Here is a 232,029-nt window from a genome sequence, read left to right as displayed (position 1 = left end):
AGGCCAAAGTAGTTGAGTTGGAACAATTTGCCAATTAAGCTACATCAATAGGCAATGTGTGCAATATTAAATATTAAAGTTCATACATACATACCGTCAAGACCCATAACAACACTTTCCAAACTGGACAAAACTATCATTCTCAAACAGCACTGTGACAGACATTATTTACTCACTCTCTCAGGACCAGAGATGGCGCCCAGTGAAGCAATCTTTTTGGGTGCCCCATGACCTCGTTCTCCACGGCTTCCCTCGCAACCACTGGCCAACAGTACCCCTCATCTCTCCATAGTCCTTCGGTCACAAATATTTAATTTGTTTTATAGAGCTGCTCATAACAGTACAGGGTGTCACATCACTTAACATCACAGACACATTACACAGAGACAATGAATCATGCATGTCAAAAACTCAATCTGGTCTGCAGCGGGCCCTGGATCGATTTATGGTGTTTTGTAATGACCACGACCTGGTAATCAATGTTGATAAGACCAAGTACATGGTGATGCACAAACATAACACAGTCAAGAGTAAAGTGTCATTGAACGGTATTTCTTTAGAACAGACTGACACATTTACATATTTGGGCATCACCATGAGTAGAAAGCTGACCTGGAAGCCACAAGTAGATTTATTTGTACTTAAACATAATCAGCTAGCTGGAGCTATATTGAAAGAATTTGGAGCCTCCTACACAAAATCAGTGGGGCCTGCAATTGCTTTATATAAAGGGAAAGTTAGAGCATCAACCATATATGGGGCGGAGATATGGGGCTACGATAATCTATCGCCCCTAGTCAAAGCCCAAAATAAGTTTCTGCGTTCATTGACCGCCCTCCCCCAGTCAACACCCATTCAGCCTTTAATGCTAGATCTGGGGTGCAGGGCGTTTGACACTGATGCTGGGTATAGACCCCTCTCCTATTGGAGAAGATTGTGGACTACCCCTGAACTTCTATCCTATGCCAATGCAATTTGGTATATTAAGGATCTTGATACGCAAAGGAGAATAGTCTGGCTCCAATATATTAAAAATGGCCTGTCTGATATGGGGCTGGGCCATTTGTGGTTGGATCCTAGGGGCAATCAATTCCCTAGTAAACTAGATTATAAAGCTCTATATTGGGAATCCAGGTCACGGAAACTTTGGTCTGAGACAAATAGTAGCTCACTAACTGGCCTCTTTTTGGACCATAAGTACCTGAGTAGCTTTGAACCTTACTGGAATTTCATCTCTAGCAGAGGCGTAGCTAGGGGGGGGCGGTGGGGGCGGTCCGCCCCAGGCGGCACTATTTTGGGGGCGGTGGCGCGACCCTGGTGGCACATGGCGGCGGTGATTATGATTTAATTGGGAACACGGACACCTCCCCCACACGTGCGGCAGCGGCTGTGAATATATAGCTGAAGTCGGAGCACTGCACACGTGACGGTGACGTGCAGTTAGGTTGTTAGTGAAAGTGCACCGGCTGTAGTGCACGCACGCACCACCTAGCAAGTGATTGTTGCGCGGCGTACCGTCTATGTGGTTCCCAGGGCCGTCAATCATGTTGCGCGCAAAAGCGCTACGAATGACGGCCCTGGGCATAATTTTTATCCAGCCCCTGCGCAGTGCTGCTAAAATGCAGCAGTGACGCGCCACCACCACGCGCTCTTTTTACAAAGTAGAGTCTCGGCAGGGGTCTGCTGGGCGATATGAACCCTCGAGACTTCTTATTGCTTTCTCTATCCCGTCTAAACCCCCCCTTCCCCACACTTTGTTCACCCCCTCATCTGTATTGGTTCGCTTATTGGGCTAAGGAGCTGTTTATCTGTAATTCTTCTGGTAAAGAGATCTTTTTTGATGTCTTGGCAAAAATGGTGAGTGCATCCCTTCCTTTTGTTTAAGTGGCAGAATGTTGGAACTACAAGTTGTGAGGCATGACTTTGACTATTGAAATGCCTAGGTCTTTGCTCGTTAGGACCTCGGAGCTCGCTGTGCATCAGAAACGTGCAAGGAATGTTCAGCTAGAGTTGTCTCGGTGGTGGGGTGGGGGGTAGGGGGGGCAGAGAATATAAGCTGGAAATGGGAGACCAGGGTATAACAAATGTAAACTTGCAATATATTGGATGATGAACTTGTCTAGTCAATACCAGTAGTCCCCGATTTCAGTCTCTGGCTGTATTAAATGGATTCACTGAATTTGTTTTCACCACTTTTGATTTAAAGATGTTCCTTGTAGTCTTTACGTTTTGTGTGTAAAATACATGTTGTAATGTTACTCCTCCACCTGAAAGCCTAGGACTTCTTCAGAATTGCTTGACTTTTTATGTACATTTATTTCTCTTTGGTCAATAGATCATGAGGGTGTTTTTAGTAAGCGCATTCTGCAGTAGTCATGCGGTTTGTCTGGTGTAGACTCATCATGACGCAGCAAATTGGTGTCTTCTTTTTACCACGACCCAAAGCCCCTACAAATGAGAACTACTGGGTGCAGGAAAATTTGCTGCCATGATTTTTGCCATTTTGTTCTCTCTTCTGCCCCACTGTGAAGCATCAGCCTCCGTTGCGAGGAAGTACACCAAGGCTGGAAGACGCCTTTAAACGCACTTGAGTTGCTGGTGTTGTTTTAACTGTCTTCGCTCTCTTCCTGATTTACATCCTAGTCTGAGCTGCATTGCCTCTTATCTTTTTTTTGTTGTAGTTTTATATAGCGCAAACTATCAGTATCGGAGCGCTTTACATGAGCACGAGTTGCCTTACAGACTAATTTATTTCAACCTTTACTGGAAACAAGGATATTTTCCCATTTTACTCGTTACCAAACTGGGATCATAGCAATTATTATGATGGCTGGCGTTTTGCCTATGGTACTTTGGAATACTGTAGAAGTGGAGTTGAACCGGAAGTGATCAGATTCATCAACAGTGAAGCGACTTTAGTTCTTTAAATAATATAGGGCAAGAGAGAGAAACTGCGTTTGGCATTTGAGACGTGAAATAGGTGAATAGCTTGCTCTGCCGAAACAGGTTTCCGTTTTTGATACCTGTTAAGGTCACCCTTGCATTCTCATGCTCGTAATTATTTGTGAGAAAAATGATCATGTGATCAATAGTAGAAACCTCTGTATAGTAAAGTATGAATATGGGACTTGCCTGCACTTGTCCAGGTTGCCTACAGGTGGACACTTGATTCTGTGATTCAGAGTATTACTTTTGTCAACAAGCCTTTTCAGACTCAGATTAGCATGTAAGGAAATTACAAGTTAAAGGGGTACCTTGGTACAATAGCATACAAGTAAGGAGTCTACCCCATTCCACTATTAGTAATAAAGGGTCATGACCTGAAAGCACCATGTCAGGTGGTTCAGGGCCAGGATTGGAACCCACCCTGGAAGTAGAGTGCAGTAATCCCCTCCTGCTGATGTACAGGAACCAGGCTCACCGGGGGAAGGCTTCTAGATGGCAGCTCTGTGCTCACTTGTACCATCTACAAAGCTTCCTTTAGAACTTTGTTTGACTTACCCATTTTGACACACCAAGTCCAAATTCGGCTAATGAAACAAACTTGAGATATGGAATCAAATTTTTTGCCACCTTCTTTAAAAAATTATAGGCCCCACTAGAACATCTTTATTGTCGGCAGAAATGTTAACACTAAAAGACACGCCCGGCCATCCTTGACCTAAGTCTCTTAACAGAACATTAAAACTCCTCAACATGGAGAAAAACTGGAATGAAACTATTTAATATTTGCCCTTTAGGGGGACATACTAGCCAATCAGATGAAAGTTAAATCCAAGGGTTTCCAGTGACCTGCAGAGACGAGATACTCATGTATCATCCTGAATTCTTGTAGGTTTTGCCGCTGCATGACTCCTTCTCAATGGAACTGACAATCATGTTCATCAGGATTTTTTACCTGTAGTTTAATTCCACTTTAGCTACAAATCACCCACACCATTACTGATTGCTAGCGCTGCAACTATAAAAGGAGAAACCAGCTAATCCTCATTTGGTTTTGTTTATGGAGCTGGTAATTAGGAAGTTTAATAATGTCTTCATTAGACAGTGAGCAATATGATAATGAAATTTAATGATTATTGACCTCAGCAATTGTGAATCTTTTGATTTGTTTGTTGGAGATGTAAACAACTATTCACAGCTTTTTCTTTGATTAATATTTCATAGTTTCATTTGGAAGATCCAGATAAGCACCACATTGCGGAAATTGTTTGAAGTTGTCACTTAAGCTTGGAATAGGGATTTCAATTTGATAGGATTTAAACATATTGTTAACCCAGACTATTTGAAGGAATCACTGGAGACCCTATTTAAAAGATCAGACAGATCATCAAATCTGCATCCAGGTAAGGGACATAAAGCAGACTTTTAAGGCAAACTTTCATCTTTTAATTAATATACCCAATCTTAAATCTAATTCCTCAATCTGCTAGAAGACAGCAGGCAATACCTGTTGAGTATGTGATTAACATATTGCGATGCAACAGGCTATGGTCCGTAAAAGTCCTTCAACCCCAAATCCTTTCCCCATCTCTTTTGCAAATGGGTCCCACATTAAGGCAAACATCAAAGGGGAGCAGACACAACCCAATATGGCCCCTCTTCGTAGTGGCAAATTGGCAAGACATCAGAAACTGTTCAAGCACAATTCAGAAACTGCATTTAGTAGAACCTTTAGAATCAGTACAGTAGTACTACTCTCATACTACAAAATGCTATTCACAAACCTATGTGTGGAGACCTCTACCTTTACCACTGCTCTGTTTTATGTGCTGAGATCTCCACCCAAGGAGGTATGCGTTTAAGGTGTAATAACATCTATTCAGACCAACACATTGCCACCGCATATAGGACTCTGGTCATATTTTTGGTTAAATATGCTAGAGGTTGCAAATAAGTCAACCTTGATACCTCTGTACTTGTATATTATTATTGCAAAAAGAACAATTGATGGATAGAATACAGAACAATGTCATACGTTCACTGGACCTAAATCCTTAATTTTTCTGCTCCCTATGCCATTCCAGTTTGAACCCAGCCATATGCTAATCAGTCTTGATTTGCATATTACCAAGTCTAAACTGGGGTGGCATGGTGAGCAAAAGAATGATGGATTTAACCCAGATCCATGGACTGGAGGTGAATGTTTTGATTTGTTCTGCATTCCGTTTATCAATTGTATGTCTTTGTACTGCCGGTGTATTCAACTGTGTAGCCTTGGCCCGTGTCATGTATGTGCATATAACTTGCATGATCGAGGTAACTATTAGCGGTTATACCACGTGTCTCTTGGACCTCTTTCAAGTGCTTGACGTTCTTTTTACCGAGCATCCCCCCCCCCCCTTATCCCCGCTACCTGCCATGGGCGGCAATCTGAGGGATAGCCCCGGGCGCCAGAAGCTCTAGCTACGCCACTGATCTCTAGAGTAGGGGACCGCAAACTATATCATCAGTTTAGAGTGGGGTCTCTCCACTTAATTCCTTTAGTTACAAGTGGAAGGGTGGAGCTGACAGATACTGCCCCACTTGTATAACAGAGGAAGAGTCTACCGCCCATGTTTTGTTTGCGTGCCCAGCTTTTGCTCTTCCTAGGCAAATATGGCTCAAGCCGATTTGCTCAAATCTAGGCACCAGATCACATAAAACAGCTATGCGTATTTTGAGAACCAACACCCGAGAGGACATAGTTATTGCTCTGGCCAAATTTTTAAGTTGGTCCTGGGCTATACGCAGGGTCCAAGAGAATAGGAACAACCCTTTAGTCCTTTAAGTTTTAGAAATTTAAATGTACTTATGCCCTGTTATTCTTAGTTTTATTTTTTTAATTAAAATTGGAAGATTGCTATGCTATGTTACTGGTTTTAGTATGACCTCTAGGGATGGACCCGTCTTGAGTTTTTTTTGTTTTTTTCTCCCCTTTCTTTTTTTTGTTTTTTTTTGTTTTCACATATACTCTTTTATTCTTTTATTGTAGTGTATCTTTCATGATGTAACAATCGAATAAAGATTTGTTGATTGATTGAATCATGCATGTGTAAATCAGTCTAGGGAATGTTAAATAAAACAATGAGGATTACAAGGTGTAGGAGTCACATGTCACAGATACTAGGAGGGAGTATATTTTAAGGGTGTTTGATATAATGAAGAAGTAGAAAACATGTTTAAAACGTAAAACAATGGTTGGGGTTAGCTTAACTAATAAGAATGCATTTGTATCCAAACTCCTGTTAGCAACATTAGGTTCTGTGATATGCATGATATACATTCTTTGCAGCCGGCACACCCTCTGTGCTACTGGTGAGACAAAACTTGCACTAGACAAAACTCAGATCTCTCTCCAGCAAGAACATTAAACAGCACGTATTCTTTGACTTAACAACGGAGTCAATGACAGTGCTGCGAAAATGCCTCCTCCTGCTTGGCCTAGTCGCTGTAGCTCAGCTGCAGTCTGTGGTGTGACTACTGCATTGCATTTAATCCTTAGCTGAGCTGTAGACTGAAAATCGGGGTGAGAGGGCTTGGCATGTGGAATGCTATCTTGACATACAGTGCCTTTAGACACTCGACACAGCCAAGTCTCCGGTGACCCCCTAAGAGCATGGCAAGCCTGGCGGTAAGTTTCGAGGAGGTCCCAAATGACACTCCTTGTCATTTCATTTAGTTCCTGCAACAGCAATTGCTGGTGGCCCGGGTTGGCTGTGGCCTACAGCAGGAATTTGAAATTAAAAATATGATCCTACCTGCACTGACTGGAGCCTTTTAGTCACTGTCACTTCACAAATGACAAATGCTGAACTTTGTTCATGGTAACACGCAGCAGGACTCTACCCCCTCCCACTTCTGAAGGATTTGTCGCATGCGCACACCTTCCCACCGCCTTGTACGGATGTTATACCATAGCAAGCCCCCTAACTCCTACAGAAAAGTTCCACAAGAGACTAGCCTTTTCCTCTCCATTACCAAAAGAATTGGCTGACTTTCCCCAAGGCTGCTTTGCATATATAGCAAGATTGGTCGATCAACTTCCTCCTCATTAAGGGATATGCCATAGAACACACCTCCTACCACTTTCTGCAAAGTTATATACCATACATAATATAGCCAGTCTACCATGCGGTCCCCAACCTGCTGCAGCTATTTTACTTAAGAGACGATTCTATGCGGCAATACTTTACAAGAACCTCTTTCCCGACTTTATAAAATGACTGTAATAGACCAGGATCCTTTCCAACATGACCCCACACAGAAGGGTTCTACCGAACACGGCGCCATCTCCTTGCAACAGAGGTGGACCTTCTCCTCGTCCACCACCTTCCTTCCCTGCGCTGTTCGATCACTTATGATGTCATTAAGATCCTACCAGGGGCTGTTTACGACAGAATTGCACAAAACAAATTCAGTAAAGCAGCAGAGTTCTAGCATGGATTGACCTCCCATTGTTGACCTATGACAGTGATGGCTTCCACCCAGGCAGTTGCGCCTTCCAACCAAAGTGCAGTATGGTTCACTGCTACCCGGCACTCACCGCGACCGGACAGCATGAAAAGCTGGCACATGAAAATTGCCACTCCTCAAAAGGACTACAGCTAACCAAACACTGCCATCTTTGTTGACAGCAATATTTCCGTATCCTGCCACTCCCATGACATTAATCGGGGAGCCAGAAGAGGGAGGACTTAGGCTGAATTGTGCACAAGTGCAGTTTTTAAGAGAGGAAAGACAGGTACTGTAATGCCATGCTAAATTGCTGAGTCCATAGGAACAAGGTTCACCGAAAAATTCGATGTGACCCAAGCCAAATGAGCAGTTCCATGGAGAAGTGTGACGTGGAGCGTGTCTTGCAGGATGCACTTTTTTGCTTGCAGGACGAACGCAGGATGTGTCACACTTGGCAGGGCTGGAGTGCAATTTCTGGGAATGTCTCCAACTTGCCGGGACTGTCCTGGTAAAAACGGGACCGTTGGCAGCTATAGAGCAGGTATACGGAGGACTGTGTATAGAGCTGCGATGGTCCACGGATCCCACAACCAGTCATTCACGGGGCTCGAGGCGGCAGCGTGCTATTGCCCTGCAGGGAGTGAGAATACATTGGGGGTGCTGCATGAAGACTCCACTGACTGGTGGCTGCTCCACTGGATGAGAGGCAGCTTTCCAGATGCATGTGGACGCAGGGCCTAAGGCTGGCTAACAGTGTGAGGGGACTTGTGTGTCTTCCTCCTCTGTGCACCTCGATGAGGACGCCCAGGCAATTCATGGGGGGTGCGGTCCCGGCGCACCAGGGGTCTCTCTGTGCTACCCTCCGGCAATAACTCAGCTGCAATAACCTTCTGCGGGGGCCCACCCTGTCATTGTCGATGCCACCCCTCTGCTGGTCTCTGATGCAAGCCCCATAGTGCCTCCCCCCACCCCGATCTCAACAAGGGGGCTGGTAACTGCCAAGAACAGTGCTTGTTTTGGACGGTGACTGTCACTAGAGCAGGTCCGGTGGGACCCGGGTGATGGTGTTGACCCGGCTGGAGCCTGTTGGCAAACCATATCGGGGCTGCCGACCTTCTGGGCATACTGGTGAAGTCCAATTCAGCCAAGACCCCCATCCCAGGCTTTGGAGATGCTGTCAGATTCACATACCAGAGCTCAATGTCCACAGGAGCAGTATGGCTGAACGTCACTGTCTACGGTGAACGTTTCCCAGCTCCCCAACGTCTCTAGTACCAGAATAACTCTGACCTCAGAAACGAGGGGGAAAGGGGAATGGGAAGAAAGAGAGATTACCACTGCAGTGCCCTCACAGGATGTAATCCCTGGACTGGTTCTCAGCACCTGTAATCACAAGCAAAATATTACTACAGCTCAGGTTGCTAACAATTCCTTACTACAATTCAAATTTTTATTTATGATACCTGTATTAACAGTGGAATTTGCTCCTCTCTTTTGTAGTTGTCTGACTGATAAATACTTGCTCCAAAACATGCAGATATATATATATTCACCAAAAAACTCCATTTTGCTGGGGGCCCCCAATCCTGCAGGGCGGGCTCAGTATCGAGTGTTTCCTTGCCCTGCGATGTAGACGAATAAAAACAAGCTGCTCTGGAAGTCGGTGTTGGGCTCATTTCTTCTCGTGGAGGACTTATCGAGTGTTTCCTTGCCCTGCGATGTAGACGAATAAAAACAAGCTGCTCTGGAAGTCGGTGTTGGGCTCATTTCTTCTCGTGGCAATAAAGATATATATATATATATATATATATATACATATATATATATATTTATATATATATATATATATATATATATATATATATATATATATATATATATATATATATATATATATATATATATATATACACCACGTAGACTACGTTGCAGCAACCTGTATCTATAAGGTCTTTTTGTATTACAGGAGTTCCGGCTGACGCTTGAAGCTCCTTTGTAGAATATTGTTGGTATGTACAAATATATATACGTATTTATAGTTACTAAACAACTTGACTGACTAGTTTTGGAGATGAACGTTCACACAGTCTTAGAGCTACTTGTAGTTGAGTCTCTTAACTTTGAAGATGAAGGAAACAAAGTATTGCGCAAATTAAAACAGAAAGTCTATGCGCAAGCATACTCATGTAGTTTTCTGACAAAAGTTATGCTTGGTAGTTTGTAAGCAGATATTCCTATTGCCAGCTTTCACTTCAGAAAACTAACCTCAGGAACTTCCACTCATTAGTTCTAGGAGTTGCTTAATGGAGAAAGCAACCCGGAGACAAAAACAACTGAAGATAAATGCGCTGTAGCAAAATGAAAGAAACTCGTAGTTTAGGCAAAACGACTGGCTCTGCAGAGAAGACTCGCTAATCACTGAAACAAATTAAGAAATTCAGTTTAAAGACCGCCAGAAGCGATGCTGACTCTGTCAGGAGCAATGCGAGCAAAAATATCCTGGCGGATACAGTAATTAAAATTACAGACCTCCAGAAGCGATGCTGACTCTGTCGGGAGCAGAAGCGAGTGAAAATATCCTTGCGGAATAGGTATTTCTAATGAAACCTGAAGCGCTACAGAAATCCACTGTCAACTCTCTGGAAAGACGGTTGAAGTGTGAAGCGCACCTGGTGCTCACGCACGATAACCGCCAGCTCCGCAGATGCAGGGAAACACTAGAACGCCAACCTCATAGCAAGTGCCCTCCATCTTGTAATACCGCTGTGAAGGTGGGTAACCTAGAAACCATTGGAAATCGGGAAACACCTTGCCACAAGTTGACTCCAACTTATTGGAGCGTGTAAAAATGAATACCCTCGTTTTACTCTGAAAGAGGGCTTAGAACAGCACGAGCTGAAGATTGGTCGCTCAGTCCTGACAGTACCTCCCACCAAAGCCCCTTCTCCTCCCTCTTTTGGCTTTTGTCGATGAGTCTTGTGGAATTCCTTAACCAGCCTAGGGGCATGAACATTAGTACTGGGCTCCCAGGATCTTTCTTCAGTACCGAAAGCGTTCCAATCTATTAGATAAAATAATCTCCCTCTCCTGACCCTTGAATCAATAATTCTTTTAACTTCGAATTCTTCTTCAGATTGCACTTGAACTGGAGCTGGTGGTAAACTCTTCCTAAGATCAGGGGGACTTCTTTTGATCAGAGAGACATGAAAAACTGGATGTACCCTACACTTACGAGGGAGTTTGACTTTTACGCTGATGGGGTTCACAATTTAATCAACTGGTTAGTGACCTACAAATCAAGGTTGAAATTTCCGATTGCCTCTCAACCGCATATTTCGAGTAGAGATCCAAACCTGATCTCCAGTCTCAAAAACGGGATATGCTCTTCTGCCTTTGTCTGCCTGTTTCTTATAAGAATCTTTAGCTTTTGCCAGATTTTGGGAAGCTATTTGATAGGCCTTCTGCAAATCATGTATGACTTTTTCAGCAGCCGGGACATCACTGTCTACCTTGCCTACTAACATGTTGGGGTGTCTGTCAGAATTCAAATAAAATGGAGAATAACCTGTGGAAGCATGCACTGAATTGTTATAGGCAAATTCGGCTGTCCAAAGCAAAGCTGGCCAATCTCCCGCCTGATCCATTAGAAACATACGCAAATACTGCTCAAGATCCTGATTCACTCTCTCAGTTTGTCCATCAGTCTCGGGATGTAAACTGGTGGACAAACGAGAATCAACTCCCAAACCTTTTAAGAAGGATTTCCAAAAATTAGACGCAAACGGGGTCCCCGATCGGAAATCACAATCTTTGGAATTCCATGAAATTTTACAATATGTTGAGTGAACAGATTGGCCAACTGCGGAACATTTGAAAGGGCTTCTAATGGAATGAAATTACTCATTTTAGTAAAATGATCAACCACCACCCAAATTGTTGAATAACCCTGACTAGAAGGCAGATCAACAATGAAATCCATGAAGACTGTATGCCAGAAATATGGAGCTACTGGTATGGGCACGAGTAGACCTTGTGGGGCATACCAAATTACCTTCCCTTTAACACATGGTTCACAAGATGCAACATACTGTCTCACCTGAGCTTCCATGCCAGGCCACCGAAATGATCGTTTCAAAAGTTCCAATGTCTTTTTAACTGCTTTGTGACCAGCCAATGAATTGTCATGAAACAATTGGATGACCACCTTCCTTAATTCATCATTAGGCACATACAGTTTCTCTTGATAGAAGAGCTTTCCAGCCTTGATCTCTCTCTCCGGCCCTTTCTGGACCCAATCCATTCTCTCCGTTTCAGGAAGGCCCTCACAGATCTTGTCTTCCAAATCCTCGCATACCGTTGCTCCGACAATTTTGTCTTCTGGAATTATATGACCTAGTTTCAGAATTTCTTTTCCTTCTCCAGTGTTCAAACGGAATAGAGCACCTGCCTTACCATTTACTGACCCGGTTTGTAAGTCAAGACAAAGTTATAATCAGCAAAAAAAGTGACCAACGGAGCTGTCTTGGGGTAAGTGTTCTTGCTGACTTAAGAAATTGCAAATTTCGGTGGTCAGTAAAGACTGTGATGACGTATCTCGCACCCAATAAATAATGTCTCCATTCTTGAAACACATCTTTTTGAGCTAACAGTTCCTTGTCTGCTATTGAATAATTGACTTTTGCAGCAGTTAATTTACGAGAACTATAAGCTACTGGGTGGAGTTGGCCAGTTTCCAGATGCCTTTGCGACAATATTGCTCCAATAGCCAAGTTGGAAGCATCTGCTTCCACATAAAATGGTTCTCCCAAATTTGGATGTAACAGAACTGGCGCCGTGGTGAAGGTTTCTTTGAGTAACTGGAACGCCCCTTCAGTTTCTGGACTCCAAACAAACTTTTCTTTGTTCTTTAGCAATCGAGTGATGGGACTAACTTTCTCAGAAAAATTTGGAACGAATCGCCGATACAAATTGTCAAAACCCAAAAAACTCTGTATTTCCTTGACCGACTGTAGAGCGGGCCATTCTTTTATTGCTCTCACTTTAGAGTCATCCATAGACACACCCTCCGGGGATAGAATAAATCCCAAAAACTCCACTCTGTTAGAATTAAATACACACTTTTCCAACTTATCATACAGTTGGTTCTCAATTAGCCGTTCCAGAATTGCTCGGACATGCCGGACATGCTCTTTCATGCTTGCAGAAAAAATAAGTATGTCATCGATATAAACGACAGTGAAACGATCCAAGAATTCTAGTAAAATGTCATTTACAAAATGCTGGAATGCTGCCAGGGCATTACACAGGCCAAAAGGCATGACCTGGTATTCAAATAATCCAAAACGAGTCCGAAACGCCATCTTCCACTCGTCACCCTCAGCCATGCGTACTAAATGATAGGCCCCCCTCAGATCTAATTTTGTATAGATTTGGGCTTATTTGACCTGGTCCAACAGTTCAGAGATCAAAGGCAACAGGTAACGGTTCTTCTTGGTGACTTGATTCAAAGCCCGATAATCAATACACAGTCTCAGCTTTCCATCGTTCCTCAGGATAAAGAATAATGGAGAGGAGACTGGGGACTGTGAAGGTCAAATGAACCCATTGTCTAGATATTGATCTAAATATTCTTTTGAATGCTTATTCTCAGCCTTCCACAAAACGTAGATATGGCTGCAAGGCAAAGATGCACCTGGTTTGAGTTCAATCCTACAATCGTATTCCCGGTATGGGGGTAATTTCTGTGCCTCCTTCTCATCGAAAACTGAACTCAAGTCACTATACTCTTCTGGAATACTTTGGACCTCCACTGCACAAATCATACGCAGCTGTTCTGCCAGACAGGACGACTGTGATGGCTGTAAATCATTTGTTCCAGAGTGAAAGCAATGTTCCAGGCAATATTCAGAATTCAATTCAATGGTTCTTTTAGCCCAATCTATCTTTGGGTTTTGTTCGGTAAGCCATGGCAGCCCCAAAATCAGCTGAAATTGAGGAGCGTCAATTAGACTAAATCTCAAAAAGCTTCAGTGTTTACCGGGCCCAAACAAGGTAATCTCTTCAGTGTAACAAGTAATGGGACCAGAAGAAAGATTAGTGCCATCTACGGCTCTAAGTGGTTCTTGCTTTTCTTTCTTGACAAATTGAATCCCAAGGGTTTCAGCAAATTTGATGTCGCAAAAATTTCCAGCTGCACCAGAATCGATCATAACCGAAACTTCATCCACATCCACATCTCGGAACTTAATCTGACTGGAAATTATTATATGAGGGGCTGACGACTGCAAAGTACTCACAAAAAGCTGAGTGTTTTGAGTTGTCTCTTCAGCAGCTCCCACCAGAGCAACTCCATCTACTGTTGGGGCCTGTCTTTTACCCACGCATTGTTCTTTGGTTTCTTGGGACACTCTTTCACAAAATGACCTGAGCCTTCACAATATATATGCAACTTGCCACTCCTTCTCTTCTCTCTCTCTTCTTTAGTCAACGGTCCACGTATGGTGTCAATTTGCATGGGCTCCTAACTTGTCCCAACTTCACTAGATTTAGAATTTTCAGAATTGATTCTGTTCAAACCAGTGCGGTACATAACGTACTTCTTTCCAGCGTTCGTTTCTTCTTTCACATTGGCATTGATCAATTTGCAGGACCAGATCAATTAATTCAGATACTTCCGTTGGCCTTTTCGGAATCTGTGCCAAACCATCTTTCAATTCATCCTTTAACCCTCTGTAAAAAATAGCTGCTCTCTTGGCCTCCGGCCAATTAGTTTCCACTATTAGTTTGTTAAATTGCACCAAATATGCTACCAGCTCTTGGTTCCCTTGCTTCAAATCCAACATTTCATATCTGTGGCCTGAGAGATGGTTCTACAGTCAAAAATTCAAAGAAACTCAGACTTGAACTCTTCAAAATTATAAAGTATTGGATCGTTAGAATTTACTAAAGGCATGGACCACGCAGCAGCATCTCCACTCAGGTAAGACAGTATGAAAGCCACCCTGGATTGATCCTCCTTGAATAAAATGGGCTTACATAAAAAGTGTAGGGAACACTACGTAAGGAAGATCTGGGCCTTGAGTGGATCCCCCTGAAACCTTTCTGGAGGGGCTAGTGGAATGGTAGGAGACATACCATGGATTACCTGAGAAGTCAATTCTGCTGACGAAGGAGAGGGTGAGTAGGCCTGAGACTTGGGTTCCCTAAGACTTGGGTTGGAACTGGCAGTAAGGTCATCTATTCTTTGACAAAGATAACCAGTTTCCTGACTTGACTTTCTCAACTCCTGCCTGGTCTCACTTAATTGTTTTTGTAATCCCTCTAAAATAGACGCCAAGGGGCGTGGCCAAGATGGCGGAGAGCTGAGACGTGCTTTGTCTCCTCTCCTCCACCCGCCGATTCATTGCACCGGCCAGAGGCCTCAGTTAGCACAGGAAATAGCTATCATTTCTCTTACTGCACCCAGGATCGACTGACGACCTCCCAGGGCGATTCCCAGGTCTCCACGACCGTTTCTGTGGCTACCGACCACGCCGGGAGTGGCGTACATATTGACGCCGCGTCCCTGGAGATGAGAACGTGGCCCTGAGCTCCTGCTGGTGGAGCGCTCAACACCACCCAGGCCATCCACTCGGCTCAACGGCGCATCTGCTGCGCCGGACCAAGGAGCAGAGGCCCGGGCGCTCGACAGCGGGGCTCCAGACATCGGCCCAGGACACACAGAGGCCCTCCGGCGGCCTCCAGGGATCTCAGTGACCCCCCACGGGAACACCGGAGCCACCAACGAACGGCGCGGCTCATCGTGAGGCACGAAGAGCGCAGCCCTGCAAGACGATCCTAGGAGTTTGGGCGGTGAGTCTCAGCGACATCCCCGCATCCTGCTGCACCCTACTTCCCCCAGGCCCTGGTGCTTTGGCTGAGCCCTTGACCCGGCATCTGTAGGGAGTCTTTGCTGCGGCCTGCCTCCGAGGCCCCTGCTGGAGGGACCCCTCTACTGTTGGCTCCCTGGAAGGTACCAGCCAACCCGGCAATAACAGCACAGCTTCAAGGCCCCTTGTGCAGGGCCTATAGTTGGCTTGCACTGACCGGACACTGTTCTCCTCTCTTCGTAACCTAGTTGCCTCCCCATCAGGAGTAGCAGTGCTTTCACAATGACCTAGTGGCTTTAACTCTCTGCCTCTCCTGCACTTGGCACAACGCACAGCGACTTCCCCCTGGCCACGACAGCACACGCACCCGGACTTCCCTCAAGAGCCCTTTCTGGTTATCTGTGGGCCCGCCCAGCCCTACCTGGCGAGGTCCCCTGCCAGCCCTCACTGACCACATACTTGCGAGACAAGATTGGCCTACCGCCCTGATTGACATACTACCGCAGTGGCCTTCTCTCACCCAACCTTCGGTTGTCACAGCTGGAGACACGAAAACATTAACTATGACATCCGCCAAGGGCAGGTAAGATAAGTCGGCGACTAGAGAAAAATCGCTGAAAGACTTGTTTGCCAAAGCACAAAGTGGGGGCCCCGGCGATCCGGACCGACTGAGCCCGACACCACAGATGGCAGCCTCAGTAGAGGCACCAGTGACGCGGGCCTTTTTGGAATCTCTCTTCACCTCACTACGCGATGAACTCCAAACTGTGAAGCGTGATCTCACAGCGGAAATCAAAGACATCCGCAAGGATGGGGACGACATAGGGGACAGAGTGGCGACCCTGAAAGACAGGAGTGATTCCTGGAACACCGGATTGGCAGCGCTCCAACAGAAGGCAATCCGCATACATGAGCAACAGGTGGATGTGCAGTCTCACCTGGAAGACCTGGAGAACTGCTCCCGTCGCCACAACATCAGGATTTGAGGAGTGGGCACTAACAAAGAAGCCGGGGACATTTTCACCTACGTGCGAGAACTCTTCAACCATTTTCTGGGCAATCCATTAGACACTCTGCTGAAGCTAGATTGTGCACACAGGGTGGGTCCACCCAGAGCGGCAACGGCACCCCCTGCGGACATACTGGTCTGTGTCCAGGACTTCCACACTAAGGAAGGTATATTGCGCAAAGCTCGCTCCCTACAACACATCTCCTTTCGCAACCAGATGCCCTCCCTCTATCAAGATCTTGCAGCTATCACACTCCAGAAACTCAAAACCTTCCGGCCTATCACTGAGATCCTCCGCCAATGCAACATCTCCTACTCCTAGGGACACCTGTTCCGCCTCGTGTTCCGGCAAGACGGCAAACTGTTCCAACTTCGGTCCTTGTCTGAAGCAAGCAAGCTCTTGGGGATCACTTTCCCGGAGGACACGGGCGATGGAGGTCACTCGGATCAGGGGTCCGACGATGGTAGACCATGATGGAGATGGCAGAGAAGGCGGTAGCGTGTCCACCGACCGGATCCCACAGTGATCAAGACAGAGCAACAAGCTGCCCTGGAGGCCTTACCGGAGGCTTTGGCTAAGGCGTCCACTGTGTGATCGACCATGGTTATTTTTATGTTTCCTTTCTTTAACACTATGGGGGTGGAGGGGGGGGGGAGAAAGGGGCTGATGGCCTACGATCGCCCAACGGACTTGTCCTCTGCTCATCCTTGGATGACGGACTATGTTCGAACACTGGACTTTTTTTGGTGCTTGTTGCGCCTTATGGGGTTTTCTTTCTATTTTTCATCTTTCACATTTGGGATCTCATTCTATTCCTTCCTTTCCTCATTCTCTCTCCTTTCTTTCCAGCTAAGAGTTGCCCACAGTCCCCTAGGTGTTGCCACTTCTTTGTTGCTGTGTCGCTCCTGTGTGCCACTCCCTTCAAGCCCGCCTTGGTTTCTGGCTCTGCAGCGACTCCTGATTGGCGTTCTTTACCACCTTGAGGACTGAATGCCACCATCCCTCAGTTAAGATCCTCACCCTTAATGTGAGGGGCCTTAATAACCCAGTCAAGCGAAGGACACTCCTCTCTTATCTAGAGAGCACAGAGGCAGATATCTGCCCCCTCCAGGAGACACATCTACTCTCCAAGGACTGTCACAGACTCCGTTCCCACTCCTTCCAGACCCTAATCTTCTCTTCTGGGCCCACGAAGACCGCTGGGGTGGCCATACTAGTCTCGAAACGCTTCCAAGGGAGGGTGGAGCAGAAAGGGGCTGAAATACGAGGTAGGCTTCTCACGCACCAATTCATTATAGAAGGAAGCATTTTTACGGTAGGGTCTATCTACGCACCTAATGAAGGCCAAGAACGTTTTTTAAATGAGGCACTTATGGAGGCAATGGCTACTCAGGACCGTCACATTTTGATTGGGGGTGACCTTAACTTGGTGTTTGATAATGACTTGGACCGCTCAGCACAGCGCACTAGTCAGGTTGGTGCCCTTTCCTCTGCAGGACTCGCCAAATTACATGACCTAGGCCTCGTGGACCTGTGGCAACAACACCACCCTGGCACCAGAGAATTTTCATTTTACTCCAATGCACATAAAATTTACGCTAGTCTAGATTACTTCCTGGGTTCCAAGCCTATCCAAGACACCACGCTCTCAACTGACATACCAGTGGCAACCCTGTCTGACCACTCCCCAGTGGTGATCACCTTAGCTTTCCCACAGGCGCAGAGCCCGACCAGACATTGGCGATTTCGAGATACCCTTTTACTCCAGCCAGACACGGTTGCACAGATACAGCGTGTGTTAGACGACTACCTGCTACACAACAATAGCCCAGACAGAGTCCTTTCTACCAGGTGGGAGGCCCTTAAGGCGGTAATCAGGGGTGAAATAATAGCCATATCCACCGCTGACAATACGGAGCGTAAAAGAAAGAGGGAGGAGCTGACCCGTAAAGTGCGAGAACTGGAACAGATGCACCAAGCACTGGGGCCCCGCGTGCTTGGAGACAACTTACCGTGGCCTGAGCGCAGTCGGCCACCCTGGATTGTGATAAGGCGGAATATGCTGCGATGCGCCTGTGACATTCCTTTTATGTGGGAGGGGATAAGTGTAGGCAGTTACTTGTGCACAAGTTGAGGGAAGTTCACCAGCGAGAAGGGGTTCGAGAGATCAAGGACCACTCAGGAACGTAAGCACGGATGATACGGTCATCGCTGAGACATCTCGCGAGTTCTACGCGCAGCTACATGATGAGCAGCCCTTAGAGAAGGTGGACATTGACACGTACCTAGCTCAGGCTTGTCTTCCCACTTTAACACCAGACGTCTCACATAGAGAGAGAAATCAGAACAGAAGAGGTCATAGCTGCCATTGCCCGCTTGAAATTGGGCAATTCGCCTTGCCCCAGGGGTTATACCGCGGCCTTTTATAAGCAGTTCTGCTCAACACTGGCCCCCCTACTCACTCGGCTCTTTAATTCTTTCACCGAAACTGGGGCGATTCCCGCAGCGATCCCCGCATCCATGCTAGAAGCAGCGGTGGCTGTTATCCCTCAACCAGGGAAAGATAGAACATCTTGTGGGTCCTACTGGCCTATTTCGCTCCTAAACATTGACCTGAAGTTATATACCGGGATTCTAGCTGCCTGGCGCGGCCCTTACATGCAGTGGCTGGTGGACCCCAACCAGGCCGGATCTATCCCACAGAGGCAAACGGGCGATAACACCAAACGAGTCACGCGCCTGATAGAAAAGGCTTACCGTATTCCTGGAGAATACATGCTCCTAACAGTAGATGCGGAGAAGGCCTTCGACCGGGTCCATTGGCCATATCTAGAACGGGCCCTGATACGCGCTGGCACTGGATTCAAAATGCGGACGCACATCTTTAATTGCTATCGCTCCCCCACAGCTACTGTCCGAGTCAGCAGCCACACATCTGTGCCATTCCCTATTTGTAGGGGTATGAGACAGGGCTGCCCTTTGTCGCCCCTGCTCTTCGCACTCTACATGGAACCCTTGGCCCAGAGGGTTCGAGACCATCCCCTGATTACAGGTATCCGCTTTGGAGGGGACGGGCATACTATAAGCCTCTAGGTGGACAACGTACTGGCCACCCTCACGAATACCTTGACTGCCTTAGGGAGTTTTTTGGAGGAGTTAGAGGCTTTTGTGAAAGCCTCTGGCTTCAAAGTCAACCTGTCAAAATTCACGGCACTAAACCTGTCCTTGCCGCCGCCGGCACTGGCGGACCTTTAGGCCCGCCATCCCCTGCAGTGGTCTGATGAGACCGTCGACTACCTGGGTATACAACTGGCCCGACCTTTCAGGCTATGAGAAAGGTTAATTACTCCCTCCTACATGCACACTTCTGCTCTGTGTTACAGAGATGGAGACACTACCCGATATCATGGTTGGGACGAGTCGCGACCTTTAAAATGACAATCCTCCCCAAGATTTTGTACCTCTTCCAGACCCTCCCTTGCCCACCCCCACCCCCCACAGATGGCTACAAAAGGTGCAGTCTGACCTCTCCCTCTTCATTTGGCAGGGACGTAAACCGAGAATGAAGCGGTTAGTGCGCTTCCTTCCGCCTCACGAAGGAGGCCTCGGGATCCCAGACCTCACGCTCTACTACTACGCAACGCATCTTCGATACCTGGTTGAATGGAGCAGAGCAGAATCTGAGAAGCACTGGCTCTTTCAGGACTGGGAAGTTGCCGGTAAACCTCTTATGAAAATTCCCTTTTTGTCAAAACTTCATCGCCCACCCAACCTATACGCCTCTCAAGTGACACGCACCATCCTTAAAGTCTGAGACCAGACTAACACACGGCATGCCCTTATCACTTTCCCTTCCCCGCTCACCTCCCTCTTCGATAATCCAGATTTTAACCCCGGGATAGGTTTGCAGACCTTCCCACTGTGGAGAGAAGCGGGTTGCCGAGCACTAGGCCTCCTATTTAACAGAGGCGAGATTGTTTCCTTCTCGCAACTCTGGGCCGACTACTGCCTCCCTGAATCTGAACGCATGCGCTATCTCCAGGTCCGACATTGGGCCATGCACCCAGATAACCGAACGCAGGCGTCGCGGCTCCGCGCCTACTACGAGCGATGGCTTATCACGCGACCCTCGGATAACAAGCTGATCTCGGACTTATATATATTACTCTTGTCCAGATACACTCACACTTACCACGCCGGGCGGGCACGATGGGAGAGAGACCTGGGGCGAGACCTTAGCCCCCAGGAATAGGAGGGTGCATGTCACAGGGTGCACCACACAGCGACACACGTAGGCCTGACTGAAACATTCACCAAGCTCGTATACCACTGGTATTACACTCCTGAGAGGCTTCACCAGGGTGACCCTACACATAGTCCCGACTGCTGGAGAGGGTGCGGAAAATGGGGCGCGCTGGTTCACCTCCTATGGGAATGTGAACACATTCGGACTTACTGGACGCATGTCCTTGACGAGGTTGATAAATATTTGGACACGGAAATCCCCAGGTTTCCCGCATACGTATTGCTGGGAGTGACAAACTCGCTCACCTGCCCCTTGATATCCAGAATAGGGAAACAGATAGCCATCGCCCTAGGCACAGCCATCCAGAACATACTGATACACTGGAAGACCCCCCGAATTCCCACGCACACAGGGTGGTACCAGCGATTGTGGCACGTGTTGGTCATGGAAAACATCTCTCTTATCCAAGCTGGCAAGGGCTCCTCCTTTAGTGACCTTTGGCAACCCTTTTTAGACCTGCTAGCTCCAGAGTTTCGGGAGTTGTACTGCCCCAAGTACTTACGCCTTCTGCACCTTACTGCTCCGGACTCCTCTACATAAGTTGTCCTGACTTTATCCAAGTCGATCCGCTCTACCCAGCAACATTCAGAGGCAATGAATCTGGGGGGGGGGGGGGGGGGGGTGAGGGTGGCTTCCTTTTTCTGTATCTCCTTCCTTTATCTTCCCTTTTTCTTTTCTATCTGGGTGGTGGGTGGGAATACATTCGTGAGGAGGGGATTTCGTATTTTAATGCACTTATTATCAGATCTAGCGGACCCTGCATGGCCCGTCCTTACCGCACCCGCCTTTTTTTGTGTTGTTCCATAATAAAAAAGATTTAAACCTAAAATAGACGCCAAAGCCTTAACGTCAAAACCTTAATCCATCCTGCCCAGGTAGACGCTTTTATTGGTACTTCAATCTGTCAGATTCACGTACCAGAGCTCAATGTCCACAGGAGCAGTATGGCTGAACGTCACTGTCTACGGTGAACTTTTCCCGGCTCCCCAACGTCTATAGTACCAGAACAACTCTGACCTCAGAAATGAGGGGGAAAGGGGAATGGGAAGAAAGAGAGACTGTCACTGCGGTGTCCTCACAGGATGTAATCCCTGCAATGGTTCTCTGCACCTGTAATCACAAGCAAAATATTACTACAGCTCAGGTTGCTAACAATTCCTTACTACAATTCTAATTGTTATGTATGGTACCTGTATTAACAGTGGAATTTGCTTCTCTCTTTTGTCGTTGTCTGACTGGTAAATGCTTGCTCAAAAAACACGCAGATTTTTATATATATATGCGGTTGAGGTGTAAGGCGGGACCCAGATGGGAACTTTATTTCATCAGCAACTGGGTCGCCATTCAGCTTTAGCACGTTTAAATATCCAGGACTCGTGAAGAGATTCAGTGGAGTTAATACTGGACATTCACCCGGGATGCAGTGGGAGTGCATTCTGGGTCCTGTGGTTTGCCAATGCAGCCACAGTGGTTGGTCATGGTATTTCAACCCACCTGGACTGCACCAATGGGACAAACGATATGAACTATTTAAAAGCTGACTGGTTGTAAGGGCCGATGTTGCAGCAGGCATTTGAGAATGGCATTACGTCCGAAACGCGTCATGCCAAGCTGGAATAAAGTTCTTACCTACAAATCCCGCTGTGTTTCCTCTGGTTCTTCATATCGTAGGAACCCTTCTGGCATATATATATATCTATATACCACGTGAACTACGTTGCAGCAACCTGTATCTATAAGGTTTTTTTGTATTACAGGAGTTCCGGCTGACGCATGAAGACCTTTTGTAGAATTATGTAGGTAAGTACAAATATATATATATATATATATATAGTTACTAAGCGACTTGACTGACTAGTTTTGGAGATAAATGTTCACACAGTCTTAGCGCTACTTGTAATTGAGTCTCTTAACTTTGAAGATGAAGGAAACAAAGTATTGCGCCAATTAAAACAGAAAGTCTCTGCGCAAGTATACTCATGTAGTTTTCTGTCAAAAGTTATGCTTGGTAGGTTGTAAGCAGATATTCCTATTGCCAGCTCTTACTTCAGAAAACTTACATCAGGAACTCCCACTCATTAGTTCTAGGAGTTGCTTAATGGAGAAAGCAACCCGGAGACAAAAACAACTGAAGCCAAATGCGCTGTAGCAAAATGAAAGAAACTCGTAGTTTAGGCAAAACGACTGGCTCTGCAGAGAAGACTCACTAAATACTGGAAAAAATTAAGAAATTCATTTTACAGACCACCAGAAGCGATGCGGACTTTGTCAGGAGCAATGCGAGCACAAATATCCTCGTGGATACATGAATTCAAATTACAGACCTCCAGAAGCGATGCTGACTCTGTAGGGAGCAAATGCGAGCGAAAATATCCTTGCAGAATAGGTATTTCTAATGAAACCTGAAGCACTACAGAAATACCCTGTCAACTCTCTGGAAAGACGGTTGAAATGCGAAGCACACCTACCTGGTGCTCGCGGACGATAACTGGCAGCTCCGCAAATGCAGGGGAACACTAGAACGGCAACCTTACAGCAAGTGCCCTCCATCTTATAACACCGCGGTGAAGGTGGGTAACCTAGAAACCATTGGAAATCGGGAAACACCTTGCCACAAGTTGACTTCAACTTATTGGAGCGTGTAAAAATGAATACCCTTGTTTTACTCTGAAAGAGGGCTTAGAACAGCGCGACCTGGAGATTGGTAGCTCAGTCCTGACAGATGCGGTGGGTTCTTCAGCTCCCCTTCAGCATGGTAGATACACAGATACCGAAGCGCAGTCCATAAAGTATGTGGGTCAATGACCATAGCAGTAATCAAAAGTAGTCCACTCCAGGTTTTCCTTTCTTTTTATTTTCTGATTTCCTTCTTATCAGTGTGATACAACAAGCTAGCAGCCAACACGTGTTTTGCCCTATGGACTTTTTCAAGGCTAAAAATAATGTATAAATATTTAAAACCACATAGTCAAACATGATATTTACTAAAAATCAAGAATTATGTCCTATTAGGACAAACTCATGTGTGGCCAACACCGTTCCAGAACCATATTCTATTAAAAAAAGATCCCAGATCTCGGTAAACAGAGAAAACAGACAAAAACCAAACACCTGGTTTGTGATGTGCCAAATCTTTGGAAGAATATAGAATGGGCGTGCTACCAAGTGCACAAAGAAGAAAATTTAAGAAGGTGCAAGTCCCGTGCACTAAATTGGGAATCATAGTCAGTTATCAAGTGAGTTATGATTGTGTCACCATCATGCTCTATTATACATGCAAGGTGAATCCAAGCTTCTCTCAGGTACTCTTTCTTCCTGAAAATGAACGGAAGAATAACCAACGAGCCGGAAAATCATATGCAGGAAGTCCTATCAAGTACTGGGCTCCATGTGTTAATGCTTATAGCAAATCTGGACGGACGATGGTAGAAAAGCATAATTTTAAATAAAATATAGCAAAGAAGTAGGGAGTCCCCACCATTGCCCTTTTGTCTCAATCAAAGAAACATCCTTAAGTATCACCATAATTTATAGCTGGGTCATGGCAATATCAAGGAGACAACGTATTCCCCAAAGTAAGATACACACATTTCAGTGTCAAGACAACAGACCCTCCCAAACACATGCATGGCCAGCGTTCCTGTATACATTCTCATCAAAAATGACATAGGGGTACCTTGTGATATAGATGTCTGTAACCGCATATGTTCCTAAAGTAAGCACCATCTAATGGCAAACCATGTGGAAGCCCTCGCTGTATATACGTCGCGGGCAAACTTCTACCCGATAAAGATACACCGGGAAACGATCAGTAGACGGTCTATCAACCTGCTGAAAAAATGGTATCTGGTAGGCAAACACTAGAAAATGTATCTTTTACACTACAAAGACAACAACGTTGACACTCTACCAACTTGGAAGGAGATAACATGCACACTGACCTGTGTTGCTCCTGCTGTTGGCAGGACTCCTCCCTGCAGATCCTAGGTGGCAAGTAAATGAAATTGTACAACCATACTACGTGAAAGTATGCTTGAGGGGGGAAAGGACAACATTTCCAATGTAAATCCAATAGCGTCGGTCCACCCGACTTTTGATTACTGCTATGGTCATTGACCCACATAGTTTATGGACTGCTCTTTGTGTGCCTCGGTATCTGTGTATCTATATGTATCTCTAGAGAGGTCTCTTTCTAGATTCTGTTTCCTCCTAGGTAGCAGGAGGATTATTACCTTGAGAGCACCACAACATACTGTTCATTATAATATGCTATTATCCGGGTAGCATTGTAGGTAGATGTGCATTCGCAAAGGGCATTGCCATCCTGTGCGCTTTTGTGCATAACCCCTTCAGCATGGTGTTGGCACACTGGGCCACCCTGAGGCTACTTTTCACAGCCACCCTGCCCAATTTGAGAAGATATTCGATGCAATTCTAAATACTGATAGTACGCTGAAGTCCAAGATCAATGCAGTCTCGCTGAATGTGAATTTGCTTTGAGCGGATCACAGGAAATCTGTGAATCATGTGGACGATGCCAAATCCTCCTCGACTGCAATGAGACCCACATTGCAGGAGCTCCAGACCCAACTGAAAGATATGAGGGCTGAGGCTGCCTCCATACACTGGGGAGCGGGAGATGCTGAGCATCACTCAAGGTGTAATAATGTCTGCTTCTTGGACTTTCCAGGATGCTCCGAAAGCTCGAGCATGTAACTCTTTCTCGAACAATGGTTAATAGCCACAGTGTTGGCAGGCAAGGTACCTAAGTTCTTCACGGTGGAGAGGGCACATCATTTGCCTTGAAGGTTGCCCCTGTCGGGGGCCCAACTGAGGCTTGTAATTGCAAAACAACTTAATTATAGGAACAGAGACTTGATACTGCAGGTGTTTCATGAGAAAGGCCCCTGGCACTTTGAGGGAAGCGCTATCACTGCTTTTACGGATTTCACTGTGTAGGTACGCATCTTTGCAAATCCTACTCTGCGGTCAAGCAGCGCCTTCAGGAAGTAGGCCTGAACTATGCCCTTCTCTTTACTACTAAATGCAAGGTGATAGTTGGAGACTCCACTCCCTTTTCTAGACCCCTGGAGACGCTTGGACCTGGGTCCATGCTAAGGGCCTGGCGAGGCACACAACGGAGGACTAGACTGCTGGTAAGTGGCTGAAGCCTTGACTGAGTCAAACGAAAAATGCCTCTCCCACCATAAATTAACCATCACTTTTTTTCTCATGCCTTCAGAAGTCATATTTATTAACTCCTGGCTTATATTTCTTTTTTTGTATTTCTATTTTTTCTATTCATCAGCTTTTCTCCTTATCAGTGTTTTCAAAATACTCCTTAATGACATTTCCACAAAAATTGTAGACACATAAAACATTATTTACAGAATACAAACATATCAAATCTTCTTGTTACGAAAAAAGTAGTGCATAGCATAAATCAAGCTATTAAATGTGACATTCCACAACATACACAATTGACAAAGTACAATAAGTGAAAAAAACATATAAAGAACAGAGAATATTTGTCCTACAAGATACTAATGCATCAAAAGGGACCTGATCTGACTTGGTCCTGAATTTCAAGAGACTTTCCAAGTCTTAGAGGAGTCATAGTTCTAGTCAAGTCTCAAGGTCTAAGCTTGTTTACTCAAGTCCAAACTTTGCACTGTTCTGTGCAATCATTCAAGTGTATGGGTACTCTTGGCCTCCGAAGCGCAATAGCCGACGCGTTTCAACCTTTAACAGGGGACCAGGATTAAATTTAGGTGAAGGTATTCATCAAGGCAGTTTTTATTTTTGCAAGTAGGACATCACAGCTTTACACTTTTTACTGTTGGTCTGAGCCCGAAGAGTCCCAGAGTTGGTAAATAGAAACAGTTGTCTCAGTCTTATATTCTTCCAAGTTCACTAATCGGGGTCACTTTCTTTTCGGCTGGTGCATATTTTCTAGCATCCTGGCGGTCTCTCGGGCTCACAGAGTCTCCGCACAGTCTTCTGTTCACTGCAATAGACGGAGGCACAGGCGGCGAGGGGGGACACGGATTCACCCCACTACAGTACAGGCAGCCAAGGAGCAAGCACAAGTAGTGGAGGTGGTGTTTCTCCATGGCCAGAAGTCTTTTGAAGCCTTGCCATCGGATTGCGCGTCTGACATTGAGTTGAATACTAATGGTTCCCTGGCATCTGCAGAGAAGGGCTCTCTAAGACTGCAGCTGATGCGTCTGTTGGCAACTGATCTGCTGTGAGGAGGGGACTCTGCTCTTTGCTATGTGATATGGGCTATGAGTTGCACCTCAGTTATCTCTACAAACGTCTTAGGGCCCCATGCAGGTGGGTCAGACACCCGGAACTTTGGAGTGGGCCCATGCACCCGTGAGCCCTGACCTTTGGCTAACCAGTATCCACTGCTTACCGAACAGGACATGTACTTTCATGGTTATTTCTTTCCAGTTGTTCACTGGTTGGATGGTTTTGATAGGCACACCTGGATTACCGGCCTGGAAGGGGGGTTACACATGTTGTTTATTTATTGCTACAAAGGTGGAGTCTCTTATATAGATCCTTGTGTCAGTACCCTGTACCCCATCAGGCATTTTGAAGTTGCCAGGGTATTTGGGGAGGCCCGCCTGCTGGCATACGGATGGATACCAATTGCTTGATGTGCTGCTTTTATCATTTGCCAACATACACAATGGGTCAGCCAGAATGCGACACTATTCCACAATATAACTTGCTGGCATTTTAAATAAGGGGCATGGGCACTCCCACAAAGAGGTATTGGGTTCACACACACCTTAAGCACAGTGCAACAATAGTTTTTTTGCAACAGATGCACCTAAACCGGGTAGAGTTACAAAAGGTGCACATGTTGGTGGCGGTCCATCTGGATGGTACTCCTATCACACTGGTTGCTGTTTATGCCCATAACACTAATCATTCTGGGGCAGTGACTTTAATTGTGTACCAGACGTAGCCTGACACAACTCCACTCCTCAGCTGCATGTTGCCCTGTGTGTCAGGGCATCTCAATACTTCTAGAAATGGGCAAGAGCAGGAGAGTGTTTGACATGTGGAGACTGTGCCATTCTGACACCAGTGAGTACTCATTTTACTCCCCTGTTTATGACCTATACACTAGGCTGGATCTTTTTCTTTGCAGTGAACCGTTGGGCACGCAGATTACTGAGGCAGAGTACTTGGCGCGCACCCTCTCTGTCGGGCTGGCACACCATCGTTGGATCCAACAAGCTGATTGGCAGTTCTCCTTCTTTAGCATCCAGCTCTTCTTCTCTGCAGAATCTCCTCTTAGTCCAGTAGTTTCCAGAAGGTATGGTGTCACAGCTCTAGTACTTACATCATTTTCTGCCTTTGAAGTAGGCAAACTTCAAAGGACGGTCCTTGTAGAGCACAAGACCCTGCCTTTCCCTGACCTGGCTCCAGACACACTACAGGGGGGTGGAGACAGCTTTGTGTGGGGACCGGCACAGCCCTATTCAGGTGTCAGGGACAACTCCTCCCACCACCCTAGCTCATGATGACCCATCAGCCTGGTGATGGGCCATCAGGATATGCAGGGCACACCTCAGCTCACTTTGTGTGACTGTCTAGAGTGAATACACAAAAAGCCCAACTGTCATCCGTCCACAGGTAGGCAGAGGCACAGAATAGCAAAGCAAGAAAATGACCAATTTCTAAAAGGGCCATTTTCAAACACGCAATTTAAAAACCAACTTCATTAAAAGTTTCACTTGTAAGATGTTACAAGGCAGCTCCAATGATAACCTATGGGAGAGATAGTCCTTACAGTAGTCAAAAACGAAATTAGCATTATTTCACTATAAGGACATGTAAAACACACCAGCACATGTCCTACCTTTAAATATACTGCACCCTACCCATGGGGCTACTTTCGGCCTACCTCAGGGGTGCCTTACATGTAGTAAAAGGGAAGGTCTAGTCCTGGCACTTGCCAGGTCGACATGATTTGAAACTGCAGACACTGTAGGGGCAGGCCTGAGACATGTTTGCAGAGCTACTTATGTGGGTGGCACAACCAGTGCTGCAGGCCCACTAGTAGCATATGAATTACAGGCCCTGGGTGCACACAGTGCACTTTACTAGGGTATTAACAGTAAATCAAATATGTCAATCATGGATAACCAATCACAATCACAATTTACACAGGGAGTACTTGCACTTTAGCACTGGTAAGCAGTTTTAAAGTGCCCAGAGTTCTAAAACCAGAAAAATGAAATGTAGCACACAGTCAAAAACAGAAGGTCAGAAGTAAAATAGAGAGGAGGAAAACACATCACAGATGACAGGTCTAACAGCCCTCAATTATGAGTTATACTATGCAGCAACCCACTGCAGTGGTGTATGCTCAGTATGCTCAAGCTGGGCATGGTTCCTTGTGAAGAGAGGTTATCCATTCAATGGATCGTTGGGGGGGCGGGAATGCATATTTGCACATGGCTATTGGATACCCAGTCTCGTATGCCCCATGAGATGCACCAGAGAAAGGTGGCGCATAGTTGCTGGCATGTATACATATCTGGCAAGTGAACCACCCGTAGTACTCCGCTCTGATCCCTGTTTGGCGGTTGCCAGCACTCCTGAAGGATATTCAGCACCATGATGTGTCACCATGGAAAGAGGTGGAGATTGACCAGCGTAAGTACCTGTTCCAGGAGGGTGCCCCCATGCCCTTTCAGGAGATCATGGACACCCATTGCATTGCAGAAGGGCAATTCCTGCCTTATCACACTGAACATCACGTGCTTCTCACACTGTGGAGTTTGGGCAGGGCCGAGATGACCACCTCTGACTCTCCACGCAATCTTATAATACGGGGGCACAAGGAAACCTATTGTCGCACTGCGCTCGTCACTAGGGACCGTTCGCTGGCGGATCTCCAGATGCTACTCACAAATACTCTAACGACCCAGGCGTTGCAACATATCAAGGTGGTTTCATGTAACTGTTGCTTGGCTTGGGTTCGAATTCCTTAAAAAACAGAAGACAAGAGGCGTTTGGCAAAACAGGAAAAGTTTTGTGTGATTAAATAATTCTGCCGAAAGATAGTTACAGTTACGAGGTCTGAGGACTGTCTCAATTTACATTGGGTTTGCTTTGGTCTTATATACAATGTTACATCAAGCCATAAATGTATCCGGCGTACCAAATATGGTGAGGGATGTTGGCTGCTGCCTTAAAATCATAAATTAACTGTAAATGTGATGTCTTGCAAGGGGAGCGTGTGATCACTATATGTGGTAGGAACTGATTGGCTATGTGGTCCTAACTCATGTGGCATCTGACTTTATGGTATTTTTTGAAGCGCGCGTACTCCCTTGGGACATGTGTGCTTTATTGGGGGCAATGCCCCCATGACCATTGTGATGTCACTGCAGCTATCTGTGGGATTGATCAAGAGTTTCCTATCCAACTCATGCATTTGTACCATTACTTTATTAGTCTCCTGCTGTTCCCTTTGTTCACTTTTGACTATGGCAACTTTTCTAGCTATTTACATTCTGCCTAATTTGAGGACTGCATTTTTACAGCAGGTGATCCCCAATTGCATGACCCTGCAAACCAAAAGAACACAATAACAACTGGCAACAGTGATTTACACAGACTGGGGAGTCATCATGGGAGCCAGGAGAACCAATTAAAAAAACACTTCTGCTCAAGGGCACCTCCTTCTTCATGCATGAATCTCAGTAGATTATTTAGTGCTTGGATGGCAAGAGTCAAAGTCCCACTGTCCATGTCATTCCCTGGAATGAAAGGGCAGCAGGTATCACCGATCTTGGCACAGACCCCTCCCTCCATTGCGGTCATTAGGTTCAGGACATAGTGATGCTGCATTGCCATAAGGCGGATTGTTCACATTTCTTCCTTGATTGACCTGAGGCTGAGCTCAATGCTTTTAATCATCTTGAACATTTCCCACCTGGTTATTTGGAGCCAGCAGGCTTTAGCTTTTGCCTGTGGGGCAAAGAAAGGTGTTCCCGTCCCCCACCGCCTGCTATGCCTCTGTGAACAATCTAAACTCTTCTGGGATGTCCTCCAACTGCGCCCAGTCAAAATGGTCTGCCGCTCCTTCTGGGGAGCTTGGTGCAACAAGGTGATCTTTTTCTTTAATGGGTGCTGGTATAGATCTGTTAGTTCTTCTCCCATAATGACCAGGATCAGAGTGGGCACAGTCACCAGGGAGCACAGTCCTCTCCAACCGGGAACCATTTGGATGTAGGCGTGTCTGCTGCACTGGCAGTAGAAATCCATAAGCGTGGAGGTCCCCACTGCATATCCACAATGTGCAATATCATGCTGCATTAGCATTCATGCCCATTGGAAGCATTCCTTCTTTGAAATATAAGTAATACAGAGTGAGTTTCTGTACAATCAGGGGTTGGCCTTTCCCATCTAGCCAAGTGAATCCACCCACCTTGGTGTTCCAGATTTCCTGACTTGGGTTAGTCAAACTTTCACTGAACCTTTCCCCATGCGACTCATTCTCCTTTTTATCTCCAGGCTGGAAGGCCCTACACAGGAACTCGATGTCGGTAGACCACTTGTTGTTAAAGAAAACCACCCCAGATACACTAAGGGCCACCTTATTCCACAGATGGATGCAGGAGCGGATCTGTTCGTGCATTGATTTGGGGGTTTTGCTACCTCCAAGAATCTCTTCTCTGGGAAGTCTCAGGCCCAAACAGTATTCTCCTCTATGGTGCCCTTTCTATGAATCCTATCCAGCTCGGTTTGAATATCACTGGGCTCAGTGAAGAATTATAACACTGTTGGGTTGGTGTCGTATCGAGTCAGGTTTAAAACTACCCTGTGAGGTTCTGTCTTGTTGGGCTGGATCTTGGCCCTTATCCAGCATAAGTAAAAGGTGCGTAAGGCACTTGGCTTTTTCGGGGTCTTGGGACAGGTAAAGCCTATCTGTACCTACCACATGTGGGATCATCAAACAGACATTATATGATCTGGCTGATGCTTGGGAGTCGACTGAGGTCATGTGTTGGTACCAAGTGTTATATAAGAGTGCGCTATCCAGTGCATGCTGGATGCTCGTGTTTGGTTTTGTGTAATTATAGGTGACACACAAAAGGTCCCTATGCAGGCACTGTATTTCCCCATTAGTGACTCTCTTTGGACTCAGCAGTTCCTCAATGGTAAGTGTGGGATTATCCATAGTAGACAGAGGGCAAATATGCCTAAAAATATACATAAACTTTGTTGCGATATAGTGCTCTTCCTAATGCTGTGTTTCTTCTGCCCAATTGGATTTTTTTTGCAGTATTTAGTTCATGGTTGTTTTCCTGAATCCCATGTGATCTATGGTTACACTTGTCATGCGTGGGGAGACGGTGAGGGGATGTTCCATGGCTCCCTTATATCCCACCTAGGCTGCCTCAAGGTGTCCGAGGTCGGGCCAATTGCTTTCCCCTGGATGGTGTAGGCATGGATGTAGCACCGTTAGTGTCTATGCTTGGTTTGGAGGTGAGCGCACCCAGTGTCCTACGTTTATCTTGAGCCAGAGTGGAGATGTGGGATCCCCCTTACCAGGAACCCCCTCTCCGTCAGATCACACCCTGTGACTCTAAGCGCACTGCTGGGCCCGCTGTCCCTGGCTTGTGGCCAGGGTCTCTACCGATGTTTGTTGCCTAATCAACTGGTGCATCTTCTTGTGGAATTTTGAAAAGGTGGGCAAGGTGACCGGACTTTGGAAATCAAAAACGGGACAGTTCACAAAACATGGAAGAATGCTAGCTGAGCTAGTATTCACCTTGTAACATCAAGAACATGAAACCCCGGGACTTTTGACAAAATAAATTGAAAAGTTCTGCGGGGTCAAAAACCAGGACTGTCTAAGAAAATTCTGGATGCCTAGTGTAGGAAAGTGTCCCTTTTTGCATGGTTACCTCCCACTTTTGGCTCTGACATCTGATGTACTTTGACTGAATGTACACTGGGTCCCTGCTAATCGGGTTCCTAGTGCCTGTGTTCTTTCCCACAACTGTACCTATGTTTCCACAATTGACACACCTCTGGCCCACATATAAGTCCCCTGTAAGAGGTACCCCTGATACTAAGGGCCTTGTAGCCAGAGAGGGTCTCTAAGGGTTGCAGGATGTATTGTGCCACCCTCAGAGATCCCTCACCTAACACATATACCCTGCTGTTGCAGACTGTGTTTTGGTGCAAGTCAACATGGCACACATCCCTGTGTGCAATGGCCACAGAACACTGCCTGTGCCATAGGTAAGTCACTCCTCTAGCAGGCCTCACAGCCCTAAGGCAGGGAGCACTATAACACAGGTGAGGGCATAGCTGCATGAGCAATATGCCCCTACAGTGTCTAAGTCCATTCTTAGACATTGTAAGTGCAGTGAAGCCATATTGAGTTCATGGGCTGGGAGTTTCTCATTACAAACTCCACAGCTCGATGATGGCTTTACTGAATGCTAAGAAGTTTGGTATCAAATGTGTCAGCATAATAAACCCACACTAATGCCAGTGCTGGATGTCTTACAAAATGCACTCAGAGGGCATCTTAGAGATGCCCCTGAAAATCAACCAACTCCCTTGAGTCCAGCTGAGTGGTGTTCACCAGCCTGCCACACACAGACATGTTTCTGACCCTATGAGATGGGAGCCCTTGTGCTCTAGTGGGTCAGGGACAAAGGCTGCTTGGGTTGGAGGTTCTTCACACCTACCCCCAATCAGGAGCAGCATTCATGGTGGCCCCTGCAAAGAAGACAACACCTGTCCTGTGGCCAGCGCCTTCCAGAACCCTGAGGAAGACTGCCTACTATTTAACAAAGACCAGATTTCCCGTGGACAGAGGCCCTATCCAGAAGAATCCAACTACAAGGAATAAGGATACAGTTGGAACCACGGATCCTGCTCCACTTTGCACCCAACGGCAACAGCCTGAGTCTAAGTGGCTCCCCTGTCCAGTGAAGTCTTCCCAGCGAACCTGACCTCAACATCATTGGTGGCTGACCTCTCCTGGACTCCACAAAGATGCCTGCAGCCTCATCATGAAGGGTCACCCTGACTGCGACCGGCTGTGGTAAAGAAAATCTGAACCCTAAAGGCACCCCTGCATCCTTCACCCCGATTTTGAGGCACCCTGCTGACGGTGCCCAGGCATCCACTGACACTTCTACTAACTTGATTAGCCATTTGTCTCCTTCGTCCAGCCTCCTAGTCTGAGCCTACAGCTGAGATTCCCCTTTAGTTGCAGTGGACACCCAACGCTGATTTGCACCCTGCACCCAGCCGCCCCTGTGCTGCTGGTGGCATTTGGTTGTTGCTAGCTTGTGGCCCCCCTGTGCTTGCTTTAACCCTCGGGCCTGTTCCCTGAAACCGGGGTTACTTTGCAACCATCACCTCTTGTGGGTGCCCCAGTCTCTATTGACTAACACTGAACTCAGTGACCTCTGCACCCGGCCGCCCCAGTGCCTCTGGTGGAGCAATACCTACCTTGATCTGCCCCTTGCCCAGTGTTGGTCGAAACCTCTGAAGACTGGATGTTTAAGTTGAGTACTTACCGGTAAATGTACATAACTGTTTTCCTTCCAAAGGATTGCATTGCATTTCTTCCTGTTGCACTAAATGTCTATCTCTTACATTTGCTAAGATTGCTACTGTTTGATTGATATTCCCAAAGTATTTTGAATACTCCTATAAAATATGTCTATGCCTTTTCAACACAATACCTACTGTATTTAAAAAGCATTGCTATTCTTGAAACTTACCTGGAACTGAGTTCCTCTTGGTTTTAAAATAAAATAAAGTAATAACTTTTTATACAAAGCAATTAGTCTTGTATTCAGTCTTTGAATGTGTGCAATCATGTCTTGCCTCAGTATGTACAACAGATGCTTAACACAGCCCTCTGATAAGCCTAACTGCTTGACCATACTACCACAAATAGAGGTTTCAGTATTATCTACTTAAGCCTCTGAGGATTCATTGGACTCTGTGCACACTATATATGCTTTGGTATAGTATATACAGAGCCAGCTTCCTACAGCTGATCACCCAGGGATGAACCCCCCCTCCATACTGGGTGTTTGGACTTGACATCATGCTGAGACCTCGCAGTTTTCTGGCTCTTCGTGGGTGTGCTGTGTTTTTTTTTTTACCATTCCAGGTGACCGGGAATCCTGGTTTCCGCCACAGAGGATAGCTTAGTTTTGAGAACTGAAAGGGGGCCTCCATTGGTGAGGAGGCTTCTAGCTTTTGGAGGTGCTGTGTGGACTACATGCCATGAAAGAAACATTGGCCCCAAACCTGGTGCCTGAGAATGGGGATCTTTTGACTTGGTGATCTGAACACGTCCTTTGTGACTTTGGCTGTGGGACGTGGGTGTCCCTTTTTAAACAGTTGTCGGTCACGCCCCCTCATCAGACTGCCTTGCCCAGTGGCTTGGCAAGCAAACCATGCCCTGGGAGATCAGCAACAGAGTGGGTCTCCATGAGATAACCCCTACATGATTAACTTGGTGCAGGCACCTGATCGACACAGCTCTGAGCTGCTTTGAATTTCTGGATGCAAGTAAAAAAACACAAAAATGTAACTCCAACTGCTGTCTTGTAGTCATTCTTTTGATCTGGTTCGTTTGAGGGAAGAGGGTAAGTGGGTGCTAGCTATTAACCATTGGGTTATAAGTTGATGGGGTAACTTCCTGCTTGTGCGGGGGTTTATTATACTGCACAGTTTGGCTTTGTGTTTGCGTGAAGGAGCTTCTTCTCCACACCCCTCCCTGGAGGTATTGTGGTCTTGGTCCCTTACTGCGTTGGATTCCCTGTCTGTGGCTGCTGCTGCTGCCACATGCTTGTCCAATTGCTGGATTCCCGCTGCGGTTGTGTGGCAACGGGCGGACCTCCCTGCGACTCGACATAGGGTGCATTCTGATTCCCCGGTGCTTGGTGCTGAGGATGGACAATCATGGGGTTTGTGGTAGCTGGCCCTGGCTCATTGATCTATGCTGCTTTTGCTGCTTATGGTATGCCTTTAACCTGCATCTTTTCGCCAGGTGACCCAGCTAATGAAAACAGTAGCACTACACAGGGTCTGGTTGCTGTCAACCTCCCTTTCCTCTATCGCCATAGCCTATTTGGAACCCTATGGGGTTTTGCAGTGAAGCCCCCTGTGAGACTGGTGCTATCTGCACAGATGTGGTCATTGTTGCCCCCTCAAGGGCAGTCTTTTTCAGTTTGTGTTGAACCAGTTTCGCTGTGTTTCTTTGGGCCTGCTCTTGCCTTTCTCTATCCTTTTCTTGCTTCTTTTTGTGGTAGTGGAGGATATAAGCCTGTATCTCTTTCCAGAATTTGCTATCTAAACCCACCATGCTGTTTAAGAATATTGTAGAAAAATGTGACTTGTTGACCTGTATCAGTCACGGCTGTCCTGTCTTTTATCCCCATCATGCCCTCATTCTATTCAGGAACTCACTTATGCTTTCTTCTGGCATCATGGTGTCTACCATTAGTCCTCCTATATTTGGGCAATCGTGAATATTTCTCAGAGGACGGACCATGTCCTGTTCCAGTATGAGTTAAATGAGGCCCCATCATACTTGGTATCTGTTAGCGTTAATGCTGGAACGCGGGCTTGGACAAACACCATATTTGTCTGTTCCCCAATTAGGCTGCTGAACAGATTCTTAGCATCATCTATTGCTAGGTTAACCTGCGGTGTTCTTTTAGAAACATGTAATCCATTTCCCTGTCTCATTCAGCAACGATGGTAACTTTGTTCTAAGTCCATCTTGGCCCACTGTATGTATACGGCCTCCAGTGCACAGTTTTTCAGTCGGGTAGCCCTGTGAGTTTGTCTTCAACATAGTGTTTCCATCTTGCGAGGCAGTGCTGCATGTAGGGAAAATTCCAATTGGGGATATCCTCCCTCATATCTGATACATCACTCCGCTACTGCGATGTTATTGGGCTCAAATGATCCTTCATTAGGCCAAGATTGGTCATATTGGTCCCTCTCCTCAGTCCAGTCCGCTAACAGGTCGTAGAATGGGTACACAAAACTCTTGCCTTCCTCTTTTGCTATTATTGCCCTGGGTCAGGTCTATTGTTGCAGTGCACAAGTGTGAAGCAGTGCGTGTCTTCGTCGCTGCTCTCCTCGTGTGCACGTAAAGGTGCCATCTTGTTTTTCCTGCGTAGTGGGTGGGTGAGCACCAGACTGCCTTGATCCTTAATTCCTTGTTTAGCCCTCTGTTGAAGTGACAGCTCCACACAGCTACTAAAGGTTTACCCAACTTTTATTCAAGAGCACCAAGACATAGCGTGAATTTCCCTCACCAGCCACAAGATAACTGACTCAGGTAGAATCCCGCACTAACAACATTATAATAATACATCACAGAATTACATGGTAAACACTCTAAGCCCTCAGTACTACACTCTCCTCCCTTCTACCCAACCACCAAATCCACTATATAACAATAAAAGAAAAGGAAGGTAAAATAGGGGATTAACAATAAGGTTTATGCCTTCAAATGATAACAAGACAAATAGGCACATAAGGCAGAGAAAATAAACAGACTTGCAACAAAGTTTAAATAACCTCCACAAGTAATTCATACAATGTGCAAAACATATTCCCACTGTTTGCACGTAATCCTCCAAGTAACGAAAAGGTCTGTGAAGCCTGGTAGAGTTTAATCCTCTGGCCTCATCGTGAGGAACAACTTCATAGGCACTGGAAGCATGGGCATCACCAGCCACACACTCCACACGCTCACCCCTAGCATCACCCCTGGCTCCATCCCTATTTTTGGTCAAATAATCATCACTCATCAACATGAACCCGTTCAGACCCACAAGCAGCCCGACACAATCACGCATCACAATTCCCCTTTTTTGGTGCAACGCCACTTTGCTTATGTTTCAATTGTTGTTATTGTCCAAACGTATATAGCTGTCAAATACTTCTTTGATTTTGAACGGGCCTCAAAATTCAGACAAACCTTTGGACAGTCTCCCATGCCTTCTTTTGTCCACACACCCCTTTGCCTCTGGTCATGACCTCTGTACCATCATTCTTCCTGTGACAAGAACTTGAAAGCCATGCTGGGGTGAACTTTGTGCCTGGATTCCTCCCACGTGAGAAACCTCTGTCACACAGTGTGCTGTGGTGCGAGGGCCCATACCATGTCATCCACCATCACTCTGATATCTTTCCCACTTTGGAGAGCCATGGAAATGGTACCCTTCATTGGCGATTGGCCCGCTGCACCATGCCATTGGCCTGGGGGTTATAAAGTGCTGTGCGATGGTGGGTGATACCACACCTACCTAGAAATGTTTTCATTTCATTTGAAATGAGTTGGGTTCCATCATCAGAGACAAGAAAACAAGGTAATCCCTCTTCTAGAAACACACCCTTCAACGTGTCCATCGTCCTTCTGGTGCGATATCAGGCATACATTTGACAAACCAACCATTTGGAATGTACATCCATCAACACCATGGTACTCTTCATTCCATCATCCAGCATTTGCATAGGTCCAAATATTTCAAATATACCGTACTGCAAGGTGTACCAGGGTCTTCAATATGCCCTTATGTTGCATGGACACCAGTCTTTAGTATTTTTTCACCTTCCCTACACACCCCACAATCCACAACTCACGTGAGCGGAGCATTCATACTTGTCCACCAAAAATTCTCCATCATGCGTTTCTTAGTGATGGTTTGCCCTAAGATATGATCTTACGTCCTAAACTCTCAGGAGGAACACATTTCTCATTTCTCATGAGCACTTTAGATTCACTCAAAGTCAACTCATCCAAAATCTTCACAAAAGGTCTCACCACAGGAGCTATGGCACTCTCCCTATGCTCACCATGTACCACCATCTGCCCAACACTTTTAAGGACTAAATCCAAATCCATACACTTGCACCACTCCTCAGCCAAGAACGATCCACCAATGCACTCCTCTACATCGCACAATGAAGCTACACCCCCGAACATTCCAAAGACATTCGTGAAAGGCAGTCAGCTTGCATGTCCTTCCAACCGGGTATATGGGCGACGCGGTACTGATACCCAGGAAGACTAGATGCCAGTGTAGCCGAACCCTTACCAGTTCCACCAGGACTCAAAACTTTGACCAAGGGTTTATGGTCTGTGTGAATGCAAAAATTTAAACCCCATAAAAAGGTCCTAAAATGTTTGACAGGCCAGGCTGCCCTCTAGAAGTTTCGTGCTCTATGACCGATTAGTTGCTTTCACACTCAGTAAGAGAGCGCAAGGCAAAAGCTACATTTTTTTCAGTAACCACATGTACCTGGGATAAGACTGCCCCTAAACCACAGGCACTGGCATCCACAGTTACAAATGTTTTGAGTTGGGTGTCAAATGGGGCGAGGATACCTGCCTCACAAATGTCTTTCCTTACCACTTCAAATGCTCTCCGCTGATCATCACTCCAAGCGAACACTCACCCCTTCCGCAACAACATTCTAAGGTCTTCAGTCTTGCTTTCAAATTGTGAACACATTTCCTATAAACAACCTTAACAGCATCTTTATCACGAGGAATAGATGCAGACCTGATAGCCTCCAGCAAGTCAATTTTGGGTCAGACACCTTGCCCCGAAATAGTATGACCAAGGTATTTGATTTCTTCCACAATGAACATACAATTGTCCTTCCTCAAGGTAAGGCCCGCCTCCCTTAGCCTAGCCAACACAGCCCTCAAGATGTTGTTGTGTTCTTGAATGGACCCTGCAAAAACATGAATAGCATCTTGAACATTTTTTTACATTTTCCAAACCCCTGCAAACCTCAGACATGATTCTTTGAAAAACACTTGCAGCCAAGGATAGCCCGAATGGCATCCTCATAAACTGAAATGTACCCTTCATGGTGAAAAAAGCTGTAAGATTTCAAGAGTCCTCCTGTAGCCTGATCTGGTGGTAAGTACCACCCTTAAGCAACAGCAACAGCTCATTTATATCGGGGAGGGGAAATGTGTCAGTCACCACATGTTGATTTAAACTGCGATGGTCCACATAGAACCTAACTTGCCATCGCTCTTCTTGGCAATAACAACTGGAGGGACCCATTCAGAAGCCTCAGCAGGCTCTGACCTCTTCTCCAATCCTGTCATCCAACATTTTGTTTACTTCAGCCCTCACATCTACTGTCACCCTCCTCAAAGTATGTTTAACTGGGATGTAATTATGTAACGCGCTTCTCCTCATGTAAAGTGCTCTGATAACTCCTGGTCTAGCCAGCGCTATATAAAACTTTGCAAATAAATAATAAATGGTACCCTTTTCCAACATAATCTTGTGAGTGTACCCCTTCATTTCACTCAGCTTCTCACTGAAAATATCGTTCATCTCAACCAATACCTCATGAACAGTAAGATCCGTCACAGCCAACACTTAACCAGGGTCCTGGGGTTCAATAACTATATGCAGATCAAACTGATGTCCCCAGCCCAAAATAGGTGGTCCATCTTTAGCCACGTAGATCTTCCCCACCACCTATCATGATTTGAATTCAATAGGAGACAAAACCCCAACACGTCTATCATCTCTCCCTGGTATCCCCTAGGATTAATGTATTTAGGTAAGAGAGGAACTTGTGGCCACTCTTTCATCCACATCTTCTTCGGTACAATCGTGTAAAATAAACCAGAGTTTATCATCAGCTCCACACATTTGCCACGAATACCAAAGGAAGCTTTTGGTCAAACCTTTCTACCACCTTCTTCACTTCCAAGAAGAACCATTATCACCTGAATCTCATTATCATCCTTCCAGATTATGTCTCCGGTAACAGCCAGACTGGATTTGACAGGCTCTTTGCAAACCCGGGCATAATGGCCTTTATGCCCACATCTTCGGCACTCCTTGTTTGAAGCAAAACACCTTTTGGAATCGCTGGTATGGTACACACTACCACATGTGGAGCAACCCTTCTCTTTAGCACCTCTTAGTCTACTGGCATTGTGCTTACTGGATGTTCCTTTGGTTGCCCCATCTTTTTTTTCAACAGCTGCAGCATCTCCTTCCACCGCCTCTTTCTTACCCATCAATCCGATTCTTCTACTGCTTTATAACAATAAAGATGGCATTCTTCAAGGACAGATTTTTTGCCACACATAGGCGCTCTTGTGTTTTTTTACTATGGCACTGTAGTAAAAGTTACTTACCTTTGGTAACAATGTATCTGTAAGAGACATAGGTTAGTTATAGATTCCTTACCTTAGAATTAACCCCAGGAGTCAGACTGGATTCGAATAAAAACATTTTAGCAGTACCCCTGCGTGTCGGTAGGTGATGTCGGTCGACTCTGCGTCCGTCGTCGGCGTCATGGTTGCCGGGATGACGTTGCGGGGCCTACTTAGACGCTGCCTCTGCGAACTGACGTCAGTTCTGACACAACTTTCCACACCAGTAGCGCAGAGCCATGAAAGACACTGACCACTGCTGCGCCACAACTAGGGCCCTGTAGAATACCTATCCCTAGAAGTCAGTTCGCAGAGGATGAGTGGGGTGGTAAGGAATCTATAACTAACCTATGTCTCTTACAGATACATCGTTACCAAAGGAAAGTAAGTTTTACATCTAAAAGAGACAGTTAGTTATAGATTCCTTACCTTAGAACAGATACCCCAGCAATACCAACCACGGAGGAGGATCAGTGAACAGAGTTCATACCTCAAAGTCCTGGAGGACAGAACGGGCAAAATAGCCGTCCCTCTGGACTTGACTGTCCAGGCAGTAATGTCTGATGAACATGTGCATAGATGCCCATGTTGCCGCCTGGCAGATGTCAATGAGTAGGACTCTGTGTGAAAATGCATTAGTTGCTGCCGTAGCCCTAGTGGAAAGAGCACGCAGCCCCACTGGAGGCTCCTTTTTCGCTAGAGCGTAACAAATGTTTATACAAAGGACAAACCCTCGGGAGATGGTACGCTTTTGGACAGCCCGGCCTTTCTTGGCACCCACATAGTCAAGGAAGAGTTGAAGGTCCACCCGGAAATCTTTAGTGCAGTCGAGATAGGACAGCGCATATTTTGGGTCCAGCCTGGCGTGAGCCCACTTTTAACAGCCAGTTGTCGAGATAGAGGATGACTGGAACCCCTGATCTGCGCAGATGAGCTGCGACCACAGCCATAACGATGAACTGAATATGCTGGTGGTCTACCATGAACCACAGGTAGCACCTGTGGGTTTGCAGAATGGGAATATGAAAATAGGCGTCCTGCAAGTCTAGCGCCACAATCCAGTCTCCAGGGTCGAGGGCAGACAGGACCTGAGCCAACGTGAGCATTTTGAACTTCTCCCACTGGAGGCCAAAAATAGGACGCAGGCCTTTGTCCTTCTTGGGCACTAAAAAGTAGTGAGAGTGGCAACCACAACCTACTTCTGGTGTTGGTACCCTCTCTATTGCTCCCTTGGCCCAAAGGGCAGACTTCCTGGCTGGAAAAGCGCCAAACGATCCTCCGACATGCAGTCAAAAGATGGTGGCATGGAGGGAGGGGTAGTCTCAAAGGGCACGGAGTAGCCCCTTCAGGCTATTTGTCTGACTTAATGGAGTGCCAGTGGGAGAGGTGATGGTAAATCTTGCTGCCCACTAGCCATTGAGGGGCCTAGAACATCAGACTAGGAGGGTTTGCAGTGGGGAAAGGGTGGACTGCCCCGCCCGCTGGCTCCCAGACCCGCAAAATTGCTGGGTCCCACGTCTGCGATCACGCAGAGGCTGGGCAGCTTGCATGAGCTGGTTCCTAGACTGGGCCGGACGTGGTGGGGTGCCCCTTCCATAGCCACGAAAGAGGTAAAAGCCAGACTGCTGTGGACGGAAAGACACAGTGAGGCCCAAGGATCTTGCAGTAGTTAGAGAATCCTTGTCACCAAAAAGGAGCGGCTATCGAAGGGCATGTCAAGTAAGGTTGCCTCAACATCCCCTGAAAAGTCAGAAGTTCTCAACCAAGCATAGCGCCGAAGGGCTACCAGCGTGGCAATCGTTCTGCCCAGTGAGTCGGTGGTATCCAGTCCATATCGAATCGTGAATTTTGCTGCGTCTCTCCCATCCCCCACTGCTTGAGAGAGAACGGCCCGGGCCTCCTCTGGGCACTGAGGCAGCACTTGCGCAACCTCTTTCCCAGATTGTATGGGAGTATTGGTCCAAGAGGCACGCGGTATTCACAGACCGCAGTACCAAGCTGGAGGAAGAGAACATGCTCTTCCAAAGATGATCCAGCTTTTTGGATTCCCTGTCTGGTGGAGCAGAAGGGAGTGCATCCTTGGAGGAAGAGGCTTGGACCAACAAGCTCTCGGGGGAAGGGTGTTGGGTGGGGAAAACTGGGGCCCGGGGCCAGACGGTAGCAGTGGGCAATCGTCTGTTCCACAGGATCCCCTGTGCTGGGCTTGGCCAAGGTACCCAGAAGGACATCAGTGAGGGCCTCATTGAAGGGAATGAGGGGCTCAGAGGAGGTTGCCGCAAGCTGAAGCACCTCTGTTAGGAGATTATTCCTGACCACCACTGTATGGAGCTTGAGGCCCAAGGCCTCGGCTGCCCTTCGCACCACCACAGCGTAGTACGCTCCCTCCTCTTCAGCCACGGGTGGGGGAGAAAGCAAGCTAAGTTCTGTAGGCATGTCTAGAACCCTGGGGTCACCCGGGTCCTTTCTCCAGTCTGGGTCTTCAAGCTGGTCTGCTAAGGGGTCAGATGACCACTCCTAGTCCTCATCACCACCCTCTGGGTGATAGGGAATACCAGGGATGAACAAGGAAAAAAAAGTACCCTCTGGTGTCGGGTTCGACGTAGGTTGACGTCAGTCCAGCTCCGGGTCCATCTTGGGAATGAGGATGGGGACAGCGTCATCACCGAGATCAGCGCCGGGGAAGGTCGAGTAAGATCGACTGGCGTCGATCCGGATCCAGGCCTGGATCTACGGGGGCCCTCCGGCTCCGAAGCCGGAGCCACCTGAATCGAAGACCCAGGAACCCCGACCGGCTCCGATGGGGGAAGGCGCGGAGTTGTCCCTGAATCAGGCACCGGAGATGGAGCCTTAGAGTGACGAGGCTCCGGATCCCTCGTCGCGTCAGCCGACCGACGGGGAGAAGGCGAAGAACGCTGGTGCTTCTTCACCTTCTTCTTGTGCTTCGACTTACCAGAGGACTTCCAAGACTTGAAATGGGACGAAGTGTAGGGCCTCCACAACCAGTCTCGAGACCTTCCCTTTGAACGAGACCGGGAGCAAAACAGAGCAGATCACTGTGCCTCCAAGAGCTTTCAGGACCACTCGCGCAAAGACTTAGGATTCATTGCGTTGACACCAAAGGCACATGAGGTGCGTGTAGCAAGCTGGCTCTGTATATACTATACCAAAATGAGCTATAGTGTGCACAGAGTCCAGTGGAACCCCAAAGGTAGGCAGAAGTAAAAGTGGATAGCACCTTACTCTCTATTTGTGGTAGTGTGGGCAAGCAGTAAGGCTTTATCAGTGGGAATTGTTAAGCATTTGTTTTTATATTTAGCGCACTTTGCACTCACTCTGATCTCAGGCTAGAAGTCACCGCAGGCTGATCGCGGGACTTCCGACGCTGGGGCAGCCATTTTGGGGGTAGCAAGGTCAGCGGACGAGCTCTCACATCCCTGATATCACCTAAAAACAGGCGCTGGCGCGAGCACGCGTCATGAAGACCTCCTGAGGCTTGAGCCGGGAGAGTCCGACACTGCAATCACGCGTACGTGCTAGCTTTGCACACTTATTTGCTGCTGAAATTGCACACTTCTTTGCTGCTGCTGAAATTTTAAAAAACATATTTTAACTGGTTTTAAATTTAGCGCACTTTGCACTCACTCTGTTCTCAGGCTAGAAGTCACCGCAGGCTGATCGCGGTACTTCCGATGCTGAGGCAGCCATTTTGGGGGTAGCAAGGTCAGCGGACTAGCTCTCACATCCCTGACATCACGTGAAAACAAACGCTGGCGCGCGCGCGCAACAGGCGTGCCTCTGGCGAGCCAAAGGCAAGCCCGTCTGCGCCCGTCTGCTCTCATTTCACGCTCAGAGCTAGCCGTCCTGTAAAAATTACCTCAGGTATGGTTAAACACATACAGTACTCCAGCAACGAATTGAGAAAGCTCAATATAACCTCTTCCACTGTAAATTGCTGTGTTTTTGCACCCAGATGCTGTACAACCTCAGGCGCAAATGACCTGTACGGGGTGTAACACTATGATACCACAGTTTCTGTCTCTTCCAATAGCAATCTCAAGTTCCATACTGCCACCAATTAAAATGGACACCCTCGTGTCCTGAAATGTACCTTCTTCAACGCAAGGTCCTTGCTAAAACATAGCCTTGAAATCGCCGCACTCATCGAAGATGAAAAATTTCATGTAGCGTTCATCACAGAATCATGGACGGATAAGGTATCCGGACCAGACTTAGTAAAAGCCACACCCTCAGACTATCTTTGCTACACGCTAAATAGACAAAAGATGAAAGGGGGAGGGCTAGTGGTCATTTATCACAAATCCATTACAGCATCCTTCATTCCATTAGACATTGAGGAATGTGAAGCGTTTGAATTCTGTCTGAAACTCTCTCACCACTATACTTTCAGAGGCGCCCTTATTTATAGACCACCTGGCCCAAGAGGACGATTTCTAATAAATGCAAGCAGCATACTAGAAAGGGGCATTAGCACAAACTTCTATACCATCCTAGGAGATTTTAACTACCATCTTGAACTGCCCTCGGATCCGGATACTTTTAGTCTGCTTGATCAGATGAAGGGTGGAAACCTAGAGCAAAAGGTAATCGGTGCAACCCATCATGCCAGTCACAAGCTAGACGGCTTGTTTTCTAACAATAAACAGCTTTCCTTCAAAAGCATCCTCCCTTTAGTCTGGTCCGACTACTCAGCAGTCATTTGAAATCACTCTACCAAACCGCACGGCTCAAAAAGCATTAACAAAATATTCAGATAAAAGAGCTTGGAATAAAATAGAAGCAGAGGAACTGAATACATTGCTAACCTCTACTACTACCCCAACATCTAGCTATCTGGATGTGGCAACCAGATCATATACTAGATGGTTGGAAGTGGCAGGGAATGAACTTGCACCTTTATAACGTCGTAGCCATACTAGACAACAACCTTCCTCCCCTTGGTATTCCAAAGAATTGTGGGACCAAAAGTTGGCCTGGAAAGAAACTGGAGGAAGGGATACAAAGATGCGGACAAAAGGGTATACAAAGCGGGATTGGCACAATACAAACAGCGGCTGGAAATCGCAAAACAAAGCTATTAAAAAAAAAAACCAACTCGGCCAAAAACTTGTCTAAGGAACTTTTCAAAATACTAAATTCCCTAGCACACCCCAGTGTACAAAATATTTCAGCAACCCAAGAGTTGTGTGATAAAATTGCCAAGATCTTTTTTGATAAAGTTAATTGTATTTTTTCAACCGTCTCAGTCTCCTCTCCCAAAATGGATCCCGATTTGGCCAAAGACGAGATGAAATCACTTCCTGACGGACCACAGCTAAATAACTTTGCCCCCTTAACGGAATCGGACACCTTTAATTTACTGGAGAAATTGAAGTACGGCTCTCCTTATGATCCCTGTCCATGTACTGTAGTAAAAAAGGCAGCAGAGACTGTTTCTCGGACACTGACCCCTATTATTAATACAATATACCTAGAAGGATACTTTCCTAAAGACTGGAAACATGCATCAATACTGTCCCTTCTGAAGAAACCCAACGTGGACGCTAATGATCCTAATAATTTGAGACTAATATCAAGACTTCCACTCCCGGCTAAAATAATTGAAAAAAATATAAATTCCCAACTCAATACATTTCTGCAGGATTCCCAGGCCCTTGACCCAACTCAGTACGGGTTTAGAGCGGGCCACAGTACAGAAACGGCGCTCTTGAAATCCACAGAAGAGATCAGGACCATCCTGGATCAAGGGGGGAAGGCCATATTGATCATGTTGGACCTGTCCGCAGCATTCGACACGGTCCATCATATCTTGCTGATCGACCGATTGGATGAGCTAGGTGTCAGGGGTAAAGCCTGGAAGCTCATGAAATCGTTTCTAGCTGACAGAATGCAAACAGTGGCTTTCGGTGAATTTGAAGCTGAATCCTTGTCCTGGGGGGTGCCGCAAAGTTCATCTTTGAGCCCAACACTTTTTAATGTTTACGTATCTTCATTAGCACCCCTAATTGAGTCCTTCGGGTTCGCCCTAACTTCCTACGCAGATGATACCCAACTTGTGGTGACCTTACTACCAGGCGTTATCCAGGAAACAACGTCAAGGTTGCAGGACTACATGCAAGCCGTAGGGAGTTGGATGGCCCAAAACTGCCTGAAACTTAACTCTGGGAAAACAGAGGTAGTGTTGTTTGGCAACGTCCCTACCCTCTGGACTCCTAAATGCTGGCCTGAAGATATGGGTCCCCTACCGACTCCCATTAGGTAGGCGAAAAATCTTGGCGTCTGGATAGATGACAAATTAAGTTTCAGGGACCAGGTCAACACAGTCATATCATCCACATCCTATATCCTGAAATCTTGCAAAAAAATCATGCCACTTCTTCCAAAAGACGCTCAACAAACAGTGGTCACTGCACTTATAATGTCCAGATTGGACTACTGCAACAGCCTTTATTTCACGATCTACAAGGGATCTGTGAACAAACTACAGATTTTGCAGAATGCAGCGGCCAGGCTGATTACTGATACACCAAAATACGTGGTCTATCTCAGCTAAAATAAAAAAGCTCCACTGGTTGCCCGTCAGGAAACGGACTCTATTTAAGTCTCTCTGTCTGGTTTTCAAGGCTCTACATGGAACCGGACCTGAATTCCTAAAACAACGTCTCTGCTGGTACACACCAAACACAGCACTGCGATCTTCGGATGCAAAACTAGTGAAGGTACCCAGGGTAAAAAAAGCTAACTGAGGCGGCAGAAGCTTTGTTGTTAATGCGGCTAAATCCTGGAATTCTCTCCCATTATCCATGAGAAAAATGTCCAATCTTATGGCCTTCAGGAAAGCATTGAAAACTTGGCTTTTCTAATACGCTCACTCTTCTTTAGCTCACAGCAGGCCTTCACATAGCGCCAGGAAACATTCGGGTAGCAGTTGCGCTCTACAAATACCACTAACATTAACCTTAACATTACACATTCAATCAGCAAATGATGTCACACACTCAAAGACAGAACTCAGACCAATTTTGTTTGTATAAAAATATTGTTTAGTTATTTTATTTCCAGAATCAAGCCATGCCTGGCACAGGTAAGTTAAATAAAGGCTTTGCAATATATTATGCAGTGTTTACAAGTGAATGCAAGTTCAAATGCAGTTGTTTGAAATACAGGTAAAACAAGGTATTGAAATTACAGTACAGATTACCTTTTTTCGTTACTTTTTCGATTACTTTTTAAGTTTAAGTTACTTTTTCTACTCAGTGTGATATGCCTAGATATCACACTGGGGTATTTCCTAGAGAAAAGGTAAGTAAAATCAATTTTGCACAATTGTCATTTTTCAGGTTTCCATACTAGTTAACTCAGAGAAAAACTGTTAATAGGTTTCTATGGAGGGAAATGAAGTTGACGGTTACCAGGTAAGTAATCGGTCTTTAGGGTTGAGGTTCTGGGGTTAGAACAAGGGTTCCCCAAGGTCAAGGATGCACTCTAGTTACTCCCTCAGCGGCACTAGGGCGGCCGGGTGTAGAGTGCTGAGGCCCAATGTTATCCAACAGGAGATAGGGGGCCTCCGGTTGGGGGCTGCTTACGAGCAGGACACTAGGTTGTGGGAGCAAAGCTCCTGGTGTTCGGTTCAGGGATTAAGGGGAATCCTGTTTAGCACAAAAAGTACACCCACAGCGGCGCAGGGTGCTGTTTTGGCATTGGGTGCCTTGTTGATTGCAATGGAGATTCCCCGGTTTCAACAAAGACTGCAGGCTTGGGAACGAAGATCTTCTGGAGGTGACCACTGGTTGTAGAGGTAAGTTGGGATGCCTGGGGATGCTCGGACACCGTCGGTTGGGCCACCCAAGGCCGTGGAGCTTTGGGTGAAGGGGTGTTTTTAGGCGTTGGGTTTCTCTTACCAGCACTGGTCATGGCCGGGGGATCCTCAAGAAACAGGCTGCAGGTTTCGCATGGGAGATTCGGCAGGTCAGGGATAACCAGATCTCAGGTCAGAATCACCAGGGAGAGCTTCTTGTGGTGTTCGGCCACTCGATCTCAGGCCGTGGGTGACGGGTGCAGAGTATAGCAGACTCGCAGATTTAGCCGGAACTGGAGTCTGTGGGTGAACAAATCCGGTGTTCAAGGGAGACAAAGTCTTTTCTTTGGAAGGCTGGGCAGGTCCTCAGGGTTCCTGACATTGCTGGCTGAAGCACACACCGGTGTTTCACTTCTGCAGGTCCGAGGTGGGGACAGGCTGGTAGGGCTGGGGCCAAGTCAGTGAGGGCCCTCCTCTTCTTAGCTTCTGCGTGGCTGTTTGGTCCTTCTTCTTCTTTTCTTTTTGGTTGCTGCTTGTCTGAGGCGGCAAGGTTCAGGGGTGCCCCTAAATACTAGATTTAGGGGTGTGACAGATAAGTAAAAGGTTGGGACCAATGGGTCCCTTCCTTGGGGTGGGTACACCCCCTATTATGCCACCCTCCAGTGGGAGGGGGGCATATGCCTAACTCTGGTTGGCTGCGTTCCCCATCTGCAAGATGGGAGGGACTGGGAGTTGTGCTTCACCTCGCCTCCCCCACCTGATGGGTGGGGTTGGCAAAGGTGGGCACACCTCCCTTCCGCACTTGGTTTTCCTGCTGGTTCTCCCACCCAAAGTGGGGGTCAGAACCGGTGGGGACCAGCTGCTGGAGCAGCAAAAGGCCTTGGGAAGTTCACAAAAGCAGCAAGCCTTTGAGGCTCCCCCTTCATGCACCCTGCCCATCCTGGGGGAGGCAGCTTGGCACCTCGTCCCAGGATGTGCATTGTTTCAGGCTCCCTAGAGCAGCAGGCTCTCGACCCAGGGGTCCAGAAACATGTCTGGTGGTGGCAGCTGGGGAGCTGCCACTCAGCCTGGACACTAGTGTTAGGTCATTTTTCAGGAGGCATCTCTAAGATCAGTGCGGGGTTAATGTGCTGAGAAGTTTGATACCAAACCGTTTTCAGTAAAGCCATTATGGTACTGTGGAGTTCGTAATGACAAACTCCCAGCACCGTATACTCTTAATGGAATTACTGCACTTACGATGTCTAAGAATTGGCTTAGACACTGTAGGGGTAGAGGGCTCATGCACCTGTACCCTCACCACTGGTAGAGTGCATCCAGCTAGAGGGGTGGCTGATCTATGCCAGGGCAGTGGGTTGTAGGCATGGGATGTGTGCCAAGTTGACTCTTCACTTTGTTCTGCACCAAAACATGCAGCCTGCAAAGGCAGCATGTGAGTGTAAAGGTACAGGGTCTCTAAGGATGGCACAATAAGTGCTGCAGCCCTTAGAGGCCCTCCCCGGTCACAGTGCCATGGGTAACTGTGGTACCATTTACCAGGGGCTGAACTGTGGCCACATAGTGCCAATTGGGTTTGGTCTCCAATGCAGTTTTAGGGAAAGAACATAGGCCCTGGGTACCTGATTGTCAGGAGCCCAAGGAAAACTCAGTCAAAGTACATCAGCAGTTCAACAAAAGGTGGAGGCAACCATGCAGAAAGAGGGCACTTTCTCACAGTGCGGGTCCGTCACCGACATCAGCCTGTGACAGGCCTTGCAAGGCTTGAAGCTGGTTCGATGATGGGACATCCCTCGCGCACCAGGAGTCGCAGACTCGAAAAAGAGGTTGACAAAACGTCGGAAAAGTTTAGTCAAAAAGTGACTAAAGGGGTAGCTCTCCCTGGATCTGCGCAAGGCTGGCGCAGCGAAAGAATGAACTGACATCAGCGCTCAGTGGCGGCGTCTAAGTAGGCACTGCAACATCATCCCGGTGACCAAAATGCAGACGACGGAGGTGGAGTCGACCGACGCCACCTACCGACATGCAGGGGTACTGCTTAGAAACAAATTCTCCAGATCTAGTCTGATGGCTAGAGGTAATTCTGAGGTAAGGAATCTATAACTAACTGTCTCTTTCAGATCTAAAAGTTGGTCCCTGATCAACTAGTCTCTCATTTGGCCGAACGTACATTTTATGGACAATTCACATAAGCTTAAGACAAAGTCATCTAAAGATTCGCCAGGTTTTTGTGGTCTCGTATAAAACGTGTACCGCACCAATACTATGTTCTCCTCTTTGGCAAATCTTTCTTCAGATGCAATTTGGCCTCCTTGAAAACATCCTCAACAGGCTGATTGTTGCTACCCAGCATCTGAGATAAGTATTTAAAAATATGATGATCCTACTTGCCAATGGTGCCTAATAATAACACTTTATTCCTCTCAGAAGTTAATTCCAGCCTATCTAATGCTACAATGCAATTATCAAAACATCTGTCCATTCCTCCCACTGAATAGAAGGTTGACCTTGTTGTGACAAAAATGGGGGTGGAATCACAATTGAAGAAACTGCCATAATAAATGCCAGAAGAGTGGGTAATATCCTTTTCCCAAGGTATTTTCCTCTAACGGGATGTCCGAGCTGCAACCACAAGAAAAGGCAGTACCCAGCTTAGGGTCTTTTCTCTAATCAGTCACATGGGCTGTGACACTCTTTTCCTCACAAGCACTGTATAGTCCTCTTACCGGTGTCTGGCCTTGGGCTCAGCACAAGCTCATTGTAAGATAAATAAGCCCCCCAATGGTGGCAGATGACAGGATGCACAAGCAAGATAGGCATGCAGCTTTTATTTCACCGGGGCCGGCCAGAAAGCTCATGCGGGGCAAAGCGGGTGCTTGGTCTCTAATTTACATTGGTTATGTTGCCATCAAAGAGCGCACACGCCGTAGCAGGCAGGGAAAGCTCCAAAATAAAGCGTTCTTTACTCACTGCACACTAAAATTTCTCTACTCATCCAAAAACATCTGCAATGCCACCAGGGACCAAACACCATCGCACCTGCATACGCAAAGTCTGATCTCACTGTCACTCATGTGGCTGGTGATCATCACCAAACTGTTGAAGTGACAGCTCCACATGGCTACTAAAGGTATAACCAACCTTTATTCAAGAGCACCAAGGCATAGACTGAATCTCCCTCACTAGCGAAAAGATACCTGACTCAGGTAGAATCCAGCACCAACAACATTCTAATAATACATCACACCATTACATGGTTAACACTCTAAGCCCACAGTACTACACCCTCCTACTCGGACTAGCAGACAGTGTGACTCTGAGCCCTGCTAGTAGCCTTTCATCTACCTCCGTTTCGTTTCAGCACTGCCCCTGGTAGCTAGCTCTGCATCCTTCATGTGGGGAGCGTGATTTCCTGTGTTCTTGGTCTAATTCCTGGTTGTATGCCCTATCTCGCTAGACCAGGAGCTCACGTCTCTCTTCCTGACTCCATCTGGCCCCGTCTCTTTTGCTTAGAACTACATGCTGCTTTCGTTGACCTCCCCTCCGTTTCCTCCTTAGCTACCTGGGCAAATCCTGTAGCCCCACCCTCGTCGTCGGTTCCCGGGGGCACTAGAGCTCTCTTTCTAATCCAAGCTCGCTGAATCACTATCGAGCATTGTGATGAACTTCCCTGACACCTGCTTACATTTGCCTGACTTAATGGGAATGCATATCTTACCTGCTCTTGAGGTGTCACGTGTTGTTTGTGGTGGACAGGGAGACAAGCTTTTGGGGACCTTTCCTTGGAACTAGGGCTGTCCCAGGGTATCTGAGCCTGCTTTTTTTACTTATCTCTGACTTGTATCAGACTGACCTTGTAACAGTGGGGGGCTCATCTGAATCTATCATGGCTGGATTTGAGTAACCTAATGCAGGGGTAGCAGGTGTGAGCATGTCCCTCCCTGCATATGGTGGGAGAAGTGCTGACGGTTTATTTCCTAGCGGTATTGTAGGGCTATCGCTGTTGGTCTCCTCGAAGATGGCTCATAATTCTAATAATGCTTCGCTCTTGTCTCTCTTTTGACCTTAATATTTGGTTTTTATCTGTGTTTTAGTATATTTGTTTTTTATGTGTATTTTAGTATGCTCAATTATGCTAGTTTTCAAATGTTCCCTCCTTAGGCCAGGGGAATATGTTTCCCTTCATGTGTGGATACCATTCTTGGCAAACCTTGTTTAGTCTTTTTATTTGCTTTGGGAATCTAGTTTCCATGTAATTTCGTGGGGAAACCATGGCTATTTAGTAATCTTGCTAATACAATTCACATGACGTTTTAATAGTTTAGTTTGTCGAATCCTAGGGGCAATTCGCACCCTTACAATTTTACGTACTATGAGCTCATCATTTGCAATTTGCTAAAAAAACAGTTAGAATAAGCATTTACATGAAACAAGACAAGACTGCATATGTAGTTTTGTAACAAAGGGTGAATATGCAATAAGTTAGCACAAAACCTGCATGAACTCAGATACTCAATTTCCATACAATGTAGGTCTCCACGACAGTCAATGCAATAACATTTACATACAACAATACATTTGATCAGTGATCGACAGAGAAATTTAGTTTGTCAAAATTAAAACTTAGTTGCTCATTGCAATTTATCCTCTGGTAAAAGAAGACTAGTGTGGAACACGTTCCTAAGTGAGCTGGATAGTCTGTACCTATGCGCTCCTGGACAAAGGTGGTAGTCACAGACACGTTTTAGTAATAACTTGGGAATCACCAGCCCCTATTGGCCCACACAAGTTACGCCCAGTTTCCTGGGTCCAAGTGTCCCTAAAATCTAAGTTACACCTGTGTCACACCCAGGAGTCAAGCGTACGCTCTGTGTCATGCCCATAAGGCCTAAGCATCCAACACCTCTCACTCTTTTCAGATACTAACGGTGTTTAGAAACTGTCAGCACTGAGAAATCCTTTTAACTAAAAATCTATGACACTGAGGTCCCAACTCCGCCCATACACAAAAATAACATCCTGGGAACCATAAAGAGCTATTCTATCAATATTGGCCTTTCCTAGCATGCTGACTATCAAAAAAGGTGAATTCCGCTCAATCACTGCCACAGAATCACCTCCAAGACCGTCTTACGACTGATACAGTTGAGACAGAAAAATAGGTAATATGTCAGACCCCATCAGTGGTAGAGCACTCAGGAGTTTTCCCAAGTGAAGTTGTTGAGGACTTCGGTCTTGTCCGAGTTGAGCTTGAGGAAGCTGTCTCTCAGCCAGGTGGCAACGGAGTTCATCCCGTTGTGAAAGTTGTTTCTGGCAATAGTGGGCTCATTGGTGAGGGAGAGAATCAGCTGGGTGTCATAGGCGTAGGAAACAATGTTGAGTCCGTGGCTTCTGATGATGGTTATGTATATGTATATGTTGAAAAGCGTAGTGCTCGAGAAGGAGCCCTGAGGCACTCTGCAGCTGATCTCTGTGGGTTCTGAGAGGAACAGGGGAAGTCTGACTCACTGTGTTCTACCGGTAAGGAAGGAATGGATCTAGTCCAGGGCTTTGTCATGGATGCTGGCATTGTGGAGTCTCTTGATTAGGGTGCGGTGAGAGGTGGTGTCGAACGCGGCTGAAAGGTCGAGGAGGATGAGGGCAGATGTTTCTCCCCGGTCGGGGAGGGAGCACATCTCATAGGTGGTGGAGACGAGGGCGGTCTTGGTGCTGTGTTTGCTTCTGAAGACAGATTGAGAGGATGTGGTTGGCTTCAGTGAACTCAAAGAGTTGGGCATTGATGTCCTTCTCAATGACCTTGGCTGGGAATGGGAGCCGAGCCTGAAGTTCTTGAGGTCTGTCGGGTCGGCGGACTGTTTCTTCAGCAGGGAGTTGATCTTGGCATGTTTCCAGTTGTCGGGAAGTTGGCGGTCCTGATGGAGAAGTTGACGGTGTGGCGTAGCTCGAGGCGATGGTGGTGGTGGCTCTGTGGAAGATGTGGCACGGGTAGGGGTCTGAGGGGGCTCTGGAGTGAATGCTCTTCATGGTCTTGAGGATGTGATCTGTGTTGAGCAGGGTCCAGTTGAACAGGATCTGTTGGGGCACGTCGTCATCTCATAAGGTGGTGGCGGGAGTGATGGGTTGGGTCTTGGGTGTAGAAGCTGTCTTAGATCTGCTTGATCTTTTTGTGGAAGCAGGTGCCGAGTTTGTTGCAGAGGTCTTGGAAGGGTGGGACTTCAGTGATCTCACTGATGATGGTGAAGAGTTCTTTGCTGTTGTGTGTGTTGGTGTTGATTCTGACTTGAAGGGCCGTTTTCTTTGCGGTTTTGAGGAGGGTGCTATGTGTAGAGGCGGCGGCTTTGAAAGCTGCAGGGATTACCTGGGTTTTTCTATTTCTTCTTGAACCATCTATTGATGTATCTGGACTCATGAAGGGCGGGAGTGAACCAGCTGGCTTTCTTGGATTGTTGCTTGCCGGGTGCTAACTTGAGGGGTGCGCAGCAGTTGGAGATCCATTGGTGGAGATTGGGTGCTGAGGTATTGGCATCTGTGGATCCTGGTCATAACATGCTAGAGGAATAGGTAAGTTAGCTCTCCAAGTGATGACCTGGGAGGCTAAGATAACATCAAGAAGGTGTCCTAGCTGATGTATGGTCCCTTTGATGAATTGAGGATTTCCAGATCAATTGGGAAATTAATAGTAGGAACCTCTTTCCAGCACTCCAGAGGGGAAGGAAGTACACTTTTAACAGATATATATGTACTGACTGTCATGGAACTATGGATGAAGATTGCTTTTACTCTATGATATGTGAAGATGACATCATGGTGGATGAGGAATTAGTGTTCCTTTCCAATTGTAGCACCATTTGAGAACACACTTGATCATGGCTTTCCAGTATATTGAAAGCATAGCATTAAGGTATTGTTGATTTCTGCAATTTTTCTGCTGACATTGGAAATGGATGCTCTCAACAAGAACATGGTATGGCTTAGTATATATTTAACTTCCCCACTGCTAATTGCATAATGATCTTATCCCCCGGCAAGGAGCTTGTATTAATTATCTAATGGACCGTCATGCGTTCCGATTTGCTTGTATAGCCTGCCAATAGCTTTTTTTGGACTGCAGTTTGCTACTCAGCATGGCTAAGGTCATACTCAGTGGGTGTAGTGGCATGGACAGGCTTTGCTTCTGCATTTGCTGGAGGTGGTCTAGTTCTCTCCTCTCTAAGCAGGATGGGTTCACTCACATGAATGACATAAAGGACATCCACAGAACAAATATGCTGCTAGATCTCAAGCCCATATTTTTATGAGTGTTTGGCAAGTTGTAGGCTGGCTGACATCTGCAAAAATGAGAGGAGGCACATTGGATTAGCTGAATGACAACAGATAGCATAAATGAAGGCTAACTGGGCTGGGTGGTGGGTTGGCATGATAGGTGGCTAGCTTACATCAACTACCAAGATAATACACTGGATGGCTTGTGCTTGGTGCCCCTTCAGATGCTGCTTGTTAGAATACACTTTCCTTGAGTGCAGGATCCACTGGGAGTGCTGCTCTTTTCCATCTTGCTCCATCCCCACAAATGTCCACATACACAGGAATGTGAGGGTCAGCAGTAGAAGCAGGGAAAGGAATATAAAAGAAAAGACAGAGACAAGACTCCACCACATTGACTAACCACTTCTGTCAAGTATGTCTGCAAGATATGGTGGATCTCTTAGAGGGTAAAAGTTATTTTCAGCAAATTGACATTAGGGGCCAGATGTACATAGACTTCCGTTTGCAATAACCTAATAGCAATTTTTTGAGATTCGCTATTAGTAAATCACAAACATCTATGTACAACAGTGTGTTTTACACTGTTTTCGATTCTCAGGGGGTAGCAAATTGACCGACCTCATTAATATTCATGAGGTAGGTTGCAATTTGCGACCCATTGGGAATCGCAAAAAACACAGGGATGATGGTGGCCTGCTTGGCTGGCCGACCTCTATGTCTGTACTTGCTTTTAAATAAAGCACCATTTTAAAAAAAATATGAAGGCAGCCCATTTTCCTTAATGGAAAATAGGATGCATTTCAAAAACAAAAATGAAAAGTTTTCTTTTAATTTGTTAAGAGTAGGCAGTGGTCCGTGGGACCACTGACGGTTCTTAAAAAACGTTTTTGCATACATTCACAAAGGGGAAGGGGTCCCCTGGGAACCTGTTCCCGTTTGTGAACGGGTTGCTACCTACTCCAAGTATGTGGTAAAATGCGAATTGTTTGTGACCGCATTTCGGTCGCATAACATTCACACATACCACTGCAAGTCACTATTAGGAAAGGCCGCCCTTAACATGCCCCTTCCTAATACCACATTGCTAACCTATTTTGTGATTCGGTAATAGGTTACGGAATCACAAAATAGGATTTGTACATTTAAAAAGGCTTTTTCCAGTCGCAAGGGGCCTGATTCTGAGAATTGGGCTGTTTGGTACATCAAAAAAACTACGTACATCTGGCCGTTAGTTTTCTATGCTCAACTGTAATTGTAAATAGCTATACCTTAGCAGTATCTCTGTATAGCCCACTCAATGTATTGTGATGTGAAACTAGTAAATCCTGAATACTAAATATAAGAATAAGTACATACACTAGCATTTCTTACTATCATTTGAGTAACTTTCTCGAGCGTGGTTACTATACACTCTGCTGTGGAAGATAAGTTATAGTTTCTACTTGACTTCTGTAGAACTACAAATAACCAACATCTTCTGTTTCTATACTCTTTGCAATTTGAATGTGCATACCAGAACTTTAATAACTTGTTCATGTCATTCAGGTATACATATGCAATACAGTCCAATCTAAGAATTCTTCCTGCTTCGGCACCGATTTGATCATCAGTATAATTTACAACCACAGTCTTGGAAAAGTTACAATACACATTTATGAAAACAGTTCACAATTTGCATTCATCAACAGAGCTATTTTCAAAATACTTTTCTTTATTTCTAGGGTACCTCAATACAGATCCTTTAGGAAGGAAACGGTCTTAGTAAGGGAATTCCAAGATCCATGTAGTGAGGCCCTGGCAGTAGCAAAGCTGTATCACAACTGCCTAGTAAAGGACAGCGGGAATCTAGTACATTTGATAATCCAAGATGTGCTCTAACACCCTGGAATACTGTCACACAGCACATTCTCCAGGCATGCATGCAACCTCAGTTCAGAGAGCACCTACAATTTGAGGTGACCGCCAGTAATTTCTTCCCTGAAAGGAACTTAGTGCAATTGGGATTGGAGTGCCCCCACCCATCACTCACTCACCCCCACTTTCGAGCTACACTGAGCATAAAGCACCATCTCCAGCCCTTCTTTCTGGCAGTGCCTTAATGAGTAGTTGGCAAGGTGATTCTTGGCTGGTTTATAGTTGGGAGGCTGTAGAATGCCGATTTCGAAGTTGCTTTACTTCCCTACAATGCTGGCCCCGTGTAAGGATCACTACTGCCCTTATCAGGTTTGGCAATTACCTGTAAAGAGTAAAATATGGGTAAAACGTTTTGACATACAGGCATGCATGCCTTCTAATGATCAGGCAGGAGTTGCGCAACAGATCTCTTCAGGTCCTTATGCATTTTGGAGCACTTTTTCAACTAATCTGTTGCATGTTGGGGATAGGTTCCAGGTCATCAGTTTCCCATACAACTGCACATATAATTTTATAATGTCTTTATTTAGCATGTCATGTTCAGGTTCTGTACACTTATTTTTAAGGACTATGCAGTTTCACATGCCAGTGTGGCAGCTCAACCAAATGCTGCTGTTTCTGTTCAGTAGCTAGTGGGCAAGAGCTTGCTCCTTTGGTTCTGCACTGTGATTCCTGGGGTCTTGAGGCAGCTTAGAGCATTGCCTCAAATACACATATTCACATATTTGTTGAGGCACTGTATTAGCACTCTGCAGATTTTGGCAGCATATTATACCAGCTTACCATATTATAGAACTGCAACCAACCCACTTTTTCGGTAACTGCAATCTTCATTATTCGCAGTCCAATATTGTGCCACACTATCATTGTAAATGCTTTATTTTAGATTTTTTTGCATTGCTAATACTCCTCAGACCATGTTGAAATTTCTGAGAAGAAAATAATGCAACCCAATTTCAGGGTGAAAGTTTGGAATGCTGTTCCTCCAGTCAATATTGGTATAATTGTGCCCAATAAAAGACAATTGCTGGACACAGTAAACGGAATGGAGGATTACCAGATTCATACACCACTTCAATTGAATGCAACAATTTGATATACAGTTTCTGGAAGGCATTGAATAAAGACTCTATAATGATGCAAGAAACGAAGGCACTGGAAGGAATGCTTGAAATACTCTTGGCCACTGGTAATCACTCGGGCCATGTTTCAGTTTGTAATTTTTGCCTACTATGCCACAGAGACCAGCCATACACATAATAGCCTTGGTCATGCTCCAATAGAAACCCTCCTGATGGTCCTTCTCAAATAGGTCCCCTCCAGATGGAAATGCAAGCAACCCTAGACTGGTTTCAACATACTTAGGTCTCATCAGTGAGGTATGGCTTGAGTACTGTGGCACTGGACTAACATCTGTGCATGCCAGTCTGTAAGAAATTGGGTCGCTGGTTGACTGGGGTGAAAGTCCTGGTCAAGCAGCAACCACAATCTTTTTCAGGGTAAGGCACAAGTAAACCCCAAACTAACCTGTGCTCACCCCCCTTGGTAGCTTGGCACAAAGCAGTCAGACTTAACTTAAAGGCAATGTGTAATGTATTTGTGGAAAACTTCAAACAGTAAAACAGTGAAAACACAATATAAACGGAGTTCACAACAAAGTTAGAAAATGCATTAGGTCCGCTGGCAAGCATCTTAGGCCTACTTTCAAGAGTCCATAACTGGGGTGGCTTAACTTCGCAGGGCGGACTCGCGGAAGGCAGAGCCTAGGTGCAAGATGGTTGGAAGCCTGTTATGCCTCCTGAGGCTTTAGACCAGGAGGCTAGCCAACTAGCCCTTGAAGTCACCCTGGGTTCTGTTTTCCAGAGATGCAGTTCCAGTCCTTCTCACCCAGGCTAGAGGGCAGCAGGTCAGCACAGCAAAGCAGGAGTCCAGCAGAGTGGCAGTCCTTCAGTAGCACAGCATTCCTTCCTGGCAGAGCATCCACATGTCCAGAAGTATACTGAAGTGGTGGTGTCTGAGGTCCTGCTTTTATACCCAGTTGTGCCTTTGAAGTGAAGAGAAGCTTCTTGAGGCATGCCTTTGAAGTGCAAAGATGCTCTGCCCTGCTAGCCCTTGCTCTAGGCTAACTACAGGGGATATGCAGCCCTTTGTGTGGGGACAGGCCACAGTCTATTCAGGAGTGAGGATGGGTCTCCCTCCCATCTTGCCAGTAATGGCCAATTCAGTAACACCTAAACTCCCATTGTGTGTGGCTGTCAAAGAAGAATATGCAAAGCCCAACTGACAACTACACCCAGTCATGTGACCAGAGACAAGCTACAGGCACCAAATGGCTAACTGAAGAAAACTTTATAAAAGTAGCATTTTCAGAATTGTAATTTAAAATCCGACTTCACCATAAGTTAGAATTTTAAAGTAGGATTCCAGAGACATCTTACTTGAACCAATTATATCTTCCCGTTTTTGAATTACACTTAGAAAATGTAATAAGGCAATCCCAATGTTATCCTAAGGGAGACATAGGCCTAGCAGTAGTGAAGAACGAATTAAATGGTTTTTCACTACCGGGACATGCAATGGATATTTAAGAGATTGTGACTATTCAAACAGCAGGGTGATGGGTCTTGGATGTCCAGCATTGAGGATTTCTGTTATAGCATTGTTAAGGATCAGATACTTAGCCTGTTTCTGAGCATGGACGTATCTGAAGCATTTTGTAATGGTGCACTTATATAGCGCAAACCTAGTAAGGGAACAGAGCACAAACGAGCAGCAAAACTGTGGTGTATGTTTCGATTGTTTATAATAAAGCAAGAACAACAAGTTCTATCATGTAAGGTGACAGTGCTCTTTGAAGAGACAAGCCTTTGTTTTCCCTCAATTAGGGAGCTGTTGAGAGCGTCTAGCTAAATATGGTAAGTAGCCATTAGCAAGGCTCTGCGGATGACATAAGTTATGTAATGAAGATTTGTAGAGCACACTATCACCCAGGAGGGTATCCTCGAGCTGAGCAAGTGTGAGTCTAGTCCCACCTAGGGCCTAGTGGGACTATTTAAAAAGCCAAGTCTTGATCATCTTGAGGAATTTAAAAAGTTAGGAGGAGGCTCTTATGTTTAGCGGCATGTCATTCCCTGCTGTAGGAGCAATGTTGGAGAAGGCTTGAGCGTCAGATCAGGTTTTTCGTATGTGAGGGATTTGTGTAAGTAGGAGTCCGGACGAGCGAATGTGTCTGGAAGGTTTGTAAACCAGATGCAGTTGTTGAGGTAAGCTGGGTCAGTGTTATGTAATGCCTTGTAAGTGTGGGTGAGGAGTTTGAACTGTGAGTGTTTGTTAACAGGAAGCCACTGGAGCTTCTTGGGATGCGGTGTGATATGAGTGCGGCGAGGGAGGTTGAGTGATTCTGCTCGCCGAGTTTTGAATGGTCTGCAGTGTTCTGGTGATTTTTTGTTGTTGATCTCGGCTTAGAGGGTTTTCCCGTAGACCAGCTTGTTTCTGGCCAGGGCGTGAGTGGCCGTTTTCTGGGTGCTGATTGGGAGCCATTTAAAAATCTTCCTCAGCATCTTCAGGGTATGAAAGCATGAGGCAGTGATGGCATTGACTTGGGTGGTTATGCAGAGTTTGCTGTCAATGATGATCCCGAGGTTCTTGGCGTGGGTGGTGGGGATGAGTGTTGGTCTTAGCTCTGCTGGCCATCATGCGGTGTTCCACTGTAATATGCACTTCTCAAAGATTAAGATTTCAGTCTTGTCTGTGTTTAGTTTTAGGCAGGTGGTCTTAATCCAGTAGGCCATTTCAGTCATGCAGGAACTGAACTTGAACCAGTTACTGGCCATCTTGTCTGTGAGGGAGAGAATGAGATGAGTGTCATCTGTGTATGAGGACGGTGATGTTGTGAGAGCAGATGATGCTGGCTAGAGGAATCATATATGAGTTGAAGAAAGTAGGGCTCAGGGAGGATGCTTGTAGAACTCTGCAGATGAGGTTGCGAGAGTCCAAGTTGTACAGTGCCTGTCTGACTGACTGGGTCCTTCCAGTCAGGAAGGATATGATCCATTAGAGTGCATGTCCTTGGATTCAAATTACATGAAGGCATTGGATGATGATGGGGTGGAGTGGGGGACTGTGTCAAATGATGCAAAGAGATCCAGGAGGATGAGAGCCGCCATTTCTCCTCTGTCTAGTCATACGGATGTCACCAGTGGCAGCGATGAGGACAGTTTCCATTCTGTGGTTGGGTCTGAAACCAGACTGCGGTGTTGAAGAGTTGGTGGCCACTGAGGTGTTCGGGAGATTGCCTGTTAATGATTTTCCCATAGATCTTCACCGGGAATGGAGGGTCGTGGAATATCTGGAGGCATTCAGCATGAATGTAAGCATGGCGCGGATAGGTTGCAATCTTCTGCTGTAGGAGTGGTGGGGGAAGGGTCCGATGGGGCCCCTGTGCGGAGGTAACAGCAGTTTATTCTGAGGTGATGACAGGCCATGTTGTTAGAATCGGTACTTTAGATAAAATTGAGAGGTGGTTGGCGAGGTCTGTTAGGTTCCATTTCGGGATGAAGTTGCTGTAAATAGTGGTGATTTTGGTGCTGAAGAATTGAGATTGTTGCAGAGGACCTGAGCGAGGGTGATCGAGTAGGGTGCGGCCAACTGTGAAGTGAAATATTTCAAAATGGTGAAGATTTCTTTTCTTCTGTTGGTGCTGGCATTGATGTGGTCTGCCAGAGTGACGCGTTTGGTGGTATTGACCATTTGGTTGTAGCATCTTACGATCGATTTGAATGTGCTCCAGTCTGCATTGCCCTTGCACGTTCTCTATTTTCCCTCCAGTTGTTTTCAGTGACGTTTCATCAGTCCAAGTTGCAGTGTGCCAACTAGCCTGGGTTTGGGATCTTGTTGAATTGCTGTTTGAAGAGGGCAAGGTAGTCAGCACAGGAGATGATACAATTGTTGAAATTCTTGATGGCTATGGAGAGGATTTTCCTCTGTTCGGATCAATGGGTGTTGAGAGCAGAGTTCCAGTCCTTGTCAGTGATGCCGTTCCTGGTTTGGCGGACTGTTCTGGCAGCGGTGCATCTGCGCTGGGACGGGAATCTTCAACTTTAAGAGGACATTGTCTGTACAGGGGACTGGTGTGGGCTGATTGACAAAAACGCTGTCGAAGTTGGTGAAAATAGGGTCCAGAAGGTCTTTGGCGATGTGGGTAGGTCCCTTTATTTGTTGGGCAAGGCCCACATGTAGGTGACCTTATGTAGACTACGAAGAGCAGCATGGAGTGGGAGGACCATTGGGAAAGTCCTCATTCCAGCATGCATGGTGCAGGCTAATCATCATTAAGTTTGACCAGTTGAGTGAATTAATATAAAGGACTGTAGCCGTTTCAAGACCGTCCCTTCAAAAATGGATAAAGAGTTGCTTCACCAAGACAGAATGGTTTACAGTGTATGAAGAGGCTTACAAGTCAGGATAAGGACTCCAGGTTGGCAACGGTACCGAGCAGTAATGGCCTTCCTCAAGCAGAAAATGGGGAAATTTGTTGACATGTAGTCAGCGTAAGATAAAGTAAGGTGTAGGTGGAATTATGTCTTGAAATACACTTGTAGTTGTTGATGACTGGGCAGTGTAGTATTTTGGTCACTAAGAGAATGTGGGATGTGTACAACTGGCTAGACTCAAGACAACCCTTTAGAGTTTTCAAAACAGGTTAACATTGCATGTTTTAGTAATACCATTGTGATTTGCAAAGCTTCATTTGTAAATGAATAATGCAAGGGCCCAGTTTTCCCAGAAGCTCGCAGGCAGCATTATTGAAGGTCACAGTGCAGAGTATCAAAGATGCATCGAATCAATTCCATCTCATATCTCTTTAATACACCACCAGCACTTCCTTCCTCTTTATCGCACTCTTGCTGTTTTTTTCTTCTCCCTGCTTTCTCTTCTTATCGCTGTTTTCCCATCTTTCCCTTTCTCCATTATACCATTGCTGAATTTCTCTCTCTCATCCTCTGGATCGAAGTCTGTGGAGAAAAAACAAGCATCTATCCCCAAAATGGGTGCGGGGGAGACCCACCTGCAAAGCTTTCAAATTAAGCACTCAGGCGACCACTGCGCCTTCCCAGGCCTGGGTGCCCCCACGCTCCTCTTGCCTCCTGCTCACCACTGTTCCTGGTTTTGCCACTGACTTCTTTTGACGCCGACTTCATTTCCCTGCAGGCGCCCCAGCCGCCGCTGAGCCGCCCGCCAGCCCGCACTCGATTTCCCGCCGCTGCCTCCCTGCGGCCCCGCCCCCCCACCAGCCGATTGGCTCCCACGCTCCCGCCACCCAGCAGACCCTCCCTCCCGGCTCCCTTCTTAAGGGGACCCTGCCACCATCTCAGGAGCGACCACTGCGCCTTCCCAGGCCTGGTCGCCCCCACGCTCCTCTTGCCTCCTGCTCACCGCTGTTCCTAGTTTTGCCGCTGACTTATTTTGACGCCGACTTCATTTCCCTGCAGGTGCCCCAGCCGCCGCTGAGCCGTCCGCCAGCCCGCACTCGATTTTCCCGCCGCTGCCTCCCTGCGGCCCCGCCCCCCCGCCAGCCGATTGGCTCCCACGCTCCCGCCACCCAGCGGACCCTCCCTCCCGGCTCCCTTCTTAAGGGGACCCTGCCACCATCTCAGGAGCGACCACTGCGCCTTCCCAGGCCTGTTCGCCCCCACGCTCCTCTTGCCTCCTGCTCACCGCTGTTTCTGGTTTTGCCGCGGACTTCTTTTGACGACGACTTCATTTCCCTGCAGGCGCCCCAACTGCCGCTGAGCCGCCCGCCAGCCCGCACTCGATTTTCCCGCCACTGCCTCCCTGCGGCCCCGCCCCCCCACCAGCCGATTGGCTCCCACGCTCCCGCCACCCAGCGGACCCTCCCTCCCGGCTCCCTTCTTAAGGGGACCCTGCCACCATCTCAGGAGCGACCACTGCGCCTTCCCAGGCCTGTTCGCCCCCACGCTCCTCTTGCCTCCTGCTCACCGCTGTTCCTGGTTTTGCCGCTGACTTCTTTTGACGCGACTTCATTTCCCTGCAGGCGCCCCAGCCGCCCCTGAACCGCCCGTCAGCCTGCACTCTATTTTCCCCCTGCTGCCTCCCTGCGGCCCCTCCCCCCCGCCAGCCGATTGGCTCCCACGCTCCCGCCACCCAGCGGACCCTCCTTCTCGGCTCCCTTCTTAAGGGGACCCTGCCACCATCTCAGGAGCGACCACTGCGCCTTCCCAGGTCTGGTCGCCCCCACGCTCCTCTTGCCTCCTGCTCACCGCTGTTCCTGGTTTTGCCGCTGACTTCTTTTGACGCCGACTTCATTTCCCTGCAGGCGCCCCAGCCGCCGCTGAGCCGCACGCCTGGCCCGCACTCGATTTTCCCGACGCTGCCTCCCTGCGGCCCCGCCCCCCCGCCAGTCGATTGGCTCCCATGCTCCCGCCACCCAGCGGACCCTCCCTCCCGGCTCCCTTCTTAAGGGGACCCTGCCACCTTCTCAGGAGCGACCACTGCGCCTTCCCAGGCCTGGTCGCCCCCACGCTCCTCTTGCCTCCTGCTCCCCGCTGTTCCTGGTTTTGCCGCTGACTTCTTTTGACGCCGACTTCATTTCCCTGCAGGCGCCCCAGCCGCCGCTGAGCGGCCCGCCAGCCCGCACTCGATTTTCCCGCCGCTGCCTCCCTGCGGCCCCGCCCCCCCGCCAGCCGATTGGCTCCCACGCTCCCGCCACCCAGCGGACCCTCCTCCCGGCTCCCTTCTTAAGGGGACCCTGCCACCATCTCAGGAGCGACCACTGCGCCTTCCCAGGCCTGGTCGCCCCCACGCTCCTCTTGCCTCCTGCTCACCGCTGTTCCTGGTTTTGCCGCTGACTTCTTTTGACGCGACTTCATTTCCCTGCAGGCGCCCCAGCCGCCGCTGAGCCGCCCGCCAGCCCGCACTCGATTTTCCCGCCGCTGCCTCCCTGCGGCCCTGCCCCCCCGCCAGCCGATTGGCTCCCACGCTCCCGCCGCCCAGCGGACCCTCCCTCCCGGCTCCCTTCTTATGACGCCCCCACGCACGCGCAGCGTTGACGCGCCGCGGGCGCGCCGATTGTGCGCTGAAGGCGCGCCAAAGGCAAGCCCGTCTGCGCCCGTCCGCGCCTGGACCGTGCCCAGCGCCAGGACCCCTGGCCCCCGAGGATGCCAGCCCACCCGCCAGACTTACGACGCCGCCACCCTCAACGTACTAAACACCGGCCGAACCCCCGGCTGCTACCGAGCCACTCCGAGACACACCCACAGACCCTTCACCTGCCACTCCTGCAAGTTCTCCGGCATCCGGACCTGCACTGCACCCGCCAAGCCGACCCCCAGCAGCAACCACCTCAAGTGCATCCTGCTCAACACCCGCTCTGTCCACAGACACGCCGTGGAGCTCTGGAACCTCCTCGACTTGACATCTCCAGACGTCGCCTTCCTCACGGAAACCTGGATGAACGCCTCCTCAGCGCCCGACATCGCCATCGCCATCCCGGACGGCTACAAGATCACCCGGAGGGACCGCGTCAACCAGACGGGAGGAGGCATCGCCATCGCCCACAAGAACACCATCCGCATCATGACCAACACCGACGACACCCTCACAGCCGCCGAAAACCTGCACTTCCAGATCCACACCAACCCCAAGACCACCCTCAGAGGCACCCTCATCTACAGACCCCCGGGCCCCCGCACACAATTCAGCGAAGACATCGCCGACTTCATCAGCCCGCACGCCCTCCCCTCCACCGACTTCATCCTCCTCGGGGACCTCAACTTCCACCTGGAGAACAACGACGACCGCAACACCACCACCCTGCTGGACAACCTCCCCAACCTCGGACTCAAGCAGCTGGTGACCCCCCCCACCCACTACGCCGGCCACACGCTTGACCCCGTCTTCTCCTCCAGCAAGGACATCTCCTTCAGCCACGCCACCGGACTCCACTGGACGGACCACAGCTGCGGCCACTTCAGCTTCAGAAGGAACACGATCCACCACCACCAGCAACAGGCTCCACGCAGAAGCTGGAACAAGATCACAGCCGACCAGCTCGCTGCATCCCTGAGCCAGATCCCTCCCACCAGCTCAGCGAACCCCAACCATGCCGCCATCAACCTCTCGAGGTGGATCAGCAACTGCGCAGACGACCTCGCCCCACTGAGGACCCCTCCCAGAAGACCCGGCAGCAAGAAAGCATCCTGGTTCACCGACGAACTCAAGAGCTCCAAGAAGAACTGCCGAGCCCTCGAGAAAGCCTGGCGCAGAGACCCGACACCAGACAACATGACCACCCTCAAGCTCGCCACTCGAAAACACCACCAACTGATCCACACCACCAAGAAAACAGCACTCAAGGAACGACTGGACAACAACGCCCACAACAGCAAGGAACTCTTCAACATCGTCAAAGAACTCTCCAACCCCAGCGCCGGAAACAACGACATCACCCCATCGCAAGACCTCTGCAACTCACTCGCCTCGTACTTCCACAACAAGATCGCAGACATACACAACAGCTTCAGCACACAGCCGACGCACCCTACAACCGTACCAGCGTCCCCCACCACCACCCTCCACGCCTGGACCCCGGCCAACACCGAAGAGACCATACGCACGATGAACTCCATCCACTCCGGATCTCCAACCGACCCCTGCCCTCATCCCGTCTTCAACAAGGCCGACTCCGTCATCGCACCCCATCTCCGGGACATCATCAACGCCTCCTTCGACACCACAACCTTCCCGGAGAGCTGGAAGCATGCCGAACTCAGCGCCCTCCTAAAGAAACCATCAGCCGACCCCACCGACCTCAAGAACTACCGCCCCATCTTGCTGCTCCCGTTTCCTGCCAAAGTCATCGAGAAGACCGTCAACAGACAGCTGGCCGCCTTCCTCGAGACGAATGGATCCCTCGACCCCTCGCAGTCCGGCTTCCGGGCGAACCACAGTACCGAGACCGCCCTCATCGCAGCCCCTGACGACATCCGAGCGCTGCTCGACAACGGCGAAACAGCGGCCCTCATCCTCCTGGACCTCTCTGCGGCGTCTGCCACCGCACCCTAGTGCAACGCCTCAGCAACGTCGGAATCCAAGAGAAGGCACTGGAATGGATCGTCTCCTTCCTCGCCGGAAGGACACAGAGAGTCCGCCTCCCCCCGTTCAGATCAGAAGCCACCGAAGTCATCTGCGGCGTACCACAAGGATCATCACTCAGCCCCACGCTGTTCAACATCTACATGAGCCCCATTGCGGCCATCGCACGCCAACACAACTTCAACATCATCTCCTATGCCGACGACACCCAGCTGATCCTCTCCCTCACCAACGACCCCGCCACCACTAGAACCAACCTACACGAAGGGATGAAAGACGTAGCCGAGTGGATGAGGAACAGCCGCCTGAAACTGAACTCAGATAAGACGGAAGTCCTCATCCTGGGATCTTCACCCTCCGCCTGGGACGACTTCTGGTGGCCCCCTGCCCTGGGCAGCGCACCCAAACCAACGGACCACGCACGCAACCTGGGCTTCATACTGGACTCCTCCCTCTCCATGACCAGACAAGTCAACGCCGTCTCCTCGTCATGCTTCAACATCCTACGCATGCTACGGAAGATCTTCCGGTGGATCCCCACCGAAACCAGGAAGACGGTCACCCAGGCCCTCATCACCAGCCGACTGGACTACGGCAACTCCCTCTACGCCGGAACCACTGCCAAACTCCAGAAAAGACTTCAGCGGATTCAGAACACCTCAGCAAGACTCATCCTGGACATCCCCCGACACAGCCACATCTCCGCACACCTAAGAAACCTGCACTGGCTCCCCGTCAACAAAAGAATCACGTTCCGACTCCTCACCCATGCACACAAAGCTCTCCACAACCAAGGCCCAAGATACCTCAACGACCGCCTCAACTTCTACACTCTCACCCGCCAGCTTCGATCGACCAGCCACGCAATCGCCGCCGTCCCCCGCATCCGAAGAGCCAGAATGGGAGGAAGATCCTTCTCCTACCTGGCCGCCAAGACGTGGAACTCCCTCCCCACCCACCTCCGCCTGACCCAAGACCACCTCGCCTTCAGGAAGCAACTCAAGACCTGGCTGTTCGAGCAGTAGCAGGCCCCCCCTCCTCAAGCGCCTTGAGACCCTCCGGGTGAGTAGTGCGCTATACAAATGCTTGATTGGATTGGATAGGTGAAGAATTCACAAGGCTATGGCAATATGCTGTAGTGTGAATAATCTGTTTACTCCCCTAAGAAGGGAAGTATTTCAGTGGGAGTTCAGAGGGGGTCAAATGTTAGTTGCTAATTTGAAGATATTTGTGAGTAAAACTCAGGTAAAACTAGAGGATTCCTCACGATGTATTGGGGAATCAAGTGAATTGTGGGAGCTCCTGAAGATCGCTGACAAAGCATCAATTGCATATGTGAGATTTTGTGTTCCTGAAAAAACAGAATGAAAGGAATCACAAAGGGATTTTGAGGCAAAGGCATAGGTCAAGATGCCTAGGGCATTTCTTGCAAAATGTGACAAGTGCATTGTGTTGCTGGCAGCATTTAAAATGGAGCACATAAAATACTGTTTTTGCAAAAGATATATATATATATATATATATATTCACTTAAAAAACCATAGGTTTCACACACGTTATAGTTAGGAATTAGCATTTAAAAAACCTTGCAAATTCAATGAAAAAACCATAGGTTTCACACATGTTATAGTTAGCTGGACATTTCACTCGTAAAAAAACATTGAAATTCCCCCGTTATAGTTAGTTCAGCTAACTATAACTCGCGCGACCGCAATCCACTGCTGATGACGTCACATATTACATCACTGTATTCACTAAGATACTGTTAATAAGTCAGTTATACAATTAATTTTACAAAAAAAAACATCCATTTAGACACTTATTTACCCATTTATTCTTCCATTAACCTTTAGATATACATATATAAAAAATATTTATTTTTCAGAAAGACACATATTCACTGGATGATGTCATCAGTAATGTCATTTGAGATGTCATCAGTGATGTCATGAGTGATGTCACTGACCATGTCATGAGTGATGTAATATGTGACGTCATCAGCAGTGGATTGCGAGAGTTATAGTTAGCTGAACTAACTATAACGGGGGAATTTCAATGGTTTTTTACGAGTGAAATGTCCAGCTAACTATAACATGTGTGAAACCTATGGTTTTTTCAGTGAATTTGCAAGGTTTTTTAAATGCTAATTCCTAACTATAACGTGTGTGAAACCTATGGTTGTTTAAGTGAATTTGCAAGGTTTTTTAAATGCTAATTTCTAACTATAACGTGTGTGAAACCTATGTTTTTTTAGTGAATTTGTAAGGTTTTTTAAATGCTAATTTATGTATGTATTATTATATTTTTTATATATTTATTTTACAATAAACTACCTATGTATATAGTTATAGATTGACTGTATCCAGTAATATGGAATGGCTCAGCTCTTTTTTTTTGAATTTGGATAAAGTTGAACAGCATAGTTAATATCTTCTATAAACTTATAAACGGTTTAAAATGTTTTTTTGTTTTTTTTAAGAGTTTTTCACCGTGCGCGCACCGTGCGTGAACCCCGCGATTTTTTGAAAAAAATAAAATGTTTTTTTCACCCTTCGGGGTCCTTCAGGGACCCCCTGACAAAGGTTAGGGGGTCAGGAGCTCTCTACCCTGCCCCCTTTTCACGTTCTCCACCTTTCTTTTTCACTGTCACACACAAAATGGCGTCCAACACTTCCTGATTTCGACCGATTGGAATGTTGACTGACATCTAACCACCAATCAGAATTACGCTCGCGGACATTTGGTGCGCACACGGTGCGCGCATAAAGATATTTATGTACTTTTAACTGCAATTTTCTCAGGAACTACTGAACAGATTGACACCATATATGCAAAAAGCACATGCCTGACCTGAGGACTACCTCTTTGCCAAATTTCAAGTAATTCTGTTCAGCTGTTCGGGCTGTACCTTTGACTAAAGGTCCTATGGGAAAATGCATGGGGAAAACGCATTTTGGGACCCCCCTTTTTTCTCAGCCCCCGCTTGACGAATGACCCCGAGACTTTCAGGGAAGGAGCTGAGCGGAGCGCCCCATTAGTTTTGAAAATTTCACGAAGATAAGTCAACCGGCACCAAAGTTATTCAAAATAGAATTTTCTGATTTCCTATGGGAACTCGGTCCTAACTATAACTATCTACTGGCGACCGCCAGTAGATATATATATATACACAAAATTAACTGGGAATGAAATTGTTAGACCTGGCACCATTGACGTGGGTCTCCCTTCCATTTATCGCTTTTGTCTCCTCTGTGTTTACCAGTGTTAGATGCTCTGGGTGCTGTGCTACTGCCATTCAGTGCCACAGCGCGAATGCTCCCTAATGTAAATTGACTGTATGAATTGGTATAATCCTAATTGGCCCAAGGAACGTGATAGGAAAGTCGAATTTAGTATGCCTGAGCTCCAAATATTAAAGTGCATCTTTTAGTGCCGATTATTTCTATATTCTGTGTTTAAAACTACCACTTCAGGTATTTTCTTGTCTAAGCCTTCCCGTGTGCTCTGCTGTTATGTGTATTGACTGTCTGGTTTTTGAGGGTCAGGGCAGGCTGAGACCGACCAGGATTAAAAAGAGAGATCTGCAGTTGGAGTATGGGGAGAGGTGACCCTTTGATCTGAGCAGGGCTGTGCCTGGCAAGGTGAATGATGGCTCCACCTCCCACTGTGCGTCTGATGGAAGACCCCCTCTCCCTGAAAGGCAGGATGTAGCCTTGTAAATAAAGCGCTCCAGGACTACACCAAACTGGGTCTGGCTGGGTTGAGTGATTTGTGACTTTTTGAGAACAAAGACTTTTGGGGTATAAAGATCTGTGCTAAAACCCCTACACGGTGTGTTACTTCTGGATGTCAAGACAAACCTCTGTCCGTGTAACGAGAGGAAAAGGACTTTAAAACTTTTATCCATCTTGCTGAAGCAACTACCCAAGGGCCTGATTTGAGCTTGCCTCCTGCGGAAGTCTCAGGGACATTAGACTTCACCCATCAGCCGTCCGGATTCCTATTTGAGATGGATTCTGCGAGCAGGTGAGGCCTCTGTTGAGAATTCCAGAGCCTCTGGTTCTACTGCAGGGAACGTGGGCATAAAGTCATCGCATCGCTATTGTGGGTCGCCGCAGCTGAGGAGCTGTTGCCGCTGAGAGCCCGTATTTGCCTGTGTTACCAAAGTCATCGCTATTGTGGGCCGCCGCAGCTGAGGAGCTGTTGCCGCTGAGAGCCTGCTTTTGCCTGTGTTACCAAAGTCATCGTGATCGTTATTGTGGGCCGCCGCAACTGAGGAGCTGTTGCCGCTGAGAGCCCGCATTTGCCTGTATTACCAAAGTTATCGTGATCGCTATTGTGGGCCGTCACAGCTGAAGAGCTGTTGCCGCTGAGAGCCGGCCTTGGCCGTCCTACGAGAATCTTCGCTATCGCTATTATGGGCTGCTGCAGCTGAGGAGCTGTGCAGCTGAGTGCCCGTATCTGCCATCCTACGAGAATCATCGCTATTGTGGGCCGCTGCACCTTGGGAGCTGTGCCGCTGAGTGTCCGCATTTGCCGTCCTACGAGAATCTTCGCTATCGTGGGCCGCTGCAGCTGAGGAGCTGTGCCGCTGAGTGCCCGCATTTGCCATTCTACGAGAATCATCGCTATCGCGGGCCGCTGCAGCGGAGGAGCTGTGCCGCTGTGTGCCTGCACTAGTCACCACTTCGTGGATCTTGTTATCACCTTTGGTTGCCCGCCTTTAAGCCCCGTTCCAGTATTATTGTGAGTGCACGCTGCGGACCGCTACAGCGAGGAGCTGTGGCCACTGCGAGTCCGCCTGTCAACACCGCGGCTTCCTTGTGAGGCTGCGTGCTGTGCCCCTTTAAATCTCAGATAGATTGTGCATCACCGGGTCGCGTGGACCCCGGCCTCGAACTAAGTTCGTTCCACACGCTTTTTGAGTGCCTCTATTACTTTTGAAGTAAATCTGTAATTATGTGCATTGTGGTTTCTTGATCGCTTTTTGAGCCTTGTGTTAAGCTTATATAAAGATACTTATTAGGTCTCGCCTGATCCAGCGCTTGCGCTGACCTGGCCGAGACATTTTGTATACAGGCTTTTCAAAGTGCTGCAGTGGCCTAAAGCTTCAGTGCACGTGAACGTGCACGCGCGCAGCGCCATGTGTCTTTCCTCCGTAGCACGCGATCGTAATCTCGATCACTTTCACTTTCGCGGCTGCGTCATTGCCAAAGCTTGTGTATGTATCGCGGCCGCGTCTGCTTCACTTTCGAGGCCTCGTGGCCAATGCTTGTTTGGTTGTTGCATATGCTTCCTATACACGACTGTGTGCTTAATTAAGGCCACATTCAGGGATTTCTTACAGCGTGAACGATCTTCGAGTAAACAATTAACATCCCACCAGGGAGGTTCTATGCAGTCGAGGCCAGACCGATACCAAGGCAACCTCTTGAGCTCTGCAATTCATGATTCTGTAAGAACAGCTCTTTACTCTTCCTGTCTGTACACCTTCTGCCTCTTACTCTCCCTGTCTCGATCTTACTCTCCGTTGTGGTCTCTGCCTCACCGGCGTCTCCCCTCCCATCCGCCTCTGTTTTCGTTTTGTCGTTTTCTTTCCTTCCCCGCTCCACCACGCTTTGCCCTCCTGCACTCTTCTGCCGTCGCCGCTTCGCTCCCTTTCTGTCAAACCTTTCCCTCCCCTTCCTTCTGCTCGTCGCTTCTTCCCAGTCATTTCTCGCCCCTTCATTCTCCCCTCGCCCTCTCCCTCTCCACCCTCGGTCTCTCCCTCTCCACCCTCTTCCCTCGCTCTCCCCTCTCCCGTGAGAGGGCAGGTGCAGGGGTGGGAGTCAGGGGCAGTCGTCTTTAGCACATTAACCTTTTCCGGGCTGTGCACAGGGGTCCAGACACATTACAAATGGTCAGCTTTAATCATGATGCCAGCTCATTAACCCGCAGAGACCCCTCACTGCAAAACCATTTCAGAGCCAGTCCTTCATCACCGGGCTCGGCCGCGCCTACATCCCTATCCGTCCAAACAGTCCCGCCTGTCTAAGTCGACCTGCTTGGCCCCAGCCCTGCCTGCCCCACGTGCCTCGCCATCCTGCCTCTGCCTTCACCCAGGTCTGTGCTTTCATCTCTGCCTGTCCATATAGACCTGATAGTCCCCAGCCCTGCCTTCATCCCTGCCTGCTCCAGCCCTGCCCGCCCCGTTCCTTCGCCCTTCCTGTCCACCCAAACCTGCATGCCCGTAACCATCTAGCTCTCTGTCCTGCCTGTCTCCTCCCCTCCCCCTCCCGCCTTGCCGATATCAACACATTGCTTTCCACTAGCTTTTTGTTTGACACTCTTATTTTTGGCCCCATCTTCGATGGTTTTTATTTGTGTTAGCCTGTCCTTGCTCCTAGCCTAGTTATCTCTCCGACTCATTTAAATATTCTGCAAGTGTCGGATTTTCGGGAACTTTCTTCTTTTTCTAAAAGCCCTCCATGAGAGTGCATGTGTTTTCCCCATGCTTTGCGTTTTCCCACTTCTCACAGCACATTTCACTCCCTAGAATTATAAACAAAATATTTTCCACCACTTTGTCTTAAGCGGTCACTTTAATGGAGATTTGCACTTTAAGCCTCTATAATGTGCCCTTACTCTCCACGTTGCACTCTTGTTCGTTCACTTCCAGCTCCCCATGTTGCTCTGTCAGTTTGCGTCCGCCACCTGTGCCCAGGCTGCTTCCCCCTGCACACCCCAGTGGTGCTTCTTTCTGCCTGCCCTTTGTGTTGCTTACCCGCTCTCTCAGATTCCACCCCTCTTTTGCTTTCCACAACACCTAATCACGTCGGATCAGTAAAGAAAAACAAGCATTTGCAATACAATAGGTCTCGCATTTACGGGAGTTTGAGCTATTGGCATTGTAAATGACAATGCCTTTTATTTATGTTTTGGTTTTTAAAACATAAAATAAAAGGCATTGTCATTTACAATGCCAATAGCTTCCTCGCGTAAATGCGAGACCTGTTTCATGTATGTCGTAACGAGGTGTACAGTTTTCCCGCCTTCCTAGTTGTCATGTACTGTAGCATTGATAATGTATCGCTAACCAAGCTTGTTATTAATAAAACTCGCAGATGGGGTTTTGTTGGCTTTGCCCAGCCTTCCCTTTGCAGCAGTTTATGGCTCCTGAATGGCGCCTTTGTGCGGAACGGAGCTTGCTTCCTTATCGGGCCTAGTGGTCCCTCCGCGTGGGTCCTTTCATGAGGCACATGTCTGAGGCGACAGCTGGCGGGCGGCGCGGGAAACCAGCCCAGATGCCAGATAAGCTGGCGGCTGCACTTTGTGTCGGGCCGATAAGAGGGGCTGGTGGATGAATACTGCATTTTACATCCTGTATCGGAGATTTACTCGTTGGTGTCTTGGTGCGACAGTGTCACGTTTGAGTGGAAAATATTTTTATTTCAGTACATTTGGGCTTCTTTATTAACTGTGGAGTAGCTGCTTTTTATACAGTTGTCTAAGTTTACATATTTTTTTACCTTTAGTTTGACAGTTGTATAGGGCGCATTCAGCTATGGGTATAAACTCGCAGCACAGTCCGATAAGGGTACCTCTAACCCATGGTCTTTAGAGCTCATCTTCCGCAGTTGTATTACATAACAAGCATTGGCAAAGCCTAGAAGACCCATTGACTTCGCCTGTTTTTATTTTTTAGCCATAATGTACAGCATTGCAGCTCCTGTGAACAAATCTTCAACAAGCATTTGAAATGCAACAGGTCGCGCATGTATGCGAGTTTGAGCTATTGACATTGCAAATGACAATGCCTTTTATTTTTGTTTTTAAAACATAAAAAAAATGCATTGTCATTTACAATGCCAATAGCTTAAACTCGCGTAAATGCGAGACCTATTGCATTGCAAATGCTTGTTTTTCTATAGCTACTTGTTTGGTGCCCCTTTGTAGTGTCTTCACTGCGTTATTGTGTATGGTCGTAAATGCTTCACACACTGCCTCTGAGATTGGCCTGTCTGCTCGTGCTACGTTACCAGAGGGCTGAGCAGGGGTTATCAAAGGGTGTAGCCCTTACTCTGACTTACGAAGAAGGATCCCTATTTGGACATCGGCGCCAGCCACTGCCAACTAGAGATCCCCATTTCGAACAGAAATGTAAAAAAATATCACAAGGAACTGTAGAACGACCAAGAGCATTTTTAGAAAGCATTTACGTAACTTGTTGAGGTCAACAACAACAAAAAAGAAATTATCTTGTAACAACTACATTTGATGGGCTATTCACTATATTGCCACAGAGGAAAGTCTACCTACTTGTTGCAGACCTTTGACAAAATATGGGAGCATTTGGTGTTGAGTAAGCTGCCAATGTCAGGTCACAAGGGATCAGGTGGTTTGACGTTTTACACAAGGTAACATACTTGTATTACACTGAACATTGCCACCCTTGTAAGGGCAATCAAATTGTGCATTAAATAATTGGACAACTTTTCCCAGTATGTTACATTTCACAGTGATCAAAATGGCAGGCCCGTCCGTTGGTCTAGGGGGTTAAGAAGCCAGTTGGAATGTCTTCAACATCTCACACTGCACTCTGCAACAACATATAGTGTTAGTTTTTCTCACAATGGAATGGCATTCCATTGGATTGCTGGTGGGTAGGAAGCATTGGCTGGTTATCTTCAATGCCAAGAGACCCAGTGTTATTGTTTAAGGTAAAAACAGACTACAGTAATGAACTGAGGTAAAAGATAGATTTGGGGGAGCCTTATTTAATTCCAGGGGCAAGGCTATTGTTTTATCCATGCTTTTTTCTATTGCTTATGGAATTATAATGGTCATGGACTGGAGTAACCAGCCACGTATAAGGTGGCTTGAGGTTTTTGGGCACTGGGTAGCAGTTTTGATATACTGAATTCTTAAATACTAAAGAGAGTAAATAGATGGGGCCCATTGGAATTCACCAATCTGTTAACTAGAATGGAATCATGGCACATCATTACCAAGGTTTCATTCTTTAATTGTCCACATCATCTGTTATTGAGCCTAATGTGAACACCAAAATGCCTTTCTTGCGCCATATGTTAAGAGGCATTCTGCACACATTTGAAAGATATTAAATATATCCTTTTTAGGTTCCGCCCACACAGCGCTTGCACCATGCTTGCAAAATCTCTTGTAACGAAAAAAAGAAATCTAGAGCCCATCCATTACTTACCTTTACTCACCATTGGTCAGCTCCCACGTCACACTCCTTTCCTTTCTTTTGGTTGGTCGGTGCCTCCTAATGACTGAATTATCCTACTAGGCTTCACGTCTTCATCCTTGCTGTACAGCTTGGACCAAGGACTGCTTTTTGTGACAAGTGTCCTTACACTGGCCACGTACTTGTAGCATACCTTATTTTTATTTTACTTTCCAGTGTCCACATTCTGGTCATTGTTTGCTCATCCCTACCACCACCTCACTTCCGTCGCTGCATGCCCCTTCAACGTTGGTTGCTGGCCTGTCCCTCCCACCAGCTAGCTCCCGTCACTGCATGCCCCTTCCCCACCCCGTTGCTAGTCATAGCTTGTTTTATACAGCGAGGCATTGATTAGAAGGTCCTGGAGTGCTTTACATGAGAGCTAGCTGCATTACATAAGGACACATTCATTTTTACAGAAACGGGGAGATTGAGGGCCTGATTTAGATCTTAGCAGACAAGTTAATCCATCACAATGGTGATGAATATCCATCCGCCGAAATATAAATCTCATATCCTATGAGATTTATATTTTGGCGGACTAATATCCGTCAAAGTTGTGACAGAGTAACCGTCCGCCAAGTTCTAACTCAGGCCTAAGTAATTTGCCCAGAATCACAGAATGTTGAGCTGGCGCCGAGACTCAAACCTGGTTCCCCAGCTCCAAAGTCAGACGCTCTAGCTGTAACACCACAGCATCTCCATGCTCAGTGCTCCAGCTAGCTACACTTTAACACACTTGTAACCGCAATGGCCATTTGTTCAAGAATATAAACTGCATATATAAGTATAGGTAAAAAAAATGTTTTTAACTTGTTTGTACCTACCACCACCTCAATAACGTTGCGGCATGCCCCTTCCCTGTTCGTTGCTACCGGTCCCTGCCAGCACCTCACTCATGCCATTTTCCCACCCTTCATAGCTTGTTTCATATAGTGCTAAGTCGCCGGGAAGGACTGAGAGCTTCACATGGGCGCCAGTTACATTACACAAGTGCACATTCATTTTTAAAAGGCATGGGTAAATTAAGTGATTGGCCCAGAATCATAGGATGTTGAGCCAGTGCCCAGACTTGAACCTGGTTCCTCAGCTCCAGAGCCAGCAACTCTGGCCTCTCACTATTTCATACACAGTGTCACAGCTAGCTACACTTTGGCACGCTGTTAACTTCAATGGGCGTTAGTTTCAGATGATATAAATTGCTTATTAAGTATAGAAAAAATTATTTTAACTTGTTTTATACATGCATAGTTTAAAGAAAAAAAACGCTATGACGGGGCCTGGCCACGTCATATCGCTTTTTTTTCTAAACTGCAGTTCAATTTGGTGAGTCCTTGCACTCCTTTTCTCTCGTAAAAAAACGTTTTTGAACTAGTTTATTAGTATTATCAGTGCTTTAAATGGGCCGGGGCTCACCGGTACGGAGTACCGGCACTTCTTTTATTGCCCCCCAAGAGTACCGGCACTTCTCCGTTATTATATAGAGTACTGGTACTCACTGTCCAACAAAGTGAGTATGCATCGCATTGCTACACTTCGTCGCATGCTCACATATTGGTGATTTCACAAGTAGAGCAGTGACGCCATGGCGCCAAAGCAGAGCAACGTGTGACCCAGGCGCGCAACGCTCATTGGACTCAAAGGCCTTCGCCCCATCATGTGTGGCAGCCCGGGATGAGACAGCTTCCCGGGCACACACGCAGCCGCACCCGAGTACTTCACAGGTCTTTAAAAGACCTTTTGTTTGTTAACGAGACTTTGATGTTTTTCACCCCTTTTTAGAGCCCCTGCACCTCCACTCTACCTTTTGCTTGAAGAATCAGCCCCCCCACACAAAATTTGACTCTAGTTGTGCCTCTGGTGTGACCTCACCCGCCAGGAAGAAAGGGAAGCTCTTTAAAAAGCACAATTTGCTCTGGCTTTCCTTTCTTCTGTGCGAAAAAGACGGAGAGGATAGCACAGCAGCTGGTGGGTGAAAAAGGGGACAACTGAGGAGAGGTTTCAGAAGTGAAGGGGTATAAGCACAGTCAGCTAAATAAATCAAGGGGTTATCTGAAAAAGGGGCGAGCAAACGATATTTGAGAATACACTGCGGGCGCGGGGCAGTGGGTTTAAAATAAAGCACCTGATGGAGGAGATGGGGATCATCGGATGAGAGTCGGGGTGGGTAGGTGTCCCAAGAAAGAGCCAAGGCTTTCGAGAATGACACAGGTCGGTGGAAGGGGCCTGTTGAATGAGGACAGAGCGACAGCTGCAGTGGCAGAGACTGGTATTTTAAATGGGGGAGGGGTATTCCAGAAAAGCAAAAGAAGGAATTTGATTAGATGAACGAGGGGACATTTAAGATGAAAGGTGGCGTGACCACCTGAAAAAAGAGAAAATGTAAAGAGACACATGGGGCGTCGGAGGGGACATGGGGCTAGAGACATCAGAGGGTAGAGGTAGGCGAGTATCTCGTCATTCAAAAAAGTGTTATCTAAAGCGGGGGCAGCAGCTGAATAGAAAAATAATTTTATGGGGAGGGTGGTATTTTTAAGTCATTTGTTTTTTTTCCAGATATTATAAAGTTTAGCAAAATTTGACTCATTTTTTTGTAACAAAGTTAAACAATGAAAGGCCCAACAAACAATCATAAGAATTCAGATTGCATACTTGGAGGAAGAATGGATGTAACAAAATACTTAAACACAATATAGACCTTACTGGGGCACACTGGAAGGGGAAGAATAATGTGCACGGAGTTGAAAATGCGCATTTACCAGAAAACACTGACTGTGCCTAACAATATAAGCATTCAAACACGACTAAGACATGACGTCCCATGGCTTGGTGAATGTTTCACATTCATTTCTATGATGTTAGAATTGCTTTCAGAATGCTTGTGTCTGATATCAAGCATTTCTCTGAAACGAGGCCTATTCCAGATTGCCAAGTATGCTTTTTTGCTGTCATACACATGCTCAGTCATACTTTTTGGTATTTCTATGTTCTTTAAACCCGATAAGTGCTACTCTCCAAACAAAAGCGCTTCAACACCCCATCAGGGGAAACAAGCACTATATAAATGCAAACCTTTTTGCCTCTTCTATGCCTCCGCTATCCTTCTGAATCCAAATAACTGACTAACCTATCCACCACTCAAATGACTTTCACATTTTCACTATACTAATTCAACACTAATCCTTCTTGGGTTCTGGAGTAGCGCGCTACTCGCCGAAAAAGCGCTTAGACGCCTCGTCAGGGGTAGTAAGAGCTATATAAATGCAATTAGAATACAATACAATACCTTCAGTGTGGGTGGATTTGGCCAACTTCTACAAGCTCTTGATGGGAAGTGTTACAGTGCTTAAGGGGCCTTCATGGGTGTCTGAATATTGTTAAGGAGGCTAATGGGCAGAGAGTTGCCTCCATCCAGGAAGGATGTCTGGAGGCAGAGCTCTTACCATACTGGGACAGGCCTATATCCAGTTATCTGCCACAGATGCAGAAATTACTAGATTCCCCAAACAGTGAATGTTACTGACATCCTACAATAATCACAAATGGGGAAATTCTGTTTTATTTCTGCATGTCAAAGATTGTTTGCCTTCGGGAAGGGACACTTTTTTTTTTACAACCAATTTTATTGAATTTTGGATGTAACAACAAACAGCACCATTCAGAGCTACATGTACATTATCAGAATAGGGAGATAAACACATCGCAGTGACATCAAGGCTACATAAGGAAATCAATAAGAGCATATCCACGTGTACCTGAAGACAGACCACTCCATCTCAGTCATCGAGTACCCGGACCCATTTGCCCCACATGCGGCGAAATTTCTCAGGACACCCCCTGGCTACATATAAAGGCCGCTCCTGCGCAGCGCACCAATCCGCCCCCCGGCGCCAGCGCCCTAGAGTGGGAGGCGCAGTGTCCAGCCAATGCGCAGCAATGTTCCTTTTGGTGACCACCAATGCTGTGTTGAGGAAGAGCTTCTCAGCCCTGGAGCCGTCCAATCAATCAGTGACGCCCAGCAGAACATGTATGGGATCAAGAGGCACCTCCCAGCCCAGGACCCCTGTCAGATCTTGTGTTAAAAATTCCCAATATCTCTGTTTATGGTAGAAATCAGCGTGGGGGTGGGAGCAGCGGGGGCAGTGGGCGTCAGGCCGAAGCCCAGCGCGGTGGAGATGCAGGGGTGTAAGGTAAGCGGCGTGCAGAAAATAGACTTGAACCAGGCGGAGCCTCGCCGATACCGCAATCGTCCTGGGGGCCATCAGGGCGTCCATCCAGTCCTCATCCTCCAGAGCACCAAGCCAGCCCTCCCACTTCTCGCGGAGTAGGGAAAGGGAATTAGGGGTATTGTTGGTGAGTGAGCGGTAGATCCGAGAGACTCCACCCTTTCCCAAATCCCCGGTCAGAACCTGCGCCTTGGGCGGGCTATATTTGGGCAGTGACATGCTGTCTGTAATGTGGGAATGAAGGGCGTGGCGCAGTTGCAAGTACCGAAAGAATTGAGAGGGATGGAGGGAGTGTCTGGCCTGTAAGTCCTGAAAGGATCGGATGTGGGTGCCGCTCCAGACGTCACCCAGCAAGGTTACCCTGATGAGATCCCACTGCCGGAACCCCGACAGGGAAGCGACTTCACAAAGCATAGTGCCACACCACAAGGGAGTGTAGCGAGTCAGTCTGCCTGCCCATTAAGTATGATGAAGTGATGCATGCCAAAACAGGAATACGCCACACGTGACCTCGGGAAGAGCTCGGGGAACCGCGGTCCCATTAAGCAACCCCTGGATAGAGGAGAAGCCCAAGATGTGAAGCTCCAAGCAATACGCCGGGTTGGACCAGCCGCCATTAAACCAGTCGTGAATCGTGAGGAGACGAGTCGCTAAGTAGTAGAGGATCGTCATTCCGAGGCCTCCGTCAAAAGGTGGGATTCGGCATTGGGCCAAGGCCAGGGCCAGCCTGGACCTCCATCCCCCCCAAAGGAATTGAGTGGCCATGCCGTCCATATCCCGGAACCAAGATCTGGCAAAGGAGAGGTGAGTGTTCTGGAGCATGTACAAACAAGCATTTGCAATGCAATAGGTCTCGCATTCACGAGTGTTTGGGCTGTTGGCATTGTAAAGGACAATGCCATTTATTTATGTTTTGGGTTTTAAAACATAAATAAATGGCATTGTCATTTTACAATACTAATAGCTTAAACTCTTGCAAATGCGAGACCTACTGCATTGCAATAAAGGGCCTTCTCGACCGCTTGTTAAATTGTAAATATCAGAGGAAGAGACCGGCCTGCGACGTCTTCAAAGTAGTGATAAATAGTGCAGTGAAGAAGATGTGCAAGTGTTGTAAATTACACAGAAACAAAGTGTGAATTGAGAGTTACATATGATCCGAGCTATAAACACTAAGCGCTCCAACACCTTTCGCTCTGTGATTACACTGTCCCGGCTCAGGAGGAAGAGTGGGAGGGTGGGGCTATTTCCTTCCCTCTCTGTGATTTGAGTGTGCAGTGTGGCATTGCATAATTTTATTGCTATTTTTGGCCAAATAAAAACACTCCAGTTGTAGTAGGGCCCTGGCTTCACCTCCTGGTATAGGGCAGGCTGTGCTTTTTGGCAGGCATGGAGGGAGGGATGGTGTCGTCTGCAGCTCCGGTCTCGTACAGTGCCCCTGCTATTACTAGTGAGCGAGAGGCGCTAAGGTGGTAGTATTGGTGGTGGTGGTATTGATGGTGGTACTGATATTGGTGGAGGTGGTGGTGGTAGTGGTATTGGTAGTGGTGGTATTGGTGGTGGTGGTATTTGTGGTGCTACTGGTGGTGGTAGCGGTATTGGTGGCGGTATTGGAGGTGGTAATGGTGGTAGTATTGGTGGTAGTGGTATTGTTGATGGTAGTGGTGGTGGTATTGGGGGTTGGTTCGTTGTTATTAAAACAAGCTTTTGAAAACAACTGGTCAGGTGGCTTTAGTGCAGATTACATGTAACATATATGTGCTGATGTCAGCTTCAGTCCACTCACACACAATTATGTGCTACCTGGAATTCACAAGACTTAATTTGCTAATAATTTCTAAACCCATTTTACTGGGGGGAGGGTGTTTGAAACAGACACGAGATAATGCCGGGTTAAAGCGATTGAAAGCGGGTGCCCGGGTTACGGGGGTGGCCGTGCTAATCAAGAAAACACAAGCAGTTTCAGCTGAAGCAGTGCATGTCCGGCCTGCAGTAAGAGAAACTCAATAAAGTAAATAGTGCTTACAGACTAAATAACAGGTCCCGTGTAACAACTGAAGTAAATTGGCCAGTAGCCATGGGAGGTTACAAATGAAGACAAGGCAGTGCTAAGGAGGGATTAACCAGCCTATTAACAAATCCTAAGGCAGCATTTATGAAAGACAATTACACAAGCCAAAGAAAAATATCGGAGGAGATTTGGCGGGGCTTCTCTCACATACTCTACTACAGCAGGCTCAGCCTAAACAACTGAATACCAGAAAACTTGCAAACCTGTGTACAGCTGACACCCTGGATGCAAATGCCATGGAAGGGGAAGAGCTCCTGCAAGCATAGGTGCCAAGAAACTAGATTCAGGCAGGAGACTACCAATCTTTTAAATCAAAAATGGTCTTCCACAAGAAACTGCCTCTGCTTCAAAAGAAATCAATAGGAAAAATAAATTCTCCCCATTATATATTTTTTTTAATCTCTCACCTTCCTCTTCTAAAATGTTGGCATGTATGTGCTAAGGGTGTCAGTTTGAAAACATTCCACCTCGTATCCAGACAGGGTTTGGCATTAGGACTAGACCGGTGTCAGAGTGTCAGACTGGGCTCGTGTCTGTCTGGACACTGACTCAATCCCCAGACACTTACTTCTTCCTCAAGCGTGCCGGCTAAACCCATCCCCGGACCGCTTTGGAGCAGAGCTGCTTCTCCTGTATGAACTGGGGGAGCGCCTGAAAAGAAATCTAACCAGCTTTGTACTGGACTCTTTCTGCGGAAGACTACAATAGTTCTTTTATCTGTCCCGCTTGGTGACCCCATGTGAGAGTTCCATCGTATCAACGGTTTGGCACACCTCCAAGAATGCATTTTTTTTATTATTTCGCAGTTTTATATAGCGTGAACATGGCCCAAAGGCATCACAGCGCTTTAAATGAGCACTGGATTACATTACATCAATGCCGTTTTTGGGGGGGGAGGGGGGATGGCGAACAGGGAGATTAATTGATTTTTTCAGAAGCACAGGATGTTGAGCCGACGCCCCTGGTTTCCCAGTTGGCAGCTCTGGCCAGAAGGTCACATCAACAGAGTGGGCAACAGCCCTCACTCACGTGGACGTTACCCGGCCCTGGTGTTCAGGGCACAAGCTGCCAGGCCCCAGAGTCGCGCTCAAACGCTCCTTAGTCACACACACACACGTTTGTTTAATGTTTCCGAAGTGCCCAGGTGCTCAGGGCCTACTCATCAGGCGAGCAAACGTCGACCATTTTGACAAGTGTAAATGTGCTTCAAAGAGCGGTAGCCGGCGGCTGTAGCGCTTCGAGTGGGACTGTGTTTCAAAGGGCGCTAGCCTGTGGCTGTAGCGCTTATTGTGCAGAGTTTTAAAACGATGGGTTAATTGTGATAGGCAAAGCTTTCTCCTACAAGTGAGCAATTTGTGTTATGTGTTCTGGTGTGTTTTAGTAGTGAGATCTCTCTCGCGGGCGTATGTACGTACATACACCTAGAGAAAAGGGTGCCCTGCGGTCATTTTACAAAACCAACATATATCTGCGCTCGTGGCCAGCGTGGGTGGGTGCAGGAGAGGCTGCCCCCACACTGGACCCAGTAACCCCAACACTACCAGGACCCGCACTTGCGGTGAATTCTGCCCCGACACCAGGCACTGCAATAGAAGGGCAGGGAGGCCTGTCCTGTCCAGTGCTTTCCGCCCCAGCCCCTTCGACACTCAGTGCACTAGGATCAAACAACAACAATGGCAAAACACAAACTGTCACCGTAGGGTGCACTTCTCACGCTAAGGTGAACACCTCCTTCCAAGTCCTTATCGGCACCATGACAATCTGTGTGCTGCCCCAGTGCATTATGGGCGTTGTAGTCCTGCTGTGCTAACATTAAAGTAAACGGACTAACGCATCCAATGGCACTGACCGGTTGTAGATGGAAAAGGCCAGGAATGACGACAGTGTTTGTAATGTGGAAAAAGACATGGCAATTGTGCTTTGCATACAGTGGCCATGGGGAAGCTATCATGGTCAATGTGTGCTTCACATTAACAGGTACTGTGGTAAAACCTATATGCAGGGCCACTGGAGTTATGCGGCAGGGGAGGGCCAAATTATGCGGCCCAAGCATTGGCATAGCCAATAGGTCTCGCATTTGGTGTTTAGCCATGCAACAGTTGCATAACTAAATACTTATAAGGTCCCAAAAGGGAGACCTATTGGCTATGCAAAGTGGCCGTGCGGCCGCGAAAGTGATCGCGATCAAACATCAAAGCGGCCGTGGGGCCGCGAAAATGAAAGTAATCACGGTAAAGCGCGCGCGCCCACGCACATGCACTGTAGCTCTAGGCTGGCCTGGTAGCAATTTTTGGAGCCCTCTCAATAAGTCTCGGCAGACCAGTGCATGCGCTGGGTCAGGCGAGACCTAAAAACGGGGCAAGATCATCATTTTGTACAGGACAATCCTACCCAGAGGGTTTACAGGCAGCGTGCGCCATTTAAGGAGGTCGGCGCGGACCCGCTTAACCAGTGGGGTGACATTGAGTTCCCATGCGAGGTCAGGAAGGAGGGAAACCCAGATCCCCAAGTACTTGAAAGACAGCCGCCGAAGAGGAATCGACGACTGCCAGTCAAAAGCACTCGCGTGATAAGTGCATGGGGACAAGGACGGACTTCGCCGGGTTAAGCCGCAGGCCGGAAGCTCGTTCAAAAATAGCCAGTGCCCGAGGGTAGCGAGGTCCCGACTGGGCTGGGTCCGCCAGGAACAGCAACACATCAACCGCGTATAGCGCGATTTTATCCTCCGCTAGTCCGGGCCACCTCCAGCCAGTCAAGGAATCGTCACTGCACACAAGGCAAGTGAACGGCTCCATTGCCAGAGCGAGGAGGATCGGGGAGAGGGGGCATCCCTGCCTCGTACCCCATCCAATGGGGAAGGGCTGGGATAGAGCGCCGGTGACGAGGACCTGGCCGGAATGAGCCACACTCCGCCGCTTCCTTTTACATCGCCACGAGAGGTGTCAGGAAGGGACACTTACAGCCAGCCCTTCACCTCCTTTTATAGCGAATTGGTGCAAATTCAAATAACTTTCTGTGGAAAATAACTGCAGTTTTCAGCTAAATAAAGTAAAACCATCTATTTTAGGTGTGGTTTATCTTTCATTTGCTGCCTTCTTCTGGATGCACACCCAACACTTCAGCTTGGGAGTTCTAAACCCACAAAGTGCCACTACTGTGTTGTGAGAAAAGTATATGAAAATGGATTTCCATCCATGTAAAATTTGTGATTTGGCAAAGTGGTACACAGACTACTGTAAATATTGTCCCAAAAATATAGTTGTCATTTCAGATGTGGCCAGAGGGCTAGACCCCTCAAGCCAGGCACGGAGCTTAAGAACCACCCATACCACTACATGCCAGGACACATAACCCCGCACTGGACGGAGGGATCAGGCAGAGAAGTCAAAAGAAGGAAGGATCATGGTTAGCCGGGGAATCGCAGGCATGTGTTTCCTGCTACAATGCTGTGGAGGCAACCATAAGTTTGCAGCTGTGAGCAGTACAGAGATATGAACGAGAAGTGCCAAATAAATGCCCCTCCCAATTTCCACTACAGCAGCTTAGAAATCTGTAGGGTTCCACTGCGCTATGAGGTGCACCAGACTGGTCATCACAAGTTGACACAACAGCTGGCTGTATCTGGTATTCATGAAAAAAGTGAGCCACATAGGAGGAGTGGGAGTACCAGGGAACCCAAAGCACCCAAGGGAGGAAGCCAAGCCTTGGACTTGAGGAGAAGGAGCAGGCCTAAGGGAAGTTTTGAGCATCAAACAGATGTGGGTACAGGGTGCCTCCCTGTTAGATCTGGGAGTCTCTAGTTGGCAGGGTAGGTACCACTGTCCAAGTAGGGACCCTTTCTTCTAGTCAGGGAAAGGGGGATACACTGTTAAGATAACCCCTGCTCACCCTCTAGGTAGCTTGGCCTGAGCAGTCTAGACTATCAAAGGCAATGTGTAAAGTATTTGTACCAACACTCACAGTAACACAGTGAAAACACCACAGATTTACTCCACACCAGTTTTAGAAAAATAAGGTATCTTTACTAAAAACTTCACAAGACCAAATACTTCAGAAAAACCAACATACAATTAAAAAGGTTACTTCAAAGATAGTTCAAGAGTTTGCAGAAAGTACTCCAGGATGTAAAAGTCAGTGTCCTGCACAATGCGACTCTCAATGCACAAAATGCGACACTCTCGTGCCCAACAGTACCTGTAGTTGCGATAAGGTTCCCAAAAGCTATCACAAGTAAGATGGCAAAGGCGATGCGATACTCCTGAGACCTTGGGGAGGCTTCGCAGCAGCCCTGCTTCACGCAGCAGAGGTGGATGCGCCGGCTCCGATCTGTAGGGGGGGGATGCGATGACTTTGGCTTTCGTTGCATAGGTTTCTTAGGGGGAAGCTTCACGCACAGGTACGATGCGACGATCTGCGATGCGCGGCGCAGCGCTGACTTCTGGCGCCGCAACCTTCGATGCGTCACGGAACGGGACTCTGCATCGACACACGCAGCGACTGGATACTTTCATGCACCGGCAGTGGTGCGGCCCGCAAACTGGTTCTGCGATGACCCTCGCAGCATCAGGAATCTTCTCGCACCGGAACGATGCTCGACGCACTCGGCGATGCGGGGACTCCGGGTGCTGCGATGACGCCGCGATGAAATCTTCCTCGCACTCTCGTTCTTGCGACACGCAATCGGATGATGCGTTGGGTGCCAGTTACTCTTTTTCACGCTTCTGCTTCCCAGCTCCCAAACACAGCAAAACGACCTCCTGAGGCCCCAAGACTGGGCAAGCAGTCCAAGGCAGGTCAGAACTCCTTCAGCAGAGTTCCAGGGGAGCTGGTGGTGAAGTCCTTTTGTTCCTGGGACTTCTTAACAGGGAGCCAGCTCTTCTCAGGCCCTTGGAGATCAGAATCAAAAGAAGGCGACACAGCAAAGTCCTTCCCCTCTCCTTGGCAGCAAAGCAAAACAGCAAGCAGGCAGTCTTCTCCTCTTCAGTCCTTTTCAGCTTTCTCCTTGGCAGAGGTTTCTTCTTAGTTCCAAAGTGATCTAAAGTTTAGGTGTCTGGGGTCCTCTTCTTATACCCCTCCAAGCCTTTGTCTCTCTTTGTTCCAGTGGGGGGATTCCCCTGCTCAAACCGGTTCCTGGGTGTGCTCTGCTCTGGAGCACCTGGTTCCTTTCAGAGTGAGGGGCAGGGTCGTTAGACGCTCAGCAGGAGGTGGAGCCTTCTTTGTGCCAGCAGAGGCAGAGTCCTCAGCCTGGCCAGCAGGGGGTGGAGCCAGCTTTGTGTTGGCAGAGGCAGCCCTATTCAAACCCAGGGACTACTCCTTCCACCCATCTAAAGCAGATCTCCCTATTCACCCTGCTGCTGACTCATCCAGGCTCCTGGAGCCACCCAGCCCATCACATGACACCAGTCAGCCAACCAGCACACAGGCACACAGGAACGTTAAACAGGAGAATAGCTACTTTCTAAAAAGTGCTATTCTCACACAGTGAATTTAAAAACCATCTTGCTAAAAAGATGTATAATTAAATTCTGAACACAGAGATACCAAACTTGGATTTTCTATCTTGCCCTTATGGGAAGATAGGCATGTAAACAGCCTTCCCCATTCTATCCTATGGGCAAGATAGCCTCTCAGCAGTGAAAAACGAAAATGGCTGTAATTCACTACCAGGGCATGTTACACACCTCAGTACATGCCCTACCTTTCAGATACACTGCACCCAGCCCAGGGGGGTACCTAGGGCCACCATAGGGATGCCTGACATGTACAGAAAGGGAAGGATAAGGCCTGGTCAGTGGGTGCACTGGCCAGGTCGACATGGCAGTCCTGGACTGCACATAGGCACTGCAAGCAGACCTAAGACATCATTTTAGCGCTACTCCTGTGGGTGGCACAACCAGTGCTGCAGCCCACTAGTAGCATTTGAATCACCAGCCCTGGCACACGCAGTGCACTTTACTAGGGGCTAACAGGTGAAACAAATATACCAATCATGGATAACCAATCAATATACCAATTTATACAGAGAGCATATGCACTTTAGCACTGATCAGCAGTGGTAAAGTGCTCAGAGTCCTATTGCCAACAACCACAGGTCAGAAAAAATAAAGGAGGAAGAAGCAAAAAGTTTGGGGATAACCCTGCAAAAAGGGCCGTTTCCAACACAACCCCCTTCCAGCCTAAAGCCAGGGTAGACCAAGCGATACCTCGATGGGATTCCCTGCTTAGGGCGATAGAACACGGAAACTGGCCCAAACAGCAGAGCACTATTCCTGTTCTACGCCTTCCTGAACCCGGTTGGATCTCTCCATCCATACTCTCAGGGTCCACCACGCCAACCCATGTGGAACCTTTCTCCTCACCTGTGGACACCACCTGTGCAGCACCTAGCCTTAACTTGCTCACAGGTGTGTCCCAACAGACAGACAGCAAGCCGCAGTGACCAGTGACAGTGGTCAGGGATGAGACTCAGGCCTTATGCCTCTCAGGGCTCTCAAACCCCTGTGGCGTCAGAGGGTGGGGGGCGGTAGCCCCAGGTGCTTGGCACCCTTTGTCCACTCCCTTCTCTGTCAGGTCGGGTCTGACAACCTGGCACTGACCCACCAGCCCCGGGCCTGTATCCGGTGGCTGGACAGGAGGCTGGGGTAGGCTTTTCCATACCCAGTCCTCCTCTTCCTTGGGGCTCTGTACCCTCCCACCTGGAGCGGTACCCCCTTCTAGAATAGTCAGGGCACCTGTGGCAGGTGTCCTGCACCATTCGCCCACCAGTTCAGGGGTTCTATCCTGCAACTGGGATCCCAGGTCAGGGGGGACACCCCGGACCTGGCCCTCCAACCTAGGGTCTACACCCTCCAGGTGAACCGGGGTCAGAGGCGAGGACTCCCTCCCTCTGCACCCCCTTCCAGAGTTCTGCACCCTCCTACTCAGAGCGGTACCCCTGGAAGCCAAACCGGTCAGGACACAGCTTACAGATGTCCTTCCCTCCAGGTCAGGCAGATCCTGAACCTGGCCTCCCAACCCAGGGACTAAACCCTGCGGTTGCACACCTGCCTGGCATGCCAGGACTTCTGGGGACTCACACAGTATCTCCCCGAGGGTGACACATGACTCATGTGTCTCGTGACAGTCTGCCTGGCGCAGATCTCCCGGCCCCTGTCCACCTGACAGTGCGCGAAGATCCCCCAGGACAGAAGTGGTGTCACCATGGTCACTCCTAGGGGACTCAGCCCTTCTGGCTGGTCCCTGACCCACTGGTTCTCCCACTGGGGAACACATCCCCCTCTCACCCCTCAGTCTGGACTTCTGCACCCTCCCAACTGGAGCGGTACCGCCAGACTCCAGAACCACTGGAGCTCTGTTTACAGAGGCTCCAGGTTCTCCTGACACTAGGAGATCCTCCTCAAATGGCCTACTAGCACTGTCTAGGCCCCCAACCTGGTGTTCCCTTGAGGAACCCTCCAGGCCCTGAGACTGGGTTTCGGGCACCTTGGGACCCACAGTCCCACACTCACCCCTTCTCCACTGAGACAGGACGTGAGCCCCTACACCCCTCCCACTACACTGGGACCTAACTGGGCTACACTGAACCTCTTCCACCTCACAGGTCTGGAAGATATCCGGGCCACTCCTTTTGGGATCACTCCCCAATGCCTCTCCAGACCTTTTGGCATCCAACCAAAGGTCTGCCTCCAACGCAAGCTCTCTGGAACCAGAGAACTCACACTCCACCGGGTGTTGGCATAGCTCTGGAAAACGGGGACTTAAAATATGCTCTCCAACAAATGAATCACACAGCCCCCCACAGTTGTTAACCAAGCTACTGTTTGCCTCACCCTCCAGTGCCTCACACAAGTACCTCACACCACTCTCCTGAGATGGGCAAGACAGTACCGGACTGTCTCTGTCACACAACTCACACTCTTCTGGGCGGTCCTCACACTCACACACCAAGGTTTCTACCATGGGGGAACCCCTCTCCCTGTACCTCTCCTCTAGGGTCAGTAGAGTGTCCCTCCCACCACTAGGAATATGGTCCCCTGTGCCAGTTCCCCAATCTACTTCAGGGACACTGCACCCCACTGGAACTACATCATAAACCTGAACCCCCTGGTGTATGTCAACCCCCTCCTTCAAGTCAGGTGCCACATCTCTGGGTGTTTGTACCTTTCTCTCAGCACTAGAGACTACAATCTTGCTGCCACCATCTGAGCTGGACTCCACCTCCAACTCAGCAAAGCTCACTTCTTGAGCTAACCATTCTTCTTCAGCTGAGACACTCATGGCCTCAAGCCTCTCGAGCTCCATATCAAGCTCCCTCATCCTTAATTTGTGTGCCAAGGTCAATTTCAATTCTTCCAAGGCATACATCTTCTTGCTCTCTTCTATTTTGTTTTGGGTTTCCATTTCCATCAGCTTCAACTCAAGCCTCATGACTTCTAACTCATGATCTCTAGCCCTTTGATTCTCCTCCAACTCCTCTGGAGTGAGACTCCTACTGGAATGGGAGCTGCCAGCCCTTGAGACTGGTCCGACCACGGGCAGAGCTTGGGAAACAAAACCATCCTCTTCATCTGCATCATCCTCCTCCTGGGCCTCCCACCAGGCCTTCAAGACTTTTTGGAGCTCATCCTTTCTAGCTCCGCTTTTAAAGGGGCAACCACGGTCTTTGCAGAATCGCTTGAGTGCTACAACTCTGTACGAATACAAATCTGCAATGGAAAACTCCATTTCTGCCTTCTCACTTGTTGCCACTTGAGACATGATGCTCTTGAAGAGTTACTCAAAAATAGAATCAAATAATACAGTATGTGATTGTCTATTGGTCTGCACTCCTAGTGATGTACACCAATTACTGTGGGTCAAGTACAAATACAAGTTCAATCCTCACCGCTGACCACCAATGTTAGATCTGGGAGTCTCTAGTTGGCAGGGTAGGTACCACTGTCCAAGTAGGGACCCTTGCTTCTAGTCAGGGAAAGGGGGATACACTGTTAAGATAACCCCTGCTCACCCTCTAGGTAGCTTGGCCTGAGCAGTCTAGACTATCAAAGGCAATGTGTAAAGTATTTGTACCAACACTCACAGTAACACAGTGAAAACACCACAGATTTACTCCACACCAGTTTTAGAAAAATAAGGTATCTTTACTAAAAACTTCACAAGACCAAATACTTCAGAAAAACCAACATACAATTAAAAAGGTTACTTCAAAGATAGTTCAAGAGTTTGCAGAAAGTACTCCAGGATGTAAAAGTCAGTGTCCTGCACAATGCGACTCTCAATGCACAAAATGCGACAATCTCGTGCCCAACAGTACCTGTAGTTGCGATAAGGTTCCCAAAAGCTATCACAAGGAAGATGGCAAAGGCGATGCGATACTCCTGAGACCTTGGTGAGGCTTTGCAGCAGCCCTGCTTCACGCAGCAGAGGTGGATGCGCCGGCTCCGATCTGTAGGGGGAGGATGCGATGACTTTGGCTTTCGTTGCATAGGTTTCTTTGGGGGAAGCTTCACACACAGGTACGATGCGACGATCTTCGATGCGGCGTGATGCGCGGCGCAGCGCTGACTTCTGGCGCCGCAACCTTCGATGCGTCACGGGACGGGACTCTGCGTCGACACACGCAGCGACTGGATACTTTCACGCACCGGCAGTGGTGCGGCCCGCAAACTGGTTCTGCGATCACCCTCGCAGCGTCAGGAATCTTCTCGCACCGGAACGATGCTCGACGCACTCGGCGATGCGGGGACTCCGGGTGCTGCGATGACGCCGCGATGAAATCTTCCTCGCACTCTCGTTCTTGCGACACGCAATCGGATGATGCGTTGGGTACCAGTTACTCTTTTACACGCTTCTGCTTCCCAGCTCCCAAACACAGCAAAACGACCTCCTGAGGCCCCAAGACTGGGCAAGCACTCCAAGGCAGGTCAGAACTCCTTCAGCAGAGTTCCAGGGGAGCTGGTGGTGAAGTCCTTTTGTTCCTGGGACTTCTTAACAGGGAGCCGGCTCTTCTCAGGCCCTTGGAGATCAGAATCAAAAGAAGGCGACACAGCAAAGTCCTTCCCCTCTCCTTGGCAGCAAAGCAAAGCAGCAAGCAGGCAGTCTTCTCCTCTTCAGTCCTTTTCAGCTTTCTCCTTGGCAGAGGTTTCTTCTTAGTTCCAAAGTGATCTAAAGTTTAGGTGTCTGGGGTCCTCTTCTTATACCCCTCCAAGCCTTTGTCTCTCTTTGTTCCAGTGGGGGGATTCCCCTGCTCAAACCGGTTCCTGGGTGTGCTCTGCTCTGGAGCACCTGGTTCCTTTCAGAGTGAGGGGCAGGGTCGTTAGACGCTCAGCAGGAGGTGGAGCCTTCTTTGTGCCAGCAGAGGCAGAGTCCTCAGCCTGGCCAGCAGGGGGTGGAGCCAGCTTTGTGTTGGCAGAGGCAGCCCTATTCAAACCCAGGGACTACTCCTCCCACCCATCTAAAGCAGATCTCCCTATTCACCCTGCTGCTGACTCATCCAGGCTCCTGGAGCCACCCAGCCCATCACATGACACCAGTCAGCCAACCAGCACACAGGAACGTTAAACAGGAGAATAGCTACTTTCTAAAAAGTGCTATTCTCACACAGTGAATTTAAAAACCATCTTGCTAAAAAGATGTATAATTAAATTCTGAACACAGAGATACCAAACTTGGATTTTCTATCTTGCCCTTATGGGAAGATAGGCATGTAAACAGCCTTCCCCATTCTATCCTATGGGCAAGATAGCCTCTCAGCAGTGAAAAACGAAAATGGCTGTAATTCACTACCAGGGCATGTTACACACCTCAGTACATGCCCTACCTTTCAGATACACTGCACCCAGCTCAGGGGGGTACCTAGGGCCACCATAGGGATGCCTGACATGTACAGAAAGGGAAGGATAAGGCCTGGTCAGTGGGTGCACTGGCCAGGTCGACATGGCAGTCCTGGACTGCACATAGGCACTGCAAGCAGGCCTAAGACATCATTTTAGCGCTACTCCTGTGGGTGGCACAACCAGTGCTGCAGCCCACTAGTAGCATTTGAATCACCAGCCCAGGCACACGCAGTGCACTTTACTAGGGGCTAACAGGTGAAACAAATATACCAATCATGGATAACCAATCAATATAACAATTTATACAGAGAGCATATGCACTTTAGCACTGATCAGCAGTGGTAAAGTGCTCAGAGTCCTATTGCCAACAACCACAGGTCAGAAAAAATAAAGGAGGAAGAAGCAAAAAGTTTGGGGATAACCCTGCAAAAAGGGCCGTTTCCAACACTCCCATATCAGAAATAGTGGCTGCAACAGGCCTGCTGACTACCATCATCAGTGACACTGTGCTCATATGTACATGGTTATATGTGCCTCCATCCCTTTACTAGCGCCTCAGAATTTTGGACTAGATTTTGCTGGGTGGCATAGTATCTGAAAATGAATGAAAGGGTGAAATAGTATTGCTTTGTTGTAAGACCCCAGATAACTTTCTTCTCCCAGGATCACTAGCATGATACTGATGGCTTCCTTCCACCTGATGCGGGTCAGAGTTGCATTTTAGGATGTAGTCTTTTTTCCTTTAATTTTCAGTAAAACAAGTCTCTGCACCTTTTAATGTTTTGTTTAATATACAGTTGCCTCTGACAAAAAGGGAAACCTGATAGTTACCTTTCAATAGTCTGTCAACTAGTACAACGTAATACATGCAAGGGCATCAACAATAAATTGCAGAGGGAAGAAATTTGTCATCATTCGCAACCCCAAAAAATTCTTGAGCCCATCAAATGTTTTTCATTAGACCCACCCTTAGTCCCGCCTCTAGCCCCGCCTCCTTGTCACACCCCCTGCTCGATCTGATGAGTTCTGCACTTTTTTTCCCCCATTTAATGCACTGAGTATTATACAATGAGACTTGCAGGATACACATAGACTGTGCTTAAGGCCGACTTAGGGGGTTGTGTAACAATGATTGGAATCGTTAAAATCCATTTAGTCTAGGGTGTGGAATTTTCAGAGTAAAATAATTATCTGGAATTTGCTCTCCCAAAATGGAATAATAGTCGCGGATTTTTGTTATTACGGCACCAAATTCAGTATGTCCCTGTACTTATTTAGCCTTTCACCTTTTTGAATTTGGCCAGGTTTGACTTACTGAAATGTATGTAATGGTTCAGACTTTCTCACACACAGTAAATTCTGGGCCCAATAAACTCCACACCTCTTTTGTCATCCCTGCACAACAGGTGTTTTCAAAGGCATCTTAAAAATCTGGAGCAGTAGTAATGAAGACCATAGATCCCTGTAGTCAACACACTGAGCTAAATTAAAATGTTTCCAGTGCGCACTAATTTAAACCAGAGCAGCTTTACTAGGTTATTGTAGTGTGTCCTTCAGCCCCAAAGTGCATTTTACTTGCCCGAGGCCCGCCGCCCACCCCCAAAGCTGCTCCATGACAACCCTGGGCAGCTACGCCGTTAGACTGGGCAAATGTACAAATAGCGAAGGCAGACGGTGAATATGATACGAAGGGCAGAGATTAATATTACTGTAAACTGGACTAAAAAATCCTCTGAGCTCTGACGAGGCAGTTTACCAATGGAAGCGACGTTCACGCTGGAACCTGTTTGTCCCCGGAATCTTCCAGCATACTCGTTCTCCTTGCCAAAGCTATGCACAGCAAGCGTCGTCACGAGCCTCGGTGTGCAAACGAGTAAGACCCGCCTCCCGCAGAAGAGCAGCGCTGCAGTAACACAAGCAGCTGTGCCTACGGAGGTACCACATTATCAGAACCCGGACCACCTCCTCCCTATACCATGGCGAGCGGGCACAGTTCGGATACCTTTCCCGCACGGGCAGGAATTCTGCAGCCAATATTTCTGCTCCTAGCCTGCTGCTGGCTGAGCCTTGAGGGAGCCCACCCTACCCGGACCACTGAGCCTAAGCCCTGTCTCGCGCCGCTGCAGTGGGAGGGCAGGACAGTGCAATACGATCATACTACGGGAAGGAACGTCAGAGCGTCCGTGACGTACGACGCGGTTAATCATCGCATCAGGGTCCTCGAGGAGAAGAAGGGGCTTGTACCCTGCAAAAAGTAGGTGGTTGGTAATTGTTGGTGTGTTGTTACTGGATCGGAGGCGGGGATGCTGTATCTAGCACGGAAGTCGGAAGTTGCGTCAAGGCCGCCCTCTGCTACCCTTGAGGGACGAATGTCATGTTAATCGTGCTTGATGCGGTACGGGGCTTTAAGTGGCATGAAAAATCTGGGGTGGGCGATAGAATTATGGGCGTGGCTTTAGAAAACATAAACGGAAAATCTCTGCTTAGCATAACGTGCCACCCCACCCGACTGGTAATTTGCAGCTTCTGTTATAGCATCTTGAAATATAATGCAACCACAACAAGCATTACACCTACAAGCCAGGGCTGTTGGCTTTGTCAATGAATGTTAGCTGCATAAGATAAACCAGCAACAACTATGGATACGTTAATGTTTCATTTATGAAATGAGACTGTGAAAGAACTATAACGATTATCTTTGAAGTTACATCAAAGGCAGTGCAGGGTGGCACTGCTGCAGAGTTAAGTTGTATTTTTTTCACCCTGAGGTCGAGGGCATAAATAGAGAGCTAGATTTGGACCCATCTCAGCATTAAGCACCAGGAGGACCAAGCACATTTAAAGCCCTGAGCAAATATATGTGTTAAAATTATATAGTGAATTGAATGGAGAACCCTGTTCTAGATGGTAGGGTGACCAGAAGTCTCAGATTTCTCAGGAGAGTCATGGTTTTCAGAGGACTTTCCTAGCTTTCGGATTCTTTTCTTGATTTTAATTACATACCTCAGTTTTTGGAACAATTGCCAGCTCATTGTGCAAAGCAGATATTAAGCGTATGCCCACCTTCTAACTGTGCATCTAAAGTGTAAAAAAAAAAAGTACCTCATTTATCATTTTCTTTCACGGATTACAGGAGGAGGTCAGCTAGTGTTTGTAGTAGAGGCGACAGACAGGGGAGGATGGCACTGGTGCTCAGGACGGCGGTCCTGCCATAGCTAATTTTATGTAAACATAGTCCTGTAAAATGTGTGACTATATATAGACACAGTGATGGACCGTGTAGGGCGTTTTACCGGGGCGGTGACGTGGCGCAGAGGAGGGGCAGGGTGGGGGGTTGCAAAATGCGGCATACGGCCGAGTTCAGGTAAGTTACGAAAAAAATTAATAAAACGAATTTCGTTGCACGTGCTGCATCGCCAAATGCGATGCAGCGCGCGCAACGAAATTAGTTTTATTAATTTTTTTCGTAACTTACCTGAAATCGGCCGTTTGCCGCATTTTGCAACCCCCCACCCTGCCCTTCCTCTGCGCCACGTCCACGCCCCGGTAAAATGCCCTACACGGGCCGTCACTGTATAGACACATTTAGGAGGCTACATTTACATCTCACCTCCTCCTGTGCTACTTGAAAGAAAAAGTTAAATTATGTAAGTTATTTCTGTGTGTGTGTATATATATTTTTATATTTATATATACATATATGTATATATATTCACTTAAAAAACCATAGGTTTCACACATGTTATAGTTAGCTGGACATTTCACTCGTAAAAAAACAATGAAATTCCCCCGTTATAGTTAGTTCAGATAACTATAACTCGCGCGCCCGCAATCCACTGCTCATGACGTCACATATTACATCACTCATGACATGGTCAGTGGCATTACTCATGACATCACTGATGACATCATCCTTATGATAGAGTGGCGGTTGCGCGAGTTATAGTTATCTGAACTAACTATAATGGGGGAATTTAATTGTTTTTTTACGAGTGAAATGTCCAGCTAACTATAACATGTGTGAAACCTATGGTTTTTTAAGTGAATTTGTAAGGTTTTTTAAATGCTAAGTTATGTATGTATTATTATATTTTTTATATATTTATTTTACAATAAACTACCTATGTATATAGTTATAGATTGACTGTATCCTGTAATATGGAATGGCTCGTTTAAAATGTTTTATTTTTTATTTTTTAAGGTTTTTCACCGTGCACGCACCCCGCGAATTTTTGAAAAAAAAATAAAATGTTTTTTTCACCCTTCTGGGTCCTTCAGGGACCCCCTGACAAAGGCTAGGGGGTCAGGAACTCTCTACCCTGCCCCTTTTCACGTTCTCCACCTTTCTTTTTCACTGTCACACACCAAACACACAAAATGGCGGCCGACACTTCCTGATTTCGACCGATTCGAATGTTGACTGACATGTAACCACCAATCAGAATTGCGCTCGTGCACGTTAGGGTGCGCGCACGGTGCGTGCAAGGTCCGCGCTTATAGATATTTATGTACTTTTAAATGCAATTTTCCCAGGAACAACTGAACAGATTGACACCATATATGCAAAAGGCACATGCCTGACCTGAGGACTACCTCTTTGCCAAATTTCAAGTAATTCTGTTCAGCCGTTCGGGCTGTACCTTCGACTAAAGGTCCTATGGGAAAATGCATGGGGAAAACGCGTTTTGGGACCCCCCTTTTTTCTCAGCCCCCGCTTGACGAGTCACCCCGAGACTTTCAGGGTAGGAGCTGAGCGGAGCGCCCCATTAGTTTTGAAAATTTCGCGAGGATTCGTCAACCGGCGCCAAAGTTATTCAAAATAGAATTTTCAGATTTCCTATGGAAACACGGTCCTAACTATAACTATCTACTGGCGACCGCCAGTAGATAATATATTCACCATAGGTTTCAGGGGCGTTATAGTTAGTTGGACATTTCACTCGTACAAATCCATAGAAATTCCGCCGTTAGAGTTAGTTCAGCTAACTATAAAACGCGCGCCCGCAATGCACTGCTGATGACGTCACATATTACATCACTCATGACATGGTCAGTGACATCACTCATGACATCACTGATGACATCTCAAATGACCACTGATGACATCATCCTTGTGATAGAGTGGCAGACCTCCTCTCACCCTAATATAACCTTTGATACACACACTCAAAAATACAAACTAACATTTTCAAAACAATGGACATACCAATACCAGTTACAACACACCTATTCAGTTATTCCAAGATCTACACACACATCCACTCATTCACCAACAGTCCCTATACAGTCACTCATACATGTACTCACTCATCATATGTACTCATACACCTATACATCCTGTTACACACCGCCACTCATCCAGAGTTACTCACACACATAGTCTCACATGCAAACAAAGTATCAAACATCCATTTACTCGCATATACAGTTATTCACACACTGCCACACTTCTACAGAAACTTACACATACTTACTCTCTTAAACAATCACTTATAGAAACACCTACTTATTTGTACAGTGTAGGAAGGTGGATATCTGACTATGGTTACCCCCAAATTTTTGCCTAGTGTCTAGCTGGTTTTTCGACTTAGTTGGCCTGAGATCCTGCCATTCAGGATCTCAGCCTGGCTGTTCTCTTTTTAAAATGGACTCCATGTACCCTAGGTACATACCCAATTGGTTGGATCACCCTGTGAGCCCCTGTACCAGTGTACACTAGGTACCCAGGGCATTGGTGTATCTAAGGCCTACCAGGGGCTGAAGCATGTATTGTGCCACCCCGGGCCTGGCCTAACAAATTTGACACAACTGGCTGATCTCTCAGCTGGGGTAAGTTGGTGTAACCACCTCTTACTTAGGTGTAGTATACCTATACCTAACCTTAAATGGGACACATATTAACCTATAAGTCACTCCTATGGCAGGCCTTAACAATCCTGAAGGCAGAGTGCTTGGTTTCATGTGAGATGGTGCTCTGGAATGAGCTGAGCCTGTCTGCAGTGATCGGAACCACTTCCTTTTACTGTTTCCAGATATCGCCATACCATATACTCTCAAGTGCATTATGAACCTCGCGGTTAAATGCTATCTTTGGTTTGGCTTTATCAAAACATGTCGAGTAAGGTGTCATACGAATTGGAATACTAACCCCTCGCCAATTCTGGCGACGGGGTTAGCATTCCACCCTTCTAGAGGGACACGACATGTACAGTACCTGAAACCCGGGTAAAATCAGACATAGCCTCAGCTCCACAAAATGGATGCTGCCACCACAGACACAAGTCTGCCCTCCTGCTGCTGGGAGTCCTTCCAGCTTGGGAGGTGTGGACAAAGGGTTTCCTGCCAGGGGAGGTGCGTGCACCACCCCAGACAGGATTTTGTGTATTGGTCAGGTAGGGCTTGAATAGAATGAGACATGCCTGAGGCTCACAAGGAGCCTCGGTGCATATGCCAGTTCAAACCGGTCCTGGGGCACACCAGCCCTGGACCTGGGGCGAGCTGGACAAAGGATTGGGGGTGTAACCACCCCCCTTCCTGGTCCCACCCATAGGGAGGGACCTAGCAGGTAGTCCGGCCCCTAGAATCCGAATAAAGGTAGGAGCTGTGTCCTAAGACTTTAGACATCCTGGAATCAACTGAAACTAAGAAGAAGACGGGAACTTCGACGCTCTGCCGCACAGAGGACTGAAGCCAATCGCCTCTGTGGTCAGGGAGTGACCACCTTGCTAACGCAAGCACCATCCAGCGAATCAACGTCTGCTTTGCCGCCGCCTCCCGCCGGAGCCCGAGCCCAGAGACTGACAAGACCTGGACCTCCAGACCTCTCACCGCCCGATCCACAGTCCCTGCAAAGAAGGAACCCGTGGAGGCACCGAGACACGTGGAGCCAGCCATCTTGAAACGACCACGACAAGCTGCAAGCGCGACAACCGAGGCTCCCTCCAAGTTGTGCTTTGGGATCTGAGAAGCCCAACATCCGAGCAGCATCTGCACCAAAGGTGAGCCCTCCAGCATCTCCACGATCTGCGTGGGGCCCCTCTGCATTTTGCCACTCGACGCGCCTAACCGGTTGCTGGCCCGTTGGCTAGTGGCCATCTTGGCGACGAACTTCAAGAAATACACCGCTGGTCTGATTGCTCCAGACTGGCCCTTGCTCCCCTCCAAAGGAGCAGCCCCTCTGACCTTGCTGGTCAGAACTATCAGCTTATTCTGTTTTCCACAACAACTGCTTTTGCCAAGGCTTGTTTGCTTCGATCAAGTCGCAGACACCGCCGACAGCGAGAGCCTGCGTGGGACAGCTCGTGAACCGACTCCTGGACGTCGTCGACCTTCAGGGACCACGTGGCAGCAGAGACAAGCTGCACCTTTCCTCCTGTTTGCACCCGACATCGCCTGGCACCCACCTGGTGCCACGCTGGTCACTGGCTAGTGACTGTGAACACTGTCCCCTCTGCTTACAGGTCTTCTACAACTCCGATCCACCCTTGGATCCACCGCATCTCTTCGGGACCGACCGCCAGCAGCATCTTTGTCTTCAGGCTCCATTGAACAGATAGAAGAAACCCGACGCACTTCGAGACCTATGCACCCGCTTCCTGTGGGTGAGGTAAAGCTGGCACTCCGGTGCCCAAGTGTAGAGAATCATCTCTAGTGTCTGTGTTTCCAATCTTGAGTTCATAGTCCATCCGGAAGATCCTGTTTGCAGTAACTTTTACGCACCCATTGAAAACCTATGGGAGCACGCGTGTGACTATTTGCTCTGCACACGCAACCCGTGGACCTCCTGGTCACTAACTAAAGTTAGCTCCTTGTAGGCCCAGCGATTCTAGAGGCCCTAGGCCTTTTCCCTTTTCTGTTCGTGGTACTTATACCACTATTTTAGTATATGGTTTGAGCGGCCACCAGGGCCTATCCATATAAAGTGCAACTTCTGTGTATTCTAACGTATTCTTGTTTAACGATTTGTTGTTCCTGTGCTCATAAAGAGTCTAGGGGATACTTTGAGAAATAAATACATATATATTTTCAATATATATCTGTGTGGTGTCCTTTCATTGGTATAAAGGGGGGTTACATTTGGTAAAACAGCCTGCTTAACACGTTTCACGAGTTTAGCCTCAAAGACTGCTTAGCCTACGCTACCACTAGGGCAGCTAGTCTGAAAAGGTTGACTTACAACCACACCATAAGGGTTGCTTGGCATGGTACAAGGTGGTCACTTTAACTAGTGAACATCATATACCAGGCCAACTTCTCACATTGGTGAGCAGCGGTTGGATTTGAGCTTGGTGTGTTTTACCATTGTAATCTCTTGGTTACCAATTGAAAGATCACATAGGTACCTGTAGGTACATATAAAACAGGATAGATATACTTAAGTTCTACTGAACTTAGTTGTTGTAGAGCAAAGGGAGTAGCACACCCTGACTACAACTACTAGATAGGTTTAGTAGGTAAACCCAAGTGTAGGTAGATTGCAACACATCCACCCACACTTAAGAGCAATGGAGGGGGCAGAGGGGTCCAAGGTACCCATCTCTGTCGAGAGTGACCCCCAGAGGGCACCAACTCTCTTTGCTACCCTAAATCAAAATGAGCTCAGGCAGTTGGCAAATATCAGGGGCCTTAAACAGCCCAAGAACCCTACTTCTGCTGAACTCAGAGAGCTTTTGCAAGCTGATGAAGATCAGAAAGCTCTCAAGAAAGCCTCCCAGTTAGGCCCCTTAGGGACTGGAACAGGAGGCCCCCCTTCTGAAGATGCTACTGAGGTACCCCTTTCCAATAGTCACCCCTTAGGTGAGATTCATACTACAGAGGATGAAAGTGATAAGGATACAGATGGTAGTGAGGATGAAGGGAGAAATAGCCCAGTGCCAAGTGTTATACTTGGCCCAGCTAAACTAAGGCTATTGGGGACTGACAATGGGATCACCCCATTGGATCTCCCCAGTGGACTTAACCAGGGGCTTGGGAGGCAAAGGATTCACTCAGGTGACTCTAATGCTTCTCATACCTCTAGAGGCTCTCAAGGTCACTCCAGGAGAAGGATGACCACCCCTCAGAGGAGGGACCACGAGGCCAGAATGCAGGAAGCTCAGCTGAGAATCAGGAAACAGGAGCTAGAAGTAGCTCTGATGGAAGAGAAACTGAGTAAGGCTAGGCAACCTATACCTATACCCACTGGTGGCAGCAATGTCCCTAGGGACAAAGATAGGGTCTTTGACAATAGGAACCTGTCCAAGGTTGTGCCCCCCTACAAAAGTGGGGATGATATTCACAAATGGATGACTGCTCTTGAGAGAGCCTGCAAAGTGCAGCAGGTTCCTGAAGACCAGTGGGCAGCAATCTTATGGCTCTCCTTTGAAGGTAGAGGCAGAGATAGACTCCTCACTGTTAGGGAGGAGGATGTCAGAAACTACAGAGTCCTGAAGAGTGTCCTAGTTGATGGGTTAGGCTTAACCACTGAACAGTACAGGTTAATGTTCAGAGACACCCAGAAGACACAGACTCAGGACTGGTCTGAATATGTGGAATGTGCCACTAAGGCTTTGGAGGGTTGGTTGCTGGGAAGTAAGGTATCTGATTATACAGGATTGTACAATTTGATGATGAGAGAGCAGATTTTAAGTAATTGTCAAAACCAGCTTCTCCATCAACACCTGGTAGACTCAGATTTGACCTCTCCCCAAGAATTGGGAAAGAGGGCAGATAAATGGGTCAGGACCAGGATCAGGCCTAAAAATCAGGGTGGTGACCAAAAGAAAGATACCACCAAGCCTCAAGAGAAGGGTGGGGATAAAGCAAAAGAGAAATCTTCCTCAGGGCCCCAAAACTCCACACAGGGTGGTGGGTCCCAAGCTCCCTCCTCTACCACAGCTAAAAAGCCTTACTGCCATGAATGTAAAATTCCTGGGCATTGGAAAACTGACAGCAGTTGCCCAAAGGCTAAAAACAAAACTGTTCCTCCAACTACTCCTGTCACACCACCTATTACTGTCAGCAGTAATCCCCCAGGTGGTGGGAGTGCCCCCAGAAATCTGGGTGGGTTCACTTGGGGAACACAGGGGGACCCTGGCTTAGCCAATTCCCCTACAGCAACTACTCTTGTCTGTGATGGTGGCATGGGGTTTGCCAACTTCACTGCCTGTCCCAACACTTTGGGTAGGTACAGACAGGAGCCCTACATCAATGGTACAAAAGCTGAGGCCTACAGAGACACTGGAGCTAGCATCACTATGGTGGCCCATTGGCTAGTTCCCTCTGAGCAGCTTTTGCCTGGTTTCTCCTACCAGGTAGCAAACATTGATGGCAAACAGAAAAGTCATCCCATGGCAGAAGTATGTCTCAGCTGGGGAGGTGTCACTGGCCCTAAAAGGGTGGCAGTGTCCCCAACCTTGCCTGTAGATTGCTTACTGGGGAATGACTTAGAACTCTCAGCTTGGGCTGAAGTTGAACAAGACACCCATTCTAAAATGGTAGGCCTTTCAAAAAAGGGTAGTGGGGTTGTGCCATTCACAACCCCTGTCCAAATAGATTTCCTCCCTGGAAAGGTTGGAAGGGCAGTGGCAGCCACAGCCCAGGCACAGACAGACTTCCCTGTAGAGACTGGCAGAGCTGTGACAGTCACAGCTTAAACACAAACTGAGTGCCCCCCTGAAAAGGTTGGCAAGGCTGTAATGGTCTCAGCCTATACTCAGACTGACATAGGTGTAGTGAAGCCTGAAACTATGGATCACTCCACACAAACAGAGAGTAGTGGGGAGGAAGAAAAGTCTCCCTCTCCCCAGACATTAGGAAAAGGTCAGCCTCCTCAGGGATCTGACCCCACCCCTTGTGAAGGAACTGCCCCAGAGGTAGCCAGGCCTGGCCTGGCAAAGCCTCTGATGTCAGTGGACCTTTCCAAGGTGGGACCTAGTCTGGTGCAGGTAGCCTGCCTCTCTCTACCATGCCTCAGTCAGCCCAGGGCTGCAGAGGTCAGGGAGGCCAGTGGACCCCAAGAGGGCCCCTGTCCACAAGAACCCCCCCATCAAAAGAATGAGGATTGCCTGGCTAGTAGTCCTAGCCAGGTGATGGGTAAAAACATTCCTGAGGGGTCGCCTTTACAGGTAGTTAGGGACCTCCCCCAGAGGGATTCTGTTGGGCACAGGCAAACATGGTACCTTAGGGCCCCAAACCTGACCTGTCCCTCCAGTAAGCCCACAGAAGGGACCCAGCCTCCAGCTTTAGGTAGCCAGAGGCTGACCCTGAGAGCACAGTGCAACTCAGTTAAGGAAAGAAAGGCATCCATGGTGGAGGATGATTGGAGGAAGCTGAGGCCTCACTTTGAGGACACTCACTTCAGTACTCCATCTCAACACCAGCCTTTTACTTTGCCAAGACACACCAAAGGTAGAGATTCCCTATGGTGGAGACCCTCTGATACCCTTAGGGTGAGGGATTGCTTAGTGGACCATGAGACAGGGGGTAACCATGCCAGTGCTGGTTCCTCCTTATATGGCCACTTGGGCAATATAGGCTTACCTGGTCAAGGTCAGCCTTATCTCCCTTCGTTTGGGGGGGGGGTTGTGTAGGAAGGTGGATATCTGACTATGGTTACCCCCAAATTTTTGCCTAGTGTCTAGCTGGTTTTTCGACTTAGTTGGCCTGAGATCCTGCCATTCAGGATCTCAGCCTGGCTGTTCTCTCTTTAAAATGGACTCCATGTACCCTAGGTACATACCCAATTGGTTGGATCACCCTGTGAGCCCCTGTACCAGTGTACACTAGGTACCCAGGGCATTGGTGTATCTAAGGCCTACCAGGGGCTGAAGCATGTATTGTGCCACCCCTGGCCTGGCCTAACAAATTTGACACAACTGGCTGATCTCTCAGCTGGGGTAAGTTGGTGTAACCACCTCTTACTTAGGTGTAGTATAGCTATACCTAACCTTAAATGGGACACATATTAACCTATAAGTCACTCCTATGGCAGGCCTTAACAATCCTGAAGGCAGAGTGCTTGGTTTCATGTGAGATGGTGCTCTGGCATGAGCTGAGCCTGTCTGCAGTGATCGGAACCACTTCCTTTTACTGTTTCCAGATATCGCCATACCATATACTCTTAAGTGCATTATGAACCTCGCGGTTAAATGCTATCTTTGGTTTGGCTTTATCAAAACATGTCGAGTAAGGTGTCATACGAATTGGAATACTAACCCCTCGCCAATTCTGGCGACGGGGTTAGCATTCCACCCTTCTAGAGGGACACGACATGTACAGTACCTGAAACCCGGGTAAAATCAGACATAGCCTCAGCTCCACAAAATGGATGCTGCCACCACAGACTCAAGTCTTCCCTCCTGCTGCTGGGAGTCCTTCCAGCTTGGGAGGTGTGGACAAAGGGTTTCCTGCCAGGGGAGGTGCGTGCACCACCCCAGACAGGATTTTGTGTATTGGTCAGGTAGGGCTTGAATAGAATGAGACATGCCTGAGGCTCACAAGGAGCCTCGGTGCATATGCCAGTTCAAACCGGTCCTGGGGCACACCAGCCCTGGACCTGGGGCGAGCTGGACAAAGGATTGGGGGTGTAACCACCCCCCTTCCTGGTCCCACCCATAGGGAGGGACCTAGCAGGTAGTCCGGCCCCTAGAATCCGAATAAAGGTAGGAGCTGTGTCCTAAGACTTTAGACATCCTGGAATCAACTGAAACTAAGAAGAAGACGGGAACTTCGACGCTCTGCCGCACAGAGGACTGAAGCCAATCTCCCCTGTGGTCAGGGAGTGACCACCTTGCTAACGCAAGCACCATCCAGCGAATCAACGTCTGCTTTGCCGCCGCCTCCCGCCGGAGCCCGAGCCCAAAGACTGACAAGACCTGGACCTCCAGACCTCTCACCGCCCGATCCACAGTCCCTGCAAAGAAGGAACCCGTGGAGGCACCGAGACACGTGGAGCCAGCCATCTTGAAACGACCACGACAAGCTGCAAGCGCGACAACCGAGGCTCCCTCCAAGTTGTGCTTTGGGATCTGAGAAGCCCAACATCCGAGCAGCATCTGCACCAAAGGTGAGCCCTCCAGCATCTCCACGATCTGCGTGGGGCCCCTCTGCATTTTGCCACTCGACGCGCCTAACCGGTTGCTGGCCCGTTGTCTAGTGGCCATCTTGGTGACGAACTTCAAGAAATACACCGCTGGTCTGGTTGCTCCAGACTGGCCCTTGCTCCCCTCCAAAGGAGCAGCCCCTCTGACCTTGCTGGTCAGAACTATCAGCTTATTCTGTTTTCCACAACAATTGCTTTTGCCAAGGCTTGTTTGCTTCGATCAAGTCGCCGACACCGCCGACAGCGAGAGCCTGCGTGGGACAGCTCGTGAACCGACTCCTGGACGTCGTCGACCTTCAGGGACCACGTGGCTGCAGAGACAAGCTGCACCTTTCCTCCTGTTTGCACCCGACATCGCCTGGCACCCACCTGGTGCCACGCTGGTCACTGGCTAGTGACTGTGAACACTGTCCCCTCTGCTTACAGGTCTTCTACAACTCCGATCCACCCTTGGATCCACCGCATCTCTTCGGGACCGATCGCCTGCAGCATCTTTGTCTTCAGGCTCCATTGAACAGATAGAAGAAATCCGACGCACTTCGAGACCTATGCACCCGCTTCCTGTGGGTGAGGTAAAGCTGGCACTCCGGTGCCCAAGTGTAGAGAATCATCTCTAGTGTCTGTGTTTCCAATCTTGAGTTCATAGTCCATCCGGAAGATCCTTTTTGCAGTAACTTTGTAACTTTTACGCACCCATTGAAAACCTATGGGAGCACGCGTGTGACTATTTGCTCTGCACACGCAACCCGTGGACCTCCTGGTCACTAACTAAAGTTAGCTCCTTGTAGGCCCAGCGATTCTAGAGGCCCTAGGCCTTTTCCCTTTTCTGTTCGTGGTACTTATACCACTATTTTAGTATATGGTTTGAGCGGCCACCAGGGCCTATCCATATAAAGTGCAACTTCTGTGTATTCTAACGTATTCTTGTTTAACGATTTGTGCTCCTGTGCTCATAAAGAGTCTAGGGGATACTTTGAGAAATAAATACATATATATTTTCAATATATATCTGTGTGGTGTCCTTTCATTGGTATAAAGGGGGGTTACATTTGGTAAAACAGCCTGCTTAACACGTTTCACGAGTTTAGCCTCAAAGATTGCTTAGCCTACGCTACCACTAGGGCAGCTAGTCTGAAAAGGTTGACTTACAACCACACCATAAGGGTTGCTTGGCATGGTACAAGGTGGTCACTTTAACTAGTGAACATCATATACCAGGCCAACTTCTCACATACAGGAACTCCTCCAATCTCTTACTCTCACATATATTCACTTATATACACCAATACTCACATATACTAGTTTAAAACATTTGTAGTTACTCATAAAGACACTATTGAGACAGTCATTCACTCACTAACACACCCATACTCACACTCATCCACCTATACAGTCCTGCACACATGCTGTCTTCAACACATACAAACAGTGAGTCACTCATTCATGCATCTATGCACTAAGTAATATCCCCCACCGAACCATACAGACACTCATACTGATACTCAAAAAACCAACTAATAACCCATATAGACACTCATGTAGCTACTCACCAACCCATTCAGCCACTTATACACAAAGTGAGAGACTGATACAGATATTTACATATTCAAACATTACTCGCTAACCCATGTATTCGCTAAGATACACTTAATCAGACAGTTACATACAATCAATTTTACAAAAAAAAAATCATCCATTTAGACACTTATATACCCATTTATTCTTCCATCGACCTTGAGGTATACATATATAAAACATATTTAATCTTCAGAAAAACACACATTCACTGGATGATGTCATCAGTAATGTCATTTGAGTGATGTCACTGACCATGTCATGAGTGATGTAATATGTGACGTCATCAGCAGTGCATTGCGGGCGCGCGAGTTATAGTTAGCTGAACTAACTATAACGGGGGAATTTCTATGGTTTTGTACGAGTGAAATGTCCAACTAACTATAACGCCCTTGAAACCTATGTTTTTTTCAGTGAATTTCTAAGGTTTTTTAAATGCTAATTTCTAACTATAACGTGCCTGAAACCTATGGTTTTTTCAGTGAATATATATATATTTATTATACTATGTATACATGTGAAAATGTCTCGGTCCGCCTATTTGCCTCGGTGGCACAGAAAAAATGGGTGGAACTGACGTCAGCACGCTGACGAGGTCCTCTTAGGCTCCGATGACGTCATACGGTGTCACGAGCGGAGCCCTGCTATTATGACGTCCTCGTCGATGTGGGAGAGCTAGGAAAGAATTTCCGTGGAATGCTGGTGCAGGGGATATTCACCTAAGTGTTCAGGCTAGTCCTTTCGGAGCAACTGCTTATGTTGCCACTCCAGAAACCGAAACCAGTGATCCGAGGACAGAGGCCCTGCAGATGGCACACGAGGTAGGGTGCCCAGTTGTGTGCACCGGCGGGGCAGCGAAGTGACAAGCACCACGACCCACAAAAAAGGTAAAAAGGACACTGAATAACACAGGATCTTCTCTTTGTATCTGGCAGGAACAACAAAGTTAAAATGCCCTAGTACCAAAATGTAGAATTAGTGCTACAACGGTCTTCAAGAGGACCTGCGATGCCGCTTCTGCCTCCCGTACCCTGGAGGCGCACATGGGTCACGCGGTACTGTCATACTGAGGTGGGACGCACACTCGTTGACCTCTCATGGCACTGCTCCATACTTTAGGGAGGACGCTTTCCATTAGCTATGTTTTCTGATGACGTGTCGCGTCGGCCCCGTCCAACAACAGAACTCCTTTAGATCCAAACAGACTCTCCCACTTTCTCACCGGAAGTGAAACCAGGCCACGCGGACACTTTCACATTACAACAGCTGGGAATGCACTTTTCGGTAAAAAACAACACATTCCTTCCTCCTAATTAATCAAATAAACGTCTCACTGAAGAACAGGGGCCTGCTTCGATCGGTAAACAGCCGTTACAACGACTTTTTTACTTTGCGATACCATTACAACGCATGCATTACCATGCATGCGTTATACATCGCGAAGTCATTACTACACATTTTTTTGGAACGCATGGTGTTTGGGTAGTGAAGGGGGTCGTGCTGGGGGTAGTGTTTTAGGGTTTAGGATAGTGCAGTGGTGTTTGGGTAGCGTAGGGGGTCATGCTGGGGTAGTGTTTTAGGGTTTAGGGTAGTGCAGTAGTGTAGGGGGTCATGCTGGGGTAGTGTTTTAGGGTTTAGGGTAGTGCAGTGGTGTATGAGTAGGGTAGTGGGTCATGCTGGGGTAGTGTTTTAGGGTTTAGGGTAGTGCAGTGGTGTTTGAGTAGTGTAGGGGGCCATGCTGGTGGTAGTGTTTTAGGGTAGTGCATTGGTGTTTGTGTAGTATAGGGGGTCGTGCGGGGGTAGTGTTTTATGGTTTAGGGTAGTGCAGTGGTGTTTGGGAAGTGTAGGGGGTCGTGCTGGGGGTAGAGTTAGGGTTTAGGGTAGTGCACTGGTGTTTGGGTAGTGTAGGGAGTAGTGCTGGGATAGTGTTTTAGGGTTTAGGGTAGTGCAGTGGTGTTTGTGTAATGTAGGGGGTTGTGCTGGGGGTAGTGTTTTAGAGTTTATGGTAGTGCAGTGGTGTTTGGGTAGTGTAGGGGGTAGTGCTGGGGTAGTGTTTTAGGGTTTAGGGTAGTGCAGTGGTGTTTGTGTAGTGTGGGGGTAGTGCTGGGGGTAGTGTTTTAGGGTTTAGGGTAGTGCAGTGGTGTTTGTGTAGTGTAGGGGGTAGTGTTTTAGGGTTTAGGGTAGTGCAGTGGTATTTGTGTACTGTAGGGGGTCGTGCTGGGTTCTAGTGTTTTACAGTTTAGGGTAGTGCAGTGGTGTTTGTCTAGTGTGGGGGGTCCTGTTTTAGGGTCGTGCAATGGTGTTTGGGTAGTGAAGGGGGTCGTGCTGGGGGTAGTGTTTTAGGGTTTAGGGTAGTGCAGTGGTGTTTGTGTAGTGTAGGGGTCATGTTGGGGGTATATTTAGTGTTTAGGGTAGTGCAGTGGTGTTTGTGTAGTGTAGGGGGTCGTGCTGGGGTAGTGTTTTAGGGTTTAAGGCAGTGCAGTGGTGTTTGTGTAGTGAAGGGGGTCGTGCTGGGGGTAGTGTTTTAGGGTTTAGGGTAGTGCAGTGGTGTTTGTGTAGTGTAGGGGGTTGTGCTGGAGGTAGATTTAGGGTGTAGGGTAGTGCAGTGGTGTTTAGGGAGTCGTGCTGGTGGTAGTGTTTTAGGGTTTAGGGTAGTGCAGTGGTGTTTGGGTAGTGTAGGGAGTCGTGGTTATGGTAGTGTTTTAGGGTTTAGGGTAGTGCAGTTATGTTTGGGTAGTGTAGGGTGTCGTGCTGGGGGTAGTGTTTTAGGGTTTAGGGTAGTGCAGTGGTCTTTGGGTAGTGGAGGGTGTAGTGTTTTAGGGTTTAGGGTAGTGCGCCTACCCAGCCACAATATCCACAGACAAAGGGGATCCTGACTCTTTTGAACGCTCCGCCAATTGAATAATTCGGGTCAAGGGCCCTACCACGTCCAAGACCTATCAATTCCTTTCTTGGGATCCCTCATATACTTGGAGAAAAAGGTACATAGTTTCTTATCAATTTCAGGCGTGTGTGCCACCTTCCCCTTCAGTGAGGGCCTGGGGCATTTATCCCCTCATCCTATTCCTGACCTCCCTTTCAAGGGGTTGATGGATTTTCCCCACCATATACTCTGCCACTTTGGTGTCAGGGGTCCACTCCGCCGACCTAGGATGGTAAATTTGGGTAGGCTCGAACATGTCCGAGTGGACCCCGTCCCCAACCCGGGACTGAGAGGAGTGGGAATCTGGATGCCAGGGACGCCCCAAGTCCTTATCCTCATCGGAGGAGAAATAGTCCTCTGATACACCCTCTTCCTCTAAGGGAAACCCGCCGTCGAGGTCTACAATAGTGGTGACCGCGTCGCAATTTTCTCCGGAGTCCTCCTCCTCCCGGCAGGGTGCATGTTTTAGCGTTCGTGCATTCTTGAGGAAGGTCTCCGTAAGTTTATCAAATCCTTACAAGTGCCCCGCGTTATGCTTAACGGCCCTTTTATTCCCCATCTGGGAGCTACTGGGACCCGCCACCACCAGATCTGGGTCACTGAACACCCCAGGGATGCTTTTCGCCAGCTTATCAACCTGATCCCTAAGAGGAGCCAGCGCCCTAGAAATAGCCAGAGAGAGGGCTTGGACCACTGCTGGAGGGAGAAGTTGGGGGGCCATTCCTCCTCCACTTCCTGGTAGGAGGAGTAAAAATGGTCTTCTGGAGAAGACATGATAGCAGAGGGTGTGAGCACAGAACAAATGCCCTTAAAATCCTTTAGGCAGCCCCCTCGCTGGTGCTCCAACAGCTGGGCTTTCCCCAAAGCTGTTATAAGAATAGACTGAGGCGCAATACCAATTACCACCACCAGGTGGCGCTGGTCACTAACGTGGCCGTGTGGGGAAATCACAGCGTAGCGGTGTCAAAATTAGGCGAGGGTTGTTCGGTAATCAAGCGGACACTAAAGGAGTGACCGGATTTCCAAACACACGTAAAGACCAGTGGGAGCGCTCGACGGAGCTGCCTCGCTCGGACCAGACGCGCCTGACAGGATCTCACCGCGCACAGAGCGCACAGCGGGAGAAACTGCGAGGGGGAGAACGCTCTCGGGCAAGAGCCTGCTGCGCAGGGAATATGAAAAAATACCAAGGCAATAATGCTAATAACGTGCACAAGAAACCGCTATACAAACAGCAACAACGTCAGATTAAGCCAAGAATGTAAGGAATCCACTTAACTGACGAGCAGTGAAGAAAGAGGAAGCGGAAGGGACGTCACAATATTATATACGATGGACTGTGATATGATTGGACTATAGTTGCCTTGGAGACTACCCCCCTAATGGTTCATGGGTTGTGTAGTCCTTTGTTTAATTGTTGATTGTTGTGTTATGTTTTCTTTGAACTGCTATGCAAATAAAGTGAGGAAAGATATGCATAATCCTCGCTTCCGTCCTGCCATAGAATTCATTAAACTTTATTTGATCTGATTTAGAAACATAGACCATAGAAGTGTACATAAAAACAGTAAATCCTCTTTCCTAATACAATTCAGTGAGAATTAATTAAAACCAGTAGGTAAAAACGGGTGTTACAAATCCCGGTTCAGAGCAACTTCAGGTTAACAGAATCGTAAAGTTTTGCAAGATCAATCTCATGTACTTCGTGCAAAATACGCAATAAGGGGTCCAAGTAAGATGTAACGCTCCAGTACCTGACCAGTCTGCACTATATAAAACTGCAGAAAAACTAAAAATAAAAAGTGTTTTGCACACTTCTGTCATTGGGTTATATGTGGGCTGCATCTGGGTGATATTTGTGCTACATTTGGGCTCTTTTTTTCTCTGGTGGCCATCTTGGAAAACGTATTATTTATGAAGTTTCCTAATTTCCTCATGTACTGCAGTCTCCTCAGTAGGAAATGCTTTCAGTTTTTCACTTTGATTCCATCAAGAAGGCATTCAAATGTGTCACACATTTGCCATAAATTCAGAATGTTAACACTCTAGTTGTTCATTAGATCACTGTAGTAAAGCTACTGCTCACCAGGGAGTTAACTGGAAGTTTACTGCTGGTATTGAAAGTGATTGTTTCAGGCTGCATGTCAGAATTTTCTAATGAAATAGAAGAGGATTTGAGATCTCACTTAAAACATGCCCTAAATTTTCTTTCTGCAGCACTAACCATAATTTCTATGGCAAAATGAACCCCCTCATGTTGTTCCTTTTTAAATTAAATGTTTTAAGTGTTACCAGTCTATTCCAATCAAGATGGCTTCAGGTGTGCCATAATTTTGTCATAAGTAAGCCTGTTAACTCTCTAGTTGTTCTTTAGAACACTGGGAAGCTGCAGTAGAACACAAAGACATCAACTGACAGGCTGCTCCTGTTGAAATATAACAGGAAGATATTTGAGATCTCACTTAAAACATGTCCTAATTTTTCTTTCTACAGCACTAACCATAATTTCTATGGCAAAATGAACCCCCTCATTTTGTTCCTTTTTAAATACATTTTTTTAAGTGTTACCAGTTTATTCCAATCAAGATGGCTTCAGGTGTGCCATAATTTTGTCATAAGTAAGACTGTTAGCTCTCTAGTTGTTCTTTAGAACACTCTGGGAAGCTGCAGAAGAACACAGAGGCATTAACTGACAGGCTGCTCCTGTTGAAATATAACCGGAAGATATTTGAGATCTCACTTAAAACATGTCCTAATTTTCTTTCTACAGCACTAACCATAATTTCTATGACAAAATGAACCCCCTCATTTTGTTCCTTTTTAAATGAAATGTTTTAAGTGTTACCAGTTTATTCCAATCAAGATGGCTTCAGGTGTGCCATACTTTTGTCATGAGTAAGACTGTTAGCGCTCTAGTTGTTCTTTAGAACACTCTGGGAAGCTGCAGTAGAACACAAAGGCATCAACAGACAGGCTGCTCCTGTTGAAATATAACAGGAAGATATTTGAGATCACACTTGAAACGTCCTAATTTTTCTTTCTACAGCACTAACCATAATTTCTATGACAAAATGAACCCCCTCATTTTGTTCCTTTTTAGGTCTCGGCTCGAAGGCTGCGCTTGCGCAGTCTCGCTCCGAGATTTAACGTTTTGGAGAAGAGGGGCTTGAACCCGCCCCTCTTCTCTCCTCTTCTCCATTGGCTGGCCTCTTGAATGCTGGCCAGCCATTGGAGAAGAGGTTTGTCTCTCCGAACAGGCCCGTCCTTTTCGGATTCGGGGGCATGTTCTTTGCTACTTTTCTCATTATCTCCTCCAGCCAATGGCAAGAGGAGAGAACAGAAAAACACGCCCCCGAATCCGGAAACGCCGCTGCCTTTCTCCGAGGCATTTCTGCTTCACCTCGGAGAAAGGCGGCGGTGTTCATGGCTCTCGCCACAGGGGCGTAACAAAGGCTGTACTCAAATATTTCAAACTTCTTGTTACAAAACTATGCACGTATAATTCATTAATTTTATCCTAAGGACATACCATTATGTCCTTACAATCAAAACCGTTCACAGGCACTAACATTTCTCATGATACAGGCTCGAGTGTTGGTGCAAGAAATGGAAAGACCTGATCTGATACTGCGCGCATTTAATGCGACGTGGCGCATCCTTTTCACATCACTGAAAGTTGGACTACATCGAGCTCCTGCCATGATCGAGACGTTCTGTGGCTCGCGCTGGGCACACGGAGGTGTTTGCTTTGCCGTTGTTTTGAAGTGCTACAATCTAAGCTAGACACCGTTAAGCACACACACCTTCTGGCTGTTTATCCTGCGCCAATATTTGAACTTTCTGTGGCGCTCCTGCAACTCCCCCGGTGCATACCAACAGAGGCGCATTCCATGGACATGGAAGGAAAGTAAAACAAGCCGTGCTACCGCGGGCGGCCTGCAAACGCAACGCCCTCCCTCCGAGAATACTGCCTTTTTAAGGGCTTGAGCACGGAAAGGTGTGAGGGACTCCCGAAGCGTCTTGTTAACTCGTATTAGCCCTTAGGGCGCTGCTTGCTTCGAGTGTGCTAATAAGGCACCCCAACGGAATGACCAGACGTCCATGAGGGATAAAGGTATTGTTTAATATGGATATTAGTGGATTAATACTTCTCCATGTCAAACAGACCAATTTAACGACAGACAACCACCGCTTAAAAAGTGATTGGAATTAGACCGACTCTTTTTCACGACCCATGTAATCACCTGGCACCAGGCGCGCAACACCCATTGGACTCACAGGGCTTCAGCCTCCCCCCCGTCGTGTGTGGGGGCCCGGGATGAGAGAGCTTCCCGGCGCGCACACAGCCGCACCCGAGCACTTCACAGGTCTTTAAAAGACCATTTGCATGTTAATGAGGCCTCGCTGTTGTTTCACCCCTTCTAAGAGCCCCTGCAGCTCCACTCTGCCTATGGCTTAAAAGCTTCAGCCCCCCATTTGGATCTAGTTGCGCCTCTGCCTGGCACTGCATAATTACAAACTATCTTACAGTTTAAACACAGCAGACCAACTAACGAGCAATAAGGATATGCCCTTCACCTATACAATACAAATAAGAGTGGTTTATAGGGTATCCTAGGCAACAGCACAGGTATACGGGCAATATAAGCAAAATTAATGTTTGTACAACCGGATATGACCTCCCGCTTCCACCAGGACTAGAGGGTCGCAACTGAAACCCTGCACCTGTGTGGAGTCAGGACACTTGTGCATTTGTATATACCTGTTTTCTTCTCTTCAAGTTGGTGTCAAGGACTCTTAACAGGCGAGACCGCCAGATCCAGCATTCCTGCCCAGTGTTTAGTGCAGAAGTGGGGGCAGCCTGGAGCATCTTCACAGACATCTAAACACCGCATGTGGTTCTCAGGACCTCTGATACTTCCTCTGGTGACCTTCCCTCAGCTTTGCTGTTGTGCAGTCAGATAACTGGTCAGATTACCTGCAGGCACCTGCATGTTTATTCTGATGAGACCAATGTGTAAATGTGCATTTAATTGAAAACGGCTTTGTTGTTGCCTCTGCAATCTGGTGGTATAACTCCTGCTATCCCTGGTATCTCGCCTATCACAGGTCCATGGTGGCGACTTTCAGGGTCTGTCCAACTGCAGCGACAACCGCAAATTGGCGCCTGCACCTTGCCCCCTTAACCTCAAAAGTGTATGATCTATAAGACTTTAGAGGTTTTGAAGACAAAACATAATAACGTGGCGTGCACATAGCTGCCTGAGGCACCGAAAGCATAATTGCGAGCCTATTTCATGGAAAGGTTACTAGAAAGAACACATTACAGAAATTGAGCACATAAAAGCAAATATTGCCTTGCACTTTCGAAGAATAAGGACACACATCGACTCTATTAGTTGCTTGTGCTTGAAAGGTAACGGCAGCCTCTGACATAAAATAACAGTGTCCTTAACTTTAATGAGCTACGCAAACAAGAGTAGGAAACTCAAGCTCAACAGGCAAGGCAGGAGAAGCGACAGGCGACGAGGTGAGAGGAAGCAAGTGATGCCCAACTGTTGTGCCCGGGCCAGTGTCGAGCGGAGATGGAGTCAGTTTGATACGATAGGCCAGAAGATAAATCCCTCTGTTTATATTAGGGACTCGGTTGTTAATGTTATTTATTCCAAACGTGCAAACTGCTTTCAGGAGACATGAGTGGCTGTTTGCGATTTATCCGGGCACACGATCCCCTACTCCATCCATCACTAAACCCCATGACTGCAAGTAGCACCAGAATTTAAGAACCACGCTCCAGCGAATGCGAGGTAGGCAGATGCTTGCTTTTTTGTGTGCTTGTTTTTGCATAAAACGAGTTGGTCCCATATTGACTGATTCCCCAAAAAGCCCACCCCTTGCCTACGACCAGACTATATTGTGGACTTGATATTTCCATTAAGTGTTTATGCTGTCTCTTATTCTGTTTTGTTGCTGCTGCTGGCATAGTTCATCAAATGTATGGTTTCCGTGTAGATACACTACAGGTATAAGTGACCAGATCATGTCAAGTTTCAGCCGACTTTAGTAGGTGCAGTGGTAGCATGGACACCTGTTTACTGTGTTGTGAAAGCCGATCATGTTAGATAATACGTGTTTCATCACACTGCTCAGAGCTCAAGGCAAATCGTGCAGCTATTGTTAATTGATGGCTGCTAAAGAAAGGCACCAATTACATTTTCAAAATTGTCTATTTAAGTATATCGTGTATACTTTGGTTACTGTTGCAGAGAGCCTTCCAAACTGTTTTGCAAAATGCACATTGGAACTAAACATGGTATAACATATAGTAGTTTTAAATGGCTGACGTTAGAACCCTTCCCCACTCTTTCATTCCTCCCTTTCTTTCTGTCTAGCAGTTCTTCTCTTACTGAAGTTCACCTCCAGTCTTGCTAGCAGGCCTATGAAGCAGCACAGCCAAGAACAACAGTGACTCTATCACTTAGGTCACAGGACCCTTGAGAAGGGCCAGCTCTAGGGAAGTGCAACCGGTGAGACCGGGCGCTGACTTTGGGTGGAGACATTATGTTTGCAATTAAATTAAGGTTTTAAATACGCTTGATGCCTCCTTCCTGGCCTCCAGCTATTTTCGGCAACAATAAAAATGTCATGATGACTCTGGTGTTTAATGTTCTTCCTAGAGAGAGATCAGAGTTTTGTCTAGTGGAAGTTTTCACTCCTGGAAAGGTAGCACATAGGGTTAATGTGCCTGCAGCAAAGAACCTGTACCATGCAGATCACAAAGTGCACATAATGTAAATAGGTCAGTGGGCTACTGCGTGTGTGTGTGTGTAGGTGGCTCTATTTGTGTGTGGGTTGCTTTAAGTGAGTGGCTCTGTGGGTGGCTCTGTGTGTGTGGGTGGCTTTGTGTGTGTGGGTGCAAATGCAATAGGTCTCGCATTTGAGAGTGATTAAGCTATTGACATTGTAAATAACAATGCCGTTTCTTTAAATGTTTTAAAAACAAAAACATAAACAAAAATAATGTCATGAGCAATGACAATAGCTCTAACTTTAACAATGCCGAGACCGTTGCATTGTAAATGCTTGTTAAATTAAATGTTTTAAGAGTTACCAGTTTATTCCAATCAAGATGGCTTCAGGTGTACCAATATTTTGTCATAAGTAAGACTGTTAGCGCTCTAGTTGTTCTTTAGAACACTCTGGGAAGCTGCAGTAGAACACAAAGGCATAAACTGACAGGCTGCTCCTCTTGAAATATAACAGGAAGACATTTGAGATCTCACTTAAAACATGTCCTAATTTTTCTTTCTACAGCACTAACCATAATTTCTATGACAAAATGAACCCCATCATTTTGTTCCTTTTTAAATTAAATGTTTTAAGTGTTACCAGTTTATTCCAATCAAGATGGCTTCAGGTGGGCCATACTTTTGTCATAAGTAAGGCTGTTAGCGCTCTAGTTGTTCTTTAGAACACTCTGGGAAGCTGCAGTAGAACACAAAGGAATCAACTGACAATCTCTGCCCTTGTGGGATGTACATGATTTACTGAGCATGACAGACTTCATTCTCACATGACTGAGAAAGATAATGTGAATTTACAGAAAATATGCTCTCATTTTAGCTTCAGTTTTCTCTCAAACACGATTCATGATATCCTAGCAAAAGCTTTTCACAGGTTAAAATCACCTTAGAACACACCACAATTCCTGAAATTAGTATGGTACCATCAACAAATGAATTCTAATGTAACTAAAGTCTGTTATCACCCTTTATAGTTCTCCTTTTGGTAACCCTCAAAATCTTCGATTCACTGCAATGAATTTCAATGGGGTACTATCATGTATATTGGTCCCAAGATGGCTGCCAGCAATTCCAGGATGAAGTGCTGACAGCCAATCAGATCTCACGATGAGATGTGTCGTTAGGCTCTGCCCAGATATTGAAACCTTTTCTTTTTCTAATTTCTCATGAACTACTGAATGGATTTACACCATTTAACAAAAAGGGATCTTTCTGAACCAAGGGCTACCTTTTCGCCAAATTTGGTGTAATTCCGTTCAGCAGTTCGGGCTGTAGCCGTGTCTAAAGTTTCCTATGGGAATTAACATGGAGAAAACACGTTTTGGGACCCCCCCTTTTTTCTCGGCCCCCCTTGCCGAATCACCCCGAAACTTTTAAGATAGGAGCTGACCAGAGCGCCCCTCGAGTTTTGAAAGTTTCTCAAAGATTCGTCAACCGACGCCAAAGTTATTGGGAAAAGAATGTTACGATTTTCCTATGGATAATAGGTCCTAACTATAACTACCTAGGTAATAGATATATATATATATATATATATATATATATATATATATATATATATATATATATATATATATATATATATATATATATATATATATATTCACTGAAAAAACCATAGGTTTCAGCGGTGATGTCACTGACCATGTCATGAGTGATGTAATATGTGACGTCATCAGCAGTGCATTGCCGGGGCGCGAGTTATAGTTAGCTGAACTAACTATAATGGGGGAATTTCTAGGGTTTTGTACGAGGGAAATGTCCAGCTAACTATAACGCCCCTAAAACCTATGGTTTTTTTCAGTGAATTTCTAAGGTTTTTTAAATGCCAAAACCTAACTATAACGCCCCTGAAACCTATGTTTTTTTCAGTGAATTTCAAAGGTTTTTTAAATGCCAATTTCTAACTATAACGTGCATGTAACCTATAGTTTTTTCACTGAATTTCAAATGTTTTGTAAATGCTAATTCCTATCTATAACTTATCTCTAAAGATATAATGTTTAATGATTTTCATTAGATTTCTATATTTTTCAATTTCAGTGTGTCAATTTCATTAATTATGTTTTTTTGAAATACTATTTTACCACCATTTTTTAAACTTATTTTTTCAATTAATTCTTTTAAAAATTACAAAATATTATTTGTTTTTATTGGGTTTTTTAAAAATATTTTTTTATATTTTTAAAACAATTCTTAAACTATATTTTCAAAACTCCATTTTTTTGGGATTCGTGCACCCTATGTGCACCATTCTCGATCCCTACGCGGAAGCATCCGTGCACGGTATGCGTTGGGTACGTGTTTGCAATGCGACCGGTACGCGACTCCAAGCCTATACGCGCCACGTACGATGTACGTAACGCGATGCGTGCGCGCTTCCGCGATGCGTCATATGCGTGTATGACGCGATGGGTGCACGGATCCGGCGAAATATTTAACATTTAAAAAAACATATTATATATGTATTTCATGTGAATATTAATTGAAGACAAACTCTAAACTAGTCTTAAAAGTAATCCTATATTTCTTTTTAATTGAATTTCGCGGATGCACGCTGGGTGCGTGATGCGTAAGCGCAGGGTGCGCGGATCCCATGTGACCTGCAAAAAAAGAGATTTGATTGGTTCATTACACTTCCTATTCTAACTATTGAAAGACCCCACCCATTTCAATCATTCTTCTTTGAGCTTCTTTGGAGGAACATCTCACACCTTAGTACTAGAAGAAACTTTTTGGGGAAGATTTCCACAGCTGCAATTTTTCTGAAGACAATGGCTCCTGCACAGCAGCCACCATCAGAATCAGACCATTCGTCCGATGAGGAATTTGTTGTGGAACCTCCACGCACAGAAAGATACACCTCTGTGGTGTGGAAATTTTTTACCTTCCCAGAAGGACAAAATAAAACGAATTCAACTAAAGTGACATGTAAAATATGTCAAAGAGTGCTTTCCAGAGGAGATCCATCAAAAAAATACTCTTGTGGGACTGCGAGTATGTTAAAACACCTGAAGACTCTGCATCCCGTGAACCTGGCCAAGCAGGAATGCAGAAGACTCCGACAGCAGCCTCAGCCAGCAGTGGCAAGCACTTCTGCAGCATCACCATCGAGCACTCACCCGGACATACGTCCAGAATTTGGAAAACTAAAAATTACTTGCATTAAATGCAACAAACTACTATGTTACGGAGAGCAGTCAATTGAACTAATCTGCCAAGCGCAGCAAAACCACAAGTGCTAAACTTGTGTTTATTTTCTTTTTTGCAGAAGTTGACTGTTTTGTTCCTCCTGTTGTCTTTTTTTCCTTTTGAAAAAAACAAAAAAATAACAAAATTGTTCCAAAATGTACAAAAAAATTAAAAAACAAAAAAGAAGAAAAAAAAGGTTCTTCTAAGAACTAACTTTCCTGGTTTAAAAAAAGAGCTATATTTGTTTGTTTGTCTGTGAAAGTTTAGATGAATGTATGTGTAGTACGTAATTGACTGAACGAATGCATTAGTAGCGTATGGTGATGTATGAGTGCAGAACTATGAGGAAGTGCTGCAGCATCACACAGTAACCTCATTAACTACAGTGAGCTGTAGTACTTCTGAAGCACAGAGATGCAACATATGTACATAAATATGTTGCAAATCTATGCTTCTCTCTGCACGGCTGCTTAAACTGCAGCCATGTGGTGACACAGGCACCCTTGCACCATAGTGCAAGGATATCTGTGTCATGTGCTGTTTGTTTTTGTGCAGGAAGACACACCTTCCTGCACAAAAACAATCAGTAAAGGCATTTTTCTCCTTCAATGTATGCTGAGCAATTTAGCATGCATTGAAGATGTAAAAATGTGGAGAAATGAAAACAATTCTCCTTGTTGTGCTTTCCTACACCAATTTTAGAATGGTGCAGCATTCACACACAAATCGAGATTTATGATTTCTGACAAATATAGACATGTGTCTTGTTCTATGAGTATTCAGTGCAATCATGCACAACAACACTTATAGAACACCCTTTCAACGCAAACTGGTGTGCATAATGAGGTTGTATTTACATGGAGTATAAAAAGTGCACAGAGTGCCTTTTCCTCTCTTTGTAAATATGAAAGAGTGTCTTGTGCAATAACTATGTTACAAAAAGTGACATATTTCCAGTTTAAAAATTCCTTGGGAATGATAGAAGGTAAGCACAGAGTTTTGTCTGCAGAGATGTTCAAAGAAGAATGATTGAAATAATTGCGGTCCTTCAATAGCTACAATGGGAAATATTATGAACCCCTCAAATCTCTTTTTTTGCAGGTCACATGATATCTGATTATGGTCAGATTTCAAAACTACATAGGTATAAACAGAGTGTTTTTAGAAACGTGTTTCAACTTTGTAGCTTCTTGCAGACCTCCTCATTCTGCATATTGAGACTTAGTTAAACTTACCTTCACAGTAATAGCAATAAAAAATGGTATACATTTTTTTCAGATTTTCATTGCAATCTAAATTCATATAAATTGCTTATTTTTAAATTTGGATCTGTGAAAGAAAAGGAAAAAAAAATATAACATGTAATAATACATTTTTTACAACACAGCATAATTTCCACAAAGTAATTTGTTTGCCTTTTTTGCTGTTCTCAGAATATATTAAATTTCACTAAAAATAGTGATTTCAATCGTACTCATCACTTAACAGCGGGAAAAAAAAAACAATCAAAAAGATTGTTAAAAAAAAACAACATGCTATTCTCAACAAAATACCACAATATACAAATCACAGATATATAAAATGCTTACAGCTAACAAAATTTTATAAGTTTAACTTACAAAAACTGTAAATGTTGTTGCTTTAAAATATTCACCAAATCTAAGGATACATTTTTGGAGGTCGCACCACACCCACAACGTTTTCCTTCAGTGGTGTGGAAATCTTTTACTTTTCCCGAGGGGCAAACAAAGATCAATGCCACCTTGGTCACGTGCAAGATTTGCAAAAGAGTTGTGTTGCAAGGGGATCCTAACAAGAAATACTCGTACGGCACGGCAAGTATGATGAAACACCGAAGGACCCTTCATCTAAACAATCTTGCACGAGAAGAGTGCAAACAGATGAGAAACACTCCTGTTCTGTATCTGTAAAAAAGAATCACAAATAAATGTATATTAATAACTTTCAAATTTATACTATTCCATTACTGTAAAAACACATTTTATATAGAAACTATAGCCCTGAACCACAAGTGTGACGATGGTTAAAACTCTACATGCATAGTGCATACTACTTTGAAGCAGTTCATGGCCTAAAGCCTACCTCACTAGGGGCCATATGTAGGAAGCCAAATACCGGTCGGTAACGGCCGATTTTCGGTAAATATCCCGTTACCGACCGGTATTTAGGCTTTTGCTATGTAGGGGGCATATTTCAGGATTCGGTAATTTACCGAATCGGTAAAATTACCGAATCCTGAAATGATATGTAGGGGGAGTGTCTCGTCGGTGTGTGGATTCGTTATTTACCACCAACTAAAAGTTGATGGTAAATGACGAATACCTGTAAAAAAGCATTATTGTGCTATTTGAAATGTGCAATGTGGCAGACATACATGCCCTTAGGGCATGTATGTGCGCCACATGTGCACACATGCACGAATCAGGGGTGCAACAGGGTGTCAATGTGACACCCTGCCACACATGATAATGCCTCCCCTATTACCGATTCGGTATTTACAGAATCGGTAATGGCAACTGGCTTCCCATTCATTCCTATGGGCCTCCAGGCCCATAGGAATGTATGGGAAGCCAGTTGCTATTACCGATTCGGTAAATACCGATTCTTAAATACCGATATTTACCGAATCTGTAATAATTTACCTACATTACATTTACCGATTCATAAATACCGAATCGGTAAAATTCGGTATTTAAGAATCGGTAAATGTAATTTACCTACATATGGCCCTAAAAGACTACATGCTAACTGACTGAATGATTACAGTACTATAAGGAGACACACTGGGTGAGTGACAGGGTGTTTGCTAGAAGTGTATGAATACTGACTAGGGAATTGAAGGTGTGAAAGACAACTGTGTAGGTAGTTAGAGGCCTGCATGCATAGTGAATAGGCATTTGAAGCAGTCTTATGTGCTAAGGCCTGGCTCACTGCATGAGTACTTGGGAACTGACGGAAAGATTAGAGTACAGGAAAGAGAGTGCCTGGGTGAATTTATAAGTGGTTGGCTTTTGACACAGTGAATGGATTAGTACTTGGTACTGAATGGGTCCCTAGAGGAGTGCAAAGGGAGTGACAGGATGTTTGCTAGACTGTATGGATACTGACTAGGGAATTGAAGATGTGAAAGACAAGTGTATAGTATGTTAGAAGACTGCATGCATACTGCATAGACATTTGAAGCAGTCTATGTGGTAATGTATGGTTCACAACATGAGTACTTGGAAACTGACTAAATCATCAGACTACTGCTAGGACAGTGCCTGGGTAAACTTTAAATTTTCAGTTCTGGCACAGTGAAGAGAATAGTACATGGTACTGCACTTTAGTGTCAAACCCTGACTCATTTTATCAATGCATAAGCAAAGAATAGCTTCTAAAGCTACTAAAACATGACCGATTTTAAAACAGTTATCTATCAGCAAATACACCATGTTACCAAATGCTTCTATCACAATCCTTACCCAAATGCACACAGACTCACAGTGTGATTTTAGACAAGCAACACTATCCCTAGCAGTTTACCAAAACTCATTCACTAGTCTAGAAGAGGTAAGGGTACTGCACACAATCTACATATTTAAGTACAGCACATTAGTGTCAAAGCATGACTCATTTAATCAACGCATAAGCAAAGACTGGCTTCTAATGCTACTAAAACTTGACAACATGACAGGTTTTAAAAGAGTTATCTGCCAGAAAATACACTATGTTGCCAAATGCTTCTCTCACAGTGGTTCCCAAATGCACACATACTCACTGTGTGATTCTAGACAAACAACACTATCCCTTGCACTATACCAAAACACATTTCTTCATCTAGGAGTACTACATTTTAATATAGAAACATAACTAATTTCACAAATTCATAAACAATGACTGGTTTCTAATTCTACCAAAATATAAAAACAGCATAGTTATCTGTCTACAAACACATGAAAAACACAAATGCTTATCACAGAATGGTTTCTACATGCACACACACTGTCAATAAGATTGTAGAGAAAAAAAGTACTCCCTACACTTTAGCAGGAGAAATACATTAGTCTGATTAAAATCAAAATAGTCTACATACATCCCTTCACAATTAAATAGCTCACCTTTCAAGTTGTTTTGTAGATTAAGAAGTATATCAGTCATACACCAGATTTTCTTTTACAGAATCTCTGCACTGTGCACCTCTCAGCAAAAACAAAGAATGGAAAAGTTTCCCTTTCATTTTCCACACATATACATGTAAACATCAAATCACAATCCTTCACACATAAATTCAAAAGCAAACACACATTTCTATTGGTTAAACATTTCAACCCTTTCCAAATGAAATACATTTCAACCCTTCCCCCAATCTGCCTTCTGCCTGTTACTATAGAAACAGGTCATGGAACACTGCACTGAGCACACAGGTCACAAGTTCAGCACACAATGTTGCTATACAAGACAGCAAGTGTGCTTGACTTTTCAACATATCAGCTTATCATATATAATGGTCCTTACAATAGGTTTTTGTTAACCAATAAGAATCATGCCTTTAAAAAACAGAAATATACACCCTACCTTTCAGTGTAGAAAGTTGTCATACAACCAATGATTTCTTGTCTTTTTTCATTTTTTTTTTTCCCTTGGATCCGCGCACCCAACGCGAGAGGATCCGTGCACCAAACGCGATAGGATGCGCGCAGCACCTCTACAGGGTCAGAGTATTTCCACTCTGCCCCCTTTATATGTTTTACACACTTATTCCCCTTGCTTCTTCAGCCTCGCTTCTACCGAGGCAGAAAATGGCCGCCAACAGTTCCTGGTTTTGAATGTAGACAGATACTCGACAGCCAATTAGCATTCAGCGTGCGATCGGGAGGGTGCACGCTCGGTTTGGGGAGGGTGCGCATACGGTGCGGGTAGGGTCCGCGGATCCTCCCCGGCCATAGATATATATGTACTTTTAACTCTAATTTTCTCAGGAACTACTGAACGGATTCACACCATTTATGCAAAAGGCACGAGTCTGAACAGAGGACTACCTCTTTGCCAAATTTGGTGTAATTCCGTTCAGCAGTTCGGGCTGTAGCTGCGACAACAGATCCTATGGGAAATTGCATGGGGAAAACGTGGTTTGGGACCCCCCCCCTTTTTTCTCGTCCCCTGCTTGACGAATCACCACGAACCTTTCAGGGTAGGAGCGGAGCGGAGCTGCCAAAAGTTTGGAAAATTTAGCGAAGATTCGTCAACCGGACTAATTACCGGTAGCTGAGATTAAGTCAACCATTACATCCATAAATGTTTTTGTATAATTTAGAGTGGCTTAACCACGGAAAAGCACCCCTATCAGCTGATCATCATTCGAACACGTAAAATGCTTCCCATGTACTTGAATGGGCTCACCCATCCTAAAAACCTTTTCCGCCCTCCAATAAGGTTTTTCGGCCCCATTGACATCCATGGCCTAATTCTCCAACCCAACTTAATCTCATCCTTCTTGGAGATCCAAACGCTTCAGAAATATGAGTAGAGGGAGCCTAGTATAATTGGCAATTTATTGTTGATAATCAACATGACTGTAATCCCTCTTGTAGGGAGACCAGATTTTGAGAAGCAAAAACCGAGACAGGCCAGACACAGAAAGCGTGCTTTCTGGACCAAGACCTTTCTCCCTGCCAAATTTGGCGTAATTCCTGTAGCCTTGTCTAAGGTTTCCTATGGAAATTGCATGGAGAAAACACGTTTTGGGACCCCCCTTTTTTCTCAGCTTCCCTTCATGAATCACCCCCAAACTTTCAGGATAGGAGCTGACCTGAAAAGAGGAACTTTTTGGAAAATTTAGTAAAGATTTGTCAAACGATGCCAAAGTTATAAGCAAATAAAAAAATGCTTTTCCTATGGAAACATGGTTCTAACTATAACTATCTACTGGCGACTGCCAGTAGATTTTATATATATATATATATATATATATATATATATATATACATATATATATATATATATATATATATATTACATATATATATATATATATATTCACTTAAAAAACCATAGGTTTCACACATGTTATAGTTAGGTGGATATTTCACTCGTAAAAAAACAATGAAATTCCCCCGTTATAGTTAGTTGAGATAACTATAACTCGCGCGCCCGCAATCCTCTGCTCATGACGTCACATATTACATCACTCATGACATGGTCAGTGGCATCACTCATGACATCACTGATGACATCATCCTTGTGATAGAGTGGCGGTCGCGCGAGTTACAGTTATCTCAACTAACTATAACGGGGGAATTTCATTAGTTTTTTACGAGTGAGATATCCACCTAACTATAACATGTGTGAAACCTATTGGTTTTTAAGTGAATTTGCAAGGTTTTTTAAATGCTAATTCCTAACTATAACGTGTGTGAAACCTATGGTTTTTTCAGTGAATTTGTATGGTTTTTTAAATGCTAAGTTATGTATGTATTATAATTTTTTTAATATATTTATTTTTCAATAAACTACGTATTAATTTTTTTTTAATGGTTTTTTTCTGCCTTCGGGGTCCTTCAGGGACCCCCTGACCAAGGCTAGGGGGTCAGGAACTCTCTACCCTGCCCCCTTTTCACGTTCGCCACCTTCCTTTTCCACTCTCGCACTGAAAACAAACAAAATGGCGGCCGACACTTCCTGATTTTGACCGATTCGAACGTTGACTGACATGTAACAACTAATCAGAATTACGCTTGCGCACGTTAGGGTGCGCGCACGGTGCGCGGCTATAGATATGTATGTGCTTTTTACTGCAATTTTCTCTGGAACTACTGAACAGATTGACTCCATATATGCAAAAGGCACATCCCTGACCTGAGGACTACCTCTCTGCCAAATTTCAAGTAATTCTGTTCAGCCGTTCGGGCTGTACCTTCGACTAAAGGTCCTATGGGAAAATGCATGGGGAAAACGCGTTTTGGGACCCCCCTTTTTTCTCGGCCCCCGCTTGACGAATCCGCCTGAGACTTTCAGGGTAGGAGCTGAGTGGAGCGCCCCATTAGTTTTGAAAATTTCCCGAAGATTCGTCAACCGGCGCCAAAGTTATTCAAAATAGAATTTTCAGATTTCCTATGGAAACACGGTCCTAACTATAACTATCTACTGGCGACCGCCAGTAGATAATATATATATATATATTCACTGAAAAAACCATAGGTTTCACACATGTTATAGTTAGCTGGACATTTTACTGATAAAAAACCAATGAAATTCCCCCGTTATAGTTACTGTAGGCAACTATAACTCACGCGACCGCAATCCTCTGCTGATGCTAATACTGTATTTAGACACTTATTTGCCCATGTCTTCTTCCATTAAATTTTAGCTATACATATATTACAAATATTTTTTTTTCATAAAGACACATATGTCATCAGCAGAGGATTACGGTCGCGTGAGTTATAGTTGCCTACAGTAACTATAACGGGGGAATTTCATTGGTTTTTTATCAGTAAAATGTCCAGCTAACTATAACATGTGTGAAACCTATGGTTTTTTCAGTGAATTTGCAAGGTTTTTTAAATGCTAATTCCTAACTATAACGTGTGTGAAACCTATGGTTTTTTAGTGAATTTGTACGGTTTTTTAAATGCTAAGTTACTTTACGCCATTTGTGGCGTGCGCGCCCACTTAACGCAGTTCGTTCCGTGCGCGCACGGTGCGCTTCGCACACCGTGCGCGCACAGTGAGCACGCGGTGCGCTTCGCGCACCGCGTGTCCACGTTACGCTAGATGGGCCCTGAACGCACGATGCGCTTCGCGCACCGTGCGCACATGGAGGAAACATATGATGAGTATCGTTGTGACAGGTAAAATATATGTTTTGTAATATATATATAAGCCATGCACTACTGGTGCCCTTCGGGCACCAGTCGCATGCGGGGTGGGGAGAATGTGGATATATTTTTTTTTTTTAATATTGGCTACCGTACGCGTACGGTAAGCGTAATCGGCGAAATTTTCGAAAAAATTAAAATTGTTTTTTTTTACTTGGGGGATCGTTGGGGACTCCCTCGACATGGCTAGGTGCTTGGGAGCTGTCTAAACAGCCCCTTTACATGTTTTTTGACTTTGTTATTCAACACCCTGTCACAGTGCGAGAGAGAAAATGGCGGCCGCCGCTTCCTGGTTTAGACCGATTCGAATGTTTACTAAGATCTAACGGCCAATCAGAATCGCGCTCGCGCACGTCACCGTACGCGTACGGTAAGCGCACCGTAAGCGCACCGTAAGCTGGCTCAGATATATATATTGATTTAAAGGCTATTTTCTCAGAATCTACTGAACAGATTTACACCAAACCTACAAAAGGCACTTCCTTGACCTGGGGACTACCTCTCTGCCAAATTTCATTAAATTCTGTTCAGCCGTTCGGGCTGTAGCCCTGTCTAAAGGTCCTATGGAAAAATGCATGGGAAAAACGCGTTTTGGGACCCCCCTTTTATCTCAGCCCCCGCTTGACGAATCCCCCCGAGACTTTCAGGGTAGGAGCGGAGCGTAGCGCCCCACCTATTTTGAAAAATTCGCGAGGATTCGTCGACCGGCGCCAAAGTTATTCAAAATAGAATGTTGCGGATTTCCTATGGAAACGTGGTCCTAACTATAACTACCTACTGGCGACCGCCAGTAGGTAATATATATATATATATATATATATATATATATATATATATATATATATATATATATCCACAGAGTTGCTCCTTCCGGACTGTCTGGGCCCCTCGGAGGGTGGTGTGCACGCCGGCGGAGCACACCGGCACACAGTATCCACACCGTCACATTCAAAATTAGTGCGCTCTCGGAAAATCGCAAATCTCCGGGAGAGTGCTTGTATCACCATTTATTTCACAAAGCGTTTTGATTCAAAGAACCTTGATCACGTATATAAATATATATATATGGGTAGTGACAAAGGCGGCTTGCCGTCGAAACGCGTTGTGGCCTTCTTTGTGAAAATAAACCACTTCTTGCTTGTCTACGTCTGTCATCATTTCCCTTGGCAGAGTTGGTTGTATATATAAATATATATATATATACGTACATACATATATACACATACACCTGTATGGATCTCAGAATGTTCCAAAGATAAATGGTTGCATTGGTATGAATGAAGTTTGAAGGATGGCTTTGAAAGAATTTGTTACCACTACTGCCTTTTCCCTTGCATCAGCCCGGGACACTCCTTTGAGTAGCTGCGGGCTCTACAAATATCTGGTCTTCATCATCATAGACTGAAATAATGGAAGCAACAAGACAATTATTTTACAGTGTACTCTCTTTCGTTTAGCTCTGCTCAATTTTGTATCACTGAAGTACATACATGTGACATGTCTTGTAAAGGAAACAAACTACCCAGGTCATTTTGATTCATAAGTGAGTGTACAGGAAATTTCCAGTGTGTTGTCCTAGGATGGGATTGTCCCCTGCTTGTAATACAGGTGTGTTCTCCTGCAATGAGTAGCCAACTGCCTTTAAATCTGATAACCTGACTATTATTTTGGTCCAAGCCCCCCGCTGGTTTGGGCATGTCTCTGACTGGGGGTTCTGGAACTGTCCTGTAACCGCGAAGGTTGCACCAATTGTTGCCTCATTATGGTCAGAGGACAGCTGTTCCTGCTCTGAGTATGGAGCATAAGGTAATGGTGGCAGAATGGTGTATTCTGAGAACAGATCAGTTGAGTGGCCAGACAAACCTTTTGATGTGTGTCACTGAGGTGAGAACTACTGCCCCCTTGAGCTAAGTTCTGCTATTGTATCTATGCCCAGAATCTCGTGCTAGCATCACATATGTATGTCTAGTACTCCTCCGTGTATAGTGTTCGTCATCTACGTGTGGTGATAAGATGTGTGTGTGTGAGGGAGCCTGAGTAGTGGAGGTCAGTGGGATCCATTTTGGATGCACCTGTCCTGGCATATCACAAGTGGAGTATGAGGATTGTTCTCCCAGAGAGTAGAAGTTTGTTGCCTGCATACCAATGAATTGAGGGAGTCGAACCAGACACTGACGTTAGGAGGATGGCAAAGGGCTATCTATAGAAATTCCATAAATTCCACTAAGCAGTCTGAGGAGGGGACTTACAAGAGATCCGCATCCCCTTCATTCAATTTTTATATAAAAGTAGGACCCTAGCTGCCCCACTTTGTTCCAGTTCCAAATCTGTGGAGGGCAAGGGAGTGCTCTGCAGAGTACTCAAATGACTACTGTGCAACCATGGCTGGTGTCTGCCTAACAGTCAGTCTCCCAGAGGTGAAGGGACATCACCTGAAGTCTGCATTTTCTGTTGGAAGAGCTGCAGATATACCTGAGGCACCTAGAGGTCTGCCTACAGAGAGATGGAAGGAATCTGGCTGGCCCTGCAGGAGGAGAGACTGTCCACGAGGAAAGGGCCCAACTGTGTCCCAAGCGGGTGGGGGATGTCCAGAGAGCAAGCTAGGTTGGAGCCGTGTGTCAAAAGGGTCTCCTGGTCTTCCCAGTTCATGGTAGAGCTCTGAAACTGAGAATCGTTACTAACTGATGATCTAGCCACTATGCCGAGGCAAGAACATTTTTGTTTCTTTAATCTGAGCTGTGGCTCCCCTGTAAAACATAATTTGGATGTTTTTAATTTTAATCTTGGCGCTCTTTTCATAACAAAAACTTGGTCTTATGAGCACTTTACACAGGTTATCTCTAGGGTCATTCCAGATGGCTACTGTATAGTTAGACATGCTCAAATGGATAAGAAGGTTGTGGGATAGTGATTATTTTTAAATCTAACTATACTTGTTTTATAGAGACTCTCATTGTTCCTGACTGTGAAGCCATAATCTTTCAGTTAAGTCTCCCAGATAACTTCACCTTCTCATCAGACTCTCTGATTTGCTGTCCATCAGGACCATCTAATAGGTGGTGCTCCATGTTAGCAGAGACTTTATCTCATTTTGTATTAAAATATGCTATTTTTTACATTCTGGGTGACTTGAACATTCATTTTGACGACCCCAATAGTGTTATGGCCTTCAACCACCTCAGGAATTTTAAAGTCCTTGAATTGCAGCAACTAGTAAGCACACCAACGCATACAGTGGGCCACACACTTGACCCTTTTCTCTAATTTGTCTTCACTTATTGTTGATCCACTGACAACCATAACCTAGTCTGACCACCTTGCCATTCCACTATTTCTTCCTTCTTTGGCAGCAGTTCTGCCTAGTAAGATTCATCCCACCTCCTTCAGACATTGGTGTTAAGTGTTAACTTAAACCTTTCACCTTCTGCAAACGGCTTCAGGACAATTGTCCTGGTTTATAGTGATCTATTGAAGATCGCGCCAGGAAAGTTAATAAAATGATTACAACGACATTAGTTGTACATATACCAGCGTCATCTGCTGCCAAAGGCAAGATATGTTTACCTGTCCCTTGGTTTAGCCAAGAACTTATAGTTCAGAAGAAAAGCTGTATACGCTTGGAACGCATATGGCACAAGCACTACAATCAGGAGGATACAATTAAGTTTAAAGAAGCCATCAAGATATATCACAGGGCTTATAGAGAAGTCCGCTCAGCTTTTTACACTGAAAAAATTGACAATGCTCACATTGAACAAATTGACAGTGCTCACAATTCATCCAGTCTCAGTCGAGCTTCAGTCCCTGTACTATTACAGAATCTGGCCTCCTTGAGCAGAGAATCTTAGAACAACCTTAGATGTGGGAGGGACAGCAGCCCTTATCCTTCTGAATCGGAGCGCAGCCTTTAATACTGTCTTGCACTCTTTGCCTCTTAGGAGACTTGCGAAAAGCAGAATTGTTGGCATGGCCCTTCAATGGTTCTGTTCCTTTTTGCACAAGCACTCTTTTCATGTTACCTCTAAGCCACATCCTTCTACTGAACGACAGATGCCTTTTGGGTTCCCACAGGGATCCTCTCTGAGCCCCATGTTTTCCAACATGCATGTCCACCCTCTAGCGGATATAGTGGAGATTTTCGGTCTTACTCTATTTTCCTATGTTGATGACATGCAGATTGTTATCTCCTGATTGACAGGTAATCACAACAGATTGCCCAATCTTAGATCATGCCTTGTTGCAGTGGCTAAATGGAAGGGGGAACAACTGCCTAAATCTTAATGGCAGCAAACAGAGGTCCTTGTTGTTTGGTAAATCAGCCCCTTTTTTGGGGCCTGCGATGGTGGCTGGAATGGTATCATCTGGCGGTTTTGGCCTTCCCAGATGTCTGAGGAAGATTCTTTGGCCCCTCACCATTTCCACCCAAACGACGATTGGCCAGTTACTCATCATTTTCAGCCTTGATTATGGCAATGTGTTCTACTTGTGGGTTCCTAAGTAATTTCTGAAGAGGCTACAGACTATGCAGAATGCAGCAGCTTGTCTCCTCTGTCATGTTCCGTAGCGTGTATCCATCACTAACTAGCTGCCCAACCTTCATTGGCTCACTATTGATACGTGCATTAAGTTTAAACCGCTATTCTTGCTATATGCGCAAAGCCATGACTCATACAATACCCCAGTATTTAACGGATCTAATTCATCCTTATCTTTCCAATCATTCCTTATGCTCAGGTAACCAGAGTTTAGCAGTGATCCCACTAGTCAAACTGGTAAAGCTACGCGGTCATTATTTTAGATTAAAGTTTGGAACTCCCTGCCCTCCTACCTATCGTGCCTTGGTTTACTATGCTTGTGCTGGAAAGCTCTTTAGTACAGCCATGTGCTTTATAAAGCACAATAACATAACATAGCTGCTTTATTCATAGTAGGATCGAAATGAGGCTATAACTGCCATCATTATCATAGGGGCCCAGATGGGTACTAAAAATGCTGTGATCATCATAGGCCTGGTTGGGGCTGATTCTGCAGTCATCATCGAAGCCTCTAAAAGGGGGTGCAACTGCTATGATCACGATAGGCCTGGTCTGGGCTGCAACTATCATGACTCTTGTAGGAATGGGTGAAGGCTGTATCTGACTTCGGTCTGAACAGGCCTGAAACTGCTGTGACAACCGTTGGCCCTACCAGGGCTGCATCTGTCAGTTACGTTGGCAAAGCTGCATCATTGCTACCCCTCTAGAGTACCGCATCTGGGTCTGCACTCATTCTGGCAGGTGGAGTAGAGATGGATGGGTTCCAGGTCTTGTGTCACCCACGGAACAGCGACCCCTGCAGTGATGAGCGAGAGTTGTTGTGCCTGCTCACTACACCAGTGGGGCAACTGAGTGTGCATTAGACTTTGAAGGAGTTAATACTCCACCTGCGCTTGATTGACATCATTGTCTGATTTCCTAAGAAGGAAGACCAGGCAACCGCCCAGAAGAAATTAGTGAATGGGACGGTGAAAGTTTTAACATCTTGAATATGAATAGCACCCAGGGCCACTAACTTGTATGGTGCATTGATGTGTAGTACATCTGTTTGCTTAAAAGTAGGAGCTTGCGAAATTTGCATAATTTGCTTTCGCATAATGTAAATTTGTAATTTAGCGCTGTATTCAGTCCATGCATTGCATTGTGCGTAAGAGACTATTTTTTCTCCCCTTCTCTCCCTAGTACCTTTTCCCACTATATTGCACCCCATACCATTCTCTTTTACCCCCTTCCCCCCTCTGCCACCTAGTGTCCTCTTGCCTCTCCAGCTCCCTTGCTAATGTTTTCTGCACCGTCTGCATTTGGCTATCTTAAAGTGCTTTTGCGTCTTCAAAGATGGTTGCCCATGTGTGTGCATGCCCATGCATCCACCACAACCATCTTGGAATGGGATTTGTTAAATAAAGCAAAATGCATTAAGAATGGCAGCCATCTATTCATGTGCATCCAAAACGTCCATCTTTGAATGGGGTTTCTTAAAATATTATAAACAGTTTTAAAAGATGGCCACCGTTGATGTGCACTTAACTAAATCCAGTCCTGTTCAAAGGTAGCTGATACAGTTGCAAACGCATTTCCAGCAGCCATATAGGATAAAGTAAAGCACTCGCAAAATCAATACGTTTCATGGCCAAGACCTATTGGTTTTGCCAATGATTATTTTATATTGAATTGGTTTGTGTTGAACCAAAACAGGTATTCACTGCTTTCAGAGTGCGATGCAGTACTGGTACAAGTATAGGGAAAGGTGATAAAGTGTTTTTTTACCATGAAAAGCTTAGGTGGTGTGCCTATGAAGATCTGTTAAGTGTCCATTTAACAATAATACAGTGGCTTATAAAGTGCATCTCTAATTCATACGAAGTGACCCAGCGCTGAAGTCCAGCTCCCGAAGTTTCAAGGCGCTTCCAATCTATCGTAAGCTCAGCCCAAGCTTAATAGCCAGGGTTTACATTTGTTTTGGGAAAAGTGATTCCAATAGGGCCTGCCGAAGCAGGAGGGACAGGGAGTTCCACAGTTTTGGTGCTAGGTAACCAAATGAGGCACCCTTAATACACATTCTGTTGACTGTGGGGATGCTGGCCAGCAGTGCTACAGAAGGTCTGAGGTTCCTGGCAGGGAGATAAGGTTTGATGAAAGAGTGTAAATAGCGAGGGCCCTTATTTGTAAAAACCATGTAGCAAATGCACAGGGCTTTAAAGGAAACTCCTTGTTTCAGGGGCAACCAGTGCAGCATAGAGAGTGCAGCCCCCATACAAGCCCATATGGCCCCCACATTCTGCACTCTCTGCAGTCTTCAGCCGGGTTTTAGACACCCCCAGGTACAAGACATTACAGTAGTCCAGCCTGGACATGACCAGTGCTTGGACTACTGTTTTTGTGTAATGACTCTGGCAGTAAACAGAAGATTTATGACTCCAAAACATTTCCTTGACAGAGCTGCGATTTGGCAATCAAAATTGAGCTTCTCATCAAACCCAACACCCAGACTTTTAACCCTGGGCTTGGGTGTGAGTTAAGGGTCAAGAAAATTCGGCCCAGATGGACGGTTGTTTGCTCAGAATAAGAACCTCTGTTTTCACTGTGTTCAGCTTAAAACAGTTGAGATCCACCCACTGGGCAACCTCCACGAGACGAGATCTCAATGCGGTAGCCACATTGACAGAGTTTTGAGAAAGGATGATAATAAGCTGAGTATCATCCGAGTAAGTAATGATGTTAAAACTATGAAGCTCGATGACCTCTGCCATGGTATGCATTTATAGATTAAATACTGTTAGACTCAAGGATGAGCCCTGAGGCACTCCCTGCTGCAATGGGAAGATCTGCGAATTGAATGGTTTTTGAAACACCTAAAAGGTACGATCCTGCAGAAAGGATGCAGCCCTTTGCAGGGCTTTATAACTGACACCGCAACTCCACAAATGCTCAATTAAGAGGTTGTGGGAAACAGTGTCAAAGACTGCACTAAGATATAGCATTAGAAGTGCAGCAGTGTCACCCTTGTCTAAGATTTGACAAATGTGTTCTGATGCAAGTGATAGGGCAGAAATGGTACTATAGGAAGGGCAGTAGCCCGACTTCGTCATGTGGAGTAGATTACAGGGACGTTGTAATTAGGCTCGGATTTCACTTGTACAAAACCAGTGAAATTCAGCAGTTATAGTTACCTGAGTTAACTATTACTTATACCTCCCCGCAATACACTGCTTATGACTTCACATATTACATCATTCATGACATGGTCATTGACATTACTGATGACATCTTAAATGACATCACTGAGGACATCATCTAGTGATTGTGGGTGTTTTCAAATGTTTCTGAGTGTTAAACATATATACTAAGGTACCACAAAAATTAAATTAGTATACTTTGTGTTATACTAATGAGTGGTTCCATATTTTAACATATATTATGTGAGCTGCTGCGCAGCTGTGTGTATCCGTGTGGGAGTGGATGTGTGAGTGACTGGGTGTGTGAGTGACTGCATGGGTGAATAAGTGGGTGTGTTAGAAGCTGTATGGGTAAATAAGTGGATATGTGAGTAGCTGTATGGGTCTGTGACTGGGTGTGAGTATCTGTATGGGTTAGTGAGTGGCTGTATGGGTGGGTGTGTGATTGAATGTATGGGTGAATAAGTGGATGTGTGAGTAGCTGTATGGGTCTGAGTGTGTGATCAAGTTACTGTATGGGTTAGTGGCTGTATGGGTGGGTGTATGAGTTGTGCTTTGCGGGTGAATAAGTGGATGTGTAAGTAGCTGTTTAGGTGAATAAGGGGATGTTGGCATGGGTTTTTGGTTAATTGAGTGGGTGTGTGAGTGGCTGTATTAGAGTCTGAGTGTAAGTTGCTGTATGGGTGTGAGTGCTTGTATGGATGGGCATGTAAGCGGTTGTGTGTGTGGGTGTGTGGGTGGCTCTGTTAAGAGGCTGTATGGGTGAGTGACTGGACATGTGAGTAGGTCTGTGGGTATGTGAGTGGTTGTGTGGGTGTGTGAGCGGTTGTATGGGTGTGTGAGTGGTTGTGTGGCTGAGTGAGAGGGTGTGTGAGTAGTTCTGTGGATGTCATCAGTGGTGTCACTGACAATATCATGAGTGATGTAATATGTGAGGTCATAAGCACTGGATTGCGGGGGTGTAAGTAATAGTTGGCTCAGGTAACTATAACTGCTGAATTCCACTGGTTTTGTACAGTGAAATCTGAGCCTTACTATAACATCCTTGTAACCTCCTTTTTCAGTGAATTCCTAAGGCTTTTACAATTGTATTTCCTAACTATAATGCCCCTGTTACCTATAGGTTGGGATTATAGAACATTTTATTTTCTAACTGTAAATTGTAATCTTTGACAGTGCGTGAGTGGCTGTGTAGGTCGGTGAATAGCTGTGTGAGTGGCAGTATGGCCTTAGAGTGGGTGTGAGAGTGCATGTCTGTGAGTGGGTAGGTGAGTATCTGTGAGTGCATGAGTGAGTGTATCTTTGAGTGGGTACATGAGTTTCTGTGTGGGTCTGTGAGTGGATGTGTGAGTGAGTGGATCTGTGAATGGATGCATGAGTTTCCTAGTGGATCTGTGAGTGTGTGTGTGTGTCAAGTGTGTGAGTGAGTGTCTCAGTGGGTATGTGAGTGGGTGCATCATTGTCCCAGTGGGTGTGTGAGTGAGTGCATGAATGCTTGATTGGGACTGTGAGTAGGTGTGTGAGTGTCTCAGTGGGTCTATGAGTAGGTGTGTGTGAGAGTGTCTGGGTTTGTGAGTGCCTGCATGAGTGTGATTTAGTCTGTATTTGAGTGCATGAGTCTCTGAATGAGTCTGAGCGAGTGCATGAGGATCTGAGTAGGTCTGGTAGTGGGAACGTAAGTCTCTGAGTTGGCCTCTAAGTGAATGCATGAGTCTCTGAGTGTGCCTTTGAGGGGGTGCATGAGTGTCTGAATGTGTCTATGAGTGCATTTGAGTATGTCTGAGTGGGTCTGTGAGTGGATGCATCAGGGTCTGATTGGGTCTGCCAGTGAGTGTTTGAGTGAGTGTCGAAGTGTCTGTGTGGATGTGTCAGTAGCTCTTTGAGTGACTGGGCAACAACAGAACCGCACCTGCCCCTTTATCCACCAAGAGTCCACACTTGGAGAAAGGGGGCGTGGCCTCTGACAACCTCTCACTAATCTAGCTGTGTGGGTCATACTGGAGGTGACAGGAGGGGTGGTTGGCCCCCAAGGACCCTCAAGAGCCAAGGGGACTTCATCCCCCAACTAGTAGGGCACCAGGAGGCGCGTTTTCAGAGTGGTTGCGAAAGGGGGCATGGGCACCAAACACCTCTCAGACAACCCACTGTGTGGGACTTACTGGAGTTAACAGGAGGGTAAGTTGGCCCTCAAGTACCCCCTGGAACCAAGGGGACTTCATCCCCCTACTAGTAGTGAGCCAGGAGGCGTATTTGCAGAGTGGTCAGGAAAGGGGGCATGGCCTCCAACAACCTCTCAGCAATCCTGCTTTGTGGGACTTACTGCAGGTAACAGGAGGGGTAGTTGGCCCCCAAGGACATTCTTGGGGCCAACTACCCCTCCTGTTACGTTCAGTAAGTCCCACACAGCAGGATTGCTAAGAGGTCTTCGAAGACCACTCCCCCTTTCTCCACCACTCTGCAAAAACGCAGCTCTTAGTGCACTACTGGTTGGGGGATGAAGTCCACTTTACTCCTGAGGGATCTTGGGGGCCAAGAAACCCTTCTGGTACCTCCTGTAAGTCCTATACAGTAGGATTCCTGAGAGGTGGTCAGAAACCAAATTGAAGGATTGGCTCGCTCAATATTTTTAGTGTCTCTAGTTATTGCTTGAATTGAATATATATATTTTCATATTTGTATTTTTCTATATCATTGTTTTTCATCAAATAAACAGAAATGAAAATATTTTCTGTGGCTATTGAGGTCTTCTAATGATTTTTTGGATGTATTACCTATGAAAAATTAAATAGGTGGCGTTTTTGTTGTTTGATATTAGTTTTCCCCTGCCTTCTCCCCCTCTTATCGTATTATCAGGGGCCCTCTTAGGTTTAGGAATAGATAAAGGACCTTGTTTACATCATACAGGGAGGAGTATCTGGTCATCCGGCGGGAAATGAAGAGAGATACTTCTGAGTGGCTTTTATTTCCATGGGCTGTTTGTCCATTGGGAGACTCTCTGTCAAAAAATGGTGTGCTGAAATTGCAGAACATAAAGCATTGATTGATTTGCATACCATCCCCTTCTTTGCATGGCAGCCAAGAAATTTACGATGTGGGTAACCACGGATTCCATGTGACCCACGTCCTGTTGCAGAGACCAACCCAACCATTTTGCCCAGGCTGATTTATAGCATCTGACTGTTCCATCCGCCCTGGCATTCAATATGAGTGGTTGAGCTTTGTGCAAAAGTCCAGGGATTTTACATATCTCTCTGTAATTCTCCAAGCTATAAGCAATAGAGTGGCTTGTGTTACCAGGTGTTGTGGACTCTCCGCTGGATGCAGAAGGAGGTCTGGGAGAAGGAGGAGACAGATTGGAGAATCTCAAGAAAGTTCCAGTAGAACTGGAAGCCAGATTTGAGATGTCCAAATCAAGGTCACCACCTCTAAATCAGCTTGCTGCCTCTGTACTTTCACAAAGTGACACACTATCATTCCAAATGAGGTAATGCATAACCCTGTTCCTTGTAGCAATCCAGGAGGAAGGCCTCTGACGCTGTTGCATTTGGGTCCAGTCTCCAACTGAAATACCTGTAATTGATGAACTAGTCCTGAACTAAAATAGGTCTGCCGTGAACGTGCCACAGCAGTTCATTATCAGTTTGAACCCTCCATTTTTAATTTTCAAGAACTCTGGTCTCTGAGGTGCCTCAAGTGTTAATTGGATACCTTGTAGGAGATCCATGGGTATTACTTCGCCGTAACAGATATCTGTTTGTCAAGACAGAATTCCCAAAAGCCCCAGGCGAGATCCGATAGGACTTTCGATCTTGTGTCCCCAGATGTTTTATGTACCACACTGCCCTCCACCTTTAGAAGAACTTGGCCTTTGACCTTGTCTCTGGTCCAGCATTGCATTACAAAGGAGCCTGCTGGGAGTTCCAAGCAATTGATATGCAGATGTTGCTCTTGACCGGACCGTACTCCGCCTGTTTAGAACTCAGCACAGCAGGTGTGTTATCCATCGTATGATTTGATGACAGGATCTGAGGTTGAACCAAAGTTTGCTCTTCCATCCATGCCTCGATGTGGGATAGCCACCACTGTATCGCCTTCTTGCTATCTGCTATAAGGGGTACTCTTGTTGATGTTGGAGGATCCTATAATGGAGGGAGACAGGGAAAGATGGCTTTTACTGATGATGAAAAGGAAGCCTACCAACCTGGCCATCCAACGTAGTGAAGTGGATAGCTTACTCAGTGTTTTACGTAACTCTTGACTGATCTTGGATATCTTCCCTGAAGGAAGGCTGAGAGTCGCTGCAACAGAATCTGTCACAAACCTCATGAATTTCACGCGCTGGCTTAGAATTAGGATTGATTTTTTTCCAGCTGATAAGCCCAAGCTCTCTAAAGTGACACTGTTTGTTGCCAGGGAACCATGAGAGATGTTGGCCACTGGTCCATCAGAAGGATGTCATCTAAATAGATTATTACCTAAATCTCTGTTGCCTGAAGGTATTCTACCCCTGGCCGAAGTACCTTACTAATGCACCAAAGGACCGAGGATAGGCAGAACGGGAAGCAGGTGAGTTTGGAGTTTTGGCCTTGCCAAGAGAATTGGAGGAACTCCTGATGGGCAGGGTAGATGGGAATCGTAAGATAGGTGTCCTTCATATCTAGGTGTACCATCCAATCCCCTGTCCTTAGCAGATCCCTGACTAGATATATCCCTTGCATTTTGAAGAGTCGCTATACCAGACACTCATTGAAATCTCGCAAGTTGTTCGCTAGATAGTGACCTTCATCTCTTTTTCGACCAAGAAAAGATTGCTTAAAAACTCCCTGGGATGGACATCTGTGGTGATAATCACCCCTTTCGGCAAAAGGGAGGCTATTTCCTCGTCTATGAGGGTGGTATCCTGGACAGGGAACACCAGAGGGAGAGGTCTCTAAAACTGGACAGGAACTCTGTTTGGAACCCCCTAGTCTATTTGGGAGCCCTGTTTCATTTGTAGTACCCAGACATCCATTGTCAGCGTCCAATTGTGAACAAAGTTAGCCAACCTGCCCCTCACCTTTGGTTGGGAAGAAGGGAGAAGTTTTATTGTTGAATGTGGATTGGTGGTTCCCTCCAAGTACATGGCCTCTGGAGCTCAGTTTCTTATGTAGCCTTGTTAGGGAAAGAAACCTCCAAACCTTGCAGGATATTGTCACTGACCTAGTTGAGATCCTTGACCTTTGGGAGAGGCTGAATGTGAAAACCGGCACAATGGTGCGTCCATCCAGATAATATATTGGGAGAGATCAGGGTCCCTGAGGACTTCGCCTCTTCTGCCATATCTAGTATGTCTGTGAGAGGGCTGATAACATCCAAGAGCTTAACTTGGCACAAGTGCCAGGACTGGTTGATGCCTTTTTTAGGGTCTTTAATGTACTTTGCCAAGAAGATGCCCATCTTGGCATCTGTCTCTGTTGTTAGGGCCACATTCCCATCTAAGGATGGATGGGGACATTCAGCCTTTAGACAGTTTTGCACTTTCTTCTATAATGGCTTTTGCAAGCGGCAATATATCATATGGGGTCATTTTCTCTTTAGGCACCCATTCTGAGTAGCGACGGTGGAGAAGGTCTTCCAGATTTAGCATATGCAAGGCTGTAACGTCTTCTTTCCTGCAGTGACGACTGAAGAATCGTTAAGCGGCAATTCACTGGATGGGTGCCATGGCCTGTTGTGTCCCCACTCCTTGTCGGAATCCCTCTGGAAAATATCTACATTCTGGGAGTTCAGGGTTCCCAAACAGATTTCATCTATCTGTTGGCCACTTGAGAAGGATCATATGAAGTGGATAGGCCTGAGGCTTCCGCATTCCTGGCAAAGAATGCGTTCTTCAGTTTTCCAGATCTAATCCTTCATCATGTTTCCGTTTGCTTTTTGCCTTACGGCTTCTTGGTTCTGGTCACTAATGAGCCTGACCGGCAGGGCTAGCTTGACGAGCATTCTGCACCATATTCATGAATTGTTTCGCTAGGGGTGAGACTACATAAGATGCTGCCATAATTATGGCGGTACAAAAGGGGGTGGTGATGGACGGAGCATCAGAACCAATCAAATACTCACACCCAGTCAAGAGATCTGGGTTTAATCCATCACCGTTCTTTAGCCCACTCTGCCACCCCATTTCAGACATGGCCATATGCAAATCAGTCTGACCCTGTGCCTCATGGGAACAGTCCAGCCCGAACTGCCAAGCCATGCCTTCCCTGGACCGTAAACAAGCTTCCTAGGACCGGTTTCTGGCATTTCAGCCGTCTTCAGCCAGGCTTGCTTGAATCCAGTGGCAAAGTGAGCAAGGGACTCAACGTCTGAGCATACCCTGCCAACTTATGGCGAACAAAGCGGTACAAAAGGGGGTGGTGATGGCGGCATCAACCGCCTCATAGAAATTGTCGCCCCAGAGGAGGAATGCTGTGCAGTCTTCACCTGATTCAGGCCCTTCAGAGTCCTGCATGGTGAGGGTGAATCTTAGGACTGGGTCCCAAGTAGCTGTTTTTTGGAGACCCTCTAGGTCAGTGTGGTTTGAAACCACAGGAACACCCACACCCTAATTATATTGCAAGATTAATAGCCCCCAAGTCAATGTCCTCTGATCATTATGTACTGGGGCATCACACTCCCGGGCTGGGCAAGTAACCTGGAAGGATCCACGATTGGGACGCTGTTCGAAGTCAAATCTGACTTCCCCATTAACAGTGGGCTGGTCACAGAGACAGTGGGCTTCTCCGTTTGACAGACTCCTATGGGAGTCGGATCGCCCTGTAGTGTTGGCAGACCACACTGCCTAACTCTCCAGATAAACATGAAAGTCTCGGTCGCGTACGATGCTCTCAAGGCGTTCCTGCAGCCTGCTGAAAGAGAACAGTCAGCAAAATAAAGAGCAGTTATCCAATACAACCGTAACAGAAAATTATGGTAGGGAAAAGTACTGGAGCACTTAACTGACATGCTGTAGCAGCGAAGAAAGAAGAATGTAGAGGGTGAAGAAGAACTTATGGACACTGGAGCTGGATGATTGGCTATTTTGTTCATGCAACTTTCCAGAGTGTTCATGGCAAAGGTAATTATTGTTCAAGCTGTGGCTGCTGGAGGAACAAAGAAAGTGCGAGCATAATCCTCGGCTCCCGTGCTGCCATAGATTTCTTTGTGAAAATGTAAACAATTTTAAAAATGTGTGCAAGAATAATTTAGGTAAATGCACTCTAGACTCTCATAATGTTCAGGAACATGGAGAGCAAATGATCAATAAAACTAAGCAGCACAGCAGGGAACTTGATACTACAATATTCATAAGTGACTGACTTTTGCCCCATCTACTTATGCAGATCACCTCCTGGCCTGTCAAGAAAGCCAGGGAGAGAACAATATAAAAAACAAAGTTGGTCACCACCATACCACCCTGTTCTGGCCATGACCATGGGCTAACACATACGTGATACAAAAAAGAAAGAACCCCCACTTAATGTTCTATGGCCTTATATGTTAAGCTCCATCTGACCTTCATCTTCTCCAAGCGCCAACAGTATACAAATGTAACTTTATATTACAAATAACACCAATTTAGCTTTTTCATAATTAATTAATTTTATTTTCTTTCAAAATGGATAGTTTCCTTTTTTAAATAAATTATTTGGCGGAGAACATAAACCATACAATATTAGATAGAACATCTACAGAGGAACTAATCCATAGAAAAAACGGGATATAAGGGTAAAGATATGACAAAGACAATCCTAGTAATTATTATAATGAAAGAAGCATTGTGGACAAAACATCAGAAAGGGTTCCTGATGTCTTGACCAGCCAGCGTCTCATCCATCCAGAGCCCATCCAGAACCTAACAGAGATATATCCAAGAAACATATATTCAGAAATTCACTCCACCACACCAAGTCTGGCCAGAGAGATAGTAAAAAATGTAGTCCCACAGAATTATGAGGAATAAAGGGTGAATGCTCCAACATTATTAATTTTAGATCCCACACCACAGACAGATGTACAATGCTGTTAATTTAGCAAAAAACCAAAAGCCCAGTAGTTGCGTAGGACAGAACAGGTAGCAAAGACATAAGCCGCGTTGGCCCCCTCCGCCCCTCAACGGAAACAGTGATCATCCCCTCTGCGCTTCATTGTACTTAAAATGGTGGGAAATATAACAAGTCATTAATACATTTGAAGTTTAGGACCTTAGTTTGTGTAATGCTTCACATGCTCGGAGCGAGAGAATTACTGAGCCTCATATCCTCCATAATTACTATCGATTTCAAGTGCCTACTCCGTTTATCTGCCCTTAGCTGAAAGAGATCAGCCAGATGGACCAGTTTAGCAGACAAGATAACTTATAGTCCAGACTGCTGTATCCCTTCTAGGGAGCTCTCATTAAAAAATCTAAGAGAACACCTTAGGAGGATCCAATCTCAGCTTTATTGAGGCTAGTAAGGAGATGTCAAATTTGCAACTATCTAAAAAAAAAGCCAATTCATGGAAGGGAAAACGGCTGCTGCAAGGTCTCAAAAGAAAGAAAAATGTCCCCTTCAAACATTTGTCCCAAGGTAAAAAGTCTAGCCACCTCCCAACTCTCCTGAAAACTTTGATGGATACAAAGAGATTAGTTATCGTTAAATTCTAAATACGTATATCGATTAAAAAGAGTGATTTCCGGAAATAACTTTTTAAGGGAACTCTAAATTAGATGCAACACTTTTGAAGCCTTAAAATGGGTTCATTTAAAGTAGACTGTATCAATCATGCCAGTTCCTGGGGCAATCGAACTCCCTAGAGGCAGGTAATCTATGACAGGCGACCCGGTAGCCATGTACCCCTGCCATGCACAGACGAAGTCGAGACAAGAACGAAGCAAGATAATATAATCGCAAGGAAGGGAAGGAGAGCACACCTTTATCCTTATGCAGCTGCAGGAACTAGGTTCTAGGAATTTGGTGCACGTTTGGAATCTTGGTTTTGATTTTTGGTCAATGGTCTGGAAAGGGCTATGGGTACAATTTGGAGAGTAAGTAGATGGTGGGAGGAGATCGGAACAGTTGATTTTTGGGGCCAGACCTGGGGAAGAGATTGCAAATGCTCTGTGTGTTTTGGTGAAGCGTGTGGATTCTGATCTGTTGTGGTAATGGCAGGAGATGGTAGGTGTCTTGGTCAGCATTTGCATATTTTCTTCTGGAATATTAATGGTGTTAAAGCGCCTCATAAGCGCTAGATAGCCCAGGGAGAACTACATACTTAAAAAAAAATATTTCTGTTTATTGACAGTTCAGTAAAAGACAGATACATAGCATAATGGTGCACTGAAATTTCGATAGATTGAATAAAAATCACAACAATCTACATACCCAACAGAACCCCCCCCCCTTCCACAGCCAACTCAGTCGACATTTGTAAGAGACAAAGATAGACCTGAGAGTGTCTCCGACATACCAGAAGAAGTGAAATCATTGCAAATATTACCCCTGTAAGCATTCCATGTCCCCCAAATTTTTGTCCACTTTCGTCGTCAACCTCGACCTTCATATGCCACCCTCTCAGCCAGCATACAGCAATCAATATCACATTTCCAGTCCCCCAACTGGGGCAGCTGCTCCGCCCCCCACAATCTTGTAATATTACGTTTAGCAACCATTAGATCCAAAGTTCACCATATTTGTTCCATGCGATTCTAGTCCGTTGAGCTCCAGACATTGAGGAGAAACCATTTTGCAGAGGCGGCCATCTTGTCCCCAGTCACTTCATGCATACATGCCACCGCTGCTGCCCAAAAGCTTTGTAGTGCTGGGCAGTCCTGCACAATATGGTAAAACATTCATATTTGACTGTATGGCCACCTCCCACGTGCCGCCAGTGCTTCCGCCCAATCATCATTTTCTTGCTCCTCAAGATCTTGAGCCCATTGCTCCCTCAAGTGCTGCAAGGCATCGGGTGTGTTGCTGAGCAACTTTTTATGTCAGGAATGTTTCTTTCAGTGGCATGTATTCGTCTAGTCGATCTTCTAGGGGCGAAGACTCGGAGAGCTTTGCTGCTTTTGGCAGAGTGCTGAGAACTACATACTCTTAAGCCACAAATTATTTGTCTCCAGAGACGTACCTTTCCTCTGAACAAAAACCGCTGCTAAAGGAGTTTCACTATATAGTCTTATGTACTTCATGTTTCACCTCAGCCCTGAGGGGTGTTGCACTGCTGAGTAGGTATAGTAAATGGGGGGTTATGAGGCAGAAGGTTGTTTTTTATGTGCAGTGGCTTATTGCTACTATCCAAAAATATAGCATGTGCTTTACCATCTGTGTTGTCTATGGCCCGAATGATGATGGCCCAGCAACTGTTGATTTTTTTATTGGCTGAGCTTCACCTTTGCCCATCACCCCTCATTATCTGGGGGATTTCAATGTCACACTATGTCCAAAAACAGATTCTTTTTATCAGGGACAGGGCTACCCCTATCCGGCTTACTGGGGGAAGCAACGACTCCGGGGGCATTGAAACAGCTTATGTCTTCACATGCTCTCATTGTATGGTGTCAACAAACCTGGCTTTACTTTTTACTCTGCCACCCCATAAAACTCTTTAACTTTTTCATTATTTATTAAACAAAAATATCAACTAACATTCAGAAGCCTTGTGTGAAAAAGTAAGTGCATCTTTACTGTATACACTTTAGTTACTTTTTTTATTATCACAGTAAAACCCAGTCATTCTTTCTAGGTTCTTTCTGATCCAAAAGATTTCAATGCTCTCCAGCCTTACAGAATGTCCAGGGACGATTGCATATGCACTAACCTTTCTGGAAATACATCCCATTTTGCTTAGAGCTAGAGTTTTGCTTGTCTTCTGTCCCCTGCAAAAGGATGGGACATGTTATTTACACTGTGCCCCTCCATTGCCCTTGTGCAAGGGTAAAGAAACCCGCCACCCCCAGGCTTTCCCAAACCACTGTGGCAGTGATACCCCCTGCCGTGCCCAAGTACAAAGGTGTCAAGAGCATTCCACCTCACATGTTGCCTATGTCTTGCAGCACTGTCACACACCCATCCTTGCCTGAGGGTGAGAGAGATTGTTTTGGTTCAATCTACCCACATTTCCCATATAAGGAGCATTTGTTTATCTATGAACCTCCCCACTCCTCCCGACACTTTGTTTGCAAGGTTGGAAGGGTGAAAGCAACAAAATACCCTTCCACTCTTGAGCGAGGTGGGCTATATATCATTACTTTGAGCAGTACAGGGTGAAGAAAACCTCACCGTGGCTTTTTTGGCAAAGCCAGGGGTTATTGGTAACAAATAATGCTCATCCTCCCAATCATTGTACATCCAGGTGGGATCAAATCCATGTCTCCCTGTGAATACTTTTTCCAGACACCCAGGGTAATTGGTAGTTACTGGGTTTAGACAGGGCTTTTCAGAGCTATTTATAACTGGTGTCACAGGGCGTACCCTTACTGTTGCGTACAAAACTATACACCATACAAACCACTTTATTACCTGACCCTGATGATATTGAAATTGAACAGTCGAAGGTTTAATCGTGGAAGTGGTGGGGGGTTGGAGATATAAACCTCAAAAAACATCAAATAACAGCAATAAATCACTGTCCAAGCAGTACTTTATTTTTTTCAAACGAAAATTACTTTAATTCTAACACACAATGGAAAAACCTGTACATAGTTACCAGTGGGCATTCATCAGTGATGCTTATGGGAACCAGTTCCCACTACCTTTGGGCAATGCATTGATTTCACTGGGGCTATTGAGGATGTTCTTGCAGTTTAGCTCACTCTCAAGATGATGTTTCAGTTCCTCACCCTTCTGGGTTTCAATACCATGGTACTCTTCTGTCCTTGACGGATCGCTTGTGAAGTTCCATCATGGTAGGCAGCGTCTGCAGGAGTCCCTGATCAGCAGAGGTAGCCCTGCGTCAGATGGTGTGTGTTGCACAGCTCACTAGAGAGGGATGGTGGAGTCAGCCACTGCAACGCAGTTGTAACCATGCATGACCATTACATTACCATGCATATCTAACAACAAACATGCCTTTACCATGCATGTCCTTTAACACAAATAATTTACCACGAATATGCCTTTACCACGCATGCCTTTACTACAAAATCGAGCATTCGTGTTAAAGGCATATTCGTTGTAAAGGATGCGTGGTTATGAGCAGTTTAGGGTTAAGGCGTTGTTTTGAGCAGTTTAGGGTTCAGGCATGAATATGACCAGTTTAGGCTTAGGCAGAGTCTGCAGTAGGGGGTGGTTTTATGGCTCGGGGTTAGGAAGAGGGGTAGTTTTAAGGTTCAGGGCAGTGCTGCAGCAGAGGCCAGTTTTAATGCTCAGGGCCAGGGGAAGGGCCTGTTTTAGGGTTCAGGGCCAGGCAGGGAACTGCGTCAGGAGGCGGTTTTAGGTCTCTGGGTCAGGAAAAGGGGCTGTTTTAGGGTTCAGGGTGGGCAGGGGACTGCAGCAGGGGCATTTTAAGGGGTAAGGGACAGGTAAAGGCATATGTGTGACAACACACAGAGTTCTACACAACTCTGCCCCTCTGTACCTTTCTTGCTCTTTCTTGGAACCCCTCTGTGTTCAAGTTCTGGGCTGGATTTGGTTCTCTCTGTCCCTGTTCTGGTTGCCTCTCTTTGGTTCTCTTTCTCCGGGTCTGGCATCTCTGTCCTGGTATTCCATCAGTAGATTCAAATCTGTTCACAATGCTAATTTTCCGCAATTGGATCACGTGGGGATAAATACTTTAAAACTAGATATCACATTATGCAACTGCACGCATGCCATTACCAAGCATAAGACTTTACCACACATGCCACATTTTGATTACCTATATGCCCTTACCAACCATACTTTTCCCCAAAATTTTTTATGTTAAAGGCATACACGTTATAAACGTTTTCGCAGTAAATACTTGTGTGGTAATGACGCATGCATTACACTGATGGTGTGGTAAAGGCATACGTGCTAATTGCATGCGTGGTTACGTCCTACAACCCTGCCCAGTTGATGGGAATACACTTTTCGATAAGGGCACACCCAGCATCAGGTAAGTTGTGAATGGACCATCACCAGTCAATAGGAGGATGTGCCAGAATCATGAGTTCCACGGCCCTGATGATTTTTACGCTGGGGTCTTTCTCGGTCCTAATCGCAAACCCGCCCCTCACCCCAAATAAGCTGGTTACATATCCCAGGTTGCAGTGGTGAACACTTCTTGGGGGAGCAGTGTCCTTCATTGGTGTCATCCTTCGTTCAGAACTTGTACGCTTTTTGTAACCTATTGTCTGGCGGTAGTTAAAGCACTTGTGTATAGCAGTTTGTTCTTAGTGTTAGATAACGTGGCATGACTCATTCCCTGCTGAGTTGCTCAACACCTTCAGGTGTCAATGCCTCAAGGCCCCCCAAACCTCACTGTTAGCATAGCATTGCAAGTCCAGTGGAAATCGATTAACTTAATCAAGTCAGTTAGCTTTTTCCCTTGAAGCAGGATCCAGGCATCCTCCTGGTTGACTAGTCCTAGCCTGGGAACCAGAGTTGATGGTAGATAGCCCAACACTGGAATTCAGAGGAATCTCCAAATAACCATGCACATGGAACCCAGACATCTGGTTACAATATCTTGGCACACTGACTAGAAGTTTCTTTCCCACCTTTATAACCAAGTCGCAGACAGTACTTGTGTATTACATTAATTAATTTCTCAGACCAGTTTTGAGTAGTTGTGCGTTTTTGCTATTTCCAGGAAGATTGGTCCAGCCATGGTCTCTGTCACAATTGTAAGCAGGAAGACAGCGGGTAGCTGGGAGTTTTCAGTTAACATCCCAAAACAAGTGCACAAAGACAAGGTAGCTGCCCTACAGAATGACCTGTTCACCTATGGTGGGTTTCCTTTCCTGAGAAAAGTAGGCTAGTAAGGGACACTAGACTGTTGCAGCACAAAATGGAACCCAGTGTGGCTACAATGCGCTCCACGTGGATTCTACAGTAGTGGTTCTTAATCTGTGGTCCAGGGACCCCTTAGGGACTGCGCTGTCTAATCAAGGGGTCCGTGACTGCTTAGAAAACTATATGATATTAACAGATTATTATGGTGTATATAAATAAAGACGCTAAATGTAAACATTTTTAAACGTTCTATAAATGTGAAGGAATTTGAAATTGGAGGCTTCAAAATTAAGTTGGTATCCTCAGATTGAGCCGTGGAATCAGTAAAACAGAACATTGTATAGACGATGGGTGGCCTCAATTGAATTCAGAAACGGTCCAACCTTCCCATTATATTACAATTTTTTTAATATTTTTGAATTAAATAAAACATTTAATCATTTGTGTATTTGCTTGATCAGAGCTTGTTTATGTATTGTTTCGTGGGTCAAAACATCAAAACGGCTTAAGCCAGAGTCCCCGGATTCCAATAATGACTCAGTGGGAGTCCACAGATTCCAATAAGGATTAAGTGGGAGGTCCATGAACTCCAGTAATGATTAAGTGGTGGTCCATAGAAACCAAAAGGTTAAGAACCACTGTTCTACACTCTCAAGTAATGTGCACAGACACCATATGATGGACCGAGGACCTCGTTGCAGGGGATTGGCATACTAAATTTAAAACATATAAGGCCACTCTCCCTAGTAGGTTATGGTGAAACGTTTTGTCGTGCTATGGCATATCTAAGACAGACACACACTCACCAGCCCTATACAGGGTGCGTTTCTCCATCCCAACACACAGCAACTATAAAACACTGTAAAAAAAGTACATAAGGCAGGAAAGCTTGGGCCTAAATAATCACGTCTCTACCTTTGGCATTGTTGGTGGTGGAACAAAAATACCCACCAACTTTAGGCAGTGTTCTCAAAAAAATAATTTTGTAGCAAACAGCTGCAGTATGTATGCATCCATGTATTAAAAATGAAAATCCCAAAGTAGCTAAACATTTGATGATAATTAAGAGAACTAAGCAGTATACCTGCCTTGGAAGGGTTACAGAAACAGAATTCCCCCTGTTCTTGGACATGGCTGGGTGGAGGAGAACAAGTGCCACACCCACCTTTGTGCAAGCTATGGTGGGGGAGAAATGGAACTCCCATTGGAGCTAAGCTCGGAGATAATGAGACTAAATTGAATTTTGAAATGTGGGGTCAAATACAAAATATCGAAGGGATGTACCCCCACCATTGGCCAAGTGGGATGGCAACCCTTTCCATCACCCTAGGTAAGGCAGAAGACTTGCATATACCAGCCCCATCATAGGACAAGGCGGAGATGTAGGAAAAGTATAACACAACTCCCTGTCCCCCAACTGTTGACCATGACTAGGGAGGTCCAACACGCTCTATCCCCTGAGGAGAGCTAAGCAATATTTCCCCTACCCTTGCCCGAGACAGGGACATTTTTAAACCTCCTTTCATCCTGTGTGTGGCGGGGGGCAAAGAAAGCCACCTTCTTGCCTTGTCCAAGGCGAGGGGGAGGCAAACACACCCCGTGCCCTTGTGAAAAGTAGGGCTAATAAAGAAAACCTCACTTAATGGTCAAGGCAATGGGCATCGTTAAATATACCCTCCACAGGGGTAAGGTTTCTAATTACCTCTCACCCTTGGACGAGACGTGGGCCCCAAAAAACACCCCTCTCCCAAAAACTTGTTGAATGTGAAGGGGGCAAATACGTCCTAAGGTGGGTAACAATAGGCTGGGTCTTTAGGGCCATGCAAATAAATGAAATCTGGTAGAAATTAAGTTAAAGGAGAGTTCTTGCTGGAGGGGGTCCAGTACCGGCTACTGCCCAAAAATTAAAAAGATTTTACAAAGCTTTTCACAGCATACCATTGGACTAGGGTTTTAAACTCCTTGAACACATGGACTTGGGTCACCATTTCATATCTTACAGATGCTTGCTATACAAATGGCTTCAAGCCGGTGTACAATCAGGAGGGGTGATGTACCATTCCTTTCCATTGCAAAAAGGGCTGAGACAGGGATGTTCACTTACCCCATTACTGTTCTCTGTTGCGATTGAACCCCTTGCCAGAGACATTTGACAGAATACAAATAAATCTGTTTTTAAGTGGACCAAAAGATTAAAAGACAAAAATTTACTATACACAGACAACCTTCTTTTGTATCTGAGCAGTCGACTGCGATCAGGGCCTACCATGATGCAGGCACTTGAAAACATTGGTCAGTTTTTGGGACTGGGGGTCAAATAGAATAAGCTACTTAGGACTCCATCTTATACAAACAGAAGAGACGACCCAAACCGACAACATCCTAAAAGATACATATAACTGCATGTCAGATCCAACACAAGGACATCTTTGGCGTGACATTCAGCAACTCTCCCCACAAGACATGGTAAAATTGGCTCACACCCAGTTGGCACATTTAGTTTACTGTAAGACCCTAATAAAGTGGTACTACATGTACCATGGCCTATAAATGAAATGCTTCTTGTGGGTCTGCAGCACTTATTGTGTCATCCACTTAAGTCTCATGCCTGCCATCACAGCCTGGATACAGTTTTAAACTATCTTTTGCTAAGCCTAACCTTCCTTTTTAATACATATAATTTGCCCCAAGGCAGTGCTTGATTTGAGCCTGTGGTTTCCGGTGCTCGGCATCAGCACCTAATCAACACCGGCACTTATGACAGTCTGCTACATGATGGCAATGTTTATCTAATTTAGAGATGATCACAGCAACTGTAGTTTAATAATTCAATATACATTAAAATGACTTACACCTGCCACCCAAGCCATACTTATATTTTTGGGGGCCTCAAATAGTTTGAACTGTCACACTTGTAGGAGTGCGATGGTTAATACTTATGCCGGTACTGTCTTTTGAAGCACTGGCGGGTTAATAGGTTGACAAGCTGCAGTGGCCTCCATATGATTACCCAGGCACTTATTTTTGTAGATTTTAAGAACTGCCCCAAAAGTAGGCCCTAAAAAGCCCACAAGGCAATCTGCAGTGCATTAAAATGTTAGCAGTGTACTTTTATTCTTTACATGTCCTGGTAGTGAAAAACTCTTTAATTCCTTTTTAAGTTGCCGCCTACCATACAGGCGAAAGATATCTTGGGGACCCCTAGGATAACAGGTTCCCTTATTACATTAATTAAGCAATACCTTTCTATTGAGAGCAGTAGGAATGCCAAGTTTGCTCTCTAAAAACGTGTAAGTTTAAAACCTTTAATGATAAAGTTGTATTAAAAGTCACAGTTATGAAGATGCCACATTTAGAAATTTGGCATTTTATTGACCTAACCATTTGGTGCCTGCAGCTTGCATTCTGGCTTACATGACTAGGTGTAGATAACAATTTGTTTTTGTGTATTGCTCCCAGATAATGAGACACAGGGGAAATGGGTGTTGGAAGGATTGACCATCTCTGTTAGGATGAAGGGGAGTGCTGTCACCTAACACACGTTGACATCACAAAGGCTGTGCCTCAGCACACTTACAAATTGTTTCACACTAGTCTTTTGTGCCCCCAGACAAGCTGGGGCCAGGGCAGGGGGGAAGAAAATTCCAGACACCTCTATAGGGAGAGGGCCCTAGAAGTTGCTCCCAATTACATGTGGACACCAGGTATAAGTAGTGGACCCTCAGACCCACTCTTCAGATCACTTCTGGACCTGTGGACTCTGCCAGTAAGAAGGAATGCCCAGTTGTAAAGCCTGCCCTGCTAACCTGCTTGCTGATCAAGCACTGCTTTGCTGCTCAAGGCCGGCTGGTGCTGCGCTAGGTCTCTTCTGCTGCTGTTAGCTGCTCTGCTGAATTCAGTCTTCCTCATAGACCCAGGACTCCAAGGAATCTCCAAGGGCCAGTGTGCTGGCCCCTTTTAGAAGCCTTCAACGTTTACACATTTTTATGTAGCGTAGGCTACCATCAACTCCAGCCCAGTGTGACTCTGCTCATTCTTGACTGCAACGCATCTCAGCGCAAGTCCTCGCAATCCCCAACGGCTTCTTCGACGTGATGCAGCTTGACGCTGACACCGGCTCAGTGTGGCGCGCCTCTTCCCCTGCGCAATCGCAGTGCAAGTCTCCGCAAGGTGCACTGTCTTCCTTGATGATGACACAGGAGCCTGCATCGCAGCTCTTCATCATTGGTTATCAACTTTGCCTCTGCACAGCGCATCTCTACACTGGATATCGCATCGCAGCTCCTTGTCAACGGTTCCACAACGCTGACCTACGCAGCTCGACGCAAGGACTTCTCATTTCGACACCCAGTCCACAAGGTACTTTTCAGCAGACTGAACTCAGTGCTATATCTGGGCACCGCTTCATCACAGTCATGCTGAACTTATGACTTGAGGTCTACTGCCACCAGATAACCACTTTGGGCAATTTGTTTTTGCTTCTTAGTGCTTGATTTCCTTAAACCTTTAAAATTGCATATCTCCGGTTCTACTAATTGGGTTTTTGTAATTTAACCGTCAAATAATTTATTAAATTTTACTCTTTTTTCTTAATTGATGTGGGATTTTTCTTGTGTTTTGTTTTCACTTTTTAACTGCGTTTGTCTGTGTGTGTGTGTGCTGCATAAATACTTTACACATTGTCTCTAAGTTAAGCCTGACTGCTTTTGTTACAAGCTACCAGAGGGTTGAACACAGGTTAATTTGGAGTTTGCTTGTGTTTCACCCTGACTAGAATAGTGGGTGCTGCTTGAGAAGGGTTTCACCCTCCTCAACCAGTAACCAAATTGCCTACACCTTGCCACAATAAATGTTAGGCTGAGTTGCACTCCTGAAGGTGATTGTCCTTACTAAGTTGCTTTGTGTACCACAAAACTCCCCCCTTTGCACTTCTGCATAACCTGCTACATAACTAATATCACTTCTGAGAACTTTTCTTAGGTGAGGGAGCCAATTCAGGGTTTTACTCGCAGAGTGCAAAGTGCTGCAAGTCCACATTTAATGGCGGTCTTGTCATAATGGATCCTATACTTTTCTATAATGCTGCGTACTTGCTTGTCGTGAATGAGTGGATTCACTCCTCTCAGATAGGTACAGGGTGGACCCAGCATGCACAATCAAGTTGTGGGCATTGGGAGAGGGCTATGCAATCCAGTTCTTGTATGGTACTAAACTCCCCCTCTGGGTACCCCCTAGATGAATGTTGTGGTGACAATTTAGAGGGCCTCCCAGAAACACACTGGTTGGGCAGGAAGAATGACAGCTCAGACCCCAAGTGGATAGGTGCCACTCTACCAGAGGTGTCTTTGCTGTGGGGTTTAAGGGGATTGGACTGACTGGAGATTTTCCTATTTGGGGGTGTTTTATGAGGAGGCACAATAAGGTTTTCTCTGACGTCAGAAAACAACACAGCCGCTCCATACTCCGTTCTACTGCTACCTTCGGCTCTCACAGCTTACGCGAGGGGCATAAAGAATATACTAGACTACAGGCCTTTGTAGGCTATGTCCCAGCTTTCCTCGCAGGAGGGAAATTTCTTGCATATATAGAACCCTCATTGTCAACCTTGCTGACAACGCTTCTCATTACCCATAGAAACATGGGAAAAAGACATTGGTCAGATAGCCGATGGTGAATGGATCTTCACACTCATGGCCCCACGTGAGTCAGCGTTCTCAAACAGATTTAGAGTGGTGCAGTGTAAATACTTGCATAGAATGTACTTAACTTCAGAGTCTCTTTTCCCTCCTGAGTGACATTTCCCTGCATGAGGCATATGATCATGAGTGAAGGGGGTGTGTGGCAACAAGTTTTTGCGTGTGTGTATGTGTGTGTGTTTACTGATTGCCTCTCTGTTATTTCCATCTATAGACCTCTACTGTTGGTTGGTCTGTCTACACATGGGTGCCTAAGTTCCTGCAATTGCATGACCTTTCTGGGTCCTCATATTCATATGCAGGGTCTTCAGCTCTGGGCTTTTGTGCCAGTGATCTGACGCCCACGCATTCTGTAAGATGATCAGGCATGTCTGCTATGACAAGATTGGGGCATCCTTGGTTGACATTGAGGCCCCAGCCTCGTTGGACTCTGCTGGGTGCAGATCTACATTTCAACAATTGTTTCTGGGAGGCTAGTTGCAGTTCACCAATTCTTGTGTTTGTCTGTCGATTGGTAGTTGGTGGAGTTATGGTCTCCCCTGTCAAAGTTGTCTCTCTCTACACATCTTGTTTTAGAATTGAGTTTCTGCACCTGTTATTTCAGGCTTAGGACCTTATGCAGTCCATACCTGTCATATAAAGTTGGGGGCTAATTCCTTGGACCCTTTCCAGTCCAGCTCAACCAGAGGCATTTGAATGGTTCTCCTATGGCGTTTTCTTGGCCATTGCTTGAGTTACTCCAGGGGCAGCCCTGATTGTATGTAGCACAGTCTGCCCAGTGGCACAGTGGGTGGTCACCTGGGTTCACCACTGAGTGTGCTTCCAAGATGAAGGGGTTTGTTATACAACCAGAAGCCTTCACATTCTCGACTGTGCCTCCGTTCTCTGGCCTCATTCTCACACCTAGGTCCAGTAGTAGTGTTAATGGTTGGTGTTGGATTGTCATAGCCGGACCTTGGTCGAGACAACAGAAATTTCTGTGTCTTTTCTCTCTCTGTCTGGTCACAGCTGGACCTCAACTGTGTTTTCCATCCTGCATGCCAGCAACCGCTGAAGGTGGACATGGTTTAAACTGGCTGTGTGTCATGCCACCCATTTTGATTTGTGCACCCTCTCAGGGATGCTACTCTGAATATCCATGGGCAGATTATTGCCTTGCTTGGCCCCCTCAACTGAACTTTTTGAGGCTCCGTTTACCAAGTAGACTCCAGAAATTTCTCGTGCTGCACTTCGAATGTCTCAGAGTATTATGACCTTCCTAGTATCTGTGTAACTGTAGTGCACCTTCTCAATATGACAGGCATTGTGTTTCATCCATCCCTGCATTCCTGGATGATTTATGACTAACAAGTTATTTGTATAGGATAGCCAAGTAGCCTACCAGGCTGGCCAGGTGCTAAGATCCAGAATTGCAGTTTTTATTGTCTTGCCTTTAGCCCTGTCTGTACCTAGTCATGTTTCTTAAAAATCCATCAATAGAGCTGCTTTCTTGTCACCATGTGAAAAGTTGTGTTGGGACCCAGTTATTGGTAACATTGTAGTTGGGGCATCTCCAGCAAGTTCATGGCTGTCTGCGCAGCAGTAAATATTGAGTGGGCACTGGGGAATGAGTCATTCAGTCATATTATCTTCTTTCTATAAAAATAACGAGGATAAGTAGGGTCAACACCTAAGTTATTCTCACCATTGATAGACATATAACTTCAAAAAGACTGAGTTGGTAATAATACTGCAGGCCCAAACCATAGTACTTAAATCTTCCAGTGAATATGGCTCCACCTTATTCTAAATCAATTATATCCCCATTATCTAGTTTCTCTTACAGTTCATGCATATGATACACACCTTCATCCATCAAACAGAAGTAAGATTAGGTACCTCACTGCATGTAGGCATAGGCTTCAAAATGTTGGTTTCCTTCTGTTTGTCATCATAGGCACAATATCTTGTTTGAACCTATCCAAAATGGCAAAATGGAAACAACACACAACTGTCCCTGCACTCAGTTCCCTCAGTGACTGTCCATATCCAGAAAAGCACTGCTGGTGTAACATAGGAGCTAAATACAGGCACCATCTTCTGTGTTGTTTTCAGAGGGTATGACCAACATTTTGAGGTCTCTGTGTTCCTGCAGGGACATGCAAGGTACCGAGGCTTCATCTTTTTTGATGGATGAAGTTTTGTATCACCTATATTGTAAGAGAGACCAGACATGTGGTGATAGTTCTAGGATGGATTCATAACACCTTGGTGCGGTGGGCTACTACACTGTTGACAACGCACAATTGTTGGGGCCCCTTTGCCTACCCCCTGTAATGGAACTTTGCCTAAGGAACAAAAGGAGTAAGAACCAATTTCAATTTATACTTACAGTGTTACCCATTTGGTCACACAGTGAAGCTCAGAGTCAGTCAGTGGCCAGAGCAATTGAAATCTGTCTCAGAAACATAGTATACAAATACAGAATCACCAACAGAAAGCCAAATATGTGTACAAAGTGTGTCCTCAATAACAGAAAGCAAATGAGGAATTTAGAAGCCACAGTACAAAAAAAAAGAAATACAATCTGATGATTAGATTGAAAGTTTCGGTCCTCCTGCATATGGTGCATGAGGAAATACTAACTTTCCTTAACTACCCTACATTAATTAATGCTAGATGGGAAAACCCTGATCAGATCTATTAATGTAGAAAGTTGTCAGCATAGCAAAACTTCTATAGAAGGTCTCTAAACAAAGAATATTGTATAGCATTAAGCCACACAAAAGAAATGTTGCAAAAAGGTGAGCACTTCTCCGAGTCTGAAAGGGAAATCTGAACAAAGCTAAAGTGTGTTGCTCAATTATACCCACAGTAAGAATCCCATATCAAAGGTCTCATTAGTGTCCACCTACAAACAATACTTTTTGGCAGCTTCACATGCGACTCCGTTCTTTGACCCACATATTTAAAGCTAACCTTGGATTCCACCTGTCTCCTCATTCCGCACAGACAGAAGTCCTCCCTTTGTTTGTTAGTTTTATCATCATTGCCTAGCATACTCTTTTCGAGCTTCCCTATCTCGTTCACACAATGTGCTTTTGTTTATTGAGTAGCTCATACAACTGCACCTGAAGGGGAGAGAAAAACATTGCACCTGAAGCAAATATTCATGTTAAAGGTTAAAACATTGCATAATCCGAATGCTTAAGGCCTTTGGTCAACTTTAATATAGCAAGCCTCTCAATACAAGTTATAACTGCTTGATTACAGATACGTAGACAGTCGCATTATGGATGCAAAATGCTATTCAAATAGACACACGTCCCATTATATAATAGATGCAAAATGTTATTTAAATGAGTACGTGGATACATGAAGATTAACAAGATTATTCAAACCACACGTATGCAGATATGTATGAGAACTGCAATTCATTGTTACTGTAAAGGAAAATGTTATTATGCACACACATATAAATGTCGAAATTACACGGTAAATGCACTTTCTTTATTGCTTCAAGTATACTACACCTCATTAATCATAGTAAGTCCAACAAAAACACGAGGCCGTAAGTAAATATATATGTGGCCTAATCAATCATGAATAGGGAGGAGCCAGAATTACTCTGCTCTGTAGAAGAATTAAGTATCACAGTTTGAATCTGCCTCATCACCAACTCCATTCTTTTAATGTTGTATGCATTTTACCTCTTTTGTCATATTGTTTCTTCTCAGTGGCAAGGTCGTTGTGTGTGCTATTGCCTTGTTTGCACTTTGATCCTCATGTCTGTTTTTCCTACCAAAATCGGGTCTGACATTTTCGGTCTTTGCATCTCGCATTTGATGACCAGAGCTGTGTTCAGTTGCGGTGTTGGCTGGGCCTTCCAAGCCTTTTTTCCTGGGGAGTCCCGCCATTTTCCTTGGCTCAGGGTTCGCTTTTCATTTGTTTGCACCCTGATGTCAGAGCTTGCTGGGCAATTCACTATTATGAGATGTTTGGCATCTTGTTTCCCTTTCTCCTGAAGGAATATGCAGAATTCATTTTTGAATTAATGCAACTTATCAACACTATTAAGTTGTGCAGGAATGCCTTTTTTCTACGGTGTTCCATGTGGCTATTCAATCTTCTAAATGACGAAATGTCTGGGAAAAAATATGACCAAACATGGAGAAATTTTTTTTTTTAAAAGGTGCAGAAATACTGATTCCAGCATGTCACTCCCCCTTATCTTGTAACCTGAGGCATTTTCTCCTGAAATTACGATGCCCATGGTCTCACTAATTCCTTGTCTTGGAGAGAATACAATGTGCTGCTTACCGGCCCTTTGATAATGGGCCTCGCTGTGTTGATGTTATGCTGTCAGGGCTTCACAGTTTAGGCATCTTTCTGCAGTGCTGTTTTGGCCTCCTAGTGCGTGTCTACTCTGAAAGCCTTTGCCCCTTTTGGACGTCATTTCACAGAGGGTGTTTCCTCCAAGCCATTCTGCGGGCTGATCCTTCGTTTACAGGCTGTTACTTATATAGAGATGCCAGTGGCTTAACTGCAGTTCCAGTATCAGTGACCTGGCCCAGAATGGGATTCCTGGGTGCTTCGCCTTCCATTAAGACCCTCATTTCCTCTTTTGTGCATTGAACCAAGCAGACCTGCATGTTCATGTGGCTTTGTAGGTTTCACAGTTTCCTGATTTAGGCCTTGTCCTCTGCTGTGTGTCATCTTCTGTTTTTCATGCAGAGTGGTAGCGTCCTGCTTTTTTTCTCCACATTTTCTCGTGACAGGTGGTAGTCCCTTTTCACTTGCTGGATGTGGTTGGACCACTAAGAAATCTCTATACACACTGGGTTCTGTATTTGTCCTCTTTGGCTTTGCCATATTGGGTTTCTTATCTCTCTGGTTTACTTTCTGCCATTGTTGCTGCCTGACCTGATTCATGGACCTTGCCCTACTGGATCCGAACTGCGGTGGTTGAAGTCATTGTTCTGCTGGTTTCCTAGGGTCTGTCCTACAATGGCCCTGCAAACTATGCCAAGTACTACCCTTTCTCCCCTTGTGTCTCAGGGTAGGGAGGGCAAGCAAATACAGGCTTTCGGGCAGGTAGCTTGAGGGCAAGAGCTCAGAACTCAACAGTCAACCAAAAGACACAACAACTTGATGTTCCGCCATGAGCTTGCCTTTTTGTAAAAGCAAGTACGGTAATCACTGTGAGTACTGCAACAACGAAACTCTACACAATTCAATAGTATTCACAAATACAGAGTTGTAGTCCTATTTGTGAGCTCAGCAAGTGGTACACCTCTCCCGCTGCCCTAAGGTCACTTATTTAAAGTATTCTTTCTGCCCCCGCATAACTCTAGTAGCTCCAGCTCCCAATATTTTGTGGCGGATGCGTGAATTAGGCACAGGTGCAAAATATGTTTCTCTTACGCCCATGGTTTTAGCTGGCCAACTCAGTTGAGTAGTTCTTACCCAAGCTTTAGGTTGGGCAGAAAGTTTCAAATCCTTGTACCTGATTCCTCTGTCTTACCCTTGTGTTCTTGTGACAGTTGAAACCCTGCATTACCTGCTTGATAGCCTCACAGATCGGGTGGTGTGACAGGCACAGCCCACCTCCTCAGTCTTCGCGGCCGCCTCTCTTCAAAACGAGCCACTGGGCAAATTCAGCACATCTGGTCTTTGGCAGTTGCGACCTTCCAGACCGGTCAGGCTCTACCTAGTGTTTCTCTTGCTTTGGCAATGGCAGCACCAGTTTTCAGCCCATAGTGGATGCCAGCAGTTCTTCTGTTAATGTGATTGACTGTCTCTCTCTCTGTGTTTAACCTTGAAGAGCTGGCGCCTGCATCTCCGCCCCAGCCACCCATGAGCTGGTCTCCAATGACTCCAGCATTCCTTCTCTATATTATTTGTGCCTCATCTGTCATGACACATGGATAGAAAGTCACTTACTGAACCAACTCGTTCTTTTTCCCACGGTGGTGCAGGCTAGAAGATGGTACTGGCAGTACCTATCCTAGAAGTATTGCCTCTGAGCCTTTCACTTAGCTCGACCCTGGTGATGGCTCAAATTTGTCAATCCAGCAAACAGGAAGTTGTCGGCAATCGGTCCAAATGCGGGTGCTTGACTCATACCTATCTTAATGTCCGTTTTCTTTCTTTGCATAGACTGTACCGCTCACCAACAGTACCCCTTTGCGTTTCTGGGCTGGGGCATAATGTGTCAGTGCAAAAGCAAGGGAGGTAACGGGGGCTGTCTGTACAAAAACACATGGCTCTCGAATTTTCCAATACTTCAACGTCCCACCGCATTCTTCTCTGTACTCCTTAGCTAAGTATTGAAGCAGTCATGAGATATAAATGTAAATATCCCGTGATTCATTTTATAAATGTTTAGCTTTTTTATTTGCAGTCTTAATACCACTATTTATATATGCAGGTTACGTTTATTTACAGGGAACATCTGACTAGTCTCGAGGTACTGCTCCCTTCTACTGTCGTTCATGAGTTGTGATTCAAACATCATGAAATTTATGATTTTCATACCGCAAAGCAGCTTACAGGAAGAGCACGGCATTTGGTAAGTCTGCTTTCGCATAGAGTAAGAACGAATAGAGGCTCACTATTGGTCAGCTCCTAGTGCCCCCTACAGACCCTTCAATGCAAGTTTGCAGCAATTTGCAAGTTCCCTAGATGGAATTGACCGAAAAAGCACATTGGCTTTGCACTTTGCAGATGGTTTCGCTGGTTTCTAGAGATACTTGGCCTTTCTGTTCCCTAGCCTGGTGAAAATTCCAGTTCACCGGTTAAATCCAGCTTCAGTGCATGGCATTTGGAAGATGGACTAAGAATATTTAACAGAAAAAGATACTTGGGCAGGCAGTTGTAGTGCTGTACAAAGAAGTTCCTTGGCTGTCTGAAAACATTTACCCAGCATCTGGGCCCAGAAGAAAACATCTTTAGCTGTGGTCACAGAAGTGCACTCTTGTGCAGAATACACTTTGGTGCACCTTTGCATCAGCGCAGACAGCGCTTTCAGTTCTCTGCACTTCTCTCTCTTTAACACTCAGAGCAGGAGTTTATTGCCTTACTCTATGTGTGTATACCAGACTTATTTTGTACAAGGGGAAAACATTTTGTTCTGCTCTCTCAGGGTGGAAGGTGTTGTATCATGCAAAGATGAGATCAAATAATGAAGTGAGGGCAGAAAAGAAACCGGTTTCTGTGAATGCAATAAAGTTAAATCCACATTTTTGGATGAGTATTACAAAGTGCTATGGCAACCTGATACTTCTGATTGGAAACTGAGTTAACATCTATCTGAAAAACAATGGTTTATGAGGGACACAATATAATGCATGTTCAGAAGATTTGTGGCAGGTTAGTTACTAACTTGCACTAAATACATTACGACAGGAGTAGGATTTACAGAGGAACATTTCATGAGAATAACTATTATTCACAATTTTCAAAGAGTGCTAAATAAAGCGCAATGGGCCATATGTATCATTCCAAATTGCGATGGCAAATGCCGAAATTCGCAGAATTTCGGCGTTTGCGATCGCAATTTGGCTCAGTGGTATGTATTAAAGAAAAACTGATTCCTTATTTTGCGATTGCATTTAAGGAATCGCAAATTGCTATTCCTTAAATGCAATGTAAGAAGCACAGAAAAAGTGCAATTTGGCCTTAAAGAATCGCAAATTACCACCAACTTCAAGTTGATGGTAATTTGCAATTTCTCTGAGAAATGCACTTTTTTGCATTTTTCAAAGTGCCATGTGGCGCACATACATGCCCTTAGGGCATGTATGTGTGCCACATGTGCACACATGCACATTTCAGGGATGCAACAGCATGTCCTTTTGACACCCTGGCACCCTTGAAATTGCATTCTCAATTTGCGATTCTCTAATTGAGAATCGCAAATTGAGAATGTCTTCCCATTCATTCCTATGGGCCTCTAGGCCCTTAGCCATGAATCGGGAGGTATTCCTTAATTGCGAATCGCAATTTGCAATTCGCAATTAAGGAATATGTAGGATTCGCAAAATTATTTGCAAATCCTACATACATAGCGTTTTGCGATTCTCAAATAGCGATTCGCAAAATATCGCTATTTGAGAATCGCAAAAGACCATTTTGATACATATGGCCGTTTGTGCCTTAGGTGATCACACATTGACAGGGTACAACAAAAAGTGAAAGTACCAACGACAATGGTCAAAAACCGAAAGTCTAGGTCTACGGATGTGACTACATGACACAGTTGCTTTAAATTCAGCAAGGTCCTATTCTGATTGCCTTATTGTCGACACTTCAACCTTATCAGCTATTTAAAAATCATTATTATGTAATTTGAGGAACAGTTAGATAGTTGTACCAAAATGCCAAGGATGAATGAAGGGCAGTAGCTTATTCATCACCCAAGATCCAAAGGAATGACAGCAGTGCTCACCCGCCAGCTGTACCCATCCCACTGTTCATATTCATACTATTGCACCGTCCTCCAGACCTGAGTTTCAGAGCAGTAAGGCTAGATAGCCTTTGCATTGCTGGCCTCCTAACTTCCTAGGATAAAGAAGTAAGATCAGTAGGAATATGACTGGACTTAAACCTGACCAATGCAACACGTATTCCGAAGACTGGAGCTGCACTATTTTTGATCAAGGACGTAAAAACTTTTTTACCCCAAATGATTTGTGCAGGCATTCGTTATTTCGAATAGACTATGGTTGTACGTTTCTTTTAGGCTGTTCTACTCCTGCTCTAGCACCCATAAAATCTGTGCTTCATTCTACTGCTAGATTGGTTTCAGGTACAGGGAGATTTGATCACATTACACCAGTTCTCAAAGTTTTTCAGTGGTTACCTCACTAGCAGCTGCTGGAAACAACTGTTTTATCTTATTCTCTCGTCAAGACTGTCAGAAGTAAGGGTGGCTCCTTGCTTTAGTCACTGCATTGTTTAATTCTTCTGAATATCATGTGGAATTAATAGGTGTCTCTCTGAAGGGTCACTAAATGGCAATAAAAGCTAAATGGCATAAACAACGTCCAAGGAGACCACTTGATAGACAATAGTAGATAAAACAGGCGCTCCCAAACAATTGACTGGAGTAGAGGATGACCAGTTTCGACTGATGTAGGGTTTCAGAAGATGAAGCTGAAGACACGGGGCAAAATAACCTGAAGGGAGAAACCCACCACCACAAATGTGGTGGTCTGAGTTATGTTATGTGTATTTGTATTGCACAGAACTCACCTGTTGATTGTGCTCCAGTGGAGTTCTTTGAGGGGCAGGTTGGGGATCCAGACTGTTTGGCTTCTTCCACCATATCCATTATCTTAGTAAGGGGGCCAAAAACATCCAGCAATTTGTCTTAGCAAGACAGCTAAGAGTTGTTGTTGCCCTTTTTTGGGTCAGGCATTTATTTGCTTAGGAATGTGGCCATTCTTGTGTCGATGTCCGAGGTTAGGGCCACCTTCCCCTCAAGGGTGGGGTGAGGGCATTCCGCACATAGATGCTCAGGCATTCTTCTCTAGTGGTATTCTCGGTCTACTGGCGACATAGGCTGCCACATTTCTGCTGAAGTCCACTTCAAGGAGCTGGGTGGATCAGGTCATCAGAGTCTAGCATCCCTGATGTATCCTCTGCAGAAAGGGTGGGTTCTAAGGAGATCTGTGTCACAGGGCACCATGGCCTAAAGGGACCCGGCTCACCATCCAAGTCCCCTTGCGAATAATCGCGATCAAGGTGTTCCAGCATGGGTAGTGCAACAGGAGGTGGAAAACCATCCCTGGCCTCTTAATCTTGTGAGGTGGGAATTAAGGGTTCCCGTGGTGGTAGGCAATTGGAGGAAAGCTCATAGGCGGTCAAAGTCTAGGTCCACCCCTTGGGTGTGTTTTCTCTTGCTCCCCATCTTAACAGGAGGTTCATTAACATTAGAGGGTATTAGTAGGCTACACCGACAGGGGTGCCATCTCCTAAGGGAAGGTAACCCAGGTAGCAGTAGGCTAATTTAATGAATTTCCTCTCCAGGGACCCCAAAGCCTTTGCTACTGTCTGGTGGATAGAAGTATCCACTGCATTACAAAAGTGATCATCAAAGGGGAGGTAGGAGATTGCCTCCTCCTCCACATAGGTGTCCTGCGCACCTTGCATTGTAATGTGGCAGTGGGATTGCCTGTAAAGTATATGTAGCCACTGGCCTTGTGTGGTCCTGATGAAGCAGCAGTATTTGGGTAACCCGTGGGGTTCACCGTAGGGTCTAAGTCTAGGACAAAATTTACCCTGTTAATTTTCTGAGGTAGCACTAGCAGGGCCTGTACCAGCAGTTAGCACAGCGTAATCTGCAATTACAGATCCACCATGGAGCATAATGGGGAGGCTCTGTGGAGAAAACCTGCCTGATAAGGTTGTCTTTACCGCTCTTGGAAGCAGCACAGTAGGTCAGGTACATACCCCAAGAGGGGCGTCTGGCTTTTGTAGTGTCCTGTGGGCCTTAGGCCCAACACTACACTGGCGACGAGGAGGGTAACTAACACTGCAGGCCCGCTGCTCTGACCTTCATCGTTTTGCGTGGGGGAGGAGAGAAGCCCGGCTGGTGACACCCGGCGCGCTCTTTCGTGCCACCAGTGACGGAGGTGAATGGTGCGCCTCTCCTGCCACCCAGGCACGCCTCCTTGCCCCGAGGATATCAGCACTGCCTGCACAGGGGTTTTACACATAGCCTCATCATCAACACGACGGCCGCAGCCGCGCTGCTGAAGACGAAAGACACCAGGTACCGGAACCGGCATCACGGGGAAGACCTCAGGAGGCACCTGCAGTCACCGTCACGCGGCCACCGACGCAACCCCATGCCGACCCGCCAGACAGCGAGAGGTCAGTGACCACCCCTGCAAGCCCCGAAGCGCCCACAGCCGGTCCTACACTCCGTGCCTGCGCTGTGAGCAAAGGGGGAAGGCGATACTCCCGTCATCTGCCCAGGTTGCTAGGGAGCGCGACAAACCCCCCTACAATGCCTGAACTGTGCCCGCAGCTGCACCCGGAAGGCCGCCCCCACAGGAGCACAGCCCTGTGACCCCACAGGCAACGGGAGAAAGCCACGTGAGGCCCTGCCCTACTCCCGCTTACCGTGCAGCCTGAAGCACCGGACAGTACCTGCTCGTCGACGGCTGCCCGGAGAGAAGACACCACAGGGAGGCGAGGTGTCGCAGAAGGCCCTGCACCAGCTGATCGCGGTGCGTCTCTCTGCCCGCGAAGAAAGAGAAAGCTGCCTCAGCCAGAAGCACCAGTCAGTCCCTGCTCATCGACGGCTACCCGGAGAGAAGGCACCACAGGGAGGCAAGGCGGCAAAATCGCGGGAGGCCCTGCACCGGTTGCTCGCGGTGCGTCTCTCTGCCCGGGGAAAAAGAGAAAGCCGCTTCAGCCTGCGATGTAGTGACTCCGCAAGCCGTGCCACCTAGCGGATTCCTGCCGGAGTCACACCATATGCTTCCCTCACTAGTGAAAGCACATGCCGCAGCAAGCTGCCCTGCTGATTGGCATAAGCGCTAAAGCCACACTGCTGCTGCACATCCGCAGCTCTACGAAAGGCCCCAACAGACTGCCCTGTCGACCGGCATGAACGCCGAAGCCACAATGCAGCTGCACATTCTCAGCTCCACTAAAGGCCCCAACTCCTGTTCAAGGAAGCAAGCAAGTCCACGCGCCAAGCTGTGCCAGGTCTGACGCTCCCCATAAAGGGCAAGAAGGTACTAACCCCAGCAAGAGACACACAGGACACGCTGCAAAAGTAGTGGCGGGCGAGCCCTGTCCCCACACCAGATCCTCCAGCACCCTAGACATGCAGCAACGAGGGTAAGCCACCAGACGTACTACCTGGTCAGGTCAAACAAGCTGCCGTGCCCCCACGACCACCGGCCATGCAGCAACGCAGGCCGGGAGGGAGGCCCTGATGCCCCACGGCCCTGCCGGAAGGACAACATCAGCAAGAAGAGAGTGCCACGTGATCCTAGCGGGAGGATCTACACTGGTACATCCAAGGGGACTCTTGCACATTGACTACCCACCTGACGTCAGCAGGAGAGTGGCAAAGGTCGCTACACCCACCAAGGGCCGGCGAGTACCCTGCACAACCAAAAGAGCCACAACGACACAGGAGAGACAGCCAGCGGTGGGGCTCATGCTCCCAAGCACGCACAGAGACCTTAAGATGCCCGAGACGCCCCAGGACATAGACTAGCCATCCGAACCAGGCGGCGACACACGCACCGCTGCAGTAGCACCGCTGTGAACTCAACATTGCTGCGACACGATCTAGTAGCAAAACTGACACAGCCCAGACAGTTGACGAATGCACCCCATGCCCCGAAAGGTGGCCTGAACTGCTGAAAGAGAAAGACAAGGGCGTATCGCCAAGAGTCCCAAAGAGCCGGAACTTTCTCCAATTCACGCAAACGCTGACTAAATACAAGCAGCAACACCAAAGACAACCCCCACTAGCAAAAGTGGAAGACCGGCCAGACCAGCAATGTCTCAAGGCAACCACCCCACTACAAGCACAAGAAAGACTGGTGCAGAGCACGCGACACACGCGGCTGCCCAACGCCACAACCAGTGAAGAAGACGCGTCACCCGCCCCCCACTGTTGAACGGGCACAACCGCCAGCCACACCACAGGCACACCAAGTGCCAGAATAGAGCACCCAGGAAGAGGACAAAGCACGCAAAGTCAGAGGCGCCCAGAAAACCGCGCCAGGGAACCTGATAGCATGGGCAGGCACCCGGGAGACAGAGACATCTCCACAAGGAAGCACTGCTGAACGCAGCACAGAGAGCAACCACATCTCTAATGCACAAGCGGAGTCCCGCAGTGGGCCGAAGACCACACACTATGTCCTCCCTCACACTGCCTCAAGACAGAGCCGGCCACGACCCAAGACAGGCAAGAGTGGAGTTGCACACCCCACGTGGCAAGCTGCCACAGCTACATGCGCTCCAAGAACCGACGACATGCAACCGGACGTCACGTCGCCCAGCAAGCAAGGAGCGCGCCGGAGCGAAGGCAGAAGCCGGCACCATGACAGCGCCGCCTCGAGGTCCAAGTGCAACGCCCTTGAAGAAAAAAAGAGTGACAGCCTTGTCACCCCAAAACTCGGAGGAATACAGGTGGGCTGAATAGACCAACAAAAGGGAGAAGACCGAGGACTCGCCCAGCAAGCCAAGAGCACACCCTGACACACCAGACAGCCACCAAGGTGGACCGACGTCCCTGGATACAGCTCCACGGTTGAGCCGAACATAAGCTGCAGCAAGCGCAAACCGCGTCTCGTCCCTACGCTTCCCCAGGCAACCGTCCATCCCCAAGCGTCGGCAGTCTAAGTAAAGTGGCATCCCTGCTCCTGTCCGCAGATGCCACGGGTGAAGATCAGCACTGAGTGTCCGTCCTCACACCACCTCAAGATGGAGTCGGCAGTGGCCCCAAGCCAGGCAAGAGAGGATCCCCACACTCTACGTGTCAAGCCGCCACAGACACTCCACCTCAGCAAGGCAGAGGCACATGGCTACCAATTCCCTCCTGACATCCGACTCTTCCAGCAAGACACCATCACCTGTCATCCCAAGTCACCACATGGCTGGCAACCGCCATCATGCCAGCCATCAGCACCTGCGCCAAACAACACCACTCCCAGAATATCGGTGGACTGGAGTCCTGCACCGTCGCCACACCAGCCGACAAGAGAACCAGAGGCTACCTGTGAACCTGGCCTACACCGGGACCACGGCAGCGACTGCAAGTCTTGACCAAGACTCATCCACCCGTGAGGGTTGTGCGTGCGACCAAGTAATGGCTCCTTGGCGGTCCTGCAGCTGCCCCCAGACGGCAGACAAGCATCCCCCCAGCGCAGCCCTCCTACAGTTCCGCAGCAACCCCGACGACGGGCCTCCCCAGGCGGGAGAGCGAGAAGAGACATTGCCCCACCGACAGGTTACCAGTCACAGCCAAGCAGTTCAATAGTTGGTCTAGCAACACCTCTGTGAATTCTCACTTGGGACTCCATCCATGTTCACGACGCAGCCCACTAAAAGGAACTGTTTAGAACTCACCACAGACCATTACCGACGTCAGCAAAGTGGAAGCCATGCAAGACAGCAAGACATGTCATAGTCAGCGAACTGACAGTATGCAGCGGACGTCTCCGAGCCAGCGGTCGTGTCCTGAATCCCTCAGGTTAAATTACGGGTGCCCGCCGAGAAGGTTCTGCTGCAAGCAAAGCCACCAGCCCATGTCTGATGCCTTCCTGCCACCTGACTCGAGAGACTGATGGACCCTGTGGTATTTAGTTAACTGTTTGTTTTATCCCCACAGGTTGGACTAACACTTTGTTTGTTCCACAGTAAAGTTGGGGAGGAATGTAGTGTCCTTCGAGGCACGTTCTAGTGTCCCGCAGGAAGCTGTCATCCCAGCCACTCCCTCGAGGGCTGGACACACTGCACCCCCACACCCATCCATCACGGGTGCCACGAGTGACGTGGCCCCGGTCAATAAAAGGGCCCGGGTGCACGGGCTCGTGGTCAGTTAACGAACTATCCTGCCAGGTGTCTGTGTCCTTCATTCTACGCCATGTGGGCCTTAGGCCCAACAATACAGCTTCCAGGTAGCTGCGGGGCAGGCCAATGGTTGTGCGACTCTGAGGCTTTGAATTAAGAGTTTGCACTGAATGTGGAGCCAGTAGCGTGTCTCTATGGTATACTCTAGGGTGTTGGTGCCTTCTAGATGTCTCTGGACTCAACCACATTTGCAGCCCCCAAAGCAATTAACGCTTCTTCAGCACCGTGTAAGGAATGCTGAATTGTTCTCCTACTGCGCCGCCTGTGAAAGGAAAGTCTGCTGTTAGCGCTAACAGCATCAAGTTTCACAAACCCAATTAAATGTGTACAATAAGAGAAACTTGTGAGGAGAAGACAAGGCACTTAGCTGATTGCTGCTGGAGCAGCGAAGAAAGAGTGGGCATTAAGACAGAGGAAGGACGGTTATCTGTGTTGGAGGACTATGATTGGTTATGTGCTTCGCGTCACTTTTCCCTATGGTTCATGGAACAGGTAGTTTGATAATGTTAAAAAAGGAGCTAATAGTGAAAATAAAGAAACGAGAGAAAGCAAAATCCTCGCCTCTGTGTCCTGATATAGAATAACAGTATGTGGCACAGTTTTTAAAGAACTGCTAACTCGGAAATATGGAGAAAAAAACGCCAAAGGGTTAACCAAACGGCCTTCCACAAGCTTGAAGTATTGCTGTTCTTCAATGCAAAAGGTTAAAAGAATAGAGACTACACACATCTTTTTAAACTGCAACTATTGTTTTACCGTTCTCTTTATTTAATATGTGTAAATGTAAAATAAAATGAATGAAGCCTTCTAGTAATTGTTCCGTAAAATACATCAACTATTAAGAAGCATCACAAATATCTCAAATATCTCTTCACTGATATTATATCCACTTTTCTTCTGTGAACAGTGTACTAAAATGTTGCTTACAAAAGAAGCAAGCCAGCATTGCGATTTATTAATAGGTTTAATTGTGTCATTTGTTTTAGTTTAAGATCCATATCATACTAGTTGGTGGTGTAGACCATTAATTATAGTTGCACTATTAGACGCAGCTGTAATTGAGTCTACCAGCCACTGATAGCATCTATATATTGGATTAGCAAGCATACATGTTATATTATTGGTATTGTTCCATATACATTCTATACAACACTCTGAGACCCGAAATAGACTTTTCACTGCTTCTCAAAAAATATATGTGGTGATCTCAAGAAAATGAATGCCTATGTCCATTTTTCTCATGTGATATAAAATTAAAATACTGTAAAACTTCTGTCGTTTTGCAAACCTGGTTGACTCTGGTAGGTTGACAGCAAACTATATTGACTATTGAATTTTTAAATGCTAAACTTTCCAATTTAGAAAGTATTTTTCTAGCAGTGTCAACCGAAGAAAATGAATGGTGACTAATGGGGGTTGCCAATGAAAATGTAGAACAAAACCATTAGGTTGTCATTAAAATTTTAATTCAAAGCACATTAGTTGCTTGAGTCAAAAAGAATTTGATTTGACATACTCTCGAAGTACGTCTTAGAGTACGGCTGGCTTACTACTGAGTAATATGCAAAACACAGTGTGCTGTTCCTAACCAAAGAAGATAAAGTAATCCAGTAGAATATCATAGTAGTTAACAGGAAGGGAGAAATATTTTATTTTTCGATGCACCTTCGGGACCATGGAGACTGGGTAGGTCGCTGGCAGTGTCCACGCTCAGTAGATAGTACGGTTATTGGTGGCCTAGTATCCCACTAGCCCCATGGGACCTGATTCCAGTGAGGAATGGGTCAAGTTTAGGATATGTAATTTTCTTCCAACATAAAATAGGTATAATAAGAGACCTATGAGCACATGTTTGGGTGATTTTCATTGTGTTTTCACTTTATAGGTTTCATTCCATAGATGTAGGATAGGTTATTCCAGTGCTTAGGAATTGCCATAGATCTCTAGAGATTAGTCGGGCAAGAAACGTCTCCCATTTAGGTGAATATTGGGGAAGGTCGTATATTCCCACTTTGTTTTTAACCCTTAACAGGGTCCCTCAGAATAAAAGTACTTACAGAGGGCTACCTTAGTTAATTTTAATTTCACTGCCACCAATCTACAAGTTCTGTTAGCGAAGCCACTATACCGGGGCCTGTTGGGCATTGCAGCCCCGGCCCAACGAGGAGCTAGCTCGATGATGAAGCATGCTCGCCATCTGGGTGGGTGAGGGCTCCTGCTCCGAAAACATAAAATATTACACCTCTCCTGTTAACTACTATGGTACTCTATTGGGGTTACCTTAGCTTTTTTGGTTAGGAACAGCACACTGGGTGTTGAGTATTGTTGTAGAAGGGAGTGTGTGTGCTGGACCTTATTTACTCCAAGTCTTTCCATATTGTTTATGGTTACTACTAAGTAAGTCACTCCTACCTATAGCAAAACATTGGTGAGTAGGGCCCTGTATTTTGAAATAGAGTGAGAAGGTCTGATAATGCCGACTTTTAACTAGGATGAGAACCAGGGATGAGTTCTCACAAAAATAAGCAACCTGTCTCCTAATAGGTAATAAAGCACGTTTCTGTGTGGAATCTTGGATGTTCCACTATTAGCTATGGCTAAAAAGTGTCAGTCTTCTCTCTGAGAATATCCATGTAAAGTAATTTAATGGCGCCAAAACAACATGAAAGTCAAGAAATCAAACAGTAAATTTCCCAAACCAATCGAGGAAAGGCAAAAAAAGGTAAAGATTTTAATGACACAAAAGCATGACAAATTTGTAAAGAGGATCAGGAGTTATGAGTTGTTTTGAAGAAATAGATGCAGTGGGGAAGCCAAAGCCAATGTTAGTATATATGAATTAAGAAAAGCGGACACTTTTGGTCTTATTAGGTCTCGCCTAGGACAGTGCATGCACTGTCTGTTGCAAGACATATTGTTAGCTTACAGCGGTCTAAGGGCCTGCCCAGTGCTCACCGTTGGATAGCCTTATTATCCCTTTCTTTTGCATACTTCTTATTTGTCAGGTTCCCTGGACTTTTCTATCTTTTTTGGTGTTTTTCCCTCCCCTGGAGCAAGGATGTATAGTCTTTCCATTGTCCCTTTTCGGGCACTACTTTTTTCCTTTTTGGTTAAGCCCTAGCTGGTAGTGCTTGTGTTCACAACTGTTTCCCTAATGTACTTTGTGTTCCTCTTTCTCACCTGTGTGATTGTTCCCTCGGCCTCCCTCAGTTGCTGTTCTTGTTTCCTCCGTGCCAGCTCACCTTCCATTGCTATTCTTACTCCCATCTCCCTTCCGTTATCCATGTGCTTTTACATCCCCGTTTACCCACCCTTCATTGTCCTTCCATTGTCCGTGTCCTTCCCCATCCTCGCCCTTTATTGCCCATGTTTTTTTCATTGCCTGCCATCCCACCCTTCATTGTTTGTAATGCAATCCCCACCCCCCATCCTCTGTAGCCTGTGTGCTTCCCCATATCGCCCACCCCTTTTGTTGTGGGCTTCTCCACCCCTGCCCACTCTCTATTGTCCTTGTGCTTTCCCATCTCTGCCCATTCACCTTCCATTGCCCACATGCTTCCCCATCCTCTGCCCCCCGTTGTCTGAGTGCTTTCCCTTCTCTAGCTTGTCCTCTCTTCCACAGCACCCTTTTCTTGCGGCCTCCCTCCCACTGTGTTGCCATGTCTTCTGCCTGCTCCCCAACCCACTCCCTGCATTCGTGCCCAATAAATAAAGTGCATTTGTGCTATATCAAAAATCTCAATTCACACAACCTTTTATTTATTAATCCATCTCCCCTTGATAAACAAAACGAAAAAATACTCCCCTCATTTTCTAGCCATGTACTTCCATGATGGCATGCTTCTACAAAATGGTACAACTGTCTTACATAATGCTCCTGAGGACTTGATGACAAATTTTGTGTTACACAGAAATTGACCTATTTGTGTGCTGTTGGAACAATTGCCTTCTGATATTGAACCCCCTGTTCATTAAGATCATTTACTTTAAGGTTGAGTCTCATGACCCACACTTTTGAATTCTTGAAACACTTCAAAGATCTAGCTCTGAAGGGTTTTCTCCCTTTTGGGCAAATATTCTATTTATAATGGTGCATGTTGTGGCAAAAAGTTGCTGCATTTTCAATACTATACTGGGTTAATCCTGCAAAACAATGGCTTAATATTAGCACGGCTGAACTGGGAAGAGACACCAGCCCTGGCAAATCCACTCAACCGGCCGAGGTGCTACTGAGAAGCTCCAGCCGCTGTTGGCGGGGGAGGGGGCAGGGGGTGGGGTGCTGGTGTCAATCACCGCTGCTGCTTTTGTTACAGAGGGCCGATACTGCAAATCCGCCCCCAGTAACAAAACTGGTCCCCATGGGTTAAAACCTGCCCCCACCCTTCCGGCCCACCGGGAACACGTCCAGTGTCCACTAGGGCCTGTTCGGCCCTGAATATTAGGCTTGTAAAATTTGGAGCCGCTGGACCAAGAGACTCTACTCCTGTTTTGAAAAAAAAAGGGAAGTGATAAATCAGTACTGGTTCATTCCTTGTCTTTGGGTAGGGCCTTTCCTATATACTGAATTACACCTCTGGAATATTGAGAATGCCAGCACCCAAAAAGTTTTTGTGTGTAATCATTCTGATTCATCCAGTCGCAGAATGTTAGATAAATCAAAGGTGTTGTCACCTTTTTCAAGCTATTGTGAAAAAATGGGAAGGAGAGCATGTCTGGGATTTCTTTCCTTGGGTTGTTGTAGCCCTAGCTACACTATCATGGCCGTAGGAAGGACAAGGGACCCTCTGTGATGTCAGTTTGTGTCTCCCGCCATATTAAAGTTGGAACTGGCTTTGCACAATTCCTTTAAATATACTACTTATGTTTGTGTCCTGTAACTTTCAAAGCCCCGATGTCTATTTTTTCTATTTCAGTGCTGTACTTTTAGAAGTTGTAGTGGCCAAGTGCAATGTTTGACTTACCAGTACTGTAGATAAGTACAGAAAAAAAGGTTATGGCGGAACATAGTTCTGGATCTTCGATAATGCTTGAAATCATAATTTTCACTGCAGTCAATTGGTTTGTGTAATACCTAAAATCAGTTTCCGTGTCAGTTTTGATTTGACAATGTGTGTTACTTTATTTTCTTTAGATATACTCAAGTAGTGCATTTTAAGCAAGCCAATTCAAATGTTTAATGCACAGTTAATTAAAATTACTACAATCACAACAGAAATAAGTATTGTTATCTTTAAAATAAAGTGGAAGTATTAAATAGTCAATTATTAATGTGGCATAAACAATATCAGTGTCACAAAATTGAGAGTCAGCCTTGCTCAGGCAAAATATGACCACATTGGCAAATTTCTTAAGGCCCACGCATAGAAAAATGTAAACAAGAGCCTCATCACAGAAGAGCAGAAGTGACTACTCATATTTTCCTCATCGTGAAGTCGACCGTAACAAATGCCCCTAATTGGGAACAAGCAGAACCTTTGTCTAATTATTGTTTTGCTTTCATTCAAAGCTTAGTTGTAGATCAAAATATTTCCGTGGTGCGTTGTACATGCAGAAATTCATCCACATATGCTTTCAGTTTTCTCAGATCACTTTTCTTAGTTCCATATGAGTTTTGGATTTTAAGCAAAGTTTTTATACATTGGTACAAAATGCTTAGTAATTTTCCCGAATACTGCAGTATATTGTGAGAAAGCATGATGCTCATTATATTGTACCAGGAGAATGAAAAATGGCCTACCTATCGTAACAGAAAGTTTCAATTCTGTTAAGGACTCGGAGGTGAGGATTAGGCTTAACTTTCTTCACTTTTATACACAGCACCCATCAAACATTATGTATCAAATTAAACTACATTTCCCATGAGTCCTTTGGGAAAAGAAAGAAACAGTTCATCCAAATAGAACAGTGCATGTCCTTTCAACATTCTTTGGAGACGCTCTGTCCTCCTCCTACTTCCTGCTAACACAGCCAATCTTTCGTAGGATCACTCCTGTTTATTCGAAACCGTCCTAGAGAAGACAAATAAGTGACTTAAGGATTTTGTTATCCAAACTGTATTATCACAAGGTCATCAAACAATGCTAGAAACAACACAATATAAACGCAAGTGTATCATTACACAAGAATTCGTGAAGCAATTCTTCATAACTATATACCTACACAATATCATCAATTGGACACTTCAGTATTGTAATTGCACATCATATCAGGTGGGTATATTAACCGATTCAGAAGGTTGGGCTAATCCTCGCCTCAGAGTCCTTTATAGAATCGAAACGTTCTGTTACAAGCTAGGAAATTCTTCATTCTGTCAGGACTGAAGGCGAGGATTAGGCTAGTTTTAAGCATCTCCACTTCGAGAAATGCCAGATTTGTAAATGGTTTAAAGTAAAACCTTTTGAAGGGAGAATCTGAGGACCAATCCGCTGCAATGAGAATGTCCTCCAGACCACCTTCCAATTAGAAAGCTTTTGAAGCCATGGCTACCCTCACGGAGTGAGCTTCAAATGGGAGATGTCGATCCCTGCTTCCTGCATGGCCCATTTGACCCATCTAGCAATGGTAGGGGAAGATACCGCTTTGTGAGGTTTAGTAACAGCAATGAGTGATTGCCTTTCACCCTCACAGCATAAGGCTTCTGTCATACACTCAGAAACCTTCAGTGCTCTAACCACGCATAATTCTGGAACATTTGGAAATGCTGGGTATGACACAGTTCTTGAGTTACATTTTGTTTGTCTGGAAATATGGAAAGTTACTCCATCCGTGAATAACCTACCTGTTGAATCTAGAGCTCTCGCATCCGAGACTCTCTGGCAGGATATTAAACACAATAGAGTAGCTAGTTTCGCCGACATCTTTTTCCTGGAAAGGTACTTATTAGAAGGCCATGACTCAAACAAGCAAAGAACCTTATTAATGTCCCACAACCTTGAATAACAGGTTCAGGAGGGACGGCCAGTCTAATGCCCCTGAGAAGTTTACAGACCAGAGGATATCCCCCAAACAGTGTCCATCCATCAGTACATGACCAGCTGAGATGGCCGATCTGAAGGTGTTAATGGCTCTATACACCAAACCCTCTGAGGCTAAGGCCGCCAAGAAGTTCAGAATGGTGACAGTGTCTGTCCCCACGGGATCCAGTTGCCGTTGATGACGCCAACCCAGCCATTGTGACCAGGCGGGGCGGTATCTCTTACTTGTGCTATCATCTTAGGCTCTAGGGAGTAATGTGGCAGCCTCCTGATACATTTCTGGGACTTTCCAACGTTCCCTGTAATGCGCCATGGCATCAGACGGAGCAAACGCACCAGTACCAAATGATGCAGATTCTCTTTGGGATCCTGGAGGAATTCCTGAAACAGGGGTAGAGATATTGGAAAATCCCAAGAAAGTTACATCCGAACTGGAAACCAGACTTAAGATTGCCATATCGGGTTAATCACCACTAGGTCCGCCCGTTGTCGCTGAACCTGAGTGGACAACCTCATGATCATTGCAAAATGTGGAAAGCCGTAGCCCCTCTCCTCGCTCCAGTCCTGGAGAAATGCATCGGAATGCCAATCTGCCACCTTATTGGACTGTCCTGAAAGGTGTTCTGCCAAGACCAATGTCTGGTTGGTCAGACAGTAGTTCCAAAAGGTGCGAACTAGGTCCAAAAGAATCTTCGATCTCGTTTCCCCTAGATGGTTGGCGTACTGGACTGCTGCTACATTTTCCATCTTGAGAACGACACAACATTGAACCTTGTCCATGGTCCAATACTTTTTGCCATTAATTCCAGGCAGTTTATATGAAGGGACTGTTCTGCAGATTACTATTTTCCTCCTGTTGAGAATTCCCCTTCAGTGTGCCCCCCAACCCGAGTCACTGGCATCTGACTCTATCACAAGGTCGGGTTGGGAGCCTAAAATTCTCCTGTGTTCCATGCCTCCATATGAGAGACCCACCATTATAATTCCCCCGTGCCTGCTCAGAGAGGGGAATGGACTGGGAATAAGTAAGACCTCAGATGGGTAGTGCAGATGTCCTATAAATATCGCCTGCATCGACAGTGAAAGAAGGCCTTCTATGTGGACCAGAGGATGCAGGGAGATCATAGGTCTGGTCAAAGTCTTCTGAGCTTGTGCTTCAGCTTGGTAAGTTTTCGAGAAGGAAGACTTAGAGTGGCCTTGACTGAGTCTACCATGAACCCAAGAAATTGTCCCTTTTGGGAGGGAATTAGGAATGACTTCTTCTCATGACCACAAAACCAAGGGATTCCAGCAGATCGATAGTCATCTGCATGTGCTGTAACAGTCGTATCAGGCAGTGATTCAGAATTAGAATATCATCGTGGTAGGCGATTAGTCTGACGCCTCGAGCTCTCAGATGTTCTACCTTCAGTTTCAGCACCCTGGTGAAACACCACGGAGCGGAAGACAGACTGAAAGATAAACTTGATTATCTGATACCGTCATTGAAACTGTAGGAACCGTCTGTGGGGAGGAAATATTGAGATTGTAAGATAGACGTCCTTGAGGTCCAATTCGACCGTTCAATTGTTTGCCTGCAACAAATCACTGGGAAGATGGATGCCTTTCATCATCTTGAAATGGTGGTAAACCAGCCTCTCGAATTCCCTTAGGTTGATGATGGGGCACTGGCCTCCTTCCTTCTTTTTCACCAGAAAAAGATTGCTGAGAAAACCATGGGGATGCAAGGTTGTTGGGACAATTTTCCAAGAGCTAACCAATCTCAATGTCTACTAATTTTGACTGGCTGTGAGAAAAGGAAAGGGATTTCAGATGGAGTGGTTGGCTTGGAGAACTGTAAAACTCTATTTGGAAACCTCTGATCATTTGAAGATCCCAAGCATCTAAGGTAATAGCTTCCCAGTTGTGTGAGGAAATCACCAACCTGCCCCCAGTTTTGATCCCCTCTGAATTTTTTACATTCACCTTAGGAGGCATTGTAGTTGCCATTTCCTCTCCCTCTCATGCCCCATCTATGTTGGTAGGTCCTTGTTGGATAGAAATTTCTGAACTTGGACAGATCCTGCCATTGTCCTCGACGATATTCTGCACCTTTAGAGGAGGCTTGGTGAAAAGCACGGTCAGCTGAGTGCCCACTACCACGGCGGGTTGTGGCAAAAACACGGAGCAGAAATATTCTTTTGATTGATGTCTGGGCCTAATCCAGAGAGTTGAAGGTATTCATGAATTTGCCCAACTCTCGGATGAATGGGTCTCCAAAGCGATTTCCCTCTGCTATTTGCCCCGCTTCTGATGTCGAGAGCTCACCCAGCTTTGAGTTGATTTTAATTAAGAGGGATCTACAACATTCAGCAGATATCGCACAATTTGCATTTCCCATAAAAATGATGTCTCTTTGAGCCCAGCTGGACAGAGATTTGGTGGAGGCAAAAGAGCCGGATGCCTTCGCATCTTCGACTATGTCCAGGATCTTGGACAGGGGTCCAGCTACATCTAGTAGTTTGTCTTGGCACAAGCGCCAAAGCGGTCTATTTCCTTTTTGGCATCTTGCACAAGCTTCCCCAGAAAAGTAGCCATTTTGGCATCAATTTCGGCAGTGAGGCCTACTTTGCCCTCCAAAGCAGGCCTGGAACATTGGGCTTGGAGACAACTCCTGACCTCCTTTCCCAGTGGCTTGCGCAAGCGGCCCGCTGTATAAGAAGCTACTTTAGGTGATGGATACCATTCTGCAGAGCGCAGATGTAAAAGATCATCTGTGTCCAACATGTCTGAACTTCGGTCTTGGGGGGTCGCAATTACCATGGCATCATTCTCCGAGGGCAGAGGATCACCAGATGGACGGCAGGGTCTGCCGGAGTCCACATCCCCATCTGACACATTTGGATAATCATCTACATCCCCCAGGTCTGGGGAGGGGCGAGGGATGGGGGGACCTCCCCAAGTACCTGGTCTTTGGGAGTCAGAAGGGTGTGGTTGGGAAATCCATAAATGCGTTTTCAAGGCACGCAAAATCATCCAGATTGACCCCTGGATAGTATGTGTGCTTACCCTTGCTATCTGAGATGGATGGCAAGGATTGCCCTAGATGTATCGGCCTGTGGCCCAGAGAGATCTTCCCTCGGTTTGAGCAGTTTTTGGCATTGAGCCTGAAGCTGGAGTTTTTTCTTCTCCAAAGGAGCTACGACCTGGGACACAGCCTTAAAAATAGAGGCATCCATAACCTGACAGAAATGGTCGTCAATAGGGAAGTAAGTAATATCTTCCTCCTCCATGTAATCTTCATATTCCTCTATGGGTAATAATGAGTGAGATAGGGCGTTTAGCCAAGAACCGGGGAATAAGAAACCGGGGACCAGGGAATAAGAAACCGGGGAAACCCAGGAGTCACCACTAATCTCAGAAAGGATTCATAACAGGCCAAATAGGCCAAGCGACCAGTACTCCCTTTATTTTACAAGAAACCGTTGTATACCGTCTGGAACATGTCCCAAAGTATGGCTCAAACTAGACCGGTTCTTACCCGCAGAGCCGGTGTTCAGCTCCAGGTGGCTGCTCTCTGGTGCCAAAAGACCATACAAATAGTGAATTCAGCCCCTGTTTACAACACCCCCAACCAGACTTGTTTCACCTTTCAAAAGAATCGGGTGAAAGTGACACGCTGACCGCCTGGGGGGAGGGGGGGTAGGACGCTTGGAGCGCATTGAATCTGTGTGCTCGGGCTCCCCTAAATTTGTGTGCATGTGCCCCGTAGTGGTCAGATGACCGCACCACACGCAGAGCCTTGACTGAGGAGAAAGTGGCCGCAAAGTAGCGAGAATGTTCTCAAAGCCACGCTGTAAAGGAAAACATCAGTAAATACGCAATAGACAATGGTAGCAAAAAACCTTCACAGCATAATTATTGAATAAAACATCGGCAAATAATGTTTAAAAGCACTGAATTTAACATGATAACACAGAGTGAACAAATACACTTATCTGAGGCTTCTTGTTTCTTTCTTTTCCCAAGAACTCATGGGAAATGTATTTTAAAATTAATACATAATGTTTGATGGCTGCTGTGTATTAAAGTGGAAAAACTTAAGCCTAATCCTCGCCTTCGATCCTGATATAGAGATACTAATAATCATGAATACTGTGCTCAAAAACCTTTTTTTACTAAGCAAAATTGTTAGCACCAGAAATAAGTGTGACATTAGCAGGCTCACATCTCAACATTGTGTTTGCACTGTGCCTGCGATACGACCAAGGCACTTGTTTGCACTCTGCCTCATGTTCGCCAGGCAAAGTGCAGAGTGCATGATGATGATGAAAGTGCATCACACATGGATTGCAGTATTCATGAGACAAGATTGCTCTCCAGATCCTTGCTCCCAGAATGCGGAGGTTGATAGATCCCTGTCGAGGAAGGAGGCATCCGTCGCCACATTCCCTGAACATTTGCTGACACCATGATGACTGGTACTCAAAGTAACACAGGTCATCATACTAAAACAAGTATTGTCAAAGCCATTGGGTTTTGTTTGCTTTTTAAGTCAATATCTAAACACTAACGGGTATCCTATACAAAGAGGCATACAACAGATTTATGTCTTATGAGTGTCATCCTACTTTCTGGAAAAACAAGAAGTACTTTCTTATGGATCCTGACCCACTCTATTCGTGCCATGCTTCATCATCGAGTCTCCTCCTGGTCCCTAAAAACCAGGATGGGCTTGGCCATATTCCAAGAAGTCCTTTAGATATAATTCCAGCCAGGGTCTTCAAAGAATAAAAACAACCAAGTTTTTCCTTTAATGTTGGTTGCTCAGGTTTGGTTAAAAAACAATGCTGTGTTAAGAAGGAATTATAATGGATCTGTCACCCTGCTAGTCTGTCGACATGTTTCATCCCTTACAGTTATGGCCTCTTCGGGTCCAGGGCTTGCAGCAAGTCAAAGACCATGCCACAGGGTTCTACTTTTTGTCTATCTCTCAGTGTCAGGAGGACAAAGAATCAAGCAACAGTTATTTCATGCATACTTGCCCAATCTGTAGGTGGAATTTTGTCTTGATTCCTGTTTTGGAAACATTTTTTTATCATATATACAAACATAGGTGAGCTCATCTTTCTTAAGAATATATCTTCACCACCAGTAGTTGTGCAGGTAATATGGTGTTCATGGAGCATAGCACACACAACCACCCTGTATTGACATTAATGATATGCCAAGAAACCTTCTGGAGCGAGAACAACAATGGACGTACAGGCTTGGCACCCATACACAGCCTAAATTATGACATCCCCTGAAACCAGCTTAATTCTACACCTTTAATGTATGGGGGCTCCTACCGTAGACCCCTGATCACATTGGGATCAGATGAATAAACAAATAAGGGTGACATGGCCCGTTTTGTGTTATATGTTTATGCTTTTGTATGTATCCAAATCCAGCCTGTAATTTATTGATTTCAAAAACTCCATTGATGAAGCATGCCACGGATAGAGTCGGTGGAGGTCTAACAGAAGAAACTACTCATTTTTCCGCAAAGTAGGGTGATACTCTTAAGACATTAGTCTATTTCAATGTCTCTGGGTGTGACATATCCATTGGTGTTTGGACATTAATTATGGAGAATGTAAACCCTATCTGTAAAAAACGTCTCTCTCCCCTTCCCTGTTGAAAAGTCTGGTTGACATTAAGAAAGGAAAATGTGAAAATGGTGAGCAGTTTAAGACCTTGCCTCTAGGCAAAAGAACACACTCAGAAGACTCTTTGGGCAGGGAAAGGGTGTATCTTGTTAGCAGCTGTATGCACACCATCCAAATTCTAAAAAGACTCAATAGTTCAGCAGAAAAAAAATAATTCAGAAAGGACTTCAGATGTGTCCTGAAATTAGAACATTCACCTAAATTAAATGAATAGAGGTACAACTTTTACTCTAGATCAGAGCAGATCCTTGTGCTGGAGAAGGAGATTTGGGGCCACAGTGGCCTCCTTTTGGTCAGTTGAACCTCCAACTGAGCCCCAGGGATAACATATTTAGGCGTCATTCATCATGAGGGTGCTAGCTTACTGAATACTTGTTCCTCTCAAGCAAAGAGAATGAGCTGCAGGGGCATAGGGGCAGAGAAGCCTGCTGACTTTGACATTGAATGCACAGTGTCTTTATGCTATTTGCTGCTGGCAGTGTTAAGCATTAATACCACAGTAAAGTCTGCTCCTCCTCAGGCACCAGCTATACTGAAGCAAGCGGTGTTTACATCCAGTAATGTCGATGATTAGTATCACTGTGTGTGTGTGGGTGTGAGTGCCTGCTCACCGAAATATGCAAGAGGAGCTGAGCAGCAAGTCAGGAACAACTATAAGGCTACCATCACCGAGAAGAGAAGGAGAGCAGAAATGTGAGGAGCAAAGGCAGAAAGGAACTACTTTGTTAATTCTGACTTATGGAAAATGTAAATGAAAAATGTAAACATCCACAAAATGTCACAGGCTGGTCTAAAATGAGATGGACAGACTAGACTGATGCTTGAAGGGGACTCGCCCAAACAACCCAAAACCTGAAGGAGGCTGACTCAAAGCCACCTTGTTTATGTTGTGTGACAATGAATGAGCGCCAATAATAAAAGTCATACCTAAAGAAGTACATTTTGCTAAAGGGACATAAGAGAGTCTGCTGTTGTTAAATGGCTCACTTGTGTTTTTCACATTTTCCCCTACCTCTTTGCATCTAAAATGTGCAAATATTGAGTTGCACCCCCACACTCACTTTTACTTGAACATAGTTCTGTTTTCCTTCCCCTGATCTTAGTTTGTTTTAACTGTAAAGTGATCTTAATCTATGCTTAACACACGTCTTTATAATCAGCTTTTGCTTGTATAAATGAAGAATGGATAAAGAAAACATTTGCTCCATATGATGCCTGCAGATACCTGTATCTACCACGTCCAAAGTCGAAGCTGTTCATTACAGACGTCGTCCTGTCTGCATCTGGTTACTAAGGGCTACGTGTGCAAAGAATAGGAATAGCGGTTTCCTAAATCGCTATTCCTAATGTTTGGAACTCTTTTGACTTTCATTTCCAATTCCCATTGGGTCGCAAATAGACCTACCTCATGAATATTAATGATGTATGTCACAATTAGCTATCCATTAGGAATCACAAGCATCACAGGGATGGTGGCCTGCTGGCCCATGTCTGCGATTGCTTTTAAATAAAGCAATCTTTTTTTTAAACCCATTCCATTTTCCTTAAAGAAAAACAGGATGCTTTTAAAAAGACAAAGTTAAAACTTTGAAGTTTCATTTTCTAAGAGTAGGCAGAAGCCTGTGAGACCACTGCCTGCTCTTAATAAATATTTTACCAGCCATACTCAAAGTGGAAGGGGCTCCCTGGAACCCTTTCCTATTTATGAATGGGTTACCACAACTTAGAGCTTGTGGTAAAGTATGAATGTTTTGCAACCGCATTTCAGTTGCAAAACATTTGTACATTCCATTTCTAATTGGTATTTGGAAGGGGTGCCCACAGCATGCCCTTTCCAAATATCCAATTGCAAAACCTAAACTGTGATTCGGTAACAAATTACTGAATTGCAATTTGGGCTTTGTACAGCCCCCAAAAAAAATTCCGGGCCGCAAACGGGCCAATTCGCCGAAGGGAAGGGTCGTTTTGTTGCCTATTTTTACTTGAAATTCGCCAAGACTCGCAGAGTGGTAATTGTGTATCGCACTAACAATTCAAACTTGCAGGACACTTTCATACATTGTGCTTTTGTACCTTTCCCCTCAGTAAGCCTGCCACTATGCACAGGGAATATACTGTGAGGGACAAACATTTTGGTACATAAGGCCAGTTGTGTCATGGGACTACATAGTAATCACAAGAGATTATTTTCACGAGAAGACCAATTTAAGCAGAAGTGTAGATTCTCAGAGTTGGTTTTTGCGAGAGGATATTAAATCCATCAGCAGCATTGTGTCTTTATTGAAAATCTGATCATCAGAAATATTGTGTGTTAGAAGGTATTACCCATCAGTACTAAATCGTGCATTCCGTTTGTGAGAGAAGTCTTCAGCCCTCCTTAGGTAAAGGACAGGAGCCGAATTACGACGCGCATTGGCAAAGCCAGTAGTTCTTGGACAGTAGGTGTGTATGTGTGTGTGTTTGTATTTTTCATTTCAAGCAAATGCCACTGAAATAAAAAAGAAAAGCACATCAGTGTTTAAACTTGGCGGTCATACATGGCTGTAAGAAAAATTGTAAATTCAAGAAATATTATCATTGCATATAATTTTAAAAGAACAGGATGGGTGGCTTTTCTTAGACATGCCTACTTAGACAAGGTATTGACACCTTTTTTAGTTTTCATGCATATCATTAGAAAATAGGATTCCTACTGTCAAAAAGTAAAGTTACTGTTCACTTAGAGGTTACTGTAATCTGAAGACATCGTTAAACACAAATGGGTGACTAAAATAAAGAAGACGAGAAGGAATGGAAAAAAAGGCATTGGCAAAGTAAAAAAATTATCCAAACGCCCTAACACTAGAGTGCGCTTATTTTTAGCCAGATGTGCACGTGCCACCAGGAGAAATGCCAACCCTGATGGAGCAAGAGAGATAATAGCTGACCCATATTAGCTGTGGTGACCATAAGTAAAATGGGAATTACTTTTGAACTGACCCTTGGATGAAGAAATCTCACTCACACAGGAATTTTGTCCACCATAACGATTAAATGCCTTAAAGAAGAGCCAGTAAACTTGACCCAGTGGGAGCTCAGACGATCTAATAGGCAAATAAAGGTGGCAAACACATCGAGGTTATGACTGAAAAAGGGTGTGTTTATTATTTTCTTGTATCAGTTTCAAATATGTTTGTGCACTGTCACTTGGGCGCTACCTACCTCCTGAGAATCTGCTTCACATTCCCAGCTAGCCAACTGCTTCTGATAGATTGCAATATGATCACCCTATTATTCATCCCTATTTATTTCCATGTGCTCACCTTCCCAAAACATATAACTTTACGCTGCAGTAAACATATAAAAAGTGGCATCATAATCCCATTTACTGGAAAGGTAATGCCAGACTAGAACTGTAGACTTTGTGACAAAAGAAGAACAGAAATGGGAACCACTATGTATGTTTAGATTGGACAACAGGGAAAGGGAATACTATGGATTATTTCTTGTTGCCCTCACACACCCCTAAGGATGTCTTGCTTCATCATTGGGCAGCGCTCCTCGCTGGGCCGGACCTGCAATGCCCTGTGGGCCCCACATAGGGTTGCTTTGGTGGAGATCTTTTGTCATTTATGGCGTATGATGTGAGAGTGTTATGAAAGTGTGGGTGGTAGTATGTAAGGGAGTGAGGAATAAAACTGACTAGGAGATGCCAAGTGGCTATTTTAATGTGGAGGTTCTTCAGGGTTAAAAGACCAAAACTGGATGAGGCTACTGTCGGGGCGTAATGTGCCTGATTAGATGTGAATTAATCAAAATAGTGTAATCGGGTCAACATGTTTCGCACCTGATGGTCCCGAGCGGATCCACGGCGCTTCGTCAGGACCGATACAAGGTGGATGGTGAACCTACCCCACAGCTATGTTGTGATATTATGTAGGTTTCCACAGAGGTAAACTACCTGGGGTAGATGTAGAGAAATGATGATCGTCCACCTAAAAAGAAAATAGTAGTGGAAGAACAAATAAAATTAAAATACAGCATACTTCATATGACAAGTCATTGGAAATGGTGTCCTGGAAATGCTAGCAAACTGTCTCCAGCAGTAGACATGCACATGCTGTGGATGGCACTCTATGGTTCCCAAAATGGTGTGGTCAGTGCAAACTGACATATGTTGTACTTCAATTAAGTGAACAGAAAAAGACACAACACATAGATAAAAACCTGCGCAGGTGTCACACAGTGGTCAGCTGTGTGACTCATACATATCTCAGAAAGGGTTCTTACCCATGAATTGATCAACATCGTCCCATCTGGCTGAAACAGAGGTCAGCACACTGCTGCGAACTAGGATAAAGATGTAAGTAGTAGTCTGGCTTACAAAGGCATCAGAAGCGATGTGGGACAGCCGAGCGAGACAGTAGTGAAAAACCATAACATTACCACAGGAAGATCTACTCCCATGGCACCCGTGCGTGATGTACTTGGGACCTACCCTCCTCTGCTCCTATCTCTCCTTTGACTCATCCCAAACCTCATTTTACTAATGTGATTTTACTAATCCCTTTTAGACACTCCTCCCTGCTCCATCTCTCCTTTTATTCATTCCAAGCCTCATCTTACTACTATGATCTACCAAATAACACTTTTTAGACTCTTCCCTCTTCTATCCCTCCATTATCCTATTCAATCCAACCAACAGACTTCATGCCCACCGCTCAAATTAGCACATATTTCCATGTACTATTTCCCCACTAATCCTTTTCGGGTTCTGGAGTAGCGTGCTATTTGCTGAAAAGTGCTTCAACGCCTCGTCAGGACTATTTCCCCACTAATCCTTTTTGGGTTCTGGAGTAGCGTGCTATTTGCTGAAAAGTGCTTCAACGCCTCGTCAGAGGTAGTAAGCGCTATATAAATATAATTACAGTAAGCCGCCAGAGGCATTAAGGTTGCTTCCTGTAAGTCTTGCCTGCTTACAAAACACATTTAACTATAAAAGAGTGCCTGTAAATCACCAACTGATTTACTTAGTCCTGTTTATCAGAACCCTTTTTATCGGTTTATAATAGTGACATCATATCTTTCCAAATGCAAAATTAATATTTCTAATACTTGATTCCAGCTTGTTCACTAGCTAAATGTGAAACTTTACAAACAGGTTTGTTATTGGTTTTCATATTATTGGGATAAGTTAATAAGTCGAAAGTCTCTCCTGCTACTAAACTACATATTCAGAAGGACAAGTGGATCTTCAATATATATGCTGGATCATTTCTAAATGTGTTGTATTTTCACTCGGCTCAGAGGTAATTCATTCATTTTTTTATTCTTGCTAATTATTCCATCTAATCTTCATTCCCAAACAAAATATAAATTATTCTACTGGAAACGAATATGTTTTCTCCTCTGGTGCTTATTCTTCATATTTTAAGGGTACAAAGCCATCTGGCCTGTGCTAGACCATGGCTTGTATTATTGTTTCTGATATAAATGCAGGAGAATTCTCTCCATATAAACAGAAATAGATGCACATTCCAGGACGCAAGTAGCTACTGGGGAAATATAGGAAGGAAAATGGGATGTCACAACACCTCTGTACACAGTATAGTAATGTATAGAATAAAGATGAGGCATTGAAAGGGCCTAGGTTTTGAGCATACAGATGTAGGTGGGGGCCAAGGCTGGACTGGAAATCCAAAGCAGCCCTGGCAATTTTATCATAGCAGCCCCCAGGGGGACAGGGGCGGAGGGGGGCGTCAGGGGGTTTGCAAGTGTGAAGCACTGCTACTTTTGTTACTGGGGTCTGATAATGCAGCACCACTACAAAACTGGCCCCCAGTAACAAACCTGCCCCCACCCTTCCAGCCTCCCGGGGAAACAGCTGATGCACGCTTCGTCCAGTCTGGCCCTGGTGGGGGCATTCTTGAGCAGCCCTAAAAACGTATTTTGAGGCACATAATGTTCTCCTCAGTTGAGCTTTCTGAATGGCCTATGACTTGAGAATAGGAATAAGTTAGTGAATTAGCATACCTGAGACAAACATTTAATTACCCCTGTCCTAAACAGAGCTCGTGTTAATAAAGTTTGTCTTCCCAAATAAGTACCATTTGAATATTTTCATATCATTTGTTAATTTTAGAAGTACTTAAAGTGGTGTTCTGTACTTATTTAATGACAGATTTTTGAACATGTCTTTTATAGATATAGTTGTGCTGCCAAATAATATTTTTGGTTGGTATGTCTGCAAACCGTGAATGTTTCTTAAACGCTAAAAAGAGTACATCCACTCAATGGACAACTATACAACAAGACCACTGCCCCACCACAATTGTTTAATATCTGTATCTAGTTTCAACATAACGTTTATTCATCTGTACAAAAGTCTAAGGCATTCATTTGTACTTGCTTACAGGTTCTTCGAATACATATACCTCTACCAAGATGCTGTGATGTTCCAAATAGAACAGGTTACAAAACTGTGCTCAAAACTCTCTTTGACTGAGGAGTGGGATCCCTATGACATTCCCGATAATTCAACCTACGAGGATCAGCATTACATTGGAGGACCAGGAGATCAAATAACTGTTCAAGAATGGTCTGACAGGAAACCAGCAAGAAAGAGTAAGTACTACTTTGTGGATTGTTCAAACTGAAGAACTGACTGGACATAGAACAAATTAGAATGCACTTGTTCTCTTAACACAGTTTTACTATTATTAATTTGTTTGGATAGAGTAGAAACCTTAGTTGTGGCCAGCTGAACCATGATAAAAAACACGTGTTTACTTTAGAACTCACTGCAGCCATAACTGAGGCTTTCGCCTAGCTTTGCCCTCTACAATCTTAGCACTGCTCATATAAGTCTTCCCAAACTGACAAACAATTCAGTTCCTCTCCACACTTGTTTGGGGTAGTAAGCCTCATCCTGAGGGGCCAAGGCCAGTAGGATCGTGCACACCCTATCCTACCTGAACAACCTGATAAGTGCCCAGTTCTTAGAAAGGCTCAAACAGGTCAGTTGGGTATTCTACACAACTCACAAATAAACTCAATTATACAAATAGGCAGATAAAAGTACAGAGGATCATAATCAATCTCCCTCACCCCCAGACAATGACTTCAAGTGAAATGGCTTCACAAAACTGCTAATCCCTACTGATCACAAAATTCAACTAAACCGCCAACCACAAATGGAAGGAAAATCGTGTTATGAGCATTGAAAGACAACTAAAAAAAATTCTATTTTAAATCAACAAAAGGCATTTACTGATTAAAACAGTTAGTAACAATCCCTTCTGTTTTGTACAACTAAATCTTTCACACCAAACCCCTAAAATAGTAGCTAATTTGAATCTCTTTGACATACGGTAGGGAAAAAAGGGCAATCTGGCAAAATGAAGGTCTTAAGGTCACACTGTTGTGGTGCATGGGTTTATGGAGTGGTGCTTTATTACCCAGAGGATTTCGAGGTACTTTGAAGAAAGAACCAAGAATACAAAATAATCTGAAAAGAAGGACTAGCGTAATCGGAAAAGTTAGGTGTTAAGGTTTTCCGAAACAAGTTCAGTTTTGCTGAGCTTTCCAGTTCTCTTGGTAGAGTTCAGTAGGATGGGAGCAAGCATAGAATCATTCATTCATAAATTGGAGAACAAAGAGAAAGTGCCTACCAGAATATTTCTAAATAGTGATTTGCTAAGGAAAAGATACCTTGTCTCATCAGATGCTGACTGTGCAGCTTTTCAATACTTTCAGTGGTGAAATTCAGTATAAAAGACTTCTGAATTTGGGGTGATCCAGATAGTGTTGGTCCTTACTAGCGATGCTGCCCTAATCTCTGTCATTTCGCTGCATGTTGTGGACCCAGGTTATTCTCATGATTTTGCTCATATTGCATTTGTTTCTATTTCTGGGAGCATTTTTAGCAACTGACATCCTTTCGTCATCCCAAGATTAATAACATTATGGTGATCAAGCCTTGATACTATCTGACACTGATCAGGTGAACCTCTGAAGCATTCTTAACTACCAGACCCTTCACACTGCACTAGCTAGAAGTGGGGCAAATGCTTTTTTTTAGTGTCAGACTTGCATAGGTCCATTTTTCCAAATTGTTTCAAACTTTTCTTCAACATCCAGTCTTTAATATCCCTTCAGTCTTTTTGTAAAGTGTCTGTCGATGAATCACTGCACTCGAGCTGGAAATGGCTGTGTACCATTCGCTTAAAGGAGCCGTCGAGTGTGGCGTATCTAAATGAACAGTTAAACTAAATAAAAAGACGTTTAAAAAAGGATTCTAGGGAAGAAATTGCTTAGCAGTGAAATGGTTAAGACAATTACAAAGTAACTTTACCGGGATGAAGTAACAAAAAGTGCACCAACTATTAATTCATAAACTGGCTCCAGGATGGCTCCAGGACTGCCCAGTCACAGAGCAAGAATCTCTGGGAATAATGTACTAGACTTCTTTTCTAGCATTTGCTCTGCATAGAAATACAATTATATTTAACTTGAAACATTAATCCATAGATGTCTCTTTGTGGACTTGGGTGGTTAGATCTGGCAGATGTCTGCATAAGATGCCCGTTCAAGCTTGTTTTCTAGTGTGTTTCATGAACTGAAAACAAAAGCCAAGGCTGAGAAGATTGTGTCTCCTAAGGATTGTATTTGAAAATATGTCAAACACGCAAGTTAGAACTGAGCTGGCAATTATCTGTGTCAGGCTAGTGTCTCTGAAAGAATGCGATAATGTGGTAACACATGACAGTGGCGCATGTGTATGCCTGTGTGTGCATGCTTTAACACATTACATTAATATTCAAATATAGCTCCATTTGTGCATATGTGGGACCTCAGTTACGTTCATAATATATGGAATATACTACTGAATAAGTGTGCATTGTGGTTTTAGAATATCCAGGTGGAAAATGAACCATATTTTTCATCACTCCTTTGTCTGTACTTTCTGTGATTCTCATCTAGGCACTTACAGAACTGGGTAAAACATCAGACTTTTCACAGCTGGTTTTCAATTTTAATTTTTTACTTTGCCCTCGTGAACATCAGTCTCGTTGTCCATACAGCAAAATAACCTCCATCAACTATTTTGATTCCTTCTTATGGGAAATAAATGCATTTGTCTGTTCGATTTTGATTGACCTTCTCAGCTGAACTGTGTGCGAGACACCAAAAAATAGTATGCTTTAAGGACCCGTGGGAGCAATACAGACCATCTTTCCAACAGAATTTTCCACTGGATTCACAGCGGTGACCAGTGAACATCCCCATAGGATGATGTGAATGATTTCAAAGTAAATTAACAGTCTTTGTTGACATTAGCAACGGGCAAATTATGACAGGTTACTTAGAGAAACTTTCTTTCCCAAAGTATTGCACAATTGACCTAGGTATACTGATTATTTTTGCATAAATCTTCATTGCCCTTTATAAGCAGGTCAGTGAACGTCTTGAACATGAAATGCTTCCCCTGTTTTGTTCATTTAAATATGCGATGGGAGTCTCGCGGCAGCCTTTACGCATTAAACTACTATACTGTGATATCTTGTGCTACCAATGTAGACAGTTCACTTTGACTTTACTCTGAGATTTATGCAATGCTAGCTAAGTTTCTCCATTCTCATTCGTGTGTAGGGTTTGAAATATTTCACAATTTCTCAAAAATGCATCCAATATTTAGTGCAAAATTTTCAAAGCCTTACACTTTTCTTTGAGGAACCTTCCTTCATATTCTTCTTTTCATAGACACCCTCCATTTAAAAAATTTCCCCATGATATTTGGTGTACTTCTAATGTGTTTCATCAGATTAATTGTTTGTCTGCACACCCTTATGGTACCTCTAAATTATGGGGTAGCAATTGATGACCACCATTTATGTTACTACCGTTTTATGAAGTCTGTTCTTTAGGTACCATTTTAAGAAGATATTTGTTGCCAATGTTCATCAGCAAGCATTCCAGCAAACACTGGGCCAATCCTTCCCAGAATCCATAGTCCATGCATCAGTCGACAAATGCAAAGCCACCAGCCTCTTCTTCACTGACAAGACAGATAAAAGTAGATCCAACATTGTATCCTCAGCCCCCTCACTAGACGTCATACCCCATTGCCTCACCACCAACTGAACATCCTTAGATCCAATCTTGCTCATGGATCGCTCCAATAGCCTGAGTCTTCTTCCAGTAAGTCTCACAAAAAGGCGAAAAGCAAGATCTCGACGAGGTCTTGGACTTCGCCCCGTCTGTCATAGTCTTCAGACGAGACGAAGGAGCATCATTATTCAAAGTCTGGCTCCACATTAGATTCTGCACTTGGCTGGCTATGAGTTTCCAGGAGCCGGAGCGACCCCCTCCCGACTTCGTAAATTCTATAACGCCATGCATATTAGGGCAGCCCATCCCCTCTTGTGCATCTTCGGGTACCGCAGTTTCAGGAGAGGCCCCTACTGGTTCTCGACAGCGGTTCCACCACCGGTGCCAGTCTGACCCATTGGATCATTGGATGAATCTGTCCAGCGCTGGTCATACCACCTTGGCCTTCCGTGGCGCTGGTCCCGATGTCGACACCAGCGGCACCGTTGCCATTCTCATCCTCAACTGTGATACGGAGCTGGAGGATCATCGTCCAACTCTGACCCCAACTGGAGCCATACCCTCCAGGTCAGAGCCTGGGCCCTTTTTCTATGGGCTAGGACTTGGGGAAGATTAGGTGGGGCCACTGGACTCCAAAGAAAACCAGCCCCTAGACCCTAACATGGACTGATGTGAGAACTTGGTGGACACGCCAGTGGACTGGACACCTCCCAGAATACTGGCATGGTCTCTCCTTCTACCATGGCTACAGAGGAGGGAGCCTTTTTGGCTGAGGTGATGTGAAAGGCAGCCGAGGACCTGGGCCTTAGCCTGCCCTCAGTGTCAGGAAGACTAAGGTTTTGACAGAGGTGCTTCAGCCGGTAGTGATCCCTCACAGCTGCTTCTCCCTTTTAATGAAGTCCTTACAGATGTCCTGCTTGGGACCTGTTACAAGCCCAGCACAGGGCCTCCTGTGAACAGGGCAATTGCCTGCCACCAGCAGCCCGCCCCAGGCCACCCCAATTTTCTCACGCAACACCCTACCCCAGAGAGCTTGGTGGTCCAAGCCAACATGTGTCGTGTAAACACTGGTGCATCTCCTACCACCGCACCGGAGAGGGTATCCAAGAGGCTAGACACTTTAGGGAAGAAAATGTTTTCTTCCACCAGCCTGAAAATGGTATGTAAACACTATGTGCCTTTTGGGCCGTTACTCCCATGCACTGTGGGATTCAGCTGCACACATGTTGCCCATGATCTCAGAGGAGGTTGCCAGGCCATACTTTTCCAAGCCCTAGCAGACAGTAGAGATGCAGCCAATTTCACAATCAGATGTGGGCTGGACTTGATAGACTTGCTGGGCAGAGTGGTTTCTTTGTCGGTGGCCTTACACCACCACACCTGGCTGAGAACAACTGGTTTTTCAGACGATGTCCAACACTCGCTTATGGACATGGCTTTTGATGCCTTCCGTCTCTTCTGAGACAAGGCGAACTCGGCGCTGGAGAACTTCTAGTATAGCAGAGCTACAGCCTTTTTATGGCCCCCTGAAAACACCAGTCCGCCTGCCGATCCTTTTGTGGCACAGAAGGGGCTTTCAGCTGTGTCCATACTCACCCAACCACCATAGCATGCAATCTCACCAGCCTCTGCATGGCAGAGGACGTCGTACCCCCAGACCCTGTGGATCGGGCAGGCATAGGCCGCACTGTCTACCACTCCTCCCAGAGATGCAGCATCCAAACCTCTTTAATTCCCCATCAAAAAATCATGGGCAACCAGTGGTAGGCAGGAGTCGCCATCACCTGCACCAAAGGAGGTCGATAACATCAGACCGCTGGGTTCTCCAAATTGTCCGAAAGGGCCTACTACCTCCCCTTCTTGACTGCCCCTCAATCCATGCCACCCGATTGTGACAGGTTGATAGAGGACCATCTCTCCTTACTCTGCCAGAAAGCGATGGCTCTCTTGGCCAAGGAAGCCATAGAGAGGGTGCAGACACCCGAAGTAGTTTATGGTAGTGTGGGAGGGCAGGTTTGATAAACCGGCGAGGAGGCTGTATATATTTGCCAAAAGGACGATTTTTATTGTCAATAGTAGAAGAGGTATATTGTGTTGGAAATTTTCCTTCTGGTCTTTCTCCCGATGTTGCCTTGGCTGAGCCCGATGGGGATGTAGAGGTTGATGTTCCCGGCTCCTCCTCTTCGTTGTTAAGGTTGTCTCCCCGGAGGCTCATAGGAGAGGAAAAAGAGTGAGCCGTCAGTTATGGGTTCGAAGAGCTATTTATTAATACACCCGTCACCACACCAAGAAGTGCTCACAGGGTTTCTTCTGCTGGACTGGTTGTGAAGGGGGGGGGACAAAATAAAACGGTATTCTAAAGTGCCAACGGGACCTATCAACACCCGGTTAACATGTGGTGCCTATGGGATTTATCAGTGCCCGGAACAAGAACTGAAAGTTGAGGCATATAGCGGTTATGCTAGGCAAATCAAGTAACACTTAATTAGAGAATCAAAACTGATGATATACGGGTAATTTCAGTGCCAGACTCCCAGGTCCCTACCCGTAACCCTCCCGTGTTCACCACCCGCTTCCCTTACACCCACCCCCTGATCCCTCGGGACGCTTTTACTCACCGGCTCTGCCACAACTCTCCTGAGTTGCGGCTGCTCCCCAGCATCCTCCGGCGGACACCACCACTCCTTGCACCACCGTTCGTCTGGTTCCGCGTCTTCTTCTTCCCGGGCGTCCTCATTCCTGGTCTCTCCTTCTGTCGTCCGCGTACAGGGTCCATCTTCTTCCTTCCGCTTTTCCAACCTGCTTCCTCCACTGGTCTGAGACGCCTCCTTGTTGATTCCTCCTCCTTTCATTGGGCTTCCGACAGAGCTTCCGGGGTTATCCCCGCTAACTTCTGGGCCCCCCTCGATGTCCGGCTGTGGAGAAAAAGGATAGGGGCATGGTTGTTGTAGTCCTCGGTAGTCCTGTGCATCCTGAATGTTGAGAGGAGTTCACGCTCTAAGGGGAGAGTCCTCCCACGGCGACACACCAGTAAGTCCCTCCTGCAATCTCTCACAGGTAGTTATTCCTGCTACTTTCTGGTGCCCAGAAAGGATATTGGCTTTCATCCTATCCTAGACCTGCGCCCTCTCAATTCCTTCCTCAAAAAGGAGAAATTAAAAATGCTCACGCTCGCTCAAGTCCATTCTGCCCTCCACCTGTGAGAGTAGTTGGTAGTGTTGGATAATAAAAAGATATATTAGATAGTGCAGGGTGCCAGCATATACTTTTGCAAATTTGCAGATCCTTGACACCTAGAACGACACAGTCTGCGGTGTCTGCCTTGGTACTACGGACCTCAGGGAGGTTTTAGGTGTTAAGGTACTGCAAATCCCGAAAAGGATCCGCTCCCAGAGCACGGAGTATATAGGAATATATAGAAAATATTGAAATTACCATGGTTGGTATTATCAAAATTAAAGGCAACTCATAATGTAAGAGAAGCATTGATTGGGTCTCTGGCTAGAATGCTGAATGCAGATCAAGAAGATCAGGTTTCTGAATACAGCTTTGCCATTTAGTTTTAGGAGATCCTAGATGAATCACTTCACAACCTTGTTGCTCAGTTACTCATGTTGTTGAACCTGGAAGTATCCACAATTAACTGCTATACAAACAAATTAACAACCCAAATGAAAAGTAAATTCTGTGATTAATTCATTCATGAACTCTCTCAGTCCACTTCGATCACTTCTTTTAGTTCTATAACCACTAGTCATTCTGGAGTTTAAACCACTGCTTTAAATGGGAAAAAAATAATTGTAGGTACTCGCCAAATTGAGCAGTAGATTGTGGTGGAGTTTGGGTCGTAGCTAGGGGCGAGACTAAGAAGAAATCATTTATTAACAAAATTAAGACTTTTCAGTGCATAATTGTGCGTGATGATACAGAGACATTTCTGACATCTGTATTTTTTATTTTTGCCTGAGCAGTGGGATATATTAAGCAATATCTTTTAAATGTGTGCAGATTGCTTCTGCACTTATGGCACAATAGTGGATACTGTGTGCAGTCTGAGAAAAATGAGAAGGAAACCTGGACAATGACATACTATGGTTTTGTTCTTCTTGACAGACCGATATTATGCCATGCCCCATCTTATTAACATCCATATTGTTTCTGTTAATTCAGCCATTGTGGCTTTTTTAAAGTAACATTTGTAATTATATGAAATTCAGTAATAACACTTATCCACCCAACAAGGTACGAGTCAGTTTAAACAAAAGATGTGGACTACAAGTGGTGGCTAACAAAATAAGCATAGATGTAAATGTATGTGTCTTGTAAAGCGCACTGCTGCCCTGAGGCGTCGTGGCACTGTAGACCACTGGGGAACCCGTCCTGGCTATCCCTGTGAGATGGTCCCTCCAGGGTATCTCCAAGGTGAAACCAGGCATCCCCGGCAAATGCGGGGGGCCGTTGTGGAGATGAGGCAAGCTAATGCCCAGAGTTGCCGAGTGTGATCCCTGGTTAGAGTAGGCACCGAAGCGAGAATTATCGAGTCCGCTGGCCCTGGTCCACGACCCTGCTGCGTCGGGAATTGAACCCTGGTCCCGGGCCGTCCTCTGCTTCCGGGTCTGCTGCCTCTAACCAGTGAGCCACACCACTCCACTTAGTTGATTTATTTAGTCACCGTACCTTACCACAAGCCACCCAACTTCATGGCAACATTGAAGTTGAATTCATAGTTTCTCCAGTGTGTTTTTAATTTATGTATAAAGACGCCCAATAGCGTCTTCTCGATATTTACCATGAATATAAGTAATTATGGTTTCATCTTTCCTTCGTTTCAGCCTGTACCTTTATATGAGAAAAAATAGCATTTTGATTATTTGTTGAGCCAAGCTACTTCTTCATTAAAGTGGAACCCTTTCCCGCAAAAAACAGTGATTCATTTGTTACTCATTTCTAATCAAAAACTGCACTTTAACTATTTCAATTTCCCACATTTTTCTTCTGCTCTCTCATCCTTTCTCATCAGTCCCTTATGTCTTCCATTCTCTAATTATATCTCTGACTTCCTGCCTGAATCATCCTTTCTTCAATTGATATTGCTCTTGTCTTCACCCCTCATTCATTCATCTATCACTCTTTCATCTTTGTGTCTTCCTTACATATTTTTAGTACCTTTCCTTCGTATTCTTCTACTCTTCTTCTCATTCATTCCCCCCCTTTCTCACCCTACTTGCAGCTTGTCTCTCTTCTTATTTCTATCTTCATCTCCTTTAGAATGGTCTAAGGGTATACATGCAAAACTCAGGATTAGACAACTCAGCCAGAAAGCCAGTCAATTATTGTTAACCTCACACAGACTGTCATTCATATTGATCATATCCCTGTCAGAGAACCAAGTGCCAAACAGTATTGGCCTTGTCACAAGGGTCAAACACCTGGTACATGTATGTCAGGGCATTGGTTTCCAGACCCTGTATTGCACTTAATCACTAATGCTGCCACGACGAAACTAGTGGTGCAGAACGGAATGTGCCATGCTTTAGCAGAACCATTTAAAAGCATGAGCGTGGCTTACCTTAGGAACACGTGTGTCACAGGTACAAAGTTCAAAATAGATGACAATAAAATAAAGAGTGGTGCTGAAAAGGGGCTCAATTGATATCCCACAGAAATGTATTGTTTGATTGAATAGTCAGTGTGTTTAAGTTATATCTTTAGCTCTTGGACACTCTGTCCCTCTTCACTCTCCCCACTTTTTATCCACTTTCTTATTGTTTCTCCTCATTCTCCTCTCCAACCTACCTGCTTCTTTCTCCTTTCTTTTTCTTGCAGGGCACTGAGGGAAATTGAATGCATCTTGATTATTTGTCTGTGTAAAATTGTGTCGACACCGAGCTTGAGTGTTTTTATTTTTCACTTCCTCTTGACTCCTAAAGTCAATTGCAGTGCTTAACAACTGAGCTCTGTTAAAAAAAAAAAAAAAAAAAAAAATGATAATAACTTTACACAACTAGGATTTTGTTTGTCCCATGTTTTGTGCAAGATAGGAAGCAGGCCCTGCATCCCACACCTACAATGTGATTAACTGCACAGGGTCAGTGGATCCTATACTGTGATTCACAGATGTATGACATTACAACGCAAACTATTACAGCTTATACTTTTACAACACAGTTTTTACAACGCAACTTCACAACAATGCATGCTATTAAAACGCAAGCCATTACAACTCATGTACCATTACAATGTAATTTACTATTCTAACAGCGCCAGGTGCTTACCTCAGGGAAGGTGCTGGTCAGTGAGGCATAAGCATTGTAATTATCTTGCATTGTAATGCCTGCGTTGTAATGTATGTTTTCCGTAAATCACCATGCTAGCAGCAGTTCAAATCTCAGGGTAGCCCTTATAAAGCAAATGAGCTGCTGATGAATTATTATTTATCAGTGGCTCAGTTTAGAGCATTCTGATGCCTGCCGTAGGGTGGCGTGCTCACACACTGATGCCACTTATCCTGCCATTGTGTTCATGAGCACTGGTACGCTCCTTGAAGAAGGAGAAGCTCCGGTACTCAAGGAGAGTTAAATTGAAAGTGGCGGTACTTAGTATTGCTGAGTACTGGTCCATTTAAAGCACTGGTTTAAGCTGAAAACGGGTGCTGCAGTCTCTTCATCTTTCACTGCTGTATAGCTGCAGTCAAGTGAATACGCGGATTTACACGTGTAAGGACTTGAAATCATCTGCTAATTAAGAGATATTAATGATCATGCCAGGGAACAATAGAAGTCAAGGGACAACCTGTTGTACCTAATTACATATGGAGCAGTCCTGCGATATCTCAACTCTGTGCATTACTTTGTGACTGTAGATCAGTGATACTCAAAGTACGGCCCGGGGGTTGCTTGCGGCCCTCTTGACCTTTACATGCGGCCCCCCCTAGTGAACAGCAGCACGGGCTGCTGTTTTCTTACTAAGCACAAATATTCTGAAAAAAAATGTTAAATAAATGGTCAAGCATTTATTTGCAGGTTAACTGAAGTTATCAAGTACCTAAGGTGGTGTCCTGCACCACTTAACTTTAGGAACACCTTTATTTTTAAAGACATCTTGCAACAAATGTGTAAAACTAGGATTATGTTTTTTCAGAGTTCAAAAAAGTCTATTTCATTAACAAGCAGAAGCGTTTTACCATACACTGCATTGAGAGGTATTTTTTTTTTTTTTTTTTTTTTTTTTTGAAACCGTTTATTGCAGTTTATAGAAGTTACAGGTATGGGCCTACAACCACCCGGCCGGCCGCTAGAGCATCAAAAGCATATTACATACATACAGCAAAAAATTTTCTCAGCGGTGCACAGTAGGAAAACAGGAGTGATCAATGGTGCAGGTCTCCAAGCTCCATGCCCACAGTACGGTTCCATTTTCTTAATACAAAACAACGTGAACAAACCACAACCGCAAGGCAACCCTCGATCCAAGTGACAACACGTGCTCCATAAGTGGGGGATCCACACCAGCAGCGAAATTCTGAAAAGGGGGACGGGAGTAGATCAGGGACTGGGGGACCGCGCGCCAGCGGCCAAGGGAGGGGCGCCATCTAGGGAGACGGAGCCGGCGAGGCCGCCGGTAGCAGCGGCGGCTCACAAATACCCCCGCGGTAGGCGTTCCAGGGGCCCCAGAGTTTCATCCACGCCCCAGGCTTACCCCTCGCCACATACACCACCTTTTCACGAAACATACACCAATCCATATGCTCTTTCCAGGCCGACACCGCAGGGGGCCTCTGGGATCCCCACAATTGGGCAATATCACGCTTGGCTATCATGTATCCCAGAGTCACCCACCGCGCCTGCGGGACTGAGTAGTCATTTGGTTCCCAGACATTCAGCAAGCATCTCCTCGCTTCAGGCAGCAGCGTGACACGCGTAACCATTCGTAGAATCTCATGCACACCACGCCAGAATCGCTCCACCTTCGGGCACTCCCACAGTATATGCATGAAAGTCGCCAACGCACCACAGCCACGCTTACACATTCCATCACCGGCAAAACCCATACGTAAAAGCCTTGGCCCTGTCACGTAGACCCGGTGAAGGATCTTGAGCTGGACGAAACGAAGGCGAGCCGGGATGGCCACCTCTTTCGGAGAGGCCACCGCGGAAATCCAATCCTCGTCGTCCAGCTCCAGCCCGTCGGCAACCCAAGCCTCGCGGAGACTGGTCAGCAGACACGATCTATCGTTAATCAATTTTTTGTATATGAGGGAGATCGTGCTGTCCGGGACATGGCCATCTAGCACTCTGTCCTCCAGGGGGGAAGACTCCGGAATGGATGCAACATCCGGGAAGACGGAGCCCAGCGCATGGCGAACCTGCAGGTACCGAAAGTACTCACTGCCCTGCAGCTGAAACTCCGCCTGCAGCGTCTCAAAAGTTTTGAATCCCCCCCTCGTCCAGAGATCTCCCACCGTGCTGATTCCGATCGTGTCCCACTTCTCGAAGCCCTTTGACGTCCACAGGGAGCCCAACCTCTCAGATGCATACAGCGGAGACGCTCGGGTCAAACGGTCCTTCCACCCCATAGCTGCATTAGCCGCGTGCCAGACACGCACCATGACACGCGTCGGTCCCGTCAAACGGGAGTCGGGCGCGCCAGAGTAGAGCGCTCGATTATAATCGCCACCGGGCAGAAGCGTCCTGTCCATCTCGAATGCCGGGTTCAAGGCGGGCCCGTAAAGGCCATGATTAATTGCAGCTAGTTGGGAGGCCCAGTAATACCGTTTGATGTCCGGGAGGGCGACCCCTCCATCGTACCACGGGAGCGTCAATTTAGCCAGAGCAATACGCGGCCTCCCGTCCCAGAACAGGCGCCGCTGGAGGCCCTCCACCTCGCGGAAGTAGCGTGCCGGGACCAAGTCCATGGTATTCTGGAGGGCGTAGAGGAAGCGCGGCAGGGACATCATTTTAAATAAGGCCGCTCGGCCGAGCGGCGAGAGCGGCAGACGCCGCCAGCGCACCACGTCCTCCCTCAGACGCTGGAGGGGGGGCAGCAAGTTCCGCCCATAGCGGGCCTCCGGGTCAAGAGTGATATATATACCCAGGTACCGGAAACCCTGGGAGGCAATCTGAATCGGACAGTCCCGTGGCAGGACCGGGGCCTCCCCGGAGAGCACATAGACACAGGATTTCGCCCAGTTGATGACCAGGCCTGAATTGCGACCGAAGGAGCGCAGAACATCAACCAGGACGATCAATGACTTGCGCGGGGAGGCGAGATACAAAAGGATATCGTCAGCGTAGAGAGACACGCGGTCCTCATGCTCTGGGGTCCAGCGGAAACCATGGATAGAAGGGTGCCACCGCAGCCACTCCGCCAGGGGCTCCATGGCCAGGGCGAACAGGAGAGGGGACAGGGGACAACCCTGTCGCGTGCCCCGCCCCAGCGCGAACGGGGCAGATACTCGCCCATTCACCACCACCTGCGCCAACGGGCCCGAATATAACAATTTGACCCAGCTGACGAAACCCGGGCCGAACCCAAACTTCGCCAGCATCGCCCAAATATATGGCCATTCGAGCGTATCAAACGCCATGGTGGCGTCCAAGGACGCCAAGATGGCCGGCTCCCGCACAAATGGGACACGCGCGAGCTCCCCGTGCAAGCGCCGCAGATTAAGCGCCGTGTTGCGGTGCGGTATAAAGCCCGATTGGTCTTGGTGGACCAAATCGCTCACCACGCCAACCAACCGGTTGGCCAACACCTTGGCGAGGATTTTGGGCTCCGCGTTCAAAAGCGAAATCGGCCTATAGGATGTGACCCGCTCACGGGGCTTCCCCTCCTTGTGGATCACCACAATTGTAGCCAGACGCTGGTCCGGCGGGAGGGAGCCCCGCGAGTGGGCCGCAAGGAACATCGCACGCAGGTGGGGCGCCAACACATCCGGGCGCAACTTGTATAGCTCAATGGGAATACCATTGGGGCCCATGGCCTTGCCGGATGCAACCGAACGAATAGCCGAGGCAATTTCGTCCGAGGTGGGAGGGGCGTCCAGCGAGTCTCTGTCCTCCACCGTAAGGGAGGGCAGTGCGATGTCCCGAAGCAAGGCATGGGAATCTTCCTCCGAGCAGGGAGAAACCGGGGAGTAGACTTCGCGGAAATAATCCGCGAAGCAGGAGACAATGGCTTCCGGCTCAGTGACGCACACACCATCCACGCTCTCAATCAAAGGCACCACGCGGCTCGCTCTCTCCCTCTTGTCCAACCACGCAATCAATTTGCCAGCCTTGTCACCCACATCATACAATCGCCCCTGCTGCTCTCTACTGAGGCCCCTGGCCGCCTCCGTAACGAGGGCCCGATAGGCCGCCTGCTTTAAATGCAAAACATGCAACTTGGCGTCTGTTACCCCGCTCCCCAGGTCACCCTCCAGTTCTGCGATCTCGGCCTCAACCCGGGTCACCTCCTCCCGCTCGCGCCGCCGGGCATTGGAAATAAAGGAGAGGGCCTCCCCTCTAAGAACCACCTTGAAAGCCTCCCACAGGGAGATGGCAGATGGGACCGACCCCACATTCTCATCGAAATAGCGCTGTAAGGATTTGATCAAGTCGGCACGAATGGTGGGGTCGCGCAAATACCATGCATTGATCGGGGCCACCCTGCCATCCCCCCTCGGGAAGACATCGAAATGCAACAACAATGGGGAGTGGTCTGAGATACCCCGTGCCAAATGGCGCACCTCCCCCACCCTCCCTGCATGGGCCGCCGGGACAAGGATGTAATCAAGCCGCGAGAGGCTACCATGGGCCCCCGAGTGGAAGGTGTACTGTTGCAATACGGGATGCTTTAAGCGCCAGCAATCCACCAGGCCCAGCGTGTCTAAAAGGCCGGGCAGCCACGCCTGTGCCCGGGGGAGGTCCCTAGGGGGATGGCGGTCCATAGACCCAGAGGCAACCGCGTTAAAGTCCCCTCCAACCACCAACAGGCCACCCGGAAGGTCCAGAAGGAGGCGCCCAAGGTCCGCAAATGTAGTGGCTTGTAACCCAGGCGGGACGTACACTGATATAAAGATAAACACTCTACCCTCCATTCGTCCCACCAAAACAGTGTAACGTCCCCTCTCATCATGGCGCACCTCGTCAATCTCCAACGGGAGCGAGTTCTTGACCATAATGCCCACCCCCCGCGAGCCCGAAGTGAAGCCGGAGTGGGCTGCCAAACGATATCCCCGCCGATTCATTGCATGAAAGGTGTTACCTATAAGGTGTGTCTCCTGCAGGAAGACAACATCTGGTGAAATACGTTTTAAGTACTGCAGGACCACACCACGTTTAATCCTATCCCCCAGGCCGTTAACATTCCATGACAACACAATCAAATCCCTACCCCCCATGATACGTCAAAACAAGCGGTCGCCCCCCACCGAGCATCTTAAAAACGACAAAACAGTTGCGGGTTTGCCTTGCGGTGTTAACAAACAACACACCCCCCCCACCCCCCGGTCCCAACAGAACTCCCCCCTCCCTGCACCCCTGCATGAGCCCAGTCAGCCCCCCCAAAGTGCAGTGTGCCTGTCGCCCCATAGTTAAGTACTAACTAGTCCCCCAGAGGAGGAGGGAAGCCCCCAGCAGACCCCACCCGACCTCCATGGGAGGGGAACCTACAAAAGCAATATCTGGTAAAGGAGCAATATCCCGAGCAAGGCCTATACAGTCACCCCTCAATTCTGATCCGGCGGGCCCTCCCCGCCAGCCGTGCCCCCCCCACCCCGATCTCCAGGCAAAGTATCTAACCAGTCCCCAGCCGCCTCGGGCCGGTCGAAGAAGTGCGTACGGCCATCCACCTCCACCCTCAGCTTAGCCGGAAAGAGCATTGAGTACTTGAGGTTTAGGTCCCTTAGGCGACGTTTAATACCGAGAAAGCTCTGTCGCTGCTTCTGGACCGCCGGAGTAAAGTCTGGGTAGAAGTGTACATCCATGTTGTCCAGCCTGACCGGTCCCTGTCGCCTGGAGGTCTGGAGGATGGCGTCTCTGTCACGGAAATTAAAAATCCGGGCAATAATAGGCCGCGGCGGGGCACCGGTCTTAGGGCGGCCCCCAGGGACCCGGTGGGCACGCTCCACCGCAAAAAGCTTACTCAGCCCCCGGGGCTGGAGATGGGTCAGGATCAATTCTTCCACAAAGAGATCCGCCGCCTCCGCCTCTCGGCCCTCCGGCACACCAATAATGCGAACATTGTTCCTCCGGGCCCGACCCTCGGAATCCTCCAGTCGCCGGTCCATCAGGGCGCTCGCCTGGCCGAGCCGGCGCACCTCCTTCTGGAGGGCCACCACGTCTGTCGTGAGGCTCGTTGTGGTGTGGGCCAGGGAGTCAACTCGGTCATTCGTTTTTGACAAGTCTGCCCTCACAAGGCCCACATCCACCAGGACCGAGTCAATTTTTTGCGCCAAGGTATCAAAACGCTGGTCCACCGAGGCCTTCATCTCTGCGATGGCGCCCATGACGTCCCGGAGGGTCAGGTCCACCGGTTGGGCAGGTGCCTCCGTCGGGCCCACCAGGGATGACCGCGCTGTCTCCGGAGAACCCTTCTGGAGCGTATAGCGATCCATACTATTGGCCTGGTGCGCCGTGCCACGGCGGGTTGTCTTCATCTTCGCCCGGTCGCCATCTTGTTTGGTGGACATGCTGGCCCTTGCACCGTCGTGCCAAGATCTCCAAACGGGCCGCCACACCAAATCACGGGTGTCAGGGGGGGGGGCGGGGGCGACCACCGGGCAGCGGGTCAACCCACCCCCGGCGGATCAGCCGGGCACCTGGACAAGGCAACACCACCGCACCCCGCTCCGCAGCCCGACCCCGCCAAAGGCAAGGAGGGCGCAAAAGCGAAAGTGAAAGTGCGGGGTATGCGAGTTGCTCAGCCCCGCTCGCCGTTGTTATTCACTTCGTCCCCGGATCGCCCCACTACTCCAATCCGGGGGGCCGGCGAGGAGAAGGCCGCAACCTTCAATCGACGCTCCCACCGGTGTTCGGGGTCCGATTCGAGCCCAAAGAACGGGCGGCGCCTCAGCTCGGGTTCACCGACACAGTCCCCTCAACAAGGACAGGATATCGCCAGGATTAATTCAGGAGGTCGCGGAGGTCCTCGGGAGCCTCGCACCTACGCGGCCATCTTGGTTGCGCGCTAGGCTCCTCCTAGAGAGGTATTTTTAAGTGATAATTTTCAAAAATGAATTTAGAAACATTCATGCTTCCATACCACAACAATGCCAATAGTGAACTACGAGGCACGTCAGTTGTCATGTGCACCCTGTGGGTGGCCTAGGTTTCCAATATACGTGGACATCATTATAATCAAACACAGGAAAAGGGTTTGTACAGGGCACATTCTGAACTCATGTATGTCGAGGTTCTCTTTTATTCCATAATGAAGAAAAAGGAGGCAAAGTGAAGAAAAACATGCCTAGAATCGCACAGTTTGGAAAAGGGGAAAGCCAGAATTGATCCCAGATTTTCTGTTTTCACATTGTGCAATTTAGCCACTAGATGTACATGCCTTGCTTCCCCTACCACCACCTTACACAATCCCTGACCCAACTGAACCCTCTACCGCTTTCTTGCTGGCATCAGTGCGGCCCTCGTCACACCACAGACCATACTTTGTGGCCACATCGCAAATGTTTGCTAGTTCTCATGCTCTAGACAATGACAATTATCTGTTTGCCACCGGCTAGTGTGCCTGCAGTAAATCAAGCATTGTAATGCATTCACTCAGTCCCTGGTGGAAGTATAAACAAAACATACATGTGAGTTGTAACATCAAGCTGCTAAGGCTCACTAATATCTACAAACTCATTACGGATATAATACATCAATGGATATATTTTGAGAATGCCTATTTTAGGTTGTACTTTGATCAAATATGTCAACTCACATGCATCAAAAATGTAAATGTTGATAATACGTTCGTAGGTAATCATTATGAGCGAGTCTGGGTTTTTCGACTTCTGAGCAAATTTCAAGAATTCAGGGTTGTGTGGTACTTTCTGCACAGAGTAATTAATAGGTGCATTAAATACCTCACCCTTTGTTAAATGTCTGCAAGTTAAACCTGCGGTAATTCAACAGTGGAAAACAGTGTGGCATTTACCAAGCAGATATTGGTGCAGTAAGCACCAAAATCTCCATCTTATTTCCCTGAAACTCTGAATATGTAATGATTATCTCATCCAATAAATATGGAACACTTTGGTGCCGGATTATCGCATCCAAAGTGGATCACTCAATATCAGCCCCATAGACTGAAAAAAATTACGGCAATCAGTGGTAAAACATTGAAGGCGCTTCTGGTCCAGAATCGAAGAATGATGTACTTTGTGCTCTCCTTTGTTTTTCCAATTTCTACTCAGTTTATGCTAGTTTAAAGAGCTACAGAGAAATCACTTATTTCAGTGCCCTGGACACTGATCTACATATTTGTGGCTTTTCAAATGTTCCATGCTCTGCAGTTCAGCTGAACACAATCAAACGCACGCATGCTACTTTTTTAACTGATCCTTATAAGTGCACTCCTCATATTAGAGTGTTTACTGCGGATTAGTAGCGACTTAATGTATATGCAGAATAACCATGTGTTTGTGTTTTCTATAATTTGGAAAATTGGTTATATTGACTGCTTGGGGTGCAGTTGATGAATTCAACTAACAAAGAGTGCATCATATATATTACAGGTTCCCCTGAGCTGTCCTCAGAACCCTGACACCTAAAGTCTCTATTTGGAATCAAATGTACTTCATAGCTCAACTTCAGCTTCACCATGTACCAAATTGAAAAGTATAGGAGGAGGAGGCAACCTTAGTTGGTTTCAGCAACGATGCATGATACACTAAGTGGATCTCTAATTGGTCAGACGGAGATACATTTACTTCTACTGGATAGATAATTGTATTAACTGGAAAGGGATCAGTATATTTTAGTTGTAACTTTATCTCAACATTTTAAAAAGAAGATAAACACATATTGAAATCTGCAACCCAATCTGTGCACAACCCAATTGCTGAAATTTAAATAAGGGACCTTCTTTCTTATTTATCAGAATTATTACACTTATTATCATACCAGACTAGCAAGAGTAGAAGCGATCACACCCTTTTGCCCTCAGGACTATCAGCCACTCAAGAGCGTTTGGCTCCACTAGTTGATCTCCAGATACAGGTACATACTTGCACAATCTTGTAACGACAATTGTCGACAGCTTATGAAAAAGATGTGGGTGAGAAAAATGTGTACTCTAAGATTCTTTCTTTTAAGCCCTGCACTAAGTAGGATACAGGTGCCTGCAGGCCCATGCAGATAGGTAGAGTGTGAGTGTATACACACAAGGTGGCCCTTAGGAGATTTAGAGACCTGAGAGGGCTGACTCCCCAATATTAAACATCAATCACACAAAAGAGCCCTCAAATCTGTCAAAGGAATAAAACTGAAAAAAAGAGGAAGAGGCTGACCAAAAGGGGATGGGGATTTCCCTTTAACCCCTTCAGTGCCACGCCCTTTCCCCCTCCTGTGCCGGGCGTTGCACTAGTGGGTGGGGTTCATGACGAGATAGTCTCGTCATGTGCACAGCGCAACCGTGCTCCATGACGAGACTATCTCGTCATGGGCACTGTAGAGGTTAAAGGACGGTTTCCCTGACCCACCAGAGGTGGCATGCTTCTTCATCAGGAATCCTCCTCGCACCTTGAAGCCTAGTCATTGTGCGGGATACGACTCCCTCGCTGTGATGGAGGAGCTCAGGGGTGTTTTAGTTTTCAGAGGGGTTATTACTAAAACCCAATGTGAGATAGCAAGGTGTAGTTAGGGGTGCAGTGCTAGTGGTGGAGTGGGTTGAAAATTACTACAGGTTTTACCACATTGCTTTATTCTGGCTGCCTTGTGCTAGGATTAAAAACCACAAGAAGAAGGATGTACAACCATTAGATCAAATGGTACTGAATTAGATCGACATGTTTCGGCATCTGACCTCGAGAGTGTCTTGGTCTTCTTCAGGATCTCATATCAGCTACCGCTGTGTGGGTGATGTCAAGAACTGTAAACCAAATAGAAAATAGATGTGACAATAATGGCAAGTTTGTCAATGAATGGTTTGTAATACTAGACCAGTGATCCAGAGGTAACTAGATAGTTGGATACACCAGTTGTACCTGCAGGGTAACAAAAAGTCATAACAAGCCGAACAATTTATAAAGCAAGGTGAAACTTAAATTCAGTCAGCCATATAATCTGGTGCAAAAAACACATAATCTGCCAGTGATTCACAGATATGTAATAGGGGCTAGGTAATCTTTTCGCTACTGCGCGGGAAGCGCTACAGTTACCCCATGTGGTCAAGGCGTCTCTAACTTGATTCCTTCCTTTGTGAAGGGTGCCCACCGTTGCATTATGGATTAACTCCATGGTTGTTACTCACTTTAATATGTGGTCTTGCAATATGCAGGAAATTATATTTTGACTGCACTGACTTCCTTTTAACCCCTTGTGTGCCCATGACGAGCTGGACTCGTCATGGAGCACAGTCGCGCTGTGCCCATGACGAGTCCAGCTCGTCATGAGGCATTCCCTGGGGAATCCCTCTGGTGCGGGCACCAGAGGGATTCCCTTTTAGTGAAAATAGCCTCGGTAGCTGGGGAACAGCTTCCCCAGCTCCCGAGGCCCCCCCCCCCCCTTCACTGTTATGACGATCGGCGCACACGTCGCGCCGACGTCATTACAGTGAAAGTGAGACTGAAATGAGCCAAGAGGCTAATTTCAGTTTCACTTTCTACGTGCTCAGGGGGCTATCTCAGCCCCCTGAGCACGTAGAAAGACGGGAGAGGTATCGTTAGAAAGGGGAGAAACTCCCCTTTCCAATGGTACCCCTCAGTGGATCCCTGCTTGGGGATCGCCACAGGAGGGCGATCCCCAAGCAGGGATCCACCCACTAGACACCAGGGAGGGGGGAGAGGCCCCTTGGGCAAGGGCCTAAAGACTATATCGTTGGCACCATATAGTCTTTTTGCCCCCCCTGGGGGGCAGATGGGGGCATAAGACCCTAATCTGCCTCCCCGGGGGGGGGGGGGGGTAAACAGCCTACTAGATACCAGGGAATTAAAAAAAAAAAAGGGGTGGGGGCTGCCCAAAATGGGCAGGCCCATGCCCTCACCCCCCCAATTACTACAGTCTTTCTGCCCCCCGGGGGGCAGTTGGGGCATTGGCCCCTAATCTGCCCCTTCGGGGGGGCAGAAAGCCCACTAAATACCAGGGATTAGTTTTTAGGTTTTTTTTAGGGTGGGGGCTGCCCGCAACGGGCACGCCAATGCCCCCACCCACCCGCCACCATTACAGGCTTTCTGACCCCCCCTGGGGGCAGATGGGGCATCGGCCCCCAATCTGCCCCCCCCGGGGGGGGCATAAAGCCCACTAGACACCAGGGAATAAAAATTAAAAAAATAAATAGAGGTGGGGGCAGACCCATGCCCCCACCCCACCCCCCAATTACTACAGCCTTTCTGCCCCCCCCGGGGGGCAGATGAGGCATTGGCCCCTAATCTGCCCCTTTGGGGGGGCAGAAAGCCCACTAAATACCAGGGATTAGTTTTTAGGGTGGGGGCTGCCCAAAACGGGCACGCCAATGCCCCCACCCACCCGCCATTATTACAGCCTTTCTACCCCCCCTGGGGGGCAGATGGGGCATTGGCCCCTAATCTGCCCCTTCGGGAGGGGCGGAAAGCCCACTTGACGCCAGGGATTTTTTTAGCACAATTTTCTTTAGGGAGATGGATTTTATTTAGGGTGGAGGCTGCCCAAAACGGGCACGCCAATGCCCCCACCCCCTGCCACCATTACAGCCTTTCTGCCCCCCCGGGGGGCAGATGGGGCAGTAGCCCTCAATCTGCCCACCCCAGAGGGGCAGAAAGACCACTATCCACCAGGTATTTTTTTTGCGCAATTGTTTTTAGGGTGTGGGCTGCCCGAAACGGGCACGCCAATGCCCCCACCCACCCCCCCCCCCCACAAAAATGACAGTCTTTCTGCCCTCCAGGAGGCAGATGGGAGCTGTACCCCCAATCTGGCACCCCCTGGGGGGCGCAGAAAGCCCACTAGAAACCATGGATTTATTGGTTTATTAGTGTAGGGGTAGGGGCCCCCCAAAATGGGCATGACAATACCCCCACCACACCCCCAGAGAAACTCCAGTCTTTCTGCCCCCCTGGGAGGGTAGTTGGCGGCAGCGGCCCCTGATCTGGCAGAAAGCCCACTAGGCGCCAGCGAGTACGCGGGTTTTTTTTATGCGTGGGGGTGGGGGCTGCCCAAAATGGTCATACCAATGCCCCCACCCCCACAAAAAATAGCCACAGTCCTTCTGCCCCTTTAGGGGCATATCGGGATGAAACCCCCTTCCCCGATTCCCCCCCAGGGCGGCAGAAAGCCCACTGGGCTCCGGCTTTTCTGTAGCAATGTGCATACCTGTGGATTTTGTCCCTAGCGCAGTTGGCACGTAGGCAAACCTGTACATTTTTTAAAACTAGACACCGAGGGGAATCCATGATGGGGTGACTTGACTGGCACTCACCAGTTTCTGTTACCCAGAATCCATTGCAAACCTAAAAATGTGTCCAAAATAACAAATTTTCCTCACATTTTTGTGGTGGAAAGTACTGGAATCTGCGTGGGTCCACAAAATTCCACCCACCCCGCGTTCCCCAAAGTCTTCCGAGAAAAATGGTACCTCACGTGCGTGGGTAGGCCTAGTGCCCGTGTCAGGCAAGGGCCCAAAACCAATTGAGGAGACATCAAAATTACCTATCACAAAACAACCTGGTTTTGCAAAGGGGGTCCCATGAGTTTTTGGCACCGGGCTTGGCGGCTATCTAGGGAAACCTACCAAACCCACACATTTCTGGAAACTAGACACCCGGGGGATTCCAGGGAGGTATGGCTTCCGTGGATCCTCCAACGTTTCCGTACACAGAATGCCCTGCAAACCTCAAATTTAGCTGAAAAAATCCCTTTTTTCACACATTTTTGGTGTGGGAAAGTTGTGGCATCACCGGGCTGACACAAATTTCCTACCACCCAGCGTTCCCCCAGGTCTCCCGATAAAAACGGTGCCTAACTCGTGTGGGAGGCCCAAGTAACCGCAACAGGCAAGGGCCCACAGTAGTGAGGCGACATAAAAATTGCCTATCTCAAAATGACTTGGTTTTGCAAGGGGGGTCACTTGGGTTTTTGGCCCGGTGCTCGGCGGCCACCAACGGAAACCTACCAAACCCACACATTTCTGAAAACTAGACACCTGGGGGATTCCTGGGAGGTATGGCTTGCGTGGATTCCCCAACGTTTCCTTACCCAGAATGCCCTGCAAACCTCAAATTTAGCTGAAAAAATCACCTTTTTCACACATTTTTGTGTGGGAAAGTTGTGGCATCACCGGGCTGACACAAATTTCCTACCACCCAGCGTTCCCCTGGGTCTCCCGATAAAAACGGTGTCTCACTCGTGTGGGAGGCCTAAGGACCCGCCACGGGCAAGGGTCCAAAACGTAGTGAGGCGCACTACTTTTAGGACCCTTGCCTGTTGAGGCGCACTACGTTTTGGACCCTTGCCTGTCGCGGGTACTTGGGCCTCCCACACGAGTGAGGCACCGTTTTTATCGGGAGACCCGGGGCAACACTGGGTGGTAGGAAATTTGTGTCAGCCCGGTGATGCCATAACTTTCCCACACAAAAATGTGTCAAAAAGGTGATTTTTTTCAGCTAAATTTGAGGTTTGCAGTGCATTCTGGGTAAGGAAACGTTGGGGGATCCACACAAGCCATACCTCCCTAGAATCCCCCGGATGTCTAGTTTTCAGAAATGTGTGGGTTTGGTAGGTTTCCCTAGGTGACCGCCAAGCACCGGGCAAAAAACCCAAGTGACCCCCCTTGCAAAACCGAGGTCGTTTTGAGATAGGCAATTTTCATGTCGCCTCACTACGTTGTGGGCCCTTGCCTGTCGCGGGTACTTGGGCCTCCCACACGAGTGAGACACCGTTTTTATCGGGAGACCCGGGGGAACGCTGGGTGGTGGGAAATTTGTGTCAGCCCGGTGATGCCACAACTTTCCCACACCAAAATGTGTGAAAAAAGTGATTTTTTCAGCTAAATTTGAGGTTTGCAGGGCATTCTGGGTAAGGAAACGTTGGGGGATCCACGCAAGCCATACCTCCCGGGATTCCCATCGGTGTCCAGTTTTCAAAAATGTATAGGTTTGCTTGGTTTTCCTTAGGTGCTGGCAGAGCTATGGTTCAAAAACTACAGCTAGGCACTTTGCCAAAAAAGGGTCATTTTTCGCTACGAAATTGAGGTGTGTCCACGTTACGTTTTGCGCCGTTTCCTGTCGCGGGCACTAGGCTGACCCACACAAGTGAGGTACCATTTTTCTCTGAAGACTTTGGGGAACGCGGGGTGGGTGGAAATTTGTGGATCCATGCAGATTCCAGAACTTTCCACCAGAGAAATGTAGGAAAAATTCGTTTTTTTGGCAATTCTTTAGGTTTGCAAGGGATTCTGGGTAACAGAACCTGGTGGGAGGCAGTCAAGTCACCCCATCCTGGATTCCCCTGGGTGTCTAGTTTTCAAAAATGTATAGGTTTGCTAGGTTTCCCTAGGTGCTGGCAGAGCTATGGTTCAAAAACTACAGCTAGGCACTTTGCCAAAAAAGGGTCATTTTTCGCTGTGAAATTGAGGTGTGTCCACGTTACGTTTTGCGCCGTTTCCTGTCGCGGGCACTAGGCTGACCCACACAAGTGAGGTACCATTTTTCTCGGAAGACTTTGGGGAACGCGCGGTGGGTAGAAATTTGTGGATTCATGCAGATTCCAGAACTTTCCACCAGAGAAATGTGGGGAAAATGTGTTTCTTTTGGCAATTTTTTAGGTTTGCAAGGGATTCTGGGTAACAGAACCTAGTGGGAGGCAGTCAAGTCACCCCATCCTGGATTCCCCTGGGTGTCTAGTTTTCAAAAATGTATAGGTTTGCTAGGTTTCCCTAGGTGCCGGCAGAGCTATGGTTCAAAAACTACAGCTAGGCATTTTGGCAAAAAAGGGTTATTTTTCACAGCGAAATTGAGGTGTGTCCACGTTGCGTTTTGCGCCGTTTCCTGTCGCGGGCACTAGGCCGACCCACACAAGTGAGGTACCATTTTTCTCAGTAGACTTTGGGGAACACTGGGTGGATGGAAATTTGGGGATCCAAGTAGACTCCAGAACTTTCCACCACAGAAATATGGGGAAAATTTGGTTTTTTTGGCAATTTTTGAGGTTTGCAAGGGATTCTGGGTAACAGAACCTGGTGGGAGGCAGTCAAGTCACCCCATCCTGGATTCCCCTGGTTGTCTAGTTTTAAAAAATGTATAGATTTGCTAGGTTTCCCTAGGTGCCGGCAGAGCTATGGTTAAAAAACTACAGCTATGCACTTTGCCAAAAAAGGGTCATTTTTCGCTACGAAATTGAGGTGTGTCCATGTTACGTTTTGCGCCGTTTCCTGTCGCGGGCACTAGGCTGACCCACACAAGTGAGGTACCATTTTTCTCGGAAGACTTTGGGGAACGCGGGGTGGGTGGAAATTTGTGGATCCACGCAGATTCCAGAACTTTCCACCAGATAAATGTGGGGAAAAAGTGTTTTTTGGGCAATTTTTTAGGTTTGCAAGGGATTCTGGGTAACAGAACCTGGTGGGAGGCAGTCAAGTCACCCCATCTTAGATTCCCCTGTGTGTCTAGTTTTCAAAAATGGATAGGTTTGCTAGGTTTCCCTAGGTGCCGGCAGAGCTAGGGTTAAAAAACTACAGCTAGGCACTTTGCTAAAAAAGGGTAATTTTGCATTGTGAAAATGTGGTGTGTTCACGTTGGGTTTTGAGCCATTTCCTGTCGTGGGCACCATGCCTACCCCTACAAGTGAGGTACCATTTTTATCGGGAGACTTAGGGTAATTCAGATTTGTAAAGGAACTGTTATTACCTATTGACTTTCGATGCATTTCTGCCTTCCAAATGAAAGACATTGTGTAAAAAAGAAGTCATTCTAAAAAATGACTGATAATTCTCATGCTGGTATGAGTATTCCCAATTCCGGAAATGTGCAAATATCTACTGTTTCTAAACTCTATATTCTGTTCCCATTTCAGAAATACATAGGTGTCTTTCATACCGATTTTTCCATGTACACATTTTTACAGAATAATTACTATATACCCGGTACATAATAAAAAAACATTGCAAGTTGCTGCTCAGTTTTTGGATCTGGGTTCGTCGGGTTCTTGGTAAACCTACAAGTCCTATATATCCCCATGACCAGTAATGCCCAGCGGATGTAACGGTATATTTCTTTCAAAGAGCTGTCATAATTAGAAGAAGTTGCAGGTGAAAAAGTTGACACAAAAGTCTTTTTTATTCAACAAATGTTCAATTTATCCTATATTTAACTGTTAGTTTCTATTAAAAAACCTTGATGGATCTACACAAATGACCCCTTGCTGAATTCAGAATTTTGTCTACTTCTCAAAAATGTATAGCTTTCCAGGATCCATTATTGCTTTTGTACCCATTTCTACCATTAACTGGAAGGAGGTCGAAAGCACAAAAAATAGCAAAAATAGGCTATGTCCCAGAAAAATGCCAAAACTGTGTAAAACATTTTGGGTTTCTGACAAAAGTCTGGTATCCCCTAAAAGCTGGGAAAATTGTGATTTCAGCCCCACAAACCCTTTTTTGATAACACTTGCAGGGAAAAACTCAGAAGCTTTCATTTGCAGCCCATTTTTCCCATTTTCCCCCAAAAAAACTAAATTTTGCTGTATTTTGGGTCATTTCTGTGACCCCTCCAGGGGAATCCACAAACCCTGAGTACCTTCAGAATCCCCATGATGTTGGAAGAAAAGGACGCAAATTTGGCGTGGATACCTTATGTGGTCAAAAAGTTACAGGGGCCTCAGCGCCACTACCCCAAATAGCCAAAAAGGGCGTGGCACAGGAGGGGAAAAGGCCTGGCAGCAAAGGGGTTAATCCAACTATATGGTATATTGTTATATAAATTATTACCTGGTTTTTCATCATACACCATTTATGGGCCATTATAATACTGTCCGATACCAACTGAGTTACTTCCTTTCCACTCTGGTCTGGTTGGATTGGTATCTATTTTGCACTGCTTCTTCAAACACTTTTTTACCTTCACACATAGCCATCTGTCAATGACATATGAGATACTGAAGCTCTAATCATCTACAAACTATACTATCATTTAATGAAAATAGATGTGGTCTCCACACTCAGCCATGCTTGTTTGCCTTTAATTAAACCCCCTTTTAGATGTTCTGGCTTGATAATGCCCGACCTTTACCACTTAGGTTGGAGACGCGTATGCTCCTTAAGCAATTGTGCTAAGGACAGCTGGGGTACTGTGCCTGGCTCTTGCAGGTGGGTGCCTTTGCATTCTTATACACAGTTCCACGACACGATCTTATGGTGTCCCAAGTTTGGTTAGGAACTTTGTTCCACTGGCCCCGTTTGGCCTCACTTGTGGGTACATTACCTTGAGATTACCTAGCCCCTATTACATATCTGTGAATCACTGGCAGAGTATGTGTTTTTTGCACTAGATTATTTGGCTGACTGAATTTAAGTTTCACCTTGCTTTATAAATTGTTTGTCTTTTTGTTCCCCTACAGGTACGACTGGTGCATCCAACTATCTGGTTACCTCTGGATCACTGGTCTAGTATTACAAACCATTCATTGACAAACTTGCCGTTATTGTCACACCTATTTTCTTTTTGGTTTACGGTTCTTGACATCACCTACATAGCAGTAGCTGATATGAGATCCTGAAGAAGGCCGTGACACTCTCTAGGTCATAGGCCGAAACATGTCGATCTAATTCTGTACGATTTGATCTAATGGTTCTGGTCGTACATTCTTCCTCTTGTTGTTTTTAATCCTAGCACAAGGCAGCCAGAATAAAGCAATGCGGTAAACCTTGTAGTTAGTTTTAACCCACTCCACCATTAGCATTGCACCCCTCACTACACCTTGCTATCTCACATTGGGTTTTAGTAATAACCCCTCTGAAAACTAAGACATCCCTGAGCACCTCACTCACAGCAAGGGGGTCGTAGCCCGCACCATGACTAGGCTTCATGGTGCGAGGAGGATTCCCGATGATGAAGCATGCCACCTCTGGTAGGTGAGGGAAACCGTCCTTTAACCCCTTCGCTGCGGCGGAAATTCCGCCGCAGCGCTGGGGTGTGCGGGGGGGCAGCGCGGTGGTGCGGTGCTCATGACGGAGCCACTCCGTCATGAGCCACAGTTGGGCTGTGCTAATGACGGAGTGGTTCTGTCATGACTCCGCCCACGGCGCTAATCGCCCGCACAGGCGGGGAATTAGCGCCGCGTGGGCGGCGCAGCCGCCAACGGCCGCAGCATGACGGAACCACTCCGTCATGAGCACACGGCAACCGTGGCTCATGACGGCGTGGTTCCGTCATGAGCACGGAACGAGTTAAAGGGAAATTCCCCTCCCCTTTTGGTCAGCCTCTTCCTCTTTTTTGCTCTTTAATTCCTTTGATAGACCCAAGGGCTCTTTTGTGTGATTGAGGTAGAGTGTGAGGCCATATATCCAAAGAGTCCAAGGAGAAGGATCCTCATACAATTCTGTATTTGGAAGTTTCCTTAGTCTCTGACAGAGTCCCACTGCCTTTTCAAAACTTTGCTTTGTAAGATAAGATGCATCATTCCAAAAACTGCTCAACCAAACTTGTATAATTTGAGATATATAAAGCAACGATGTGTTTAGGTGCTTAATGAAAGTAAAAATCTCCAATGTAACATAGAGAAAGCATGAAAGATCTGCTTTGCAGTAATATTTTGTTTCAATTGAGGAACATAACATATTGTTAAAAAAAAAAGTTTTGACGTTTTATTTCCCCGTAGAACCTGGTGTTCAGAAGAAAACATTGATCGTTGGTAGTTCTTTGTTTTTCTCCGTTTTGAACTGAATAAAGATGTCTAGAATGTTTGCTAGCGCTTTATATAAATACATCATTAAAGGAAAGTATTAGTGCGCTAAATGTCAAGGTTCTCACATTACTGTTGCTACTGCATTAGGAACCATTCATGCTAGTAATTAACTATGTTCAAATCTGTTTCATTGCAGATGAAAACTGGGTTGGAGTTTACACAGTCAAGGACTGTTACCCAGTCCTGGAAACCTATACCAGAAATTACAGCGTGACCACCTCCACCCGCTTCTTTGATCTACAGCTGGGCATAAGTGACCCTTCTGTGTTCACCCCACCTTCCAGCTGCCAGACAGCGATGCCAAGCAAGATGGAATATGGCTGCTGACGAGGGAAGCTGACAGCTAAAGATAGACACAGGAATTGGAGTAAATGTGTTAATCCCTTAAGGATTGTGAATAACTGTTTTGAAGATAAATTTATCTGGGAAAACATTAAGTTTTACTTGCTTAAGAGTATTGAAACACTCGACTTTTAGTGTTTGCTGGCGTGTTTTACCAAAACTGGGAAAGGAAGGTCGTCTATGAAACTAGAGTTTGTAAAACGTTAGGTATTTAAAAGGGTTAATGTAGCTTTAGATTTAAAGTGTGCCAGAGAGATATTGCTAGTCTTAATGTTGGGCGAATGTGTATTCCTTGGCCACTTCAGAGTGAGTTGGAATTTGTGAAATGCAGCAGATTTGTGTTTATTTTGTTAGTATGTTTGCACATTTATTTTTTATGTTTTTAGATAGAGTATATGTTCTTTAATAAGGTCAAAGGAAGCTCGGGTTGGGTTGTATTTCTTTTTGTTAATAAATAGTAGTATAGTAATTAATTATTGAACAGACGCCATTACCTTTGGTGGAATATTTCAACATGTGAAAAAATATTGGTTACACTAAATTTAGATGGTTGCAGTATACAGACTCCAGAATATTAATTGTATGATATATCAGTCACCTAATAAGCATAGTCTGTCACCATGATTAAGAGTTTCCTCTTTATTTATAGTTTATTCCTCTAGGATGGTGATCACATTTTGTAACAAGAATTTGATTATCCTAGTCGTATTTTAACTAACTAAAGAGGTTTTTTTCTATGCAAAGGCCTCATATGTTTTGTATTGTATTTCTCTTACATGCACGCAGTTTCGGGAGAGAGATTATATGCACTGTGTCTGTTTTTTAAAAACTGCATTGATTAATTTTGTCTCTAGCAATGCAAACTTTGCATTTCTATGTCAATGCCTTCCTTCGACTCATGCAGAGAGATCAATAAACGCCTGAGCCTCTCACACCTGGCACGATTGAGTCTGTAATTCGTTTGTAAACAATTCGGATCGAATCGTTTGTGCTCCTGATTGTCTCTCTCACGTGTTTCGGAGTCCGTCATAAAATGTCGTGAAACAGAAAGATCTGTAGGCTTTAAGTTTCGAACTACATTTTAGTGGCGAAGTACGTTAGCATTTGTTTGATTAACTTATATTCAAGGAATGAAACTGTAGAAGGCATTGCAAAGTTCTTATCCACATTTGTCTTCTACCTGTTAAAATGAACACGAGCAACCTCAAAATTTAAGGGGGGGAACCCGTTATTTAGTTACTGTATCATGCGGATTTTGGTGTGTTAAACACCAAAACGCCTCATGTTATTCCCCAACAATTCGTAATAGATGGTATTTATCACACTCGATAAGTAACATACCCCGTAGCATCATTATTAATCATGTGCAATAAGTAACACCTATAGTTGTAATCAGACCCTAAGTATTTATTTATTTATTTACTTACCTATTTATTTATTGTTGGAATTGTAGACCACTCAGACACTTCAGAGCATTGCAATTTTTAAAAAGGCGGCATGGGGTCCAATCAGTAGCGGCTGCTACCGGACAGGGGTGGTGGGGTGGGGGGGAATAATAAGGACTTACCTGAAAAGGACAGATGGGCACCTGTCCTCCGTCCTCTTCATCTTTCGGTCCCAGTCCTGGCAGCAGCAGCAGGGTCTCCTGAGCCAATAAGAACGTTGCAATGCAGCGTTGTAATTGGTCTGAGCGCCATGGTTCGGCGCTCAGACGGGTACAGGGAGGCTTTGCATGTTCCTCACCTGGCTGTGTAATGCAGCCTTATGGGTACATGCAAAGTGTGCAGGATTGCGTTGCCGGCCCAAAAGGGCCAGCCAAGCAGTCATCGCCCTTAAAGAATGCGAACCACTAATCCCCCTGTGCTGCCCACCCCACCCTACCCTTCAATGCAAGCCACTGACTTCCATAGGAAAAATACAATGATAGTAACAATACGTTATTATCGTTGTATTTTTCCTTAGGAGCAGTAGGGCGACGCTCCTCTGCTTTAGCGGAGGAGCCGCCACTGGGTCCAATAATGGCAACCATGTACTAAGACAACTGCAACAAGGTAACATTTGTTTCTTTACCCTCATAATTTCTAATCAACCATGATGTTTTCGAACCCACCAACATATTCATGTTTGTTTAGTACATTTTAAAATATCTGTAGTTTTCTTCTAGTATGTAATTCCTCCATCATGGAAATGAGAAAAGAAAGTGAGGGAATTCTATAGAATCCTATATCCAAATGTCCTATTGCAGGAAGCTGGCTCTGTGTATACTATACCAAAGTGAGGTATAGGATGCACAGATTCCAGTGGAACCCCAGAGGTAAAGTAGACACTACGCCTCACGCTGGTCAGGCGTTTCCTTGCTGAATTGTTTACCGCTTATTTTGCACATTGAATTGCTTACTTTGCACATTGCAATCTGATAATGTCCCCTTACTTGCACTATAAAAATTGAATACTTTTTTAATCAACACTCTGCTCCTCATTCTGCATTTTAACTTGTATTTTTAGTGTGTATTTGTGCGTTTAATCCACTTCCTGGTCCCTCGCTGTGCCGCCGAGAGCCGCCATCTTGGTTCTGGGGCGTTCTAGCCACGGGCACACGGGACGAAGGCGCGCACAAGGCAAGCCCGTCTACGCCCGTCCGCGTCCCGGAGGCGACCAGCGCCAGCCATGCTGTCTGTGCTCCTCGTCTCATGGTGGCCCCGCCGATTTATAGCCGGCTGGATCTACTGGCACTTAGACCCATAATTTGCACTCCCAACTTGGATTGGGACGTGAGTGGTAGTCGTCCTCTATCGTGCTCTAAGTGCAAATTCCATCTGAGCCATGCTCCGAGAGGATTATACCCTCGCCTCAGGGGGACGGTGAGATCTAAAGCCTGCCCAATTATAAAAGCAGGCCTGATTAACAGTCGGTCGCTAGTAAAACACTACCAGGATATTTTTGATCTTATCCTGGACCAACATTTCGATCTCCTGTTTGTCACAGAAACCTGGATGAATGACTCTTCTAATCCTATAGTTCACATGGCTACCCCGGCAGGTTATTCGATCTGCCGAGCTGACCGCTTGTGCGGCAGGGTGGGTGGTGTGGCCATTATTTATAGAAATGTCTGGGAGGTGACATTGGGCAACAATATCTCGCTAGATCAGAGTGAGCTCCTTGACTTCACCATTGTATTTTCGGCCCATTCTACGCTGGCCGGTACCCTAGTTTATAGGCCGCCTGGCTATGCTGGTCCTTTTCTCAATGGTCTCACGCACTACGCTTCTCGCAATACCTCTTTTTGGGTGATTGTAATATTCACCTCGACCAACGGGATTTGAGTGATTCCAAAGCCTTTTTAGAGGCGGTTGATCTAGCTCAGCTTACCCAATGGGTCAGTTCTCCTACCCACTGTGGCGGTCACATCCTGGACCCTATCTGCTCTAACTTCCCTATCTCTTTGGAAAACCCTCTTCCAGTCTCTTGGTCTGATCATTTCCTCTCTTGTTTTACTTGGTCTGTGAGTGAAGGGGCTATTGACCAACAGGTCAATTCCTGTCCTTCAACAGCAAGAATTGACCCCATAGCTTTTCGGCTCTGTTTAGACAACTCTAGGGTTACTCTTCCGACTGACCTTAAAGGGGCTCTCACATGTTTCCTGGGTTGGATTGGACGTGCTGTGGACAGTCTTTCTCCCCTGTCTTGTCGCCGTCGCCATAGGGATTCTCCCTCTCAACCTTGGTTTACCCCTAATTTGAAGCTGCTCAAACAGCACTGTAAAAAGCTTGAACGCAGCTGGCGTACTGTCTTTTGTCCAATAGCCAAGAAGATGCTGAGAGATGCCAAGAAGATTTACTATCAGGCCATTCGTAAAGCGAAAAGTCTTTACTATACTAATCGGATTGAGTTCACTAGTTACAACTCAAAAGAAATCTTCTCAATCGTTCAGAGTTTTATGGCTCCTGAAGCCATGGCCACTAAACTCCCAGTTTCTGCATCTTGGTGCGAAAAGCTTTCTGATTTTTTTGTTGCCAAAATTCGGACCATTCAGGCAACGTTTGATTGTAACAGTGGGCCTCCGATCGGAGGTCCTACTCCGGCGGTGTTATTTTCTGCTTTTTCGCCGGTGGTTCTCTCTGATTCCCTGAAACTATTGCAATCCTTAAAGTCAGGGTCTCCGTCTGATCCGTGCCCGGCCAGGCTCTTGGCCTCTATTGCCGAGACAGTTAATCTTGAGGTAAATACACTTATTAATCTGTCCCTTACTGAGGCTATTGTTCCACGGGAATGGAAACAAGCTAAAATCATCCCGCTGTTAAAAAAGCCATCTCTTGACGCCGGCAACCCTGCCAATTATCGCCCGATTTCTTTACTTCCTTGCTTGGCAAAAATTTGTGAAAAGGTAGTCAACAAACAACTGACTGATTTTGTTGAGAACTCGAGGCTCCTCCATCCGGCTCAGTCGGGTTTTAGAGCTTCCTACAACACCGAGTCTGCTTTAGTTGAGGTCTCGGAGGCTATCCGTGAGTGCTTGGATTCGGGGGGGAGTGCAGCCCTTATCCTTTTGGATTTGTCGGCTGCATTCGACACCGTTCCTCATGCTATGTTGCTGGCTCGGCTAGCCACCATCGGTATAACAGGTCAGGCCTGGAAGTGGCTGGAATCTTTTCTCACACTACGGTCACAACAGGTCTGGCTTCCGCCTTTTGCGTCTCCTCCTCAGCCTGTTCCCACTGGAGTTCCTCAAGGTTCCTCGTTGAGCCCCCTGCTTTTTAATAAATATGTCACGCCTCTAGTTCAACTGGCAGAGGATTGTGGGGCCAAGGTTGTTGCATATGCCGACGACACTCAGCTCCTGTTTACATGGGATAAGACTGACTATTCTACCTCCAGAGTGCAGGGCTGTCTGTCAGCCGTTTTTCATTGGCTATCTGTCGCCCAATTGAAATGCAATGAGGAAAAGACAGAAATTTTACTCTATGGTAAATTTCCCCCTCATTTTAGGGACTCTCTTTGGCCTTCAGCTTTTCCTTCTCCTTCCTGCACAGGTCTCCCAGTTAAAAACTTGGGTATCTGGTTTGACGAGCAGATGTCCTTTCTGACTCAGATTAAAAAACTTACAGGCTGCTGCTTCGGTATACTTAGATCTCTGAGGAAGTCTCTACCTCTGCTACCAAGACCAGCTAAGGAAACAGTGGTCCGGGCTTTGATCCTCTCCCGCCTCGACTATGCCAATGGTCTTTATATTGGTCTGCCTGATTATTTGTTGAAAAAACTGCAGGTAATCCAGAATGCAGCAGCCCGGCTGGTGGTTAATCTCCCCATCAGAAATTGTATCTCACCTTCGCTTCGCTTGCTGCACTGGCTTCCAGTCAGGAAACGCGTTGAATTCAAGGCTCTGGTTTTGGCTCATCGCGCTCTTTATGATGGCGGCCCTTCCTATCTTAAAAAGCGTTTCTCTTTTTACCAGCCTACCAGGCTTCTGAGATCTTCGTCGCAGCTTCTTGCCTCCACCCCCTGCGTTCGTCTTCAACGTATGGGGGGCAGATCTCTTGCTTTTAAGGCTACCAGGCTGTGGAATGCATTGCCGCTATCTTTGCGTGCGATTCAGGACTCCAATCTGTTCAGGGAGCACCTCAAAACACACCTGTTTTAATCTCCTTTGTTCTACTGTCCTCAATGCTCGCGCCGGGACACTCCTAGGAGTAGCTGAGCGCGCTACAAATACACAATAACATAACATAACATAAAGTTAGCTAGCTCCTCACTCTCTATTTGTGGTAGTGTGGTCGAGCAGTAAGGCTTTATCAGAGGACAGTGTTAAGCATTTGTTGTACACACTCAGTCAGCAAATGAATTCACACACTCAAAGACTGAACTTCAGACCAATTGTTTTTGTATAAAAATATTCTTTTAGTTATTTTATTTCCTAGAACCAAGCAAGCCTGGCACAGGTAAGTGATAGGTACTTTGCAGTAAATATACAGTTTGTAACACAGTTTTGACTGCAATTGTAAATGCACTTTGTTTTCACTTACAGTATTGTTTGTGAGAAATGCAATGCTTTGGAAATACAGTACATATACTTTGTATAGAATTTTCAGTAAGATTACAGGTAAGTTACTTTTGAGATTACTCTTCTTACACAGTGTGATATACCTGGGAATTACACTGGAACATTTCATGTAAACAGGTAAGTAAAATCGTTTTTGTTAGTTAGTAAATTTTTAAAGAATTTCTTTAGGTTTTCAAACTCCACACTTAAAAACATTTCCAAGAAAAACAGTCAATGTTATCCTATGGAGGAAAATTGTGTTATCGGTTTTAGGGTAAGTATTCAGTACTGGGAGTTGAGGTTCTGGGGGTAGACTTAGGGGTCCCCCAGGGTCAGGGATGCACTCTCGTTACACCCTCATCGGCACTAGGGCAGCCGGGTGCTGAGGCCCAATTTTATCCAGTGGGGGATAGGAGGCCTCTGGTTGGTGGCTGCTGATGAACAGGCCACTTGGTTGTGGGAGCCAAGCTCCTTGCCTTTAGCTCAGGGCAAATGGGGAAACAAAGTAGCACCAAAGGTGCACCCTCAGCGACACTAGGGCGACCGGGTGCAGGGTGCTGTTTGAATGTTGGGCGCCCTGTTGTATGTAATAGGGAACCTCCGGTTTGCGAAGGCACTGCAGGCTTGGGGACGAAGGTCTTCTGCGTGCAACCACCACTTTGAGAGATAAGTTGGGATGTTGGGGGTTGGTTAGGCACCGTCGGTTTCGCCACCCAAGGCTGTGGGGCGTCGGGTGCAGGGGTGCCTTTTAGGGTTGGATCTTCTTACGAGCTCCTGGTCGCAGTTGGGGGTACCTTCCGAATTTAGGCTGCAGGCATCGGCTGGAGGTTTGAGGCAGGTCAGGCATCACCGGATCTCAGGTCAGGATCGCAGGGGGACCTCCTCATGGTGATTGCCAAGTTGCTGAAAGCAGCAAGTAGCCTGGAGGAGCTCACAAAGGGGGCAAGCCTTTGAAGCTTTCCCTTCGTGGAACCTGCCCATCCGGGGGAGGAGGCTTGTGACCTCGCCCTAGGATGTGCATTGTTTCAGGCCCCTGAGAGCAGTAGGCACTCGACCCAGGAGTCCAGAAACATATCTGGTGGTGGCAGCTGAAGGCAGCCACTCAGCCTGGACACTAGTGGTAGGTTGGTTTTTAAGGGGCATCTCTAAGATGCCCTCTGTGTGCATTTTTCATTAAATCCCACACTGGCATCAGTGTGGGTTTAATGTGCTGAGAAGTTTGATACCAAACTTCTCAGTTTTCAGTATAGCCAAAATGGTGCTGTGGAGTTCGTAATGACAAATTCCCAGCACCATATACTCTTAATGGCAGCACTGCACTTACAATGTCTAAGAATTGACTTAGACACTGTAGGGGTACAGGGCTTATGCACCTGTACCCTCACCACTGGTATAGTGCACCCAGCTAGAGCAGTGACTGATCTATGGCAAGGCAGTGGGTTGTAGGCATGGCACACAGGGATGTGTGCCATGTCGGTTCTTCACTTTTTTCTGCACCAAAACACGCAGCCTGCAAAGGCAGTGTGTGAGTGTGAAGGTACAGGGCCTCCAAGGGTGGCACAATAAGTGCTGCAGCCCTTACAGGCCTTCTCTGGTCACAGTGACCTGGGTACCATTTGCCAGGAGCCGACCTGTGACCAGAGATGCCAATTGGGTTTAGGCTTCAATGCAGTTTTAGGGAAAGAACATAGGCCCTGGGTACCTGGTTAGCAGGAGCCCAGGGCACACGCAGTCAAAGCACATCAGCAATTCAGCAAAAAGTGGGGGCAACCATGCAGAAAGAGGGCACTTTCTCACATCTATTACTAACAAGCATTTGCAATGCATTCGGTCTCGCCCTTGGGACCTTATATGTATTTAGCTATGCAGCACATTAGCCTGGGCCCTGAAACATCAACTGTTCTTTAACATGGAGGGAAAGTAAGCCCCAAACAGTGTGACACGCCTGGTATGGGAACACATGGAGAGAAATATTGCCTTTCAGCTGGAAATTGTATAGTCCAAAGTTCTGTTTTTAATATAAAAGCAGGGCCTTCGGTGGTCATATCACTGAAAATACAAGAATTGAAAAAAATATTATTGTCTACGGGTGCTCGTGGAAGACAATTTCTATGGACTGGAATCTAGAGAATGCTAAAGTGATTCTGGTATTTTACTAACCTCTGCTGGTCATTTTCTATCCAGAAAGTTAAAAAGAGGCAGTTGCCCGAAAAATAAAAAAAAGAAAGTCCCTCAGCAGAAAGCAATTCTGGTATTTTACTGACCTCTGCTAGTCATTTTCTATCAATACAGTTAAATAGAGGCAGTTGAATAGGAAAAAAGTCCCTAAGCGGAAGCAGACAAGTGGTAGGGCTGATCTCCAGAGCCCACAAAGTACATACACATATAAGTATATACCATACATGCCAATAGACCCAATTCAGGTGGGAGACTACCAATTTTTCAAGCCAAAAATGGCTTTATTCTAGCTGTCTCCTGCCTGAAATTGCATTTTCTAAAATAGAAGTCAATAGGGAATTTTCATTCTCATGATTTTTTATTTTAAGTCTCCCACATCCCTGTCCTAAAATGTGTGCATGTATGGTATATACTAATATATATAAGTATGTGCTAAATTATATACAAGAGGTCTAGAATGCTCAACCTACTAAACGTACACATAAGTATATGCTAAAGTATATACAAAAGGTCTCGAATGCATAGCCAATAGGTCTCGCTTTTGGGACCTTATAATTATTTAGTTATTCAGCACAATATCCTTGGTGCAACAACATCAGCTGTTGCACGGCTAAACACTTATAAGGTCCCAAAGGCGAGACCTATTGGCTATGCCAATGCTTGTTTGTTATGGTTGGCTATTTTATCTGAATAGCCTATTTTTAATGAGGTTAGATGTGAATGTATGCATTTTCAGAAAGTTTGTCAGTAAGAGTCTTTGTCAAAGACGTCTGCCTCGATGTGGAAAAGCAGCACGTAGTCAGGGCTGGCCTCTGGGAGCACAGTTCTAGTAATTGATTGAAATGTCATACTTTTGAAATGTCACCTGTTGCTATTACTGATCCATGCACAGCATGCCACTGAGCGTTCCTAGCCTTGTATCATCTAATTGCAAATGTCGAGTTATTTCTTTAGAGCTTCAGGCATTAGTCCGTTTTGATTTATTTTTACATTTTGACAGATAGGTTGATGTGCTTAGGATCACGCCACGTGTCACATGTAGAAATCAGGTTGAGAAGCCTGGTCTCCTGGATCTAGAATCATCTTTATATCACAAGACTACACCACCTCCTTTGCTGGAAACATCCCAGGTTGTTTTCTACCAGTACAGAATCCCTCCTAATGAAGGCCTGGCACGGAGCAGAGTAATAAATAGAGACTGTCAGTGGAAAGGGAAAAGGAACGGTGTGATGGTTGATAGGTATAGAGGGATTGGGGCGGTAAAGTGGAAAGTTGAGTGGTAGCATGAGTGACGAGCAGTCAAGTGTGAAAGGGAGGGGTATAGGATGAACTTTAGCAGTGTATTGTATTGTATTGTATTTGGAACTTATAAAGCGCAGCTATCACCCAAAGGGTATCTTGGCGCTGCTACATAAATTCTCAGCAAGCGGTGGAAGAAAGAGTCATGTATGGAGAGAAGGACTATATATAGTATATACTAATATATAGAACACTATATAATGACAGCGGCTCCTAGATGCTGCGTACTCTAGGGAACAGCCACGTTTTAATCTTTTTACTGAACTGTAGCAGATCAGTCATCTGTCTGTATTCAAGAGGGATACTGTTCCAAAGTTTGGCCGCAGCAGAGCTAAATGCTCTTCCTCCTGATCTAACCCTTTGAGTCCTTGGAACTTTCACCAGGCAGGCAGTGGCTGAGCGAAGGCGCCTTGATGGAGTGTACCATGTGAAGAGCCCTTGCAAAGGTCTAGGTCCAAGGCCATGGAGGGCCTTAAAGACCAGACACAGGGACTTAAACTGAACCCTCTGTGATATAGGCAGCCAATGAAGTTCTGACAATGCTGATGACCCAGACGAGCGGCGAGGCCACATCAGTGCCAATTTAGCTGCCACAGTTTGAACTCTTTGGAGGCGCTCAATCAAAAATTTTGGGGCCTCCAATAAGAGGGCATTACAAAAATCAAGCCTACTAAGGATAATGCTACCAACAACCAGTGCCCTGGTCACCTTTGGCAGCAAAGGAAGAATTTTCCTTAGTATCTTGATCAGGAGAAAACAGCTTCCAACCACCCTATTTACCTGCGCTTCCATGGTCAGGTGTGCATCCAGCATTACTCCCAAATTGCGCACTGTTCCAACTGGTGTTTGGACAGATGTAGTTGGGGAAGGCCAAAAGTTAGTCTAAAAAGGAGGGGGGACCTTCCCCACCCCGCAGTATAAGACCTCCGTCTTATCTGAGTTGAATTGGAGTGAGTTATTTCTCAACCAGTGGGCGGTGTCTTGCATACACTCATGAAAGGAAGTCAAGGAGATTGACTGATCTCCCTCCAAAGAGAAAAAAAGCTGGGTGTCATCGGCATAGTTCACTATTCTCACCCCATGCGCTTTCATAACACCAATTAGGGGTCTCATGTAGAGATTAAAGAGAATAGGGCTTATAGCCGATCCCTGGGGAACACCGTAGCGGATATCAAAGAATTCTGATTGGTACGGAGAAAGAAGAACCGCCTGACTTCTGTCAGAAAGGTATGATCGAAACCATTCTAACACTACACCTCCCACCCCAGCCTCCTCCAACCTGGTCAGCAAGATGCAATGATCCACCGTGTCGAAAGCGGCAGACAGGTCGAGTAGGACTAAAATACCCGATTGACCCCTGTCTGCCCGTAGTCGTAGATCATCTAACACGGTCACCAAGGCGTTCTCAGTTCCGTGGCCCGGTCGAAAACCAAACTGAACATCGTCCAATTTAGAATTAGCTTCCAGGAACTGAGACAGAGATTTACTTGCCAGCCGCTCAATGATCTTGATCGGGTATGGTAGGAGAGAGATGGGTCTGTAGTGTTGCCGAGTAGACCCACCTGCGCGAGTGGGTAGGCCCAATCCACAGGAGCGACGAGAATATCCCCACACTCTCAAGACCTGTTCACGGAAGCGTGAGTTTAATACACTCTACCAATAGACAACTCCTGAGAGATGTGGGGACCCAAAGCTTGGTGACATAAACTTTAGATCCCCCAGCAGATTTCCTCAAGATAGTCAAGGAAGAGGACAACCTATAGAGAAGATATTAAGGGCTATAGTAGAAAAAATCCTCTTCTCCCTAGAACTAGAAAAACATTTCATACACTTTAATGTTTTTGCATTACTGACAGCTCTCACTCCCTTCTTACCAGCTGGACATCTCTGGGGTCAATATGGAATGAAATTCTGACTCCACAGGGCAGGCATGATGAATTGGTGTCTTCAACAGGGCAAGAGGAGTTCAAGACTTGAAAGGGCAGCGCAGGGAACGCTGGCGTCTAGAAGGAGTCAGGCAAGGAAGGAGTATACTGGGCTCTGCTAAAGTGCTCAAAGGGTATTCTCTAGGCGACTTAAAACAGCCCTCTCAAGGAGCGGAGCAATGGGGAAAAATGGGTGTCTTTACACTGATAGGGGACTTCTATTTCCAACAGCAGTTAGAAATCCTGTTTGTTGCAACTGCAACGATATAAAATAATAATTCCCTCAGAAATGTGGCACTAACAACGCACGTAAAAGTGCGTAAGAAATGTAAGTGAGGATCCTCAAATAATTTCAAAAGCGTATAGCGTGCTCAACAACGAACAATATCCAATGCACACCGCGCGTCAAACATAAATTCTCCACCAGCGCATAAGCGGCAAAGAGATACAATGTATCGGTAAATAAATCCGCTTTTGCTGGCTGTGTATACAAAGGGATGGTGCCACCAGAATCAGGGGGAAAGGAAACAGGCTACAAAGTAGCTATTCAGCAGCGGCCGCGTCTCTCTTAACTTTTCAGGTGCGGCAGCGAACTAACGCTTGTAAAGGAGCGGGTATCGGGTGTGTTTCCTCAGAGCCAAATTCTCGCTAGAGTGGGAACGGGTACTCGGGGAATAGCGAACGGGAGACTGGGAACAATGAGAGACTCACAAACCAGGAACTCGTACAGAGGGG

The 232,029-nt window shown here is 46.3% G+C and overlaps 1 protein-coding gene across 1 annotated transcript; it reads left to right on the top strand.

Moving 5' to 3' along the window:
* Positions 1–96,065: 96,065 nt before the first annotated feature.
* Positions 96,066–220,794, top strand: EPDR1 (ependymin related 1). Its single transcript, XM_085607459.1, has 3 exons — positions 96,066–96,575; positions 190,746–190,954; positions 219,650–220,794. The coding sequence occupies exons 1-3, from the start codon at positions 96,298–96,300 to the stop codon at positions 219,838–219,840; spliced, it is 678 nt and encodes a 225-aa protein (XP_085463585.1). The 5' UTR covers positions 96,066–96,297; the 3' UTR covers positions 219,841–220,794.
* Positions 220,795–232,029: the final 11,235 nt, after the last annotated feature.

The sequence above is a fragment of the Triturus cristatus genome, chromosome 5_2 (genome assembly GCF_964204655.1).
Source record: "Triturus cristatus chromosome 5_2, aTriCri1.1, whole genome shotgun sequence".
Classification (NCBI taxonomy): Eukaryota; Metazoa; Chordata; class Amphibia; order Caudata; family Salamandridae; genus Triturus; species Triturus cristatus.
The sequence above is the reverse complement of the archived record's forward strand: the minus strand, read 5'-3'. Positions and strand labels throughout refer to the sequence as shown.

Excerpts from the sequence above, each read along its gene's own strand:
- EPDR1 (XM_085607459.1), top strand. The coding sequence starts at position 96,298 with ATGGCGAGCGGGCACAGTTCGGATACCTTTCCCGCACGGGCAGGAATT. Across the intron at positions 96,576-190,745 it reads GGGCTTGTACCCTGCAAAAA|GTTCTTCGAATACATATACC; the intron begins GTAGGTGGTTGG and ends ACTTGCTTACAG. Across the intron at positions 190,955-219,649 it reads CAGGAAACCAGCAAGAAAGA|ATGAAAACTGGGTTGGAGTT; the intron begins GTAAGTACTACT and ends GTTTCATTGCAG.